Raw genomic sequence first — 247,488 nt, 5'->3', positions numbered from 1 at the left:
TTTTAACATCGATTAGTCAACTCACTGAAACGTGTACATGTAGACAACTTACTGTTTTTTTAGCAGAAAAATGCTTTTTTGTTAAGTTCTACTGACAAACACAATGAATATTTTTTAGATTGCAGGATGTGGCTTTTTAAGGAGCCCCAGTTTCTCATTCCTCAAGTTCTTTCTTTTGGCAGCCTGAGGATGACACAAGTTGGCTGCATGACGCTAGGTCATCTTATGAAGACGTACATCTCTGATCAAGTAAGTCTTAAAATCAAGTCTAACCAACTGCTGGAGAAAGTAGTGGAGGAGGTCTGTGGAGGTCTGGAGTTCTTAGAGGATTTGTTGAAGATCGTAGAGTATCTGGTCAATGGGATGAAGAACATGACTGTGGTCTCTCCTGCTAGTGGCAGGATGAGGAAGATATCCTACTGTCTCTAAATACCCCAGAGGAGGGGGATTTTGAGACTGTGGGGACAAACAAAACACTTTATCATGTTTTTGTAAAGCTACTGAACACCACTCCCTAGTGGGAGTGAGAGTTTCAAGATGAATCATTTCTAGATCTTTGGTGAGTGTCACGGTGGATCAGCAGGAAGCTGAATCACCAGTGTTATTGTTTCTCTCCCTCTCTCGCTCTCATTGTGGGTTCCTGCCCTCGGCCCACACACCTGTGGAGAGTGAACATCTGCGCCTCCCTATCCCTGCCATTACTTAAGCTTAGGAAGGAAAGCTACTCATCGCTGGATCGTTGTATGACTCGCATCAATGTAGCCCCGGCTCTAAAGATCAATTCATAGCTCTTGTTGATTCTGTGCCCGAGTGTCAACATGCTTATTCTTGTGTATAGATTCCCTAGACCTGTCCATGTGTTTCCCAAGAGGATTTTTTGTGAGGGAGTGGAGAGCGGCTGGCGGTGAGCAGTGTGTGAACGAAGAGGAGCAAGAGTGTTTTTCCCGGTCTTCCCCACCTTGGATTTCCCGGAGCCCCTGACACTATTGTATATAGCACCGTGCCCTGCACTGTTGTACAAACACCTGGTGAAGCGTCAAATAAATTCTACTGTGTTGATTGAAAGTATCAGAGTCCCACCTTTGAGTCCCCAGTGAACCGTGACACTGAGGACTTAAATATTCAAATTCAAAATTTATTTGTATAACACATTTAAAAACAACAGACCAAAGTGCTTCACAATCGGTTAAAAACAAGAGAAAACAATAGAGAAATAAATATATATACATTAGAAACAAATACAGATAAATAAGAAGACAATGAATTAACAAAAAAACATAAAATGGCCTGATGGTACTCATACTGAACTCAAATTAAAAGCCAAAGTCAAAAAGGGAGTTTTAAGACGTGATTTAAAAGACTGAATAGACTCCGAAGTACGAATCTCCTCTGGAAGATTATCCCAGAGTCTGGGTGCTGCTACTGCGAAGGCCCGATCTCCTCTATGCTTCAATCGAGACCTTGGTTGTGCTAAGAGCATCTGGCTAGATGATCTCAGTGCTCTTTTGGGGTCGTACATGTTGAGTTTATTTAAATAACTCGGCGCCATATTTTTTTAGAACTTTAAAAGTAAGTAAAAGAATCTTAAAATCAATACGATATTTTACAGGGAGCCAGTGTAAATTTACTAAAACTGGAGTGATGTGTTCATACAGTCTAACACTTGTTGAAAGACGTGCAGCAGCACTTTGGACTAAATGCAAGCGATGAAGAGATGGGTGTTGAACACCCAAATAGAGAGAATTGCAGTAGTCCAGTCTAAAGGTGATGAAGGCTTGAATTAGTGTTTCTCACACTTCCTTACAGCGTGAGAAAGATGAAAAGCAAGAGGACCGAAGGTATCAGTGAACTTGTTCAAAGGGGCACGAGTTCCAAAAACCATAACTTCAGTCTTATTTTCACGTAGTTTAAGAAAATGCTGTGTTAACCAGTCTTTAACATCATGTCAACAGTTAAGCAAAGGCTCCAGTGGGACAGAGACATCCTGTTTCAAGGCCAAGTAAATTTGGATGTCATCAGCATAACAATGAAAGGGAATGTTGTATTTCCTAAAAATAGATCCCAAAGGCAGCATGTATAAGGAGAACAGAGTTGGACCCAAATAGACCCCTGTGGCACACCACGACACATCGGGGCGGAGGAAGAGGAGTATTGCCCAATTTTAACAGAGAAAGACCTCTCTGATAAATAGGATTTAAACCATGATAAAACCGTGCCTTTTAGACCAACGTGTTCAAGTCTCGATAAAAGAATGTTGTGATCAACTGTGTCAAAGGCGGCAGTCAAATCTAAAAGGACTAAAGCAACAGAGCAACCTGAGTTGATGGTTAAAAGATGATCATTAAAAACTCGTAAAAGCGCAGTCTCAGTACTGTGACGAGATTTAAACCCAGACTGAAACACTTCACAAATGCCATGTGTGTCTAAAAAGGTCTGAGGTTGCTTGAAAACAACTTTTTCCAAAATTTTGGACATAAAAGACAGTTTAGAAATTGGCCTGAAGTTAGAAAGAACATTTGGATCCAGATTTTTCTAATGGGTTGCACAACAGCATGTTTGAAAACAGCTGATACACATTCTGATGACAATGAAGTTTTTAATAAAAATAAAATACTAGGCCTAATGACATGAAGAGTTGAGATTTTTTCAATGAAGTGATTCATAAAGTTTTCACAAAGTGCAAAGGAAGCCTCCATAGGAACAATGGCACAGGGGTTAATCACAGAATAAAAAATTTTAAAAAGACAGTTAGTAGAAATTACACCAGACAGGAAAGCAGATTTTGCAGCTTTAACAGTTTTCTGATATTTTGTTACGCAGTCATGCAGGATGCACAAAGACACCTGGAGCTTGTCTTTTTTCTCTATGCACGTCAACATTCACGTCTGAGAGCGCGGCTGGTTTCATTCAGCCAAGGTTGACATGAAGATTTGGTGCGTTTAGTCCTTAGTGGAGCAACAGAGTCAAGGATGCTGGAGCATGTTGAGTTAAAAAGGTTAGCTAGCTCCTCAACTGATAGTTCCGGACCGGGATTAGCATCATAGATGACCGAGTTAGTAAAAGAGGAGGAAAAATGAGCTGCAGTCACTGAATTTATCATGCGCATCTCACACACAGCCAACTCCACGTTACACACTGTGACATTAAACATAACTGGGAAATGATCCGATATCCCACAGACCTTGATTTCTGTTATACAGACATCCAGACCATATGACAGCACCAGATCGAGTGTATGACCATTTTCGTCAGTTGGATCACTCACCCACTGAGTGAGATTAAAAGTGTCAGTAAGGGCAAGGAAGTCTTTTACTAGTGGCCCGGTCTCACAGCATACATGGATGTTAAAATCACCAGCAATCAAAACGCGGTCATATCCTAGCATAAGACTCCCCAGTAAGTCAGCAAAATCAAGATCTTAACGCATTTCGGTGGACAAGAAATCACCATGCAGACAGCTGATAGAGCGCAGTTCAGTTCCAAAAGCTGCACCTCAAAGCTGGCATATGAATCAAGTGGCAGTTGCCGACAGCGAAAATCATTTTTAAATACTGAAGCTGGCCCTACACCTCTTCCATTGGTCCGGGGAGAGCTGAAAAATGAACAATCGGGGGGAAGGAGTTCCAAGAAAGAAGAAAACTCACCAGGTAGCTGCCGAAGGTTACTGAGATTCACGCCACCTCTGCAGGACCGCACCCATCGCCAGACAGGTGGAGGCGTTGCTGGCAGGTCCGATGGAGCAGGAGGTCCAACAGGCCGGATCCAGCAATGGCTGCTGAATCTGTAACTGGACTGGTCCCAGAGAGCTTGAAAAGATGGTTAGCACATCTCTAAGCGTACCAGGATGCCACCTCGTTTTCCCCGTCTTCTAGAGCACTTCCTGCGAGGGAGGGTAAATGGTAAGCGATGTAGGCAGTCAGGTATGTCTGCCAAAAGCGGAGGAAGATTTTCTGGCTTGCTTTCCAAATCAAGCGTTCGGGGTTTTAATGGCTGAAGGTTCAGAAGAGTTTGGTGATCATAGACGAGTAAAGCAGAGCCATCAGGGCAACATGGAAAAAGAAAGGTAACAACCAGCAGACACAACCCAAAGAGACGGCTTGCCGTGCACACTGGCGCCATCTTGGATTCTTGGATTTTGTTGTCTATCTTTGGTGCTGGATCATCTCCAAGAGGCTGTTGGCATCCCATTTGAAACTAAACAGGTGAAAACCGTGGAAGGTAAGTGAGCAGGCAAAAGGTAAGTGAGCAGGATCTATGCTGTAGTATCGCGAGATGAGACGAAATAAATGTAAAAACAATCTGTACACACACTCACAGTTCCCCTCAGCCTGTCACAATTCAAAACAAAGAGGCGTAGCCATATTAATTAGCAGAAAAATGAACTTGTATTTAAAATATGGATCTGTGTATCGCTAGTATATATATGACAGTGTTGGGGAGTAACGGAATACATGTACCGGCGTTACCTATTTAAAATACAAAATATGAGTAACTGTATTCCGTTACAGTTACCGTTTAAAAAGGTGGTATTCAGAATACAGTTACTTTGTTGAAATAAATGGATTACACTGCGGTACTTTCCTGTTTCATATTGTCGCGGGTCAGGACTGTTTGGGTTTGTTTGACAGCTACGTTCTGTTGTTCCAGGCGGCAGCGTTACGGTTGCCATGGTTACAGGGTGATGCTCTCTCTCTCTCTGTGTTTCCTGGGTGAGAGAGCGCCTGTTGTTGTTGTTGTTGTGCTAAGCTAACAGGCAGAATGCTACAAGCATAGCTCTAAAGAATGTAGCATCATGGGCAGTGTAGTCCGTGCTGCAGGGAGAATGGACTGCCATACACGTTATGGGTCTGTGAGTGAGGAGGGAGAAAAAGGAAAAGTACGATTTGTCATAGAACAAAAACGGGAGCTGGAAGCATGTAAATATAATAATAACCACTGCAGCCAAGAAGAGTGCCTGACGAGCCCAGTTGTAAGTAAGCTATTAAGACTCGACTGTACACCGTGTTCGTGTTTTCCTCCGAAACAATAAGTTCGGTTGGAGCAGCCTTTCAACGCCTCTCTCTGTCTCTCACAAGAAAAGTTGACCCACACAACAAAGTAAAGCTATTTTTCGGCTACGAGCCGACAGGGACCCCGCCGTATTAGCCAGAGGTCCCTTTACTACAGTTCGGAGTCGCGGACCTTCAGTAACAGTAATAAATCACACAGCAATAGTACATTCACGTTGTTGTAAAAAGCACGATAATATATTAAGTAATCCAAAGTATTCAGAATACGTTACTCTCATTGAGTAACGTAACGGAATACGTTACAGAATACATTTTGGGGCATGTAATCTGTAATCTGTAATGGAATACATTTTAAAAGTAACCTTCCCAACACTGTGTATATGACTAGTATAATGTTGATGACTCCTTTTTTCATTCCTACTTTTCTTCCCTCTCAGAACACTGACACCTCCCTTACAATAGGAGGACACTCACCAGAAATATAATCCAGACATTGACAGGCTCAGTACAGCAATGAATGAAAAAAATCAGCAGTCCACAATTATTCTTAAACAATACATGAGTGATTTTGGTCTTTGCGATGCTTGCCGTTTGCATGACTCCACTCTCAAGGATTACACCTTCCTTTCACCAGTACACCACTCACAATCTCGCTTAGACTACTTTTTAGTTAGCAGCTCCATTATGAGGGACATCACAGACACTCAGATCCATTCACTGCACTGGTATCGCTCTCTCTGACAGAAAAGACTCACGCCACCAGTTAGGAGCTGGAGATTTAATACATCATTACTGAAGGAACATGACTTCATTCATTATTTCAAAAAGGAATGGTATTTACATAATAACAACCTGTCAGGAATATCACCATGTGATAGGAAGCAGGAAAGGTAGTAATGTGGGGCAAAGGCATTCATCCATTCATTCATTAAACTTTATTGATCCCGAAGGTTGACCATCTTACCCTTCCGACCATACATACATTACACAAACATCACATGGAGAAGACATGGAGAGGTAGAACAATGGAAAACACAATATGAGGATAGATGAGGAGAAAAGAGAACTCCACCCAGACTGAGCTCCTAAAGGGAAAAAAACACCTCAGCACGTGAATCGTCACATCTCACAACATAAAAACACATAAATCCATCAGAGGCATTTGTAGGGTGGAGGGGTGGGGTGACTGTGTATCAGTGTCTGAGTGCATGTGTGTGTATCCTGTATCCAACTCGTGAGACAGTGTCCTCTCACCCAGTTAAGCCAAAGTCAGCAATCCCCCAGGTGACGCAGGTAACCGATGAGTCTACACTGTTTTCTAATCTGGGGGACTTGTTGTTCCAGCTTTGGCCTTGGAGCTTCCAGCTGGTGAGGGAAGGCCACATGAAGATAGTGATTGTTTGGGTTTGGCTTAGAGCAAAGAACTGCATTCCTATTCCAGAGTCACTCTAATGTCCGTCACTGGTCCCAATTCTGGATGTCCCATTGCAGAGCTGTGAGCTTCTCCATGATTTTATCCATATTGAGTTCAATAAACACAGTCTGAGTGCTCGTGACTCTACCCACCGTCAATCATGCCGACCAGCCTTGTGGGATTTTGAGCAGCTGTAACCGCTTTTCATTATTCGTCAATAAGGCAGGGCTGTGCCAGTTCCAATCAGCAGGAACCCCGTTATCATGGCTCCGAATAGGTAGATGTCTTCAACGTCCTCCATTGAGAGTGTTGCCAGGCACATGATACGCCACTCATTCCAACGAAAGACAGTCATGTATCCAGCAGCAAATGTTCCCGCAGGACGACCGAGCTCCCCCGCACCCAAGGCGAGGTTTCTACTGGGAACAATACTCATAATCCACGACAAAAAGATAATTTTAAGACTTTTATGAAGCTTTAAACTCATCACAGATTAATCCCTCCGATGCTGGCACTGCAGAATTTGTTAACAATACAACTCTACCAAAACTAAATGACAGACAGATTGTGGCTTTGGACTCACCTCTTTCAGTGTCTGAATTCCATGAAGCCCCACAGCATCTCCCAAACAATAAAGCACCAGGGCCAGATGGTGCTCCAGTAAAGTTTTACAAAGGATTTTGGCCTATGTTAGCGCCTACCTTTTTCAGAAAGATAGTCCGGTCACTCAAATTCAGAACAATCTCCAAACATGAACTCTCATTAGTCTACTTCTTAAACCAGGCAAGGATCCTGTGTTCCCATCTAGCTAATGCCCAATTTCACTTATAAATGGACCCTTAAAATACTTTGCAACCCTTGCCTGAAGATTAGGGAAAAAAATCACCTCATTCATAATTTATTCCAACCAAACAGGCTTTATTAAGGGTAGGCACTCACCGAATAATACACATAGACTGTTAAATATAATAGATTATTGCTCTATCAATAAATTAGAAACCACAGTTATCGCTTTAGATGCAGAGAAAGGATTTAACTGAGTAAACTACAAATTTTTACTAGCAGTTTTACATAAATTTGGATTTGGTTCATTCTTCAAAGACTGGATTAAAACACTGTACAACTCTCCAAATTCTTGTGCTAAGCCAAATTATCTTATTTCACAAAGCTTCAAAATACAGAGGGCTACCAAACAGGGCTGTCCACTTTCTCCTTCACTTTGTTATATTTATTGAGCAGCAGCAATATGACAAAATGTAGCTATTCAAGGGGTTCAAGCTGAAAATGCAGACCATAAGTATGAATGACTTCTCCTCAGGAACTCACAAACCTCACTTATAAAGACGATCACACTTAGAGATAGTCAAAGGAGCTTGGAAAGAAAAGCGTCTGGACTTCTTTAAGTTACTTGAAGACGTTTCACCTCTCATCCGAGAAGCTTCTTCAGTTCTAAGGTCAAATGGTGGAGAGTCCCAGATTTAAACCTAGTGGGAGTTTCCCCCCACAGAGGGACAAAGGACCCCTGATGATCCTCTAATCGCCTGAGCCAAGGTGTGAAACTGGGTGTGGGTCACAATCAGCCAGTTTCGGGTGTGTTCATTATGAAACCTAGTCCCGCCCTATCATGTGATGTCCTGAGGTCAGATGGCCCAGGATGTGAGTGGGCGTTAAGGCGTCTGGGGAGGGATCTCAAAACTGGATTATAGATGGCAGAGAGTTGGTGTCGTAAACCCCGCCTCTGTTCAAAGATGGTCGCTCACAGTGGACATAGATGCTTCTTTCACTCCTCTTTCAAACCATCTGTCCTCTCTGTCCAAAATGTGAACATTGGCATCCTCGAAAGAGTGACCTTTGACCTTTAGATGCAGATGGACTGCTGAGTCTTGTCCTGTGGAGGTGGCTGAGTCAAGTATTAGTTAATAGTGGGTTTGATCAAATAGCAGTTTAAGCTCTCTGAAAGTCTCACATTTTCAATTTCAGTTTTCAACAAACAATGCAGTTGAACAATACAGAGCTTGAAAATGATGTGCTGGACAGAGTTTACAGCCACTGGTAGTCATCAACCGCTGTGGAGCTTTTACATTGTAGTTTTGTTTGTCCATTGTCAATATTCAATTGCATAAAACCAGAATACTCTATAAATACAAAACTACAATAAACACATCATTTTAATTTACACTAAATTATGTTTCCAAATATATGAAAAATTGTAAAATTATAATGGAATTAATTAAATGGACTGCTTCTCATATCATGCTTTTCTACTCGGAGCACATTACACAACTTGCCTCGGTCACCCAAGCAATTTAAAAAGAAAAGGCTTTCTATTATTCATACTGTGATGGATGAATCCAAGAGAAACTTGGGGTTAGCATCTTGCCCAATAATGTTTGGCATGCAGGAGTAGCCAGGAATCGAACCACCAACCTTTCCAGTAGCAGATGACCTGCTCAACCTCCTGAGTTACAGGTATAGCTGTAAAAATGACAACCACTCTGATTTTCCTTCACCATAAAAGATTTAATATCTGCAGTCAAGTTGATATTAGTTGGAAGCATGTTCCATAGATAACAGGCCTTTGTGTGCTGACTGTACAATTTTACATCTGCAATGTTACACCTTGCTTTGTTACAGTTGCCATGCTCCCAGTAATGCAATTACTGCCATGTCCTTGAATGTGTCCAGAAAGACACTGGGGCCAGACCACCTTTACATCTGAAAACTTTTTCATCAAAATGCAGGAGGCAGAAAATAGGGATGCAGTCTGCAGCATGGATATGGATATTACTTATATTTTTATTGCACAAAAGGGCGAGGGCATGATGGTGAAGTGCAAACTGCATCCAGGACGGAAACAACTGCATTATGCTGCAAACACATCATTGGCTCACTGAGAGAGTAAAAGGATTTATTATTGTTTGAAGTTCCAAACGGCCAATAAAAATGTTCTTCTGTGCGACAGGAATGTGTTTAGTGGATAACCAGACCTTCTGACCTGGTGCATACGTTGGGCCAGGGAGCTGATGGTGATAGGCTTGGCCTTTGTTCCACGAGCCAGTTTTGAGGAGAGCGGGTTTACTGGGCCTCCACAAGCAACCCTTTAGGTGACCCCTCAAAAGTGGACAGGCTGGTGGAAGAGGATGTGAAGGAGTTGTGAGCATACTCGACCCAAGGGAGGTAGGCGCTTAAGTTGAATTGATTATAGGAAACCATACAGCATACATTTAATGTGAGGCCTGACATTAAATTAGTCCTGAAGATTATTGTAGTGAAATCAGAGGCACAGGTTCTGCTTAACTGTTTGAACACAAAAATATATTGTGTTAGAAAACCCTGTTTTTTTTCTAACACACCTAAGAAAGTTTCAAGGGTTTGTAAAGTTCACTTTGGCAACTCTTGAAGACAAAAATAAAATAAAATCATGAAGACAACTAAAATAGGTCCTTGTGTACTCTGTCTTAATGAGGATGTGCTGCATGAGTGTGGGTACAAGCTCAGGAAAGCCCACTTCCTCACAGTGTGAGAGAGACGCAGGAGGGAAAATAAATCCAGAAGTCGCCCAGAGCCTGACAAAAATAACCTTTCATGCATATTTATAGTCATTAAATGTGTCAGGCAAGATTTTTAAATGTAAAGATGTCTGTAAATTTGGACCTCAAAATGTTTTCCACTGGAAATAACAGAAATGAAGACACAGTGTGTAGCTAATATCACATCCACAAGTATGAGTCCTATGTTCAGTTGGTTTCATCTCCATTTTGTCTCTACAGGTTAATTATAAAATAAATAATAAATGAGGTAAAAGAATTGCAGCTTTATTATTTATTAATGAAGATTGTAAGTTGAGTAAATGATGATTTACTTTTTAAGATAAAGATCCACAGTGATACACATTGATTTGAACGGAGGTTCTGCATCTCTCCAGTACTTCACTAAACTGCTTCATGCTTTTTACTTTTAAAGCGTTCTGTATGGGATGTCACCATGACATGGTACATGGAAAGGTGCTCATATAGGTGGAATTTTTATAAACTTGTGGTTTTACTTCTATAAAGAGGTAAAACCACCTTTATTATAGCATTGGAATAGGTTTAATGAAAGAAAATGTATCTATTGTCATCTACTGCAACTATAAAACATGTGCTTCAAAATACACACAATCTGGCTGGCTTGGAAGTTTTACCAAAACAATGCCCTGTGTCCTTTAGAGCAAGATTTATTCTAGTCTGTACAATGCAGATCCAAGCAGCTATATAAAAACAGCACCTTACTCTCATTTTGTGGTCAAGACCACAAAATATATGTGGAAAGATTGAAGAAAATCGGTACTTGTATTAATATGAACATGCAGATTTGGAAAAGCAGTTGAATCACTGTTTTTTAGATAGCTAAACTCTCAGTAAATGTGTCCACCAAAACCTCATTTAGCTAGTTTTCCAAATAAACAAAATCATTTCATTTTTTCCCCAAAGTCTATTTTTTTATTTTTAGTCTAAAATGTTATTTTACAGAAGTTTCCCTTTTTCCCTGCAGAGCTGCATCTGCCACATACATCATTTTCACTGTTGCTGCTCCATTCTAGGTCTCAGATGATATTCAATAATAATTTCATCAGCTCTGCTTGCGTTTGTCTGATAAGATGCTCTGTTATGTTACAGCCAATGCATTCAGATCGTGTTGCCAACAGATCGAATAAATACTTTCTTCATCTACTTTCCAATACAAGGATATTGGAGCTGATGGTGGAGAAATTACACTTTTGTGACATACAGCCATTTTATAAGCGCTAGCCATTTTGCCCTATATATACTATATACACACATATACATATATAGACATAGTGATATATCTATGCATCTCTATGTCTCTAGATAAATAGAGATGCATAGATATATTTAGATATAAATATATCTCTATACCTGGGATTCCCACAGGCAAAGGGAACCACAAAGAGGCCACTAGGAAAACTGCAACCACCAAGTATCTGCAGAGAGTAAGACGAGTCCTGAGGAGTCAGTTGAATGGCAAGAACAAGATCTGGCCTAACACCTACGCCCTGCTGGTGAACAAGTATCCTGTTAACCAGGTAACAGTGACGCTCAAGCTAGGCGAGTGGCTCCAGCAAATCACAGGAACAACATCCAAGATCTGTCCAGAAGAGCGCAGTCCTAGGAACAGCAAAGATACCTCACAGGACCCTCAGGCTCCCAGGCCTCTGGTAGAGAACCCGATCTTTAAGGATAAAATCCCCTCTTGGCCCTGTGGGCATATTTTTGTGTATATACACATTGGCGTTTATGAAAAACACAAGGATCGAAAACCGAATAAATTCCACAAACCCGCAACAGTGACAAGAAGCTTTTGGGATATTTTGAGCCAGTGCTGAGCTAGCGCCCTGAGATAGTGAGTAGATATAGTTGGGCTCAGCTCAATGCAGGGCTCGGAAAGGACAGGAATTCAGCAATGATGTGATAGGCCATGTCAAGCCACAGATAGCACAGTTTGCAGAGGTTGCCAACTTCCTCAGAGTCAACTGCAACAGAGCTCTAAATTTCATGTGGCTTTCACATTAGCTCATAAACAGTGGATAGGAGAGCTTCATGGAATATGTTTTCAATAAAGCATGCCAATTGGGACATTTTCTCTGGACTGATGAATCACACTTCTCCATCTAGAAATCAGATGGATGAGTCTGGGTGTGCCAGTTGCTGGGAGAACTTGTGTGACTGCATTGTCCCAAGTGTAAAGTTTGGTGGAGGGGAGATTATGGTGTGGGGGTCTTATTCAGGGGTTGAGCTTGGCCCCTCTGAAATTCTTCAACATACAAAGACATTTTGGACAATTTCATTTTCCAAATTCCAAACACATAGTGAGTGAAAAAGAAACATCATGGGAATCCCCCGGCAGCCTACAGCTGTTGCAGCATAACTAAGGGAGGATCCAGGGTCACCTGGTCCAGCCCTAACTATATGCTTTAGCAAAAAGGAAAGTTTGAAGCCTAATCTTGAAAGTAGAGATAGTGTCTGTCTCCTGAATCCAAACTGGAAGCTGGTTCCACAGAAGAGGGGCCTGAAAACTGAAGGCTCTGCCTCCTATTCTACTTTTAAATACTCTAGGAACAACAAGTAGGCCTGCAGAGCGAGAGCGAAGTGCTCTAATAGGGTGATATGGTACTACAAGGTCATTAAGATAAGATGGGGCCTGATTATTTAAGACCTTGTATGTGAGGAGGGAAGGGAAGCAGGAGAAATCTGCTCTCTCTTTCTAGTCCCTGTCAGGACTCTTGCTGCAGCATTTTGGATCAGCTGAAGGCTTTTCAGGGAGTTTTTAGGACTTCCTGATAATAATGAATTACAGTCGTCCAGCCTGGAAGTAATAAATGCATGAACTAGTGTTTCAGCGTCACTCTGAGACAGGATATTTCTAACTTTAGAGATGTTGCACAAATGGAAGAAAGCAGTCTTACATATTTGTTTAATATGTGCGTTGAAGGACATGTCCTGGTCAAACATGACTCCAAGGTTCCTCACAGCGTTACTGGAGGCCAAGGCAATGCCATCCAGAGTAAGAATCTGGTTAGATACCATATTTCTAAGATTTTCAAATGATCAGACAGCAGAGGGTTTTCAGGAAACACTGTTAAATGTTCAGTTTCTATGCCATATGTTAAAAGATCTAAAGTGTGATTAAAGTGGTGGGTGGGTTCTTTTACATTTTGACAGAAGCCAATTGAGTCTAATAACAGATTAAATGCCATGTTGAGGCTGTCATTTTTAGCATCTACCTGGATGTTAAAATCACCCACAATAATTATTTTATCTGAGCTGAGCACTGGTTTTTTTTTAGTTTTCCAGCTAGGGTGGACAAGGCCAAGCGTCAGGTTTATTTTAAGTGGGTGCAAACTAATGGTGAGCCAAACTTCAAGTATGAACTTCATGAACTACAGCTTCATGTTGTAAAATAGTCTGACGAAAAGGTGAAGCCATCAGTCTCTCACAATTCCCAGCTGAGCATGTATTATAATTAAGGTGGCTTGCATGTAAGTTATTGACCTCTCCCTGTGTCTGCAGCTCTCAGAACAGTACTGATGACGCTGCAATACTGTGTTCTAAAAGTCATTAGAACGCCCATATGTGTAGGAGGTTAATCACAAAAGACACAAGACAGTCATAGAAAGTTCAGAGCTGTAAGTGTGGTATAGAATGTGGCTCTAGCGGTTCGGCTTTAATAATCAAAACTCAATAGGGCACTGCAAAAACTCAAAATCTTACCAAGTATATTTGTCTTATTTCTAGTCAAAATATCACACTTAAAATAAGACAAAATCAGCAACAGAGTAACATTTCAGTGAGATATAGGAGCTTGTTTTTAGACAGTGCATCTTGGATATCTTAACTGAAAAAGTCTTGAAAACATATTGCTTTGAGTCATATCTCACACGGAACAAGCTTTTTTCTTAAATCTTTTAAGCTGCTGTGTTATTTGTTAAAGATGAATCATCTTGAATCAGGACATCAAATCTACTTTATTGAGAACTGCAGGTTAATAACACGGCCATTGCATTATTATGACTCTTAATATCTTAAATGGTAAATGGCCTGTATTTGTACAGCGCTTTACTTGTCCCTAAGGACCCCAAAGTGCTTTTACACAACCAGTCATCCACCCATTCACACACTGGTGATGGCAGCTACATTGTAGCCACAGCCACCCTGGGGCGCACTGACAGAGGCGAGGCTGCCGGACACTGGCGCCACCGGGCCCTCTGACCACCACCAGTAGGCAACGGGTGAAGTGTCTTGCCCAAGGACACAACGACCGAGACTGTCAGAGCCGGGGCTCGAACCGGCAACCTTCTGATTACAAGATAAGATAAGATAAGATAACCTTTATTAGTCCCACACGTGGGAAATTTGTTTTGTCACAGCAGGAGTGGACAGTGCAAAAGTTATGAGGCAAAAATTAGAATACAATAAGAATAAATACAGTACACAACTGTACAGAATAGAATAAAATAAAATACTATATACAGTAGAATAAAATAAATATACAATAAGATAAAAATAGAATACAAATACTATATACAACTGAGTAAAAATACAACGATGACAGAAAGGATTATTGCACTTAGTATTATTGCACATGTGTGGATGTGTGTGCTTGATCAGTTAAAGTCTTTATTATGGAGTCTGACAGCAGTGGGGAGGAAAGACCTGCGAAATCTCTCCGTCCCACACCGTGGGTGCCGCAGTCTCCCACTGAAGGAGCTGCTCAGTGCTGTCACAGTCTGCTGCATGGGGTGGGAGATGTTGTCCATCAGGGATGACAGCTTAGCCGCCGTTCTCCTGTCACTCACCACCTCCACTGGGTCCAGAGGGCATCCTAGAACAGAGCTGGCCCTTCGGATCACCCTGTTCAGTCTCTTCCTGTCCCCAGCAGAGATGCTGCCGCCCCAGCAGACCACGCCATAAAAGATAGCAGAAGCCACCACAGAGTCATAGAAGGTCTTCAGGAGTGGGCCCTCCACTCCAAACGACCTGAGTCTCCGCAGCAGGTACAGCCTGCTCTGCCCTTTCCTGTAGAGGGCGTCTGAGTTATGAGTCCAGTCCAGTCTATTGTTCAGATGAACACCAAGGTACCTGTAGCTGTCCACAGCCTCAATGTCCATACCTTGGATGTTCAGTGGTGAACTCAAGATGAACGCATGAATGCAAGCATGCTGATCCACACAGGTATGCACACATGGGTATTCACAGACGCGGACTAAAGCTTTCTTGGCTGCTACCTCAAAGCACACTGTGCGCTGTCTATCTTGCGTGCTGCACAATATCGTTTATTATTTAGTAAATATTGATATCTATGGCTAGCTAGTTTATTGTGATGGTGCTTTGTTTTCTCTATTATTATGTTGCTCTTTGTTGTTTGCTGTCTCCTCTGTTTGTTTTTTTTTTTTCTCCATACAGAGAGCAATCCTGCAGCAGCGTTCTGCTGTACGGATCACTCTCTGGAGAGCTTTTTGGTCCTTCACACAGCTGTTCCCAAACCACGATGTCATGTTCTGTGTGAGGATGCTCTCCGCAGCACCTGTATAGAAAATCCTGAGGATCTTTGGAGAGACCCTGAACTTCCTCAGTTGTCGTAGGTGATACAGGCGCTGCCTAGCCTTTTTGGTCTGGACCTGAATGTGGGCAGCCCATGTCAGGTTTGAGGAGATGTGGACACCAAGATACTTGAAGGACTGCACCCTCTCCACTGGAGCTCCATTGATGATAATGGGCTTGTAGTCTCTGTGCTGACCCCTTCTGAAGTCCACCACGAGCTCCTTGGTCTTGCCGACGTTCAGCTGGAGGTGGTTGTCCTGGCACCATGATGCCAGATTCTTCACTTCGTCCATGTAGGCCGCCTCATCGTTGTTGGTGATGGCACCCAACACCCCACATATTGCATTCATTAGTTGGATAAACTAGCTAGATTCATGCCCATAAGGTACATAGTAGATGTATTTTTACTGACTGATGTCTTTAATTTGCGCTTTTAAAATTACAACGAAATGACAAACAAAACAGTACTTGATAATAGATTAATAAGACTAGCAAAGCACATGGAGAGTTCAGTGCAGTACTCAGTACAGTTTAGATTCCTTGACCATGTCTGATCACCCCCCAAATTGAATTACTTGTTTATTGGCCACCGGGTTGTACTGTTGTACTGGCAACAAAGCCCCTGCGCCCCACTTCCACTGGGTGCACCTTGATCTTCCAGCCTCTGTCCTCTGCCTCAGCTGCCAAGTTGGCATACCACAGCTTCTTACGCTCAAATGCCTCCTCAATTTTTTCCTCCCATGGTACCGTCAGCAAATTGGCCCTGGGTGAGGGACCAGACAAAGAGCGATTCATAAGACCCTTATGAAAAGGACACCAAGGGAACAGTTTACCCTGCCCGGGATAGGGTTACCGGGGCCCCGCCCTGGAGCCAGGCCCGGGGAGGGTGCCCGAGGGCGAGCGTCTGGTGGCCGGGCCTTAGTCCATGGGGCCCGGCTGGGCACAGCCCGAAGAGGAGACATGGGCCCATCCTCCCGCAGGCCCACCACCCGCAGGAGGCGCCATAGGGGTCGGGTGCATTGTGTGCCGGGTGGCGGCCAGGAGCGGAGGCCCTGGCGGACTGACCCCCGGCTGCCAAGACTGGCAATAGGGACATGGAATGTCACCTCTCTGGTGGGGAAGGAGCCTGAGTTAGTGCGTGAGGTTGAGAGGTACCGGCTAGATATAGTCGGGCTCACCTCTACACATGGCTTGGGCTCTGGAACCAGTCTCCTGGAGAGGGGCTGGACTCTGTCTCAGTCTGGAGTTGCCCCTGGTGGGAGGCGGCGGGCTGGGGTGGGTATCCTAATATCCCCTCGGCTTGCTGCCGGTACGTTGGGGTTTTTCCTGGTGGACGAGAGGGTTTGTTCCCTGCGCCTTAGGGTCGGGGAACGGGTCCTGACTGTCATCTGCGCTTATGCGCCGAGTGGCAGTTCAGAGTACCCAGCCTTCTTAGAGTCCCTGGGGGGGGGGGGGGGGGGGGGTGCTGGAGGGTGCTCCACCTGGAGACTCTGTTGTCCTGCTGGGAGACTTCAATGCTCACGTGGGTAACGACAGCGAGACCTGGAGGGGCGTGATTGGGAGGAACGGCCTCCCTGATCTGAACCCGAGCGGTGCTCTGTTATTGGACTTCTGTGCTAATCACAGTTTGGCCATAACGAACACCCTGTTCGAACATAAGAGTGTCCATAAGTGCACGTGGCACCAGGACGCTCTAGGCCGTAGGTCGATGATCGATTTTGTAATCGTATCAGCAGACCTGCGACCATATGTTCTGGACACTCGGGTAAAGAGAGGGGCTGAGCTGTCAACTGATCACCACCTGGTGGTGAGTTGGATCAGGTGGCGGGGGAGGACGCTGGACAGACCTGGTGCACCTAAACGCGTAGTGAGGGTGTGCTGGGAACGTCTAGCAGAGGCCCCAGTCCGCGAGATCTTCAACGCACACCTCCGGCAGAGCTTCAACAGCATTCCGAGGGAGACTGGGGACATTGAGTCCGAATGGACCATGTTCAGCGTCTCCATTGCCGAAGCTGCTGCATTGAGCTGCGGCCGCAAGGTGGTTGGTGCCTGCCATGGTGGTAATCCCCGAACCAAATGGTGGACACCAGAGGTGAAGGGAGCCACCAGGCTGAAGAAGGAGTCTTATCGGGCTTGGTTAGCCTGTGGGACTCCGGAGGCATCCGACAGGTATCGACAGGCCAAGCGGAATGCGGCTCGGGCAGTGGCTGAAGCAAAAACTCGGGTGTGGGAGGAGTTCGGAGAGGCCATGGAAAAAGACTTTCGGACTGCCTCGAAGAGATTCTGGCAAACCGTCAGACGTCTCAGGAGGGGAAAGCGGTGCTCTACCTGCACTGTGTATAGTGCTGGCGGAGCGCTGCTGACGTCGACTGAGAAAATTGTCAGGCGGTGGAAGGAATACTTCGAGGACCTCCTTAATCCCACTGACACGTCTTCCGAGGAGGAAGCAGAGTCTGGGGATGAGGGGAATGACCCGCCAATTTCCGGGGGCGAGGTCACTGAGGCAGAGCCCCTGGTGTTGATGAGGTCCGCCCCGAGTTCCTGAAGGCTCTGGACGTTGTAGGGCTGTCCTGGTTGACACGCCTCTGCAATGTTGCGTGGAGATCAGGGGCAGTACCTGTGGACTGGCAGACCGGGGTGGTGGTCCCCATCTTTAAGAAAGGGGACCGGAGGGTGTGTTCCAACTACAGGGGGATCACACTCCTCAGCCTCCCTGGGAAAGTCTATGCCAGGGTGCTGGAAAGGAGAGTTCGTCCGTTAGTCGAACCTCGGATACAGGAGGAACAATGCGGTTTTCGTCCTGGTCGCGGAACACTGGACCAGCTCTTTATCCTCTCCAGGATACTTGAGGGTGCATGGGAGTTTGCCCAACCAGTCTACATGTGTTTTGTGGACTTGGAGAAGGCATTCGACCGTGTCCCTCGGGGTGTCCTGTGGGAGGTGTTGCGGGAATATGGGGTGTCTGGCCCATTGCTACGGGCCATTCGATCCCTATACAACCGTTGCAAGAGCTTGGTTCGCATTGCCGGCAATAAGTCGGACTCGTTCCTGGTGGGTGATGATGGGCTCCGCCAGGGCTGCCCTTTGTCTCCGGTTCTGTTCATAATTTTTATGGACAGGATTTCTAGGCGCAGCCAAGTGGCGGAGGGCTTTCGCTTTGGTGGCCTCAGAATCTCATCTCTGATTTTTGCAGATGATGTGGTTCTGTTGGCTTCATCGGGTGAGGGCCTCCAGCTCGCACTGGAACGGTTCGCAGCCGAGTGTGAAGCAGCGGGAATGAGGATCAGCACCTCCAAATCTGAGGCCATGGTTCTCAGCCGGAAAAGGGTGGAGTGCCCACTCCGGGTCGGGGATGAGTTCCTGCCCCAAGTGGAGGAGTTCAAGTATCTCGGAGTCTTGTTCGCGAGTGATGGGAGAAGGGAGCCGGAGATCGACAGACTGATTGGGGCTGCAGCTGCAGTAATGCGGACACTGCACCGGTCCGTCGTGGTGAAGAGGGAGCTGAGTGTAAAAGCGAAGCTCTCAATTTACCGGTCGATCTACGTTCCTACCCTCACCTATGGCCACGAGCTGTGGGTAGTGACCGAAAGAACGAGATCGCGGATACAAGCGGCAGAAATGAGCTTCCTCCGAAGGGTGGCTGGCCTCTCCCTTAGAGATAGGGTGAGAAGTTCGGCCATCCGGGAGGGGCTCAGAGTAGAGCAGCTGCTGCTTCACATCGAAAGGAGCCAGCTGAGGTGGTTCGGGCATCTGACAAGGATGCCCCCTGGGCGCCTCCTGGGTGAGGTGTTCCAGGCATGTCCCACCGGGAGGAGGCCCCGGGGCAGACCCAGGACACGCTGGAGAGATTATATCTCTCGGCTGGCCTGGGAACGCCTTGGTATTCCCCCGGATAAGCTGGAGGAGGTGGCTGGGGAGAGGGAGGTCTGGGCCTCTTTGCTTAGGCTGCTGCCCCCGCGACCCGGCCCCGCACTGCAAATTCCTTGTAGCTTGACAAGATTTATTGTCTTAATTTTAGCCAGATTATCTTGTCCATCTTGTTTTGAACATTACAAGCTAGTTTCCAGTCTCATGTGTTAGATGATTAGACTTGTTTCAAGTATATATTACTTTTTTCCCTTATTTAGTCTGTATATCTAAAAATGAACCATTTTACATTTATTTCAAGCAAAAATAGCTTTTAGATAGAGTGTAAAACAAAAATTATCTCAAAATAAGAAACATTCACCGTTTTCCTTGAAATAAGAAAGTCACTCATTGGAAGGTATTTATTTCAGGTTTTTAAAGAAAGGACATCTTCAAGGTTATATTTTGTCATAACATAGACACTGTTTCTGAAATTGACTGGGTAATATGACGTAAAATCAAGTAGGTCTTCAACATCAGTCAGTTCAGTTGCTTGGGCAAGGTTGGGAATTGCAATTTCATAGGCAAGAAAGTCTTTGTTGAAACCCAAGGTTTCATACACCTGGGCCCTGTTTCAGGAAGCCGGTTTAGTGGAAAAACTGAGTAAGTATACCCTGAGTTAACGAAAACTCTGGGTTTTCGGTTTCACAAAGCGAGTTCAGCTGCAGCCTGAGTGAGTCACTATGACGACACACGCCGTGAAGCTAACCTGCCCCCTAGCAGGTTTACCACAACTAACCCTGACTGTCTCCGCCCCTTTGTCGGAAACCTGACAGTAGGAAGTCTCAGACATGGCGTGTCCCTTCCTTGAAGAGCCGGTAGATATCGAAGCCCAAATTCTCCGCAGAGCTCTCCGCCGGGAGAGAGTGATTCGAGCGCGTCTGGACATTTTATCATTACCTGATGATTTCCTGTGCGAACGTTACCGTTTCTCAGCACAATCTATAAGTTATTTGGATAACATCCTCAGGCCATATATTACGCATGTGACACATCGCGGACATGCTCTCAGTTCTGTACATATTATTTGTATTGCACTTCGGTTTTTTGCAAACGGGAGCTTTCTGTATAATATTGGTGACGCTGAGCACGTTTCCAAGGCTACCGTCTGTCGGGCAGTCAGGAATGTTACAGTTGCACTGAAACGTCTCCTGTACTCGTCTGTGGTGTTCCCCGGTCACAGACCCACAAGATTCATCAAAGAGGGATGCCACAAAATTGCAGGTATCAGGATGAACAAAACTTAATTTATGATGTGGTGATACTTGAACTACTACTTAAATTTTACATTTATTTTCACGGTTCCCAGGCGTGATTGGCTGTATAGATGGTACTCACATTCCAATTATTGCTCCTTCAGTAAATGAAGGAGACTATGTGAACAGGAAGTCTTTCCACAGCATTAATGTACAGGTACATAGTTCCCTGTAGCATTTCAAACTAACAAATTATTTCATCATAGTAATGGATGCTAATTTGTGTTCTCTGCACTGTGAAGATCATATATGATGCTGCCAACATTATCACAAATGTGGAAGCCAAGTGGCCAGGCTCTGTCCATGACTCACAAATATTCCGTGAATGTACACTGAGCACAAAATTTGGACATGGTGAGTTGAAAATACTTTAAAATATATAAAGACCAATTGCTTCAGGGACATTTGAACTGAAGTGTATCCTTCTGTCTTAGGAGAGTTCACTGGCTACTTGCTTGGTGATAGGGGGTATCCATGTTTACCCTATTTGCTTGCCCCTTACCCTGACCCTGAACCGGGCCCACAGCAGCGATATAATCTGGCTAATTGCAGGACAAGAGCCAGAGTTGAAATGACTATCGGAATGCTTAAGGCCCGGTTCCAGTGCCTGCAAAGACTCAGGGTCACCCCAGAAAGGGCATGTGACATTATTGTGGCATGTGTGATTCTTCACAACATTGCCACAATTAGAGGAGAACACTGTCCTTCTGAACCAAACATCAGCAGTGATCCAAACCATGAACATCCTGACCCTCCCACGGACATACAAGATGGAAGAGCAGTCAGAGACACCATATGTCACAATCATTTCCTTTGACCCATCACCTCAACATGTTGAAAGAAGAATAAACAGATTTTTTGTTCAACTGGCTTTATTGGTCGCCTGTGTTTCCTGTACACAAAGTATTAAAAGATGTAAACCTCATAAAGTGTCTCTGTTGCTTCCTCCTCTGTAACAGCTGTCAATGTTTCTTCATTATTTTCCTGTAGTAAAGAAATAGACAACATTGCTGTTCTACTGTAAACTCATATAATCTGTGGAGTATTACTCACAACTGCATGTTGGTCTGGCTCAACAGGAGGCTGCACCAGATGCAGTACACCATCACCATCAACTGATAGAATATGAGGTTTATACAGGTCACTTATAACTTACAAGGGACCAAATGGCAATTAACAAACATACCAATCACCTTACACTTCATTGTCATTATGCTCTCAAAGACAACCAAGGCTGAGGGAAGGCAAAATCAGTAGGAAAATAACTTCACTACAAAATAATCCATTATGGTAAAGAGTTTATCAAATGAATGAGCAGCACTGCGAAGGTGACTGTGAAGAAAGGATGTATGCACATCATGTATTATTTTGAATTTACCCCTTATGTAGGCACTTGTGTCTTGCGGGGTTATTGACTCAGAGGATGTCCCCGCAGAGATGCCTTCGGCCACAGGGCGCCCACTGTTTTGGCTGAGGGCCAACTGCTCAGCCTCTGTGAGTGGTGGTGGAGGAGGACCCCCACCTGTTTTTCGGGCCTCCGCTTTTTTTCTGTTGGCTATAACGGGTCACATTTGAGCATACAGAGTAAGCAAATATGTACTTGTAATGTGCTCAGATAATTTCAATAAGTGCTTACAGACAGAAAATTAATGTAACCTCTAACTGCAATTGATTTACATGGGACAAACAGACCAAGCACTATGGCTCATAATACAATTACACCTTACCTGTTTGGACTATATTTTTATATTTCATTTTTACTTGCTGCCAGGCACGTTTGGGGCCTGTTGGGTTGCACCTGCGCTCACATCACGTCACAAAATAAAATGTATAAAATAACAAATAAAATAACATATGATAAAATAACGTGTTAAATGGGTGGAAATCCCTAGATCAATGTTTAAATTAACACTCACGCATTGACTCTGTCGGCTATGTTTTGCCATGCATGCTCACTTTCTTTTGCAGCTGTCGCTGTGTTACTTTTTTCCGCGGAATTTGCATGTTATCGGCATATGCTGCCATCAGCATTTCGGCCTCAAGCGCTGTGAAATACATTGACCGCGCCTTCTTTCCCTCCGTCTCCATGGTGACTCGCTTAATCTGTGCTCCGCTTATCAGGGCTTTATGTATCCTCGTCCGCGCGCTTCACTTGGGGTTAAAGCAACTCCGCCTTGATTGAACTAATTGTTATCAGCCTTTCTGAAACGGAATATTCCGAGTTGGACAGTTCGGGGTTACTCAACCGTGAGTGTCGTTTTTCACTCTGAGTTTTCCAAACCGGCTTCCTGAAACAGGGCCCTGGTATTCAAAACAATAAAGTACACTATTAACAATAAAAATGTTTTTTACAAGTCCAAAGATAGGGTTTAAACCATTTGCTGAAATGAGTATAAGAGACCTGTCACAGATCTATTTGTTTCCATGTAAAATAAGCCACTTTACTCTAACGGCATGATGTATAGCATCTTCAATCCCCAAAAAATCTACAACCTTTGATTGCAAATGGTCCATATTAGCAACCTCTGATACAGGACCTAGTTCTTTCTCATTTACAAATATCGGATGCTCAGTTCCTGCTTCACTTTGGCAACACTCCAGCAGCTGATTGTGGTTTACAAGAGACTTGCACACATTCTTAAAGTTTAATTTGGATGACCATTGTTTAAAAAAACTGTGTTTAGACTCGAATCTCATGCGCATATGACGTATTACAGGTCCCAGGGCAATAATTTGAGAGGGAAGATGCAGCATGTAATGTTGCTTTGGTATTACATTTTTTTCTGGGAATAGTTGCCTGAATTGTTTAAGATGATCTTCTATCATTGTTTTTAGTTTGGACACAGTTTGTAAAGACACAACTGGGGCAAAAAGTATTTTAACAATTTCAATTAAATCCAAAATAAACTGGATAAAGGGATTTTTCTCTACAACACTGTACAATAAGAATGGCAAAATCTTGATCAATATAAGCATTTGTCCAGAGGATTGTTTGAGTCTGTTGTCACTTGAAGCTAAAGTAGCAATACTAATTGGTGAAGGCTTGTCACGTATGTCCACTGATGAAAAAGGAAAGTTCTGCATGGCAGAATTAAACAAGTCCAAATCCAAATTTCCAGATAAAATAAGGTATTTCAACACACACTTAATTTCCATTGGTGCCACTCCTTCAAGAATTACATGCATAATATCCTGTGGCATCTGCTCTATGAGATTAAAACCTGGGAAATCAACTAATTTGCTTTGTCTATTTATGCCAAAAGTCGTTTTGAGCGAGGATTTCAAAAATTCGGTAGTTGCCCTTTCTATTTCAATGCACTGCCTAATGTGTCCGTCCAATGTCCGTCTGGTGAAACTATGTTCATTGAAATTTTCTTGCATTTCATCAAAAGTACACTCACAATGACGACATTTGCTATACGCAAAATCAACTCCTTCCTTAAATCCTGCAAGCTCATGCTGGGCAAGAGTGTCTCCACACACAGCAACAACTGCTCCGTTTAAATAAAATTCCCCATTGACAGTGTTAATCATAACACCATCGTACAGTAACTTCAAGTCCTCATTGATTCTCCGCAGTATTATATCTACCCCACACTCATCTATGTCCCTAGACTTTGCAATTGCGAGAAGTCTGATGGAAGCCAACTTTGATCTAAACTTAGGGTCTATGTTGCCTAAGGTGTAATAAAACATTAGTAGTTTATTTACACTCGCACGTGACCCTAGGGGGTTACACATTTCTATCTCATCAGAATAGAGTATCAGTTGTAAAGCAGAGTTCTTTTTTGAAAACAGTGGGTGGGTTTTGAAAATAATTCCATCATTAATGTCATACAAAAAACTGGCGTTGGGGCAACTCTGAGGTCCAGCACTGAGCATGTCAAATAGTCTTGAATTGGATAAAAGCTGTTTCAAACTTTCAATCAAAGGAATGTAGTAGAAAGACTTGTTTTTGATTGCAAGAACTCTCGATTCTCCCTTTTTAACTCTACAGGCATAATTGGAAATGATGATCTCCTCAGGTGTGACAGGGTTGAAATGCATCTGTGTTACACGGTCCTGTAGGTTTGAAGCTGCACATATGGGAAAGGGATCCTGAAAGTTGTCCAGTGTTGAAAGAACTTCTTGTTGTAAAGGTCCATTGCTGTCAGGTTGCCTTTCAAGGATGGTCTTTATTTTTCCCCTCAAGGACGTCAGAAGAGCTGTTTGATACTGTTGGACACCAAGGACAATGTTGTTGACACTCCTCTGATGGGGGAAAAAAAAACACATCAGAGACATGAAAGCGTAAATAGAAAATATAACAGAAGCAAAATGCAACTCTATTTCTTTAGCTCAAATTAATGAGCCACTGAATGTTGTAATTTACCAGTGGAGCAGTAGAAGAAGAAATCAGCCAATAATTGGCATTGTTTTGCATGACATGCCACATGCATGACTCACGTGGCACAAACACATTGCACCGAGCAAGATGGAGGAGCATGAAAGGTTACAACAGAAAAAGTGAACAAATGATTGCCTCATTTATTTTTTTTATGTAATTCTACTTCATTTGTCTTTTATGCCTAAAAGTGAACACATTTTACACTGTTAAGCCTATTTTAAACTGTTGAGTGTGCCCAGAGTTACATACATTGCAGTGAACTGCACAACTCTTGTGCTTAACTTCTTCGTAATGTACATTTGTTCTTAATAACTTATATAGGTGAAAGTAATAGCTGAATAAAACCAGCGATGAAAAACAATCAATTAATTGCAAAGATAGTGGACAGATTATGAAAAAAAAATCATTAGTTGCAGCCTTACATTGAACCAGACTTATTAACAAGTTAACAATGACACCCCCATAATATCAGATGAAGCAGTACCTGTGATAGGTGGCATTGCTCCCGCACACCAATAGCAAATGCAGCTGCACATCTGGCAAGATCAACAGTTTCTCTTTTACCCTACAGGACAAAAAGAAAAACAATTGTGTAAGAAAAATGACTCACTCAGAATGTGTTTCAAATTCCACCAGATGCAAAACAAAACAAAGAAATATTCCAAACTGTTGTACATTTTTGCTATTAAAAGATTCATACTACAATGGATAGCTAATGAAGCTGCAAATGTTATGAACAATTTAAGAGTTATTTAATGAAACTTAACCAATCTTTATGGAATCTACTCTGAAGTTAACTGAAAGAAAAATTTGAAAGCTGCTTGGTTCATGGAGCATCTAACAACAACCAAGGCAGGTACACAACACTGGTAAATAAGTTTATTTATTATGTTTAAGTATGGTAACTAAGCCTACATTGTTGTGCAAGCCTGAATTTCAGCGGATTCATGCATTTGAAATTCAGCACTGGCCTTCATACCTATTAAAATATTCTAATCAAGTAGTTTATCTTAGAAAACACATAACTTTAAAACTATAATTGTCACTTGAACTGAGTACATTTCTGAATTGGGGTAACTGTGCTTGGTTAAGGTTAAACAACACACATACATTTAAAAATTCGCGCGCGTACACACAGAAACACATAAAGTACATTACCTGATTCTGACGAGGTGTTTGAAGCTCAGCCGCGTCTTGCTCCATCACGTTCTGACTTTCCTGTCGCTCCTCCTCCAACACCTCCGATGTTACTGGGGGGTCTAGTGGTGGTGGCTCTACTTCAGTGCCATTGCCATTGCTAACAGTTTGTCTGGGTTCGGCAGTATAGTCGGCAAAAATGGCTGTACCAAAATTTTCGCCTCCTAATACATTTGCATCGGATGAGGCTGTCAGCCATCCTGTAGGCGGGTTCCCAGTGGAGATGTATTGTGGATGTGTGCGTCTGAGATGGTGGTAAAACGAGTTGAAAACACGGTAATCCTCGGCGCATCCATCGACTCCACAAATGACACGGAAATCTGGACTGCGACTGTGTGCAGTATTAATGTGACTTAAGAGAGACTTCAATGTTAACGCCACAAAGACGAAGCAAATCACACACCTCCAACAGGCCATTGTATTAGACTAAAGTCAAGCAAAAAATATGTTGCAGTGTGGAGCTGTTGCCGCGCTAGTTTGGGAAATACCAAGTTCATGGGGGGAGGGGGATATTACAAACTGGAGCTGTAAAAACAAAAAATGGTCACAAATAAGGTAAAATGAAATAACACCTATAAGAGTTTATTTTAAATCAATGAAGAAGAAATTTACCTATCATACTGACTGTGTTTTATGAACGTACAAACCACTAAATTGTATATAGAAGCAAAAATTGAGATGTGCACCCCCTTCGTGTTCCATGTTAGTTGCTACCCAACTCCGTTTGAATTTGGAGTCACAGGAATCTTCTGCACCTGAGCATTGAAAGAAAAACTGTAAGAGAAAACTTCGTCAAGAAAGAGAGGTAAGCAATTTTAATTTTTCAAATGTAAGTAGTGTGTAGTCTAATCACTGTTTTAAAGTCAAGCGGACAGAATAATAAATTTAATTTGAGCGCGGGAAGGAGTAATGTAGCATGCTAACGGATGCTAGCGTTAGCTTAGCAGCCCTCGCATGTGGTTCAGAGAACATTATTTAGTGAAGTATCTACTGTAATGTTGTGAGAATTCCTAGCTATGCTATTTATAAGGGGCAGTATTAGCCGTTTGTATTAACTTAAGTTAATAGGCACACTGAGAATTTCTTTCAATTAGCAAGAGAGCTAATTAACCACATTCAGGGTTTTCCAATTGTCTTTGACTGATTTACTAGCTGCTTGAATTCCCTCACAAGGTGTGGGTTTAAATTAATATTTTGATATTAATTGGATTTATTAAAGTGGGCTCAAAACAGTGTTATTCAGGAATCAGGCTGGTTGGTAAAACAAGTAGCGCTGTTTATCGATTCAAAATTGAAACAGAAGATGGCAGCACTGTATGTACAAGGATGCCAGCTGCCGTTAAACCCAGAAGAAGAAGCTGTATCCCAGAATTCATAGCGCGGCCTAGCTCAGTTTCCAAAAATGGCGGAAGCTAGTTAGTTTTAAAATTTCTCTTATTACTCTTTCTAGGTCACAAAATAAACGTTTAGCATATTTTCAGGCGAGAATGTAGCCGTGTAAACTTCAAATATCTGGACAGTTTATCAAGACACCACATATTTTCAAAAGCGCTCCGACGTTTTCGGAGACGTCTGTTACCCACTAGCTCGATAGCTAGCCGGGGTTTAACGCTCACTAGAGCCGTGAGAACACCGGACTCCGGGCGAACCATTTTCAAACCCACCGCCGTCTTTCACTACTCAGGTGAAACATGATATATAAGTCACTTAAATAACTTAAAAATGTTATTGTTTGGCTTTTTTCAGTATTTTATTTGTTCCTGAGTAAATCAGTTTGGCTGAGATTAAAGTTATAGTTTTTACACAGCTGAATAAACGTCAAGCAGACAACTGATTATCAGAAGTGTGAGATGTTGGAGAATATACTCCGGTGTCCTTTTATATTTTAGATAGCAATGAGCAATCTGCAAATTTCTTTAAAATGTAATAAACTATCATCTTGCCTTTATTTTTAGTTAGCACATACCTTAAACACATAAAGCTATAAGCTAATGATCGTTATGTAAGAGCAGATACTGCTGGTGCAATAAGCTGTACATTTTACGTCCAATGGATGCATGATCTGGCAGCCCTAGTCAGCATAATCTTATTGATGAAATTCAATGACACAAATCTGGGTGAGTAAAAGTTCACCGGGCAATATTGTATAACCCTTTCAGACCTCAGCCGGGCTGTCTGGACATTTCTTTTCTATAATAGCTTTAAAAAGGGTAAAAATGTTGAACAATCAAAACGATTCTTTGACGTGAATCAATTTGATTCTCATGGGACTCAATTAAGATTCAACTTTTCAAATGTTTTTAACATAACACTAATTGTAAACATTTGTCTTGCAGGTGACTGAGCAATGGAGAAGCTGGATGATGTTACAGTATCTGTCCTTAAAGGTTATATTTGATAATATGTATGTGTGTGTGTGTGTATGTATATATATATATATATATATATATATATATATATATCAGTTATGTTTGTGCAGTTATGTGCTTGCACAGTTTAACTGGTGTTTGTCTTTTTGTTAGCTGCAAGCATTGACGAGCGCATGCTTTTAACATTGACCCGTGATGATCTGAGGGACCTTTTTTCTGGGCCTGAGCACTTTCTCAGAAGAAAACATGTGTGGTCAATAATTCATCCTGAGGTATTATGTAAAAAATATTTAGTTCAACTAATCTCCAGAAAGTATGCTTTTATTTTAGCAGTACTTGACATTTTTATTTTCTCACCCTAAACCAGGAAGACCATCCGCTACCACAGAAACCTGAAACAACTTCTTCACCCAGGGTAGTTGCAACAGGCCCTCCAACTGCTGATGCTAATGTAAGCCAGCTGAAAACCTTGCAGATCCCCAGTCCTCCGGAATGTGTTCTGTACACCGACAGTGAGTTGGAGCAATGCCGAAAGAGTTACCTGGAGTTGGCCTGCTCCGGCAGGGAACAGGCATGCGTCATGTCAAAAGAACTGAGATGCAGATTGGTGAGAAATACAATCACAAGTATGGTGTCCCTTTTGAGAGCAAGCCAAGGCCAAATGGAGCAATACCCCTCTAAGACCGAAATCACTGCAATGGCTAAAAAAGTTGTGGAATATTATCCTATGCTGCAGGATAATGATGCAAGCGTAAAACACGTAAGTTCTTGTATTTGTGTCTCATATATAAATCATTTTGTTTTGTTCAGGGGGCATGATATATATGTATTTTCACCAGGAGAAAAGGCTGCAAAATATGAAAACACCAGTAAAAAGGCAAGGACCAACACCGGAGAGGGGACGGCCCAAGAGAAGGCTCACTGACCTCTACCCAAGGGATGAAGAAGCTGATGATGAAGATGCTGATCGCAGTTCTTCCAGTGGTGCATCTACTCTGTTATCACCTGTCAGAAATTCTGACAATGCCTCCACTTCATGTGAGTACATACTAGTAATTTTGTAAAATGGTTATCAACACACAGCCAGTAGTAGCTAATGTTTTGTGGAAGTCTACTTCAGTAACAATGAAAAACCAAAATGCTCTTGTACTTCTCTCTATCTTAGCTGACAAGGATAGTCGGCAAATACAAGCAAGACATTACAAAACATTACAAGAAATGTGTAAGAAGGCAAAACCAAACCAAGAAGATGTGTCCCAGCTATTAGACCTCGAGTTTGAAGCCAGAAGATCCATCATTGACTCAGACACCATGAAAGAGGAGAACAGAGCTTGCCTCATCTTGGATGCATATCCATGCTTTAAAGAATTGCATCATGTAAGTTTTTGGAAGAGTTAATAAATAATCACTTTAATTTCAAATATATTTGGTGTGGTAGTAAAGTTATTTTGATTTTATTTGTCTACTTATTTTTTTAAACCTATTGTAGGCGTTGGGTGAGCTTCGCAGAATTTTGGATCCCCACAACAACAAGTTCATCAGTCAAGTAAAACTGAGATGGGAAGAATTCTGCTCCAGGGTAGAGTTCTACGGTGTGTCAAAGAAGGCAATGAATCCACCAATGACCATGGACAAAAGTAAGTTTTACCATTTGAATACAAAGTTCTCATCCTTTAAAATTTATGTTTATGAAGGTTTGTTTCTGCTTTGTCCAGCTGAAGCCCACCTTGCACTGATGAAGGCTCTTCCGACCCTCTTTCCCACACCTGCCCATCCACCAAAAAAGATGGGGAATGCTTCTGAAGCATTTCTACATGTCCTGAAGGTAAGTTTTATAAAATTTGCTTATAAAGATCTACAGAAAATTTGGCAAACAAAATATTTCGGTCAAACATGACTCAAAAATGCTTTTTCAGTTTCAGCCGAAAGACTTAAATCTATAATTTATTGTTTTCATTAATTTATAACGTATTTAATGTACACGAGTGTGGTCACATAAGGAGTCGCTTGATAAACCATAAGTCAAAACTACTATAAAATGTGTGTAACCAACAAAGAACAGGATAATGACATCTCCAACGTTATGACCAAATCCCAGCAAAAAAACATACAATTAACATAAGATGTTGACTGTCATGTCTTTTGTGTCTTGCAGCCTACAGAAGATCCAGATGCTGTCCTCCAGAAACGAAGCTTGTCATGTCCAGTAGTGATGTTCGATGGCTGCAAGTGTGTCATTGCTGTTGGTAATTTACCAGTTACAACATTTGACAAAGAAAAAATTGGTGAGGCTATGATATATGTGATGGCATACTTTTATGCACTCCATCTGACTTACCCCAAATGCGTGGCAACCCTGCTGTCTGTCATTCAGACAGAAGTTCTCCAGGATGCCATTCATGAGCATGACACTACATCATCTTACAGAAAAGCCCTGGCAGAATGGCATGCATTTATTGGAAAGTAGTGTGTAAATTTCAGATAAGATTAGGAGAGGGCACTTCTGTTTTGTTTTTGTTTGTTTTTTTCAATCTGGGTCTTATTTCTAAAATGGAAAATGTTCATTTACTCACCCAGACAAGTTTTGTGGTATTTGATGTCATTCGGAAGAAATTAGAATCTTTGTGGTCTTCCTATGTCACTCGTCAATTTTAATGGGGCAATGGCGAAACCTCTAAGGCTGTTGAAATGTTGAAACCACTTAAACAAACTCATAATGTTGGACCTGTACTGTTCAATTGTATCTTTATTATCTGCAGGTTATTGTTAAAGTGGACAAATAAAGATGGACACTTTTACTCTGTTTCAGTTTTGTTTTGTCCTTAATCAGCAATATAATTTTAAAGTAGTGTTTAGCTAAATTTAAAAAGAAGAAATATCTTTAAAATGATTTAATGTACTAGTTTTTAGATTATTTGCCTTGATTTGTTTGTTAGAATAAGTGTTTTATGCCTATTTTCAGATTTAATTTCTTCAACATTTTACTTAGAACAAGTGGTTAAAGCTTATTTTAGGTTTCAAGCCATGATTGGTTGCCTGGAATAAGTGTAAAAGACTTATTTTTAGCTTTATTATCTTTATTTGTGGCCTACAATCAGTGGTTAAAGCTTATTTTAAGTTTCAATTGTTCTAATTTGTTCCCTGGAATGAGTGTAAAATACTTATTTTTAGCTTTATTTAAATCTAGATATTGTTCTTATTTCAAGAAATCTTATTAAGAAAAAAACACTTACCCCATGGGCAGATAATTTCACTTGTTTTAAGCAAATCTTCACCAAAAATAAGTGTATTTTTCTAGTATTAAGGAGGTGGGTTTTTGCAGTGCGGACAAAGCGGATGAAGATGGATGGATGGATGGATGGTACCGTCAGCTCAATGACATGTGCAAGTTTTTGGAACTTAGACCAAAGGACGAGGGCTGGTCGCAAAGTAGTGGTTACAATCTCTGTGGGATAAATTAGCCTCTGATCCAAGTCCACTTGCATCTGCCAATCCCTGGCAACCTTCAGCGGGCCCAAGTCTGGGCTTGAGGGGCTAGTCTTCGGCTTGCCTCCTCCTGGGAGTGATACACCTCCTTAGTTAGGCCTGCAGGTTTATCCCTGTGGTGTTCTCCTCTGTCTTGTGGTGGACAAACGTCTTTTTTTTTAATGAAAGTCCTGCAATGTGAGATAATCCCTCACACTGGTCCACACCACATACCTGTGCATGTATTAAAACTGCACCCTCCATTTGCTGTCACGTTAGATGTCATTCCCTCAAGTTCATCCAGTGCCGGTGCTTTGTTGTTGTTGTTGTTTGTTTGTTTGTTTGTTTGTTTTTCACTTACCTGTGACTGGCTATCAAATTTATATCTATTTTTCAAAAAAATAGTAAAACCTTGATGGTATGGACTTTTTTTAAATAAAAAAATATCTGTTGTTATTAAAGACTCTAAGATTAAATTAAAGATTAAAGATTCTAACTAGTGTATTTAATTGTGTATCTATCTGAAAATTATTTAAATACATCAGAATTACTATTTGCACTTTTTTACATTATTCTTGTGACACTGTAACAATCATGCACTTATATAAAGATATCACATTTATTCCTAACAAGATGTGGTCCTTTCTTTGGGAGGAAGATACTGGTTCGAAATACTCACTGACAAAGCAAATCGATACCTAATTACAAGCCTCACATTATCATGCTTCAGCAGGGGAATAGACAGAGGCCTTCCCTTCAACTCTTAAACCAAGGGCTCAATAACACCAAGATTATTTCTTCACCCGTCATTTGCATGCTGCCCACATAATGACCCCTCACTTTGAAAATCTATTTCCATTTTTGTCTTAAAGTCAGCATTTTTCAGGGGATGGAGATTTCTCTTGCTGTGGTCCATCATTCAACCTAAGATGTATTCGATTTACACCACAAAAGCGTATTGAAGCTAGTTTTGACTTGCAGAAATGTAAGTACCATTCTCTTGTACCAGATGTTTAACAGAAGCAAGCAATCTTTGGTAAATTGATCAATTATCAATGATCAATGGTCTTTGATCATGGTTGTTGATCAATGGTCATGACAATTTGCATATTAATGATCAAGAAACTGACCTCACAACAGTCATTATGCAGATGTGATGTTTATAAGGTTGGGAACCTGCAGTCAGCTGACTCACTTGGATGAGTGACGAAAGGTCCCGATGTCCTCTGATGGTCTGCGTTATAGTCAAAGTTTCTCCACAAACAACCGAGATCTTCCAGAAGGAAAATCAAACTTTCTCACATGTTATCTCTGCTTTATTTATACTGCAACAAGACTGCTGGGGGCTTCCTATGGTGGACTGAGTGTTTCTTATTCAATCCCCTCTTTTCACTATGTGTTTATACACCACTCTACATTTATTTAATAGTTATTAATATCTGGCTCTCTTTCATAGTGCGTCTTTTGTCCTGCCCCTCTCCTCTCATCTCCAACTAATAGGCTTAGTTCTACTGGAAGTTTCTTCCTTTTTTTAAAGGTTGTTTCAGTTCCACTGTCACCAAGTCCATGTTTGTTTTTCTCTGTATTATTGTAGGTTCTGTACCTTACAATATCTTATACAAATCAAATCAAATCAAATCACTTTTATTGTCACATCACATGTGCAGGTACACTGGTACAGTACATGTGAGTGAAATTCTTGTGTGCGAGCTTCACAAGCAACAGAGTTGTGCAAAATACAATAACGTAAACAAGCAAAATACAAGAATGGCTAAATCTGAAACTAATAAATATATATACAATATATAATAGTATATGCATTTCTGGATGTGTATGCTAAATATTTTTCTATGTGTGTGTGTGTGTGTGTGTGTGTACACATATTTTACAAATTAAATAGAGTAAACAATAAATAAAATATATAAAAATATACAGAGTTGAGACATGTGCAAAACAGTGGCATTACTGTATGGGGGTAATGTGGGGGTAATGAAATAATATGTGAAATAATCTTAAAGCCTTGAAGTGCACAGCTTCCAGGAAAGTTTAAAGTAATCTAAAATATTATTTAGGTTTTGTCTTGACGCATGCTCAATCATCTTGGTAGGGAAATCCCAAAGAGTTGATTCGATGAGTGACAAAACATTTCAGGAAAACACAATGTCCAGATGAACAGATTAAATGGTAAATGGCCTGTATTTGTATAGCGCTTTTCTTGTCCCTAAGGACCCCAAAGCACTTTATACATTCACACACTGGTGATGGCAGCTACATTGTAGCCACAGCCACCCTGGGGCGCACTGACAGAGGCGAGGCTGCTGGACACTGGCGCCACCGGGCCCTCTGACCACCACCAGTAGGCAACGGGTGAAGTGTCTTGCCCAAGGACACAAAGATCAAGACTGTCAGAGCCAGGGCTTGAACTGGCAACCTTCCTATTACAAGGCGAACGCCCAACTCTTGAGCCACAATCGCCCTCAGTTTAGTTTAACTGTACCGTCCATACTTCAGCGTACACCTAGACAAAAAAAATATTACCTTGCGGCAATGGCAGGGGGGTGTAATACATTTTTTCACAGGGCTACATGAGACTCTTGTGGAGAGTGAACCCAATAAGCTGAACTCAGTTCTGCTCAATATGAATTTTCTCTCATTGTAAACTGCTAATGGTGAGTCTTTCTTGTTAGTGAATCTGCCTTGCCATGGCAGGAGATCTTGTGCTGCCTTAATAAGCCCCTAAGCTGTGCATGCGAGAGCCCTCTGCTCCTGATAGATCCAACCATGCACACCAGATCTGTATAAGAAAGAGGCTAGACAAAAATGTATACTCTAGCATAACTCCCAACTCCAAGTTGGGGGTTGTGCAACGAATGAATGCCCTACTCACATAAAATCCGCATTTATTACAGAAACTATCGACAGATTGCAAACCACACACTCAGTTCTTGAAACAACTCAAAACACAGACACACAGATTAAAAACACAGTTACTAATCCTATTGGATAAAGATTATATGATTAATGTGTTAAAAGCATGGGAATTGATGAGAAAACAGTGGTTGGGAAATATTGTTAAGAAAGAAAAGGTCAGAATTAAATGTAGCAATGATGCCAGATGCAAATAAAGGAACCATGGAAACAACAGACGAATCCACAAATGATATTCAACCTTTTGCCTCCTTGCATCCTGTTCTGGATACAAAACAGTCCTCCGAATAATCAGATGACGTAAACCCTTGGCTGTTTTTTAAGAGTGTCTGAAAAGCAACAATATAAAGTACCTAAAATTATTCCCACCGTAATTTTGGCAGAAGCAAATAGTAGTGACATGCAGATTTTGAAGTGGAGAGAATAATGCATCCAAAAGAAGGAGAAAAAGCTATAGATAAAAAAAACTAGATCCAGGGGTGATGACAGGGAGAGAAGAGAAAATAAAAGATGTTCGAGAATATATGACGTGAATTAAAAAGAATCCTAGGTGTCACTGAATGTGGGCAAGAAATTGATATAAATGAATTTTCTAAATAATTAGTGGATACTTTTAAAGGCTGTAGACTGCAGGACTGAGAGTAAAGGGCTGCATTTTAAAATAAATACGCAGCCTATGATAGAAACATCACACACAATGAAACCATGTCTGACTATGCAGCCTGCTTCAACAGTACTGGAAAGAGCACGCAAAATTAGTCATTAAGAATACGTAAGATACCTATTTGTGTTGACACTTTTAAATTGTTTAGAACTTAATACCACCTACACTGTTAAATTAGGTGGGCCTTACCCCTACTCCAAAAGATTTGTTAAAGAAAATTAGTAAACTGGAGGTTATTGGATTGTTGAGTTCGTTGAGTAATGAAATGCATGCTGGACACATGACTCCTGAAGACGATGAACATATTAGAGACATTACATGGTATTCATGTGGAACTGCTCAATTTGCCACCATATCACAATAATACTGATCCTAATAAATACGCAATTAACATTATACCGTTGCCCTCTTAACAAAGAGTAGGAGGAGTTATAGAAAGCCTATCATAATATGGAATGATTGTCATGAAAAGGGTACGTATCACTGTATTTATGATTATTTTATAGGCACATTAATTTCTGGGCTGTGGGACAACCATGTGATTGACAGATACAGGCCAGAGGAAGAAGAGACATCAGCTACAAATGATGGACACAGTTTATGTTAATGATGTGTCTGCAGGAGAGCAGTAAGAGGAAGAATGACCCGTCGAAGGAGAGCAGGGACATGTAAGAAACATGCTCCATATATGGACTGGAGGAGGCATGAATAATATACGTGTAACTGCTTTGGAGGGGAAATGTTTGAGGGGTGAGTGCGCTGCAATGGATTCATAAGATTGATTTATACTAGATGAGGACGATGAGATCAAAGCATAGGTGAGGCAGAGCTTCTGGGTGGTGATATGTGAAGGAAAGTGATGAAGTGATGCAATATAACCAAGTAAAGGTATTGGGGGGGAAAAAAATCGCACACACACACACACACACGTATACTCGCTTGAGTCCCATTTGAGGTCGCATTTTTTAACTCCCACACTTTGGGGACACCAGTTTCTGTATGGTTTAGAAGCAAGCTGGTAACTGAATATTACACTTCCAAGCCCACAGAAATAAAAAATCAGTTGAGATTTGCCTTTTAAGCAATATTTGTCTATACAGTATTTTTACCTTCCCATTGGGGACTGGGGATGTTTAATGTCCCCTTTCGGGTCTTCAGCAATACACAGATACACAAATTATTTTATGTCAGTTTTGGGGACTTCAGCAGCAGACACATACACAAGTTATTTTAAGTCACTTTTGGGGACATTACCTCCCTTTGGGGTCTTCAGCAATACAGAGATAAACTATTTTATGCCACTTTTGGGGACCTTACTTCCATTTGGGGACTTCAGCAGCACACACATACACAAGTTATTTTAAGTCACTTTTGGGGACATTACTTCCCTTTGGGGTCTTCAGCAATACACACATACACTAATTTAATTCAGTTTTGGGGATATTACTACCCTTAAAGGTAAGAAAGTAAGAACATTATAAAGTTCCAATTTAACTACCCAATCTAACAATAATCATTTTGCAATTAAGTATGTTAAATTCACAACATCCAAGGGATTTGAAAGAACTTAAAATTAAAGTCTCTATTTATCTTGAAGAAATCAAAACTTTGTCCAACTCCTTGTGTAATAGAATAATTTAAATGTTCTACTGCATTTATTACTACTGTGTTGTTTTGGGAGTTTACATGCACATCATTTATGCAGAGAAACTTACAACAACAACAAAACAACAACAAAACACCTGTACCATTGAGTGCTTGCTACTAGCAAACCTTAAAGCAAGAAATTTACTTCCAAAAATGTTCACTGTGAAGAAGTCCCTGGTCCCCTGTCTTCATCTTGATCTGTTTTCATATTCCCTTGTGTTTTTGTTGCCTCCATACCGGAAAGAAGAGACTCACTCTCATTGCTTGAGGAATCTGGATTTTGCAGATCAAATTTTTGTGATGTTTCAGGCATTTCTCATGATGCTACTGCAGCTTGGTTATTCATGACTAAATAAACATAAATTAAATAAGCAAACATTAGACAGTAACCTAGTTTTTATATTTTATTTAAATGAAAAAAGACAAATCTAATTTCAACTATAAATGGTTACCATACATAATTAGTACATAAATAGTAATGGTTAATTTCATTTGCAGAAACTATCCAAACTTTGAAGCATACAACACATTGCCCTTTTCACTGACTGCCCCAACCCCACTTGCACACAAACTATTGCTCACAAGCACTCTGATTGTATTGGACACTGTTGTTTATGTAAGATTGTATTGTCTTGTACATAAGACTTTTGCTTTGTTTTTATCTTTAAGTTGTTCATTGTACACTGAGGGCCGTGGGAGCATTGCAATTTCAAATTCCTGTCTATGATCTGTACACATGGGTTTAGACAATAAAGCTGACTTTGGCTTTGACTTGAGTCAAGCTCTGCAGATATCTCTAAGGTCCAGTCAAACACGCTACATAAGCAAATTTTTCCTGCTTGTATCCAGGATATAATTTTTTCTGTCATGATCCATATCTAATTACCATAGTCTTACACAGTGTTTACACAGCTCTTAAAGAGACTTTGGTGAGAATTAAGTTTTATGTCCCAATTTTGCATACTGCCTAAAAGGTATTAATGTTGAAATTTAAATTTAGCTCAGCCAAATTTTGGATCCATGCGCCATTCAACAGAAATTCAAGAACCATCTCAAATATGTTGCAACACCAGTATCAAAAAATTTAGAGTAATTTATGTCAAGCTGCATTTCAGAAAGCAAATATGAACCTAAAGTGCTCCATTATTCTTATGTAAGTGCTTCACATCGTGCCAAATGATTCTTTAAAAAATATTTAAAATATTTGTATCATAATTACATCAAATATGACTCTTTTGTATTTTCTAGTGTGCTCTTTATCCTTTGAAAATATAATCTACTTTCTAAGAAATAATCCACTAATTTCTATTGTTTAGTAGAAAATAGCAGTTTATTTATATAAAACCATTCATGCAATAGAATGTTGAAAAAGGTTTTCAACAACGATCAGTATATTAATAGAAATCTTACACTACAATGATATAAGGGTTATGTCACTTTTGGGTACAGTGGAAATCTTTGCAATTCCACACACTTCCACTAGGGGAAACATAGATTTATAAACAGATTGAGAAAAATTTGGGGGGCAAGGTAATAAACAAAAAATGTCACTTTTGGGGACAGGTGAGAATTTTGGATTAAAATATGTTTTAGAGCATGCTGGACGTTGTTAGAGGTAAATGTAATTGGGGACGGTGGTTTTGGTCCCCAAAGGGAGAGGTGTCCCCAATTGACTGGTGTGTGAGCTGATAGAAGTCTCCAATTTTGACTTTGACACACACACACACTTTAATAAAAGAAACAAAATGAGAAAACCTGGGTATGTAGTAACACAAGTAGTTGAAAGTCATTATGGTTTAAGAGGTAGGGAATAAAAGTAGGTAAAACTACAAAGATAACCTATAAAATTAATAATTCCTTACATGAAGTACCCAGTAGTTTACGCCAAAATTTTTAGTGATCACAATGGAGATGATGTCCACATCATCCAGGTTAAATTTGATTTTGTTCTTCATTCTACATATTTCACATATAAGGTTCAGTACATGCCAACTTGTAAATGGAAGAAATGGAAAAGAGGGCTTTGTTATCCTACCCTGGAACGCTGCCAAGTCATTGGTTCAGGTATGTGAATGACACCTGGGTGAAAATCAAACCACAATTCTCTGATCACATTAACTCGGTGGACCATCACATCAATTTCACCAGGGAGGATATGAAAAATGACAGGCTAACCTTCTTAGACTGTGAGTAATGGGGAATATTTCATGTGTTCATAAACCAACACAGAGATCTGTATTTAATTTTGAAAACTTTTAGTGACCCCTTATGTATCAGGAGTATCAGAACATGTGACATCGAAGGTAACACTGTTGCACTACGGGATAGCACTAAAAATAGAGGGTCTACAATGGGTTCTCTTGAAAGGGAATTCATGACGTGGGAAGCAAGTTCCTGACAAGGGTGCCAGTGGTCACCTCTTTTCTTGGTGAGGCTTGTGCCAGCTCCGGAAAAGACATCCAGTGGACACTGAAAGGGAAAGGAAAGACATGTAGGAGTAAGGTTGAGAAAGAAATCACTGTACATGGGGCCGAAGATCAGCCAGGAGAAGACGTAACTCCTGCACATCAACAAAATAAAGGAGCCAGTACAGGTTTAAGAAGAGGCAGACAATGACGATAATGAATTTACATATCCTGTAAATGTCAGGAGGTATGGGGAAGACACCAAAGCCCAAATGAAGAAATCCCAGGAGGCCTTCCAGAGAGCTGCAGCCATCTCTGTTAAAACCAAGATCAGGACATTCACATCTAATGTGAAGTTCATTTTGCTGTATAGGTCTGAACCCTGGAAAGTCATCAAAACAAGCTCTAACTGGCCACAGACCTCACCAACAGATCCTCTGCCATCCTCTGTAGTTCAGTAGAGCGACAAGTTCATACCTGTGGATGAGGGCGTACTGGGAGCCTATAGTTAGGATAAGAAAATGGCCAAACCCACCTTGTAGATGAACCACTCAAATGTTAATTGACTGACCCATATGGAAAAGAAATAGAAAAAACTTATAAAAGACTTGCATAAGATGTGGCCTACTTTATATAGTGAATCATATCAGGCTTACATGATTTACTCATGAAAGTGGCCACTTTCTCATTGCTTTCATATATTGTTTTAGTAAGTATCCAAAACATACAAGTTTCATTATATAATTTTTCAAGGGATCTTATATCTGTTTTCACTCTTGTTTGCTTTTCATACAAGTTTCACACAACACAGATACAAACTTTATAAGATTTATATATATATTTTCCATATGGGGAAACACATGAGAAAAGTAAAGATGAGGATGCCCCAAGCAGAGATGGAGGTGACTCTCATCGATACTTTAAAAGCTGCGAGCCAAACTTTGGAGACAGCCAAAAACAACAACCAGAGACTGTTAAAGCCCAACACTGATTAAAGAGGGTTAAGCTAGCTGATAAGAGTAAGATAAGACAAGATACCTTTATTAGTCCCACGAGTGGGAAATTTCATGCTAAGGCTGCCGACCTATTGCACGCAATGGCGGTCCCATCTTACCCTCTGATCATACATACATTACACAAACATCACATGGGGAAGACAGGTCAGACAGGTATAACAATGGAAAATGCACCACATGAGGAAAGATAAGGAGAAAAAAAATAACTCCCCCCAGACTGAGCTCCAACAGGGAGATCAGTCTGAGAACAGAAAAAACACCTCTGCACATAGCACATGAAAAAACTCTTAATACACCAAAGAAACACATGACAAGCAGCAGGGGTGGGTAAAGGGTGAGAGACAGCCAGTGTAGACAGTACATCCGGGCCTGCAGCCTGTGCGCTGGTCTCCTTGATCCACCGTCAGCATCGGAAGGGAATAAGCGTCGAAGGCGTTTGGAGGGGGAGGAGGGATGAGAGTACAGCTGGCGCCGAAGGGGTATCCGCATGAAGTGATGGTGGTTTTTACTTTAGTGCGAACAACTCATATGAATTTCAAAGCTGTTCTAACAGTCCGACACTGGTCTCTGAATCTCCTGTTGGAGAGCCGCGAGCTTCTCCATGATGTTATCAAACTTACGCTCCGTGAGTACATGTTACAACTGGGCAATGAAAATGTGAAGTAGACATCGTAAAAACACGAATATTTTATCAAAATCCCCCCCCCACCTTTCGGTGAAAGAACTCTAGTCTGCTCATTTAAACTAGGTTCATTATCTAAGGCACAACAGCAAATGCACGATCTGCCCTCTATTCTGCCTCTCTTCTCACAAAACCTGCAAGTTTCTGCCCTCAGGTCTCACACTCTTTAGCACTTTCTCAGGCTGTGACACCTGAAAGCTGTGTTCAGTCTCATTTAGTCTCTCATCTCCTCCAAAAGGGCAACAAACTGTCAAGACTACCAAAGCAGGTAGGGCTCAAACAATAATGAGTGGCAAAAACTTTATGTACCCAAATACACTTTACGAGGCGAATGCAGGGAGTAGTTTTCTCTGGTCCCCTCCCCAATCAGACCAGGAGTGACATGTTTAGCCGCATGTTCTCCTTAAATTGCTGGCTGTCTGAGTGGTGTCCCAGAAACGATGTGGGCTTCATAGATAATTGGCAAACCTTCTGGAGGAAACCTGGTCTTGTTAGGAGAGACGGCATCCATCCCACTTTGGATGGAGCAGCTCTCATTTCTAGAAATATGGACAAATTTATTAAACCCCCCAAAATATGACTATCCAGAGTTGGGACCAGGAAGCAGAGTTGCAGTCTTACACGCTTCTCTGCAGCTTCTCTCCTCCTGCTACCCCCCCAAAAACCCATCTCCATAGAGACTGTGTCAGCTTCCAAAAAGACAAAAAACAAACTAAAAACCAGCAACAAACAACTTAAACATAAACAATCACAAAGAAAGAACAATACAGTATCCACATCTGAACCAAAGAGTAAAACAGTGAAATGTGGATTATTAAATATTAGGTCTCTCTCCTCCAAGTCTCTGTTAGTACATGACTTAATAATTGATCAACAAATTGATTTACTCTGCCTTACAGAAACCTGGTTGCAGCAGGATGATTATGTTAGTTTAAATGAATCAACACCCCCGAGCCATTCTAACTACCAGAAATCTCGAAGCACAGGCCGAGGGGGCGGTGTGGCAGCAATTTTTCACACCAGCCTATTAATTAATGAAAGACCAAGACAGACTTTTAATTCATTTGAAAGCCTGATGCTTAACATTGTCCACCCCAGCTGTGAAACTCAGAAACCAGTCTTACTTGTTATCATCTATCGTCCACCTGGGCCTTACACAGAGTTTCTGTCTGATTTCTCAGACTTTATATCTAATTTAGTTCTGAGCTCAGATAAAATAATTATTGTGGGTGATTTTAACATCCATGTAGATGCTAAAAATGACAGCCTCAACATGGCATTTAATCTGTTATTAGACTCAATTGGTTTCTCTCAAAATGTAAAAGAACCCACCCACCACTTTAATCACACTCTAGATCTTGTTTTAACATATGGCATCGAACCTGAACATTTAACAGTGTTTCCTGAAAACCCTCTCCTGTCTGATCATTTCCTGATAACATTTACATTTACAATAATTGATTACACAGCGGTGAAGAGTAGACTTTATCAAAGTAGATGTCTTTCTGAAAGCACTGTAACTAAGTTTAAGAATATAATCCACCCACTGTTATCATCTCCAATGCCCTGTACCAACACAGAGCAAAGCAGCTATCTGAACGCTACCCCAACAGAGGTCGATTATCTTGTTAATAATTTCACCTCCTCACTACGTACGACTCTGGATACTGTAGCTCCTGTGAAAACTAAGGCCTCAAATCAGAAGTACCTGACTCCGTGGTATAATTCTGAAACACGTACCCTAAAGCAGATGACTCGTAATCTGGAGAGGAAATGGCGTGTCACAAATCTAGAGGATCATCATTTAGCCTGGAGAAATAGTTTGCTGCTTTATAAGAAAGCCCTCCGCAAAGCCAGAACATCTTACTATTCATCACTGATTGAAGAAAATAAGAACAACCCTAGGTTTCTCTTCAGCACTGTAGCCAGGCTGACAAAAAGTCAGAGCTCTTTTGAGCCAACCATCCCTTTAACGTTAACTAGTAATGACTTCATGAACTTCTTCACAAATAAAATTTTTATCATTAGAGAAAAAATTACCAATAATCATCCCACAGATGTAATATTATCTACAGCTACTCTTAGTACCATTGATATTAAGTTAGACTCTTTTTCTCCAATTGATCTTTCTGAGTTAACTTCAATAATTACTTCCTCCAAACCATCAACGTGTCTTTTAGACCCCATTCCTACAAAACTGCTCAAAGAAGTCCTGCCATTAATTAATTCTTCGATCTTAAATATGATCAACCTATCTCTAATAATCGGCTATGTACCACAGGCCTTCAAGCTGGCTGTAGTTAAACCTTTACTCAAAAAGCCATCTCTAGACCCAGCAGTCTTAGCTAATTATAGGCCAATCTCCAACCTTCCTTTCATATCAAAAATCCTTGAAAGAGTAGTTGTCAAACAGCTAACAGATCATCTGCAGAGGAATGGTTTATTTGAAGAGTTTCAGTCAGGTTTCAGAGCTCATCACAGCACAGAAACAGCTTTAGTGAAGGTTACAAATGATCTTCTTATGGCCTCTGACAGTGGACTCATCTCTGTGCTTGTCCTGCTAGACCTCAGTGCAGCGTTCGATACTGTTGATCATAATATCCTATTAGAGCGATTAGAACATGCTGTAGGTATTACAAGTACTGCGCTGCAGTGGTTTGTATCATATCTATCTAATAGACTCCAATTCGTGCATGTAAATGGAGAGTCCTCTTCACACACTGAGGTTAATTATGGAGTTCCACAGGGTTCAGTGCTAGGACCAATTCTGTTTACATTATACATGCTTCCCTTAGGCAGTATCATTAGAAGACATAGCATACATTTTCACTGCTATGCAGATGACACCCAGCTCTATCTGTCCATGAAGCCAGATAACACACACCAATTAGTTAAACTGCAGGAATGTCTTAAAGACATAAAGACCTGGATGGCCGCTAACTTTCTGCTTCTTAATTCAGATAAAACTGAGGTTATTGTACTCGGCCCTGAAAATCTTAGAAATATGGTATCTAATCAGATTCTTACTCTGGATGGCATTACCTTGGCCTCCAGTAACGCGGTGAGGAACCTTGGAGTCATTTTTGACCAGGACATGTCCTTCAACGCACATATTAAACAAATATGTAAGACTGCTTTCTTCCATTTGCGCAACATCTCTAAAATTAGAAATATCCTGTCTCAGAGTGACGCTGAAAAACTAGTTCATGCATTTATTACTTCCAGGCTGGACTACTGTAATTCATTATTATCAGGATGTCCAAAAAACTCACTGAAAAGCCTTCAGCTAATCCAAAATGCTGCAGCAAGAGTCCTGACAGGGACTAGAAAGAGAGAGCATATTTCTCCTGTTTTGGCTTCCCTTCATTGGCTTCCTGTTAAATCCAGAATTGAATTCAAAATCCTGCTCCTCACATACAAGGTCTTAAATAATCAGGCCCCATCTTATCTTAATGACCTTGTAGTACCATATCACCCTATTAGAGCGCTCCGCTCTCGCTCTGCAGGCCTACTTGTTGTTCCTAGAGTATTTAAAAGTAGAATGGGAGGGAGAGCCTTCAGTTTTCAGGCCCCTCTTCTGTGGAACCAGCTTCCAGTTTGGATTCGGGAGACAGACACTATCTCTACTTTTAAGATTAGGCTTAAAACTTTCCTTTTTTCTAAAGCATATAGTTAGGGCTGGACCAGGTGACCCTGAATCCTCCCTTTGTTATGCTGCAATAGATGTAGGCTGCCGGGGGATTCCCATGATGCATTGAGTTTTTCCTTTCCAGTCACCTTTCTCACTCACTATGTATTAATAGACCTCTCTGCATTGAATCATATCTGTTATTAACCTCTGTCTCTCTTCCACAGCATGTCTTTATCCTGTCTTCCTTCTCTCACCCCAACCGGTCGCAGCAGATGGCCGCCCCTCCCTGAGCCTGGTTCTGCCGGAGGTTTCTTCCTGTTAAAAGGGAGTTTTTCCTTCCCACTGTCGCCAAAGTGCTTGCTCATAGGGGGTCATATGATTGTTGGGTTTTTCTCTGTATCTATGAAGCGCCTTGAGGCGACTTTTGTTGTGATTTGGCGCTATATAAATAAAATTGAATTGAATTGAATTGAATTGAAGTCAGTGTATATATATTTTTTTTTTTCCAGTAAAAATTCAAGTACTGAAGCAACACTTTTAGTTCATTAGAAGTGAAAAGTACAGATTCTGAAATGTACTCAAATAAAGTAGAAAATAGCTCCTTTAAGAACAATTCAAAGAATGTACAATACAGGCCTGAAACACTGGAAACTCTGTTTCTCCTAATCCCTGATCCTGTGAGTATTACCCTTCAGGCAAACAGAGCTGAGATGGAGCAGTGGAGGGGACTCACCCAGCTCTAACTGCTGCTCAGTCCTCCGGATGTTGGTCCTGCTCCCTCTGAAGGTGTGCTTGCTAGGGTAGCCCTCCAGTCAAGTCAAGAATATCCACAATTTAGACTTTTTGAATGCAGAATATTTTATTAAAGCAGTTTAGTAGAAGGAAAGAAAAAGCCGCTAATAAATAATCACAGAATGAAATTAAGAATTAAACTCTAAGCTATAGGTTGTTTTGAGAGGAGAGGTTGAGAGAATAGTGGCGGCTTGACCATGACATACTTATCTGTTCCATGTAGATGTTGTCCAACAGGAAAGCAGCATCCTCTGGAAATTTAACGCCCCAGGAATACAGCAGTAAATGGTAAACTGAATGATTTTAAATAGCACTTATCTACTCTCCCTGAGCACTCAGTGCTTTATACATCATTCCCCATTTACCCATTCACACAAGTACTTTCTACTACCTTCTTCTTAGGTACTTTTTTATCTAACATTCACACACATTCTTACTCTGATGGGTACATTGGAGAGCAACTTGGGGTTAAGATCTTACCCAATGATATTTGACAGATGACATCTAATCACCTGATGTCCAGCCACACCACATGACCCTCTCTCTCTGTGACCTTATTTCTATGATTTGAATCAATATTCAAGCTTTAAAAAAATCACTTAATTACATTTTGTAAGTTGTACTTCAACATGATTTATCAACAACTATCGCATATGAATATTCAGCCACATATGAGTATACTTTCCTTCATGCTTCCAATGACTGGATTTGGTGTGTGGTAGTAACATGTAAATGAACATTTTTTTTAATTATCTGAATATATATGAGTGCTTGTGTATAAATACACAAACAATACACACATGCTTTCAATTGTTTAATTTAAGTGATCTAGTAGCTCTGTTTGGAAGTTCAGTTAATGCTAGAAATGTGTTTTGGAGTTTGTACGTGCATTGTCTCTAGGGGCCACCATATATATTTATATATAAACATATATAAATAAAACCACAGGGTTTTTTACATTAGTAATTCCTTTTGTGCATAATTTTATATTGTTGTTCATAATAAATTAATTAAAGCAACAAAACAACCTGAAGAGCCGGTTCTCTAAAACGAGCCGGAAATCCCATCACTAGTCCATGCCGACGTCCATTGCTAAGAGGCTGGTAACAGCAGAGAAAAAGACCCCTTGCAAACGGAAGCAGATGGGGAAAGGCAAAGCAGCAGCACTTCTGTTAGCAGAGCATAGAAAAGCCATAGCAACCCTGCTGTAAAGCTACTGGCTGCCCACTAAGGCCCACACTTCCTGCAATGCAAAATGAGTGTTTTACTATAAGAAAACCAAACCATAAAAGACAGATTGTGACAAATCGGAGTTACGTACCAATTAAACGGCGTCACTCGATTTATGAACAGAGTGGCTCATAGGAGGCTTCTGCAGCTATGACATATAAACAACATTGGTTCACTACCGAGTGAAACAATGTACGCACTGCACCGAATAAACACATACCAGCCACGATGGAGGCTTCAGGAAGGTAATCCACGGGTGATCTCTGTAACACAAACACCACAATCAACACAAGTACTGCCAATTCAGGCTTAGGCAACAACGATATGTACGCAGCTCCTACCTGCAACACCGGGGGAAGTCAGGTGACCGAAAGGAGACAACAGGTACGTGATTCGGGGATGCTCAGACGGCCACTATTTATACTAGCGCCTCCTAATGCGCCTGACTAAAAGTAGGATCAGCCAGAACATTTAATATTCATCTTGCCACATACAGTAACAAAGTATTTGTAGTCACTTTACTTACCATCTCTGCTGACTACCAGTGCTTTCTCCACAGAGGAACAAAGGGTAAACAACAAACCAGGACACAGTGATAGAATAGAATAGAATAGAATAGAATAGAATAGAATAGAATAAACCTTTATTATCCCAAGGATGAGAAATTGGGTGCTACACGGCTCTTATAGCAAGGGGAATATAAAACATAAAAGGAAGACACAAGTGGTCCTTTATACAAGCAACTGAAGTTCGTATATACAGGTAACAATGTACAGAAATATGTATGAAATGTACAGTGACCAAACGAGCTGATGAGTAAGATAACTATGTTAAACTGTGTTATAGAGTCCAACAGCTGCTGGTAATAATGACCTGCAGTAGCGCTCCTTCCTACACTTTGGGTGTAAAAGTCTACTGCTGAACGAGCTGCTCAGTGTCTCATGCAGGGGGTGGGAGGTGTTGTCCATGAGGGATGTTAGCTTAGACAACATCCTCTCCTCCCCAACCTGCTCGATGGACTTCAGAGGACAGTCCAGGACACAGCTGGCCCTCCTGACCAGTTTGTTGAGTTTCCCTCTGTCCCTCTCTGCCATTCCACCACTCCAGCAGACCACAGCATAGAAAATAGCAGACGCCACCACAGTGTCAAAAAACATCCTCAGGAGTGTCCTCTTCACCTCAAAGGATCTCAGCCGCCGTAGCAGGTGGAGACGACTTTTTGTCCCTTTTTGTAAAGTGCATTTGTGTTTGTGGACCAGTCCAGTTTGTTACTGAGGTGAACTCCCAGGTATTTGTACTCCTCCACCGTTTCAATGTCCAAACCCTGGATGTTCACTGGTGTAATAGGGGGTGGCTTCTTGCTGAAGTTAATCACCAGCTCCTTCATCTTGCTGGCACTGAGGCGAAGATGGTTCTGTTCGCACCAGCTGACGAAGTCATTGATGACCCCCTTGTATTCCAGTTTGTTTCCCTCCAACACCCGACCCACAATGGCGGTGTCGTCTGAGAACTTCTGGAGATGGCAAGTGTCCATGTTATAACTGAAGTCTGCAGTGTGCAGGTTGAAGAGGAAAGGGGCTTGTACTGTTCTTTGTGAGGCCCCCGTGCTACAAACTACCACCTGTAGCATCAGCGTCATCCACCCCGATGTTCAGCTGAAACTGCAGTAGGTCTAGATCTCTCCTGGCTAGTGGGCGAAGGTGGTGAAGTATGATCTTCTCCATGGTCTTCATCGGGTGTGAAGTCAGTGCAACGGGTCTGAAGTGGTTTGGCTCCTTAGGGTGCATTGTCTTTGGGACTGGCACCAAGCAGGAGGTCTTCCACTGAATGGGGACCCTCTCCAGGCTGAGACTGAGGTTAAAGATGTATGTGATAACCTCACAGAGTTGATCTGCACAGTCCCTCAATAGTCTGGAGCTGATTCCATCCGGACCCGTGGCCTTCCTGGTTTTTATCTTCCTCAGCTGACTTTGCACCTGGTCAGTTGTGATGGAGAGGCTGCAGTGTAGGGTGTGGGTGGTTAGCTCCTGATGACTGGCGTGGGGGGGGGAGGCAGTAGAGTCGTTGAAGGAATAGGAAAAGGGGGGCAGGCGAGGTGCATTTGATGTCCCCGGTGCTATAGGGGGTTGCAGAGAGGTGTGAAGGAGGTGTGAAGAGCTCTGGTGGATGGGGGAGAGAAGGGCTTCTGAATCAGACCTGTTAAAAAACTGGTTCAATCTGTTAGCCCAAACCTGGTCTCCAGACTGTGGACCCCCTCTGCTCACTGTGCTTCTTCCAGTGATGGTGTTCAGTCCCCTCCACACACCTCTGGTGTTGCTCTGCTGAAGCTGCTCCTCCAGCTTCCTCCTGTAGCTGTCCTTTCCCCTCCTTATCTCTCTCCTTAGCTCCTTCTGGACTCTCCTCATTTCCTCTCTGTTTCCAGATCTGCATGGTGCATGTTTAAATAAGGAAGGTTTATTAATCAAAATAATGTATTAATTAAATAGACGTAACAAAGTTTTTTTCACATATTCAAAGCACCACAATGGTAGCCTGATATCCTGCAGAACTGTCACAGGATATTAAGCATAAGCTGGAAACTTAGCTCTCTCGAGTGGGCAAACATAATGAAGCAGTTCATTTAATTTGTAGATTCAAGATGCTTTACATATTTTGGCCACCAGATGTCACTGAAGAGGACTCTGTTGCTTCTAGTGTTGAACCGTTTTTCATTACAAGCTTCCATGCTTCAGAAAGCTTTATCTGACATTACTAGCAGAACAAATGCAAGCAAAACAGCAAATGAGAGACTGCTATTATGGTAGGCCAGGGAAGTGGCAGATTCACAAAAAGGGACAGAGAACAGAGAGACAGAAAAATAATGAAAAAGACATGAGCTCTGAAGGAGGTCGACATGGTGATGAAGCAGTTAGAACTTATGCTTCACAGCCAGAAAGTTCTGGGTTCAAATCCCAGCTGAGACATTGCTTTGCATGTTTAATTCAGTACCTGAAGCCCACTGATGCCCCACAGTGGAAGTGAGTGCCTTGACACAGAGCTCATATCTGTCTCAAGGCATCATCTGATCTCTTTATGGACATACAGTACTGTGCAAAAGTTTTAGGCAGGTGACAAAAAGTGTTGTAAACTTTGAAAAATGGAAATGTTAATCATTTATTTTCATCAATCAACAAAATGCAGTGAATGAACAAAAGAGAAATCTAAATCACATCAATATTTGGTGTGACCACCCTTTGCCTTCTTTGAGGTACACTTGCACACAGTTTTTGAAGGAATTCAATTGATACAGCGCCAAATCACAACAACAGTTAAGGTGCTTTATATTGCACAGTAGATCCTACATTAATACATACAGAGAAAAACCCAACAATCATATGACCCCCTATGAGCAAGCACTTTGGCGACAGTGGGAAGGAAAAACTCCCTTTTAACAGGAAGAAACCTCCGGCAGAACCAGGGTCAGGGAGGGGCGGGGCCATCTGTTGTGATTGGTTGGGGTGAGAGAAGGAAGACAGGATAAAGACATGCTGTGGAAGAGAGACAGAGGTTAATAACAGATATGATTCAATGCAGAGAGGTCTGTTAATACATAGTTACAGCATTTTTTCACATCTGCCTAAAACTTGCACATTACTGTACATGTGCATCACAATTTATTGGTCACAGGCATAATATTCTCAAACGTTTTCCGTGTCTATTGTAGAATATTGAACGTCAGTATGGATATCTTTAGCATCCACAGTAATTATATGTTTTGCTATCACTTTAGACAGAGGTAGATATGCAAATAGATTTATGGAAGTGTTACATTTGTTGTAGTTCCCATCTTTAAGTGGATTTAGATCATAGACATTTGCCCTCTAAACCATGGGATATGGGCTGACCATCATTTGACCTGGTTAAACTTTTGACCTTTAGCAAATAAGCTGTAGATACTGATTAAATGTATTTACAAATAAATAAATAAAACCAAAATGTTACTCCACAAAAACAGTATTGACATCTACAGTCCCAGATTACTACCAGGAGCTTCCGGATTAAGTTTGATTCTATGTTTTGGAGTTTGAGGGTTTATTTTCTTTTGAACAATGAGTCTAAAATTCACTTCGAAGGCCCAGCAGACATCAAAGAAATAGTTTGGCTTATTTTTAAACATCTAAATTTTTAATTTCAAATGCAGAAACAAAAAGACATGAGACCTAATAAGTGAGATGCATAAACTTAACAATGTTAAGAAGATTCCAATCTCCTAAATCCTCTGCACCCAGCTGAGCACCAGTGAAAGGTCACTATGAGCATCTGCTGTGCAGCACAAGCTGTAGGAGGGGACAGACATTTTCAACACTTCCACTAAGTTAACACTGTCAATCAAGAAGATTTATAAAGTTCAGGCTGTCTTTGCTGACGATTAAGCAGGGTACAGTCACGTTTGGATGGCTCCATCTATCAACCACTAAAAGTGAAGCAGATATGCACTGGGTCATCCTTCTTCTTGTCACACCATAAAAGTATCCGGGTGTGTACATAAGTCTTCACCATGTTTGCCATCGAGGATTTGCTTGACACTTTGCAATGACCCTCCAGCAAAAGAAGCTTTTCTTGATGTTTATAAATCAATGATATTACACGCTACATTATGAACGACAAGCAGTCCTCGACACACAGAGCACGGCAAGAAAAATTGTCATGTAGGTTAATGTTTTACAACGAAATATATGCACTGTATATAGGCTATATTTTAAACTTGATTAAGTGATCCATGTGCATCAAATAAATTATAAATAAAATGAAAACAGACTAAAAGTTGAGCAGCTAGTAACTGAATCTAGTCACCATAGCTAGTGATTTGATAAGACATTTCATTTGAATATTCAACTAAATGACTTCCCTCAAAATGGTTTTGAAATATGCAGACCTATTTTGTGCATTACATTTTTACATAGGTCTGCGTGTACTGTCCATCCATCCATCCATTTTCATCCGCTTTGTCCGGGGCCGGGTCGTGGGGGCAGCAGCCTAAGCAAAGAGGCCCAGACCTCCCTCTCCCCAGCCACCTCCTCCAGCTTATCCGGGGGAATACCAAGGCGTTCCCAGGCCAGCCGAGAGATATAATCTCTCCAGCGTGTCCTGGGTCTGCCCCGGGGCCTCCTCCCGGTGGGACATGCCTGGAACACCTCACCCAGGAGGCGCCCAGGGGGTATCCTTGTCAGATGCCCGAACCACCTCAGCTGGCTCCTTTCGATGTGGAGCATCTGCTGCTCCACATCGAAAGGAGCTGCGTGTACTGCGAAAGGAGCTGCGTGTACTGTAGGGCTGCTAATTCTGCTTCACTATGGACAGTTTATTTTTAAGAGTCCTCCCTGGCTGGCAGGGTTGGCTTCTGTCTCTCTGGTTTGATTTTCTTACGCTCCTCTCTTTTGACTGTTGCTTTTGTTATTTGTGCCAGTGGGTGGGACTCATCCTGGGTGTAAATATATGACAAGGACCCATCACACACACAGGTAGCATTTTTGGACCACAGTCTTTTTATTTGGCCTCATGGAAACAACAATAATAATGACGACCTTACAGTGGAGACAACTCCAGCTCAGTCCTGCTTCCTCTGTTCCCAGCAGTCTTCTAAACATACAGGGCCTCATCAGGAGATTAGGCCCAGCTGCCCCATCAGGCTCCCTGGAACTGTCCTCAGAACCCACTGCACCACCCCTCCTCTGCAGCGGAGGAGGGGTGACCAAACCTCCGTCACAAAATACCTCAGAGTACACACTGACGGTAAACTGGACTGGGATAATAACACCACTGCGTTCTGGAAGTGCCAGAATCGTCTCTGTTTTCTGAGGCGGGTGAGGTCCTTTAACATCTGTCAGACAATGCTCAGGATTTTCTATGAGTCGTTTGTGGCCAGTGACATCCTCTATGCTGCTGTATGCTGGGGCAGCAGTTTGAGGGTCACAGATGCCAACAGACTCAATAAACTGATCCACAAAGCCAATAATGTTGTGGGGATGCAGCTGGAATCTCTTAAGGTGGTGTCAGAGGGGCAGATGTTGTCCAAGATAAGGCCGTGCTGAATAATACCTCCTTATTTAATTTAAGTTACTGTTCTTAATTCTCTTAATTTCATTCTTTCTTGAGCTCTCAGCGAAGGCGGTCGCACTTTTCTCCTCTCCTCCTCACCCTTATCTTCCCTGCTTAGCCTCTATGTCCTTGTCTTGTCTTGTGTGCATTTACTTTCCCTGGAACAGTCTCTCACTGTCGTTCTCTAAAACCTAAAAGAGAATTATGGATTTGATCAACTGGTCTCTGAATGCTATTGACACCCTTTAACGAGAAGTCTGGGCTCGGGAGAGCCCGAGTGCCCTGGAGGGACTTTCCCTGCCGGTTACACGATGGACGGGTGGCAGAACTGGAGGACCGTGTGCCTGGCGGGACTGTCGATCGAGGACACTGAAGATATCTACCTATTCGGAACCATGATAACAGGGTTCATGCTGATCGGCGTTGGCTTAGCCCTGCTTTATCAGAGAAATAAGAGAGCGGAACCGGCTGTTCAAACCCCCACAAGGCTGCCCGCTGGATTCGAAGCGACGGGACGAGGCGCGACCTCTCACAACGAACGTAATATGGTCAACACCTTGGAGACGCTTACTGCTGCTGTGAAGGCTCAAAACAACACCATTGAGCGTATGAGGGGAAACATCAGAGAGAGGCCTGCTCAAAATGAGACCCTTGAGCGACAGCTGGAAAACATCGCGGAACGGATCACTGCAGTTGTGAAGTCTCAGAATCAAAAGACTAACAACACCATGGAACAGAAGTTTGATACCATCATGGGGAGGCTCGCAGCGCTCCAACGGGAGATCGGCACTCACTCATCCCCCTCCCTTCCAAACGCCTTTGATGCTTGTTTCCTGCGGGGGAAGACGGCGGGTCTGCGCGCCGCGCTGAAATGGTAGCATGGTGCAGGACGACTGCTGTGTTCCTTCGAATCACCCCCCACCCCCCTATCCATCCCCTGTGGCTTGTCATGTGCTCTGATGTTGTGATGTGGACATTAATGTGCTCTCTGTGCAGAGGAGTTTTTTTGTTTCCTGTTCTCATGCTGTCCTCCCATAGGTTGCCCAGCGTGTGAAGAGGTCTCTTTTTTTCCTCTTGTACTTTTCCCATTGTTGTGTAATTTTTTCAGTGTTATTCTCCCAACGCTGCCGATCTCCGACTGTATTCCCATGTGATGTCTTTGTTGTGTGTGTAAGTCGGGGGGGGGGGGGGGGGGTCCTATTCCTCTGTGGGGCAACCTGCACATGGCCAATAAAGCATTCATTCAATTCAATTCAATTCAATTACTGTCTTGGAGCAACTATGACCACTTTTGTGCTTCCGGTATGATGGCGCCTGTGTTTGACTTTGCCGCTGCAGTTTGTCTCGCACTGCTCTAGTGCTCTTCTTTTCAGCCTTCCTGTTCTCCCTTTTTGTCACTGATGTGTTGGCTGCCTTAGTCTATGATCACCTACGCTGCTATCTATTCGATCCTCGATGGTGGGTCTGGATACCTCATCCTCCTGCGATGGGATATTCCATCCTCTGCTGCTGGTGTCTGGATCTTCGTCAGATGTCGTCAGATGTCGCCAATGCTACCTTTTTGGGCCCACACAAATCGTGGAGGAGGAGAGGAAAAAAAGCAGGCATCCAGGTGAAACTTAGACTTTTCTGGAAGCGAGAATAAGCTGGGAAGCGACGCTGAGCATTTCTGGTCACCTGTGCTCAGACAGTTTGTACGGAGGGTTACTTTTCTTCCTTGTCCCTGCTTGATTATGTCGGGCCTGGACCTATGAGACTGTGCTTGCTCAGGAGTGTTCATCCAGACTGGCCTTCTGTCCTCACAGTGAGTGGAATTTACAAGCGTCACGGATCAAACCCTCAGTTTTTATGTCCCCTAAATCGGGCCATTTCTGTTAATTATTCAACTTCTAGCTCGCTGAGCATGGCGCTCATTAATCTAGCTAACAGTAAATAACAGTAAATACTAAATATTGAATGTTTTTTGCAGCACGCAGGGCCGACAGCGCACAATGTGCTTTGAGGTAGCAGCCAAGAAAGATGTAGTTTGTATCTGTGAACACCCGTGTGCACACCTGGGTGGATCAGCGTGCTTGTATTCAAAAGGTTTCTCCATAATTAACCTCAGTGTGTGAAGAGGACTCTCCATTTACATGAACAAACTGGAGTCTTTTAGATAGATATGATTCATGGTCCGTGGGAGTGTCTGAGGTTTTTTCCACCTGTGGTAGTTTGTCTTCTGTTCTAGCACCTCACCCGGGCTCCATCTGCGAGCAATCAGCGGGAGGGCTTCTTAAACCGGTGCAGCCTGATACTCCTTGCCAGTTCATTATGCTTTCCATGGCAGTAACTAGGCAGCTCTTCAGAAAACCTTTCGTACCCGTTTTCCTCATGTAACCGTGTTTTCCCTGTGTTCAGAGGTTGCTGCTTCCCACGGTTTGGACTCACCTGGAGCTGCGTTTTCTCTCTCCTCCTTGCCTGCCTGCCCACACTCTGGCTGTAGTGCTGCTGTCAGTGAAACCCTCTGCACTCTCGAAATACCGTGGACCTCCCCTCCTCAGAGCTTTCAAAGCACGGACCTGCAAGTAAGGAAAACAAATTCATCTCAGTTACCTGCTCTAACCAGAATCACATTCCCTAATATTTTCTGCTGCATAATAAACACTCTTGTAAATAGACACACTACGCAGTTTGGTGTCTGCATAAGTGCTTGTGTGATTGGGTGAATGTGGCATGTTGTATAGAGTACTTTGAGTGCTCCGGGAGAGTAGAAAAGCGCTATATAAGAATCAGTCCATTTACCATCTCTGTGCCTTCTTTTTCCATTGTTTCTCACACACAGAGCCAAATTACAGTGTGGCTGATCATGAGTTGTTGACAGTGAAGCTGGCACGGGAGGAATGGAGGCAACTATTCATGGTCTGAATACCAGGTGGGTATTGTTCGTCGCCTGTTTTAATTTCACCATAACTTACCGCCCACGGTCACAAAATCTCAAGCCTAATGTCTTTTCATGTCAATACTCCCCCAATGACACTTCAGTACTGCTATCACACTTGTCAACCAGTCCTATTCAAGCCACACCTTCTACAGCATCCTAGTAATGTCTCATAAGTTGTATTGACATTTCTTCCTTAGATTGCCATTTAAAAGCACTTTTTAACCACTGAGACAAATGTCAATGATCCATATGAAACAATGTCATTCCCCTCTGTAACATGAGGAACAGAAGAGACAGTCTTGCTTTAATGGGATTTGCTGCTGTGGTTTTGGTTGTGACTCTGGAACTGGTGGGGTGAGCAGAGAGAGGGATGGGGGCTAGGGGGATTACATTGTCTTATCGATCTGACTTCGACTGTGGAAAGGGAGGAGTCACAAATCAGCAAACCTACCAACACCACCATTTAGAGATTTCTCCTCCAATTGTCACATAGTCTTACCTTGCAGGGGGAAAAAACCCATCAGCATCTTAGAGGTCATTGTGTAAACCTTTTTACATCCCTTTCGTACTCTGAAAAACACTCAACCCCTGTAACTGTTTCTCTGCCAATGGCCCAATTAAACACGTGCACTTCGTTGTCAGTACCTAGAAAGTGCCAGAGGTCTGGGCTATGATCCTTCTAATAAAACATCTTCAAATAGCTTGGCTGAGGCCCCTACAGAAAGGTTGACAAAGGTGCTGATACATGAATAGTGCCATCAATTATTTAGCAAGAGGTGAATATTTCAGATAGACTGGGAATACAGGTCAGATCCCATGTATGTTTGCAGGATAAATATTTAAAGATCAATATGTTATGAGTGTGAAAGACAGCAGGGAGGCCTTGGGGAAATAGCAGGGAAGTAGGAATGAAAGGCAAATAATGACTTGGAGGGGGTTCAGCCACTTAGTTTCACTGTAGAATTCATCCTCAACCTGAGAACAAAGTGTGTTCTTCTTTTGAACTAAATCTGTTTCGCATGGAGCAGCAAGGCAGCCAGCAGACATGTGGGGCTGTCAGTGAAACATGTAGGTGGAAAACCACTCCCTGTTAGAGTTATGAATGCATATATTAAGAGCCAAGCGTCAGGAAACTGGTAAAGGGAGAGACACGCAATCAAGTACACACACAAACACACACAGAGCAAATAAGGATCACGGCAGTAACCACGCTGGCACCATCTTGAGTGAAACACAGCTAAAATAGTCTTTTCTAAGGAAAGTCACACAACAGGGCCAAGATGTGAAGCTATTTCACAGCTCTAATGGATAAAAGAAGGTGATTAAGCTGCCTGGCTTTGTCACATTGTTATTGGCGAGGTGTTGAAAGATTTATCAACATGTGCAGTAGTTGTGCATACTGTCCCCTTTAAACTTGATGAGAAATCAGATCAGTTGGCTCAAGAATAGGCATGTTTCCTAGGCTGGAGGTAATCTAAATCGACACCGTATGTTTGGCATTGTCAAAGGAGCTTGCAAAGAAAAGCGTTTGGACTTCTTTAAGTTGCTTGAAGACGTTTCCCACCTTGGCTCAGGCGATTAGAGGATCATCAGGGGGTCCTTTTGTCCCTCTGTGGGGGGAAACTCCCACTAGGTTTATATCTGGGACTCTCCACCATTTGACCTCAGAACTGAAGAAGCTTCTCGGATGAGAGGTGAAACGTCTTCAAGCAACTTAAAGAAGTCCAGACGCTTTTCTTTGCAAGCTCCTTTGACTTCGATGACCTGGATGACTGAGAACCTTCACAGACATAGGTTTGGCATTATTCGGTTTATCTCTAGTATTTCACAGGTCCCTCAGTCCTCTTCTCCATTTAATTTCATATGGTCAGTGGTTCTCTGTTTGAGTAGTAGTTATTTGTTTTTTGATTTATTTTCATTATTTTTTAAGGTTCTGCAGGAGGGATGTTTTTAATGCACTTTTAAGCTGAATTCAAACACAATGCATTGCTAGTGAAATCATTATTTACTATTCATAACCATGCATCCCTGTAACAATAATGCAATACAAATACATGTTAAGGCATGCAAGAAAACTGAAGAAAGATATAATGTTCAATCAAAAATAGGGTGTGTATATATGTATTTTCTGGCTGCTCCCGTCTGTATGCCAAATATCATGGGTGCAAGTTGCTCTCCAATGCATCCACTGGAGTATGAATGTGTGTGACTGTTAGATAGAAAGCACTTACCTAGAAAAACCATAGAAAACGGGTGAATTAGGTGAGTTTGAGTGCTCAGGTAGAAAAGTGCTATATAAGAACCAGTCCATTCATTTGCTGTCTGTTGTGTGAACCACACTTCAAATGTCCAAACCAGTCTTCACCAGTAATTTAGATACGTCACATTTCAGTGTATCATTTTTGTATTTAAGGGGGAAATAATCAAGATGATAGCTGTCTTACTGGTCAACAGAGAGCTGTTTTCTGGAATTACTGGTTTAGCTAAGTTCCTAGTCTCTCACCAATGGCCATATGATATGACTACTGACTGAAAAAATGACATAACAAATACAAGCAGTGGAAATTAGCTTTCTTGGAGGTAGAACGGGAGTTACACCATGCGCCTTGTAAAGGTGGAATTGTGATTTAACACAGGTGTTATTCTAGAAGGGAAACCCTCCTCTAAAACGGACGGAGCAGTGGAGCAGCCAAGGGAATGCACTGAATTAAAAATCATAAAATATAATTTATTATACAAAACAGTTAAAAATGCAAAAGCAATTAAAACAACCCTGGCCAGGGAAAACTCACAATAAAAATCAATAAAACATAAACATTAAAAGTCCAGTGTTGTCTGCCACGGTATAAAAGTCACTACAAGTTAAGATCCAGCCAATCAGAGCGGGCAAGGAAAAACGGCGGCGGTGGCGGCGCAGTCCTGTCAGCGTTTCCGCTTCAGAGTGCTGGAAGAGAGGGGCAGCGACAGTCACTGTTCTTTATAGTGGCTACGGTTGATTATAGTGGGATAAGTCGCGAGACTTACCCCGGATAGGCAGAGCTCTTAACTCTGCCCGCCGCTTTCTTGTAGTACGCCAATCGGCACCAGCCCATCTTGCTGTGGCAGGTAGGGCGCTGTCCCTCTGGCCACTGATTCCCACCGTGATCTGGCCTCCAGTTATCCAGCAGCTGAACAGCTCCCTCCGCTTCTCTGCTCGCTGACGTCGTCTCCTCCCAAGTCCTGCATGGCAACCTTCACCGGCCCCCGTCCGGGCTTGCGGCCGCCACCACCTGACACAGTTCACTCCACCATTTTTGCCACCTTGTCTCCCATGCCTCTGTCTCACAAGCCTCTCTCTCCGTGGTCTGCCAGGCTCTCTTATTGGCCTCTGGGACCTCCCAGGTGTGTCAGGTTCATAATCAGGGAGGGGCGGAGTCTTTCCAGGACAAGTCACCAATGAATACAATAAAAACATGCAATAAAACCCATAAAAGTAAAACACTGTACAATATTAAAATGTTACAAAAAGTAAAACACAGCAAAACATGCACAATAAAAAACCCCAGGTAACTTGTCCCTTTCCACCCCGTGACACGCCTTGCAAATGACTGTCCAAGGGTAACTCCACATCGAGAGGAGCCAGTGTTTCAGAAACGTATAAACAAGAGGAGACCCCAGGGCAGACCAAGATGTGCCAAAGAGACTATGTCTCTTGTCTGTTTCCTAATGGAAAGGCCAAAAGACCTATAGGAGAGACATGACTGCTGCTCCTGGATAAACAGTATAAACTGGCCATCATTCCACCCAGACAGTTCTGGGAATCCCTCAGAATAACTGAGCAATCAGAACATATGCTCACAAAAACCTGGACTTGCATAAAGTAGTCGGAAATTGATGACTTAAAGTCAAGGACCTACACTTCAGAGTGTTCATGGCTGCATATTTAAAGTGACACATTTTTCTCTAAAAGATCCCAGCAGGGGAGGATGAAGACTTTCTGACTAATCGGTCACAATGCGTGAAGGTGAACCGTGTACTGTCTGATGTACTCTCCTCTTCTACTGGATCTCCCCCGGGTTGCTGTCTTTCACCCCTTCTGTTCATTCTGTACACGAATGAGTGTCGCAGTATTTTCACGAACAGACACATCCTCAAGTTTTCTGATGACACAGTAATCGTCAGTCTTTTTGTGGGGGACGAGTCAGGCCATGGGCAGGTTGGAGATGACTTTGTGGCTTGGTGTGATGAGTCCTTCCTGTCACTAAATGTGTCAAAAACTAAAGACATAAGATTTTAGAAAGTCCTCTTGTAGCTCATCACCTACTATTGTTAAAACTGCTGATATTGGGATTGTTGAGAGTTATAAATATTTAGGTGTGGTGCTTGACCATAAAATGTGCTTTGAACCTCATCCTGATGCCACTACTAAAAAAGTTCAGCAAAGATTGTTCTTTTTAAGGAAAATGAGATCCATTGATGTCTCATCCGCGATGTTGTCTTTGTTTACAGAAGTTTTATTGAATCTGTGATGTGTTTTTGTATCACTGTCTGGTTCGGTAACTTGACCATGACAAATGAGAATCGGTTGGGACTTCTGGTAAAAACTGCCAGCAAAGTTTCAGGGCGCTGGCAAGTTGGACATTTATAACAAGCATGTGCTGAGGAAGGCTTATTCTATTGATAACTGTTTTAACCATCCACTTCACAGTGAGTTTGACTTGTTGCCCTCTGGCCGGCGTTTTAGAGTACCTCTGAGGAAGACCAAAAGACTCCAGGTTTCCCTACTGCAACCCGTCTCCTTAATGGCAAATAACTGTCTTGTGGCTTTTTATTACTATTATTAGTATTATTGTTATTATTATTATTATTATTATTTTCTTTACCCTTATTGTTGCACTTGCTGCTAAACTAACTTCCCTTTCTGGGACAATAAAGTATTTGAATTGAAGTTCAAATGAATTATAGAGTGAGAAAGTTGTCATTATGCAGCTATTATGGCAGATGGGTTTGGACGGCCTGCCTGAAAGCACTTGAAAAGTCATCTATTCTGTGATGCATATAATGAATGAATGATAGTCAAGCAGATAATACTATGCACCTCCTCTCTGCTAGAGATGGTTATGAGACATGCTAGCATTATGGAGACGTTTTAGTGTATTGAACTAAAGTTACAGTAAAGCATAGCTTCAGTTATCTATTTCTAATGTTTTAGGAAAATTGTGCAGTAAATTGTGCGTTGTTTATAGAAACCAGTAGCATCATGAGACACTGACTATTTCCTTTAGGTAAAATTAGCCTCCCGGGTAATATTGCAATAATGGTGAATAACAGATGCACCTTGCTAACTAAACTGGCTAGCACTATCATTAGCTGATGACTTAAGTCAGCTTGCAGGTATAGGTTGGTGCAAACGTGCAGAGCATCGTCGGATAGAACTGAGGTGGGATCTGACTGAATGCTGAGTCATTGTTACAGATTAAAAACAAACAAACAAGCAAATGTCATCATCAATGACAACAAAAACTGAGGTGACAGCAAAATGGCACATTTGAGGTTTTAAGATAATAACTTACTGTCCAGTGAATGGACGACATTTGACTTATGTTGGAATTTTTGGGTGTGGTGTTAAACCTTAAGCTTTATGTTATCTCCACATCAGCATTTGACTGGAGCCAGCAGTGTAATAAATTACCAGGGTAGTGGACAGAGTGGCCTGGCACCTCGTTCATCATTCTCTTTGCCAAAAAGGAGCAGGAGGCAGAAATGAAGAGAGCAGTGACTATATGATATAATAATTACTCTCTGTGATTATCCAGAAAAGGATTAAAGTCCCTACATGAAATTTATGTTGCAGATGCTTGAAGAAATAATTCATTACAGATCAGTCAGGTTCATATATAATACCCATGAAATGAATTGTCAGAGAAATTTCTAATGATAAAATAATAACTAGCAACAGTGTAGACAGCTAAAGTGAAATGGAGCATTATTAGCATGGTAATGTAAGTGGACTTGACTAAAAGGGCCCTTTGATTAAAGCACTTCATTTAAGTTAGATCATGTGATACGAACACTTTGTAAGTTAATGTTGGACAGGAGTCGAAAACAATGCTTTTCTTTTAGTTTGAATAATTAAATTAAGCCCTCGATAGAGACAAACTGTAACTAACGGGCTAAGTGCTCGCTTGTTTTGACACAGTCGGTCACTTGCCACAAAATATTCCCGCCACACTGATTGACTACAAAATTAAAAAATCTCTACATTTTCTGGATAAAGCTTCTCTATCGATATGCGCAACTACAATTGTTTCCGTTACTTCCATTAAACTTAAAGGAAATGCAAACGTTGTAGCAGGCCTTTTTTAGTGGAGCAGATCTAAATGGATTGGTATGTAGTCACAAAATATTAACAAGAATCACTTTTCAGCTGTGGAATTCTTTATCATCACAACCACAGCTGAGAATCGCATCAACGGTCACTCTCACATCAGTGGTGAAGCAGATATCACACTGTGAAAGTGAAGGGCATAATTGAGAGGCATTTAAATGAATGAGTGGGTGACACAGGGAGACCCACCCGGGTTGACAGTTAACACATCTGACACGTGTGTGAAGTGGCAAGGGAGAATGAGCTCTATCTGACAGTGCTCTTTGGTGATGCTGAGGGAGGCAATCCAACAGAAAGGTCAAGGAAGATGATGAAAAGCATGAAATAAGGAAGGGCCCCTTGCCAGGCAGTGACAAGGAAGAGAAAAAAAGGATGAGACCAGACTTCCCACCACCACCACAATCACACGAACACGCATCTTCACTCCACTCCCATTCGACAAATGCCAATTACCAGATATGCTGACTTGATTCTGTTCACTTAAAGCTGTCACTCACTGCAGATGGCTAGTTAACTGGTCCATTTATCTAACACTGTCAGCCCTATAAAAAGAAGAGAACAGCCACTAAGCTTTTTTACCCCCTTTTTTCTCTAAGATTTCCCTTCTTTTTATTTTTGACACTCCCTACCCAGAATGCTCAAAGGTTTGAGCCGAAGGTATTAAGGAAATACATAAGAACCAAAGATCAGTTTGCTTTTGCCAGTCAACCACATTGCATCTAGGAAGGATTCATAATCTGGTGTATTTCCATCACTAAATGATGTGCTGTCTGTGTGGTGTGAGTGAGGACCCAAGTGCAGAACTCCAGAGACAAAACAAAGGCATGGCTAGAACTAGGAACTAGGAGACACAGAGCGCCCAGTGGGGGGTAGATATATGACAACAATGTGACAAAGATCAGTGGGAGACATAACACATATGAGCTGAGGGTGTGTCAAAAATAAAACAGGAAGTAACACACACTGACACACAGGGTAGACATATGAACTTGACAATGGGACTGGGAAATAAAAGGACAAAACATAGAGGGATGTGCACGGGAACAGGAAGGGGAAAAAACACCACGACCAGGACTACAAACGTATCGTAGACAAGACGGGGAACGCAGACAGCCACAGAGACAAAACACAGACCTCCTGTCTTAGACCGGAAAGACAGGACATGCTGAACACAGGACACACGGACGAGACAACAACAGACTGGACACAAAGATGGGAACAGACCTGAAAGCAAACAAGAAACATACTGGAAGTAGCATCATTTCAAAAACTGAACATGCTTATCTTATAATTCCAAAAGAATGAATAACAAGTCCAAAACAAGACCCTGGACCATGACACCTTTAATGTAGAGAGGTGACTGACGGAAATCTGAGGCAACATTATGGACTGCTTAAACGTTTGTTATTTTAATGTTCTGAATCGTCGATTTGAACTCAAACAGCAATCTATTCGTAACATAACCATAACTTGAGTGAAAGCAAAGTAAAAAAATAAAAATCAATCCCTAATGTAAACCTAGTCTACAGTGTTGTGAAGGGTCAACTTTAACCCAAGCCTTTTTTCTGTAACACTACCAAGTACTTTTTGGTTTACAAGTAAAAAACCGAAAAACAAAAATCCTCAAAATCCCCCAAAAACAAACTTATTCAGGGGATGAAAAGAAAGTTTCAACTGTGTCCTGTATAGAACTTTGGTCCTGGTTTATAAGTTATCATATACTTTTACAGGTTTTTGTTCCCATATTATTAAAATACAACAACAGATCAACATGATATAAATAGAATAAACATAAATAACATTAAACTAAACACACACACACAGATGGATGCAATTCAATACACTGTGAAGAGCAAAGGCTGAAGAAAGGACACACAAAACCACATGAAATTATGACTAAAATATCATCCATCTGTTTCCTTAACAATTTACATAGATGAATATTTATATAGCTCCATCTTACATCAGTTCGGACAAATCAAAGTGAAAGCAACATCTCTGCTCACTCCTCAACCAAAGGTCCTGTCCCAAAACATCTAAAACATCTTCAGTTTAAACCATCCCTTTAATTTCCCCCACCATGTGCCCATAGGTGGCTGTAGTCTGTGAAAGGTAACTTGGCTAGGAGTGATTATAATCTATATTTTTTTTATTTTCATGAAAATGTCCATGTCCTGTTAACGAGAGCTTGAGGTTGTGAGGACCACTCGTGTCTTCCTTCTATATTTTATATTCCCCTTGCAATAAGAGCTGTGTAACACCCAAATTTCTCATTCGTGGGATAATAAAGGTTTATTCTATTCTATTCTATTCTATAACAGCAATGAATACTAATCTATTCCATACTAACTGATACTGTAGTGCAATAAATCAGCTATTAATTTTATTGCATTTTTTTTACCTGCTCACAAATTGCTTGGCCCACAGCGCGCAAAGGCCACTCTCTCTACCACTGACACTGTATTAAACTCTATTCACTGAGTACCGATTGGTGTCACAGGGACATGCAGCCCCACACCATTGCACAGACAGCTTCTTATGTGACAACTGCAACTGTGACTACTTTCTCTGCCCAGGAATTAAATAGCATGCTGTATTCATTTAAGGAAATTAATATAGTACGTCACCAGCCTCTCTTTGTAGGCAGGTAATACCACCCTTCTGACCATTGCTGATCATTTCTCCAAAGTAGTGTATTTCATTGCTCTCCTCAAGCTTCCCTCTGCCTTGGAGACACCTCAGCTTCTCACTGACCATGTTTTTTTTCCAAATTCATGGCATCTCAGACCAAGTTCTGCACTGACACTGGAGCCCAGATTTGGGACGTACACCAGGATTCTATTCGTGGACTTTAACTTGACCTCCAAGACATCCTTCAGGTTATTGTACCTGCCTCTGCCTGTAAGGGATCATCAGCTTCCTGACAGACAGGCAGCAGTAGCATGGCGTTATTTTAGTGCCTCTATTCTGAGAGCACGTAAAAAGATTTTGCAAGCGCAAATGTTGCATGTTGAGGAGAAAATTATTTTGAGCGAACAAAAGTTTAATTTGAGCGAACAAAATTAATTTCTGTATGCAAGAAATATATTGTTTGCTATTATCCATATACACACACAATAACAGCCCCTCTCGCTCTGCTCTCAGTGTATCCTTCACGCTCACAACATCTCTGCTTCGTGCGTGCTCAACTCTTTCTGTACACCATTATAATGTGCCACAAAACCAACCAATCACAGACTTGGATGCAAAAAATTCTGATTTGCTGTTTTGGTCTCCAATCAGCTCACTAGCTACTGTAGCCAAACCCAGGCAAATATCCCAGAATGCATTTCATGCAAAACTCAAACGAGGCAGTTGCAGAGGAACACAGAGTGGTGGAGTTTGAAATATTACTCTTTCTGGGTCACAAAATAAACTTTTAAGATGTTTTCAGGCGAGAATGTTTCTGTGTGAACTTCAAAAGTCTGCTCGATTTATCAAGACATCACATATGGCTAAAATCTCTATGCTAACTTGATTTTGGCCTCTAGTGTCCTTCTTCATGGAGGGTACTTCTTGTTGCTGTTCAACTTGTAACCAAGCTGCAAGCCTGGCTGATCAGCCAGGAGCTAGTTTCAACATTTTTCCATTGCTTTGAAAAGTATTACAATATCTGGTGGTGCGTCCTCAGATCTGCCATCATTACTGCGAGCAGTGACTAATCCTGGTCCATCTTTTTGTTTTTCTTGCAGCCATTCATCATCACTGCCACTGGCATCATCAGCTGACTCAGATGGTATATACTCCACTGTCCTGTAGGCCTTCATATCACAAGCTGTAGGCCTACTTGGACTCCACTACATAAAGACACTAATATGTCCTCACGTTATCAATATGCAAAAACATTGTTTTGTTGATAAAAACTGTTAATTATATTCTAATAACAAATATCAATTAAATACCAATGTTACAGTAATGGTATGAACTGCAGTTAAAATAAAGTCAATGATGAATGGCGTCTAATTTTGAGGACATGACATTAATCGAAAATTTCTCAAAATATAAAAAAATATTTGGACATTTTAACAATTATATTAATCCTTAGATATAACTTGATGCTAATATATTTTTTCTACTTGCAAGGGTGTCCTGCTATGCAAGAATTTAAAAGCATACCATAGATATTCAGTATTTCTGACCTCCTGTTGGCCATCTTGGTTATTTTATTCAAATAACCTGCACTTCCCATCACTGGCCATTAGGAAGCAGCGTATGGGATGATGCGCAAGTTTCCACTGTGGTGATTAATATGGAACTATAATAGTAAAACACATACATATACTAGAGAGTAGCTTTTCAATAGCTGTGCTCTGTAGTGACCACTATGCATGAAGGGGCTGTTGGGGCAACATACAAACTAAGAACACTTTTACATGTAGAGGGTGAAGATAACAACGAGGGACAGAGATGCACTACTGACACGCCAGTGCACACAGACACTCTCTCTTCTCAAATATTGTTTGCTGTTGAGTAGATTATATTAGCCACCTGTTGCTGTCTGGCATTTTGACAGTGCCTTCTAATGAAACGGCTTCTCATATAAACCAAGCAGTCATGTCACCTGGCCCACTGACTAGAAATGAGATTTAAGGAGATTATTTCAAAAGATCAGTCACACAGTCTGTCGTTGTTTTTACCCAGTTCCCTCTTTAAAATCACTCTGAGCTTCTCCACTCCATTTGCAAATTCAGAATCAAAGGTAACTGATCCAACAACAGATGCCCCTTAGTTGGTGCACTGACTGTGACAACGGAGTGGTAGTCAGTGTTCTGGCAATAGACAACAACTATTGCCTATCCATAAATTAAATATCAATATTTACTGCATGCTGCATAGGCTCTTTGAGGTTGTTGGGAAAATTAGTGCAACAATGTTTCTGACTCCTCTTCCTGGTGATGCCAAGGGATAGCTGGATTATGACTAAAACACCAGGATGGCACAGCTCATGGTCTGACCGGAGCAGTGCAGTCCGCTTCTATGATGGCTGGATAAGAGAATTAACTGGCAGATTTACTGACTACAATTCCTGTGTTTGCTCACTGTGTCTTAGATCCAGTATGTCTGTGACAGCTGTCATTTCATGTTATAGTCTGTGTCAGGTGAAGTTACTTTAACAGGAAAGCGGTTGCCAGACTATGTAAGCCTGGGTGGTGCTTACATGCCACAAAAGTCCATTTCCAATCATCATATCATCCAATCACCAAACATCTGTGGATGTCAAGGTCTGAGATGAACCATTTATGGCATGATTCACTCCACACCTTGGTTTTTACTGAGGGGATGAATGCCGTCTACGAGGGGCGGTCCCATTTCTCATACGCTCCAGATTTCCGAGCAGCCATGGTGATCTTGTTTTTCCTTTTGTATGGATTCACACTGTTGGGCCAATAAATTACATGTGAACGTGGATGACGTAATTTCTCTCTTCTGCTCAGCAGTAAACTTGAGCAGTAAACTTCTGCTCAAGTTTACTAAAGTTTTACTAAAGTTTACTAAAGCATTACATTAGTTGTTTTTTTTAGGATTGTAACTGATAGAGTTAAAGTAAGCCTGCATGTCTGACAGCCTTAGGACCCTGATAGCTGACCTTTCAAGTCCTTTGCATCACCTTGTCTTTAATTGTCAGTGTGAACTTTGAGCAGATTCGTTATTCAACCATCACAAATCTGTGGCGCAGCACGACCTCTACAATCACCTATTATCCTGTTTGTTTTCAGAATAATCCCCACATGCATATATCCACACATCCATTCATGTATTTTCTCTCCTTGTCTGATCCTGAGTCAGGAAAGGCTGCAAAACCCCTTTGGCTAAAACAAAGTTCCCTACCTCCCAGGTCATTGATAATTATTGTGGGTTTGTCTGGGGTGGGAAGGTGGATGGTAGAGGGTTGCTGTGTGGTACAGTATATTGGACATTGATTTTATCTTTACTTGTGTGAATTTATGCTGTCTGTTGCCTAGCTTCTCATGATAACACTATAAGTTTTAAAAATCAAGAAATCACTGAGTTCCACACTAAAACTAATTTTACTGACATAATACACGATTCACTTCGCAGTATTATTGGAAAGCATAGCATACATTTTCACTGCTCTGCAGATGTTACCCAGCTTTATCTATTCACAAAGCCAAATGGCACACACCAATTAGTTAAACCGCAGGACATAAAGGCCTGAATTCCTTCTAATTTCCTTCCCTTAAATTCAGATAAAACTATTAATGTACTCAGCTCTCGAAATCTTAGAAACATGACCATATACAGTCAGGGAAAAAATTATTTGAAGCCCTGCTGATTTTGCCTGCTAATACAGAAATAATTGGTTTTGAAAAGGGATCAAATACTTTTTCCTTCATGAAAATGTGAATTCATTTACAACTTTTTTGAAATGCGTTTTTCTGGATCTTTTTTTTTGTCGTTGTTATTGTTCTGTCTCTCACTGTTCAAATAAACCTACCGTTGGAATTATGGACTGATAAGTTTTTTTTTGTTAGTGGGCAACCTGACAAAACCACCAAATAATTTTTCCCTGACTGTACTCATTCTGGCTGGCATGGATTGGCCTCCAGTAACACAGGAGGGTAGTGATAAAGTACTTCTGTTGGCCAAAGAGCAAGGGGGCAATGGCAGAGATGACAGGGCACCTGAGGAGGTTGTGAAAGTGACCAGACACCTCTAGTAACCTCGTTTGGGGTCAACAACAGCAAAGAAAACTTTCTGGGTGTTAACAACAGTGGGGGTGAGAGGACACCATCAGCAGAGATGGCAGGACAGTAACTTGGCTGGGGTGATGATGAAGGAGAGAGAGCTGATGACGGAGACTCCCAGGAGATCAGCAGTGGAGGTGGAGACCCTTACTATCAATCTGTTTGATTGCAGTGAAGAGAGAACTGAGAGTAAAAGCAAAGTCTTGATTTGCTGGTCGACCTATGTCCCTACCCTCACCTATAGTCACAAGCTCAGGGTAGCATAGCTGGACTGGCCTGATGGTGATTTTTCGTTTTTATGGGCCGATGTTGTTGTTTTTTTGTTTTTCTTCTAACGGTATAAACAATGAGAGGTGGTGGATTGGCCAGATGCTGGCCGGCGTGTAAAAATAACTCAGTTGTTTGGTGGTGGCTATGGTGGAGCTTCCACAGAGGCCAGCAGGTGGATGAGGGAAAGGGGAGGCAAGAGGAGCAGAGACCCGAGGCGGCCGCCGGTCCGAGTATCAGGTGAACTGAACTTCAGGTAAGAAGTTATGACCTGCAGTCTCTCTGGGTCAGATATGAACCAAGTTTAGGTGGAGTTTATTTTTGTTATGCTGACTTTTTACAGTCAGTTACAATACCTCGTACTGCGTGCTAGCTAGCATGACGGAGTTTCTATACAGCTGGGTGGTGCTATGTTATTGATAGTGAACTTTATTTTGTTCATAAGGTTAGTTAGTAGAGTTGCCAACTGTCCCGTAAAAAAAATGAAATCGTCCCGCATTCAGAGAAATTATTACGCGTTTCGTATTGAAGTGAAAAGGAACAGTTTGTCCCGGACTTCAGCTACAATGAAAAAGACACAAAGCTGGAGTTATTCTGTGTCTTTGCTGCACAGCTGCCTCTTCTTCTTTCATTCTCTCCCCCTCCCTCTCCTGTTTCTACTTCAATCATGAAACTGATCAATGATCAGCTGATCGTCTCTCTTGTTTGTTTATCACTTTGCGCCAGAAAGAGGAAACCAGCGGATGTCGCGCTAAACAACAGCAGCACGTTTAAGCTTGATCAGCTGTTGTTAGAATTTATTTAATATTAATTTCTAGTATCAGCTGATGTTTGCTGGAGCCACAGCTGTAAAGCTGCTGGTCATGATATGGTTTGGATATGTGGTGAGAGGGAAACATGAAGATGAAACCAGGAGATGTCCTTACTGAATCATCAGAGCTGTGATGGAGAAACAGGTTTACCTTTTAGGTGACATGGATGAGTTGAAGTTATGAACTGTTTCTGAGAGACAAATAACACCAGGATCCTTTTCTAAGCAGCTGACAGCTGGTAACTGTGCAGGGGCGGGTCTAGGAAAGTGTTGCCAGGGGGCCAGGTAGGGCATTAACAGGGAGAGGGGGGCACAAAGAAATACTTTTCTTTCTTATTCTCATTTAAAATGTCTCACTGTTATTAAATAATTATCTGAATTTTACAACCAAGGTAGTCATGTTATGTCAAATGTATAGAAATCTATTATTGTATATAGTAAAAATTTTTCAGGGTCCCAACATAATTTCTTCAGAAGTAAGTACTGTATATGATGCCAGTATTTCCCCACATTTTCTAGATACTATACCAGTACTCTCTCTCACCTGCCGGGGCGGTGCTCATTTTGGGCTCCCGCCCCTGGCCCACACACCTGCTGCCTATCGGGATGATCACAAAGCCGATTTAAGACAGCAGCACTGTGTCACTCGTCGCTGGATCGTTGAGCTATCAGCGTTAGTCGCTCAGTAGTTTGTGAATCAGAATCTGTGAGTTCGTTCCGTCTGTTCGCCTCTAACTAAAGTTTCTGTGTACAGATCTTTCCCGGACCTTTCCCTGCCTGCCTGTCATCCCGTGGACGAGTGAGTGGATTGTGTTTCCCCAGTGTGGGGAGTGAAGAGAGAGAGCCTTTGGAGGGCGTCAGATTCCCGTCTTTCCCCTCACACACCCCGGAACCCTGGACCCCCCTCCCTCCAGCACGTTGTAAATAGCATCACCTGGTGTCGTTGTGTAAATAAATTTGTAAACCCTGTAAAGAGTCCCGGTCTGCGCCTGAGTCCGTTAACTAAAACCTGACAAGTGCTGTGTGTAAAATGCCATCAAAAAGTCAATTAAGTTTTATTCTTTCTCACCTGTCTTTCTGTCTCCTTTCACCTTTTAAAGGTTGCCATGATAGAAAAAATATTTTGCCCTGCCATGCTGTTTATTAATGTGGTAAATAAATAGTTTATGAACATATCACTAAATCTGTCATTTATTATTTTTAACCTCCTAGGACCTGCGTCCACATATGTAGACAACACATTTTGGGTTATTTAGACCAAAATACTCAATTTTGCTCTACAAGGGCCTGATATCCACTGACGAGGACACTATACTGCTACTGTTCTATCGATGTTCATTGTGATTGTAGATGAGCAGTGGTTATCCAGCCGGACATGTTGGGAGCAGTTGGTCAGGAAGTCCAGTAACCATTTGCAGATGAGGGAACTGATGCCCAGGTCTGTCAGTTTCCTGATGAGCTGTGAGGGGAGGATTGTATCGAATGCTGAACTGAAGTCTATAAACAGCATTCTGGCGTAGGTGTTGTTGTTGTCCAGGTGTTACAGGACAGAGTGCAGTGCGATGGAGACTGCATCCTCTGTGCTCCTGTTCTGGCGGTATGCGAATTGGTGGGGGGGAGACAGGACCAGCTGCTCTAAGCACTTTGTGACGATGGGGGTGAGTGCTACTGGGCGGTAGTCATTGAGGTTAGATAGGTTGGAGTTTTTGGGTATCGGGACGATGGAGGTGGTAATCAATTAACCTATCCCCACAAAGTGCATGTCTTTGGACGGTGGGAGGAACCTGGAGTACCCGGAGGGAACCCACGCAAACACGGGGAGAACATGCAAACTCCACATAGAAAAACTCCGGCCTGATGGTGAAACTGAACTCGGGACCTTCTTGCTGTGTGGCAACAGTGCTAACACCTCTGACAACATGACAACGAGTCTAATGACATGCAGGGCCCTCTGGAAATGTAATAAGAAATCTGCACACAGGTCTTTAAAGCCACATTAACATTTGGAAGGTCCATAAAAGCCAATTTATATTTTAGCCTGGTATTTTCAAATGCCTGTCACAGTCCGGGTCCACAAGGCTCCTGAACCACCTGGTATTGGCCCCTGGGTAGGACTTTCATTCACCTGTCTCGCACACCTGGAGCTGGGTTTGAGGCAATCAGGCCGGGGAGACTTACACACCACCTCAACGTCGCCTCACCGCCAGTTTGTCAACCATTCAACGTTGCTAGTTGGCTCCTTTAACGTTTGCTCTTGCTATTTAAGAATTTACTGACCTTGTTTTCCTTGTACTGCAGCTACTTGGAAATCTGCTCGACTTCATTGCTCTGACTTTTGCACCGGGATCTCTGGAAAAGTCTCAGCCTCATTTGTTTGATTCAAAACAAGTGACTGTGAAACAAAAATAAGAGCTGACTCTTCATGTATTTTGTGCTTGAGGCTGCTTCTGGCTCTTTACTGTGTTGTAATACTCAAACACTCATGTTTGATCACTTATGGTGATGACAAATACATAAACCTGTGTGTTTTATACCTTCACTATCGTGGGTTACTTTCTGACAGGAAAGCTGTTGATTGGGACACAAATACTGCCAAGGTGTAGCAATTAGCACATGACCCGAGCTGTTAATTAGTCAGCTTTTGAACCCCTCTGAGCTGCACTTTCTCTGTTAATTTTCAACTGTTTTGTCAAAGCTGCTGGTGTGTCTGAGATATAGATGGTGTTGTTTAGTGGTTTTCATCAAACCATCAAATATCCTCAAAGAGATATTTCCAAACTCTCAGTTTGACCAGAACCACCCTACGTGTCTCATTCAGCCTCACCTAGCATTTACTTTAGCTATAACATAGCTCTTGTTATGGATGTGCAGCAACTTGCAGACTGGCTAATGACACCATCACCCGTAATGTAAGTGTGAGCTTGTTCTTTCTGTAAATGTTAGGCTCGTTTGTGATTATAAACGCCACAGACAAGTAAGTAAAGTACTTGAAGTGCACTTTAAGCATTGTATAAATGCGTGGTTAAATTGGCTTCTACTCTAAGGTACATTATTATTATTATCTGTAAATATAAAGCACTTTGAGGTAGCTGTGGTTGTGATTTGGTGCTACATAAATACATTTTTAAACTTTTTGTTCATGATGCTTCCTGGAATAGTTCCTGACTTACCTGACTGTTCCTGCTTTCAATTCAGTTAAATTTTATTTATACAGCGCCAGATCACAACAACAGTTGCCTCAAATGCTTTATATTGTAAGGTAGACCTTCACAATAATACATACAGAGACAAACCCAACAATCATATGACCCCCTATGAGCAAGCACTTTGGCGACAGTGGGAAGGAAAAACTCCTTTTTAACAGGAAGAAACCTCCAGCAGAACCAGGCTCAGGGAGGGGCGGGGCCATCTGCTGTGATTGGTTGGGGTGAGAGAAGGAAGACAGGATAAAGACATGCTGTGGAAGAGAGACAGAGGTTAATAACAGATATGATTCAATGCAGAGAGGTCTGTTAACACAGATTGGCCTATAATTAGCTAAGACTGCTGGGTCTAGATGCTTTTTGAGTAAAGGTTTAACGTTTAACTTTTTTTTTTAAAGTTCATGAAGTCATTACTAGTTAGCGTTAAAGGGATGGTTGGCTCAACAGAGCTCTGACTTTTTGTCAGCCTGGCTACAGAGCTGAAGAGAAACCTGGGGTTGTTCTTATTTTCTTCAATCAGTGATGAATAGTAAGATGTTCTGGCTTTGCGGAGGGCTTTCTTATAAAGCAGCAAACTATTTCTCCAGGCTAAATGATGATCTTCTAAATTTGTGACACCCCATTTCCTCTTCTCCGCTTTAGTGACACTAATTTGGGTCAAGTATAACCCTTCCTGCTTATTAGTGGTAAATAGACGTACCATTTCATGGTTTTTCAAAGAAGCTTTCTCTGATGAAATTTTGAATAGGAGGCAACATAAAAATATCCTTCAGCCGTTCACTGCTTGGTTTTTGTGACATTAAAGTCACTGCTAAACTTTGAAATTGGATTATCATGGTATTTGTGTGACTGTAGCTGGAGCCGGTGTAACAGTGGCAGAATCAAGTTGACTTATAGGATCAAAAACTTAATAAATTTCACAGCAAATAGAAAAATACCAGCAGTATCACGTCTTATGTGACAAATAATTCTCTAGTCCACCATTTAGATCTGTGAAAAAAAAGAAAGAAACATAAGAGCGCAGTGATTTTGTGAAAAAAATGATTTGGATGCACCATAGTCACCAACATCTTATACCGTTAAATAAGATTCACATGTTGTTTGTTGTGAAATGCTATGCCAAAAACAGTAATTCAACTCCTCCCTACCATAGTTAGCACTCAGGTTTATAGTGGACACACAAAAAGGACTCGGATAAAGTTAGCTGCCACTGTCTTATACCTCAGAAATCATATTCCCTGAAAACACTGCCTTAATAAGTGAAGTGATATATATATATCATATAAATGATATATATATATCATATAAACTAACAACTCACTTCAGCTCTAATCGTGTATATATATATATATATATATATATATATATATATATATATATATATATATATAGGTTGATCTACCAAGGAGATGCTCTGTCCCCACTGCTGTTCTGCATAGGCCTGAACCCCCTCAGTGAGATCATTAACAAGACTGGCTACGGATACCGACTACGGAACGGAGCAGTTGTCAGCCACCTCCTGTACATGGATGACATCAAGCTGTATGCCAAGAGTGAACGAGACATCGATTCACTGATCCACACTACCAGGCTATACAGCAATGACATTGGAATGTCGTTCGGACTGGAGAAGTGTAGTCGGATGGTAACAAAGAGAGGGAAGGTAGTCAGAACTGAGGGGATTGAACTACCAGAAGGCAACATTGCAGACATAGAGGACAGTTACAAGTACTTGGGGATCCCGCAGGCAAATGGGAACCATGAAGAGGCCGCTAGAAAAGCTGCAACCACCAAGTACCTGCAGAGGGTCAGGCAAGTCCTGAGGAGTCAGCTGAATGGTAAGAACAAGATCCGGGCCATCAACACGTACGCCCTGCCCGTGATCAGGTACCCTGCTGGGGTAATAGGCTGGCCAAAGGAGGAGATAGAAGCCACTGACATAAAGACAAGAAAGCTCCTTACCATGCATGGAGGGTTTCACCCCAAGTCCAGCACCCTGAGGCTGTACGCTAAGCGGAAGGAAGGGGGCCGGGGACTGGTGAGTGTCAGCACCACAGTCCAGGATGAGACAACAAACATCCAAGAATACATTGGGAAGATGGCCCCAACTGACCGAGTGCTCAGTGAATACCTCAGGCAGCAGAAACCCAAGAAAGAGGAGGGAGACGAGGAACCATCATGGAAGGACAGAGCCCTGCACGGTATGTACCACCGGCAGATAGAGGAGGTGGCTGATATCCAGAAATCCTACCAGTGGCTGGACAAAGCTGGACTGAAAGACAGCACAGAGGCACTAATCATGGCAGCACAAGAACAAGCTCTGAGCACAAGATCCATAGAGGCTGGGGTCTATCACACCAGGCAAGACCCCAGGTGCAGGCTGTGTAAAGATGCCCCAGAGACAATCCAGCACATAACAGCAGGGTGCAAGATGCTAGCAGGCAAGGCATACATGGAACGCCATAACCAAGTGGCCGGCATAGTGTACAGGAACATCTGTGCCGAGTATAACCTGGAAGTCCCGAGGTCAAAATGGGAGATGCCCCCAAGGGTGGTGGAGAATGACCGAGCTAAGATCCTGTGGGACTTCCAGATACAGACGGACAAAATGGTGGTGGCTAACCAACCGGACATAGTGGTGGTAGACAAACAGAAGAAGACGGCCGTAGTGATCGATGTAGCGGTTCCGAATGACAGCAATATCAGGAAGAAGGAACACGAGAAGCTGGAGAAATACCAAGGGCTCAGAGAAGAGCTCGAGAGGATGTGGAGGGTGAAGGTAACGGTGGTCCCCGTGGTAATCGGAGCACTAGGTGCGGTGACTCCCAAGCTAGGCGAGTGGCTCCAGCAGATCCCGGGAACAACATCGGAGATCTCTGTCCAGAAGAGCGCAGTCCTGGGAACAGCTAAGATACTGCGCAGGACCCTCAAGCTCCCAGGCCTCTGGTAGAGGACCCGAGCTTGAAGGATAAACCGCCCGCAGGGGCGTGCTGGGTGTTTATATATATATAAGTTGAACAGCCACAAGGGGCAGTACCCTCCATGGAGAAGGAGGCTAGAGGGCAAGATCAAAGTAGCACGGAGGGAGGTTAGCCAACTAACGGAGTTGCAGAAAGGTGCGACAAAGAAGGTGCATAAGAAATACAGCAAGCTGTCCATACCTGAGGCCTTGGAAACTGCCAAGCAAAGACTCACAGCCTTGGCCAGCCACTTGAGGAGGTACACCAGAGAGATAGAAGGCAGGAGAATAAACCAGCTGTTCTCCACAGAACCAGCAAAGGTGTACTCTCAGTGGCAAGGGAACAATAAGAGAACAGCACCACCAAGGCTGGAGACGGAGCAATACTGGAAGAGCATATGGGAGAAGGACGCAACCCATAACAGCAATGCTCAGTGGCTAGAGGATCTGAGGGCAGACCACAGCGACCTCCCTGAACAGGGTCCAGTAACCATCACAGTGGCAGATATCGAAGAAAGGGTCTCCAGTATGAAGAGTTGGACAGCACCAGGGCCTGACATGGTTCACGCCTACTGGCTGAAGAAGCTGACTGCACTCCACGAGCGTCTGGCAGCACAAATGAACCAGCTGCTAGTTAACGAGAGACACCCGGAATGGCTAACCGAAGGTCGGACGGTCCTGATCCCCAAGGACCCCAAGAAGGGACCGGTCCCCTCCAAGTACCGACCAATAACCTGCCTCAGTACTACATGGAAGCTCCTGTCAGGCATCATATCGGCTAAGATGAACAGGCACATGGGTCAATACATGAGTGGGGCACAGAAAGGGATGGGCAAGAATACCAGAGGTGCAAAACACCAGCTACTGGTAGACAGAACAGTCAGTCGAGACTGCAAGACCAGACTGACCAACCTGTGCACGGCCTGGATTGATTACAAGAAGGCCTATGACTCAATGCCCCACAGCTGGATATTGGAATGCCTAGAATTGTACAACATCAATAGGACCCTAAGAGCCTTCATCAGGAACTCAATGGGGATGTGGCGTACAACACTAGAGGCCAACTCCAAGCCCATAGCACAAGTCACCATCAAGTGCAAGATCTACCAAGGAGATTCTCTGTCCCCACTGCTGTTCTGCATAGGCCTGAACCCCCTCAGTGAGATCATTAACAAGACTGGCTACGGATACCGACTACGGAACGGAGCAGTTGTCAGCCACCTCCTGTACATGGATGACATCAAGCTGTATGCCAAGAGTGAACGAGACATCGATTCACTGATCCACACTACCAGGCTATACAGCAATGACATTGGAATGTCGTTCGGACTGGAGAAGTGTAGTCGGATGGTAACAAAGAGAGGGAAGGTAGTCAGAACTGAGGGGATTGAACTACCAGATGGCAACATTGCAGACATAGAGGACAGTTACAAGTACCTGGGGATCCCGCAGGCAAATGGGAACCATGAAGAGGCCGCTAGAAAAGCTGCAACCACCAAGTACCTGCAGAGGGTCAGGCAAGTCCTGAGGAGTCAGCTGAATGGTAAGAACAAGATCCGGGCCATCAACACGTACGCCCTGCCCGTGATCAGGTACCCTGCTGGGGTAATAGGCTGGCCAAAGGAGGAGATAGAAGCCACTGACATAAAGACAAGAAAGCTCCTTACCATGCATGGAGGGTTTCACCCCAAGTCCAGCACCCTGAGGCTGTACGCTAAGCGGAAGGAAGGGGGCCGGGGACTGGTGAGTGTCAGCACCACAGTCCAGGATGAGACAAGGAACATCCAAGAATACATTGGGAAGATGGCCCCAACTGACCGAGTGCTCAGTGAATACCTCAGGCAGCAGAAACCCAAGAAAGAGGAGGGAGACGAGGAACCATCATGGAAGGACAGGCCCCTGCACGGTATGTACCACCGGCAGATAGAGGAGGTGGCTGATATCCAGAAATCCTACCAGTGGCTGGACAAAGCTGGACTGAAAGACAGCACAGAGGCACTAATCATGGCAGCACAAGAACAAGCTCTGAGCACAAGATCCATAGAGGCTGGGGTCTATCACACCAGGCAAGACCCCAGGTGCAGGCTGTGTAAAGATGCCCCAGAGACAATCCAGCACATAACAGCAGGGTGCAAGATGCTAGCAGGCAAGGCATACATGGAACGCCATAACCAAGTGGCCGGCATAGTGTACAGGAACATCTGTGCCGAGTATAACCTGGAAGTCCCGAGGTCAAAATGGGAGATGCCCCCAAGGGTGGTGGAGAATGACCGAGCTAAGATCCTGTGGGACTTCCAGATACAGACGGACAAAATGGTGGTGGCTAACCAACCGGACATAGTGGTGGTAGACAAACAGAAGAAGACGGCCGTAGTGATCGATGTAGCGGTTCCGAATGACAGCAATATCAGGAAGAAGGAACACGAGAAGCTGGAGAAATACCAAGGGCTCAGAGAAGAGCTCGAGAGGATGTGCAGGGTGAAGGTAACGGTGGTCCCCGTGGTAATCGGAGCACTAGGTGCGGTGACTCCCAAGCTAGGCGAGTGGCTCCAGCAGATCCCGGGAACAACATCGGAGATCTCTGTCCAGAAGAGCACAGTCCTGGGAACAGCTAAGATACTGCGCAGGACCCTCAAGCTCCCAGGCCTCTGGTAGAGGACCCGAGCTTGAAGTATAAACCGCCCGCAGGGGTGTGCTGGGTGTTTTTCTTTTTATTTATATATATATATTAGAGCTGCAACGATATTCGTATCGATATTGAACCGTTCGATATAGTGCTTTCGGTTCGGTACGCATATGTATCGAACAATACAACATTTGTAATTTATTTTATCAACTTTCCTTCTGACGATGCTGTCTGTGTTGAGCGCTCAGTGAATCTGCGTTCGACTACTCCGCCTAGGCTGCACTGTCGAGCGCAGATCCACTGAGCGCTCCACACAGACAGCATAGTCAGAAGGAAGAGTGCAGGGCAAGCTAGCGAGACAGAAGTTAAGCTCTCCTTGCAACATGGCAAATTGAACCTCTCCCACCCTCATTCAGATCTGGCGTTTGGAATTATTTTGGTTTTCATGTGACGTATGACCCTGAAGGTAAGCGAGTCATGGACTAAAGTAAAACAGTATGTTGGATGTGCCACGCAATGCTCAATTACATGGGTGGGAGCTAGTGTGTTAGCGCAGTTAGCTCGTTAACGTGTTGGCCGTCTTATTAATCGTTAGCTTACTATGCAAACATGACAAGTGAAATCTCCCGCAGCTTAAACATGTGAGAGGTTGATCGCGCAGAGAATCGCTGAGCTTATGTGAGTGCGTCTGTAAAAGCAGCAGGATATATATTTGACTACAATGACCTGGATGACTGAGAACCTTCACAGACAGATATATATTTTAGTTCTGCTGAGCCAAATAAGACAGGTCAGGGTGAAGAAGTGACAGCCAAAGAAAAGCTTACCACAAAACGGAGAAGTTATGACAAATCAGACTATAAGGCAACAAGAAAGTGCAGCTTTATGGTTTCATGGACAAAAGAATTTCTGTGGCTGCACTATGATGAGCTAAATAACCAGGGGTGCACATAAGTGGTCCGCAGGTGCGCATTCGCTGTCAAAATAAAAAACACGCACAAGGGTTAGGGTTAAATTTAAAAACTGTACTTTTGAGTTAAAATATATATTTATAATTTTAATAAATGACAAATTAAAAATGCTTGAACATTTTTTTGTATCGAAAAAATATCGAACCGTGACACCAAAGTATCGAACCGAACCCAACCGTGAATTTTGTGTATCGTTGCACCCCTATATATATATATATATATATATATATATATATATATATTAGAGATGGACCGAGCCGTATCGGTATCGGTCCGATACTGACCTAAATTACTGGATCGGATATCGGAGAAAAATAAAAAATGTAATCCGATCCATTAAATATCACGAAAGCACCTCACAAAACTTGCAACACGCGGTAACTCACCTCAGAACGTTAGCACGTCGGAGCAGTATGCATCACGTGATAGAGCGGCTGTGGCATGCGGGACCTGTCGGTGGTCTGGATAGCATGTGGAGCTTCGCTAGCAACCCGGCATTTCATCTCCGACAAAGTTATCCCGAGAGAAGTAAAGCAAGTGTGTAAGTCCATCTCTGAATGTTTGTAAAGCATTCCTGCATTAAGCTTAACAAACGATATATGGAGCGACTGCCTCCTCTTGCTGCTACTTCAATCATGAAACTGCTTAACGATCAGCTGATCGGCTTTTCTGTCGCGAGTCCCTGTCTCTAGTTTGCTTTTGGCCCACTTTGCACCAGAAAGAGGAAACCAGCGGCTGAATAACAGCAGCACGTTTAAGCTTGATCAGCTGTTGTTAGAATTTATTTATTATTACTTTCTACTCGAGGATCTTTTTCTACGTAGCTGACGCTGGTAACTGTGCAGGGGCGCATCTAGCAAAGTTTAGCCAGGGGGGCCGATAGGGCATGAACAGGGAAAAGGGGGCACCAAGACATACTTTTCTTTCTTATTCTCATTTAAAATGTCAAGCTTTTAATAAAAAATTATCTGACACCCAAAGTTTTAATTTGATGCAAAATGAATAGAAGTCCATTACTGTATATAGTAACTATTAAGTCTAATATATAGTATACCCTAGTAAGGTATAGTACTTTTTCCTTTGGGAAGGTACCATCTGTGCAGTCTGCAGTTCTGTAGAAGAAAGATGTTGAATCTATTTAATATTTCTTGAAAAATAATTGATTTCTGTGCATTTTTTTTGTCACACTGCATCAAATTAAGGTTGATTACGTCGATTAAGCATCATGAGGTGGAGCGTGAGGGGTGGCTCCCTATTTTTTATTTATTTATTTTTGTTGTTGCTGGGAGTTGGAACCCTATTAGTTAGGTTGCTTAATATTTACGCTAAGTACTCTTTAAAATACCAGAATAGGGAGGATGGTGTAGGTTTAAGTTTATTAGATTGATCAGTATTGCTGAACTATGAAATATTTTTTTTGCATACAGGTATAACAGAATAGCTTTAGTGTAGTTGTTGTTTTAAACTTGAGTATGAACTTATACAAAATGCAGCAAGATATTTAAAAAACAGTTTTGTTGATTAAAACACACTATATCGGATTCATATCGGTATCGGCAGATATCCAAATTTATGATATCGGTATCGGTATCGGACATAAAAAAGTGATATCGTGCCATCTCTAATATATATATATATATATGCAGTAGAGATGGACCGATCCGATATTACGTATCGGTATCGGTCCGATACTGACCTAAATTACTGGATCGGATATCGGAGAAAAATAAAAAATGTAATCCGATCCATTAAATATCACGAAAGCACCTCACAAAACTTGCAACACGCCGTAACTCGCCTCAGAACGTTAGCACGTCGGAGCAGTATGCATCACGTGATAGAGCGGCTGTGGCATGCGGGACCTGTCGGTGGTCTGGATAGCATGTGGAGCTTCGCTAGCAACCCGGCATTTCATCTCCGACAAAGTTATCCCCGAGAGAAGTAAAGCAAGTGTGTAAGTCCATCTCTGAATGTTTGTAAAGCATTCCTGCGTTAAGCTTAACAAGCGACTGCCTCTCGCTCTCCTGCTGCTACTTCAATCATGAAACTGCTTAACGATCAGCTGATCGGCTTTTCTGTCGCGAGTCCTTGTCTGTAGTTTGCTTTTGGCCCACTTTGCACCAGAAAGAGGAAACCAGCGGCTGAACAACAGCAGCATGTTTAAGCTTGATCAGCTGTTGTTAGAATTTATTTAATATTACTTTCTACTCCAGGATCTTTTTCTACGTAGCTGACGGCTGGTAACTGTGCAGGGGCGGATCTAGCAAAGTTTAGCCAGGGGGGCCAATAGGGCATGAACAGGGAAAAGGGGGCACAAAGACATACTTTTCTTTATTATTCTCATTTAAAATGTCGAGCTTTTAATAAATAATTATCTGACACCCAAAGTTTTAATTTGATGTAAAATGTATAGAAGTCAATTACTGCATATAGTAACTGTTAAGACTAATATACCCTAGTAAGCTATAGTACTTTTTCCTTTGGGAAGGTACCATCTGTGCAGTCTGCAATTTTGTTGAAGAAAGATGTTGAATCTATTTAATATTTCTTGAAAAATAATTGATTTCTGTGCATTTTTTTTCACACTGCATCAAATTAAGGTTGATTACGTCGATTAAGCATCATGAGATGGAGCGTGAGGGGTGGTTCCCTATTTTTTATTTATTTATTTTTGTTGTTGCTGGGAGTTGGAACCCTATTAGTTAGGTTGCTTAATATTTACACTAAGTACTCTTTAAAATACCAGAATAGGGAGGATGGTGTAGGTTTAAGTTTATTAGATTGATCAGTATTGCTGAACTATGAAACATTTTTTTTGCATACAGGTATAACAGAATAGCTTTAGTGTAGTTGTTGTTTTAAACTTGAGTATGAACTTATACAAAATGCAGCAAGATATTTAAAAAACAGCTTTGTTGATTAAAAAACACTATATCGGATTCATATCGGTATCGGCCGATATCCAAATTTATGATATCGGTATCGGTATCGGACATAAAAAAGTGGTATCGTGCCATCTCTAATATGCAGGTTATATGCAGTGAAACAAATTATTTTAAAAAAACAACCAACAGAATAATTTACATTTCTGTTTCAGACAAACACCATCTGACTTCACAAATAACCCCCAAGAAGCTGTACTAGTCATGTGCTTATTGAACAGATAATTAATGTATTATTATGGGATCTCTTAAATTATTGTGGGGTCTCTGCTTTACAATATTAACAATATAAACTTGAGATGACTGCTAGCACTATATAAATAAAACTGAGTTGAACTGAACATAAAAGAGTAACAACTTTACAGGCCGGGTTGGAAAAAGGAAGAATTTATTGAAATCTTTAGCTTCAGCAACCGTTTCTTGTTGTTCCTCATAGGACTGCTGATAAATTCTGGCATATCCAAAAGGTGCACATTTGTTTTCCTGCAAGAGGTCGCTTATCTTGTTAACAGTATTGCATCTTCACTGCATTAGACTCTTGATACTAAATCAGACGTACTTGACTCTCCGGTGTAACTTTCAATAGGTTATCTGTACCTTAAAGCAGATACCTCATAAGCTGGAGAGGAAATGGTGCATCAATAATTTAGACAATCTTGATTTAGCTTTGAAAAATTTGAATTTCTTCCATGTATCCATTCTGTTCCACTTATCCTTATTAGGGTGGGCTGGTGAAAAGTGGGGTACATCGTAGGCAGATTGCCAATCTGATGCAAGGACAGACAGTTATGCCAGTTCCACAGGGTTCAGTACTAGGACCAGTTCTATTTACATTATGCATCCTCCTCCTAGGGGGTATTGAGACTACATAAGATACGTTTATTGTCATTGTAACACACAGCAAAACTGGAGGCACTGTGAACTTGGTGTATACAGACAAATGTAAGCAGTCATCCCATTTGACAGCCATTTAATTTATAAGCATCTCAGGTATGACTGTAATGAAAACAGACCTACAGGGAGTGCAGAATTATTAGGCAAGTTGTATTTTTGAGGAATAATTTTATTATTGAACAACAAGCATGTTCTCAATGAACCCAAAAAACTCATTAATATCAAAGCTGAATGTTTTTGGAAGTAGTTTTTAGTTTGTTTTTAGTTTGAGCTATTTTAGGGGGACATCTGTGTGTGCAGGTGACTATTACTGTGCATAATTATTAGGCAACTTAACAAAAAACAAATATATACACATTTCAATTATTTATTTTTACCAGTGAAACCAATATAACATCTCCACATTCACAAATATACATTTCTGACATTCAAAAACAAAACAAAAACAAATCAGCGACCAATGTAGCCACCTTTCTTTGCAAGGACACTCAAAAGCCTGCCATCCATGGATTCTGTCAGTGTTTTGATCTGTTCACCATCAACATTGCGTGCAGCAGCAACCACAGCCTCCCAGACACTGTTCAGAGAGGTGTACTGTTTTCCCTCCTTGTAAATCTCACATTTGATGATGGACCACAGGTTCTCAATGGGGTTCAGATCAGGTGAACAAGGAGGCCATGTCATTAGCTTTTCTTCTTTTATACCCTTTCTTGCCAGCCACGCTGTGGAGTACTTGGACGCGTGTGATGGAGCATTGTCCTGCATGAAAATCATGTTTTTCTTGAAGGATGCAGACTTCTTCCTGTACCACTGCTTGAAGAAGGTGTCTTCCAGAAACTGGCAGTAGGACTGGGAGTTGAGCTTGACTCCATCCTCAACCCGAAAAGGCCCCACAAGCTCATCTTTGATGATACCAGCCCAAACCAGTACTCCACCTCCACCTTGCTGGCGTCTGAGTGGGACTGGAGCTCTCTGCCCTTTACCAATCCAGCCACGGGCCCATCCATCTGGCCCATCAAGACTCACTCTCATTTCATCAGTCCATAAAACCTTAGAAAAACCAGTCTTGAGATATTTCTTGGCCCAGTCTTGACGTTTCAGCTTGTGTGTCTTGTTCAGTGGTGGTCGTCTTTCAGCCTTTCTTACCTTGGCCATGTCTCTGAGTATTGCACACCTTGTGCTTTTGGGCACTCCAGTGATGTTGCAGCTCTGAAATATGGCCAAACTGGTGGCAAGTGGCATCTTGGCAGCTGCACGCTTGACTTTTCTCAGTTCATGGGCAGTTATTTTGCGCCTTGGTTTTTCCACACGCTTCTTGCGACCCTGTTGACTATTTTGAATGAAACGCTTGATTGTTCGATGATCACGCTTCAGAAGCTTTGCAATTTTGAGACTGCTGCATCCCTCTGCAAGATATCTCACTATTTTTGACTTTTCTGAGCCTGTCAAGTCCTTCTTTTGACCCATTTTGCCAAAGGAAAGGACGTTACCTAATAATTATGCACACCTGATATAGGATGTTGATGTCATTAGACCACACCCCTTGTCGTTACAGAGATGCACATCACCTAATATGCTTAATTGGTAGTAGGCTTTCGAGCCTATACAGCTTGGAGTAAGACAACATGCATGAAGAGGATGATGTGGACAAAATACTCATTTGCCTAATAATTCTGCACTCCCTGTATAGTCTATGAAAAGCATTCTGACTGAGGGTCCTCAGAGCTCTAGGTGGCTTAGCAGTGGAAATGGCACTATCCATTGATCAGTTTGGTCTGTATGCAAATTCATGGGGATCAAAGTCAGGAGGAAGTCAGGCTCTGATATGTTGTTCAGACATAGCTTACATTTTTATTGCTATGCAATGACCAGTGATGACCAATTAGTTAAACTGCAGGAATGCCCTGAAGACATATGTCTGAGATACTTACACTGAATAGCATTAGGTTGTCCTCAACTAACACTGTGAGGAATCTTGGAGTACTTTTTGACAAGGATATGACCTGTGATGTGAATATTGATCAAATATGTAGGAGAGCTTCCTTCCATTTGTGCAACATCTCTAAAATGAGAAAAATCTCAGAGTCTCAGAGTGACGTTGAAAAAGTAGTTCAAGCATTTATTACTTCCAGGCTGGACTATTACAATTCATTATCATAAAAATTCCCTGAAAAGCCTTCAGCTGATCCAAAATGCTGCAGCAAGAGTCCTGACAGGGACTAGAAAGAGAGAGCAGATTTCTCCTGTTTTGGCTTCCTGTTAAATCCAGAATTCAAAATCCTGCTCCTCACATACAAGGTCTTAAATAATCAGGCCCCATCTTATCTTAATGACCTTGTAGTACCATATCACCCTATTAGAGCACTTCGCTCTCGCTCTGCAGGCCTACTTGTTGTTCCTAGAGTATTTAAAAGTAGAATGGGAGGCAGAGCCTTCAGTTTTCAGGCCCCTCTTCTGTGGAACCAGCTTCCAGTTTGGATTCAGGAGACAGACACTATCTCTACTTTCAAGATTAGGCTTCAAACTTTTCTTTTTAATAAATGCTAATGGCTCATGTGACCCTGAACCCTTCCTTAGTTATGCTACAATAGGCCTAGTCTGCTGGGGGCAGTTCCTTCCTCACTCACCTGTTTTCACTCTCTATACATTACTTTTTTTTAATCATTTCTGGCTCTTCTACAGAGTCTGCGTCCTTTCTTCCTCCCCTTGTGGCAAATAGCTGCTCCTCCATGAGCCAGAGGCTTCTTCCTGTTAAAAGGATGCATACAATTACAAATAAAACTGAATTATATATACACCCTAACTCTAAGTTGCATCCATTGGAGTGTGAATGTGTGTGAATGTTAGATACAAACGTCTTGATGAATGCTCAATCAACCAGGTAAGGAAATCCCAAAAAGAGGACTGAAGACGTCACCTGGATGAGTGACGAAATGGCCTATAATTAACTAAGACTGCTGGGTCTAGAGATGGGCATGTTTGCTGTGCCATGATACATAACAGTGGTGAGTATATATGCGTTTACTCTCATGTGGTAGATACAGATATATTGGCCACATGCAGGTGTTATTTTCCATCCTCTGTGTGTATTAACTGGTCTGAGGAGATGGGGAGCTGGAAATCAATCCAGTCTCTTTGGGTTGTCACTGCAGCGTATCTTTTTCCTCCTGACAGATGATCAACGTGCTCTCCTCCTTTTTTGTGGTCCCGATCAGATTCAGAAGCTTCCTGTGGCTTCAGCACCTGGATGGTGATGTGATCCAGTTTACATCATCACTCAGACAAACAGGTCAAAGAGATTTTGTCCTCTTTAGAAGGGAAAGGCTTCACTTTGTCAGTCCAGACTGGTATAGTCACAATCCAGAGAAACAAGGAGCTAACCTTTTTGAAGCCTTATAAATCACTAAATTATGTGTTGTTCCCTCTGTTTTTCAAACACATATTTATTGTGGATTCACCACAGTACTCTAAGATAACCTCTTTATCTTGCACAAAACTGTTGAGTATTTTCATGCAACACTTGAAGAACACAACATTGGTATACATGTAATTAGTTTGTTTTGAATGAAGTTTCACAATGTGAAAAACTATTTATCAAAACACATCATATACAGATCCAACAAAGTTATTACAAATAATGATATTAGAGGTCATTTTTAAATCTGCAGTTTTTCAAGTGTCACTGAGCAGTCCCTACCTTTAAATCTAACCTCTCTTCTACCATTTATCTCCACATCTAAACATCTCTACCCCTGTTTTCTCTCCGTGGGAACTATAACAGCTGGACCTTTACCCAACAATGACACACTGCATACGATCACTTTGTGTGTTTGCTGACATTTCTTCAGCTATTAAAAATCTAACATTTGAAATTACCTACCACCAGTGTTGGGTAAGTTACTTTAAAAAAGTAATTAATTACTAATTACTAATTACTAAGTCAATATTGTATTTAAAATACTTATCTAATTACTGTGTCAGAAAAGTAACTTAATTACTAAATAATAATGGATTGGATTTATATAGCGCTTTTCAAGGCACCCAAAGCGCTTTACAATACCACTATTCATTCACTCTCACATTCACACACTGGTGGAGGCAGCTACAGGTGTAGCCACAGCTGCCCTGGGGCAGACTGACAGAAGCGAGGCTGCCATATCGCGCCATCGGCCCCTCTGGCCATCACCAAATAAGTAATTTAACTAAATACTTCTTAAAATCCCTATAAACCTTGAGTGGCAAACAATAGAAATTAAACTCTTTAAATAACACATTTTTTTTTTAAAGACGGAGACTCTACAGTACGCAGCGGCAGCATCTCTTCCACAATGTAGCCTGCAATCATTTTTTAAGCTCACCTTCAGACGTTTTCTGTGCTGCTGAAGTAAAATCAGGTTTTGCTGCTTAGCAGGAGTTGCTGCGGTGTTATCCATGGATGATGAACAAGAATCACTCAGAAATGTTCGTCTATGCTCCGTGTCAGGCGCTTCAGTAGATTACTTGTGCTATTAACAGCAGCCGATAGTTTTTTCTCCCCAGGACATAGCTTACATATTACTGTAATGTTCTTGTCTGCTTGTTTCAGAAAAGTGAAGAGACGGGAATATGTCCATTTCAAAATGACGCGCAGCTGCACTACAGCGATGTTAAAGCGGCAGAGTTTACTTCTACGTTTAGAAGACAAATTATGGAAATTAAATAATGATATTCAGCGAGTTTAATTATTTTACAATGTAACGCAAGTACATTGTAAGTAACTGTAATTAAAATACCTAAAAATGAACAGTAATTAGTTACTCTACTTTTTCAGTGGAAAAGTAATTTAATTACCGTAACGCGTTACTTAGTAACGCATTACACCCAACACTGCCTGCCACTTAAAACTTTACTCCTTTTTTGCTCACCGCTCTTCTCTAACAGTAGTTAGATGCTGAAGTACATGACTTACAGACTTCTGCACACATTTCAGCCACTTTAACTCCTGAGTGTAGACACTATAAATGATGCTGTTAAACTTAATGTAAGTAGAAAGAGCAGATGTTTGTGTTAAACTGTAAGGAGTAAAGGTAAAAAGTTACAGATACCTGAAACTTCTACTTGACTAACACTCTTTTAAATTCTATTCAGGGGTCAAACTGCAGCAGGGCCTAACAGTAATGAACTCTAACTCCAGACATACATTTTTAGGTCTCATACATCTAATGAAATCTTTTTTCTTCCAGGTACTGAAAACATGCAGGATGTTCATTTAATGTAATGTGGACACTTAACCAACAACATTGCTTCCCAGAACAGTGACAGTGTTAAAATCAGCTAACATGACCATGGGGCGTGATGCTAAATAAAATGTAATGAAATGGCTGTTCAGTTGTAAGCTAGAAACCAGACCTTATCTACTAATATTACGCTGAACCTCACTAATGCTCTTGTGGCTGAAAGAGAGCAAGTCCTTGCAGTCAGATTCCAATTATGCTCTTCCAGGAGAGGAGGGGACTTTCGGTATGTTGCATCATCAGTAACATGTTTTAGAAACAGAGCTTTTAAAATATGTCTTGGTAAATATTTTTAAATGGTTTGGTCTTGAGCTAGTCAGACTGAAGCTTTCTAGAAAACTAGAAAATTGTTCAAGCAATCGGTATAAAATTGTAGTCTGAGCTTAATTTATGTTTAAAGCTGGTCAGAGAAACAAACAATCTCGACTCTCCTCTGAGAATCCTACATGTTTGTGCTGTAGCCATATTGACAGGACTACATTTGTGTCTGCCATAAAGAGACAGGGAGAGATGAGAGACCTCTGTAATCCGACAGTATTAAAACAACCTGCAGGGAAGAAGGCCATGATTAAATTTATTAGTCTGAGACAGACCCTACATTTTGTGAGTAACCCAATTTTAGCTGTGTCTGCTGGGGCCAGTGAAAACACTGCTCCCTGCGCTGCTTCCAGCCAGCCAGCCACCATAAATCATCTCTGCTGTTTCATCTGGCGACTGAGAGCAGGGAAAAATATCATCAAACCTGACCTCCATGTCCTACATTTTATGTTTTATGTTTTCCATCAGAGGGAAACTCACTCTCTGTCTTTGTTTTCCTACACAGGGTAGCACCCTGCAATGATGAAAAGCCGGGAATAATGAACACAGACCTAAACAAGAGCATCGTGTTAAATTGTCTTAGTGTTAGTGTCTTAATGTATGTCTCAATGGAACCTAAGATGCCACAGTGCTACTGCAGATAAAGGAACTTTTAATATTACAAAAAAGAATTCCTCAAATAGATTGAAAACAAAAAAGAGGGTGAAAACCAGAGCAAAAACAAACAAAAGATGAAGATCTGATCCAAATGGGCTTCAGAGTCGTGCTCTCCTCAAAAATAATATCAGCAAACTTAACTAAAGAGACCAAAATTCAAAAACAGGACTGCTGGTAGCCTACGACTCAAATTCTGATTAATATTCTGACCCCTTGAGGGAGAGAATGGATGAGAGACCCTACTCCACCTTATTTAAAAAATTTTATTAAGCGTGCTGCTGAGCCTATGAGGGAAGCAGGAAAAGAGAAATCACATAAGAATGATAGAATAAAACAATCAATGTGCATTTGCATCCATTTGCACTAACCAGAGTGATGATTTAGCAAAGACCTTGAGCTTTTCCACTATTTTTAATGCAATTATTTACCTCTGTGAAATGGGTTAAGTGGCAAATTTGGCTCTGAAAATGTTACATTCAATTTAAAAGGGATTACTACTCTGAACAAAAGCTCCACAGTCTAATCTATCCGTCTAATTCATCCAAAGTGATTTTCTGAAATTGTTCAGAACAGAAAGTTTTCATTAATATTATTTCTAATCACACTGAACTGTATTTTTCATTGTTGAATAAACAGTGTGTAACAATAAAAATGATGGTCTTGCCAAACATCAATTATTTATTTTCAGTGATCCCGAGTAAACTGTCACCAGACTGGTTCAGATCTCTGGAATCATCTATTTCTAAATTCCTTTGGAAGGATAAACCCTCGCATATAAGCTTAAAAACACTACAAAAGACCAAGGATAAAGGAGGACTAGAGCTGCCTAACTTTCAGCACTACTTCTTAGCCAACAGGCTTCAGTTTATCTCAGGATGGCTAAAACACACCCTCTTAGATGAACCTTGGCTAGATGTAGAACAAGCACTCTGCAATAATCTAGAGATCTCAGACCTACCATTTATCAGCTCAAACATCCAACGACATGAATGCTTTAAAAGCATCAACATCAGCTCTTCTCTGACAGCATGGTGGGAGTTTCTAAAAATGACTTCATTAATCCCATGCAAACGTACACCTATCTGGAACAACCCTGACATATTACAAAACACTAATATGATAAACTTCCCAGACTGGAGTGGTAAAGGAATTAAATACTTGGAACATACAGTGGGGCAAAAAAGTATTTAGTCAGCCACCGATTGTGCAAGTTCCCCCACTTAAAATGATGACAGAGGTCAGTAATTTGCACCAGAGGTACACTTCAACTGTGAGAGACAGAATGTGAAAAAAAAAATCCATGAATCCACATGGTAGGATTTGTAAAGAATTTATTCGTGTGATCGTGGCTCAAGAGTTGGCAGTTCGTCTTGTGATCAGAAGATTGCCGGTTCGAGCCCTGGCACCAACAGTCTCGGTCGCCTACTGCCTACTGGTGGTGGTCAGAGGGCCCGGTGGCGCCAGTGTCCAGCAGCCTCGCCTCTGTCAGTGCGCCCCAGGGTGGCTGTGGCTACAATGTAGCTGCCATCACCAGTGTGTGAATGTGTGTGTGGATGGGTGGATGACTGGATATGTAAAGTGCTTTGGGGTCCTTAGGGACTAGTAAAGCGCTATACAAATACAGGCCATTTACCATACTTAATATGATGTACAATTTTGATTACATTCAGTTTACAGTATTAAGTAGATGGAACAAAATTTTGGATTAACTGACCATCTATATTTCAGTTACATTGACCAAGCATGTCAGTGTTATTTACTCAATTTTTTCATGTTTGTTTAACAACTACAATTATTCATTTCAACTTAATATGTTTAAGCTTTAGTTATTTAATTGATCAAGTATATTGAACAGATTTGGCTGGTTTCCAATCTACTCAATATTTTTAAGTGTAAAAGTGTTCCCTCAAAAATTTTAATTAAATGTCACTTTTAGTTTTTAGAGTGTGTCCTCATGAACATAAACTAAAAATAATCTTCATTCTAACCAATATAGAGACTGTCTGATAGATCACATTATTCTTGATACAGCCTCTCCCACCACATTAGGTCAATCCCTCTGGGCTTCTTTGATTGGCTGCTCCCATGTTTTAAACAGCACGCAGCAACACCACATATGAGCAGGCGGAGTGAGGTATGGGGTCTTCTCAGACCTGTTCTCTGTTTGCCGTCTGGAGCAGGGGACCGGGAGGAGGAGTTGGCCGTCTGGTCGGGGTCTGGGATGCAGTTGTAGAAGTATAGTCTTAAACTTAGTTACAGCAGTTTCAGAAAGTCATCTCCTGTAATGACATGCATTCCCCACTGCCGTGTGGGGATAATTGTAAGTTTTAATGATTAAAATTGATCAGACAGAATAGAGTTTTCAGGAAACACTGTTAAATGTTCAGTTTCTATGCCATACAGGGAGTGCAGAATTATTAGGCAAATGAGTATTTTGTCCACATCATCCTCTTCATGTGTGTGAATGTGTGCGTGAATGGGTGGATGACTGGATATGTAAAGCGCTTTGGGGTCCTTAGGGACTAGTAAAGCGCTATATAAATACAGGCCATTTACCATTTTTTTTTCATGCATGTTGTCTTACTCCAAGCTGTATAGGCTCGAAAGCTTACTACCAATTAAGCATATTAGGTGATGTGCATCTCTGTAATGAGAAGGGGTGTGGTCTAATGACATCAACACCCTATATCAGGTGTGCATAATTATTAGGCAACGTCCTTTCCTTTGGCAAAATGGGTCAAAAGAAGGACTTGACAGGCTCAGAAAAGTCAAAAATAGTGAGATATCTTGCAGAGGGATGTAGCAGTCTCAAAATTGCAAAGCTTCTGAAGCGTGATCATCGAACAATCAAGCGTTTCATTCAAAATAGTCAACAGGGTCGCAAGAAGCGTGTGGAAAAACCAAGGTGCAAAATAACTGCCCATGAACTGAGAAAAGTCAAGCGTGCAGCTGCCAAGATGCCACTCGCCACCAGTTTGGCCATATTTCAGAGCTGCAACATCACTGGAGTGCCCAAAAGCACAAGGTGTGCAATACTCAGAGACATGGCCAAGGTAAGAAAGGCTGAAAGACGACCACCACTGAACAAGACACACAAGCTGAAACGTCAAGACTGGGCCAAGAAATATCTCAAGACTGGTTTTTCTAAGGTTTTATGGACTGATGAAATGAGAGTGAGTCTTGATGGGCCAGATGGATGGGCCCGTGGCTGGATTGGTAAAGGCAGAGAGCTCCAGTCCGACTCAGACGCCAGCAAGGTGGAGGTGGAGTACTGGTTTGGGCTGGTATCATCAAAGATGAGCTTGTGGGGCCTTTTCGGGTTGAGGATGGAGTCAAGCTCAACTCCCAGTCCTACTGCCAGTTTCTGGAAGACACCTTCTTCAAGCAGTGGTACAGGAAGAAGTCTGCATCCTTCAAGAAAAACATGATTTCCATGCAGGACAATGCTCCATCACACGCGTCCAAGTACTCCACAGCGTGGCTGCAAGAAAGGGTATAAAAGAAGAAAAACTAATGACATGGCCTCCTTGTTCACCTGATCTGAACCCCATTGAGAACCTGTGGTCCATCATCAAATGTGAGATTTACAAGGAGGGAAAACAGTACACCTCTCTGAACAGTGTCTGGGAGGCTGTGGTTGCTGCTGCACGCAATGTTGATGGTGAACAGATCAAAACACTGACAGAATCCATGGATGGCAGGCTTTTGAGTGTCCTTGCAAAGAAAGGTGGCTATATTGGTCGCTGATTTGTTTTTGTTTTGTTTTTGAATGTCAGAAATGTATATTTGTGAATGTGGAGATGTTATATTGGTTTCACTGGTAAAAATCAATAATTGAAATGGGTATATATTTGTTTTTTGTTAAGTTGCCTAATAATTATGCACAGTAATAGTCACCTGCACACACAGATATCCCCCTAAAATAGCTAAAACTAAAAACAAACTAAAAACTACTTCCAAAAACATTCAGCTTTGATATTAATGAGTTTTTTGGGTTCATTGAGAACATGGTTGTTGTTCAATAATAACATTATTCCTCAAAAATACAACTTGCCTAATAATTCTGCACTCCCTGTACACTCCGCTGTTCTTCAGCTTCCCTTCTGTCGGTTCCACCTGCTCGCCTGACTACCATTGGACTCAGAGCCTTTAGTTGTTCTGCCGCGAGACTTTGGATGCACTTCCACTTGTTCTCTGGTCCACACACTGTCTCACCACTTTTAAATCACGTCTCAAAACTCATCTATTTAGAATTGCATACATCTGATCTGTCTTAGTCCATTTTTACCTGCTCAGTTTTTATACTTGCCTTTATACTTTTATGACTGTCTAAATTTTATTTCACCATGTTTATTAAATATACATATATTTTTTAAATGTTTTTTATGCTATTGTTCACGTGTAATTGTAAAGTGACCTTGAGGGTCTGAAAGTCGTCTATAAATAAAATGTATTATTATTATGATTATTACCTTACTTTTCACAATAAAACAGGAAACATAATGAGACGCAGACATGACAACATGAGCTTGACAACACAGGACACCCAGACATTAAACATATGACAGATTAAGACACACAGACTTAACATGACGAACCGACGAGGAACACGCACACTATAAATATATACAGAGGGAAAAGAAGACTGGAGGTGAGACATGGACATAACTAAGCACAAACACAACACGATGGCTGGGGGAAAGACAGGTGGAATGGGTCACAAGGGGAAAACATGTAAAAGAGGAGGAGACGGGAGACAAAGACATCACTGAAACACATGAAGGTCGAGGGAGACTCAAACACAGGGGGAATCTAATAAACAATGAACTATAAGGGCAACCTAGGCAAAATAGAAATGAGTTTAAGATAACTAAATGATCTTAAACATAAACCATAAACATCAAACTATAAGAAAACACTGGGTCAAACGACCCGGGATGGTGACACCTTCATCAGGTTGCAAGTCCAAGAAGTACATACGGCTATTTTGAAATTTGCCACTGACGTTTTTTTGCCTACCACCTGTCTTCCCTCATGTCTTCCAGTTTAGATTTTTGGATTTTGGATTGACTTTCTGCTAGCCTCAATAAAGTTTTTTATTTTTATTTATTTACTTTTTCACCACCTGAAGCTCTGGTGATAACAATGAGCTGGTTAAACTTTTCACTAGCCATCCAGTCACAAAGTACTCTGGTTTCCTCCGACCGTCTAAAAACACATCAGATTAGCTTAATTGGTGATTCTAAATTGACATTAGGTGTGACTATGAATGTTAATGGTTTTATATCTCTGTGTGTTACACCTGCGGGGTGCACACGGCCTCTTGTCCTGTGACAGGTGGAATAGGCCAGACTAATCTTAATGCTGTTGGGCATGACACATTCCTCTGCCATAATGAAGCATTGTGGCAGAGGATTCACATTCATTAATGCCAGGAGTCATTTTTAGAAAATTTGAGAAGCATGCTATGGCAGAGGATTCAGCTGCATGACTCCCATGATCCTTTTTGCCATCACACTAAGTCACTCAATTACATGGACAGCAAGTGATGTAGAAAATTCTTGAAATCAGCAGCTGATGAGAAAAGAACAACCTGAATGTGAGCTGAGGACAATGTTCTCCAAAGTAAAAGTTGTTAAGGCGGATTTCTGCAGGCCATTTCTGCCTTCGTGGTTCCTTGCCACCTAACTGCACATATATTGACTTTGAAGAATTCATATTCATCTATTGAGGCTCCAGTAACCCAGGGAGGGAAATGCAATCAAGTGGCTTTACTGCTGAGTTATTTACCTGCATTTTAATTCATGTTTGAGGAACACAGCAGAGGTTCTTGCTGCACCTGGTTACTCACACACACACACACACACACACACACACACACACACACACACACCTCTACTTGCTCCTATTTGGTGCACTACCGTGTCACTGTGAGGATCGATATGCCTCGGTAATGGCTGCCTGGAGAGCGGTGCGCTTGAATGACAGTTCTGGGACCGTGGCTGAGTGATGGAGCACTATTGCCAGCTTAATTAACTTTTAGTCAAGTCTCCAACAACGTTCAGCACCTCACCACCCTCTGCCGCCTCACCTCTGCAATACTCCTCTCCACCTCCACCATCCCATAAGCATAAACAATGTGCCAATTAAAAGGCTGCCTGCACATCCACACCTCTTTGTTTGACACACAGCTCTCTAAATAAGCATTCATCTTGGTATCTATCAGACTTGTTTATTGGATCATACTTTATTGCTCAAACAGTTTTGCTAATGAAGAAAGGTTTTTCCCTTAAATGAATTTTATATGGCAGCCTTTACTTACTGTGGAGCTTTGTATGGAGACATTTACTGCATTTCAGTAACTGCACATTACTACTAAAGAATTCAATTTTCCCCCTGTCAATCCACATTTAACTCAAAACCTAATTTGCTTGCCTTGTTGTAAGGAGGATCAATAGGTGAAAGTGGTGCTGTTGGGTGAGAGGGGAATTTCAAGAAAGCGTTACTGAACGGTTTACGTCTGCATGCACATGTCAGGGAAGGGCACACACGCACCACAAACACACCTCTACAATGTGTATATTTTTTCCCTGATGGAGCACAACAGCAACCCACAAAAGTACGAGAATTCAGCTTAGCTAGCAGAGACCAAACTGTTTGCAGATGCAAAGTCAGTGTTTCAAAAGTTCCAAGCGTTAGACTACCAGTATCGATTTATTCTAACTCAGTAAGCAGCATAGAGCTACAATACAACAGGAGTCAGTCTAAAGTTTTGCAGCATTTCACATTGTATTAGTGTGTTAGAAGAAAGTCAAGTCAAGTCAAGTCAAGTTTAGTTTATTTATAGAGCACATTTAAAAACAACCAAGGCTGACCAAAGTGCTGTACAGTAAATACAGATAAAAATACAATAGAAGAAAGAAAGGTGTAATGCAACCTGAACAATAAATGACACAACTGATGGTGTAATCCTGAAACTGTGAAACATCTAAATGACAGTCGGAAGAACAACAATGCTGAGGTCAGGAGGAATTATGAGGCACAGTGATGTGCATTTGGTGTCATGATCTGGCTGTGTGGCAGGCAGGAAATAGGACCCAAACGCAAACTCACGGGAAAACAGGACTGAACTCAAAATACAGCTTTATTGCTGACAAAAGATAACAGCGATACAAAATAACATGAAACTAAACTGAGAAGTACTAAGGAACGGACTTACGAGGAAACACACGGACGGGCACACAGTCATGAGGGAGAACACGACACCGAACTGAGGGAGACGCAGACATAAATACACAGAGGGTTAACGAGGGAAGTGGGAACACACGGGGAACACAGCTGACACATACTGACGAGAGACTGTCAAAGTAAAACAGGAAGTACACGGAGGTTCAGACAGGAGGAGAGAGAGCACGGGGAGAACACAGACATAACGGGCTGGGGAAAACATGGAATAAAACACAAGGAGAGACGAGGGCTCACAGATACACAGGGGCACACAGGAGGTAACCAAATAAGGAACATCTTAACTAAACAACCTAGGAACCAAGGCATAAATAGGGAACAAAATACAAAACACACAAAAACTAAGAATACTGGGCCAACATGGCCCAGGACCATGACATTTGGTGTTCTAACAGCTAAATAAGTCACGCTCAAATAACAGTTGCCAGCACAAAAAAGTAGCAAGCGCTGAAAATGGCTGACACTTCCCTCACAACTATGCTCTGTGAACCTCAAATTTTGCCAGGATCAGCTTCCTAATTTTTCCTTATTTGGTTGATCAAGTGCTTAAACATGCTGCCTGAAAGACAAGGATCAAAAATGAAACATCAGTCAAATTATTTCATGTGTTGGGCACAGACTGCAATTTAATTCAGTTCAGTTTCATTTAAATCAAATCCCCTCAAGGCGCTTTCTATTGTAGGGTAAAGGCCCTAAAATTGTATATAGAAAACCCCAACAGTTAGACAACCACCTATCAGCAAACATAGGTGACAGTGGGAAGGAAAAACTCCCTTTTGACAGGAAGAACTGGCAGAACTAGACTCAGGTTGGAGCAAACATTTGCTATGTGACCGGTTGGGAAAAAAGGAGAGCTAAAGGAAAATGAGGAATGCTTCCATCTTCTATTTACAGCAGTAAAAACCCACTTTGTGTTTCTGTTTTGCAAGAAGAGTGTCCCGGTTACCAGTGTGCTTGTTTTAGGTTTGTGTTTATCTGGAACTAAATATACCAGGGGTTTTTTCCCTTTTGAAGCACATTTCACTGGCTGTAGGAGAGCTGAGTCATCATCCTGTGCCAGTGTTGTGTTAGATTATAATATTATTTTATGCCATGTTAAGATAAGATAAGATAAGATAGAACTTTATTAATCCCTCGGGTGGGTTCCTCTGGGAAATTCGACTTCCAAAAAAAAAAAAAAACCACAGCAACGACCGAAGTTACAGTTACAGAATTGTTATATATATATATATATATATATATATATATATATATATAGGGGATAAATAGAATAAATAGGAATAAAAAATAAAAATACAAGTGAATTGCACATTTCAAGTATTGAGTCTATTGCACTGTTGACTATTTACAAAAGTATTGCACAAGGTATTGCACAGTGAGGTGCAGAGGCACTACAGCTTAGTTGTTCCCCCCTCCTTTGTCCTCCTGTTTCCCCTCCCTCTCCCCTCCAGAGAGGAGTTAAACAGTTTGATGGCGTGTGGGACAAAGGAGTTTTTAAGTCTGTTAGTTCTTGTGGGAGAAGCAACCTGTCACTGAACAGACTCTTCTGGTTGTTTATGGCCGTGTGCAGAGGATGCCCGGCATTGTCCATAATGTCCATCAGTTTCTTTAATGTCCTTTTCTCTGCCACTGTCACCAGAGTGTCCAGCTTCATGCCGACCACAGAGCCAGCCCTCCTGATCAGTTTCTCCAGCCTGGATGAGTCCCTCTTTGCTGTGCTGCTCTCCCAGCACACCACAGCATAGAAAAGTACTCCAGCAACCACCGACTGGTAAAACATCCTCAGGAGCTTCCTGCAGATGTTAAAAGACCTCAGCCTCCTGAGGAAGTACAGTCGGCTTTGGGCTTTTTTATACAGGTGCTCTGTGTTGCATGACCAGTCCAGTTTATTGTCCACCCACAGCCCGAGGTACTTGTACTTGTTGACCACCTCCATCTCCTCCCCCTCTATCTGAACCGGCAGTGGACCTTCTTTGGACCTCCCGAAGTCCACAACCAGTGTACAGGGTGAAGAGAAGAGGGGACAGCACAGTTCCCTGTGGTGCTCCTGTGCTGCTGACCACAGTGTCAGACGTGATGTCCTTCAGCCTGACGTACTGTGGTCTGTCGGTGAGGTAGTCGGAGATCCAAGCCACCAGGCAGGGGTCCACCTGCATCCTGTTCAGTTTCTCCTGAAGCATACAGGGCCGGATGGTATTAAAGGCACTGGAAAAGTCAAGAAACAGTTATACCCCTAACTAAAGCTTGTGAATTATTATGTAGTTTTAGTTTGCATTATTCTCCTGAATTAGAAGAAGCTGATAACTATTGCATTAGTTAAACTGATTTGCATTATATTAGACTGCTGATTTATTGTGGATGAATGACATTGTTTTATGATGCATTATACTGCTGAGTTATAAGAAATACTGTTTGCAGAAAGTCATCGCCTTATTTGTCTGATTAGAAGAGAACAGAGCATACTGGAGTTTTCTGCCCCAACTCAGCAGGAGCAGATAAACAGGGAGCCAAGGTCGTAGCTTAGGCGCTGTGTGAGAGAAAGCATGTGAATGTTTAGGCTTTTATGATAAGGTGGAGGCACCAGAGGCTATAAGAGTTTGAGCAATGCTCCACCATTTTGAGATCTGATGCTGTCTGCGTACGGTGTCCATCTCCCACGTGTGTGATCATTAAAATCATCGTTTGACTTGACCCGGCCGGACCAGTGTTGTTATTGTGGTTTTTTCTCTTGTCTCCATCCCCAATATTTTGAACCTTAACATTTGCCAGTCCCACTAGATTACACAGAGACAGACTGTGCAAACAACGTGGTCACGTGTGATCAGCTTCAGGCCCGTGCTGAATAGTGGCTCCATAATAACTTATTTTCTGCAGTCTTTATCTGACTGGCTGACTGACAATGACTGAGTGATGCAGTAATAGCAACTATTGTGCTTTAACTTCACTGTAACTAAAATGCTACCTCTTTCAATTACTGCAAAATAATTAAAAAAATATTTTTTTGTTAATCAAGAGTAAAAATGATCTAATGACATAATACAGAAAAAATACATAAAATTACAAATAAATACTTTTAACACTTTCACTGAAGGACTTTTAGCTTGGTTTCTTAGTACTTTTACTAAAGCAAATAGTTATTATTCTACTAAATAGTTTTTCTACTGCTGGTTAGTGTGGTGTCATCTGAGATTATACTGGTATACATTGTAAATTGAAAATGGTTTTATTGGAAGAGTGCCACGCCCTTTGTAAGCGTGTAGGCCAGGATGGAGTGGGCTGCTCTCACCCATTGACAGATACTAATTTCCTAGTCTGGCATCAACAGGGTCCACTCTTTGCTTTATGGACCATCCTGTTATCCTTCTACCTCAGTTTGACATCTTGCATTGATTTCACTCCTCACTCACTCCAGTGGTGTCCTCATGATTGTCCACAGGGTAATCTGAGGTGAATTTAACTGATGAGTGTCACCTGGTGGAAACAGGGCACTGACAGTAGCACAGTCACAGTCAGTTCCACACACCAAACTTGTACGTATGGATGGAAATGTTGGTTTCCAATTTTGCACAACCCCTTATTTCCCCTTGAAGAACATACATTTCATTTGATACTTAAAGCCTCAATAATTATGTCAATGAAACAAAACAAAAAAAGCAAGCTTCAAATATACTGGAACTCTATTCGTGTGTGTGTTTGTGTCTTCTTTGTTTTTTCATTGTGAAATTTGTGTTATTATTATTTTGACCCTATAAGTTGTAGAAGGTTTTTTTTACATGTGTTAGCTCATTTTTTTCTCTACTTAATCAAGTATTTTTTTCAGACTTTTGTTGTATGACTGTTGTATGACTTACATTTTAACTACTGATTTTATCTGTTTTGATTTTATCTGTTTTGATTTTATATACTGTTTTGTTTGTTTGTTTCTTTGCTTGTTTTAATCAATTTTAAATCATGCTTTTTATTTGTTTTTGTTTCTAATGTCTCTGTAAAGCACTTTGAATCACCTTGTTGTTGAATTGTGCTATACATGTGCTACACAATAAACTTGCCTTGCCTATGACAGTGGAATCACAACAAAATACTTGTTTTTAATCACTGTTTTTACTGTGATAAAAAAATGACTAGTTAAGCTGACAGAGTAATTTCTGAACGTTTTAATAAATCAAAGTGTTTTTTACTAAATAAAACACAGATGAAGAACGTGAGCGTGAAATTGTAACAAGATGAACATTTTAAAGAATTACACTTAAAACAACATGAAAGACTTACCTTTGCAACATCCTTGTTTCAGATAAAGTTTGAGTTCTTGCTGTGAAGCTGTTTTTTTATTATCAGGGTGGCTGTGGCACAATAAACCCAGATAAACTTCTAATCCAGCAACTCTTGTGTGTGAGTTTATTTCTATAAAATATAAATTGCTGTAGAAATATGTGTGCAAAGGTGAATGTGACTTTGTAGGAGTGAAAACGCTTTGACGTGTGCTCTTTTGTCCAGTGGCAATACTCTCCAATTAAACACACACCAGACAAATAATCCGATCAGACCTTGAACCATGTTTCTTTTCTATCTCTCGCCCATTTTTTTATTTAGAAAATACTGTGATATTTTATTAAAAATGTTGCAGAAAAACTTTATACAAGTGTCCAGAAATATGCGTAGTATTACCGAAGGCAAAACTGCAAATAAATACAAGACTAACTACTAAATAAGGACTTTTCAACTCTATATTAAAACCCTCGTTATCTCGACTGGTTTATAGACCAAATGAATATATATTTAATAGAATTTACAAATGTAGCTTAAAATCATCTGCCTCTTTTTTCATAATAGGATGCAAAATGGAAAGAGAGTTATGACTACTCGTGTTGTAATTTCATAATAATTAGCATCATTAATATTTACACTCATTCACTTTTTTGTAACCCAAAATATCACAATCCTGGCACAATACTTTACATATTGCTAGCATATGACAATTTAAAATATCTAACATATATTTCTTTACAAACATATCCAACTAATATTAATACAAAAAAATCACTGCCTTTTTATTTCTAAATAATACATTGCTGGTCACATCGTAAGCACAGGCAGTGCTGAGACAGATAACTGCTGGAAGCATAACAGGGTGACAGCAGGTGATGGGAGTGAGTCAGTCCATACTGTCAGACAGTAGATGTCTGAAATGCAAAGTAAAGCTCGTTCTACATGCAGTATCTAAAACGTGGACACGAAGCAATGCACGAGACAGTACTGTATGTGGTGACCTGCGAACCCGCAGTGTGCAACTCTCCGAGTGTGGGATTGTGATCGCAATTTGGTCATTGTGCGAAAATGAATGAAACACAAGTCGTAACAGGAAGAAAGAATGACCGATGTTCAGGTATATTTACACAAACCTCAACATAAAGCACAAGCAAAATGAAAATGAAAACAATAGTTTCAGGAGCAATTTTAATATTGTTTTTCTTCTTTAAAACTTTTTGTATTTCCACTCATGTCTATATACCTTTTTTCGTGTTCTTTTTATACAAAGTTTTCATAAATACATTTCATGTGCCCAAGTCAGGTGCATGGAGGAAAAGATGGTGTTCCATTGTTGCTTTTCACCAACTGTCGTCTTTGTCTGTCAACATAGAAACTGCTGTTTTTGTCTCATGAGATTATATAACAGTCATCCACTGGTTGCCCTTTGTCTTGGTAACACTCCTCGAAAACCTTCGTGACAATTTGCTCCAAACAGTTATTACTGTAATAACATTCATTTTGAATAGTTTTGTGAGTTTATGATCACTTTATATTGTATATGCTTTTCAAGAAGGCTTGGTAGCAAAATAACATCTGCTGAATAACTTATATTCTCCTCGTGTGGGTAGTTGTTAATCCAGAGGGAACCTGGCACAGTCCCGTCCCAGCTGAGCTATACCCGCGTGGTGGAGTGGCCGTGGGGCAAGTTGGTACTGTTCTGGCTGCCACCAAAAGTGTTGAAATTGTGCAGAGGCTGCATGCCAGCCAGGGAATTGGGGATCATGGTGATGGTGCTGGGAGTCATCAGTGGTATATCATCAGGTGACCTGCGGAGAGTCAGTGTGTAGTCTGGTGGGCAGGTGAGCCGCAGCGTGTCGTGGGCCTGAAGTGAGTCACACTCATGGTGGTGCTCGTGTTCCAGCTGTTGCTGCTTCATCTGTAGAGACATCAGTTCCTCACTCTGCAGATGGGCTACGTCATTGGCAGTAGATGGAGTATTGGTTGGAGCAGAGTTGCGCTGCGGGGTGGGGACGCGCTGGTTGGACTCATGGCGACGTTTGTCTTTCTTGTAGTAGAGTGCAGCAAAGGCGAGGATGTTCAGAAATAGCAGCGATGCTCCCACGGCGATCGTGACGCTGAGCTCAGTGGAGTAGTCCCGTTTGGTCTCAATCACCACAGTTGACTCATCAGTCAGGTCCCCGCTCTTGCGCTGGTTGGTTGTTTGCTTGGTGTTGGCAGAAGGAACTCCCGGGTGGCGTGTGGTGGAGGGCCAGTTGTTTTTACCCGGGAATCGTTTGGTATAAGGATACGGTGTAGTGTCCTGTGGAGGTATCTTAGTAGTAGTGGATACATATTGAAAAAATTCATTAATGTTGTGAAGGTGTGGAACCAGTTCGAGCCAGAACGCAACCTTGGTAGCTCGGTAGTGGTCTCGGACTCGAGGTTTGAGGCCAATGTGAAGGTAGAGCTGGTCCTTGGGGTTGTACTTTGTCCACGCTACCTCCTCGAAGCGGTTAGGCTTTGTGTGGATGAATTTGGTATCCTGTGGAACTGGCTGGTTTGGATCCCTGAAAGAGAAAAGCAGATAAAACCCTTTTCAATCAACATGCCAAGGATTTCTGGACAGCTAATTATTACTACATTACTGTATTTCTAATTCATTTTGACAAAGGAAATATACAGCTGTGAAAAAAGCTAAATATCTCATTCATTACCATTTAAAACACAGCGAACACAAAGTAACAAAGCAGGTTTTTCTGACTTTGAATTAGCTCTTCCTCAAATAGTTTTAAAGTGATGTGATAATACAATTCAACAATGTAAGAGTCCATTAGATTCAGTTAGCACGAATTTGTGACACTTCCAGATGAGTCATCAGCCCCAAACCCCAAAGTCTTTCATCTGTTTTCATCTGTTTGCTCCTTCTTTCCAAAGCTAATGTGTTTGGAGGTGACTCTGAATTTGAATGCACAAGCTGACAAAGTCTTCTGTGTCCTTAAACACCAATGACACGTTTCCAGGTTACATTTTCTTAATATTCAGTGTTACTCAGTGCACTTTTTGGTAGCTTGAGAAAGAGCTACCTCTCCAGTGACTTTGTGAGAATGATTTCATTAACTTTGAAGAATTGTGGGGGAGTGAAAGCTATACAACAACCTTGGAGCTGACACGCGGATTGTGGGTTGTTGTCTATCTCAGTACTCAAGAGGAAAAGTTCACACATTGCATTTTAAGATGCAACAAGAAGCACTGTTTGTGACGTATTTTGTGATTACAGACAGATGTGTTGTGTACAGTCAGTTTCTGGCTGTCTGAATGAATGTGTTAGAAAATATCCGGTCTCTTGACGTTCTGTTCTGCTTGGTGATTTGCAGTCCAGCTCTTTTCAGTGCCTCGAATCCTTAGAATCCGTTTCTTTTAAAAGTATTATTATTATTATTATTACTGTGAATCTTTCGACGCTTAAGTGAAGCCTGAACTGAAACATAGCCAGAGTATAGTACTGCATATTGCTCTTTATGCACTGCTGCCCTCTCAAACTGACAAAAATGCAAAATTCACTTAATAGTTATGAAAGACATTTTTAATGCTATTAAGGCCAAGTTTAGCCTAAGAGCATATGTATAATTCCTACTGTCAGCAATTAAAGATTGTATTTTAAGGGGAAATGTTCATGATTAGCTCGTTGTGTGTGTGTGTGTGTGTGTGTGCGTGTGTGTGAGAGATGGTGGATTCAAATCCAGGGCCTTTTTGCTGTGAGGCAACAGTACTTATTGTAATTATTATTATTACTACAGAACTGCTGCCCCTGACACTCCATCCGTCCAGTTATTCCACATATCCAGAGCTGAGTCACAGGAGAAGCAGACCCCCCTCTTCCTAGCAGCCTCCTCCAGCTTTTCTGGTGGGACAGCCGAGAGATATAATCTCTTGTGTCTGCCCCAGGGCCTCCTTCCGATGGGACATGACCGGAACACCTCACCCAGGAGGCATCCGTGTCAGATGCTCAAACCACCTAAACTGACTCCTTTCAATGTGACTCTACTCTGAGCCCCTCCCAGATGGCCGAGAGGCCAGCCAACCTTTGGAGAAAGCTCATTTACGCCGCCTGTATCTGCGATCTCGTTCTTACAGTCACTACCCAAAGCTCGTAACCAGAAACGCAGATCAACTGTTAAATCGAGAGCTTCACTTTTACTCTCAGCTCTCTCTTCACCACAAAGCACTGGTATGTCTGATGACTTAAATCTACTGCCGAGTCTGTTTATTATTCTTAAAGTGTCTTATCTAGGCTCGAAACATGACCGTGTCCAATGAAATAAAGTCTTAAGGGAGAAAAAGCTGACCCAAGAGTTCTACAATCACAGTTTCCGATATGTTATTCCATATATTATCAAAAAATTCACAAAAATACCCACACACCTACACACACACACTTGTATGTGTGCCTTCATATATATCAGAATATATAAGGAGCTTAGTAAAACTGGCTAGATATTGGAGAACTGGAGAATCAAACTAAATTATAATGTTATATTGTTATTAAATTGCTGGTCTTTAAGGTTAAGACGATGTATTCATTTTGTAATCCTTTAAATGTTTATTAAACCCTGTTTTTTGTAAGCTATAGCTCAGAGCAGGTCATCTGCTAATTGGAAGGTTGGTGCTTTGATTCCTCCAGTCTGGATACCAAATATGCTTGGGCAGGATACTAACCCCATGTTGCTCTCCAATGCATCCATCAGAGTATGAATGTGTGTGAATGTTAGATAGAAAGCCCTTACATATAAAGAGCACAGTGTTTGTATGAGTGGGTGAATGAGGTAAGCTGTGTAAAGCGCTTTGATTGCTCTGATAGAAAAGAGCTGTATAAGAACCATTTACCATTTTACTCGATGTGATTGTGTTCTTTCCATAGTATTTACACAGTAGTAAAAAAATAAATATACCAGTGTAATGTATTGCTATATACCAAATAAATAAACAGCTAAACAAATACATTAGTGTAGACATTTATGGGATGGAAATTGTATTTACTAATATTTCACATGTCTGGTATACAGAAGTCAAAGCCACAGCTTGTGCTGTACTACCCTGAGCAAGCATGTCTGGCCTTGGAGGCTTTGCAGGTTGGGTAAAACTCTTACTCAAATAGCCTTATTTTGCTACAGAGATTAGCAGATGCCGTATGTAATCAAGGCACTGCACTGCACTGGTTTGAATCTATCTAACCGACTCCAATTTGTTCATGTAAATGAGGAGTTCTCTCCACACAGGTCTAATTGTGGTGTTACAGGGTTTTGTAATACGTGCTTTGCTTAGGCAGCATTATTAGAAGGCATAGCAAATTCAGATAAAACTCTGGATGGCATTACTTTGGACTTCAACGGACATTTTGAACAAATATGTCGGACTGCTTTCTTGCATTTGTGTAATAGCCCTAAAATCAGAAGCATCTTCTCTCAGGTGCTGCATAGAAAACAACATTATGCATTTCTTCTGGGCTGGACTACTGGATTTATTATCAGGAGTGCTAAAATGCTGCAGCATTTTGGATCAACTAGAAAGAGAGAGCAGATTTTGCCCATATTGGCTTGAATGTTCTTGAATAATCCGGGCCCATCTTATCTTAAAGCCCTTAAAGTACCATATCACCCCATTAGAGCACTGGATGGAAGTGTTCATCCATTCTCTTCCACTTATCCCTTTCAGGGTTGCGGTGGGGGTGGAGCCTATCCCAGCTGTCCTTAGGGTAAGAGGCAGGTTACACCCTGAACAGGTCATCAGTCAGTCGCAGGGCTAACACAGAGACAAACAACCATTCACACTCAGATTAACGCCTATGGGAATTTAAAGTTACCAATTAACCTAACCCCACTGTCTGCATGTCTTTGGACTGTGGGAGGAAGCCGGAGTACCCGGAGAGAACCCACAGAAACACAGGGCGAATGTGCAAACGCCACACAAAAAGGACCAGACCAGGTGGTGGAATCAAACTCAGGACCGTCTGGCTGTGAGGCAACAGTGCTAACCACCATGCTGCCGGCAGGCCCTAACTATATGCTTTAGCAAAAAGGAAAGTTTGAAGCCAAATCTTGAAAGTAGAGATAGTGTCTGTCTCCTGAATCCAAACTGGAAGCTGGTTCCACAGAAGAGGGGCCTGAAAACTGAAGGCTCTGCCTCCCATTCTACTTTTAAATCCTCCCCAAGTCTAATTCTGACAGAGGTTTCTTCCTGTTGTTAGGGAGTTTTTCTTTTCAGCTGTCACCAAATGCTTACTCTGTATTATTGTAGAGTCTTTAGTTTAAAATAGAAAAATGACTTGATGTGTCCAGTTTAGAAATAATTTAGAAATAAAACACACACAAAATGAGACCCCAGCTGACAAAAAGGCTCAAAACCAGAACTTTCTTGCTATGTAGCCAGCACAACGCCACCATTGCTTTCTGCACGTCTTTAAGAACTTTCACAAAAATGAAGACTGCAGTTGTATGTATCTGCTAAGCAGTCTGCTTCGTACTTACATCCATATCTGTCCAGACCTATTCAAACATTTGTTCACCACCTTCTGTTATTGAATAACAGAGCTGAATTACAAGCAGATTTTCTACCTTGTGTGGAAGACATGAATTTGTATTGAAGTTTGATCTCTTACCTTTGAGCGAGTGAGTGCCAAATTTGAAAAACCTCCTATAAAATGTTAAGGAGAGATATCATTTGGGCATGCCCATGGATGGCTGTCTGATTATGTAAACCCACGTTTCATTTCAAGTAAGGAAAAAAAGTCTGGAATTCAGATGGAGACATACAGAAAACAAACAGAACCAACAAAAACCAGCATCAGTGGCATTCATACCTAAACACTTCACAGTATTAATGCTTTCTATATTCTAAAGGTAATGTAGGCCATAGAAAATATTTCTATACAGTTTCCAGTTTTCAAAGACATGAGTGTAATATGTTCACAGCACCACCTGTGCCATTTCATAAATTTGTCCTCTCATTAAAAAGGTTGATCACAGCAACGCTGCGAGGCTTGCCCTCCAACTGGTGCTTACATATGGACTCATACATTAGGCGTTAGCAGGTGGCGGCGTTTCACTTAAGGCCTGTCATCTCAGCACTAACATATGCTGGAACAATATGCCATCCCCTACCACTGCTATCAGCTTTAAGAAATGTCAATGTTTGAGGTCCTCCGTGCTTATTGAACAGCAAAATATATACTCCTCTTCCAGGTTTCCATCAAGCATCCCATCTGTTGGAAACAGCGACTCTTGCTGTAAGTTGGAATCCTACATCTGTGTTCCTGTCCATAAAGCAGGTGTTTTAAGGCATATAATTCACAGCTGCAATGCAATGTCACTACAGAAGTGCAACAGATACTTTCAGTGTTACTTTGTCCCAGCTGAAAATATCTATGAATAAAGTAGTATATTAAAAAATATTAAAAAAAATGTCTAGAATGTTTCAATCCTGTTTTAATCTGAGTTACAGTGATGGGGAATGAGGTAGAGGCCAAATACTTTGCTTTGGGAGAGGTAAATCAGCAAATGATGATATTATGAAGTGAACACAGTCTAAAACATTACTTAAGATTGCAGTTGCAATGCAGCTTTTATGATATCACTTCATGAAAAATGGGAAATATATGGCACTCATAAAACTCATAAAAGACAAAGAGAGGAAGTGAGGAAGCATTTAACGCAGTGAAGGCTGACATACTGCTGATTCTTCCACTTTCTAAATCAGTTGTGGAGACTTCAATATTAACATCGCTCTAGGACTGAACAGAGAGAGACTCAACTTTTGTTCGTCTGCCTGAAAAACATTCACTGTTTCCAAGGGAATGTGCTCGGTCCAGTCAGCAGCAACACACATGTAATGGGCCTGTAATCACTTTTCTCCTTTCCCTACATGTATGTCTGTGAAGATTCTCAGTCATCCAGGTCATCGTGCCACCACCATCTTTGAACAGAGGGCGGGGCTTACGACACCAACTATCCATCTATGATGCGGTTCTGAGATCCTTCCCAGACGCATTAATGCCCACATACATCTTGGGCCATTTGACCGCAGTAAGTCATATGATAGGGTGAGATTAGGTTTCACAGTGAGCTCACCCAAAACTTGCTGATTGTGACCTACACCCGTTTTCACACCTTGGCTTGTGTGATTAGGTAGAGGATCAATGGGGGTCCATGACCCTCTTGGGGACACTCCCATAGGGCTTAAAATCTGGGACTCTCCACCAATTGCTCTTAGAACTGATGAAGCTTCTCAGATGAAATGTTTTCAAGAAAGCCAGACGCTTTTCTTTCCAAGCCCCTTAGACTCTCCCTACACATACCTGTATCAGTGCACTGGCAAATCAAAAGTTCAAAACTTCTAAAACTTATGCCTGCTATGTGACAAATGGCAGAACTGTACAGCTGATATTCTGAAACTCAGCTGTCACTGCATCATCCAACACATCACATCAGTATGTTTCAGTCATATTGAAACGCTTCATCTTTAAGTGGCAGCCATGAAAGGCAGATAAACTGTTTTTGATGATGTGCCACTTCTTTAAAGAATTATGCTGATGTGTTTTGAACATTCAGCGTGCAGTTAAACCCACATGTACACTTATTATTCAGCTGTTATCTCAAACAACGTGCTTTGTAGTGTCAGTTTTAAAATGGTGATCTTTAGAAAAAACTATTAGCAATAAGAAAAAAGGATCAACGGTAAGTTCACATTACATAGGTCATCGCGGTTAGCTCTATCTTAATCTTAAATGTTGTTTGGGATTATACTTAATTACTTTCATCTCAGGAGAGCAGTTTATTTTTCCTCCTTTTTACTCAAGACTCAAGTTATTTGTAAGATACCATGGTCAGCAGTGGGCTGTGTCTATCTGAATATGAAAGCCTGGGATAGCACAGTGATGCAGTGATTAGCACTCTTACTTCAAGTAGGTCTCCCATCTACCATCTCCACACTGGGGTGCTTTGGAGTGTGCATGCTTTCACTTACTATGTGTTTATACACCTCTGCATTTAAACATTATTATTCATCTTTGGCTCTCTTCCACATTGTGTCTTTGTCCACATTTGTGTCTTTTGTCTTGGCTCCCACACCTCGCCCTTAGCCATTCGCAGCAGATGGCCCTGCCCCTCCCTGAACCTGGTTCTGCTGCAGGTTTCTTCCTGTTACAAGGTAAGAGGTGGCTGTAGCTCAGGAGGTAGAGCAGGTCATCTACTGATCCGAAGGTTGGTGGTTCAATCTTTGGCTCCTCCAGTCTGCATGTCAAGTATCCTTTGGCAAGATACTAATCCCTCTGGAATGGATGCATCTCCAATGCATCCATTCCAGAGTGTGAATGTACTTAGAAAGCACTATGTATAGAGAAAGTGCTTGTGAGAATGGGTGTGAATGTGGCATGTTGTCTAGCTTTGAGTACTCCGAGAGAGTAGAAAAGCACTATATACGAACCAGTCCAACTCCACCTGGGTGTCTATTGTCTTGTGTAGTCTGGAAGAGGATTGGATGATGGGGTTGGTGCAGTTTTCTCTGCGGTGGAGTCGGGTGGGCTGTCCCGGACTCTGTGGGGCTGGGTGGTGCTGCTGCTGCGGGCCCCGGTCCGGATGGGCCTGGGCCCCCTTGCCCTGGTGGGTTCCGGAGTGTGGGGGTGCCTACTGGGGTCAGCGGGGGAGCTGGCCCCAGGGAGGGGCCGCTTGCCCCTCCCTCTCTTCCCTCCCCATCCTCAGCTGCCTCCCTATTCCCACTCCTCCACACCCACCCACACACGCAGGGCTTGGGGTGCAGGTATGTCACCAGGGTGCAGGGGAGGCACTCCCCCTCTGTCCCCTTCTGGCCGCCTGTGCCTCAATTTTATTCTGCAACCTAGACATCCACATTACTCTTACTCTCACATAACACATACATATAGGGGCTTGGGGGTGGGCACGTCATACAGCGTCCAGAGGATGTTCTGTGTATTCAAACCCACCTCTGGCGCTGGTGCCCTACCCTCAACTTTAAATGCATTTAGACACTGAGGGTTTTTCTGGAGGAGCCGTGCTGCTCTCTGAGAGGAAGCTAGTACCACGTTCTCCTGAGTTTTAAATGCACTTTAGAACAGCACACAGCAACACTACATATGAGCGGGCGTAGGGAGGTTTGGGGTCTTCACTCACCCCGGTTGTGTTAGCCGTCAGGGCTGGGGGGCTGGGAGGAGGTGCTGGCCGTCGGATTGGGGTCTGGGATGCGGAGCCTCCCTGCTACTGCAGATAAGGAGGCGGTCTGCTTTCCTCCACCCCAGAGAAAAGGGTTACATGTCCTGGGTCTGGGTACGGTTTTCCCTTCTGGGGGCGGGGGTACCTGGACCTGGGATATAGAGTATGTTTGGGGAGTGCGACTGTCTGTGCAGTGTCTATTTGTGTCTGTCTACACGTCGGGTGAGTGCTGAGTATTTGGTTGTGCATATGGGGTGGGAATGCATGTTTGTGTCCGCGTGCGCCTGTTCGTCTGTGTCTATATGTCAGCTTGGGTCTTAGACTCCACCTCTCTGAGGTATGGAGACCTGTCTCCCCTCACCACACTCCCTGCCGGTGGCTGATGCCCTCAGACGTTGGTGTGTCGGTGGTTCTTGGTGTCTGGGGCTGGGCGCTCATGTATGTACCGGCTCACTCCTGGTGGCCGATTGGCGGGGCGTGGCACCTGTGGCCCAGCTGGGCCCCTTCTGGAGGGTGGGTGCCCCCAGGCCTCTGGGCCCGGTCCTCTCTAGTACAGCTGGTTGCCGGCAGAGCCCGCGGACACGTCACTGCAGCCCCCTCTGGCCTCTGCTCCGTGGCTGCTTGGTGACCTCTCGTTTGGGGCTCTCCTCAGCTCTTCCCAGGAGGGTGACACGGTTTCCCCCCCTGGTGGTCCTCCTTGGGTCCTCGTATTCTGGGGCCTCTGGATGTCTGGGGCCTGGATCTCCTCCATACCTGCTTCATACCCTGGTGGACGGGGCTGTGGCTCCCCACACTCCCTAGCAGATCGTTACATGGAGAAACCTTTGGAATGCAAGCATGCTGATCCACACAGGTGTGCACACAGGTGTGCACACAGGTGTATACACGGGTGTTCACAGACGCGGACTACAGCTTTCTTGGCTGCTGCCTCAAAGCACATTGTGCACTGTCGATCTTGCGTGCTGCACAATAACATGTAATATTTAGTATCTACTGATATCTACTGTTAGCTAGTTTATTGTGATGGTGCTGTTTTTTTATTATGTTGCTCTTTTGTTTGTTTTCTCTTCTGGTTTTTTTTCTCCATACAGGTGATCCAGGTGTTTTGTTTGTTTTTCTTTCTTTCTTCCCCCCTTCTCACCGTCTCTTCTCCCCTCTGTTTTTCTTTCTCTCCGTCTCTTTCTTTCATTCTTTCTCCCTGTCCTATCCCCCAGTCATGTTTGTCCCTTGGTATCTTTCTTGGCCTTCAGACAACAATTCTGATGGCTAAAGATCCAAACGGGACAGGCAAAAAAAACAAACTCTATAACTGTAGGGTCTTTATCCTATTATATCAAGCACATTGTTGTGATTTGGTGCTACATAAATAAAATTGAACTGGAGTGAATTCAATGTTCTTCCAGTGTCTGCGTGAGTGCTCTTCAGGTACTTTGCTTCATCTCACAATCCAAAGTCATGCAGTTAATGGGATTATGTTAACTGGTTTTTCTAAATTGCCAATGGCTGTGCATGTGAGTGTGGATGTTGTGTGTCACTCTGTGTTAGCCCTACAACAGAGTGGCGACTTGTGATAGGCTGAAAGCCGACAGCTCGCTGATCCTGATGTGTCGGCGGGTCCGCGCTTTGTGTTTACGCCTGTTTTTGCACCGATTCTAAAGCTGTTAGTTTGATCTCTCTCCAAAGAATATTGACCGAACCAGCAGCAAAAGAAGATCCAACCCTTCACATAAACATCGTCATGAATTCACTCTGACTTTCACTGTTTTGCTTCGACCACGATGCACAGCTCCCTCTCTCTCTCTCTGTACTTCAAGAACAGTTTCCCTTTCTTCATTATTCGCTTGCTTGTTACGCACAAGTCTTCCGTTGTTTACAGGCTGTCGGCCGCTGGTTTTTTTTCCTGTTTACATACTTCTGAAAAGAAAACCTAATTTCTGCCGTTCAATACTGAACAAATTTAAACTTTTTAAAATTATACAAAATGCAAAACGCTGTGTCTCTAATAAAACCGCTGTAACGTCAGAGGTAACGTTCATAAGGTAATTAATGGTTTTCTTTCGTTTTTGATGTACTGCAGAATATTTTTATAAAATCCAGGCCAGGAAAATCACCTTCATGTTTTTCTGTGTTTTATCTTCAGCTACTTTGACACAAAGGCCTCTGCTTTGATAAAGCCTTGCGTGTGTCAGCTTCCTTTTTATAGATACAAAAATATGTAAATTTACTGATCTGAATTATAATATTTCTGACTGTCAAAATTTCCCAGATTCAAATCGAATCGAATTTAATAGAATCGTGGATCGAATCGATTCTAGAAATCAGTGACGATACCCAGCCCTAGTTAACATGCACATATGGTATCATGCTCAACTTGTCCAATTCTCTGTAGTGATATGAGGAAAAGTAAAAAAAAAAGAAACGTCACTCTGCCATGATTCATGACAGTGCTTTATTCTGTGCCCATTAAAAAAGCAGCAAGAGAAAAGAGTCTTCCAAAATGTCTGCAAGTCTGCCAGAATGAACACTGCAGATTATGAAGCTGATCATGACTTTATTTATTCGCCTTAAAGTGAATTTTCAGTATGAGTGGGCTGCAAACACGCTGATACCTAATCTCAAGGTGTGTGTGAAGCAAAAGCGTGATCCAAATATAAACAGCAAGAAAATCCTTTCATCAAACCCAGCACTGCTGCAGCAGCTGGGCGGATTTGACTTGTTTTATTAACCTCCATTTGATCTTTTTGACTCACATGTTAATCATTCAAACTCTAGGTTAGCAAGAGTTTATGTTCTGTCTATCCTTAGAATATTAAGTATTTATACACAGTATGTATTATAGGTTACCTGACGTGTATGCATGCCACCATACTGTCCTTTATTGTGTCACAAACATACAATAAATGCATCTCATTAGGGGTTGGAGGTCATTTTGCTGCACTAGATTGGATCCACCTATATTTCTTTCAATTAAATCATGACAGTCTTATTTTAAGTGATCACCTTTACCCTATGATCAAACATTTCTGTCCTTATAGGAGGAGTCATCCATTGCCCATTAGGGCTCACGGAGGTGTTTGCAAGTAATAAAATGATTTGAATCACACGTCTTCACAGTCACAGGATCTGATGGTGATTCATGGCTACAGTGAAAATTTTAACTGAAAATAAAAATAAAAAAAACTACAGAAGTAATTAAATGACTATTTGAATCCACTACAGTCATGAAAACACGTGGAGCTGGTTTCTTGAGAAACAAAAAACACTTTACGATGCTTTTTGCCACTTCACTCACAGTACAATTAAACCAGTTATGAGAATAAGAGGGTAGCGAAATGGGAATATGAATTTGGTTTCTTCCATATAGTGCTTTAAAGAAAGTACATTTCAAATAAATCTGATCCCAAAAGAATGGCAGATTAGCTTGGGTAAAAGACCGAAAGTTGAGGCACACAACGATGTGTGCTGCTGGTAAAGTTTCTGGGCTGCCTTTACTCGTAACAGCCATCCCTCAAGATTCTTTCCATTTATTGGAGATTATGTTTCGGAATTTCAGGAGTGGGACCACGCCTCCAAACACGCTTCCGGCTGTCATCTACAGAGGTTCCCCCAGTTCTGCAAGCTGATCATTCTCGTTTACGTGCCCCACCCTCCCTCCCTCCTTGGTCTCCATTTTTTAACTTCTTCACTTCTATTTAGTGCACGGGGATCTGCCAGGGAGCCGTCGCCAGTCCCCTTCGAGGCCTTCCCAAAACAGCAGCTCAATTCATGTCAAAACATCACCTTTACCTGCTAAAACGCTGTCAAACCTAAAATGAGGACGTGGGCCCAGCGAGTGAAAAGCAATGCAATATCAGGGACTATAACATCTAATCCTTTTACTGAATCTGATGTTTTTGGCTTCTTTAATTATTTGTCTGTTTGTCTTGTGTTATTTTACACGTATTCAGAAGAGTTTGATACTACTGATTCTATAGAGGCATTAAATAGAAAGAGCAGTGAAGGAAAAGAAGCACTTACCCTGTTTTAGCAAAGTTCGTCCAGTAGGTCATGACAACAGCACTTAACATCACGTCATTCTTGGAGAAATTGCAGTTGAAGAGATCCGTTGGGCCGATCATGGGGATTCCAAATACGTATGGGACTTCATCTCCATGAGCTGAGTCAGCCCAGCTGGGCTTCATGTCACTCTGACAGTGGTGATAGAAAGCATAGAAATATGTGGGCGAACCATACTGAGCATGGAGGTCAGCTGTGGCCACAGCTGGTGCCACCCACTGATGGTCAGTAAACAGAGCCACCAGGGTTTTGCGGCGAGTTTCTGGGTTCTCCTTGTCAGCCCAGTCAGTGTACATGAATTTGATGGTTTCACGGAGAGTGTCTTTGCCCTCAGGGTAGCCATACAGATGGTCAACAAAGTCAGAAACAGCAAAGTCAAAATCATTGGCAGACACGCCATCCTCACTGTCCACAATGCCATCAACAAATTTGAACCCCTCACCCTGATTGACCCCCAGCATAATGTCATAGTTCAGGAACTCCCCTTGCTCCATGAGAATCTGGGGGTCATCGGGGATCACATCACCATCGATCACTGGCCCGAAGGCAATGTGGTACTTAGCGGGTGTGATGTACTGCTCAATTAGTTCCTTGTAGTTCTTCTTCTGCAGACACTCCACCAGGTCGATGGTGTCCAGCATGTTGCAGCCCACCTTCTCAGCCAGGGCTCTTGTATATTTGGCAGGCTGGTAGTTGACTGCCCAGCTGGACAGAGCAGTGCCGCTCTGGATGATGGCTTTCTGGAACAGATCTGAGATTGGAATTCGTGTTAGTAATATACACACTTCACTGTATTCATGCTTTATGGTTTAAATTGGTATTGCAAAATCGGCAGTACTTTTCTCTTTCAAAACAGATTTTGATGGCACTCCAATCTATTTAACTGTTTGTCTGGTTACAGTGATTACTGAGTACATGCCCTTTTACCATTTAATTGAATTCAGAATCGCTGAAAAATTCTGTGAAAGTTATTTTCAGATTCGTTGTCACACATTGTTAAAAACTGGTGCAGCAGTTTATTGAACATGGAAATACAACATATGAAACAAAAACTGAGTTTTCAAGTTCAAACAAGCTAGAAAGTCAGTATTTGGTATGACCACCTTTAACAAAGCCTCAACTCTCTTAGGCAACCTTTCACCTTGATAAAGCAAATGTTTTGCCATTTGTTTGTTAACACTATACCAAGCAAGACAAGCACAGTTATGATCTGGGAGAACTAATTCTCAAGCAATTTGATGTACATTATTCTATTGTAAGACTATAGTAATTAACCCTCTACGGCTCCTCTTCTTTCTTGGGTTTTGCTGCTTGAGGTATTCACTAAGCAAATGACGAGTTTTGGTCATCTTCCTGATGTACTCATGGGTCTTTGTTGTTTTATCCTGACACTCACTAGTCCTTGGCCACCTTCCGCTCAGCTTACGGTCTCAGGGTGCAGGACTTATGATCCCAGCAGGGTGTAAGCATTGATTGCCCAGATCTTGTTATTCCCATTCAGCTCACTCCTCAGGACTTGTTTACTCTCTGAAGGAATTAAGTGTTTACGGCTTTCCTAGTGGGCTCTTCATCATTCCCATTTGCCTGTGGGATTCCAAGGTACTTGTAGCTGTTTTCAATATCTCCAATGTTGCCTTCTGGTAGTGCAATCCCCTCAGTTCTGACTACCTTCCCTCTTTGTCCGAATGACGTTCCAATGTCTTTGCTGGAGTTCCGAGTCGTGTGGATCAGTGAACTGATGTCTTGTTCACTCCTGGCATACAGCTTGTAGCATGCCAGTAGTATGTAATATCTGTAGCCAGTCTTATTAACGATCTGGCTGAGAGTGTTCAGGCCTATGCAGAACAGCCGTGGACAGGTTAATACTTGGGAAATCCCACACTTAATGGCGTTTGCTATATACCCATAAAATTCCTGACATATGCGATTTGGATCTTGTTGCATTTGTACTGTTTTAGGCATTTCTGGATCCATGTCTGATGCAGTGTTGCAGCTTTTCTTATAGTCAATACAGGCGGTGCACAGGTCGGTTAGTCTGGTCTTACAGACTCGAGAGACTGCTCTATCTACACGGAGTTGGTGTTTTGCCCCTCTGGTGTTTCTGCCAGTTCCTTTCTGGGGCCTGCTGATGTATTGAGCCTGTTCATCTTAGCCGCTATGATGCCTTTCAGGAGCATCCATGTTAAGCTGAGGCAGGGTAATGGCTGGTAGTTGGATGGGACCAGTCTGGGGATCCTTGAGGATCAGGACTGTCCGGCCTTCAGTTAGCCATTATGGAGGCATCTCCTCCATTAGTAGCTGATTCATTTGTGCTGCCAGATCTGCTCATGTATTAGTTTCTTTTCGGTTAGCCAGTCCTCCAACACTTCAACACTTACAGAAAACATTTCTATCCATCTACCCTACATGTAAAAAATAAAAATAACAACATGTACTAAGTGGGTACAAAGTGTGATAAAATGTGTTGCCAAAGAGGTCATGACTACACATTAGTACATGATGATGTGATGTGGGTAAGACTTCTCAAATAACACTGGGCATGCAGACCAGTATAACAGAATTTTAAGAAGCCATGTCGCCATTATTTCCAGCACACATTTCATAGCAAATAATAGAATAATTCATAATATTTAATTTACGTCTTTCTGTCTCTAACGAATGAATGAATGATAAACTGGCATATAGAAGATATTTGCTGTTACTATACTTCAGGCTGGTTCCACATTCTGGAACATTGTTAGCATGACTTCTCGAGCTGCCAGTCAGTAATTGGGCCACAGTGCGGTAGGAACACTGAAGCCATGGGTTCTATTTATATTCATGCAAACACAGTGGTGACTCAGCCGGGCTCAGTTAAAAGTATGTTATTCGGACAGAGCAGATGTTTCCCATAAAGCCTGGTTAGTCGTGTACAAGCTTTCACCACTGTCACTGTTAGTTAGATGTTCACTCTAAAACTAAACACACTGAAAGAGTGAGAGTGTTATCAGCTTCTGGTGTGCTGCTAATGCAAATGTTGAAGCTACATAAATCTTTATGGCAGCTTTACAACAGAGATCCAACTGAGGCAACAAGTGACAATACCTTCCTTTGTGAAGTCTGATGAAATGAAGGTTGCCTACAAGGGTGTATGGGCACCATGACTGCTGCAGCAATTGAACACAAGGGATTTTATATGTGTCTATCAAGCCATTCATGTTTCTTCAAGTACAAGATAAGGAAAATGAAACGCCAAAATAGCCATGACATAAGGAAATAAAAATCTTCCCTCGCATATTTGGTAAAGCGACCAAGAGACTTTTACCAGCAAGATAAAAATATACATTTTGTGCAGAGTTTTGTTTTTCACAAAGTTTTCATATCACAAAGAGAGGACAGCTGAAGGGGAACTGCGAGAACATTTTCCAAATCTTCCAAATCCTGTTTTTTGCTTGTTTGTTTGTTTTTACTAGAAGAATTATCTTTTGTGTTTTTTAATTAAAATTTTCCATATTATTGTCTGTAAACAAAGATGTAAATACAGTCTTTTTCTCATTCATACCTCATGCTCCAGTGTAAATGACTACAGACTGCATTTCAGTATCAAATATGATAAACAACCCAAGGAACGTGCATGTTTGTCATACGTATGACATCTAAGAGACAAAGAGCAAACACTCCATTTTCATACAGGAATATTTTTTGTTTGAAAAAGCTACAAAGTACACACGGTGAACAGGCGGGGCGATGGATATACAAACTGAAGCGCTTCCTCCAGCTGAGCAGAGCTTAGGTTTATATTGAGGTTATGTTCTCTTTTCTGTGGTTTTGTTTCTTTGTTTACAAAAATTGCCCATCGACCTCTAGTTGCTGTGCACAATTAAGTCAATTAAGTGTTTGATTTGCTAGAACTGAATATGAACGAATCCAGTCTATGTTTGAGAAAAATCTGATTACCTAGGTATACATATATCCACTCAAGGACAAATAAATACCTCAAAATAGTGTTGCCATTGTTAACTATTGCACATGCCCCCTGCCACAGATGTATGTAAATGCAAAGCAAGAGGAAACAGATGCAGGAGCTACTTGTTTGCATCCTTAATATCAAGGGTAAGTGAAGGATAGGTCTAAATAACTGCATGAATCTATTTAATACTGTAGGAGTTAATTTTAATTTTAACTAAACAAGAGAAAACAGATGTCTTTTTGCTACATTGTTTCCTCTACTATGAAATGTGTTATCATTTCAGGTCTGCTTTAAAAAAAAACTTCCACGCTTCACGATTCACTGTGGGTTTGTTTTTGATGTGAAATCCACACTATATCAAAATAACAGCAGGAATTATAAACTGATGACAAGACCCCTGCTTTTGACCATATATTACTGTGGTTGTGCCTTGATCCGTGAAAAAGAACATGTACCTTCTGAGTAATGTGAGAGGGTTAGCAGGCTGACACACGATGCTCCTGCACCAGAGCCAAAAATGGTCACTCGCTTTGGGTCTCCTTTGAAGGCCTGGATGTTTTCTTTGATCCACCTGAGAGCCTGAATTTGATCCAGCAGTCCATAGTTGCCCTTGGCTGCCTGGTCTCCTGTGCTTAGAAACCCTGTATTGGTGAAAACACACAAGAGAAAAGAGATCTATTCTTTACTTCCAAAAGGCACTGACTTAATGGGAGTATTCAAATTACAAGTAATTTTTTAATCTCTGAAATGCCTAGTACACTTTTTTTAATCTGGAGGCAAGTTAAACTGGTGAAATAGTGTTATATTTCTCATCTGAATCAATGTGACCTTGAGTATATTATGAAAACAGAAGATTGTGCTTCTCTGTATAATTATTTCAAAGCTGCACTTAGCTTCTTTTTAAAATCTTCTGAAACCATCTAGAGGTACTAGTGTGTACAATGCTGTAGAATATACTTGAAGAAGTACCTACTATCTATTAAACTTAAAATACTACCTATCATCCTCGTTTCTACAAGCACAAAGCAAAAGAACCAACCAAAAGCCCACAAATTTCCTTTAAATGTGCCTCTAAACTGTTATGCACAGAGTGTATGTGCACGAAACTGTCTGGTAAATGCTACCTCCTGCTGGTGACTTTTTTAAAAATAGGAATCTTATATATTAAAGTTTCAAAGGGAGCTTGTGCTAAATTCCAGCTCTGTGTTATTATTTTCAGTCTGTGTTTCCTGTTTTATTTTGAAGGTCCAGGTCTGATGTTATGTATCTGGTTTTGCTTCCCCTGTTTCGTTAGGCCTGATCTGCACACAGCCGTCACATAACAGTGAGGTGATTTGAGCTATGCGACAAAGACACAATAACAAATCTCCAGCTGGAAACAGTGATTAGAAGATGGGGGCACTGGTGATAAGTGGATGGACATGGTCAACAACGATACTGAGGTAGGTTGTTGTGTTTTGACAACCCTGCTGGTTCTAAAGTGTGTCAAGAAAATATCCCTGTTGCACCGGCCTAGGGGGAGCCGGAGTGCAACACAAGGAAAACAAGAAAAAGAAAGCAAAGAAGTAAAACACACAGCCACTATTTGTTTTATTAATTCAACAGGTAGCGAGCATCACGGTGGGCATGGACAAAACAACAAACAAAACACACTAGAAATGAAACAGAACTAACTTCCCTACAGTGAGAAAACCCTAAAAGAAAATACAAGCCTCTTACCTGTCTCCCTAACCGAAACACGAGAAAAAGGTTCTAAAAAGAAGCGGCTTCCCACCCCTACAGCTACCATGTCCAGATAGAGGTCTTTCTAAACTATTTCCACTGCAGCCTAGCTCTTCTCATCTCAGGAAACTCAGTCACACAGAACACAGGGCCGAACGCACGGCTCGCTACAAACAGGAAGTAGGAGAGGCTGCCGGCCCAGTCAGGACCCAATTTGTAGCCGGCCTCATTCCATCTTCCACCAATGGTCGGCCTCCACCTGGAAACTTACATAACGCAAACATCACAGAGTGCAGAGGTTTTTTTTCTTCGTTCAATGTATCATTAAGTCCTTGCAAAAATGACACAAAGACAAAAAAATCACTGGAGAGCGTCTTTGAAAATGGAGAGAAAGCCAAAGATGTGACACCAGAAGAATCGGAGAGCGCCAACAAAAAGAAAGCTGCATTTAAAAGAAAATTTCAAGGATCATTATATTTGCATTACATCACCCAAACACACACACAGACAGTTTGTCCAACGTGAAACTGGTCCATGATAAAAAATCACCTTTTTTCCCACTGCCATGTCATTGTACCTCGTAAACAGGTATAAATCAATCAAATGGCCAGTGATACAGCACAATAGATGTCATGGAATGACTTTATGTGATGACCAAATTGATTTGAAGAACCACAAACATGCCTTGGCATGGAAATGTGCCATTTCTTACTCCAAATTTCAATTTTATTCAATTCATTATCATTCTAGCATTAAAGTATTATCTGAATAATATCTGAATTCATCTCTATTAATATGCAGAATGATAAAAAAATAATTGTTATCGTTTACAAGCCACTCACTGTCAAGTACTGAAAGTGCTTTGAATTTGATTTTGCCCATGCCTACACAAACGGTTGGCCAGCAGACATCCATTTCAGTCAAGTGCCAGACCGAGCAGCTTGGCAGAAGCTTCCACATCCAAAACTTGTTGACAAATTAGCAAATGTGCCTAAACCCATTAAGAGGGTTTCTAAATGCTGACACTGGGGGAACTGGTGGAGCGTTCTTGCCAGGCCTGGGAGCTCGGCAGCCAAGCCAGGCAGCAACAGCCGGGCAGCAACAGCCAGTCCCTGTGAGTTAACCAAGAGTGAGGCAGGGTAAATGACAAATGGGATGAGGGCGGCTGGGTAAGAAAGGGGAAAGAAAGACAAGAGGTAGCCTTTGGCTTTTTCATAGAGAGCCGATCCTGTTTGTCATGGTGAAGTGGAAAGGATGAGAGAGATGGGATGGAGGGCAGGGTAAGGGGAGATTACAAGGCCTCTGGCAGCCTCGTACACCCTGTAGGATGACCACGGGTCCTGGCACTGCTCCCCTTCCTTTTTCCCTTCTCCCTTCAGTCTTTCATTCCTGTTCTTTTCCCCGTTTCTCTCTCCCCTCACATATCTCACCACAAAGAAGCCAAAGAGAGAGGCACGCCTATCAGGCAGTCTTCAGGATGTGTGAAGATTAGTCAGTGCTTCATTTCAAAGCACTATGTCCTCAAAATAGACTGCATGCATAACTAAGCCTACAGCCTAGAGATGCAGCATTGACAACATTTTAGAAGCACAGGCTTAAAGAAAAAAATAAATCTACATGTCAATTTGAAACATCGTTTAGACAAAACTTTTTGGGGTAAATTAGCATGTTACGTGTAGCACTGCATAACATAGAGTTAAACAAGCTGGTGTTTCATTTTAATGATGACGCTAATTTCAAATAGACAAAAGGGACTCAAAGTTTGTTTGTTTTTTAAAGAAAAATATCAAAAGCTGAAAAATGTGGTTCATTAACACATTTTCCTTGTATCTGAGTCTCACCCAGTCCTCATTAGTAGTCCTACAATTCATCAGTCTCACCTGTTAAAGGTAGTTCCCCTACTGATTGTGGCACTTGTCATTTCTGGAATGATTTTAGTAGCCTGGACAGCAGGCGCCAAGGAAAGATTCATTTAGTGCCACTAGGTAATGGACGGGTTTTTGTACAGTGCTCTTCTGAGCACCCATAGTGCTTGACACAACCCTAACTTTATTCTATGCTCTACGTAAGTGCTTCCATCCCACAGACATTCAGACAACGTGGGGTTAGTATCTTGGCCAAAGATATTTGGCATACAGACTGGAGCAGACAAGGATCGACTGGTAGGCTCTACCACCTGAACTACAGCCACCAGGGGAAACCTGTAAGAGCTATTTGCACAAATAAAGAATAATCCTCAGACTTTTACCTTTACTGCTCCATAAAAGGTTAAAAGTGAATGTCCACAATTTAGAATTTTATTCAAGCAATTTAGCAGGAGCAAAGCAAATGAAGTAGTAGGAATCCTAAACCAAAAAGGACCTCAACAGCTACAGGCCGGTGGCTCTGACATCCCACCTGATGAAGACCCTGGAGCGGTTGGTCCTGGCTCAGCTTCGGCGCCTAACAAGCTCATCACTGGACCCACTTCAGTTTGCCTACCAGCCTGGCATTGGAGCGGATGATGCCGTCATTCACCTCCTACATTGTTCCCTCGCTCACCTGGAGACCGCTGGAAGCACTGTGAGAATCATGTTCTTTGATTTCTCCAGTGCCTTCAACACCATTCTTCCCTCGGTTCTAAAGGACAAGCTGGTGAACTCTGGAGTGGACCATCACCTCACTACCTGGATCCTGGACTACCTCACCGACCGACCACAGTATGTGAGGACTCAGGGCTGTGTGTCGGACAGGGTCGTCTGCAGTACGGGGGCCCCACAGGGAACGGTTCTGGCTCCGTTCCTCTTCACCATCTACACTGCAGACTTCTCCCACAATTCCACCCAGTGCTTCCTGCAGAAGTTCTCTGATGACTCTGCAATAGTCGGCCTCATCACTGATGGGGACGACAAGGAGTACAGAGGTCTGACCCAAGACTTTGTGGACTGGTGCCAGCTGAACTACCTCCAGATCAACGCCAGTAAAACCAAGGAACTGGTGGTAGACTTCCGCAGGCACAAGCATTCTCCACTGCAACCACTGAACATCCAAGGTATGGACATTGAGGCTGTGGACAGCTACAGGTACCTTGGTGTTCATCTGAACAATAGACTGGACTGGACTCATAACTCAGACGCCCTCTACAGGAAAGGGCAGAGCAGGCTGTACCTGCTGCGGAGACTCAGGTCGTTTGGAGTGGAGGGCCCACTCCTGAAGACCTTCTATGACTCTGTGGTGGCTTCTGCTATCTTTTATGGCGTGGTCTGCTGGGGCGGCAGCATCTCTGCTGGGGACAGGAAGAGACTGAACAGGGTGATCCGAAGGGCCAGCTCTGTTCTAGGATGCCCTCTGGACCCAGTGGAGGTGGTGAGTGACAGGAGAACGGCGGCTAAGCTGTCATCCCTGATGGACAACATCTCCCACCCCATGCAGCAGACTGTGACAGCACTGAGCAGCTCCTTCAGTGGGAGACTGCGGCACCCACGGTGTGGGACGGAGAGATTTCGCAGGTCTTTCCTCCCCACTGCTGTCAGACTCCATAATAAAGACTTTAACTGATCAAGCACACACATCCATACATATGCAATAATACTAAGTGCAATAATCCTTTCTGTCATCGTTGTATTTTTACTCAGTTGTATATAGTATTTGTATTTGTATTCTATTTTTATCTTATTGTATATTTATTTTATTTTATTCTACTGTATATAGTATTTTATTTTATTCTATTCTGTACAGTTGTGTACTGTATTTATTCTTATTGTATTCTAATTTTTGCCTCATAACTTTTGCACTGTCCACTTCCTGCTGTGACAAAACAAATTTCCCACGTGTGGGACTAATAAAGGTTATCTTATCTTATCTTATCTTATCAAATCACTTAAACTGTACCTAACTAACCTGCTCTGAGCCAATCTGATTTTGTTCTTATTTTGGTGGAGAGAGGTTTATCCCCTTGTTCTGAGTTGATGATAATCAGCCAACAGGAAAGGAGAATCCCCTGGGCATTCAGTGGAAGTATGACGTGAATCAAAATCCTCTTCTGAGCTGCTCGTCTCGCAGAAGACAAAAGGGAAGAACCCTGAGTCTCTGTCACACTTTTTATGACCAGTGCCTGCAGTGCTTGGAAAAAGAATTAACATAAATTCCTGATTTTGAAATGTGTTTTATTTTGATGCCAAAGGGAAATAGGATCAGAACAACATGACATGAACATTTTTGGTATTTTGTTAGTAAAATAAGTCCATAATTTATTCTGGTGATGAGTCATTTTGGAAACCAAGTTGCTAATTGACATTATCAATATTGGTGTAGGGAAACCAAGGTCTTGGAGCAAGTTACACTAATGCACGCTAATGCAAACTTACTTCATCCACATAGAAAATCTGAGGTGAGATAAAAAATGGATTTTTACTAGAAAATAGCATCAGATGACATACAGAGTGAGTGACACATATGAAAGTGAAACTGGCACTGCAGCTCTGTGGACAGACGGTGACCCGGCAGAATGCCAAGTGCTGAAGCTTTGGGCACAAACTGTTCACAGGCCACAGAGCGTATGAGTCACTGTGTTTAATTTAATAACATTCACTTACACTCATACTGGAAATGACAAGTATTTCTTTATCTCATTGAAACTTAAATGTATAAGTTACATTTAAGTTAAAAAACAAACTAGAATTACCAACAGGATGTGAATAAACAGCCACAATCTCAGACATACGTCAGACATAATATATGTTGCAACAAACATGTCAATATGTAAAGCCATTAGCAACATTGCAAATCTTACCTCATTTAAACTTCACCAGTTGATGTATCATGACATATAGCACAGCTGTCTAACACCAGGACCAAAGAAAATAATAGCTTGTTTCTATTAAAACTCTCTGACGACTCTTTCCAACCCATATTTCCTGATGAAGCCTTTTATGAAATGCAATGGAGAGTTTTTGGTTACACGTGACCATAGAGGGCATTTTAAACTGTATTTGAAAAGAGAGTGCCTTCCAAAGATCACCTCAAACAAGGATAATGTGAATCTAAGAACCGCTCTTTCTTAAAACCTGTTGAGGACCATACCTGAGGTTGGTATATAGATGCATACGTAAAAAAATGAATTAATAATCTATATAAAACAAGCAAATGATCTGCACTGGTGTCACCTTTTGTCTTTGGTAGTACAAAGAACAACAATAAATGTGAGCGTCGTGCTGTGACCATTATCGCAGCAGACAGCGGCTGCATGAACAGCTGGTTAACATGCAGCCACTATCATATTTCCAACAACACCCGGCTAAGAAGCACCTGAAATCCTGTTTAATTTCACCTCCTGACATTTTTCATCATCACAGTTTTCATGACAGTTGAGACAAGAAGCTACAAGGTGACTGAGTACTGCATCCATGCCCCCCCCCCCCCCCCCCCCCCCCCCCCCCACACACACACACAGTGAATATTACTATCCTGGATATTGTTATGAATAGGCTCAGGTCTGACTCACTATGGGTGCTTTCAGCGTTTATTGACATGGTGTTCTTGTTGTCCATGTGATGTACAGTGGGGCAAAAAAGTATTTAGTCAGCCACCGATTGTGCAAGTTCCCCCACTTAAAATGATGACAGAGGTCAGTAATTTGCACCAGAGGTACACTTCAACTGTGAGAGACAGAATGTGAAAAAAAATCCATGAATCCACATGGTAGGATTTGTAAAGAATTTATTGGTAAATCAGGGTGGAAAATAAGTATTTGGTCAATAACAAAAATACAACTCAATACTTTGTAACATAACCTTTGTTGGCAATAACAGAGGTCAAACGTTTACTATAGGTCTTTACCAGGTTTGCACACACAGTAGCTGCTATTTTGGCCCATTCCTCCATGCAGATCTTCTCGAGAGCAGTGATGTTTTGGGGCTGTCGCCGAGCAACACGGACTTTCAACTCCCGCCACAGATTTTCTATGGGGTTGAGGTCTGGAGACTGGCTAGGCCACTCCAGGACTTTCAAATGCTTCTTACGGAGCCACTCCTTTGTTGCCCGGGCGGTGTGTTTTGGATCATTGTCATGTTGGAAGACCCAGCCTCGTTTCATCTTCAAAGTTCTCACTGATGGAAGGAGGTTTTGGCTCAAAATCTCACGATACATGGCCCCATTCATTCTGTCCTTAACACGGATCAGTCGTCCTGTCCCCTTGGCAGAAAAACAGCCCCATAGCATGATGTTTCCACCCCCATGCTTCACAGTAGGTATGGTGTTCTTGGGATGCAACTCAGTATTCTTCTTCCTCCAAACACGACGAGTTGAGTTTATACCAAAAAGTTCTACTTTGGTTTCATCTGACCACATGACATTCTCCCAATCCTCTGCTGTATCATCCATGTGCTCTCTGGCAAACTTCAGACGGGCCTGGACATGCACTGGCTTCAGCAGCGGAACACGTCTGGCACTGCGGGATTTGATTCCCTGCCGTTGTAGTGTGTTACTGATGGTGACCTTTGTTACTTTGGTCCCAGCTCTCTGCAGGTCATTCACCAGGTCCCCCCGTGTGGTTCTGGGATCTTTGCTCACCGTTCTCATGATCATTTTGACCCCACGGGATGAGATCTTGCGTGGAGCCCCAGATCGAGGGAGATTATCAGTGGTCTTGTATGTCTTCCATTTTCTGATGATTGCTCCCACAGTTGATTTTTTCACACCAAGCTGCTTGCCTATTGTAGATTCACTCTTCCCAGTCTGGTGCAGGTCTAAAATACTTTTCCTGGTGTCCTTCGAAAGCTCTTTGGTCTTGGCCATGGCGGAGTTTGGAGTCTGACTGTTTAAGGCTGTGGACAGGTGTCTTTTATACAGATGATGAGTTCAAACAGGTGCCATTCATACAGGTAACGAGTGGGGGACAGAAAAGCTTCTTACAGAAGACGTTACAGGTCTGTGAGAGCCAGAGATTTTCCTTGTTTGAGGTGACCAAATACTTATTTTCCACCCTGATTTACGAATAAATTCTTTATAAATCCTACCATGTGGATTCATGGATTTTTTTTTTCACATTCTGTCTCTCACAGTTGAAGTGTACCTCTGGTGCAAATTACTGACCTCTGTCATCATTTTAAGTGGGGGAACTTACACAATCGGTGGCTGACTAAATACTTTTTTGCCCCACTGTATATGGATTAGTGCTACTCGTGGCATTGATGGTGAATGCTCTATGTTAGATCGTTGATTCTGTAGAGGCCCAGGCTGTTTCTTTTCAATCTGCCATTATTCTGTTTTATCAGCTGTCACTTACTGACCTTAAACCACACCACTAAGATTTACTTAAATTGCATTTTGCTCCATCTCTCTTCAGTTTCTCAATCTGGGATAAATATAATATAAATCTCACCAAGCTTGTCAACATTTTCAAGCTTCATTCAAACCGAATGCAAACACGCTGCAAATCTTTCTAAATTACAACAAAATGAATGTTCATCCTCCCATCTGTTTCCATTTCACTTTGCCCTTTGTTGCATTATGTTGTCATCAGTAAGCCAACTTTCATATGTTATTAAAAACATCATATATTAAGATTTCCTTTTTCTTTTCAAGTTTTTTGCTCAGGGTGGCTATAAAAAAGGCGACCGTAACCTGCAGCTGGAGATTCATTTGTAGTGACATTCTGAAATTAGATGCAAGAGACGCATACCTGAGATTCATGAGAAACAAGCTAACTGGACACTTCCTGCTCTCCACTGCTTCAACAAAGGCTCAAGAAAACAAAACAACAAAACATCACTTGGTCTTTGATAGAACCTTGGAGCTATTTATTGTATGGACACATTATTTTGGTGCTAATGCGGTACATTTTCTTGGGCATCAAATTCAACGATACGTTCTTTCGGTCCACGTTTACAGTCAGTGGCAAATGAATGGTAAACTGAGCATCCAAACAGGTGGCTGCTACAGCAAATACTCACAACATGAAGGTAATAGCAGTACACTGTGCATGCTGTCCAGAAAGTAATCTCTCCATGAAACATTAATTATCAGAGAGAATGGAAGGCGGTGATTTAAGATAAGCTTAGCAAGGTCAGCAGCTCTCAGCCATAGCCATGTCCAAACCTTCCTCGTGTCGCATGCAAATTTGCTGAACAGGCTAAATCAACTGAGCACAATCACTGGGGCAAGGGAAGGTGAAGACAAGGCATTTAAAGCGTGTCAATTTCTGGTAATGAGAAAGAAGAAGCTTTAAAGCCCACACGGGACATCCCTGGCATTAAACACTAGCTCCTCTGACTGACAGCACAGCAGTGGAACCAACAGACCACAGCTGTCAGGTACGTCAGCCACTGTGGGTGCATTTGAGGGTCACATCATGTGGCACATTTTTGGATGGCAGCAGAGCAATGAGTCACACTCACAATGGCATTATGATAATGACTGAAAAAGATATTCCTCTACTAACTTCTCTTTTTTTCACGTAAGCTGCAGATTAGCTTTGGTTGGCTAGGCTTCATCCTGTCTCTGCAGACTACACATATTTGACAGTATTTTGGAGGTTAGCACCAATGTCATCATTAATGGAGGTACAAATACATGTAATGTATGTCAATTCACATACTAACACAGTAGGTTTTCCTTCGGGTCCATTAAAGAGTCTCACAGCGACACAGTGTTGCCTTGAATGATGTCATCCATCATGTCCAGCAACACATGCTCCACGGTTTCGTTATGCTGTGACTTTATTATGCAGCCAGTTACCAGTTTAATGATACTATGTTAAGATTATCCATTACAGCGCCCTGCTGGTGGCAATGGGGGCCAAAACAAAGGTAAAGACCAGAAAATGCCCTGTGATCTATCAATGACATAATCGGTAGAAATTAAGTGCTGATATAATCTCACTGCGTAAGGTGACGTTGGAGTGATGTCTTTTAGAAGGACCTTCTTGTAAAGGCTATTTATAGTCCAAATGTGGTCATTGTGGACATCTTTCAATCTCAAACTTTGTTTTTATAATGTTTCTACATGTATAGGCTCTGCAGTCCCATGTTTTCAGCGGAGGGCAGGTTTTCTGGACGGACACAGTCATGTGTGAACGAAGGCAGAGGGAAGAGCATATCCAAGATGGCGCGAGCTCCTGAGCTAAAACAAAAGTGAACAGCTGCGCGGTGCAGAAATGTCCTCAGCTTCTCACAAGCAGTTTGCAAAATGTGAGCATGAACTTGTACAAACTTCTACTTTAGTCGCAACTCCTCTCCTGTGTGCTACCGAACACAAACACAATTACTTCCTGTTACAAAGCTCTTCATGATAAAACCCAATACCAACCTCACTAAAATAAAACGCAAGTGCTCTTTTAAACTTGATAAACACATTGTACTCCTTTTAAAAGGAATTCAAACTTCTTTCTAAATACTTGAACCATTATTATTTTACATTTTAACATCGATCAATTTAATAAATGACAGTTTTAACCTGGTTACAAACAAATAGGTTGATTAAGTACAATAAATAAACCAATGAAAGAAAAGCAGGAAAACCTACATGCACTGAATGAATCAGCAGGCAAAGACACAATAAATCGTGTTTGTTTATAGATAATCAGTATTCCTATGTATCATTGCTGATAACAACAATGTTAAGATTTGTAAATAAAAATAATTACTTTTATTAATCCTGTAAATTCCCTGCATCTGTCATAGACGTCCAAAGAAATGAACCAGTCCAAATGTTGAACGTCATGTTGATGTCCAGGCTGGGTCATGGTTGGACGTCCAAACTGTGGATCAAGTTTGGACGTCAAACAGAATTAATCACGGACCCACGGACCAAATAAAGGCGTGATCCGCACGTCTAGCCAACGTCCAGTGCTTAGTGGGGGTTTTGTTCAGTCTTTTATTAAGTTATTTTAGCAATTCTTAGTAAAATTCTTTGTGTAGCACATCCTCCTGAGACCCAGCCTATTCATTACTCTCCTCTGTAGTGGGCACATAAATAAAAAAAATTCAACTGAAAGATATTTTCCTCAGTCCTCACGAGCTTTTGGTCCTGACCGTTCAATAGAAATTCGTGGAAACTTTTCTCTTTTGCCATCTACAGACTCAGTGTGGTGCAGCCACCCAAACTTTGGGCCCAGTGAGGTGGATTATTTTGGTAATTGTGTTGTAACCATGTTGGGTATAACCTTGGATACTGAAAGTAACAAATCAAAAAGAAAAAAATCAATTCACCGTAACTCAAAAAAACAAGAGTGAGCAGAGTGATTCCATCTGGCCCAGAAAATCGTAGAATCTGGTATAAAAAGCTCTTTGGAAAGCTAGGACAGACAAAACAAATATTTATTAAGGCTGCTTCGCTTGTGTTCTTTCCTATTTAATCCAATTCATCAATGTGACAATTAGAGCCCATTCCTACAACACTGTTTCATAAAGTACCATTAATCAGTGCTACGATTTTAAATATCAGTTTATCTCTAAAACGCTGTGTTCCACAGGCTTTTAAGGGGCCTGTAATTAAACCACCTCTTATGAAGCCCTTACTTGATCTAGCTAAATTTACACTAAGATTCAGACCACAGCTCAGAAAGGCTGCAGCATGCCTGTGCTCATGAATTTGATCAGTGGAGGAAATGGAGATGGATGAATGGCACAAACCAATTACTTAAAATACAGGCATGTCTTTCTGGGCCCTCTAAATCTTAGAAACATTTAGTTATCTTGGGATTACCTTGGTCTCCAATAACTACGAGCAACCTAGGACTCATGTTTGACCATGATGCATTCTTCACATAAAACAAATAAAACATAAAACAAAACTACTGACTTCTTTCTTCTGTGCTATATTGATAAAATTAGAAGCATCATGTCTGAGAGTAATGCTGAAAAACCAGTTGTTACTTCTATGTTGAACTATTGTAATTCCTTATTACCAGGCTGTTGCAAAATCTCCTTGAAAAAGCTTTCATTGATCCGGTTGCACTTTACTGTTAGACTATAGGCCTACTTGTGTTTCTTTGTATTTTTAAGAATAGAATGGCAAGAAAATCCATTTGTTATCAGGCCGCTCTCCTGTGGACCCAACATCTAGTTTGGATTCAGGAGACAGACATCCTGTTCTATTTTTAAGATTAGGTTTAAAACTTTCCTTTTTATTAAATTGTATAGTTAGGACTGAATCACGTCACCCTAAATCATCCCTTTGTTACTTGTTGTAAGTTCAGGCTGCCGGGATACGTTAAATGATGCACTGAGCATTTCTTCTGTATTCCACTCTTTTCACTTGAGTTTGACTTTTGTGTTCTCTCTCCTATAGTGTGTGTGTGTGTGTGTGTGTGTGTGTGTGTGTGTGCATGTGTGTGTGTGTGTGCGTGTGTGTGTGTGTGCATGTGTGTGTGCGTGTGCGTGTGTGTGTGTGTGCGTGTGTGCATGTGTGTGTGCGTGTGCGTGTGTGTGTGTGTGCATGTGTGTGTGCGTGTGCGTGTGTGTGTGTGCGTGTGTGTGCGTGTGCGTGCGTGTGTGTGTGTGTGTGTGTGCATGTGTGTGTGTGCGTGTGTGTGTGTGTGTCCCTTCCTTCCTCCTTCCTTCCTGTTCCTGTTGCTTATAGGGCATTTCTGATTGAATTCTTCTCTAATATCGTAGGCTCTTATTTTAAGGTTCAGCCTGTAACTTGCCTCTTGCGTTTCAGTAACTGGTATGGGCGCCAACTAAGACTGAAAGTGTCCATAACCTGCACTGCAAGAATGGTGATAATTAAAAATAATTACTGATCATTCAAAGTGAAAGAAATGGAAAAGAGCATGAGGGAGACAGTGAGTGAGAGAGAGGCGTCATACTGAACATGTTAGTCAAGATGTGTAAACATACAATCACTGAGGGTACAGAATTTTCACGTACTACAATGTAACATAATAGTACAAAAAAGTAATTATTCTATTATTAAATAATAGAAATGTAAAGCATCCTTCCTGGAATATGTGCTCCTTTCTTGTTCGCGAGATGTTGGTAAAGTCAGAGTCAGAGCCAGCTGTAGCGTCCGCTAATCTGTGCTCTGCACACACACAAAAGATTATGTGCCTATAAATAGATGAAGTTTTAATGAACAGGCATTCATCCATACACTTTTGTGGTGTTTGGAAAAGAAGACTTGAACCTGAACACAACTTCTAAATTCTGGGAATTCTTCTCAATAGTTCGTATACTGCCAGACGAACCCAGATGTTCCCTCTTTGAATTATTTGAGGACATTTCAAAGTGGGTAAACAATGTGCATCTGTTCTCTGAGGCTTTTTTCTCACTTTGAGTGAGAAAGTCTTTGATGAGATGCAACTTTTATCACAATAGCAAAGTCAGAGTCTTCTCCTCTGTTTACTTTGACATGAAAGAGTCTGTTTCACAGTATCAAAGGGAACAACACAGACCTCATTTGTGGATTTGGTACAGCTTTGGGCACAAATAAACCCTTCTACACATTTATTCGCTGCCTGCTTAAATGCTAATGACAGGTTTTTAAAATGTGATCAGATCAACACTCGTGATTAGATCAGATCTACACCAGTGGAACACGGAGTGCTGGAGCATCCCCCAGAACTCCTACTCCCCACAGCCTTGCTCCTATTATGTGTTATGTAATGATATCAGCTTTTTGTCTGTTAGCCTGTTGTTTGTGACTCTTGTCATTCAAGCAATCATGTTCATGCCGGTGTATGATCGACAAACACTCGCCACTGTAGACACGCTGGTTAGCTCATGAAGCTGAGATCTGCATTTTTCTACTGTTTTCCAGACAAAGCAGGAATTACCACCTTGCTTCTTTGTGTCCTGGTGCTTCCTGGATCCCACTGACACTTGCCTGGAACCTGTGGTTAGCCTGGATGAGGTGTTCCAACCCCACCGCCTCTGTTGCCCCAGGCCTGCCTGCACAGGGTTAATCTCAGGTCCTAACCTAGAGGTCCTGCTGAAGTCCTGCTGCTCTAGATCCTGCCAGGTTCGGTCTGGTAAATACCAAATCACCGGCAAACAAAACTTTTAACCTTAGGAATGTGTCAGTCACACAGAGAAAAGTTTAGGGGAGCTGAAAATATCCCCTAGTGCAGCAGTCCGCAACCGTTTTTGCTCCATGGACCGGTTTAATGTCCGACAATATTTTCACAGACCGGTCTTTAAGCTGTTTTGTTTAAATACAACAAAATTAAAGACACGACCGAGACAGAAACGGTGGTATTTTGTAAATATAATAATAAACATGAATTCACTGTGTAACTATTAGCAGCGTCCTGCTGAAATGCACCGACAGCATTGAGCGTAACATCCTCCTCTCTGCCCCTTAATGCTCTCTGGTCGCTATGGTAATGCGTAAACATTCCTTTCAAAATAAGACGCACGACTACAACACGGGAAAGACCCAGGAAACCAAGTTAACGATGAAAACCCTGAAAACCATACATTTCACAATTTCACAGCGATTTTAAGCTCAACAGTTAAATCGGTGCAGTAGTGAAGTCTTGTTTCTTTTGTTTGAGGTGAAAGATGAAACCTGTCCTCTTTAGCATTTGGAGACAGTAAAACATGCCTTCATTACGCCTTGGCTAGTTTAGTGTAATGCACTTTATGCTGGAATTAGCCAGTCTTCCCTCTCACAGTTGATTTAAAATGAAGCGCCTCTTCTCTTAACTGGAAGCTGCACATTACACGTTCTAACTTCCCTCCACTGGCTGCCTGTCAACTTTGGTGTTTCCTTCCCTCTGTCACCAAGTGCTGGCTGAGTGGGAGCCGTCTGATTGTTGGGGTTACTGTAGGGTGTTTACCTTACAACATAAAGCATGTTGAAGTAACTGTTGTGATTTGGTGCGATTGAGGTTTTGCACGTGATGTCATGCGCACATCTCTCAAGAGCTGTCCGCCATATTGGACATAATAATGGGTAACAATCACATCCAATAAATCATACGTCGTTAACACAGAAATTTCCATCGTAGCGCCCAACAGTGGAGCAGAATATAGACATCGTGAGGGGAAGAAAGCAGTCATCAAGATAGAAAGAGAATCTTTCTTTTTATCACTGTCCCGCCGATTTGGATAGAGGAAGACGAAAACAAACTTTTACCTGATATAGTAGAATCAGTTACGCATCTTTTGAATTTTAAAAATGAACAATATCTGTTTCAAATGCCGGCTAAACAACAACAAAGCATGATAAGCTACTGTCATGCCAGCTAACATTAGACTTAGCATCCTGAAACTCCTAATATGTTTTTCCTTCATAAAAACAGTTTAATTACACTCTCAGATCACATGAGAGTTTTCTTGCTGCGTGCTTGTCTGCCCACATTAGCTTCACCTCAAAAAGACTTTCAGTAACAGCAGTGAACCGGAGCTAACAGCATCTAACAGAGACAAAACCTACTGATGGGAAATTATCTTCATCAGCTCACCTCAGTATCAATGTCTACCTCAAATGAGATGCATTAACTTGTTGACAATGTCAGAGATAATAAGCAGAGACATGGAAATTTAAAAATGTAATAAAAATCAGGTAAATATGTGAGCAGTGACCAGCGACTCTGATTCCAGGCAAAATCAAGTGACTTTAGTTTGTGACCCCTCTCGACAGAAAATACTCATAACCATTCAAACTTTTGTAAGCTTCAGATCTCATCCAGTATCGTCTGAGGGGTCAATATAAATCATGTGAAGTCAGCGATAGTGACAGGATTTCACTTCACAACATCAGTAAGCTGAAACTTCCATCTTCATCCCCCCCTGCCTAAAATCTTTACATAAAGAGCAAAATGCTCACCATGAAAGTGCTGTACTTCCTCTGAGAGAGTATATACCAGGGGTGTCCAACTCCAGGCCTCAAGGGCCGGCGTCCTGCAGGTTTTAGATCTCACCCTGCTTCAAAACACCTGAATCAAAAGATTAGTTCATTACCAGGCCTCTGGAGAACTTCAGGACATATTGAGGAGGTCATTTAAATCAGCTGTGTTGGATCAAGGACACATGTAAAGCCTGCAGGACACCGGCCCTCGAGGCCTGGAGTTCTCCACCCCTGGTATATACTCTTGCTTGTTTACCCTTTAACTACCACACCAAGTAAAATGCAATGGAAAAAGCCTAATGTGCTCGACCATTTGGTTAAGCAGGTTCTTAAAGGGTTAACTCGTCTACTGAATGTTTAGGAGGTTTTTACTCACTTAACGTGCCAGGATTGTCCAACATGTGTTCTTATCTAAATCTGGGTAAGATGCTAAATAAGTGTTTGTCCCAACTGAAACTTTACAAGGAAAGAAAAAGCTGATTTTTCCGTGTACTGCAGCAGTATTTAAATATCAGCTTTAAATATATTTCAGCTCCATGAAGCACAGCAGTGATTCTTTTTGTTTTTAATGTGATCAAAATTCTAAGCACCCTGAGACGTGGTTTAATGGGATCGTAATGCATATTCAGGAACATGCACCATTTGGTGCATTTTTATGTGATTGCAATTTGAACACTAGGGACATTAGGTAAAATCCCTTTGAAGTGATATCTATGTCCAAGATTCTGTGACATTTGACTATCTTCAAAAGCTCGAAATGGGTTTGATTTAGGTAGACCAATGCAACACTCCAGAACAAAAACACTTGAACAGAATCAAACATTTAAACAGTCTGTCCTCTAAAAAAGATTTCAGCAAACTTTAGTGCAGAGAGGAACTCGTCGCCATTTAAGGAAAGAAAAAGGGAGTCTGTGTGTGAGAGAGACAGATATTCTGCTACAGCGAGCCCTTCTCAGCTGTGGAAAAGCGTGATTGGTTTCCATTCATCCAGGGTGCTACCCCAGTCATCCACTGGCGTATGTTCATTAAGTTCTGTAGAGCTAATTAGAATCTATTTGACATCCATGGGGAGACATCTGCACAGCTTGCAGACTGCACAAACATTTCACAGGCACAAGTAGTCGTGCGCACTGTAAGCATTTTACATGGGGGAAGATGCTATCATAGCATGCAAGGTATTATAAAGCACGTGAATAAACGTTTCATTAGCAGTGCGTATAATGAAACCAGTTTTGACTATTGTGCCTCCTTAAAAAATATAGGTGGGCCTGACAGCTGACGTCATTGTTCTTTTATATTATTGGCTCTTTGCTCTCTGAAACAGATCTCGTCCCACCCCTTATTTGAACAATAAAGCAGATTTAATTACATTCAGTTACTGGCTGTGCAAAAAAGGGAAAAAGTGTCCCTGTACCCCCATCAGAGTTCATGTTGACAATAAAAATCATTTGAGAAGTTAGAGTTGAAACAGAACAAAACTTGTAATATTGCAGAATGCACTGGAGGCACTTTGAGCACATTTAGCAAAATAAAGTTCTAATTAATCAAATTACTGCAAACCAACTGACAAGTGATGAATGTGGAACGCTCAGGGCTCCCGTGGGTTAGTGGCCTGAGGGCCAGCAGCCCATTGTACCTGGTTGCTGGTGAAGCACTAATAATAGAAACTCTCCCAAAGAATCCTTTTTTAAATTATTTATTTATTTCTTCAAATTGATTCAGATGTTTAACAACATCATCAGTGAGCAGGGAGAACATGTTTGACGAGTTCTGCTGCAGGAAAAAAGAAAAAAATGCAGATGTTTCCCTGATCAGGATCAATCCTGAGTATTATTTCTCATAACAGCAGAAACATATTTTTTAGGACTTCATTCACAATGAAAAGCTCAGAGGCCATATGTACAAACATTTATCCCAGTAAAAAACTAAGATGAGAAAATCAAAGCCAAAATTACCAGATCGCTAATCCACCATCATCTTGATTTTCTTCTTTGTGTTAGGTTGCTCCCTTCAGGTTGCCGCATTAGATCACCTGCCATCGCTACCACCCTACACCTGGCTTTCACCCACCTGAGCCTGCTGTGCCTGAACACCTCCCTCTGCAACTGGATCCTGGACTTTCTGACGGAGAGAACTCAGACAGTCCGGATCGGCAACAGCATCTCCAACACCACCACACTGAGCACTGGAGCCCCTCAGGGCTGTGTGCTCAGCCCACTGCTGTTCACCACATCATCAAGTTCGCTGACGACACGACTGTGGTTTGTCTCATCAGCCCAAGTAATGAGTCAGCATACAAAAAGGAGGTGCCATTGGGCGGTTGCCCGGGGCAGCATCGTGGTGGGGGACGGCATCACGGGCATCAGCAAAAAAAAAAAAAATCTCACGCTCATGCTGCCCCGACATCAGCAGTGCAAGTAAACAAACAATAAATATAAGAAGAGTAAGAAAATAAATATACACTTTAGGACTCGGGGTAAAGGATCAATAACAATTTAAAATTTATAATTTACAGTTTGATGATTTAAAGTCTCACACAACCTGTCGAAAGGGGCGGGGCCGGCTGCTTCCAAATAGAGCACATTTCATTCATAATGTTGTAAATCCAAGTCCATCATGTATTCATGATTTGAATCCTGGCTTGTGTGAAATCCCAGAAATACACCTTAGACAAAGTGAATCTGTGAACTAAGGTGTAGGTGTGTTAGGTCATGTTGTGGTGATCCTCGAGTTGGGGGATTTGTGTTCATACTGGAGTGCAAAATTAAAACCAACAGAAGATGGACAAGAAAAGTTCAAAGCCATCAGGTGCTCAGTTTAGAAAAAATAGAAAAGAAGAGAAACGAGCAAAAGATGCAGGTAAGCAGATGTGTGATTGGATAATGGCAGGTCATCCTGAAACAATCAGTCAGAATACTTTATTAATCCCTAAGGAAATAATGTGGGTTACAGTTACTCCAAGAAGAAATGGATTGGATGCTGGCGTGACCACAGTGCTCACGTCTGCTGTTGCTCACAGTGGTCCAAGGGACGCTCAGGAAGTTTGTGTGTTCAGACACATGAAACATTAGAGGGAACATTGATTATAAGGCGCATTAAGTGAAACAAAACAGTCAGGTAAGTCAAACTTTACTCAACTCATTGTTCTTTCTTCCTCCACTTCCGTAGCTCTCGCAGCTGCTCTATTCCCATGCAGCAGTATATGAATGACTAACCTCGTATTGTGGATGGATTATCTCAGTTGTTCTCCTGGCTGAAGTTTGGTCCGTTTACAGAATCCTGCCATGCGATTGCATTTGTCCCTAACCATATACCAGCTAGCTAAACTTCAGTAACCCTACAAACGTGACTGCTGTTTAGTTTCCTGTCTTCATTTATGTTGGAAGTGACAGCAGAGCTGTACGTTTGAATTCTTTCAGAAATCTCTCAGTCAGAACATGCTATATCATGTTTATGTGGAAGCTAGCGAGCTAACTTCCTGTTAACTTCTAACTCTGTTAAATGTAATAAATTCTGTTTTCATGGATGTTAAACTCAATTATTACACCTAGTAGAGCAGAACGCTGATCATTTTATTGAAGATAAAAGAGTTTAGACAGTTTGTAACTCTCAGTGATGCTTCAGTGTTCGTTTGACTTTGGGACCTGAAGAGGACGGAGTTTAGGACACAGATCACTCCGCGAGGCTCCTGACTACGGCAGCCGTAATGCTCCGACAATCCATCAAGTGGTGCGGCTTCATAGCTTACCAAAGTCGTACTAAAACATTTTTGACAGATTTCTGAGTGCCGTGTAGCACAGCGGTCTCCAACCTTTTTTGCGCCACGGACCGGTTTATGCCCGACAATATTTTCATGGACCGGCCTTTAAGGCGTCGCGGATAAATACAACAAAATAAAAGTAGTACTGGTTCAGAAAAAAGAAGATTTATTTATAACCAGTGTTGGGTAAGTTACTTTAAAATAGTAACTTAGTTACATTACTAGTTACTTCTCTCAAAAGTAACTCAGTTACTTCAAGTTACTCGTTACTTTCAAAGTAACTAGTTACTAGGGAAAGTAACTTTGGTTTTACTCAGAATTCTCTTGTTAATGTGTTGCTTCCATAACTTTGCCAGTCTTCTAGCTTGCTTACTTGCCACAGTGCACTGTGCCACCGACCAATAGAAAGGAAAAGATAATGTGCACATTTCCACGAGAGAAATCCCACGCCTGGACCGTCATTGACTGCTGCCATGATTCTAGCCTACGTCACAGCGTCATGTGCACCTTTTACATCCAACACAAAAACTGCAGTCGTGGTGCTTTGATTGTACTCAGAACTCGGAAATTCTGCCTTCTGAATAGGAAGATGTAGGTAACACCAGACTGCAGATGAGCTGCATACAGGGCTGGACTGGGACAGAAAATCGTCCCGGGCATTTTGACTAGAGAGCGGCCCACCATTATAGGAAAACTCATAAAGCCTTTGAATGAAAACAAACACTGTTGTGACAGTGATGTACACTGTTCTGATGGTATATATGCATCAATCTATCAATCGTTTGTTGTAAGATTCAGATAATTATTTTTTTAAAAGTGAGACATTTTAAATGAGAATAAGAAAGAAAAGTATTTCTTTGTGCCCCCCTCTCCCTGTTAATGCCTACCTGGCCCCCTGGCAACACTTTGCTAGACCCGCCCCTGCACAGTTACCAGCTGTCAGCTACTTAGAAAAGGATCCTGGTGTTATTTGTCTCTCAGAAACAGTTCATAACTTCAACTCATCCATGTCACCTAAAAGGTAAACCTGTTTCTCCATCACCTGTTCAGCTCTGATGATCCAGTAAGGACATCTCCTGGTTTCATCTTCATGTTTCCCTCTCACCACATATCCAAACCCACATCATGACCAGCAGCTTTACAGCTGTGGCTCCAGCAAACATCAGCTGATACTAGAAATTAATATTAAATAAATTCTAACAACAGCTGATCAAGCTTAAACGTGCTGCTGTTGTTTAGTGCGACATCCGCTGGTTTCCTCTTTCTGGCGCAAAGTGAGCGATAAACAAACAAGAGAGCCGATCAGCTGATCATTGATCAGTTTCATGATTGAAGTAGAAACAGGAGAGGCAGGGGAGAGAATGAAAGAAGAAGAGGCAGCTGTGCAGCGTAAACACAGAATAACTCCAGCTTTGTGTCTTTTTCATTGTAGCTGAATTACGGGACAAACTGTTCCTTTTCACCTCAATAAGAAACGCGTAATATTTTCTCTGAATACCAGACGGGACGGTTGGCAACTCTAATAACTTATGAACAAAATAAAGTTCAACATCAGTAACATCATAGCACCACCCAGCTGTATAGAAACTCCGTCATGCTAGCTGGCACGCAGTATGGAAAAAGTCAGAATAACGAAAATAAACTCCACCTAAACTTGGTTCATATCTGACCCAGAGAGACTGCAGGTCATAACTTCTTACCTGAAGTTCAGTTCACACTCGGACCGGCGGCCGCCTCGGGTCTCTCTTCCTCCTGCCTCCCTTTTCCTTCATCCACCTGCTGGCCTCCACCACTTGCTAATGTTACTGAATCTGTGGAAGCTCCACGATAGCCACCACACGAAGTAACGAGTAACGAGCCTATCTGAATCCCAGTAACGAGTAACGCGTTCCTGATTTTGGCATAATAACTAGTTACCGTGCTCGTTACCACAATAATAACGTAGTTACTGTAACGCGTTACTTAATAATGCGTTAGTCCCAACACTGTTTATAACACACGTGAAAAGACCCAGGAAAACCGAGTTAACAATAAAAACAATAACAAAATAACGCGGGAAACCGATAAAAACCCTGAAAACCAGACATTTCAGACCTGAGCCTCAACTCTCGCGGCCCGGTACCAAACGACTCACGGACCGGTACCGGTCCGAGGCCCGGGGATTGGGGACCGCTGGTGTAGCACATAAAATCGGTTTGAGGTCAGTAAGCACAACCAAAATTCATACATAAGGCGCACTGTCGATATTTGAGAAAATTAAAGGATTTTAAGTGCGCTTTATAGTGCAGAAAATACGTTATATGTATTGATAATTAATATGAATTACTGTCATATACTACTGGATACATGTGTCAGTTGTAATCTTTATAACTTTTAAAAATCAAACCAAGTCAGTTAACTCTTAACCAACCATAATAATACACTATATATTACCATATGTAACATGGGTATAACTAAAATTGACAGTTGAACTGACTGTCACACAGTGCACCTTAGTGGCCACTGTTCAAACCCTAGGAATGGTGTTCAGTTCAGTATCACTTTAAAAAAGCACATACTCGGCTGAATCACCTTGAAAAACTATAATGCAAACATGTTTTATCACATTAGAGCACAAAATGTGATGATGAGATCCTGAGGCATCCTGTGTCATTGCTTCATAAACGGCAGCAGAGCACCCAGACTCTGACCATGTGTCACTGCACGTCAGAGCTACCTCCTTACTTCCCCTTCCTCTTCTTAGCTTCCATCTGTGCCTGCAAGCCCCAGGCAGGACTGCTGTAGCTCAGACACCCACATCTTCAAAGACTCATCTTTAAGTGGCCATCCACATGATTTTACACACTCACACTCTGTGAGTGTGACAGGAGTGATGCAAAATCTATGAGAAAGTGCCCGCTCCTCTACCGGGCAAGCAGATAGACACTCCCATGCTTGCCTGGTAGAGGGAAAAAACAAAAAACAACCACAGGCTGAAAGGATGCATCCCAATCCAAAATATTTTTCTCTACCTTTGAGTTTCATGACATTTACCCTCTCGTCATCATACAGCTCGGTTAAGTGGGGGTGTCAGCCCCCTCTTAGTTTCCTACAATGGTCCTGAAACCCAGCCAACCATGGCATATCTGCAGTTGGCAGAGAAATGAATGAGGCCACACAGAGAGAAATATGCTTTCAAAATGAAACACGTTTCTGAGCAAGATGGCCTCTGGGAAGCTGACTTGATAACAGGGTGAAGGAGTCACTTAGTCATACCGGCTGACAAAGCCAACCTTCAGGATGTTCATGTGAGGACATTACTGCACAAATGCATGTGGGTATGCTATGTGTAAGATGCTTCCCTGACCATATATCATATTAAATAGTCACAATAATGGGAATTTCATTCAAAATCAAAACTGTAGGTGTTGCATTGGAGGAGGAATACAAGTGCATTTACTCAAGTACTGCATGGAAGGAGTTTCTCCTTTTAGTTTCCAAACACAATCATGTACAGTATATGACATACGCACTCAGCATGGATGATAGTCATCTTTTTTCCTCCCGTGTTTATTTTAACATTTATTTCTTCACACTTGCTTCCTTCCTCTCTAACCTTCCTTCTTTACATTCCTTTTTTCTGCCCTTGCCCATTTTATTCCTTCCAGTCCCGCCTCCAGTCTTTCTTTGGCCCCTCCCTCTTCTGTTTGTTCTCCCTTTTTCCCTTAATTTTTTTATCCTGTTCCACTGTTTAATCTGTGCTTACATCTTTTCTTTCTGTTGTTTTATTTACAACTTCTTGCTTATAATATTACTTTTAGTAGTTTTAGTAGTGTTGATTGTTTAACTTTAATAAAGCATCACAATATTCCTTGCATGCAGCACTCTACATAGAAGAATGGAAGTGTACTGGTGTCATCAGAACACTTTACACTTGTCATGTGGGGAAATGGGAGACAGCAAAGAAGAAAATCAGTGGAAACTTGAGGTTGTGGATCTGGCAGTGAGGCTTAATGAGCTTTTCACTCCCACCTCAGCTGTGCTCGTCCCTCCTTGGAGGCTACTGCCAGCTACGGCGTACATATTTCGGGGTTGTATGATGTGTGACAGAGTTGTCACGGGTATCGAGGCTGCGTGCAGCAAATCCAATGACTGTGGCGAGGAGTGCGGGGAGGACAGGCCAGGCAGCGGGAAGTAATGGTGGGATGGAGGGGGAGAGGAGACGGGAGGAGGAGAGCTCAAATAGAGTGACAGCTTGTCCAGGTGGGGGACAGCTTGGTGACAGTGATGGAGGGGGAGAAGCTCCATCGCACACTGTCATCATGTTCCTATGGTCACTGCTATCCTTTGCAGCATTGCAGACTTTCTTTACTACTGAAAACCCAGCAGCGTTTTCAGATTTGTGCAGTGAAAGCAGATAATTCAGTGTGGACACACTGCAGCAGAGCAGACTGTGCACACTCTGCTACAGCACTGAACCCTGGACACAGCTCTGGCTAGATCTGGGTCACAAGGCATTAAATCCCCCTGTTCATCAGCTGCCCTTACACACACACACACACACACAAACGCACACATACATGCACGCACACACACACACAACTGGGCCCAAATATGCAGCCTACTACCGTCACTTCACTGCATCCCATCTGTCCCCTAAAAGCCTGGCTATCAAATCCACCAGGGTCTGATAGGTCAACTTCCATGGAGCTGCCAGATGCACGTGAACCAGCCAGCTGACAACGCTCACATCCTACTAACAACAACACAGAGAACAGAGGCTGTTGCTCTAGGACTGCAATGTACAAACCAGCATCTGGAAACATACCTATTTAAAGCTCACTCAAATATATAAAATATGACATATTTTTCTTAATAATTATGAATTATGAAAAAAAGATTTAATATTGTAGCCCCACCATTCTCAGTCAGATTACTGCAAGCTGCAGTGACCATATAAAGGAGTATAAACTGGTCAGAAATCCAGAGAAGGAAGATATCCAGCAATTCAAATTAAAGGCTGTCTGGTGAAAAAGGAAGACCAACAGAGCTGAGGAGATAACCACATTGCAGAATTCTTTGAGGAGACCTCAGCACAGCTGGTGTTTTTCCAGCTACTATCCACTGTCAGACTTCACCATGAAATTCTTGAGCTGATCCGATGTTCGTTTTTACTTCTGAAAATCAATCCAGGGAGATGAGAAAGCTGACTTCCACCACAAAACAGGGGAAAGGGTGCAAGCAGACATTCTCTTAGTCTAGATTCACTTGATGCTTAAGTTCAGCTGCAATGCTCTGTTAACAACACCTGAACTGCTGTAAATAACCCAAATCAAATTTCAGCAATGCTATGTTCAAGCTCTTACAGCTCCTTTATGTTGAGGATGAGGCAAGAAATCCAATTTAATAAATAATCAATATCTGTGATTACATGTCTGTTGGTTTTATGATGTACCATTCCATCACCTCAACCATTGTGTCGAGTCAACAGACGTAGGTGGAGAAACACATCAGGAATCACCACTGAGCAACATGCAGGCATATCAAAGCAGCTCTTTGTAGGAGGTGCTGCTTTCAAGAACCACATGGCATTCTCAACATGCTCTGCCACCCCAATGCCTGAACAAAATAAAGAGACAAACATCCATCCCCAGTTTGGGTCACAGGGCAGACCTCACTCTTCCTGACCACCACCTCCAGCTCGGCCAGGGGAAAGCAAGGCATTCCCAAGCCAGCCAAGAGACACGTGTCTTGGGTATGCCCTAGGGCCCTGTCCTAGTAGGACACACTTGAAACAACTCACTTAGGAGGTATCCTGGAGGCCTCCTACTCAGATGCCCACACCACATCTAAGTAGCGTCCCTACTGCACCATGTGATCAAGCTCCTCATCCCACCTTTAAGGGAGTGCAAACTCCCATATGAATTCCCAGAAGAGCAGATTATCTTCTCTGGACGATCTTTCTTTTCTTTTTTTTTAACCACACTTGCTCTTCATGTTCTAGAATAGAGATAAAGGACAACAATGTACAGCTCACAGCGCTAATGTGCTACATTTTTGCACATCTTTGTTACATCATTCTTTGATACCTTTCTCTTAAACAACCATCTTCACCAGTTTTCAGCATCCAGTCTGTATCTGGAGGGATCATTTGGAGAATCACTTGTCAGGTTGCAATGGGTTTGATCAATGCATTCCAGTAAGATCTCATGCATGAATAGCAACCTATTTTGTTGGGGTTGTGCACATGTGCACATCCTTTGTGATACAAAATGATGTGCAAAAAGCAAAAAAGTGGATTTTTTTCACAGTTGTTATCACTTCATGTGTTATGAGTAGTTTTCATACCTGCTTAGGTATCCCTGTGTACTAGAAATTATATTAGACAACTACCTGTTTTCTCAGTTACACCTGAGTGAGACATTATCCCTGTCTTGATTACACTTAGAGACAACGTGAGGACTACATGTATGAATTGCATGAGCTGGCATAGGCTAGACACACAAAACCAACAACTTCATTACTTATTTTAATTTCTCAAAAGAGCCACAGTTTATGTTTTTAGAAGAGCATTCACAATCTGAAGCAGATTCTCCATCTTTTGCGTCCTGAACAGATAAAATCAGATTCAGGTGTTCTGCTGGGGAGTGCAGACAAAAGCCCAGAGTGCAGGAAGCATCAGACAGCAGAGACACAAACACTGTTCATGGTTTCACTGGATTATGTTCACTTGTGTTCTTCTCAGATCAACTGTGGTGCTCCCAATACTCCCACATACCTTAAACACAGCTGGCACGCAGAAAAGGCAGCCGGATAAAGTCCAAACACTTTTAAATTTTTCATCTAAATGCTAAAGGATGAGAACTGGTACAGACCTGTGTTAAAAATATAGTGCGCATGTGCCAACCAGCGTGCAGCCTGTTACAGTCACTCCTGCTTTTTTCTGATTCTGATTTTGAAAATACATAGTGAGACATAAAGTCAGATCTTGCTCACTTCTGTACAAGTTGTGAATGAGGTTTTGATAATGTACGAGATATTAAACTTACTGATGCATGCTCACCACATGTGAAACATCCTGGAAATCATAAATGACCCATAGCAGCAAATGCTGCTCTGTAGGTAAGAGCTGTGCATTAGCGTGAATACATATCTGCTGGCTAACATGAAGTCCATTCTACAAAGACCGGCTGGTGTCACAAGTACCCAGAACCTATTGAGAACTCAAGTGGAGATGTTATTTGAAAATACATCTGTTAATCTCCACATAACATTGTTTAGGTAACCTGAATAATTTCATGTCTTGCTGACAGTTTTCTCTGGTAAGAAGACAAAATTGCCATGTTTTTAGACTGAACACAAATTAGCCCATATGCTGATCCATAAAGGTCACCATGCATGTAAGAATGGAAGAATATGACTAATAGTGACGTTAAACCATGTAATATGTGTAGAGGAGCTCGCATTCATCAAGATTCATTTGAACTGCAATAGGTTCATTAAGGAAATAAGCACCAACCGCTGCCTCCATGCTTGTGTGGTCAGCACATCAAAGCAGCGTTGGCCCCGCGTGGTGGTCGGTCATCTCACTCTTCTCTATCTTTGCCCTCGAGTTGTTGAGCGACAACACTCTTTAATCAGCTTTGCATCTGGGGAATGCTCTCCCTCGCAGATATCATGCAAATGAGGCTACTACTACTCTTTGGTGGGGCCTGATGCATGCTGGTGGTTGGCTGCTATGTAATCAGCCCTGAAATTCGTCTTCTGACAGTCTCTCAGGAACAAACACAATTTACCTCTTACGTTCTGTGTGGGCTTCCAGATGGATGGAAGTGAAAAGTGATCTTTGGTTTTGCTATCAGTGACTAAGACTGTAATGAAAAAGCTGTGGTGAATGTACCGAGAAAAAACCCATTCAATGACCGGTGTGCACATCTGCAGATCCTTCAAGGGCCAAAAGAAACTTTGATTTTGTTCATCTCTGTTAAATCTTAGATTACACTGAGTGCTTGAGTTATTCAGGCGAATGTCCAGACACCTGTAGCAACGACCCACTCTACCTCCTGAACCACAGCCCTTCAACAATCAGCCAGTAATCACATTTTCATATATCACTTTCATTTCCATACCTCACACCCTGATCCAGGATACGTCAGCCTGCAGGTAAGAAGAAATTCAGTCTGATGGCTGAGCTGTCTCTGATGCCCTAAGTGTCTGCAGGAGCTGAATAAAGGTACACTGAGTCTTTGTGCAGACAACCTGCCTTTCAGCCACAATGGGCTGAGTGTGATATGAAAGCTCATATCGATGGTTGTATAGTCACATCTCTGAGTAATCTGGAACGAAGCTGACATACCAGACGTTTCTTTTCAGTGCTGTTTACTATTCCATGCTATGGCTTTTATGATAAGCATCAATCAGATTCCAGGGTCTGGGCTCTGTAACATCTTAAACACGCTTTAAGAATATGACAGCTGTGATGCAAGAGCAATGGCTGAGTGGTGACACAATGAAAGCTAACTACTAAGGACAAAGGTTGAACAAAGGTGGGAAAAGAAGACTTTACTAATATTCTAGAGCTGGGCGATAGAACGATAACGATATGTATCGCGATATAACTTTTACTCGATAGAGAAATTAAGCTATCGCGATAGACCTCGCCGCTCTTGTCCTCTTAAAATAAAAAAAAAATAAAAAAAATAAAAGTTTAGCCAATCAAAACTAAGTAGCGCAGAGCCGAACCAATCACAGCCGCAGCGTCACGTCGCGTGACTTGTTACGTACAGCACAAGTGCCAAGCCGCACGTGTGTTTGTTTGGGAAGCAGCCAGCGGGTAATGGAGCCAGCGCGTAATGGAGGAAATGAGTGTGCCGACTAGAAAAATCAACCGAGCGTGACCGAAGAGAAAACAGATGATGGTTTCAATGCCGGAGAGATTGTCGAACGGAAGAGCCATAGGAGTTCCGTTGTGTGAAGGTATTTCGGCTATTTCAAGTCTGACAAAAAACAGAGTAGCGTGCACTGTAAATTGTGCCGAAAGCAAGTCTGGAAATACAATAAACTGGTGCATGCATCACACTGTGCGCCACGTTATTGTTTCGGTGAAAAGAATTTCTACAATACTGTTAATTCTACTCTCTGCAGTGTTTAAATGCTTACATATACACACAGTTACTGTCCGTCCACACATACGACTCGGTTCTGCTTCTATGCCCCAGCTTTGTTTACTTTTTCCCACCGAGGCTTCTAGACTTCTGATTGGCCAACATTTCGGTACGGTTAGGAATCTAGCGCCACCTGCTGCTTTGGCATGTTCATAGCAGCGTTTTCCTTCATTTCTGCCTTTATGTGTGGACGGGATTATTTTTTAAAACGAAAACGGAAAATCTCCGTTTTCAAAAATACCCGTGCACGTGTGGACGTAGCCTCAGTCTCTGACTGGAAGCGCTAATTCGTCATTCGGCTTTTGTCAGACTAAAGTAACTGTTAAAACTGTTTGAAAAGCTAAGCTATACAACAAGGAGAGATTGAGAATTTCCTTTTAGTTCTCAGTTTATTTGATATTGACAAAAGTTAGTCAGTTTTGTCTGTTCTTCTGTAAAACAAACTAAGATTTATTTTTACAATTAATATTTTGTTTCTAAGTGGAATTGACAATTTAGTCTGTTTTGTTTGTTCTATTTTGAAACTTAAACGCTTTAGCGGCTGCCTTTTGTGTAGTTTGCAATATTTGCCTTTATTTATCTGAAAAAGTCTCATGTTCCTTAAGTACATCTACCCTGTTGAACTTATTATAGGAAATAAATATTTAAATCAAAACAAGCTGCTGATTATTTCACATTTTACTTGTGAGCAACGGCACATTTAAATCTTACAAATATAGTTATTTGGCTTATATCGTGATAGATATCGTTATCGCCTGAAATGAAAAAAACATATCGTGATATGAAAAAATCTCATATCGCCCAGCTCTATAATATTCTTATGAAATGAGTGATGTTGAGCATTTAGTCTGCATCACTCGCTGGGCCCACGTCCTCATTTTAGGTTTGACAGCGTTTTTTACTAGATAAAGGCAAATGGCTTCAAGATGAACTGAGCCGCCGTTTGGGGAAGGCTTCGGAGGGGGCTGGGCCTTTCTTTTTTCTTTGCTATGAGCCCAGAGTGATGTACAATGCTGCATATTGCAAATACAGTACAGATGGAGTCCATTATGTCAACAAATGAGTGCCAGTGTGAGGAAAGTGTGAGGTAGTCACAGGACATGACAGGGGGAAGTTAGCCGATGCCCACTGAGTGATACCAGCTCTTTAAGCTCTAAAATCTTTGCTGTTATTCTCCTTCACTTTGATTTACATGTGTTGGGGATATTTTTGCTTTGTTTTCTCAGAGTGTTCATGTGGATGAGGTAATTTTGTGGTCCCTTTTATTATCCTCCAAACCTGTGGTGCTGCTTTTCATTCAGAGAAAAACAAGCATGTCATCTTGTCTATACGCAATTACTAAAAAATCATTTGTAGCTTGCAATTATCTTAACTATTCTTTGGTTGTCATAGCATTTACTCAGCGAACGATAGCGTACTCATCTAGCACAGATCTCTGAGAAAACAGGACAGGTCCCCACCCTATGCAGCCTTTGTTGTTGCTGCTGCAGCCAGCTTCTGTCGTCAGAGGAAAACAGTATTAGATCACAGAGGTTTCAGGAGCAATAGACAATTCAAATGAAAAGAAAAAGAAGAGAACAACTGTGCTTCCCTTTGGCCATTGTATCTCCTGTTATTGGCTGCAGCACAGCTATGTTTATGTGTAGGCTGATGCTGCGAGAGGCATCCATCTCCATTCTGCCTTCTGTATATGGAGAGTAGCAACGAAAGCTAATAAAATTTCAAATGTAAGGCAGGGCAAGTTTATTTCTATAGCACAATTCAACAACAAGGTGATGCATAGTGCTTTACAGAGACATTAAAAAACAAAAACAAATAAAAAGCATGATTTAAAATTGATTAAAAAAAAGTAGATACAATCAGTAATGCTAAAGAAAGTAATGCTTTCTTACCAAAAATTACTCAAACAATTCAAAAACTCAAATGACAACAACTTTCCAACAAGTAGTAAAAACCAACAGAGCGCAGGCCCAAAAAGACAAAAGCTGATAATCCATTAGTACTCGCCACGGCTCGCCACAACTCGGTTTGCCATTACAATTGAGTAGTCTAGGCTCTCTGAGGTATGGAGACCTATCTCCCCTCACCACACTCCCTGCCGGTGGCTGATGCCCTCAGACGTTGGTGTGTCGGTGGTTCTTGGTGTCTGGGGCTGGGCGCTCATGTATGTACCGACTCACTCCTGGTGGCCGATTGGCGGGGCCTGGCGCCTGTAGCTGGGCTGGGCTCTTCTGGGGGGTGCAGTACCCTCAGGCCTCTGGGCCTGAGGCCCGGTCCTCTCTGGCACAGCTGGCTGCCGGCAGAGCCCGCGGGCACGTCACTGCAACCCCCTCTGGCCTCTGCTCCGTGGCTGCTGGGTGACCTCTCGTTTGGGGCTCTCCTCAGCTCTTCCCAGGAGGGTGGCACGGTTGTCCCCCCAGTGGTCCTCCTTGGGTCCTCGTACTCTGGGGCCTCTGGATGTCTGGGGTCTGGATCTCAAACTGAACTAAATTATGTGCATGCAGGTTTTAAGGATTTCAATATGTGTATTATAATATACTGAGTCTTTAATACTCTGAATGGAAGAATGTTGACAGTAGATTTACTAACCCTGCGCAAATTTGCGTAAATCCCCTGGTGTGTGTGTGTGTGTGTGTGTGTGTGTGTGTGTGTGTGTGTGTGTGTGTGTGTGTGTGTGTGTGTGTGTGTTGGCATAAACAGGTGGAGATTGCTGATTTAATAAAGTTTCACCTCCCTGTTCTGAGTGGTGAGTTTTGTCTCATGTTATGTCGAGGTTAACCCAAGCCCAGGGACGAAACATGAATTTGGGTGTGTCCATTCTTTCTTGTGTTCATTGTCCTTGTTGTTGCGTTGTGTAAGTTGCTCTTTGTTTTTTTTGTTTTTTTTCTTGTGTTGGGGTGGCACTATGTGAGAGGACTTTAACTGTAACTGAAGAAAAGTCGAACAGGTGTAAGAAAGATGACCTCATACCTTTTGCAAAGTTCTTTGCTTAAGATTTAGGTTTTGCTGGTGTTCCTGGCTGACTGCAAAGTCCCTCTGTGCAAGTTGGTGCTTCGATGGAGGAACTGCAAGTAATGCATCTCATAAAGGAGCTAGAGTTGCTCATTTAGGAACTGCTCATAAAGTTAGAGGTCATGCATTAAAGGAGAGAGCTCAGGAAATGGAGGAGCTGCATCTGCCAGTCCTTCCACTCTTTAGTCAGCCCCTCAGTCATCATCCCCTAAGCCAGAAGACAGCTTTGATGTGAGTAGTCACAAATTAGTCCCACCTTTCAGAGACTCTGAAGAAGATTCACATTTCACAGCATTTGAGCGCACTGCAGGTACATTACAATGCCCAAAGAGTGTGTAGTCTCTTTTTTTGCATGACACTGGTTTCATGGCGGTGTCCTACTGTTTCCAGCTCAGCCTTACAGTGGCAGAGATGGGTTAGCGTGTGGAGTTCTGCATGGTGTATGCGTCATTGCATTTCATTCAGTAGTTGTCCCAGATTGTGTCAGACAAATTTAAAATCGCTGTGCAACCTCAGTTGCAGTTGCGGGTATTGACATTATTCTCTGAAATGGTTTGGCAGGCAGTGAAGTCTTTCCATTCCCTGAGGTCATCGAAACACCACTGACAGATACGAGTGTCATGAAACTCTGTTCCTCAATTAAACTTATGGTCGTGTCTCAAGTCTAATGTTGTGAAAGTCTGTCTCTCATTCCATCCATGTCAAATTACAGACAAACCAGATCATGTGAGTCCTGACACGCCATTAAAACTGATCGCAGGTATTGGAGAGCTATTCGAGCACGTGATTGTTGACTGTGTCGGCTCTTTTCCAAACACAAAATCAGGAAACCATCACATTCATGTCATTGTGCTTTAAAACCTGCACCACTGTGAAAGTGCTTATCAGGTTTATTCAACCGTTGGGTCTCCAAAAGACGTCTAAACAATCAGGCCACAAACTTCATGTACAAAATGTTTACCCAAGATGTGACAGAACTTTACGTCCAGCACTTGTTACACAGAGAGCCAGAGTGCATGAGAAATGTTCTACCAAACCCAAAACATTGCTTTGCATGAGTGCCATGAGCAGAGATGGGCAGTAACGCGTTACTGTAATCTGATTACTTTTTTTCAAGTAACGAGTAAAGTAAGGGATTACTATTGCAAAAACGGTCATTAGATTACCGTTCCTTTCCCGTAAGCACGCTGCGTTACTGCGTTACTAAAGCCGTGATTTTTTTTGCGAGTGTCTCATGACAGTGACGTAAGCGAGTGCGACGTTCGTGACAACAGCTGTGTGCAGATCAACAATGGATCATATATCATTTGCGGGAGAGAGTATGAGCGTGCAGCGTTTAAAGCGTGGAAGTACTGACCTTACTTTGAGTTTGGTGTCCGCTGTGCGTGAGAAGAAAACTTCTTTTTACAGCAAAAAAACCCCTAAACTTCCAACAAGCACCGAGTAGCTACGACGTAATGGGAAACTCACAGAGACACTGCCGTATCCTTCCACTGACCGCGGCACACCTGCACCAGGGTAAACCTCCGCCTACCGCAGTCCTGCTTTACAGGTGAAAATAGAGCAACAGGACCGCTAGTCTTTGACTTTATTTATTTTCTGCTGTTTTACTTGCAGCTATTTGAAAGACTGAGTGTAAACACAAAAAATATTTTATTTTATTTTATGTGCTGGAATGTGCAGAAAATAAGTTTAAATAGGTTTAAACAAATTTCTTCCAGTCAGAATGTTGCAGATAATTAAATCTCTGCTTGATGCATAAAGTTAAAAGATTAAAACTAATAAAACAAGTTTTAAAAAGAGACTTTTCCATTTGATTACATTTCGTATGATGGATTATGCAGAAAAAGTAGAATTGGGCTGAAAGATCTATCGCTTTATCACCTCTTCAGGTTGTAAATCGTGTTTTTAAAAAGTAACTAAGTAATTAATTACTTTTGAAAATAAGTAATCAGTAAAGTAACGGGATTACTTTTTGGGGAAGTAATCAGTAATTAGTTACTGATTACTTTTTTCAAGTAACTTGACCAACACTGGCCATGAGAGGTCATCGCTTCTGCTGTTTGCTACCAGAGATGTGTCAGGAATCTTTGGGGTTCAGTCTTCCTGATTTAGTTTTTGGTCACATGGTGCACATTTTGTTATGTCTGCTGAAAGTCCAATCCAGAAAGAAGCATTTTGGACTACTTTACTTTGTTTGTGACTATAAATTCTTGTGACGCTGACTCAACAGAGAAAACAAACTTTGGCAAAAAGTGATTGGTGACTTCCTGAGTCCTTGAACCTCCAGTTGACACCCAGAAAACAGACCAGATGAGTATGAGAAGTCTGAACAAAAGTTGTTGGGGAACATATTCTGATATCTTCTAATATGTTTGTTGTTTTGGAGCATTTTGTAAATAGTTTGTGAATGTTGAAATGAGTCAAAGTTAGACAATTGTCTATAGTTTTACTCTCAGTTAGGGAAAACTAGGCAGCATTAGAAATGAGTTTGGTTTTGAACTGCTCATTTCTACAGCAAATATACTGCCGTCTCATATTTTCAGTGGTTCCGTGTTGCTGGTCTTTTCTTGGGGGGTGGTTGGAGTGGGGAGTGGCACCTCATGTTATGTGGAGGTTACCCTTTGTCTGGGGATCTAACACTAGGCTAGGCTAACATATCTGCATTCCTCTGTGCTTTAAACATGATAGTAACTGTTTCATGACATTATCATACATTAAAAAAATCAGAGTATTTCTCGGAAATTGTATCGAACCCAATATCCTGAATCAGTGACACATGGGGGGAAAGGAAAGGGCAGATGTAATGAGAACTAGCAGATACTGCTGAGTAGTTGGGACCAAGGCACTGGCACAGTCTGTCAAAGGCACACAGAGCAGCATTTGCAGAGCAACATCTGTAAGTGACAGATGACTCTACTCACCGTCTTCATGTGTACAAGATCAAAAGCATGTTTTTCAGGGTTTTTCTGCCCTTTTTTTTCTGGTAGCAGAATGTGAACTGCAGCTCCAGCCGTCGGCCTTTCTGTGTCATGTCAGAAGACATTACCTCATACCCTGACTCACAAGCAAAGTGGATAGCTGCTGCTTACCACTGTCGTGAGGCGACAGCAGTGACAGCATATTCTTCTCTCTCCTCACGTGCTGTCATCGCTGCACAACCAGGGGGAAGAGTTCTGGAGTGGTAATGACCTCCTCCCAGCAATAGCTGTCCTTGCAGAAACTGAGGAGTTATAGAGAAGCAGGAAGAAGAGGCTGCTTGGGAGGCTGAGCACTTTGCCTCTGACTACAAGAGAGGCTGGTAAAGGATTGGAACAGAAGAATTTAGAATGAAATACTAGAATAAAGAGGAATCACACAGAATACGCAAGACAGCTATGTGACTAAAAAAGAGTTTTAAATAAAAGTAACAAACTATCAGCTTCCTGTCTCCCTCTCTGTTATTCTTAACTTCTCTGCAATAAGCTACAAAAATCTAACTTGAGTTCTCTTTGAGTTCTCTCCCTCAAAGCAGTTGCCCACTGAAGGAAAAAGATTAACGAGAGCAGTGAGACTGAAACTCAAACAGATGTACGGAAACTGGTCTTAAAAAAACACACACACAAAATTGTGCAACACTATTACGTAAGGATTCTTCCTCTTGGATAGTATGATAAAATTAAAACAATGTAGAGGAAATCCTTGTTGATGCGTGGTCAAGAACTAAATTCTGGAAGATTTAAGAACAAAAAGCTCGGAGCAGAGCATGGTTACATATGATAAGATCTGAAGGGGTTCTGAATCCTAATTAGGAAGGATGGGGTCTATGTCTGGATTCATTTGGGGTATTTTCTTACCTTTCTTTGTTCTCTATGAACAAAGAAAAGCAAACGATAAAGGCCTGGCAGTACTTATATTTTTGTTCGGGTAGGAACATCTTTACACATATTAGTGACTGTTAACTGTTCTGTGTTTGTTTCTAATTAACTGTTATCTCTTGTCTTGGGTAAGGAAAGCTGTGAGATGTGACATGAAAGGTGTGTTTGAGAGTGAGGCTCTTTTCTTTGTTGCAGCTCTGCTTCTTTGCCACAGATTCAGCAATCAGTCCCTGTGGTACAAAGTAACTGGAAAGCTTTTGTTAGCTAATTAGTGATATTACTGAGATCACAACTAGTTGAGTCACTGCAGTAGCTTGTAGCATTCCTTTCAAACTATAATGACTTGACTTGAAATTCTTCAGTGAAAGTCAACAGCAGCAGTCAAACTCAATAATAGCTACATGCTCACATTTTGAATGTCAATACTAAAAAGGCTATTTGAAAGGAAAGTGTATTTAATTCTTTGCCAATGCAATGTGTCTTTATTTTAATAATTTCCAACAAGTATGTAATTTGGAGGGAATTAAATTGAGTGTTTGCGTGTGATAAATGTGTATTACCTTCCTTTAGCTGTGTTCAGCTTTTATAAAGTGTTAGCTTTTGTACACAAACCATCTGCATGCCCCCCTTCCCTGTATCCATGAGCTCTGTGGTCTTCCTCATTGGCTCCTGCCTTTGTTAAATATATCCCTCCCCTGCACAAACCATCTCAGCCTTGCCTCTCCAACTTTGTCTCCAAAGCGTTCCACCTGAGGTGTCCCTCTGTTGTACCCATATGTAGTCCGGTCTATTCTGGTCATCCCCAACAAAATCCTTAAAATATTGAACTCTGCCACCTCCAGCTCTGCCTCCTGTCTTTTTGTCAGTGCCACGGTTTCCAAACCATACATGAAAGCATGTCTTTCTGCCATCGTGTAAACCTTCCCTTTCTCTCTTGCTGCTATCCTTCTGCAATAAATCACCCCTGATACTCACCTCCACCCTTCCTGTACTCTCCCTTTCACCTCTTTTGTGCACCGTCTGTTGTTTTGGGTGACTGACCCCAGTAACTACGCCTACTCTTTGCAGCTTCAGTGTTACAACCAAAAAATGAAAATGACGAGCTGAAAACGAATGCTAAACGCTTCACAGTGCCAAACTCCATAGTTCACACTAATTAGTGCAGCACACAAAAACATTTGTCACAATACTGTTGCTGCAGCGCACTGGGAAATTTGTTAGAAAAGACCAATCACTAAGGGTAATTGGACTCAGCTGTGCAGTTACAAGTCAATATGGTAGAAAGCATAATGCAACAGAAGATGTAGAAATAATAATTTCACACTCAGTGCAACGAGATCCAGAGATATACGACACAAACTGAAACTTTATTTTATGTCCAATCAATTAAGGGTCTTTTCCTCCTGGTCATATAGTGAGAGATGCGCCACAACACTGACATGTGAGGTAATGCGCATGCACATTTGGATCCTGACATGTATGATCCACACAAGCATCGTTCTTGCTCCCCCCGCATTGGGCAGCCGATATTGGCCTGACCCAATATTGACATGTGCTACTTTTTGACACATTATAGCAGGTTAATTTTAGCAACAGGGTGGATTGAGTTGTACACTTGTCCTGTGGAAACAACAAGACCAGAGCAGAGCAATGTGAGATGTGGAAAAAGGTGTAAATGATACACTGACGGCCGTCCAGCAGGGAATTTGATGTTAAAGTGGTGCGAGCTGATGAGTGTTTGATGACTTCTTACTCCAATCAGCCTGCCGGCACAGACACGATCGAGCTGCTCGGCCTGCAGAGATTGTTGTCCCTTCACACTAGGCATCTGCTTCAGCCCAGTGTCACACATTTACTCACTCACTGAGTCAGGCACCATTGCATGTTAGCACCTTCTCAACAGCTGCTGCAAATATCTGTGTGAATCCTTTGAACTGCAACACTCAGGCAATAGTGAGGTGTTTACAGGTGTTTCACAGACGATTCTCATTCTACCTGTTTTGTTCTTCCTTTGGTGCAGATCCACACTGGAGGATGAGTGTGAGAGCAGCGTTATCACAGAAACAACTTCTCACTGAAATGTATCTAAAATTGCAATTCTTAAATAAAAAGTCATTTTATTTATATAGTTCCAGTTCACAGGTGCTTTATAGAATACGCTACAGACCATCCTGTGTTAAATAACTAATAACAAATAACATTGTATTTATATATCACCTTTAAGTTAACAATTCATAAAGGTGAAACAGACAACATAAAACAGGCAAAAATGAACCAAAAGCGGTTTTAAAAAGGTGAGTTTTGAATTGTTTTTTAAAAACACAGTTCTGAGTCCACAGTCTCAGGCCACAGTGGCAAAAGCTCTGTCACCCTTAGTTCTCATGTTAGTCTGTTTCATAGCAAGTCCTGATCAGATGACCAGTCAAAACCAGGATCTTAAAATGGACTCTGAGTTCAATAAGAAGCCAGCGTAGCTCAGATAGCAGCGGTGTCACATGTGAATACTGGATTTAGTCAAAAGCCCAGCTGCAGTGTTTTGCACAACCTGCAGAAGCTCCAGGGAACCTTAGACACATAAGCAGTGAGTTACAATAGTAGAAGCGCGAAGAAATAAATGTACATATAGCAATCAGAGCAAAATAAAATAGTGCCTAACTCAGCCACATTTCTTAAATGATAAAAACAAGACCGAACCAGAGAATTCACATGCCCATCCAAATGCGAGAGTCGAGTCAAAGGTGACACCTAAATTCCTGATAGAGGATTTAACATAGACCGAGAGAGGACCAAGGACTTTCACTATCTGGGATTAAAATCTGTCCGGAGCACATACGAGGACTTCAGTTTTCCCCTCGTTGAGTTGGAGGAAATTTGCAGCCAACATCTGATAGAATCTAAGCAGTCATTCAGAAGCTGAAGCTTCAATAAATCCTGGGGCTTAAAAGAAACATACAACTGAATGTCACCAGCATAACAGTGATAAGAAATGTTCTTGAAGGAGCCCATTATATGCTGGAGGGCGAGAAGATATACTAAAAACAATAAAGGCTCCAAAACCAAACCCCGAGGGACAGCACAAGTTAGGGAGGTAGAGGATGACCTAAAATCAGAGACCACCACAGAAAAACGTCGGTGATGTAGATATGAGAGCCACTCCAAGGCAGCTCCAGGTAGACCAACCCAATGTTTAAGCCTTTCAAGCAGGATGTGGTGGTCAACTGTGTCAAACACCGACGCGAGGTCCAACATAAGCAGAACAGATCATTTTCCTGCATCATTACTCATCAAAATGTCACTTGAGACCCAAAGAAGGGCTGACCCAAAGCCGGACTGAAACTTAGTGCAATGCTGTGGTTTTCAAGAGCTGCTATAAGCTGCTTAGCCACAACATTTTCTAGAAGCTTAGCAATTAATGGTAATTTGGAGATTGGTCTGTAGCTGCTCAAAAGAGAAGGGTCTAGCTGAGGTTTTTGTAAAAGTGGGAGAATAGCAGCATTTTTAAAATAAACCAGAACTATACCAGACGCCAGTGAAGAGTGGATTAGAGTGAGCACAGATGGACCAATAGCCTGGAAGACATTTTTGAATAATTATGCAGGTACAATGTCAAATGAACAGGAGGATGCTTTCGCTGAATTCCCTAGTTAGAGAGAGATAGTTGACGATGGTTGGGCACAAAGGGTCTTTAACAGTCTCTCATAATTGACTGGGAGAGGAAGGGAAAGAAAAGTTGGAAAAGAGTGCACAGAGAGAATACAAAACAACAAAATAAAAAAACTGCGAGAGAGAGCAAACACAAGTTAATGGCATAGAATAGAAGTAACCCCTAACCCTAACCCTAAGAAGCACTGGAGGGTCAAAAACAGTGCATTAGAGGTCCAGTGGGCTGAGCCTAAGGTCTAGAATATGATTCAGGGTCACCCTAATCATTCCTGAGTGTAAGCTTTTTTCTTTTTATACTCAAAAAGTGAAATTTTAAGCCCACTGTTAAAAGCAAATGGGACATTCTGAATCCCAACTGGGAGCTGGCTCCACAGAAGACAGGCCTGATAGCTGAAGCGCTCCCATTCTACTTTTGGAAACTCAGGAATCACAAGTAAGGCTGTGCTCTCAGTGGGCTCTTTTTGCTTGATGCAGTATACAGGGGTCTTTGGAAGATATATAGGATCAAAACTTGATAAAACCTGCAGTTAGGGGTGATCCAGTGACCCTGAACGATTCCTCACTTGTGTCTGTGGGTTTTTTGGCTCAGACTGTAGGATTTCATTTGCACTGTGGACTCCACCCACAGCACTTTCTTACTCACCCACATTCATACAAGTACCTAACACTTTAAGTAAACGTTCACACACTCACATGCTGATGTAGGTATTGGGGGCAGTTTGGGGTTCAGCAAGGACAAATGCAAAATGCAGTAGTCGGGGATCAAACCACCAACTTTCCAAATAGACAATCCGCTGTACCTCTGAGCCACAGAAACGCCCCAAAGCTTGCAGTATTTGGTATTTCCAGATGGCTTCCCATCCAAGTACTAACGAGGCCCCATACCGCTTAGCTTCTGAGATCAGGCGTACTCATGGTGGCGAGGCCATAAGCCTTCCTATACTTTCTTTTTTGAACTTGACACATAAAGTGCCTTGAGATGATTATTGTTGTGATTTAGCACTATATTAAAAAACCTTTTTGAATTGAAAACTAGATGGGGTTTGTTTCAAGTGAAGGATTTTAAACTGAAATGAACAGTCAGTCAGTTTGGGAGAAACTCTGTAGTTCTTGGTAGTAAGCTTGTTGAGGCATTTTAAATCAGATGGTTTTCATGGAACTGAATCTTTGACTTTTGCATCACTTTGCTTTCTCCTAAATGTAACAGAATAATTTAGCTGTATTGGGAAACACTTTTTAATAGAGCAGGATGATGATAGAAATCTTAAAAATCAATCCAGTCAAACCCTAAAACGTTCCATTCTCTGTAGGAAAAGAAACAAAGTAACAAACACAGAACTGTCACCAGTTTGTTCATAATGCCACTCTACGATGCTTAAGTAACCAGATTGATGCTCATGAGTGATTTTTTTCCCTTTTTTTTCTTTGTTACATAAAGATTTTAGTATTTGAATGTCTGGGTGCATGGTTAATCCAGAAAGGTGATTCTGCTGAAAGCTGAACAGAATCATCTTTCTGGCTACGCTGCCATTCTGACTGTCTTTTTGTTATTTGTCCTAATGTTCTCCTTCATCCGTTGTCTTTATCTGTTTTTTCATCTGTATTCTCTCCCTCTTTTTCTCATTCTCTGTCTCTCTCCTCTTCTCTTTTTTCCTCTCTGCAGTGCACACTTTTCCAGAACACCTTTTCCCCCCGGCTCCCAGGAAACTAAATATAGAGACTGGTGCAGACAGCTCGGCCTTATAACAAATGGTAAGCAGAGCAAAGCACGGCGCAGAGCAAAGCACGGCACAGTGCAGCAGAGCAGCGGCAGCGTTCATAAGGATATACTGTGGCTTCACTTCACTAAACAACACACCTCATGCAAACAGCAAACAAACCACATGGAGCGCACTTTCAATTCAAACCCGGAAACAACAACCATGAAGGAAATTTGATATTTAACACCGAGATAAGTGTTTTATATTTGTGTGTATCTGTATAACAAGGTGGTTGTTGAAAACAGCTTCATCAGAAGTGAACAACAACTGGTGTCAAGACAAGTTTCACTCATCCATATGTACAGATGAGTGACACATTTAAGAACAATATGCAAATAATTGAAATCCCATGTTATAGCCTTTGTAACAATAAGATCTCAGCTCCGTTGAACACCTATGGAAGTTTTTCTAACGACGTGTTAGACAGGGTTCTTGTTGGGCTCTGCCTGAAAATTTCAAGCACAGGAATAAACACGACAACATGAGACACTGAAAAGAGCAAAGGTCCTACCAGACCAGTCTGACTGGGGTTCATATGTGGCTCCCTGATCTGCAAACATTCGATAGTCTATTTCTGCGGCCTGTAGCTTTTCTACATGCAAGCCATGATCACCATGTGACTTCAAGTTATACACCTACAGCTGAAGCACAGATGGTTGTGAGGAACTAAAGGCCAGGGAGGTTGCAGCAACAGGTTTACATCGATAATTCATCTGTTACATGTCAGATATTTATGTACACATTTTGTGTACAAATTATGCAAAACTATCTTAACAGCTTGGTAGGTGTATAGCTAACTACTCTAGCTACTTTCCTCCTTGGTTTCAGACTGGCTGCTGTTTTTACTATTTAGTGCTGCATTCTGTACTTCACTGATCTGATGAGCAGATGCTAGCCTGTAGGAGATCATCATATATTGTCCAATGCACTTGTAGCTGCTCTTATCCTAACAATTTCCAGGGACTTCCAGGCTTCTACTACCAGCAGGATTTTGGCTTGTCCAGGTAACTTCAGGGGTAACCCTGGGTTTTCAGTACTATGAAAGCATTTCACTTCTTACTGGGGTAAATCGCCATGGTAACATGGTAACAAGTTCAACATACTCACACTCAATCCGGTTGTTAAGTCTGACATCACTAGCCGTGTCTGGGCCTAAACTCCGCTGCAGCGTTCTGCTCTACCAGGTGTAACAACTGAGTTTAACATCCAGGCATCCATGAAAATGGAATTTATGACATTTAACAGAGTTAGAAGTTAGCAGGAAGTTAGCTCGCTAGCTTCTATCTAAATACAATATAGCATGTCCTGACTGCGGGGTTTTGGAAACAAATTCAAACGTACAGCTCTGTTATCACTTCCAGCATAAATGAAGACAGAAAACTAAACAGCAGTGACGTTTGTAGGGTTACTGAAGTTGGGCTAGCTGGTATATAATGATGTGCTACGTGACCGCTAGCGACACAGCTATGTTAGCATAATATAAACAAGCTAACTTTTTTCCCACTGGATAAAAGTTAACGTGAGTGTTCTCGGTGGTCAGGAACAAATGTAATTGCATGGCAGGATGCTGTAAAAGGACCAAACTTCAACCAGGAGAACAACTGAGATAATCCATCCACAATACGAGGTTAGTCATTCATATACTGCTGCATGGGCTGGGCTGTAGCTACATCCTAAGGGTTTAAAAACTGAGCTTAAATAAATGATTAGCGGTAATAAAAGCCGAGGGAGGTCAACAGTGATCACTGACTGTTTTAGGAGCTTTTTGAGATCAAATAGAAGAAAATACATAACATTAAACATGTTAACAACACAAAAGCCATATTAAACGCAGACTACTTTAGGCCCGGAAGTAGGATTCATCACGTCATCACTTAACGACCGGATATTCTTTCTGTTATATGGATTTACTTAACATAACATTAGCGATTAGGTGAAGCAGCCACATAAAGCTGCTTATCAAGGTGTGAAATGAACAACTTGAGCTGTTTCATGTCAGGGGTGGTGTTCGTAGCATCTATGCTGGAAATTGTGTGAAACATTTTCACAGGAACGTTGTTAGGTTTAAATTGTTAAATGTTGTCATAGCGTTACTTAAATTTGTAAAGTCTTAACTCAAGCAGCATTATCAAAGACATCCCTTTGTCTCTGAGCACCTCTCCAGCTTGTTGAATGATGGGGGAGGATGTAGTGTTTTATTATGGGACATCCTATGTGAGGGTTCTGTTTTCTTGGTTAGTAAACTTCCTGCCTTTATGACCCTTTTGGTGAGCATGAGGTCACACAAACGTACCCCCAAACACAAACACTCAGATGCATACAGACACACACATTCTCGCACTTGCATACACACACACATACACACACGTGCTTACACGTGCACACACATGGTGTCTTTTAGAACCATAGGCGGGTTTTACAATGGGTGGTGCTTGTGTGTATTGTAACTGTTTTCAATAAAAGGCGGCAAGGAAGGCTGTTTATTTGAAGCTGGCTAGGAGACGGGTGAGGAGCGTTTAGCTCCAAGAGCCTGCTTCCGACCAGCCTCCCTTTCTCGCAAGAAAAATCGATCGATTGCTGATTGTCTTGCTTCCTTGTCGTTAACGGGAATACGTTTCTAAACCAGCGGGGCCTGTGGAAGCGCAGACCCAACAAATGTATGTATGTAATTTGTTGATTTAGAGCATGGTGTGCTACTCAATGCTAATCTGCTGCTACTCGAACACAGAATGCTAGGGTTGCCAACCGTCCCTTAAAAAACGGAATCGTCCCGTATTTAGAAACAAAAGTACACGTCCCGTATTGAGCTAATAAGGGACGCACTTTGTCCCGTAATACAGTGAGAATCAAAAGTAGTCTATAAATGTTAATGGAATTAACACTTTGTTTGAAAACATAATTCCCAGCCCCTCTCCTGCTTTGTGACCAATGAGCTGACAGCACACTTATGACAATTTGAGTATGACAAGTCGGATTACCGCTCATCTCATTGGTCGAGGAAAGGTCGCTTACAGAGAAAATATTGGAAGACAACAGATGACCACAACAACAAGCATGGCCAGCGGGGAAACAAACGCCGACACTGCGGTGCAAGTCTCGGATGACAGTACACCTAAAGCTGGGCAGACACTGTGCGATTTTCAAACTGCACGATTGACTCGCAGGGGTTAGAAGTTGGTAGGTCACGATGCAGGGTCTCACACTATACCGCCCGATGCTCTGATGCGACCTGAGTGCTCACACTGTGCCTCCATAAAATGAAGGTTATAACAGACAATCTGTCGCTCGCTCTCTCTGTCTTTCACTCACACAGACACACCACCACCATCAACTTTGCTAAATTGCTAATGAAAAACATTGATCAGTTGTGATTAAGCAGCAGTGTAGATCCAACTATTTTCACGGTTGTTGTGGTCGTGATAATTTTGTGAGGCCACATCGAAAAGGCTCGGATGAGCTTTCCAAAGTTCTACAAGTTGTGCCTCCATTGCTTGTGTCCAGATCACACGCTGCACCGCTGCTCCGTCTTTTTCACCGACGTTTACGTGTTTGAGCGTGAGCAGTGTGAGCGGCTCACGAGCAATTCTCGTTACCCCACGTATACTACACCACGCACGATGAAGGCCAAAATTGGGCCGATCACCAAATCGGTCGCATGACTCAAAAATCGGCTCAAAATGGGCCAAAAACCGCACAGTGTGCGCCCAGCATTAGAGCAGCAATGTTTGTTCCCCTCAGAGAAAGAAAAAAAAGGCTGCAAAAGCACAGGGAGGAATGGGAAAGGGAAAACACCTGGCTGGGAAAGTGCACGATAACACCTATAAAGCGCACTGCACTGTGTGCCGGCGCACTTTTTCCATAGGCATGCTTCTAGTGGTGGGCACATGAAGAACATGAGGGGCGTGAAAGCTCGGGGAACCCTTAACCAATTTCTTGTCCACCAGGTCACGGCAGAAGCAGATATGGTATGTAAACACTGTTTGTTGTTTAAACCCTCTGGTTAAGGTTAATATGGGCATGTGCGGTGAATATCAGCGCTATGTGGCCAGAAGTGTGATAATATAACTTATTTTGTGTAATAAACAACTGCAAGGATAGATGATTACAACAAATACATGACTAATACATAAAAGTAATACATAGATGAATAATGATGATGAGTTATGATGGGAATCATGGGAACAAGCGGGTTTACAAACAGGAGCAGCTGATTAGCATTAGAAAAGCTGAAATAATACCTCAACTGAAGCCAATTGTACTAAATGCACTAAATGTGCACAGTTACAAGAATGTTTTTTGTTCTATTGCTTTCTATTAATTTATATAATTTTAAGTTAAGCAGGACAGAGTTCTTTTTAAAGAAAGATTTACTTATATTCTCAAAAGTTAAGCATGACAGGCTTCTGTTTAAGAAAGAGACCTGTTTTATGTGTTAATGTTTTCATTTTGAGCTAAAAATAAATGGCTAAATGATCATTTGTTTCACATGTGTTCATATCACAAAGAATATGCATCTGCTTAAATCAAATTCAAGTCAAATGGTTAAAAAATAATTTCACACACAAAAAAAAGAGCTACCACACTGGGAAGGGTGAAGACAACTGGGTTGCCCAGCCCTGGCCACGAGGTGTCCCTTATTTATTTTTCAGGGAGTTGGCAACCCTACAGAACGCATACCAGGAATACCTGGAATAGTCAGTCAAACAAATGTCAATTTATCTGCCAAGAAATAAAAAGATTTCCACACCGTCTTCATTAGGCAGTACCCTTAATCATTTAATCCAGTTCAACGTTTGAGAGCTGTAATGTGCAGCCGTCACTTGAGAAATAAATAACAGCATTGACAGCACACACTAGATTATACTTTGTTTTCAAAACTTAATTTGATGTGTTTCATCAGGTTTAACAGATCCTTTAGGTTTATTTTCATAGTCACTAAATTAGTGCAACAAGTCATTAAGGGGAGAGTCTGGCTGGTAAACAAATCTGACTTGTGGGACTACTCAGTTAAATGCTATACATGAGGAAGCTGGGTAGGCACTGCAGGCAGGTAGAGCTAGCTGTGTCTGCCCACCACCACTTTAAAAGGGCGACAGTCTTTAGAAGCAGAGACTCTGACCCTTTAGACAAACAGTTGGTCGAGATTTCCTGTATGTGACGATGTACCAGTCAATTCATCAAACTTGATGTAAAGGAAAATCAAAGTTGTATGATGCTTCTCCAAAGCAGTTTGAACACAGACACAATATCTTCCTCTTATCTTACCTAACTGAACAATTACAATCATGCTGAGTGGAAACAGGTTATTTGTATCTAAATCTAAGACATGGATGCCAAAATATGAGGGATTTATAAATATTATGCATGCTGTAAAGACACTATACAGGAAATATGGACTACTTATTCAAACTGGTAACTGTAAGTTAGTACAACTGTTAGAAGGCTTCAGTGCTTTTATCCATCTCGGTTTTAGAATTACAGCGCTCCCTCGTTTATCGCAGGACTTACGTTCTAAAAATAACCCACGATAGCTGAAATCCCCGAAGTAGCCAGCTTTATTTTTTACAATTCTTATAGATGTTTTAAGGCTGTAAAACCCCCTCACTACACACTTTACACACTTTTCTCAGACAGGCATGAACATTTTCACACTTTTCTCTCTTGTTTAAACTCTCGAAGTTCAAACCTTCGTAGAAAAATAAGTCCAGTATCATAGAACGAAACCAAAGGCGCCCGCAGGTGATGACGTTTCGTCGACATTGTTGTGTCTGTTTGGCCAATCAGGACTCAGAACAGAATGCGCTGCACAAAAAAATAAAATAAAAAAATATCAAAAAAATTGCACAAAAAAATCTGCCAAACAGCGAGGCCGCGAAAGGTGAACTGCGTTATAGCGAGGGACCACTGTACATCCCTGCAGAATGGTTGCACGCTGCCATCAGGAAAAAATGAAGCAAGTAATAAAGTTTATCAGAGAAACCAATGATTTTAGACTCATTCACAAAGTCAACATACATCTTAATATACATGCATCGTTGTTTTCTAAAGGAAAAATCATAGTGCCGTTATGCCTACCTCATCATTAGCAAGATTATCAAGTCAGCAAGCTGTTTTGATCTTGACACAGTTGGTCCACCAAACACAAGCCTTAGCACCCAAATCTTTGTCCATTTGCATCATGACTTAAATAATTACTATAATGACAAAAAGTGCAGCTTTGACTCGAAATCTGACCCTGGAAAAGCGTATCTGTCATTTTCTTCTGACAACCTGGGATAGCTAGGTTAAAGGGTTTTTTCATGCCAAATTAAAGAATGTTGTTACAATTTGATAAAATACTTTCAGAGAAACACGTCTCTTCATAGTTCATCTCAAAAAGAAAAGGGTTATTGTCCTAATAAGAAATGTGGGCTGCACTGATATAAAGGTATTTTAAACAGAGATGAATACAGACAAAAATGCAAACCACGTCCTAACCTGGCAACATGGAGGATTGGAGAACAGGAAAAAGAAACCGCAGCTTGAAAACTCCACGATGATGAGTGGGAATAATGTATCAAGTATATCTGTGTACGTATGAATTTCAGCTGCAAATCAATTTTTAAGGAAAAGTTTCAAAGATAAATATGTGATCAAAGAAGAACATTTCTAATGTCCCGCTCCCTGAATGTAACAGCGAGCCAGTTAATGAAAGAGGGGAAGCCAAACAGTCAAATCAATCAATAAATCAATGAACCACTTATGCCACAATCAGCACTTCTCCAAACCAGTTAAAACACCACAATTAAAGCGGCGGACTCACCGAGAACTCCGAGCCGGTAATTGATTGTGATGACGATGACATTTCCATAGCTGGCCAGGATGCTGCCATCAATCATGTTGCCAGTTCCCTCCATGTAGGATCCTCCGTGGATGTAAACCATGACTGGCTTTAACCCGTTCTCATCGTGGATATCTGTAGATAAGAAAATACAACAAAAATGTCTTTTTTAATTGAACCCAATGATTTTTTTAAAATCAGGAACTCGTTTTCATGCAGAATGTGATTACATTTTATTTTGTTTACAACTTTTAAACAAATACACTAAAAGTGTTTTCAGTGCTATATTGGCACCTGAACCTACAAAAATCAGGAAGCGCACAATAATGTTTTACTGAGGTTACTAAAACAACTAAACAGACTAGATAAACAAATAATCGGAGCTAATATTCAGTGTTTCACTTTTGTTTTATGATCTGTTCTAAAGACAGTATGATAACATATAACATATACTATTTTAATGTGTTTTAGGAGAACAGGAAGCACAAATCAAATGTATGCAAAGATGACAACGTTTCTCTAACTTCCCAGACCATAAAGGGCTCCAGGCCGACTGTGTGGCACTTCAGTGAAGTGCACATTTGTTTGTCATTAGTGGAAAGAGATTACATCAAAGCATCAGATGCTTTAAAGACCTTAAGGCAACCACTATGTTTTAATTGCGGGGCCCCATATTGACAGTGTCATGATCCACTGTTGGGTTCTTATATTTCACTTAATGTGAAACTTTCAAACTGAAAGTGGTTTACATCGTTTGAATCACAAGGCTCTGCTTTTTGAAATAACAATTTAAAAAACTCAAACTTCCCTGTTTCAGGGGCTGAAAGATTATGAGGGTAATGACTATAGTGTTACCATACTATACGATACACAGATTATTGTGTGTATGGTTAGCAGAATGCTGTAAAGTGTAAAAGGTCATTCCTCAAAATAAGATCCGTGGCTCCTCCAGTTCATGTGTCAAAGTATCCTTGGACAAAGTTCTGAACTTGTGCATTTACCCAGTAGGCACAGATAAATGCATGGTATGAATTTGGTGTAATAGACTGACTGACTCTTGTAGTAGCAAGCACTACTGCTCACGTTGTGTAGCATGGCACCTTTCTGTTCACTAAACTGGATATTCAATGTTATTTTTTACATTTCAGTAGAAAATATGACAACAAATTGTGCATTTGACTGGAAATTCATCTGGTAGCTTTTATATCACAAAGCAAATACATCAATATAGTGTGACTGCTCTATGACAACAACACAGTTATGTCGATAACTTTTACAGTTACTACATAATTCACTTTGGTTTCATTGAACACTGTCTGAGAGTCATTTCTCTGTGGTAAGAATTGCTGGTTACTAGTGGTGTGCGGATCGATACTGAAATATCGATTCTTCCGATACCAGCAATTTATGTTCTAGAATCGATTCTCATATTATAATATCGATATTTTAGTACTCTGGGGTAAATTTGTAGTTTTTCCATTAAAATGAACGCAGTGGAAAGAAACTATATCATTCGGATCGTGTGTCGCAGCCCCTGGCGTGCACACTCACAACAATGGCTGAGGGCAAACAGAGTCATGTGTGGACGCGTTTTACCTCCACAAACAGTCAAGTCGCGGTTTGTGATATATGTGGCAAGACAGTGGGGTGTTGTGGCAACAGCACTGACCTCGTCAAACACCTCAGAGTAAATCACATCACAGAATATGACGAGCTTATGTTGAGGCGAACTGAAGAGGAGGACAGGGACAGGTGCTGCTAGGGCGAGACAGACGTCTCTCGCAGAGTCCTTTAGTGGTGCAGGCAGACAACATGCTCAAATAGTGCACAACGTCAGGTTTTGGTTTTTTTTATATGATTATTCTGCATTATTAAGCAATAAAAACAAGTTGTCTGATGTCCTCTAATCATTATGAAGCAATATGGTTATGTTATTATTACAATTACATAATACAATTATATATTGTATTATGAAATGCAATGAAACATTAAGTTTTTGTACAGAGTATCGGTATCGGATCAGTATCGCCGATACCACCCTGAATTTTACTTGATATCGGATCGGAAAGGAAATCAGTGGTATCGCACATCACTACTGGTTACTGTTGGCAGGAAGCAAACATGTACGTTGTGTTAAAGTTTTCACGTGGCTCTGTGCAGTTCTGTTCCATACTGTGATTCAGCAGGTCCTGCCACAGTATTGAGTTGAGGTCTGGACTTTAACAACTGCTGTTTATTTTGTACCTAATTCCATTTGTCAAAATAACCACATCTGTGGATAAATGCCACTGGAAGTGTTGAACTGATGACAGATTGGCTGAGGTGGGTTTTAATGCACAGCATCCTATATGATTATTGTGCATTAACATCTGTGCATCCACTGTAATGAACATATGACCACTGTAAATTGTTTAACTATTGATAAGAAGAGTTTTAGTGCAGTGTTGTCATTTTAAAGTGATAAACTAGCTCTATAACATGTCTGTGAAGGTTCTCAGTCATCCAGGTCATCGTAGTCAAAGCAGCTTGCAAAGAAAAGCGTCTGGACTTCTTTAAGTTGCTTGAAGACGTTTCACCTCTCATCCGAGAAGTTTCTTCAGTTCTAAGGTCAAATGGTGGAGAGTCCCAGATATAAACCTAGTGGGAGTTTCCCCCCACAGAGGGACAAAAGGACCCCCTGATTAGTGATGGGATTTCCGGCTCTTTTTAGAGATCCGGCTCTTTCGGTTCGGCTCACTAAAAAGAGCCGGCTCTTTTGGCTCCGAACCGGCTCTTCGGGGTGTTTTGTTGCTTTAATTAATTTATTATTAACAATAATATAAAATTATGCACAAAAGGAATTACTAACGTAAAAAAAAGTGGTTTTATTTATATATGTTTATATATAAATATATGCGGTGGCCCCTAGAGACAAAACACGTACAAACTCCAAAACACATTTCTAGCATGAACTGAACCTCCAAAGCAGAGCTACTAGATCACTTAAATTACACAATTGAAAGCATGTGTGTATTGTTTGTGTATTTATACACAGGCACTCATATATATTCAAATAATTTTAAAAAAAAAAAAGTTCATTTACCTGTTACTACCACACACCAAATCCGGTCGTTGGTACTTGCTGGCTTGTGTAGCCACTAGGTAACAAAAGCTCAACACTGCGCCTAGCATCCTGGAGCACTTCTGTTGTGTTTTGTACGTGTTTTCAGTTTTTACGTGTTTTGGAGTTTGTACGTGTTTTGGAGTTTGTACGTGTTTTGGAGTTTGTACATGCTTCAGAGTTCGTACTTGATTTGAAGTTTGTACGTGCTTTGTCTCTAGGGGCCACCGTAAATATACTTTTATTTATTCACTCCACATAAAATGCAATAAATAAATCATATAATACAAAAATCAACTATTCACATTTCAACTTTTAACTATTTAAATTTTCAGCTTTTTCCTTTTACAAATTTAAAGTGAAAACAACACAAAACACTGCAAACCACAACACAATTAAATATAAATGAAAATATGAAAACTAAAAGAACATGCACATTCTCTGTCATATGGACCTGCATGAATAAACTTTCTGAATCCTTTATCATCTGCAACCGAAAATAGCTGTGGATGATTACTATACCTTTCTAATGTGACGTTGTTGTCCCTGCTCTCTTTCTCTCTCTCTCCCTCTGGCTCTGATCCTGTGCTACTGAGTGTAACTACTGCCCCTCCCCCCTCTGCCCAGCGTAAAGCACAAGGCTGGCGTGCAGAGTGAAGCGGGAAAAAAGTGCGAGAGAGAGGGTGAGAGAAGAAAAAAAAAAATACAACCCACGTGACGGCTCGCGATAAGGAGCCGGCTCGCGTCGTTCACGTCAAAGAGTCGGCTCTAAGAGCCATTTCGTTCGCGAACGACCCATCACTACCCCTGATGATCCTCTAATCGCCTGACAGCTCCTTGGAGGACAGGACCAACTTCACCCCCGATCAGACCTGCACACTGTTAGACCTCTGCCTCACCACCACATACTTCAAATACAACGAAGGCTTTTACAGACAAAAACATGGCTGTGCCATGGGCTCCCCCGTGTCACCTATTGTAGCCAACCTTTACATGGAGGAAGTGGAAAGGAAGGCTCTTGACTCTTTCAAAGGAAGAGTACCCAGCCACTGGTACAGATATGTAGACGACACCTGGGTCAAAATCAAGACACAAGAAGTGGAATCCTTCACTGCGCACATTAACGCTGTGGATAAAAACATCAAGTTCACCAGGGAAGACACAAAGGACGACTGTTTGCCTTTCCTGGACTGCGCCGTGCACATTGAAGAGAACGGCAACCTCAACATCGAAGTTTACCGGAAGCCCACACACACGGACCAGTACCTCCTCTTTGACTCCCATCACCCTCTGGAACACAAACTTGGAGTAATCAGGACCCTACACCACCGGGCAGAACATGTTCCCTCTAAGCCTGAAGGAAAAAAGAAGGAACACACACATGTAAAGGAAGCACTCAAAACGTGCGGCTATCCTAAATGGGCGTTCTTAAAGTCAGCAAAGAGGCACAGAAAAGAAGACCAGACACCAGCGAGGGAGGATAAGAAGGACAGACGCAACAACATTGTCATCCCCTATGTAGCCGGTGTATCAGAGACACTCAGGAGAGTTTTCTCCAAGCACGACATCCCAGTGTATTTCAGACCCAGCAACACGCTCAGACAGAAACTGGTTCACCCGAAAGACAAAACGCCAAAACACAGACTTAACAATGTGGTGTATGCTGTACAGTGCAGCGAGGAATGCCCAGACCTCTACATTGGAGAGACCAAACAGCCACTTCACAAGCGCATGGCACAACACAGAAGAGCCACCTCCACAGGACAAGACTCAGCAGTCCATCTGCATCTAAAGGTCAAAGGTCACTCTTTGAGGATGCCAACGTTCACATTTTGGACAGAGAGGACAGATGGTTTGAAAGAGGAGTGTAAGAAGCTTCTATGTCCACTGTGAGCGACCATCTTTGAACAGAGGCGGGGTTTACGACACCAACTCTCTGCCATCTATAATCCAGTTTTGAGATCCCTTCCCAGACGCCTTAACGCCCACTCACATCCTGGGCCATCTGACCTCAGGAATTCGCATGATAAGGTGGGGCCAGGTTTCACAATGAACTCACCCGAAACTCTGGCTGATTGGGACCCACGCCCAGTTTCCCACCTTGGCTCAGGCGATTAGAGGATCATCAGGGGGTCCTTTTGTCCCTCTGTGGGGGGTCACTCCCACTAGGTTTATATCTGGGACTCTCCACCATTTGACCTTAGAACTGAAGAAACTTCTCGGATGAGAGGTGAAACGTCTTCAAGCAACTTAAAGAAGTCCAGACGCTTTTCTTTGCAAGCTCCTTAGACTACGATGACCTGGATGACTGAGAACCTTCACAGACAACAATAAATCCTTTTACTCTCTCAGTGAGCCAAAGATGTGTTTGCAGCATAATGCAGTTGTTTCCGTCCTGGATGCAGTTTGCACTTCACCATCATGCCCTCGCCCTTTTGTGCAATAAAAATATAAGTAATATCCATATCCATGCTGCAGACTGCATCCCTATTTTCTGCCTCCTGCATTTTGATAAAATAGTTTTCAGATGTAAAAGTGGTCTGGCCCCAGTGTCTTTCTGGACACATTCAAGGACATGGCTAAAGGATCATCAGGGGGTCCTTTGTCCCTCTGTGGGGGGTCACACCCACTAGGTTTATATCTGGGACTCTCCACCATTTGACCTTAGAACTGAAGAAGCTTCTCGGATGAGAGGTGAAACGTCTTCAAGCAACTTAAAGAAGTCCAGATGCTTTTCTTTGCAAGCTCTTAGACTATCTCTATAACAGCATTGTACACTGGCTAGGCTAGCTAGCCTCTGTGTAACTCCCTTGTAGATTTGTTGTTGTGCTCATTCTGCTGTTTCATGACCCAATTTTAGCCGAGCTGTAGCTGTGGGGCAGATTTCCTTTTCTCTAGAATACTTTGTGATGGAAAATCGTGCGTTGTAGCCAAACATCCCCCCTCCTCACCTGTCCTCCGAACATTATTCCAGAAGCAGTTCATTACTGCAAACCTGTTTTTGCAATTACTCTGACCTTTGACCTCTGGCTTGGGCTGAATTTCCTGGGCTAACACACACCCGAATGCTCCTGACCAGCAAACCTTTGTGTTTATAGATGTGTTAGCTTCATTCCTGCAGACGCAGCAACAGTGTCCTTAGTTTTCCACATGCACAGAGTCCTGTGAAAACCTTTTGCAGTTGTGTAATATTCAGTTTAGATCATACAATCAATATGCAAGTTCTAAAAACTATTATAGTGTGTACAGCGGGGACATTAGTTTGACCTTTCTCTTCTTTAGTAGGACCCTTCCATTTAAGTACCAGCCCATTTTAAAGTGGACATTTGAGGAGTGTTGTGCTGGAGATATGGTTTGACATTCTCGAGCACACCTGCTGGCTTTTACCCAGTAATCTCTATATCTGTCTGCTCTCCCACCTCCTCCTTTTGTTCTTTATATAATGCACAGGCAGCATGGCAATCAGGCCAGATGAATACCGTGTTTATGAAGCTGCCCAGCTGTGATTAAGCAGCATGATTAGTACATGTGTAGGTGGTCATTATAAATTAAGAGCGGGTCCTTTGCATAAAAGAAGATGGAATGAGATGCAACCAGTCAGAAAAAGCAAGGTCTGCAATAAATCGCTCAGCAGCAGCTCAGCATATTTTAACAAGAAAATATCTGAGAGTACTCTGGGAGCACTCTGCTGCCACTGACACAGGAAAGCGTTAGTGGACACATCACTTCTATTAACCCAAGGGCAAAAACTCTAGAATGGAGTTATCAGTGCTGTCCTCACATTGCCCAGCATCTGCTGCACTATAACAGTTCTCAGTGTCCAACAGCCGAACGAACACATTATCAATGGCCCTGCTGACTAGACTGCTGCAAACTCTCCCAGATGTCATTTCGATGAAAGCAGCTACTGAGGAAAATACTGAACTGGGAGTAGAGGTGACCAACTAAACATCTGAAAGTAATGATTCTGCATATACTGACAGATAGAAGCCTTTATATACTTCCAAACATCTTAGTAAAAGCTTCTGTTTGAGAGAGCATATATATGTTTTTATATTATTTTAACTTATAGAAAGTTAGCCTGCTTCTTTTTTATTCTTGATGATAATTAAATGATGATTAGTTAACACAATATTGTGTTATGTGTTACATGCTGAAGAACCTAAACAACACAACCACCCCTGGACAATTTACTGATAGTTTTATGTCCTGTCAAATCACCTTAGGTTCACTGAGGCTTTCCAGTGCAAGGCCTGTGATCACCTGTGATCATTTGAGCCAGGATGAATAAGGTTATTCTAGCACGAGACATTTTTTATGGAGATTGTCTGCTCATGACTTTTTGGCTCTTTCAAATTGGCTCAGGTTTTACTTACAACGTATAGACTAAAAAGGGTTAACATTTATAGAACTATTAACCACTCTGTGTCATCTGAATGAGTGAAATGTTTTAAATCCTAATGTTTCACATTTCAGTATTCTTAATTTTCTTTCCATTGTCATCACAACCATCTAAACAGACCAGTTAGTGTGGATGAGTCTATCCGATTTGGCTAAAAACAAAGATGTCAGCGGCAGCTAAAACTGGTCACTTACTGGTCTGTTCTTCAATTCCTGTAAGCTGTGTGGAAAGCACACGGCTGTATGTATGAGGCATGCCAGTAAGCTTGCTACAAATGTAGGCAGGCGGGCAGGTGGGCATGGAGCAGGAGGAGTGTATCACTCCACTCCTCTGCATAGAAAACAATGAAGTGAAGCAGTGGAGAGCAGCCCACGGAGAGAGGTTATTAATCTCTGCTGTGAATTTGTACCTTAGATTTGCTAATGTCTCTGCATCAAAACTCTCAGAAGGAACTGGCGCTGACACCCAAAACCAACCTTGGACTTACTATGCATAAAAGCAGGCCTGTTAATTACAGGGCCATGATGGCTGCGTGGTGTTAGTGTGTTCCTGTTTATCACTCAGCTCCACACTAGTAGAGGCCCAGTGGAACAGTGTGGGTGGTGGAAACAACCTTGAAGAGGCAGCTGCGGAAAAAACAACTGCCACTGTCATAGGCTCTAACTGATAGGCATCTGATGGTCGCTTCAGGCCTCTGTGGGCTCAGGCAAAACTATTTGTTGGCTCTCCATCAAACTAACAGACAAACCGGTACTACCCATCTCTTCTGGTGTATTGCACCAGTGGAGTCAGAAGTCTGAGAGAAGGAGGAGGTGAGTGAATGCACTCAGGGCACTTTTATCCAACAGAGAGAAGCCCATAGATTTAGAGCTGTGTTTTATGACTGGAGAAGGAGAGGTGGTCTTGGGGCACCATGTCCCAATCCTGTCAGCTTGGAATGCACTTAGAATTAAAGAAATCAAAGTGCTTCAAGTACTCCTCTCTCTGCCCTGTTCTTACTATCTCTGGCTCTCTGTACTCTCTTGGGCATGTGGAGCTGCCGGGGTGACTGTGCAGCAACTTTGTCCCACACATTCATCACTGCCATCCAGGCTGGGGAGAGAATATATTCTTCTACTGGCTGCGCGTGTTGCACACATTACTCATTTTATATGGGTGTGGAGGCTGAAGAGAGTGAAGCGAGTGGGGTAATGTTTGGGGTAGTGTAGTGGGGTGGAGGGGTCCTTCAGCTTTTTCTGCTGTTGGCAGTGGAAGATGGTTAATGGAAACTCTGTAAAGTGCATCTCCATCGCACCACTATCACTGCAATCACAGTGATATAACCTCCTCTCTCAGGAGTGATAGGACACAACGACCGAGACTGTCAGAGCCAGGGCTCGAACCATCAACCTTCCGATTACAAGACGAACTCCCAAATCTGAGCCACGATCGCCCCTAGTTGAAAAAATATTTTTTAAAATTATTTTAAAAAATGATTTAATAAGAAGGCAACAGGCAGAGTGTTACCTAAAGATGGCGGCGCACACTGTTGCAGCGGCTTACGGCTCTCCGTCTCAGTACTCCTTTCTACACCCGCCAGGGCCTTGCTGAGGCTAAAAAACCAACCACACAAGCCACCTCTGCCAAGCCTCTATCTCTCCAATGCCAGATCCCTCATCCCCGGACGGTGTTCACATAATTGCAGGTGACTTTAATAAGGCCGACATAAAGACCCCAGCGCTCCCAAAGTTATCAGCATGTCAAATGTTGCATGTCAAAAACTCTTGGAAGAGTCCTTTGGTTTCTTACTTTAGGACATTGGTAGCTAAACCTGGATGTAGTAAATGTCTGGATACTCGACTGGATGGCAGTTTGAAGCCTTGGCCAATGAACTGGTTTCTGTGAAGCCACTATACTCTAGACTCATCACAATGCTTTCCTAATCATGCAACACAATAAAAAAGTGTGAAACTGTCTTTATACTTCATTTGCAGTTGTTAGAAAAGTTCAGCTAATGCTCGAAAGCAAACTTCAAGAGTGATTGTGGCAGATGAAGTCTAAAAGGTTCTCTGCAGTGCTGCCTGTTGCATCAGCCACTGAGGTATAGGTGGAACCACAGGGGAGCTACAGGAGTAATAAATTGCCACTGCAGATATTCAAACAGTCAGTGTGCATCGATCCTGAGTGCTTCCCTTAAAAAACAGGCAAGCCAAAGAAGTGCCTGAAGATGCTTTTTCGAGACCTTTCAGCATAAATCAATCTATTCTCCTGGTGCATCAGGCTATATTAAAATCTGATGTTTCAGCTTAGCTGGTATATTACTCTTTAACAGTGAATTTGAGCTAGCAGTGTCTCAGTAGGAAAACTACTGAGTGCATAGTCACAGGCAGTGTGTTTCGCCCTTGCAGTTAAAAAGGTGGATATCCAATATGGCTCTTTTGTCTCTTTTCTCAACACCTGCTGTCAGCAAATAGTGTGTTTTCAGATCTGTTTTAACATCAAAATATCATCTCCCAGTGGACTGGTCCATCTAATGTCATGTAAAATGTGCTAACCCTCTTTGGGGTAAATGCAATAAACTAATGTAATAAAAACCCCTGAGGAAATGCAAGGTTTTTGCAAGATCCTAATATAAAACAGTAAATAAATAAATCACAGTTACCTACAAAACATTCGGAGTATTTAAAATGTATCACTTCATAATATTTTTTCAGCATTTTATTCAACCAAAATTCATAGAAAGCAAGTTGACAACACAATAAAAAGCTTTACTCCTGAAATTGGTTCATCTGTCACAGATACCCGCTTGTGCTTTCATGATAGCTAATACATACATTTTAGTTCAGTTATTTCAGTTAATTTACTAATAGATTACCAATCCAGAATTTGGGATGGGATACTGAGCTGGGGAGGAGAAGGGGAATGTGATGGGAGGCATGGAAAACAGGGAGGGAAGGGAACCTTTGATTCTGCTGAGTCGAGCAGAGAATTACTGCTGTGGCAAAATAATCTAAGCAAGTAAAGACTAGAGTAAAAAGCAGGGCTGGACGAGGCGATGAGACCAAACTGGGACAGAGTAAAGTGGGTCGTTGAGAACAGAGAAACTGGTGGCAGATCTGGTGGAAGAGGAGGTAGCATTGAAAGATGAGATACATTTTTACTGTTCCTTATTTTATTCTCGCTTTCTGGTCAAAAACAGATTAGAAATTATATGACTGAAGATATTTAGGTTTCATTTAGTCATAGCCAATTTTCTGTGGACTTACTAACTCTATGGCTAACTAAGAGAGAAGGTGGGCAAAGACACTAAAGTGAAATGTCTTTAGTTCAATGTACCCTTTAACTGAAACATGCACTTTGGCTTTTTAATCTCCATATGATCTATAATTGTGTACACAGCACAGAGAACTCGATGCTGTGCTGTTTGGTTATTATCATGCATAGCAAGGTGTTAATAGAAGACAGGAACAAAGAAACACACACACGTGGCAAACGTTTTTCCAGAGCTACAAATTTCTCTTTCTAAACAACACAAGTTAGCGCTCATGCTGCACCAAGGAATGAAGGACAGAATGTACAAAAGGATGTTTAGATGTTTAATTATAGGGACCTCCTTCCTACTTAAAGCTACCCCTTTGCCTGAGAAACCTCTGATTTAAAAGGTTAATCCGAAAGATCAAGCCTGGATTTGAGTTTGCTCAAGGATACTGAAAGGAGAGCAAAAACTAGGAGACTCTTGAAAAACAGCTACGACCTGCAAGAACTCGGTCACATGATAAGTGAAACTGGCACATTTTAGTTATGACTTTTAGCAGCATTTGAAAATCACTGTTTTATGTTTTCTACTCTTCTGATTTTGAGGCTTCATGAACAAATATACACAGCCTATACAGGGAGTGCAGAATTATTAGGCAAGTTGTATTTTTGAGGAATAATGTTATTATTGAACAACAAGCATGTTCTCAATGAACCCAAAAAACTCATTAATATCAAAGCTGAATGTTTTTGGAAGTAGTTTTTAGTTTGTTTGTAGTTTTAGCTATTTTAGGGGGATATCTGTGTGTGCAGGTGACTATTACTGTGCAGAATTATTAGGCAACTTAACAAAAAACAAATATATACCCATTTCAATTATTTATTTTTACCAGTGAAACCAATATAACATCTCCACATTCACAAATATACATTTCTGACATTCAAAAACAAAACAAAAACAAATCAGCGACCAATATAGCCACCTTTCTTTGCAAGGACACTCAAAAGCCTGCCATCCATGGATTCTGTCAGTGTTTTGATCTGTTCACCATCAACATTGCGTGCAGCAGCAACCACAGCCTCCCAGACACTGTTCAGAGAGGTGTACTGTTTTCCCTCCTTGTAAATCTCACACTTGATGATGGACCACAGGTTCTCAATGGGGTTCAGATCAGGTGAACAAGGAGGCCATGTCATTAGTTTTTCTTCTTTTATACCCTTTCTTGCAGCCACGCTGTGGAGTACTTGGACGCGTGTGATGGAGCATTGTCCTGCATGAACATCATGTTTTTCTTGAAGGATGCAGACTTCTTCCTGTACCACTGCTTGAAGAAGGTGTCTTCCAGAAACTGGCAGTAGGACTGGGAGTTGAGCTTGACTCCATCCTCAACCCGAAAAGGCCCCACAAGCTCATCTTTGATGATACCAGCCCAAACCAGTACTCCACCTCCACCTTGCTGGCGTCTGAGTCGGACTGGAGCTCTCTGCCCTTTACCAATCCAGCCACGGGCCCATCCATCTGGCCCATCAAGACTCACTCTCATTTCATCAGTCCATAAAACCTTAGAAAAACCAGTCTTGAGATATTTCTTGGCCCAGTCTTGACGTTTCAGCTTGTGTGTCTTGTTCAGTGGTGGTCGTCTTTCAGCCTTTCTTACCTTGGCCATGTCTCTGAGTATTGCACACCTTGTGCTTTTGGGCACTCCAGTGATGTTGCAGCTCTGAAATATGGCCAAACTGGTGGCAAGTGGCATCTTGGCAGCTGCACGCTTGACTTTTCTCAGTTCATGGGCAGTTATTTTGCGCCTTGGTTTTTCCACACGCTTCTTGCGACCCTGTTGACTATTTTGAATGAAACGCTTGATTGTTCGATGATCACGCTTCAGAAGCTTTGCAATTTTGAGACTGCTGCATCCCTCTGCAAGATATCTCACTATTTTTGACTTTTCTGAGCCTGTCAAGTCCTTCTTTTGACCCATTTTGCCAAAGGAAAGGACGTTGCCTAATAATTATGCACACCTGATATAGGGTGTTGATGTCATTAGACCACACCCCTTCTCATTACAGAGATGCACATCACCTAATATGCTTAATTGGTAGTAAGCTTTCGAGCCTATACAGCTTGGAGTAAGACAACATGCATGAAGAGGATGATGTGGACAAAATACTCATTTGCCTAATAATTCTGCACTCCCTGTAAAAAGAAAGCATGTGTACCATATTAGTTTTGCTGCCAAAATTAATTAATTAATTGTAAAGTGTTTATTTGTGTTAGCTATTATGCAAAACACGTTCCCTGCATTGCAAACTGATCAAGATATGATATGACAATGAAAACATTGTCATATCATAAAAAGGTAAAAAACAATGACTCTGATGATATTATTTCTGCACAATACTTAGGTTAAGACTTTTGATCCATGGCCCAAACAACATTTACAAATGGTGTAACTAAGCCATAAGCATTTAAGAAGCCCAAATTAAGCCCAAGTGTATATCTTTGTTCTTGTTTAAAAAGTCTTAACAACACCAACTTAGTCAAACTAATAGAACAGCCCAATTTTTCAAGTTAGTTATTGCAGTTCAAGTCATTCAAGTCCAATGAACAGCTTAAATGGTACAAAGGTAAGTGCTGAACTGCCAGAGGCTAAAAAAGGTAAGGTTGACCAAAACTGAAGAATAATGTGCATTTCAGAATTATACAAAAAGGCCTTTTTCAGGGACAACATGGGTTAACAGTTTAAAGCTGTTCTGCAGCAATGGAGGTTGATCAAGCCTTGAAAGCTGCTGCTACTAATTCCTACAGCTGTTCCAACCTTTCTGGATTACTTCCCCCTCTGTCTGCATAAAAGCAGTGCTGGGACACACTGATGTACCCTCGTGAGCATCAGCTGAACAATATTGTCCTGCAGAAAGTAATGTGTTGCTACAAACATGGTGAGAAAGAGGCAATTAACAGTGGAAGAGACACAGACCATCATAACACTTATAAATGTCGGTCTGTCCTACAGAGAAACTGCAAAGAAAGTCAAGGTGTCAGTGAGTCCAGTTTCCTTCAGCATCAAAGGCTCAGAAACTGTGACAGCAGGAGGTCTGCAGACCCAAAGACACGACTGACTCAGAGGACGAGTTTCTGAGAGTTAACAGCTGTGTGATCAGCAGCTCACAGGACAGCAGCTTCAAGCAGCTTCATAGTGGTCGTAGTGAGAAAGTCTCAGTTTCAGCTGTGAAGAGAAAACTTCAAGCTGCAGGTTTGACAGGACGAGTTGCAGCAAGAAAGCCCGAATAAGACAAAGAGGCTCGTCTGGGCCATGAAACACCGACACTGGACTACTGAAGACTGCAAGAAGGTTTTATGGGCTGATGGATCAAAATCTGAAACCTACGGTTCATCACGCAGGATCTTTGTACACCGTCAAGTGGGTGAAAGGACAGTTCCACAGTGTGTGGCATCAACTGTCAAACATGGAGGAGGAAGTGTGATGGTCTGGGGCTGTTTGCTGGATCCAGGGTCGGTGACTTGTACAGAGTGAGAGGCTCCCTGAACCAAAACAGCTACCACAGCATTCATGCAGCACTGTGCAGGACCCTCTGGTATGAGGCTAGTTAGTCAGGGGTTCATCCTACATCAGGATAAAGACCCCAAACAGTCCAAGCTGTGCCAGAACTACCTCAGGAAAAAGAACAAGATGGTGAGCTTGAAAACATGGAGTCCAGCACAGTCTCCAGACTGAAACCCCATCGAGCTGGTTTGAACTGGACAGAAATGTGAAAGCAAAGCAGCTACAAGGTCCACATTTATGGGAACTTCTGCAACAGATATGGGAGAATATTTGATTTCTATTGTAGAAAGAAGCCACGGCTGTGTTCAGCTGTTATATCTGTCAGAGGTGGCTCCTGATGAGTCAAAGTTTTGGTTCATTTTGGTCCATAAATTGATTCCATGATTTTTTTTAACTCCAATTGCTTTTTTGCACAATGCTTTCATTTCAGAGTGCAGTGAGACATTAAACGGAATAATTTTCAATGAAAAGGGATTAAAAAAATGTGGTTTTTCTAAAAATTTTGACCATTAGTGTATATTACCATGTAATTTTCCATTTCTAAAAATAAACTCTGTAGATGCTAGAATGTTTATTTGTGTGGATTCTGCATGAACTGCTCTAGTCAAGGTTATAAATATTTTTCTGGCTATTCTGTTTCTATTCACATTATGCATGCGTTCCTTGGGCAGTACTATTGGAAGACATAACATAAATTTCCCCTGCTACACAGATGATGCCCAGCTTTTCTGTTTTGTTTTTATATGGGGTGGCTGTAGCTCAGGTTGCAGAGCAGGTCAGCCACTAATCAGAAGGTCGGTGGTTCGATGGTAAATGGTAAATGGCCTGTATTTATATAGCGCTTTTCTAGTCCCTAAGGACCCCAAAGCGCTTTACACAACCTGTCATCCACCCATTCACACACACATTCACACACTGGTGATGGCAGCTACATTGTAGCCACAGCCACCCTGGGGCGCACTGACAGGCTGCCGGACACTGGCGCCACCGGGCCCTCTGACCACCACCAGTAGGCAACGGGTGAAGTGTCTTGCCCAAGGACACAACGACCGAGACTGTCCAAGCCGGGGCTCGAACCGGCAACCTTCTGATTACAAGGCGAACTCCCAACTCTTGAGCCACGATCGCCCCATCAGCCACGATCCCAGGCTGCATCCTGGCTGCATGCCAAATATCCTTGGGCAAGATACTAACCCCATGTTTGCCTACTGGTGGTGGTCAGAGGGCCCGGTGGCGCCTGTGTCCGGCAGCCTCGCCTCTGTCAGTGCGCCCCAGGGCAGCTGTGGCTACAATGTAGCTTGCTATCGCCAGTGTGGGAATGTGTGTGTGAATGGGTGAATGACTGAATGTCGTGTGAAGCGCTTTGGGGTCCTATGGACTAGAAAAGCGCTATACAAATGCAGGCCATTTACCATTTACCATATATTTATTTTTTTGCTTTGAGAAATGGATTTGATGCAATTTGATGCCAGAGTGAGGTCACTGAAGCAGTTAAACAACTCCTTGGTGGCAGAGCCCCTGGGTGGAGGAGGTTCGCCCTGAGAATAATACTGTAATCTTGCTTGAGATGCCTCTACGATGTTGCGTGTTGATCAGACCAGGGTGTTAAATCCCATCTTTATGAAGGTGTGCTCCAACTATAGGGGGATCATCTCAGCGTCCCTGGAAATGCCTACACCAGGGTGCTGGAAAGGACAGTCCTTTGTCTTTTCATAATTTTTATGGACGGAATTTCAAGACGTAGCGAAGAGCCAGTAGGCTTCTGCTTGGGTGCTCTCAGAATCTCCTCTCCTTCACTGCAGAGTGTGAACCGTCAGGAATGAGAATCAGCATCTCCGAGTCTGAGGCCATGGTCCTCAGCTGGAAAAGAGTGGAGTTGCTGCCCCAATTGGAGGAGTTTAAGTATCTCAGACTCTTGTTCATGAGTGAGAGGAGAACGGAGTGGGAGATTGACAGACGGATTGGTGCTGTGGCTTTAATGATGCAGACGTTGCACTGGTCCATCACAGTGAAGAGAGAGCTGAGCGTAAAAGCGATGCCCTTGATTCATCAGTCGATCTGCCCTCATTTTGGTCACAAAGGTAAAAAAGGTAAAAGTGCCGGAAATGAGCTTTCTCCCAAGAGGGGCTTAGAATAGAAGTCCACATGGAAAGGAGGTGGTTCAGGCATTTGACAAGGATGCCTCCTGGGCGCCTCCTGGGTGAGGTGTTTAGGGCATGTCCAACCAGGAGGAGGCCCAAAGGCAGCCTCAGGACATGCTGGAGAGATTATATCTCTCTGCAGGCCTGGGAACGCCTCAGTGTTCCCCCGGACAAGCTAGAGGAGCTGGCAGGTGAGAGGGAGGTCTGGCCTTCTGTGTTTAGGCTGCTGCCCCTGCGACCCGGCCCCGGATAAGCAGAAGAACATGACTGGATGGTTGAATGAGTCTTCATATAGTTTCCAAATGCACATTGAGTTTTAATGACTTGCAAGTCATGCATTTTGTTTTTAACATCTCAGTTCTTTTGTAAGCTGTGTTGCATATCTCTGAGATACCAGTAACTTTGGCAAAATGGCAGTAAAGCTAAAAAAAAAAGAAAATCAAAACCTGATTTGGGAGTCGACACGAATAGATGGGCTAATTGGGTTGACTAAAAGTTGGAAAACAGCGTGGAAACTGATCTAACTAATCTAAGCTTATGGTATCACTCATATGCCACCATGTACTTTTCAAGGGCTATTTTAAAGATGATGGCAGCCAAGTGCAAGATCACACACTTAACATGTCACATCCTGACTGCTGTTATATCGCTGTCACCTCGAGCGGACTAAGAGGAGTTTGCAAGACAGACACCACTTCTGTCTTTCTGCTACGTCTTGAACAGAGATGGGCAGTAACGCGATACTGTAATCCGATTACTTTTTTTGAGTAACGAGTAAAGTAAGGGATTACTATTGAAAAAAAAGGTAATTAGATTACTGTTACTTTCCTGTAAGCACGCTGCGTTACTGCGTTACTAAAACCATGATTTTTTTTGTGTCTCATGACTGTGACGTAAGCAAGTGCGACATTCGTGGCAACAGCTGTGTGCAGATCAAAAATGGATAATACAACGAGTGCTGCAGAGAGTATGAGCGTGCAGCGTTTAAAGCGTGGAAGTACTGACCTTACTTTGAGTTTGATTCCTTAAAAACATTAGCGTACAGCGAAAAAAACCCTAAACGTCCGAGCAAGCATAGAGATGAATGTGAAATCCACAGAGAAGCTGCCGTATCCTTCCACTGACCGCTGCGCACACCTGCACCAGGGCAAACCTCCGCCTGCCCCACTCCTGCTTTACAGGTGAAAATAGAGCAACAGGACCGCTGAGTGTTTGACTTTGTTTATTTTCTGCTGTGTTTTACTTGCATCTATTGAGTGAGTGTAAACACAAAAAACTATTTTATTTTATGTGCTGGAAATAGGTTTAAATGTTAAACACATTTCTTCCAGTCAGAGAATGTTGCAGATAATTTAATGTTTGCTTGATGCGTAAAGTTAAAAGATTAAAACTAATAAAACAAGTTTTAAAAAGAGACTTTTCCATTTGATTACATTTTATATGATGGATTATGCAGAAAAAATAGAATTGGGCTGAAAGGTCTGTTGCAATATTACCTATTTAGGGGATAAATCATGTTTTAAAAAGTAACTAAGTAACTAATTACTTTTGAAAATTAGTAATCAGTAAAGTAATGGGATTACTTTTTTCAGGAAGTAATCAGTAATTAGTTACTGATTACTTTTTTCAAGTAACTTGACCAACACTGGTCATTTCCTTCGTCTTCTTCATGTGAATGAATGTGTGTCCTAACCTTTCCTGCCTTTCATGACACTTTCAACTCTAGAAGGCTTAGTGCTGAAAAGAGAGCCAAAAGATCACAGCTGTGGAATTAGTGAAAATGCAGCCTTGAACAACTGGGATCAGTAAAGCAACAAGAGGGTCCTTTTTTAACAGGTGGGAGCATGAAAGGCCTCACACACGCTGCATATTCATAAATCTTGGATGTGAACACGAGTCACTCAATACTTGAAGGAAATTTGGCCATTTCCCCTTGCTGTTTGGTGGAATATAGAAAGAAAAGTAAATAAAATAATACATTTAAAGATGTATTACTTCCTTTTATACCTCCTCATCATTTTAGATGAGAAGGTATAAAACATAGATTATTGTGATAAGATTATGGTAGATATTCATCAAGCTAAATGGAGCAAGGTGCAGCTGAAAACAGGCAAAAAGGGTAAACAGATTAGCAACATTAATACAGCATTATTAACCCTTCATGGTTCAGACAATTCACTTTGCATTAGCATACTTTTTTCTTGATGCACTTGTTTGACTTGTGGTCACTAATTTTAGAAAAGCTCTATAAAAATATGACATTTTTATTACATACAATGAAAAGACAAGAAACAGTGTGTAGTGTGTTTGAATGTTTGTTGGATTTGGCTGTATGTAGGCACTAGAGTCCATCCCCCTGAGCTTGTAGGGCACTGCAGTTAATTGTAGGTGCTGGATCAGTCCAATCATCTAACTGTGCGAGCACAGAAGAAAGGAGGCTGAATAATAATGTAATTGATTAGGACTTTTATAATGATAAAACATATAAAAATGACTGAAAATATTAATTGATTGATTTTATTTCCCAAAAGGAGACAATTTGATCCTTAGGGAAGTAAAAAGCTGGACTGCACTGGCTTGGAAAAGTCAGTCTTTTTGCCTTTGCTGCAACACTTTCCTCCAGTGCAGCACAAGGACCTGAAAAATGTCTTCTGGTTTTACAGTTTGGAGTAAATCATGACCACTGAAAGATTAACCTGCTGGTAATGCCAATAGAAGGGTATATGAAGGAAATGTTAACACTGTTTTGGGTCTCACAATTGAGCCTAATGTTAAGCAGTAAAACAGAACCAATGTGCGAGATGTTGGAAATGTAAAAACGGGAGTGAGTCAGCCTCAGCATTGTCTTACTGTGTGAGAAAGCCCCCTGAGGAAACACCTTCACTCTGATTAATGCACTACAGCTGCATACCACCTCCCCAGTCTACTGCAGAGGCTGATAAAGGAACATACACACTCCAAACTGCCTCCCTTTCTTGTATCCACATCTCCATATCCACATCCTCTCTTTATGCAAACAAATGAAAAGAACGGCTGGGCATTTCTGTTGCAGACAGCCAGTGCCTCGTTTGCTCGCCCAGTGAATTCAGTAAGAAATCTAAAAGGCTATGAAAATACAGTCATCTGAACGTGCTCAGCACCGGCTGTGGTGGATTTGGATGACAAAGAATAGGTGTCTTAATCTCTCAACTCACTTGAGGTGCAGAAAAACTATAAATCCAGTCTGATCCTCAGCTGGCAGGATATTTTGACATTACACTGGATTTCTGAAAAGGCCGACTCAAGGGATATAAATATGATGGACAGTGAAGGGAGCTCTAACTGGGATACACATGTCACTCCCTGCTGAGCTCAGTCTGTAGAGGTAATTTATTATAACTCTTTTAGCCACTGTGCCTCACACTTTTGGTTCTATATGTGCAATAATAAGACCTAATGAGATGCTGACATAGGATGCAATGTAATATTTGGCCCATTTATCAAGCCACAGATGTTGCACAAGCTTCACATTTTGTGTAATGTCAAAGTAAAAAGTCCATTGTAGGTGGCCTGCTGTATAGTGATGGGATTTCCGGCTCTTTTTAGAGATCCGGCTCTTTCGGTTCGGCTCACTAAAAAGAGCCGGCTCTTTCGGCTCCGAACCGGCTCTTCAGGTTGTTTTGTTGCTTTAATTAATTTATTATTAACAATAATATAAAATTATGCACAAAAGGAATTACTAACATAAAAACAAGTGGTTTTATTTATATATGTTTATATATAAATATATGCGGTGGCCCCTAGAGACAAAACACGTACAAACTCCAAAACACATTTCTAGCATGAACTGAACTTCCAAACAGAGCTACTAGATCACTTAAATTACACAATTGAAAGCATGTGTGTATTGTTTGTGTATTTATACACAGGCACTCATATATATATTCAAATAATTTAAAAAAAAGTTCATTTACCTGTTATTACCACACACCAAATCCGGTCGTTGGTACTTGCTGGCTTGTGTAGCCACAAGATAACAAAGGCTCAACACCAGCATCCTGGAGCACTTCTGTTGTCTTTTGTACGTGTTTTGAGTTTTTATGTGCTTCTGAGTTTTTACGTGCTTCGGAGTTTGTACGTGTTTTTACGTGTTTTGGAGTTTTTACGTGTTTTGGAGTTTGTACGTGTTTTTACGTGTTTTGGAGTTTGTACATGCTTCAGAGTTCGTACGTGATTTGAAGTTTGTATGTGCTTTGTCTCTAGGGGCCACCGTAAATATACTTTTATTTATTCACTCCACATAAAATGTAATAAATAAATCATATAATACAAAAATCAACTATTCACATTTCAAGTTTTAACTATTTAAATTTTCAGCTTTTTCCTTTCACAAATTTAAAGTGAAAAGAACACAAAACACTGCAAACCACAACACAATTAAATATAAATTATAATATGAAAACTAAAAGAACATGCATATTCTCTGTCATATGGACCTGCATGAATAAACTTTCTCAATCCTTTATCATCTGCAACCGAAAATAGTTGTGGATGATTACTATACCTTTCTAATGTTGTTGTCCCTGCCTCTCTTTCTCTCTCTCTGGCTCTGTTCCTGTGCTACTGAGTGTAACTACCGCCCCTCCCCCCTCTGCCCAGCATAAAGCACAAGGCTCGCGTGCAGAGTGAAGCGGAAAAAAAGTGCGAGAGAGGCTGAGAGAAAGAAAAAAAAAAAGAAAACCCACGTGACGGCTCGCGATAAGGAGCCGGCTCGCGTCGTTCATGTCAAAGAGCCGGCTCTAAGAGCCATTTCGTTCGCGAACGACCCATCACTACTGCTGTAGTCTAAAGCCTCTATGTTGTGCTTTCCTACAGAGTCACCTCCAAACACAGCGGCTCCCACAGCTTTCAAAATTGCATTAAAATAACTCAGAGACCCCGTTGGATAAATGTCATTGCAGTGTTGAATAGGGCTGAACAGCATCTGTTATGGAGGATTTCAACAAAAACAGTAAAAAATGAGGGTCGGTACGTTTCTTTGCCTGTACCAAGAATTGCATGTGGCTGAATCTTTTATAGGTCAACTCCTACCAAACACAAATCACAATGCACAGTAACTATAACAACACTTGCACAGGTATGGCGATATGGCAGCCTCGCTTCTGTCAGTCTGCCCCAGGGCAGCTGTGGCTACAACTGTAGCTGCCTCCACCAGTGTGTGAATGTGAGAGTGAATGAATAGTGGAGTTATTATTATTATTCCAATTATTATTATTATTACTATTATTACTCTTCTGGCCTGGTTATTGCTTCAAACATGGAAGGAAAGATGAGACATCACCACGGCTTCTATTTGTTGTCTTTGCTGCAGCATTTTTGATTCACCACAAACTGAAAAGACCTCAGAGAGCTTTGGAGAAAAGTCCCAGCAGTCTTCTCATGACACTTTATATTTAGAGGTTTCATTTCATTGTAATAAAAATATAGGTACAATTCTGTCTGTCACCTGCAGGACTGTTATCTGTTTTCAGTAACACTATTCTGAATCACTGAGTCGAGGCCTTTGTCATGTATGTATCCTGATGAAGAGCATTTAAAAAAAGGAAAGTGAAAGAACCAACGTGAACAGAGTGACTCGATTTAGCCCAACTGAACTAAGGCCTTTTGTAACTTTGGAACCCACCTGAGATTCTCCTTATTGGCACCAAATCCAACCTTTTGAAGGCGAACCATTTCTCACTCACCATCGATAACTCCACAGTTTTCCCTTCTCCTCAGGTTAAGAGCCTTGGTGTCATCCTAGACAGTTCACTTTCCTATAAATCTCACATCAATAATCTCACCCGTTCTACCTACTTCCATCTATGCAATATTAACAGATTGCTTCCTTCTCTTTCCACCCAGTCTACGTCCATTCTTGTCCACAGTCTTGTTACCTCCCGTATTGACTACTGCAACTCTCTTCTGCATGGTCTCCCCCAAAAATCCCTCCATCAGCTTCAACTGGTTCAGAACTCTGCTGCTCGCATTATCACCAGAACCCCTCCTACCAGCACATCACCTGTTCTTCAGGAACTTCACTGGCTCACAGTGAAAATCCAGATAATATTCAAACTTCTTCTACTCACCTTCCAGGCCCTTCATAACCTCGCTCCTCCTTACCTTTCTGACCTGTTAACCACCACCTGTTCTGCCCGCTCACTTCGTTCTTCTTCTTCTATCCAGCTTGCTGTACCTTCCTTCCGCCTCACCACCATGGGAAGCAGAGCTTTCAGCTGCTCTGCTCCCAGGCTGTGGAATTCTCTGCCCCCTGAAATAAGAAACACTGGTTCTCTCCCCCAGTTTAAATCCCAACTCAAAACCCATCTGTTCAAATCTGCATACTCACTGTGAATCCACTGTTTGTCAATTTTATCTTGTGCTTTTGTTTTATTGTTCTTATCTTGCCATTGTTTTACTAGGTGTCTTCTTATTGTAAAGTGTCCTTGGGTGACTTGAAAGGCGCTCATAAATAAAATTTATTATTATTATTATTTAAAGCATTTGTACAGCATATTGAAGAGGAAATCTTCTATTTAAAAAAAAACACTCCCACTGTGGAAGACAAACAAAGCTCTGTTACTGACATTACAGATCTGCACCAAATGTGTCTCTGGGATAAGAGATATCAATAATATTGCTTTATTTGCAAAACACAGTCATCTGCTGGTTTATCCCACATCATGAAGACCCTGGAAAGGCTCATCCTGGACCAGCTGCGACCCATAGTAAGACCACATCTGGATCCCCTTCAGTTCGCTTATCAGCCTCGTCTCGGAACAGAGGACGCCATCATCTACCTGCTCAATCGTGTCTACACCCATCTGGACCAGCCGGCGAGCACTGTGAGGGTCATGTTTTTTGACTTTTCCAGTGCTTTCAACACCATCAGGCCGACCCTCCTGGGTGATAAGTTAGCAGCGATGCAGGTGGATGCTTCTCTGGTGTCCTGGATTGTTGATTACCTGACAGGAAGACCACAATATGTACGTCTCCCACAGTGTGTGTCTGACAAGGTGATTAGCAACACAGGGGCACCACAGGGGACTGTCCTCTCCCCCTTCCTCTTCACCCTCTACACCACAGACTTCAGCCACTGCACAGAGACCTGCCATCTTCAGAAGTTTTCTGATGACTCTGCGGTGGTTGGATGCATCAGCAGGGATGATGAGACAGAGTACCGGGCTGTGATCGACTCCTTTGTCACGTGGTGTGAGCAGAATCATCTGCAGCTCAACGTGGCAAAGACCAAGGAACTGATCGTGGACTTCAGGAAGACCAGGAAACACTTGACCCCTGTTTCAATCCAGGGGGTCAGTGTTGACATTGTGGAGGACTATAAATACCTTGGAGTACACATTGACAATAAACTGGACTGGGCTAAAAACACCACAGCACTTTACAGGAAGGGCCAGAGTCGTCTCTATTTTTTGAGGCGACTGAGGTCCTTCAACATCTGCCAGAAAATGCTGAGGATTTTCTATGAGTCTGTGGTGGCCAGTGCGATCCTCTATGCTGTTGCATGCTGGGGGAGCAGGCTGAGGGTCGCAGATGCCAACAGACTTAATAAACTGATCCGTAAGGCCAGCAATGTTGTGGGGATGGAGCTGGACTCCCTCAAGGTGGTGTCGGAGAGGCGGATGCTGTCCAAGATAAAGACAATGTTGGATAACACCTCCCACCCACTCCATGACATGTTGGTCAGTCACAGGAGCTCGTTCAGTGAGAGACTGAGATTACCCATGATGCACCACTGAACGACACAGGAAATCATTCCTGCCTGTGGCTCCCTGTACAACGCATCCACTTAACACACTGTTTGCTGCTACAACTACACATGTTTCTTTTCCAACTATTTATTTATAAGTGACTTATGTATGTATGTATGTATATATATGTATATATTGTACTATTCTTAGTTAGCGTATTGTCTGTCTTGTCTTAATGTTGGTTTAAAATGGAGCACTGTAACAAAAAATAATTTCCCCCAGGGATCAATAAAGTATTCTGATTCTGATTCTGATTCTGATTATCTGTAAGGGGAAGGGAAGTGACTAAAAGGAGATGGGACAAAAGAAACACATGGGAGACAGCCAGAGGTTAAAATGAATTACTAATTATTAAATGTATTGGCCGTGTATAAACACAAAGAGAGTGACAATTTTATAAAAACTTGGATAAATATAAACTGGTTCTGAAAAAAGTTTTGATATGTAAAATAAAACAATAATCCTGCAGTTTGAACTTTCATAAACCCATATCCTACTGACAGAAGACAATATGTTTCTTAGTTTAAATATATCAAATGTTTAAAGTCAGAAAACTTTAAGAGAAATAATACATCATTCTGAATCTGATGGCTGGATGCAACAAAATGCTGGGACAGTCAGTCCTACTAAAACAAAACAGCTGGAAACAGTTGTGGGTGTACATGAGTATAAAAAGAGGATCTTAGAGAAGAGCTTCTCAGAAATAAAAATGGGCCGAACTTCACCGGTCATCAAAAATAAATCTACAAATCCAATGATTTAACATAGAATTAGAGTCTCATTTGCATAAATGTAACTCATGTTCTTCAAGTGTCGAAATGCATAGAAATCAATACAAAAGAAATTTTGTTCCTCTAACACAGTTATATAACTATACCTTACATTTATTAAAAAAAAGGTAAATACACAGTTCAAAGTGTGGCAGACGAAGCTTCCATGACAGCCTTCTATCTAAATGATTACTCTCGGTGCACTGTGTACTCTGCAGTCCGTATGCTCTCTAAAAAAATGTCCTCTGGGAAAAGCTTTACTGCCAATGAGGTTTTGGCACAACTCTGACAGTGAAAGAGACCTGGAGGAGACTGTGTCAGAGGATCATGTTGAGGAGGACACTGATTTTGAGGAATTCTCATCTGATGAGAACGAGAGTGTTGACCCTCCTGTTGTCTCTCAGCCACCAGCAGAAACAGTCCCCTCCAATGATGTGGTCCCTTTCCCAACTCCAAAAACAGGATAAACTGAGTGAGGCTAATATTATGAGAATGGTTCCAGACCCCACCAATCAGCCATGTTGAGGACATCAAGTCATCACTTTAGCTCTCCTTGACACCATCGATGTACTTTGAATGACAAACTTAGAGATGCTTTATGGGGACAGCTGGAAATACTTGGATGTAACTGAAGCTTACATTGGCTGGCTCATTTTGGAAGGAGTTTACAAGTCAAAAGGTGAAGCAACATAAGCCTTTGGAGACTAGAAGGGCAATATTTCCAGCCACCATGTCTCTCAAGACCTTCCAAGTTTTGTCCCAGGTTATACGCTTTGATGACGAGGAAACAAGGCAGGTCCGACAAGAACGTGACAAACTTGTGGCACAAGTGGGTACAGTGTTTACCCCTGCGGTACAATTCAGACCCCCATGACTGTGGACAAATCCTTGGTTTCGTGGCTGCTGTCCATTTCGTATGCCGAGCAAACCTGCCAAATATGGCATCAGAACGTGGGCAGCATGTGATGCACAGTCCAGCTTTGCCTGGAATATGCAATTTACATAGGCAAGTTTGACCTGATGGGGGCGCTAGAGAAAAGGGCATGCCGTCACCAAAAACCAATAGGGTTCATCCACTTGTGGTCATTAATGCTGTCAGTTATTATGAAAAGATTTGAATGCAAACTTTTCAAGATACATTTATTCTAAATTAAACGTTTGGCCTGATGGTGGCGCTAGAGTTTCATTATCAATGGGGCTATTTATGTAGTCCAAAAATAAACAAAGTGCCTGACACAAACACTTGGTCAACAGTTGTATGTTTACCATTGTCTGGAGGCAAATATCCCTCAGGGTGAAATGGGTTGGTAATATTTGAGGAGAATAGGACGGTTAACAACACGTGCAACTCTGCAGCCGTTCATGTAGGTACATTCAAACTCTGTAAGTCTCTGTGGTTTGTGGTTCCTCTTTGGATCCACAATCAGCACACATAGAGCTGAGCTAATTTTTATAGAGTACAAAACCAACGTCTGAGTGAAAACACAAGTCCATCTCACTATAGAAGCACTCTAGAATAAGATCAACCGCACTCTGCAGGAGCTCAAACCACTCCTACCTTCCCCTATTTTTACAGAAGAGCCACCTTGATTGGACAAGACTCAGTTGTAAAGCTGCATCTAAAGCAGGGGTGTCCAACTCTAGGCCGGTGTCCTGCAGGTTTTAGATCTCACCCTGGGTCAACACACCTGAATCACATGATTAGTTCATTACCAGGCCTCTGGAGAACTACAAGACATGTTGAGGAGGTAATTTAGCCATTTAAATCAGCTGTGCTGGATCAAGGACACATCTAAAACCTGCAGGACACCGGCCCTCGAGGACTGGAGTTGGGCACTAAAAGGTCACTCTGAAAATGTCCACATTTTAAACAGAGAAGACAGATAGTTTGAAAGAGGAGTGAAAAAGGTCATCGATGTCACTCAACACTCAAGTCAGGACACCAATATTCATTCACAACGACAATAAAAAGAATACAGCTAAGAGTTACTGGACAGGTGGGCATCACAGACATACATGTTTATAAGAACACGGAAACTGTCTCAGCTGTCCAAGCTGAGTATAACAGAGGAAAAAGTCTACTTTAGTTTCTACATGAATTTTGCATAATTTCTATGTAAATATTTTAAATCATACATATGTATGTATAAGTCATTATATAGTCATTATCTACATGGAGTTTACCTGCTGTAAGAAGACTACACTGCATTTAACTTCAACAAAACAGTGGGATTTATGTGACTTATTATAACATTCTTTCCGGCACTCAGGGGACGGTAGCAAGGATAGCGAGTCTTTACTCCAAAAAGTCCAGTACAAATATTTTATCTGCTAACAGTCTGACTATGCAGCAAAAGCCAGTTAGTTATAGTACGGTAACTTTACCAAACATTAAATGATGCTGCACAGAGAATTCAATTTAAACACAGGCTTATCACGCATTTAAAACTTGCCTTTTTGTCCTTCGGGAGGGAAAATGAGCCTAAAATGGTGACAGTGCAATCGCTGTAATGCTCTGTATCCTACACAGACCATCACCAGTCTGAGAACTGGGAACTCTAAAGTGGACATGAGACACTACACTATGGAGCCCGACTCTTAAAAACTGACATAGACTTGTGAAGGTGGGATTAAGAAATAAGTCCTTAAAGTTATCAGAGCATGTTTAGGGCCATCTTGTGCCAGCACACAACATAACGTCATTGGTTAGTTGGTTGCGGCTAACTGACTTACATTGGTTTAAGTTAGGTAACTGGTGACAGAACTGATAACTCAGATGAAAATAATGAGAACAAAACTAAAAATCAGTCTGTGTGTGTGTGTGGGGGGGGGGGGGTGTCCACTTTTGTAGCGTCTCTGGCTGCAACATTGAGTTTTATGTTAACAAACCAAGGATGTGCTATCCAGCTTCACTCTCTATCTCTCAAGCCATAAGTGGTTTCTCACTGTTGCCCAGCTGCCCTGAAACAGGTAAATCCACCTGTAAGCTGTAATGTGTTTGTAAATGAGGACTATGTGCAGGAGATCCTGTTTGAATCACCAGACTGACAATCTGGAGTCCGACACTCTGAGTTCCCCTCGTCCGCCCGGCTGTGATGAACTGCACAAACCAGATGTGATCAGGACTATTTTATGCAGTAAAACAGTCTCATTTGCCAAGAACACTCAAACAGTTTATCACATAGTATCAGACTATTATATACATATGGTATGTATATATTAGTCTATACTAATCCATATCTTTATATGTCTGTGTGTGTGTGTGTGTGTGTGTGTGTGTGTGTCTGTCTGTGTGTGTGTGTGTGTGTGTGTGTGTGTGTGTGTGTGTGTGTTTTGCATGGAAGTGCTTAATAGTCCTTAATAATTTGAGATTAGCTCCCAACTGTGCACCAAAGTAGGATTGTGAGATTATCCCTCTCTTCAGCACTTTTTAATCTACAGCGTACTCAAGGGCTCAGACTAAATTTAGCATGGAACTGTCAAAGATATGAGCCAGACACACAACTTGATGTGTTTCACTGTCCTTTCAGAGTCTACAACAGATCTACAGCCCCTGATCTTCATTGACTCCGAGTTACACACTGTGCTTTTAGAATCCCGTCCACAGACGATGCTGCAGAGCCTGAATTGTTGAAGTGCTCGGCTGGTACCATTAGCACACCTACTCCAAATCACAAGTACTTCTTCAAACAAGAGCGTGTGGAAAATCAGCTAACGTAGAAGTCTTCCACTCAAACCTCATGCTTTTTAAAAAATATTTAATCAAACAGTGCTCTTGGTTAACACAGCAACGTGGACTCTAAGCCATTTGACAAGAATTTTTGCATTTCCTCTTTCTTTGGAAAAGAAAAAAGAAAGAAGAAAGGAAACGTGTGGTTATTTCAACCACTGTGTGCTGACTGTCAGGAGACCTCACTGGCTGAGCCCTAGAAATCAAATTTGCAAAGAAATCAAGTACCGTAATTGTCGGGCTATAAGCTGCTACTTTTTGCACAAGCTTTGAACCCTGCGGCTTTTAGTCAGGTGCGGCTTTTCTATGGATTGTCCATGATTTTTGTCATATCGTAAGAGGATTTGTTTTGTTTGTTCCGCTGTTGTACGGCACTACGTTGCCTGGCGGAAGGATCGGGGTTCAAGAGTGGTATGTTGGTCACATGTCCGTCCGCCAGGCAACGTAGTGCCGTACGAAGTAGCGCGAAAAACAAACTTCAAAGTAGCGCTACGCGTTCAGCGGGAGTCGTGGATGACGAGCGGCGATAAACTTGCGAAAAGCAAGTTATGCTCAACTCCACCGGTGGATTCTGACAGCGTGGAAAAGTTTGAAAACATCCACGATCACCAACGGATTTCGAAGGGCTGGACTGCTGCATGATGGAGAGGAGGACACCGCCACGGCCCTTCTGAGGGTGTTCGACTCTGACACTGACAACGAGGATTTCTTTGGTTTTGAAAGTGACAACGAAGAAAAGAAGCGGAGAGTGGATGACGAAGCCATCCTGAGCCTGTTCGTGTCCGACACTGGAGGAGAGGACTTTGGTGGGTTTAGTGGCAGGAAGATGGTGAATGACTGACTTTTCTTCTTGTTAAAGCCGTGTCGCTGCACCTGAGCCTAAAAGGTAGGCCAATCTATTTTTCTGGTGTGCTGTAGGCTACTGTTATGTACTACATGTGCAAATATGTACCCATAACTTGTTTTTCAAAATATTAATAAAAGGGGTGTGTCTCCAAACAGCCATCTCTTTCCTGACAATTCCCTTTGTGCATATTCTCTCACATATGATGAGTCAACATTGAAACACCTGCGGCTTTTGGTCAGGTGCGGCTAATGTATGTACAAAACAGGATTTTCCCCTGATTTTAGCTTGTGCGGCTAATATTCAGGTGCGCTTTGTAGTCCGGGAAATACGGTAAGTAATAAATGAATAGGTAAAAGGTAATCGGCAATTAGAATCTGGAAAAGAAAATCAGACAACCTGACCAGGACCACCAAAAGACAGGTGTTGATTAGCTAATCACAGGCATACAAATGTGCAAGCATCACTTAAAGTATGTAAGCAACAGTCGTGGGTAACTGGTCAGAAGAATCTGTTGACAGCTTGTGCAGGTGATCCTCACCAAGCTGCTGACCACACCTCTGTTACAGAGTTCACACATACATGTGAGAGATTCATTATATTTTGGTCATAAACTCAGACAACAACTATCCTCCTCTATCTTTACATGACTTTCACCCAATAATGAAACTGCAGAAGTATCATATCTCAATAAAGACCATTCTAAAGTTTTTATCGACCTTAAGCAAACTGTCAGTGTTTGACAGGTTTGAGGTTTCTACCTGTGCTTTCTCTCTCTGCTCTCTCAGGTGGAGAGGGGGGCTGTGTTCTGCCCACAGGTGGAACTGCCCTTCCCAGGCTCGCACTCTTGCACCTGCATCCTCTCATAATGACTGTGCATTTATGAATCCACCATGGTGCTAATTTGGCTCGCTCATTAGTGCTTATTGCTGAGTTATTTGTCCCATAACCTTGTGCTTCTGTTTTTTCTCCCAGTTCTCCATCGGTAGCTCGATTCCTGTTCCATGGACGGTTTAAGTAAGTTCCAGTAAGGAGTCACCTGAATGTCACACGTGACTCTGTGGATTTATGGATCAATTCAGTATAAGGTTGATTCAAAAAAATTAATGCTCTGTAATACTGAACAGGATGTATTTATCATCACATCTTTTCTTGAAATGAAATATGAATGATAACATATGAAACTGGGTTAGCCAAAAAAGATCAATAAATGGATTCGATGGTTAAAAATCAGTGTTATTAGCTAAAATTAACAGGTAGCGACTTTTTATCTCTCACGTCATTAAATCATGTCATAATCACCATTGTGCTACTCACTCTGCTTTAAAGAGGTTTTAAAATGTGCTTTTATTAGCAACTGACTTGCAGAATTATAATTCCTGTATATACCATGTTTTTGTTATATCAGCACAAAAAACAATTAAATGTTTTGTAGATGTAGTTAACTAGAAAATAACAATTGTGATTCTTTTTAAAAATATTGTTATGTAAATTATTTAACATTACTACCCTGTGGATTCATGGAACTTTGAAGGAAATGTGGCGCTTTAACAATGTATATTTGAAAAGAGGATTGGGTCATTGCCCCGGCGCAGCACCTGTAGGTGATGCAGACCTGTCTACATCTAATCCAAGCTCATGTCTTCTATTAGTGGATGAATAATTCACTTAGTAAATGTCTTTCAGGGAACGGTGAAAGCAGTCTGTCAAGGAAAGAGCTGTGCTTTAGTCATAACACAATACAAAACTGCAGAATCATTACAAAATGGAAGTGGCAGATTGATGTGAGACTGAGCAGGTGTTGGGAGATGAATGTAAGTCTGCCAGAGGAATACTAAAGCTCAAATAAAGTGAAATATAAGCTGTAAAAACACAGACACATGACAACGAGCAGAAAAACGGGGTTTTCCTACCGTCCTCTGTGGGGACATAGATGTTCAGATAAAGGCAGTCCTCGCTCTGCTCCTGCACGTAGGTAACCACTGTATCCAAGTTAGCCGTGAACCACACGGGGAGCATATCATTGAGTAAAAAGCGGTCCTCTAAGAACTGAGGACAAACTGAAGGAAACTGAGTAGCATTCCTGATACCGGGCCACGACATGGGGGGCTCTGGTGGTTGGAACCTCCTCTCCCCCGTTGGGGCCATTGCATATGGAATCCCCAAATACTGCTCCACTGGTCCCAGTATCTCATTGGGCAATGTAAGTTTCACTCCCCGCAACTTCCCATAATTGGTGGTGACTACAGGGTGCTGCTGGGCTTGAACGATAGCTGACGAGATCAACACCAGCCCCATCCACGACAGAACGCTGACCTTAGCCATGCAGTAACACATCCATGAAAGGCCTCCAGATGCTGTCATGCTCCTTTTGTGCTGAGCCCGAGCCTGGCAGGTTGTGGTTTTGGTCCACGCTTGGGTCCTGGGCACCCCACCAAGAAGCTGCCTGCTTCTCCTCAGGATGCAAGTTGAGCACATGAGCCCCGGCCAGTCAAAGCAGCTTTCTCAGAGCTCCCCATCCCAAGACTCTGTGGAGGTTGATGGCTGCTGGGTAACTGTCACTCCCAGAAGAAAGCACTCTGAAGAACACTTTGGTTATCTCAAGTCCAGCTTGACGAGATAGATAGTCCTAAAAGAACAACAAAAAGCATGTTGAGTGTTTCCACTACGACATATTTACAGTGTTATTGCAGTTTACCAGATGAGTCTGAGCAGATTAATCATCTTTAATTCAGCAAATTACTAGGGAAAAATTACTTGGATATATGATGTGTATGCACACGTATGTTCTTGAGAGGGTGAACTTAACCTTGGTTATCTCCTAAATGGTTTTGTTGGTTAGGACGAAGGACAAAATTTTGACTTTAATTTAAAAAGTGTTCAGACTTTTATTTGAAATGATTTTCTGTGCTCTCAGAATATATTGTTTGGTTTAGGTTTTCTTTAAACTTACCTTGACCTCACCCCCAACTGTAATGTTTCTATGTGTCGTTTTGCATCATAGATTGAAACATTAATGGTTTCAAAATGTTGCTTTTTAACAAGCAGAACCACGATTCGTCTTATATTAAACAACCAGTTTGGCTGCATGTACCTAACCACATTTTGAGTGAAAGTAGCAGCAAATAGTGTAAATAAATATACTATAAAGTGTATACGAGTCTAAACAACTCTTCCTGTTTTCCATATTCCATCCTACATCCTGTTTTGCTGTTTTGTGTTGGTGGCCAGGAATGAAGTCAAAGTTTGATCTGACCTCTGCGACACTCGTAACTCTCTGCTGATTGTGTTTACATTAATTTGAATAAAACATGTGTTAACTATACTTTATTATTATTGTTATCATCATCATCATCATCATCACATTGGTTTTTGTTTTGTTAAAGTGACCGAAGGCATCGGTGTCCTGCAGTTATTCTGAAAACGTCTTCATTTTCACTGCTTGCTGCCCAATAGCTAAAAATGAGAATACTTTGTTGGCTCCAGAACAAAAGAAAAGAGCGAGCAGAGGACTGTGGAGGATTGAGACTGGTGGAAATGAGTCAATAACAGCACATTTTCTTTGGTGAGGGAGTTCTGGAAAGTTCCTGGAATTATAAATCTATCCTGTAGGCTCTGAAGCATCTCACTGATATTAATTCAAGGTCCTGTTATAGCACCTTCTTCATTTTAAACTATATAGTTTTCATATTTTATTGGTTAAGGAAAATCAGCTCCAATCCAAATGTGTTGATTAATTATCCTCCCATTAAGTGCCACTGAAAGCAGCCAAATCAGTGATTCAATCTCATGCTGACCAGCACTGAGTCCTTTCTCAAAATGAAAAAAACAAAACTGCATGAATAGATGATCTTAGTAAGAGAGTCAAAGTGCCGATCTGTCCGATTCCAACAGCTTTACAACAATGATTAGTAAAACAGAACAGAGGGGAAGAAAATGTTGACTACATAGTTGAGACAAAGGCAAATGGCTGTACAGACACCCTAACACTAACTGAGTGGATTTCCGAAACATTAACATCACAAAGTCAATCAGCCCTACAATGAGTGTGGATGTAGTGAAAAGAGAGTATGTCCCTGATCAGCGACACTGCAGTGCAGCAAGTGTAATTAGTTAAAGTCATCACAAAAAATGATAAAGAATTTTATAGTTTTCATGTTTCAGGAACACTGTATATGCCTGTAACACTGTGTAACATGTGACTATAGTTGCCTGCAATGCACTGGGTGTCTGCTGCTGTGCTCCATATGTATCGAGGATCATTAGTTTCCATGATCAGATTCACATTTAGTTTGTGAAAAGAGACACAAGTATACACATTTGTGTTGGCAGCAAGTAGAAATAGTTTCCCTTACAAATAACTTCCATTCACTGAACTAACACAACCAGTGCCTCAACATTTTAATGCTTTGAGCTCATATTTCTTTAATGCTACCTTTTAAATCTTGAAATGGCCTGACTCAGCGGTCCCCAACCTTTTTTGCTCCAGACCGGTTTAATATCAGACAACATTTTCACGGACCGGCCTTTAAGGAGTCGCGGATAAATACAACAAAATAAAAGGATGCAGCCAAGACAAAAACTGCTATTTTGTAAATATAATACTAAACATCAATTCACTGTGTAATTGTGTAACTTGCACCAACAACATCGAAAGTAACATCCTCCTCTCTGCCCCTTAATGCTCTCTATGGTAACACGTAACTATTTCTTTCAAAATAAGACACACAACCACAACATTTGAAAAAAAAAACAAGGGAAACCGAGTTAACGACAAAAACCCTGAAAACCATCAATTTCACACCCGAGCCTCGACTCTCGCGGCCGCTGGCCTAACAAATAAAACACCTGAATACACGTTTACACCAGACACATGATAGCTGTGGAGGACCAGAAGAGCCATGTGCATCAAATTCATTTTTTAATCACTGTATTTATTTAAACATTAATATATTATTTAATCATTTCATTTAAATAAAAATTATATTTATATTTCAAAATGAATTTCATTAATAAATACTACAACTTTAACATCCATTATCTGAGCTGGCTTCCACTCTGGAGGTTCTTCAAAAGGTGAGCAAATATGTCTTTCTTATTTCTCAGACCTGAGAATCTGAGGAATCTATAACAATTGTAATTGAGACTCTGGAATCCAGGTCTGGCTCTGAGTCTTGGCTGGGTTTGGACCCGGATTCAGACTGTTTTTATAAAATAACAGTCTGAATCTGGGTCCAAGCCTGGCCAAGATTCAGGGCCAGACCAAGACTTGGCTGACATCTGACTACCTATAACCTTTTTTTTAAAAATGCAAAAGTGTGATGATTGTTGAAATAGGTTCTGGACCGAACCATTATAGGATAAGGTGACTGGATGTCACCTTATCCATGTAAAAGTGGGTCATTCCCACAGGTGCACATAAAATGCAAACAAGATAAAAATATACATAACAATCACAGGAACTCTACGAAATCAATTCCATGAAATAAACAACAACAATTTGCATCACAATTTTTAGAGACATTTTTTCAGAGACAAAAATAGATTGAATCAGAAACTTTTTTAAAAGGTTCCTTCATGTAATGATCTGCTAGAGGGTGTGGGGGGGCCACAGCCTCGTCCTCCAGGGCATGAAGCAGGTATGGAGGAGATCAAAACTCCAGACATCCAGAGGCCCCCAGAACACAAGAGACCAAGGAAGACCAACAGAGGGGCAACAGAGTGTGGGGCCTTCGTGGAGCAGAAGCCAGGGGGGGTTGCAGCGACGTGCCCGTGAGCTCTGCCGGCAGCCAGCTGTGCCTGAGTGACCGAGCCCCAGACCGAGAGGCCCAGAGTACCCCACCCCCGAAGTGGCCCTAGCGAGCCCCAGGCTCCAGGCCCCGATAAGCAGCCACCAAGCAGTGAGCCAGTGTGTACCCGGACGCCCATCCCGGACACAAAGAACCACCAACGCACCGATGTCTGAGGGAGTCCGCCACTGGCAGGGGAAGTAGTGGTGGTGGTAGTGGTGGTGTTGGGCGGGGGGGGGGGGGGGGGGGGGGAGATAGGCCTCCAAACCTTGGAGGGCCTGAGATGTCCCCAGAGAGGTGGCGTCTGATACCCAACCTGACATATAGACACAGACATACAGGCACACACAGATACAAACATCCATTCCCACCCTCATGCTCTCATATGCACTCACTCCACACTCAACCAATGTGGAGACAGACATAAAGAGACGTTGTACACACGATCACACTCCCCAAGCGTACTCTACAAACCGGGTCTAGGTACCCTTGCCCCTGGAGGGGGGAACGGCACCCAGACCCAGGTGGTGTTACCCTTTTCCCTGCGGTGGGGAGAGGCAGACCGCCCCGACTCCGCAGCAGCAGGGAGGCCCCACACTCCAGACCCCAGTCGGACGGCCAACTCCTCCTCCTAGCCCCCCCGCTCCAAGCAGAGAACGGGGGTGAAAGAAGACTCCAAACCTCCCTCCGCCCGCTCATTGTAGTGTTGATGCATGTGTGTTCTAAGGTGCATTTAAAACCCAGGAGGGCTTGGAGCTACCTGCCAGAGAGCAGCAGGTAAGCGCATAGCCCCTCCTGCTAGCCCTCAATGTCTACGTGTATTTAAAATTGAGAGGTGGGCAACGACGCCAGGGGTGGGGTGTACACCCTGATGGTCTTTTGGAGTCCGTGTAGCGTGCCCACCCCCAAGATCCTATATGTATGTGTAATGAGAGTGTGAGTAATGTGAATGTCTAAGTTGTGGGATAAAATTGAGGCAGAGGCAGCCAGAAGGGGACAGAGGGGGGGTAGCCTCCTCTGCACCCTGGTGACATACCCCTACTCCAAGGCCCTGCATGTGTGGGTGGTTGTGGTGAAGCGGGAAGGGGGAGGCAGCTGGAGATGGGGAGGGAAGGAAGGGAGGGGCAAGTGACCCCTCCCTGGGGCCAGCTCCCCCGCTGACCCCAGTAGGCACCCCCATACTCAACCCACCAGGGAAAGGGGGCCCAGGCCCATCCGGACCGGGGCCCAGTACAGCAGCGCTGCCCGGCCCCACAGAGCCCGGGACAGTCCACCCAACCCGACCACAGAGAAAACTGTCCCCACCCCACCATCCACTCATCTTCCAGACTACATGAGACAATAGACGCCCAGGCTGAGATCTTCCTCCACCTCTCCTGTATCTCCCCCTCCTGCAGAGAGTTCCTGAAGAGAGGAAAGTTCCTGCAAGATGTGACAATCTCCCCCACCAGTTGAAGAGCCCCCCAGGTGGCTCAATGCACTGGCGGCACCCTGCTCCAGGGCTGGGCCCCATGCACCCACCCGCCCACAACCCCGGCAACACACCAACCAGGACCCAAGCCCCCAAGACCCAGCCAGGGCCCCAGCCCAGAGACGGCGCGCCCCCAGAACCTCACGCCCATCCCGGACCCACCCAGGGGCAGCCAGGCTACCAGGTCAGTAACCCACGTCCGTCAGCACAGACCCTCCCCTAGCCCCGCTGCACGCAGCCACGAGGAAACAGTCACCTGAGAGCCAACAGAGCCCTTAAAGGGCCATGACCGCTACCCCGGGTTGAGTCCTCCAAGGAAGATGCTCCTGGGGACCCCCCCCCCCGACGCCCTGAGCCTGTCCCTACCCCCACACCAATCACAACAGTGAAGGCGGGACCAAACTATGACCCCCCACCCCCACTAGGTGATGGAGCTGATAAAAGGGGCCCAGAGCAATTGATCTGATGTGGTGGCAGAGGCTGTATCAAGACTAATGTAATCTAATAGATAATTTCTATATTGGTTAGAATTAAGATTATTTTTATTTTTCCAGTTCATGAGGACTGTTTTCTTGGCTATGCATAGGGCAGTGAAAACCATATGGGCTATATTCTTTTCTGAAGTGACATTATCTAAGCTGCCCAACAAACACACTAAGGGGGAAGTTGGAATGTTACATTTCAGACACTTCGATAAGTCTTCACATATCTCGCGCCAAAACTTCTGAACTGGTGGACAGAACCAAAGAGCGTGGATATAATTGTCCGGTGAATTGGTTTGGCAGTGTGAGCAGTTGTTGGTAGACGTAAAGCCCATCTTGAACATCCGATGACCTGTATAGTGCACTCTATGTAATATTTTGTATTGAATTAATTGAAGACTGGGATTTCTAATTAGATTAAAGGTTTTTAAGCAAATCTGAGACCAGAAGTTTAGGTCTAAGTTAACTGATAAATCCGCTTCCCATTTTGCAATAGGAAGTGATATTGATTCATCTGTTTTAGAAAGCATTCTGTATATTTTGGATAGTAATTTGGGGGTTTTAAGAGTAAGGAAATGTGTCGCACTTGGTGGTGTTTGTAGTTCAACTTGACCCGGTTTAAATTTCTTTCTTACTATGGATTTAATTTGTTGATATTCTAAAAGTCTTTTCTTGTTGATCCCATATTGTGTAACTAGTCCGTCAAATGAAATAAATTCTGTTTCTTCTAGTATATGCTCTAAATATTTGATTCCTTTACCACTCCAGTTTACATATCTTCTGTGTAAAGCTATCTACTGCTGCTGTATTTTTTACAGGAAGTCCCTGGTAACCCCAGCTGCCAGCGTTTTCCTGTAAAAACAGCACTTTTTGTTTTTTTTACAGTGATATGTCTAAAAAAAAACACACAAATATACATTTGTATACAGTGTTGGGAAGGTTACTTTTAAAATGTATTCCGTTACAGAATACATGCCCCAAAATGTATTCTGTAACGTATTCCGTTATGTTACTCAATGACAGTAACGTATTCTGAATACTTTGGATTACTTAATATATTATCATGCTTTTTACAACAACGTGAATGTACTATTGCTGTGTGATTTATTAGTGTTACTGAAGGTCCGCGACTCCGAACTGTAGTAAAGGGACCTCTGACTAATACGGCGGGGTCCCTGTCGGCTCGTAGCCGAAAAATAGCTTTACTTTCTTGTGTGGGTCAATTTTTCTTGCGAGAGACAGAGAGAGGCGTTGAAAGGCTGCTCCAACGGAACTTATTGTTTCGGAGGAAAACACGAACACGGTGTACAGTCGAGTCTTAATAGCTTACTTACAGCTGGGCTCGTCAGGCTCTCTTCTTGGCTGCAGTGGTTATTATTATATTTACATGCTTCCAGCTCCCGTTTTTGCTCGACGACAACTCGTACCTTTCCACTCCCCTTTTTCTCCCTCCTCGCGCTCACAGACACATAACGTGTATGGCAGTCCATTCTCCCTGCAGCACGGACTACACTGCCCATGATGCTACATTCTTTAGAGCTATGCTTGTAGCATTCTGCCTGTTAGCTTAGCACAACAACAACAACGAAAAGGCGCTCTCTCACCCAGGAAACACACAGTCGCAGAGAGAGAGAGAGAGCGTAGCCCTGTAACCATGGCAACCGTAACGCTGCCGCCTGGAACAACAGAACGTAGCTGTCAAACAAAACCCAAACAGTCCTCACCCGCGACAACATGAAACAGGAAAGTACCGCAGTGTAATCCATTTATTTCAACAAAGTAACTGTATTCTGAATACCACCTTTTTAAACTGTAACGGAATACAGTTACTCATATTTTGTATTCTAAATACGTAACGGCGGTACATGTATTCCAACACTGTTTGTATATGTATTTTTAACAGTTAGTGCTTTTTTCCCTTTTAAAGCATATATTGTAATACTGCGCTCAATAAACTAATCACCTCTGAGTCCATTTGTGCTTTCTTTCTTGCCAGCCACTTGGCAGCACTTCTGTTCACACAGCTGAGCCATATTTACTCTGATGGATGTTACAGATGAAACTCTGAGTACAGCTTCCAGGTGGGCATCTGGAAGCCCTGACCTGAACTTGCTTTAACAAGCAAGACCTGGAATATCAGCAGCATGCAGCTCGTCAGCTGTCAGGTAACTTACTTCAACTGCAGCGTCAATATCCAAATTCCTCAATCCATATAAGTCATCTCACACTTCTATTGAACTCAACAAAAAAGTACTGGAACATCCATCTTTCTTGAAATTTTCTTCATTTGGCACCGAGTTTTCTTTTAGGTTTTTGAGAGCAACTTTACAAAGCATTCACAAAATTATGTTTAAGTAATGATTTTTAATAATAATTAGTGCTGTCAGCATGGATCTAGTTAAAATGACGTTAACACCATAACTGCATTAAAGTAAATCCTGTTAACGAGTTACCACGGATCAGCCCGTGTGGGCTGCACGGTGTCAACGCGTTAGCACCGTTAGCTCTTTAACGATCCGTGGTAACTCGTTAACGGAGATTTACCGCATTAATGAATTTATCCTCAGCAGCAGAGGTGGCTCTTGGTCCTCATGTCAGACAGTTTCATCGTGGTCTTGATGGTTTCTGCGACTGCACTCGGGGACACATTCAAAGTTTTAGCAATTTTCCGGACTGACTGAGCTTCAGTTCTTAAAGTAATGATGGGCTGTTGTTTCTCTCTACTCCGATTGGTTCTTGTCATAATATGAATTCTAACAGTTGTCAAATAGGGCTGTCAGCTGTGCACCAACCTGACTGCTGCACAACACAACTGATGGTGCCAACGTCATTAAGAAGGCAAGAAACTCCACCAATGAACCCTGACAGGCTCACCTGTGAGGTGAAACCATGTCAGGTGATGACATCATGAAGCTCACTGAGAGAAGGCCGAGGGTTTGCAGCTGTCGACACAGCAGAGGGCGGCTACTGTCAGGAATCTAAATATAAAACATATTTAAAGTTATTCCTCAATTTTTTTCTTTGCTACATAACTCCATATATCTTTCTTTGTGAATTTGATGTGTTCAGTTTGTATCTACAACGTAGAAAATAGTAAAAATAATGAAAAAAACATTAAATGAGAAGGTGTGTCCAAACTTTGACTGGTAGTGTACCTGGTAATGCTGAGCATTCACTTGTTTCAGGTGCTTATAAGAGTCAGGACTGGTGTCAGGCAGGACGGCCTCTTGGCTCTATGGCTCCTACACCTGTACTTTCTTCCTCCCTCAGAGGATTTACCAGACCACCATGGTCTTCCACTACATTGCTCTACAAGTTCCCAAGGGCAATAAAACCTCCACCACAAAAGAGCCATAGTGTTATGTCTTCATCAGCGCATGCAGAAAACTACTGATGGATGAATTAATACAATTTTGGCTTTTCAAGCCACTACGGGTTACTTAACACAGGGAACCCATAAATAAAAACATTATACATGTTTGCATATAAATAATAAGGAAAAAGCAAGTTTCGACTCATTTAAAAGTCTTATTAATGAAAATGATGTGAAATAAGCTATATGCCTTTGAAAATGGGCAAGGGCTTTTATTCACTGTAACATTATATAACTGCATATATTCAACATATATTTAACAGAAGATGTATTGATTTTAGTGAGCAGTTGTTTGGTGTTTGACTACAACCGCAGGCTGTACATCACTGGCTCCTATTATGTTCACGCTGCCTCGCATGGCAGCACAGGAGTCACCAAACAGTAAAAGCATGAATGCAGCAAATGAAATGAAATTGTTACTCATTCTTAACTGAGGGTATATGCTTGTTTTTCTTTTTTTCCCTTGTGTGTGTGCGCGTGTGTGTGTGATAAATTGACAGAGTTTATATTACTTGCAGTAATGGGGCATTTTATGATGTGTGTTTGGGGGATAGGGTGTGTTTGTGTTTTTCAAAAAAGTCCTTCAGATGGCTCGAGCTGAATACAGAGTATGCATCCATAGGTCTCCTTGACAGAAGCACACAGGAGATTGTGAACATTGTTCTGACTCGTAATGATTATATGAGATACGTCTTATGAATATCAATGAAGCCGCAGTCTGTCATTTGCATTTCAATCATCATAAAATGATCCAGTCAGGCACTCTCTACTCCTGTGGCTATCACAGGAAGTTGAACAGACATAAAACAATAGAACTGCAACATACAGTTGCAAGAAAAAGTAAATCTTTTAGAGTTGTCAGGATTTCTGCATTGATTATTAATAAAACTGTTCTGAGATTCATCTAAGTCATAACAACAAAGCACACAATCTGACAAAGCTAATAACACACTTGTTTTTTTCAGAATCTCCACTTTACCGAAACAACCACTGTCTTTCTTGAACATAGTGAGTAATCAGTAATGGATTACAGGCTGGAAAAAGTAAACGTGTCATTTCTCCAGAAGCTACTTGGATCAGCTGACTTTAGAGCAGCGCCACCAAAGAAATCTGTGCTGCCAACATCAAACTGCACACCAACAACAAAATATCACCACAAATTTAAAGGAAAGTGGAGGGAGCATCGGGGTTTGAGGCTGCTTTGGTTGGTAATAAGTGAAGGAACAATGAATGAAAATGCTACCCACAGCTAGCTGCCTCATCTTAGACAGAAGATAACTAGTAGATGTTGCATGAAAGAACAAGACAATAAACGAGCATATCACATGCAGAAAAAAGAGAAAAATACATTTTTAAAGAAAATTCTAAGCTTTTTAATGAAGGCATCCAATAAATCTGAATAATCTGAAATATTTGAAGGATAAATGATCTTAAATCCCTCTTCACTGTAAAAGTGTCTTAAGCAGCAACAGGGAAAGTGTGAAAGAGGCCAACGCTCCTAAAACACATGCTATGAAACTTGGGAAATTCCAGCAATCACTCTGATGTGCTAAGGCCAGATGGATGGATGGATGGATAGATGGATAGATGGATAGATAGATAGATAGATAGATAGATAGATAGATAGATAGATAGCATGTCTGTTTTGCATTTTCCATCTCGCCTACTAACATTGGTTTTAAACCAGAGAAAGAAACTCAGATATGCTGTGATGTGAAGAATGTCTCTATTTTCTCCTTCTTATGTTACACAAACATGATGAGTGACTCAAGTTGTTAGCTTCTTAAATATGTGTTTTCCTGAAGTATCCTTTACCAGGACGATGACGTTTACACCTGTGCTCTTCATCTCAAAAGTCATTTCGATATAGTTCAGAGATTTCATAGCATTTCATATAAATGACATAAAATGTTTGTGCTGATCAATAACTATTGACTGTGAGCTCTTTGCATCAATATGACTGCTTAGCACTAGAAGCACCCGGAGGCTAACTCTGATCCCTTGGCGAGTCAAATAACTTCATCATCTCGTTTTTCATAACTTGTCTGAAGATTGGTTTAATCATCACAGGGTGATTTTTGAAGTGTGTGGGATCTCGATGCGCGGCCACCGTATCCTAGAGAAAGCAGACTAATCATTTTAATTTTGTAAAGAAACATTTCTCAGGGAAAAAGAACCCAATCTGATTTTTTATCAGCTTGTAATCGACAACATTAACTTTTAATTTCTTCTTCCTGATAAAGGCAGGCCCTTGCAACGGGGTGCAATGGTATAAATAGCAAGGAGGCTGCACTTTGCAAGAAGTCTTGTAATGGTAGCATAACAATGCTGGGACTTTCTTCACAGCCAAGCCACTTAAGGGCCTGATGTCTGATTTTTTACATTAACTGTGGGTAACTCCCTCTAATTCTGCCAATTTATGGACACATTGATAGAAAATGTGCATAAAGGGGTCAAGATGTTTACAAGAAAGTATTCATACTTACTAGCAACCATGTTGCTAGCAGGTTGCCATAGACCTAAACGTTTCCATACAGTACTCTACTAAAAACACACACCCCATGTGCCAAGTAATTCCTGTTCCAGTTTAGCAGCAATGTGAGAAAGTACCCCAATTATGTAACCAATCTAAAGTAAACATAACCTGCAAATGTCAGGGAGAAGACCACCTGCTTTGAGCAGCATGTGAAAATGCACTGACACTTTGTGTTTGCCAGGCTCATCCCATCAGGTGTCATTTACGGATTTTAGCCAAAGTGGTCCATGCTTTTATTACTTCACGGCTGGACTACTGTAATTCCCTCTATGCTGGCCTAGATCGTTCCTGTCTACATCGCCTTCAACTGGTGCAGAACGCTGCCGCTCGCCTGTTGACCGGTTCAAAAAAAAGAGACCACATCACTCCGGTTCTTTGCTCTCTCCACTGGCTCCCAGTTGCTTTTAGGATTGATTTTAAAATCTTACTGCTGGCTTTTAAGGTTTTAAATGGCACTGCACCTTCTTACCTGTCAGAACTCCTTAGTACTTATCGCCCCAGGAGATCTTTGAGGTCAGCCGATCTGATGCTTTTAGATGTTCCCAGGTATAAATTAAAGACAAAGGGAGAGAGGGCGTTTGCTGTGGCTGCACCCAGACTGTGGAACAGTTTACCTCCTCACGTCAGATTCTCCAAAAGCCTAGAAACTTTTAAAACTGCTCTTAAAACTCACCTCTTTTCATTGGCTTTTAGAAAGGTTTAATTTATTTGTTTATTTATTTTTTATTTGATCAGCGAGGTGTTTTACGAAATTGTGTTCTATTGTATTTTTATCTGTATTTACTGTACAGCACTTTGGTCAGCCTTGGTTGTTTTTAAATGTGCTCTATAAATAAACTTGACTTGACTTGACTTGACAAAACATGAACTACCCACAGAAGCCATTGTGGGGTAAACTCACACTCCACACCCTCACATGTGTGGTAACATGGTGGCAGAACAACCACTGGCTAAGCATGAGTCGGGTCCATCTCTGTTTGCTTATTCTACCATCACAGAGGAGCCGGCCCTTTGCATTGGCCCCTGTGGACACCAGTGACACAATGAACTAAAAGTTAAGGTAGGCCCAAGCGCGTAGCTCATGCCATCAACATGCAACAGTAAAAACATTCTCTAAGAGAGATGATGCTTTCAAGCACCCTTCTTTGAACATGAGAGAGAGTTACCCCCCCCCCCCACACACACACACACACACACACACACACACACACACACACATCAGAATGAATCAAAGCTTTGCTAAACTCAAGTCTTGGTGTTTGAAGAATGTATTTCTTTAGAGAATCATATGATTATCAATAATAATCAATAATACTCCTGCAGCGGCTTTCAAATGCAAAACATATGTTTCACCTGATGTTCACACATCACATCTATTTTCTGGGTGTGTCTATGTTTTTATGGTCCCTTTTGCACCAAGTTCACCACTCCATTGTGCGTTCATGAATGACAACACATACAAGGTCATCCGTTTTTAAACCAGCAGCCTGTGTGGAACTGCAATCTGCTGCTGTTACGGAGCCAGTGTGAATGCCACAGATCCATTGAAACCACAGCATTAGCAGCGATGAAGCTGTAAATATCCACGCAAGAGACAAACCCCACTCAACCTTCCACTCTAACCGCCTTTTTTCCTGTTTTTTTCCTCCCTTTTTCTCAAAATCCACGTACAGATATCCACACCACCATCTTGTGGATGCTTCGATAGAGACGCACGCAGAGAAGTCCTGCTGGAAGATGCCCGTCTTTGTTGCATCCCATACACACAAGAGTTGTGGAAAAACGCGAGTGTGTGGCGTGTTGAAACGTTTTGCCACCTAGAGGGAAAAACGTTTTTAAGCTGGTGGAATACATCCGCCTATCGTGTCGGCGCTGTCGCAATAAAGGTAACCGAGCTGTTCAACGGGCGCAGAGTTTGGTTTAAGACACGATTCCAAGTCTGCGTGTCTACACAGAAATACACAAATAAACAAAAAGTGCAGTTCGGGATTTGAGATGTATGTTTATCATCTTCTGCATCAACCGACATCTTTACTGCAGCAAATCGTTTCTCTAATCAACACGTTCACGTGAACTGGAGTCTAATGAAAGTGCGCAAGAACAAGCCTGTCGTGCTGCGGGGTTTTCAGGTGAAAACATCGCCATGCCAGACTCCTAACAGTTTTTCCAACTGTAAAAAGGAAAAGCCTGATTCTATTAAGGTTACCAGTGTCTGGAAGAATCCCCTTTGGACTGTGCTATGTTGCGAGACAGCAGAGGAGGGGGTCAGCCCATGGAAACGCACAGACCTTCTCCCCTTCTCTATAAATCTACACTGTTATTTCTCGCTCGGGAAAGCTGTGAGGCTCGCCATGACATCCCGCCGGCAGCGCACTTACCTCAGCCTGTATCACCACCGTCTGACTTCAGGCGAAATACACACCACATAAGAAAAACGCAATAAAGTCCACGTCCAACCCGCTGCTCTGCAAATCCAAAGTAAGACGCTCAGTCTTTGCGCTCTGAACACAGTTAACTGTACGTCCAGCATGTGTCTTTGAGACAGACTGAGTGTGTGTGTGTGTGTGTGGTATGGGAGAATAGAGATGCGGCTTTATCAGCACAGAAGATGTTTCAATGAGTCACTGCAGAGGCACTGGAAACGGTGCTGAATCTAATTGCTCTCGCAGACCGAGTGTATTGCGCGGACAAGATTAGTGATAGAGAAACCAGGTCTCTCTCTCTCTCTCTCGCTTGCCATTGGACTACACCGACTGAAATATACTAAGCCTGCAGCCAATGGATTGCCGCATTCTCTCCATCACCCTTAACCAGCCGCTGAGTTGTGGCAGCTCTGGCATGGAGCATGGCACCAGCTACTCTTCAAACCCGGTTCTGGGTGCTAACATCACTGCACATTAGCTCACAATCACAAGGCAGGCTTTGCACTCATGCAAATGAAAAACTTTGTCTTCCTATTCTTGTCATAGTTTAGGATAATCTGACAGGTTAGCACTGTCAGATTATCCTAAACTTCACTGTCCACTTTTAAATCACGTCTTAAATCCGGCTTTTGGCTTTTAACCTCAGTGAGACTCAGTTTCTCTTGTAATGAAATTAGTTATTTAATTAATTATTTTACTTTTGCTTTTATTTATATCTTATGTAATTTTATTATATAGTTCCAATGTACAGCACTTTGTGTCAGCTGCGGTTGTTCATATATATATATATATATATATATATATATATATATGTATATATACATATATATATATATATGTATATATATATATATATATATATATATATAGATATATATATATATATATATACATATATATATATATATATATGTATATATATATATATATATATATATATATATATATATATATATATATATATATATATATGTGTGTGTGTGTGTGTGTGTGTGTATATATATACATATATACATGTAAGCGCCAGACGTCTGCTTTATATTTTTATTTACGATTGAGTTCATGTTTGTTTTATAATTCATAGATTCATTACATAGGTCATCTTTTCAGGATTAATAAATGTGAAAATATATGTGTTTACATAAAGTAATTTTAAGTCACTGTTTTGGGATTGGAACCTAAAAGGGGGTACCTCTCACTTTAAGTATGTAAGTGCAATAGTAGCATAAAACCCTGTGTGAGAGGGAAGGGGAGGAGCATGGACAGAGAGGTTAGGAGTCTCACGGTTTTCTGACCGTGTGCACAGCTAGTTCTGGATAACTGCTATTTTTTGGAACTTTCATGCCTTTTAGGAAGGAGTTCATTGTTACATCTTCAGTTTGTAATAAATAAACAGTCTTCAAATCAAAATGCAACTGGAAGCATTTCTTTTGGAAACCAGGAACACGCGTCAGCCATAGACTCTTCTTTTTTGAACTTGGTTTATTGGAAATTACCCTACATTTAGTCAGAAAACCCCTCTTGCTCCTTTTTTGGGAAAAGGAATACTGAAAAGGATCATGTTTAGCAACGCCGTGCACTGTGGATTGAAGGTAATAGCCTACTTGGAGGAAGAATCACGGTAAGCAGTGAAAACAAGCTTTGCTACTGTGGAAATTTGTCATAATGCATGAGAGTGATGAAGAACTAGTGTGTGGAAAAAGAGAATCAAAAATGACAGAAAAGGCTGTCGAGGAAAAGCTGCAGAGGTTGACCCAGTCTAGAAAGGCTAAGCTAGGCCACCTAACTAGCCAAGCTAATCAGCTCGAACGGCTAATGGAAGATGATGCTAACGTGAATGCTGTTAAGCAAAAATTGCGTTTAGACTACCAAGATTCATTTGGAGAACTGTGTAAGATAAATGATAGTTTGAGAGTATTAATGCATGAGGAAGAATTTGAAAAGGACCAAAGTGCTTGGTATGAACCTAATGCTAGTCGTATTCGTGGATTTATGCAACATGTGGAAACGTGGGTTAAAGCAGCTGAGGAGCGCACAGAACAAGCTAAACAGTGTGATGCAGACATCCAGCCTTCCGACAGTGTTTCTGTGATGTCCGCTGCATTAAGCAGTAAAAGCAGGAAGCGCAGGTCAGCCGTTGGGAGCCAAGTGTCCACTGCTTCCTCAGTACGCCTCAAAGCTGAAATGGAGAGGGCCACATTGCTCGCACAAGCAACTGCTCTCAAACAAAAACAAGAGCTTGAACGACAGGAAACTGAGTTGAAAGCAAAAAGAGAGCAGCTAGATCTGCAAACTGCTATTGCCGCCTCTGATGCTAAATTAAAGGTATTAGAGAGTTTTGAAAATGAGCGCTTGTCACATGTGAGTCCTGCATACCCAACGACTATTGATTCTGGATTCATACCATTACCTGTAAGTCAAACTCCAGTCACCAACACAGAAAATGGATATGGGGAATTCATGCCTTTACAAAATCACCCTATTGGTACGCAGCAGTCTAGAGTGGATTTTGCAGCAGATGAGCAAGCAGTTGAAACGCTCTGTACTGTTATGACACGTCAGAATAATATAACTGAGCTGATGGTGAAACAACAAAAAATGATGACATTGCCACCTTTAGACATCCCTACCTTTAGTGGTGATCCTCTAGATTACAATACATTTGTAAGCGCCTTTGAGCACGGAGTAGAGTCTCGCACTGAAAGTCCTAAGGACCGCCTCTACTTCTTAGAGCAGTTCACTAATGGACAGCCGAAAGAGCTAATAAAGAGCTGCCTTCATATGAAGCCAGATGTAGGCTATCACAAGGCTAAACAGCTCCTTAAAGAGCATTTTGGAAATGACTACAAAGTTGCTGTAGCCTACATGAACAAGGTCTCAAACTGGGCACCTATCAAGCCAGAAGATGCAGAAGCTTTAAATGCGTTTTCACTCTTTCTGACAGCTTGCTGTAACACCATGGCTGAAGTGAGTTACATGGAGGAACTTGATAACGTCGCAAGCTTGAAAGCCATTGTAGCAAAACTTCCATACAAGTTACGTGAAAGGTGGAGATCTGTTGTGTGTGGTATGCAAGAGCGAGGCGACAGAAGAGTCAAGTTCAAGGATTTGGTGGAGTTTATTAATAAACAAACCAAAATTGCACTTCACCCTGTTTTTGGTGACATAAAGGATAGCACCACTGCTAAACCATTCACCATTAAACAAAACAGTAACAAGGATCAGAAAAGGGTTGTAATGAAGAAGTCATTCACCACCAGTGCCATACCATTGGACATGCAGGAGAAAGACACAAAGCCAATGGAAAACACAAATTATGTGAAACCCACTCCACAGGCATGTCTGTTCTGTAACGGTGGGCACATCATAGACCTGTGTGGTAAGTTTAAGGGCAAGCCACACAATGAAAAGTTGGAATTTTTGAAAGGCAAAGGACTGTGTTTTAGCTGTTTGAAGCAAGGTCACATGAGCAAACTTTGTAAGAGAAAGGTGAGCTGTGAGGTATGTTCTCTTGCTCATCATACATTGTTGCATATTAAGAAAAGGGACACAGATGCTGACACAGAGAAGAAAACTAAGAACAGTGAAAGTCAAACGATCTTAAGTGCTGTGGAGCAGGGAAATTATTTTACTGCTATTGTTAAATAATTGTCATCATTACCATTGCATTAATAATATAATCTGGAGTTTATATTGCATTCAGGGGTTAAACAGTGTCTCTTTCAGAAAGACTGAGTTGCAGGCTGACAGGAAGTTGTATGCAGAAGTGAAAGCAGATAGTTATTTTGAGCAGCAGGCTAAGACGAGGCTTTAACAATGTAACAGATAGCTTTAAGAAGGCCTTAAGCAGTTATGACTATTTTATACACAATGCATATCTGTGCTTATTAAAGAGTTGGAGCTCGGTCAATTAATTGGGGGTCGGAAGCTTTGTTCGGCGCGATGTTCGGACAATCTATTGTGCAAGTGACTTGGAGCCATAGAAGGAATTGCAATACATGCTTACAAAACACTTATATATCAGATCATTTTATATTAAGGTTTTAGTAGAGGTTCTTGGTTAAAACATTTATTTAGTAGAAGACATACACATAGTCTCAGTGAGCTTCTGGTCTAGTGAAAGGTCAGAAGTGCAACAGGTGAATTGAGAAAGAGCATTTGAGGACGAGACACAGACAGTAGGTGAAGAGGTGACACAAAGAGCATGTGAGGTCAACACATACACACACATTAGTTAGATTTATTTAGAGGAGAGATTAGTCATGTCTCGACAAGAAAGAGGAACAATTCACTATTAAGATAAGAACGGAAAGTACCAGCCATGTAAATAGAAGATGATCTTCTGGGTTAAAAGTCCTTGTGGTGTTGATCTGATCTATGTATAAAATGTATCTGTGACGCATGAAGGGGCGTCAGTAAATCAAACCCTGATGCTATAAAATATCTGTTCATGCTTTGATTGAGTCGAGGACTACTGGCTGTCTGCGTACAGAGTGTCTTCCCACACGTGTGTTCATTAAAATCATTGTTTGACCAAGATCTTCTGGACCATGGGTGGTTTGTACTCTCCTTCCTCAATTTTGAACCTTAACAGTGCCTTTGTCTGTGCAGAGTCTGAGGATTGTGGGCCAACTGGGGCCGGGGAAGATAACTGCACACTTGCAATAGTTCCTGTACAGGTCAAAGCCAAAAAGGGAAGTGTAGTAGTGCAGACTTACGCCTTCTTGGACCCAGGAAGCTCTGCCACATTCTGTACAGAGACATTAATGGACAAATTGAAGATCACTGGAAGGAAAACTGACATACTACTGAAAACTATGAATGAAGAGAAACCTGTCTGTACTCATGTAGTGTCAGGCTTGGAGGTCAGTAGTTTATCTGGTGACGACTTTATTGATCTGCCAGATGTCTTCACACAAAGGACAATACCTGTAGGAAAAGAAAACATACCCCTACAGAAGGATCTCGAAAAGTGGCCTTACCTTAAAGAAGTAAAACTGCCTCGAATTGAGACTGACATTGGATTGCTCATCGGAGCAAATGTACCTAAAGCAATGGAGCCATGGGAGGTTGTAAGCAGTGTAGGTAATGGACCGTATGCTGTAAGAACCAAGCTAGGTTGGACTGTGAATGGACCTTTGAGAGAAACTGGCTGTCATGCAGACAAGAGAAACCCAGCCAAGGCTAATGCAAACCGCATATCAGTGAGCCGTTTAGAGAACCTGTGGCTTCAACAGTTCATGGTGGATTTTCCAGAGGGAGGAAAACATGATGAAGTGGAAATGTCAAGAGAGGACCATCAGTTTATGGACATGGCCATGGAATCTGCAAAACTGATGGATGGCCACTATACAATATGTCTACCTCTGAAGAACAGATTGGTCAACATGCCAAATAATCGCTCAGTCGCTGAACAACGAGCACGTAACTTGAGGCTTAAATTTCTCAGGAATGACTGCTTCCGACAAGAGTACACAGACTTCATGGAAGACCTTCTTAAAAAGGGCTATGCAGTACAACTGTCAAATGATGAACTGGCGCACAAAGAAGGAAAAGTGTGGTATATACCCCATCACGCCGTGTACCACCCTGTGAAGCAGAAATTAAGAGTTGTGTTCGACTGTGCAGCATCCTATCAGGGCACATCCCTGAATGATCAACTTCTTCAGGGTCCAGATTTGACCAGCAGTCTCATTGGTGTTGTCATACGATTTAGACAGGAACCTGTTGCAATTATGGCAGACGTTGAAGCAATGTTTCACCAGGTGAAGGTGCCTGACGGTGACTCTGACTTACTTAGGTTCCTCTGGTGGACAGGTGGCGACTGCAATCAATCTTTGACTGAGCACAAGATGACTGTGCATTTGTTTGGGGCCACATCCTCACCCAGTTGTGCCAATTTCGCTTTGAGGAAGTGTGCTGAAGACCAGAGTAGGCAGTTCAGAGCTGAAGTTGTTCAAACAGTATTGCAGAACTTTTACGTTGATGACTGTCTCAAGTCTGTCGCTACGGAGGAGGCGGCTATATCAATGTGTCAAGATCTAATGAAAATCTGTGCCAACGGAGGCTTCCGTCTCAACAAATGGGTGAGCAACCGAAGGAAGGTGCTTGACTCCATCCCAAAGTCTGAACTGGCAGCAGAAATGAAAAGCCTGGACCTGGATCATGGCAAACTTCCACTTGAGAGGGCCCTTGGTCTCAATTGGTGTGTTGAGTCAGACACATTCAGATTTAAGATCAACATCAAAGATCGCCCATTCACAAGAAGAGGACTTCTTTCTGTCATTGGATCAGTGTATGACCCATTAGGCATTTTGGCGCCAGCAGTCTTGCCAGCAAAGATTACCCTGCAGGAATTGTGCAGATTGAAGATCGGGTGGGATGACGACTTACCTGAGCACATAAAGAGGCGGTGGACTGACTGGTTAACCAGCTTTCCTGCTTTGGAACACTTCTCAGTTGCAAGATGTTTCAAGCCCAAAGATTTTGGAAATGATGTATTTGCACAACTACATCACTTTGCAGACGCAAGTGAGGATGCATATGGCTCAGTCAGCTACCTACTCATGCGTAACACGAGCAATGAGACACAATGTGCATTTATGATGGGCAAGTCCAGAGTGGCGCCTCTCAGGCCTCCTACCATACCCCGCCTGGAATTGACTGCTGCTACAGTAGCCATTAGGATGGATAGTGTCCTGAGAAGAGAGCTACAACTGAACCTTGCAGAATGGGTTTTTGGACAGACAGTACGGTGGTGCTCCAGTATCTCCAGAATGAGACCACGCGTTTTCGTACGTTTGTGGCAAACAGAGTTGCAGCTATTCTGAAAGGCTCTGATGTGGAACAGTGGAAACACATCAGCACAGACAAGAATCCTGCTGACTGCGCCTCAAGAGGGCAAAGAGTAGATGAATTTATGAAGAACAGAACGTGGGTGTCTGGGCCAGATTTTCTTCGCAGTCCAGTGGAGTTTTGGCCTAACACTCCACTGAATTGTTCGGAAATCACTTCTGGTGATTCTGAGATCAAGAGAGCCACAGTTAACAAGATAGAGGTGGAAGAAAATGTTGCTCCATTCAAGAGACTGATAAATTACTTCTCATCATGGACAAAGTTGAAAAGAGTGGTGGCGTGGTTCCTGAAACTTAAAGCCTTACTTTGGAGTCTCTGTCAAAAACGTAAAGAGCTATGCGTAACCAGTGTGGAGAATAGCCTTGACAATGATCGACAGCTGAGGCAAAGTCAGATTGACAGTTTCAGGACAAGCTTTAAGCCTACACAAATTTCAGTGGAAGACCTGAATCAAGCAGAGCTCGATATAATCAGATTTTGCCAAAAGGAGAAATTCTCGGAAGAGGTTTCAGCTCTTCACAAGGAACAAAGTGTGAAGCGCAATAGCCACTTATACAAACTGAACCCTGTACTACAGGAAGATCTGTTGAGAGTTGGTGGAAGATTGAGCTGGGCAGCTATGCCGGAAATCGCTAAGCAGCCTATTATCCTGTCTAGAGACTTTCACATTTTTGACTTAGTCCTCCAACATATACATGAAGAAACTGGGCATGGAGGGCGCAATCACATGCTCTCTGAATTGCGACAGAAGTTTTGGATCCCAAGTGCCAACACAGCCATTAGAAAGATCATCGCAAAGTGTGACATGTCGTCGCTTGCATGGGAGAATTGGGAAACAACTGATGGCTGATCTTCCACGAGAGCGAGTGCTGCCAGATGATCCACCCTTCACCAGGGTTGGTGTAGACTACTTCGGCCCATTCGAAGTAAGACGTGGAAGAACCATCTTAAAAAGATATGGTGTTATATTCACTTGTTTAGCAGTTCGTGCAGTACACATAGAGCTGGCCTCATCATTAGACACAGATTCATGCATAAATGCAATCCGGCGCTTCATAGCACGGAGAGGACAAGTGAAGGAGATTCGCTCAGATAATGGGACGAATTTTGTTGCTGCCAATCGTGAGCTGAAGGAAGCAGTCACTGACTGGAACACTTCACCGTTTCAGCATCTATTTCAACAGCATGGAATTAAGTGGACATTTAACCCTCCCACTGCTTCACATCATGGCGGAGCATGGGAGAGGTTGATAAGATCAATACGAAAAGTGCTGAATTCTACTGTGAGAGAACAAGTTCTGGAAGAAGAATGCCTTCATACAGTCTTATGTGAGGCAGAGTCGATCATCAACAGCCGACCAATCACCAGGGCATCAAGCGACCCAAATGATTTGGAGGCTCTGACACCTAATCATCTTTTGTTGTTGAAAACAAAACCTTCATTGCCTCCAGGATTGTTTGACCAGAATGACCTCTACTCACGACGTAGATGGAAACAGGTGCAATATATGTCCAATCTATTTTGGAAGAGATGGACTAAAGAATACCTACCTCAACTTCAGGAACGTCAGCGGTGGGCCACAGCATCAAGAAACTTTGCAGAAGGAGATGTCGTTCTTCTTGTGGACGACTGTGCACCACGAAACTCATGGATTATGGGAAAGATCATCAAAACTGTTCCAGACAAGAAGGGTCTCGTTCGCCGAGTACGGATAAAGACAAAGACTAATGTTTTGGACAGACCCATCACCAAGATTTGTCTGCTTGTGGAATCTGAATGGGCTAGTGGTAAAGACTAAGCCCCTACGATGAGCCATGTGCTAGCAACCTCTGGCTCTTTCCTTCTTTCTCTCTTTCCTTCTTTTCTTTCTTATTCTTTTTCATCTGTTCTTTTGGAAATTGACAGAAACCAGCCTTAATATACTTTGCAAAGCTGATTGGCAAAGTATTGGACAATTCATTTGTCTATAAATAATATTTTGTCATGTGTTTAAACATTGGATATGTCTAAACGTGGTTCATATTAAGTTTGTAAAGTTAAAAAATGTGGTAATTGTTCTAAGGCAATACATTATTAGAACAATTAGGGGCTGGTAATGTAAGCGCCAGACGTCTGCTTTATATTTTTATTTACGATTGAGTTCATGTTTGTTTTATAATTCATAGATTCATTACATAGGTCATCTTTTCAGGATTAATAAATGTGAAAATATATGTGTTTACATAAAGTAATTTTAAGTCACTGTTTTGGGATTGGAACCTAAAAGGGGGTACCTCTCACTTTAAGTATGTAAGTGCAATAGTAGCATAAAACCCTGTGTGAGAGGGAAGGGGAGGAGCATGGACAGAGAGGTTAGGAGTCTCACGGTTTTCTGACCGTGTGCACAGCTAGTTCTGGATAACTGCTATTTTTTGGAACTTTCATGCCTTTTAGGAAGGAGTTCATTGTTACATCTTCAGTTTGTAATAAATAAACAGTCTTCAAATCAAAATGCAACTGGAAGCATTTCTTTTGGAAACCAGGAACACGCGTCAGCCATAGACTCTTCTTTTTTGAACTTGGTTTATTGGAAATTACCCTACAATACACACACACACATATATATATATATATATATATATATATATATATATATATATATATATATATATATATATATATATATATATATATCAGCCGAGACTGCAAGACCAGACTGACCAACCTGTGCACTGCCTGGATTGATTACAAGAAGGCCTATGACTCAATGCCCCACAGCTGGATACTGGAATGCCTAGAATTGTACAAGATCAATGGGACCCTAAGAGCCTTCATCAGGAACTCAATGGGGATGTGGCGTACAACACTAGAGGCCAACTCCAAGCCCATAGCACAAGTCACCATCAAGTGCGGGATCTACCAAGGAGATGCTCTGTCCCCACTGCTGTTCTGCATAGGCCTGAACCCCCTCAGTGAGATCATTAACAAGACTGGCTACGGATACCGACTACGGAACGGAGCAGTTGTCAGCCGCCTCCTGTACATGGATGACATCAAGCTGTATGCCAAGAGTGAACGAGACATCGATTCACTGATCCACACTACCAGGCTATACAGCAATGACATTGGAATGTCGTTCGGACTGGAGAAGTGTAGTCGGATGGTAACAAAGAGAGGGAAGGTAGTCAGAACTGAGGGGATTGAACTACCAGAAGGCAACATTGCAGACATAGAGGACAGTTACAAGTACCTGGGGATCCCTGCAGGCGAATGGGAACCATGAAGAGGCCGCTAGAAAAGCTGCAACCACCAAGTACCTGCAGAGGGTCAGGCAAGTCCTGAGGAGTCAGCTGAACGGTAAGAACAAGATCCGGGCCATCAACACGTACGTCCTGCCCGTGATCAGGTACCCTGCTGGGGTAATAGGCTGGCCAAAAGAGGGGGTGGAAGGCACTGACATCGAGACAAGAAAGCTCCTTACCATGCATGGAGGGTTTCACCCCAAGTCCAGCACCCTGAGGCTGTACGCTAAGCGGAAGGAAGGGGGCCGGGGACTGGTGAGTGTCAGCACCACAGTCCAGGATGAGACAACGAACATCCAAGAATACATTGGGAAGATGGCCCCAACTGACCGAGTGCTCAGTGAATACCTCAGGCAGCAGAAACCCAAGAAAGAGGAGGGAGACGAGGAACCATCATGGAAGGACAGGCCCCTGCACAGTATGTACCACCGGCAGATAGAGGAGGTGGCTGATATCCAGAAATCCTACCAGTGGCTGGACAAAGCTGGACTGAAAGACAGCACAGAGGCACTAATCATGGCAGCACAAGAACAAGCTCTGAGTACAAGATCCATAGAGGCTGGGGTCTATCACACCAGGCAAGACCCCAGGTGCAGGCTGTGTAAAGATGCCCCAGAGACAATCCAGCACATAACAGCAGGGTGCAAGATGCTAGCAGGCAAGGCATACATGGAACGCCATAACCAAGTGGCCGGCATAGTGTACAGGAACATCTGTGCCGAGTATAACCTGGAAGTCCCGAGGTCAAAATGGGAGATGCCCCCAAGGGTGGTGGAGAATGACCGAGCTAAGATCCTGTGGGACTTCCAGATACAGACGGACAAAATGGTGGTGGCTAACCAACCGGACATAGTGGTGGTAGACAAAGTGTGGATGCAGCCAGAGAGTCATCTGCACTGAAGTTTCAGGTCATGTGTGCTACAAACTACACTCTCACCAACAGTCTAAGGAGCTTGGAAAGAAAAGTGTCAGGACTTCTTTAAATTTCCTTGAAGACGTTTCATCCGAGAAGCTTCTTCAGTGCTAAGAGCGATTGGTGGAGGTAGAGGATCAATACGGGGTCCATGACCTTCTTGGGGACTCTCCCATAGGGCTGAAAATCTGGGACTCTCCTCCAGAAGAAGCTTCTCTCCTGTAGTGAGCTCAAGTACATTTGTTTTCTTTGATTAGCTTTCTTTGGCTTATTATTCTCTGTTTCTCTGAGGCTTTTGGCATTTTGCTGATTCAGTCATCTGCTTCAAACAGTATTTAAATATTCCTGGTTTTTTAAAGTTAAAAATGTTTTTCTTTAATAAGACTTTCTGTTGATATTCTTTTGTTATTTAGGTTTTTATTTACCTTCAATTTGTTTCAGCATAATTCAATATATATTTTGTGTTTTTCTTTTATTGTTGTGCAGCACTTTGTGACCTTTATGTCTGTGAAAAATGTTATTTAGATGAACCTTATTATTTTACTTACTTTCTTACCAACCCTTAGTAAACAGCAGGTACATTTTTCCTGATACTGTTTCATTGGGAGCTCAGCACTTGATTCTAATACGCTCTATCATTCAAAATTCATTTGCATCTATACCGTTATCTTTCCTAGCTACTTGGAATAACTTCTTTGATGTAATTTTTTGGAGTCAGTGTCAAAGAATGTTTAAAAAATAAACATACTTTAGTCAAATGCAAATTTTATTTGACCTCAACAAAGAGAGGACAAGCAGATGGATGATATCATTTTCTTTAAAACTCTACATTTAAATACAGATACTTATTAAAATCCTAGAAATAGATGCTAAAACATTTAGTTTCATTAGGATTCCTTTTTATTTCAAGGTTAAGTTAGTTTAGAGTCATGATGAACATCAGTGTTTCTCATCATCATGTTAGTGAAAAACAGGAAAAAACAGTGCAGTCATAGCCTGCAGACCAGGCAGGCTGAGAAGTGCACAGAAGGCAGACTTCCTTTGATATCATCATCATTTATTCCCTCTCCCCACATCATAACCCTCAGCGGTCGGGGGTATCCTCCATGCCTCTGAAGTATATCAGCTTCAGTCAGCAGCTTGGCCCAGATTGACCGGATGACTTTCATGAGACTGATGAAGGGATGTCACTGCTGCCTGAGTGAAGCCAAATCAAATGTTCAGTAGGATTACAATGCCACCTGCAACCTGTGGCAGTGGACCTCTGAATCTGACACGCACCGTCTTTCTTCCTCTGCTCTGGCTGTATGTCAAGACACGAGCACTGAAACTCAGAGGTGTAAAATGTGTTATTCTGCTGCAGCTGCATTCCACATGATTGTTGCAAAAATAGAAACAAATGTCTGAATAATTAAATAAGAGTTTGCACCATGTAAAATACCTCCTTTCCTCCAATTCAGTGCGATTAGAAAAACGTGTCACTTTCAGCTCAGGATGAAACAAATCGTGTGATCATGACATCATCTGAAGCGTTTCACTTTCATCGTTGTCACCTTAAATTATACCAACCAATTATTGTGTGTGTGTGTGTGTGTAAAACCAGACTGACCTAGTCGTTCTCATTTGATATACTTTGTGTAATTTCTGCAAACCCTTTCCTGTGTCTGAATTAAACAGTTGTGCAAAGAGCCGTGGGCCTTTCTTACATGGTGAAAAACTCCTTGCTCATCATAGCAGACACTTGATTGCAGCAGCAGTGTTTGTCAAAAGAGAGAGCACCGATCCACAGTGTTTTTGTCCTGTCTCCATCCTCTCACCCCCAACCAGTCACATAAAGCCCGTGTGTTAGCCTCCCTGTTAGGTTGAAAATGTTAAATGTTGTCATTGTGTTGCTTAAATTTGTAAGTCTTGGTTCAAACTGTATGATCAAAGACATCCCTGTGTTTCTGACCCCCTCCCCAGCCTGTTGAATGGTGGGGGAGGCTGTAGTGTTTTATTATACGCACATCCTATGTGAAGGTTCTGTTTTCTTGTTTAGTAACGTCCTGCATTTATGACCCTTTGGTGAGCAGGAGGTCACACAAATGCACCCCCAAACACAAACACACACACATACATTCTCGCACATGCATACACACACATACAAGGGCCCGACACACCACAGGGGGTGTTAGAGTGGGTGGTGCGCGTGTAAACTGTAACTGTATTCAATAAAAAGGCTGCAAGGAAGGCTGTTTATTTGAAGTTGGCTAGGAAACGGGTGAGGAGCGTTCAGCTCCAAGAGCCTGGTTCCAACCAGCCTCCCTTGCTAGCAAGTAAAACCCGGTTCTGTCATTGTCTTGCTTTCTGTCACCAAGTGCTTGCTCAGAGAGGGTCGTTTGATTTTTGGGGTTTTCTCTGTCTCATTGTAGGGTCTACCTTACAATATAAAGCACACCGAGGAGACTGTTGGAGTGGTTTGCCTTTATATAACTGAGAAAAAAGGCAAATGTGTTATTTTCTAAGTCAGAAGTAAAATTTAAAAAAAAAAGAAAACAACCAACCACATTTAAAAATGAGATAACCTGAGTTAAGGAAAAAAGCAAATTCAACATTTTCATTGATTAAGGACAAAATGTAGCCAAACTATCTGGCCCTCTGTCAGAAAGTAATTGCCTCCTAAAGCCAATAACTGCTCGTGCCACCATGTGCAGCAAGAACTGGGATTGACTAAAGAAGCCACAGGAGAAATAAGATCGCTGTAGCAAAGCAGTCTCACCCTATTCAGGCCCGAGCCCCACATATAAGTTATTAGTGTTATTATTAATTAACACCACTTATTTCCAAAGTGCAAATCAGTTTTGCAGTTACTGTGTGCAGATAGAGCAGATACTGTGTGTGATAGGTTTAGAGTTGCTGTCCAGGTGAAGATGTTATGATTAACCCAGTATGACACTAAAGATTTAACTTTAGTCTCCCCCCCCCCCCCCGGCTGTTGCATGGCAACAACTGGAATTTTACGTATCCTAATGCCTGTTCTCAGTCTTGCACTTGTTTTCACACCATCGTATTGTTTCTGCTGCTGGCATGCTACACACTTGTAGCCTAAAGTAGTCCTCATAAGGGCTTGCTGTCTATTCAACAGTGATGCTCTAGTTGCTCCCCATACATGTTCTGAATCCCGAAAACACTGTTGACATTTTAGCACTCGTCCCTTAATTAGTGAGTGACTGTCAGCATTTCATTAAAACAGACTCAGAGAACTCGCCACTGTTTGACCACACGTACATATCTTTGCGTCTTTTGTTGTAGTTCAGCACCTATTTATACAATCTGCTTAATCCAATCACTTTGTAACACTGTGTTATGGTTCCTTATTCCCCTAGTGGTTTGTACCGTCACTACATGTTACAGGCCAGAGTATGCAGTTTGTCTCAGCAGCTCTTATCTGCGTATCACTGTTGCTCACTCTCTCTTTCATGCACACACATGCTTTCTGGTCATTTCTAGAGTTACATAGGATCCATTTTTTTATTCTTTCTCCATGAAATCTGCTTTAAAAGACTGCTGAAATGCTATTCTAAGTAGAACTGAACTGGTAAAGAAAAGGTTTCCTTCTGCTTCCCAACCATCATTTCTTGGTCCAGTATGGCTCTGCGTCCCAGCTTTCAGACTGAAACACTTCTTGTTCAGTTCAGTTATAGACCGTCCCAAAACCACGCCCTAACCTGTGTGTGTATTTTCTTAATTTCACCTTATATGCAGGATCAATTCAAAGTTGAACAGCTAATGAAAAAAGATACATTGTGTCATTTGTGTACAACAAAATGACACAACAGCAGTAAGTTATTACGTGTACTGTAAAGGCAAAATGTGGTATATGTACACTGGGTACAGTTTACGTCCAGTAGTGGATTATGTGTGTATGGATGAGTGGATGTGAGGCCATGTGCTCTCTTATAGAATGAACTGCCTACCAGGCCTGTAGACTAAACAGCAGCATCACAAGACGAGGGCAAGAAGTGTGGCAGTTAATACTTCACAAAGTACAAGCTTGCCTCTGATGATTTAGACAAACAGTGGCACTAGCCACATGCCGAGAGACAGAGATGGTAGGATGTGGGAGAGGAAGGATCCTGAGACAGCAAGGACTCTTTCCTTTGTGCTTAAACAGACAATTCCTGTCGCCTCAGGGTAGCAAACAGATACATAAAGGCAGTAAAGAGGCTAGTGAGGCATGACAATGGGATTCTTCAGGAGCAGCCAGCCTCTGGTGGCTCCACAACGCATGGAGACAAGGATGAGGCCCCTTCAGTGAATACTTGGCAACAAGTGCTGTGTATCTGCCTTCACTGGATTTTGACATGCTGTAGTCTCCTTGTTAATGGCACAGAGGCAAAGATGGCCAATTTAACCGTAACAAAATAACTACAAATATTTAACACTCTATAAGTACACTGATGATTAATACGTCACTACTCTGCTTAAAAGAGCTCCTGGGCCTCAAGATGTTGGAAACACAATCACTTTTAACCCAAAGACTCGGCTGTCTAACTCAAAAGACATCACCTTAAAAACTCTGTGATCAGACTCCCAAGTTTAAACTCCAGCTTTAGCTGCTCTGTAGTTTTCTGTCAGTTTATCTAAATGAACATTTCCGCCGTACCAGTAAATATCTGTGTCAGCAGAATTCGACTTTGTGGCACAGACTTACTAAGGTCACACTTTTTAAATTGCCTTATTTTTTCCATCATTCTGGAGCCTTCGTACTGATTACGTAAAAAGATGCTGACATGAGTTTTCTTAGGCTACAACTCACTTTTTTATAATCATCTTTAAATATGAATACTATATTATATATTTCTATTTTAACAGAAAAATGGGCTGTTTGTAACGTATCACCATGTTCAACCGGTGTCCGGTCAAAACAGATTAAACGATATAAAAGGTCCATGCTTATCTTCTAAAAGTAATTTTCCAATAGTTGTTTTTTAACACACACTTTCTTATTCTGTTCGTTTAGTAACACATGCTGTGAACATGTGTGTAATGTTGCCATCCACTTTTTTTTGTACAGGTCCATGAAAATGATCATACAGCACCATCACTTAGTCGTCACAGATGGCTTAGTTCTCCTCTAAAACTACTGCAAGCTTTGTCACGGTAATATTGCTGATGATGGTTATATTTTCTCCACCATCCAACACAAATCATTAGCATTTGTTTAATGTTGAAAACCAGCCCAACGAGACTTCACAGCGGTTGCCACGGTCTATTACATAAACATGTAGAAGTAGAAATGAATGCTACAAAGCTACAGGCCTGACTGCTCATCATTTCTCCGTTGAAGAGTCCTTCTGCTGCTGGGGTTGGTATACACTCAGCTGGGTATGAGTGTGTAACATCTATAGGTTCTTGACTAGCTATAGCATGTCATCTGTGCAGATGGAATGAGCCAGCATTGTGTTAGCAGTATCATGCAGCTGTTTCTGTGCTGTTGATCAGACAGTGCACTGAGCAACAGGACGGCAGACAGATGGGGCGTCATGCATCACAATGTAAAGGTGAGGTCTGAGGTGGCGCACATATCTGGATGGTGCAGCTGGTGTTTACTGTGTCTTTTAATCAAAGTATGTCAGCCGTTAGGCTGTGATAGTTCCACTCCCAATTCTGAATGGTCTCTTCTGTCTGATCACATAAACCTTGTTATCATTCACTTCTTTTCTGTGCCATTGCATTAGATTTTACATGGCTTTCAAAAACACAGGAGAAGAAGGACCTGAGTCGTCTCTATTCTTTGAAGGTCATTTAATATCTGCTGGATGATGCCCAGGACCTTTTATGAGTTTGTTGTGGCCAGTAGCATCACCTGTGCTGTGGATCTGCAGGGCCAGCAATGCTGTGACTGTGGAGCTTGATGGAGGTGTCAGAAAGGAGAAAAGTCTTGTTCTGCTGCAGTACAACATATTAACATATTAAGTATTCTGATTGTGATTATCGTGGCTATTCCAAGCCTGCCCAGAAATATTTAACTTGCTTTAATCCGAGCCTTGGGGCATTGACTCAGTAACCAAACAAGCACACAAAAAGACGTGTTGTTAACATTACAACCAAATGTAAATAACTCCATCTAGTTCACTAGCTAAACAAATCAAAATCTAGTGATTCCTGTCATCGTCACGGTGTTCTCCATTCGGACTTTCTTACTCTGTGGGCACTGCAAACGTTTGAGTCATCACATCATATAGTCTACAGGGGATTGTTTTCAGTGTCTCCATGTTTTATCCAACTCACTCCAGAGAAACATGGAGCTCTGTGGGGGGCCCACCATGGCAGGATTCAACGAATAACTGATCTATATTATTCTGGTTGGCATTCAAATCAACATCCAGCTATTAGTTTTACATTTTAAATCATAGCGAAATGACTGAAAAGCAAATACAATGTGGAGCCTATATAGCTGTCAGTCTCTCCTTATCAGGGGGGCAATATTTGGATAAACATCTGTACTAATATCCTGAATACTTGTACCAGAAAACCTGAAACAAACCCAGAATGTAAAACTGGGCTAAAGGGAATCAACTTGAGTCCATGACCTTGACTTGGTAAAAGCAGTCCCTGCTCTGCAGCACGCTGTTCACTGGCTGTGGTCACTGGCTGTGGTCACTGGCTGTGGTCACTGAGTGCCCATTAGCTGCTGGCAGGCACTGCAGATGTTGCAGCTCACACTGCCTGGTTTTAGAAATGTTGTTTAATCATATAAAAGCTGTGGGCATTAGTTTGTGTAATCACGCATGTCTCCTGGCCGTGTGAGTCAGCAGCGTGAGGAAACAAACTATGTCAAATGTTCATTATAGCTGCATTAGAGCTCTATCTGTTGGACAGTAAGTGGCAGGGTGGGAGGGCACAGTCACACAGCTGCCATGCTGGATAAAGATGGATTATTTGTTTGGCAGCAAAATAATCCTGTGCGACTGTTGATTGGCTACAACCTCCCTTTGTTCTGATTTGCGGTTGTAGAGGTGTGATCTCCTCCCAGAAATGATGTTTCGATACAGTTTATTTAAAGTATGCTGCTGTCTGTGCTCACTAAATGCAGGCTCTCTATTAATATAATGACAATATGTTATATATGTTGTAATAAATCATTTATACCCTGGAGGTTCCTGCACCAGGAACGGACTGTGTCTTCTTAAAACAAAACTTAAATCTGAAATCTGTTTTGAGGTAGTTGGTAGTGAGTGTCACAACCAAAGGAGGCGCTGCCGTCGTGTGCTGTGCTTTGCTTTTAAAGGCATCGTCCTGTAGATCATCATCCCACGCCTCATGTTTTTGTGAATAGAGGAAATGGGTAAATCTGTACACCATAACAGCCGCAAACTATCAGCACATGTTGTTTTGGTTCAAAGCTAAGGAGCAGTTTGTAAAATGGTCAATGTCAAATGTTTTATCCTCAACTTCTCCACCTGACAGAAATTCCTCTAAACAGTGCCACTGTAACCTGACTTCACTCGTTGTTCGTAATAGAAAACAGAAACAATGTAAAGGTTTTGAATATGAGAGAAAACCCAGACATATGACATCAGTCGTCAAAGCAAGTGATTCTGGCAATCAAAGTCCAAAAAACAGCTAAAGGTTCTCATACAGTGTTTAAGGAGAACTTGACTAGTGATATAAGAAAATTAAAAACTACTGCATTGTACAAAGACAATCTGGCAACTGGGGAGTGTTACAAAGAGGGCATAGATGCTTGGGAGACTGACAGGTTAAGTGGAGACCGATGGTGGTGAACTACCAAAGGAGCCTGACGATAGTGTGAAGAAACCAAAGAGTGCACCACAAAGACAAATGTATAGGTTACACTGAGCTTAAAGTCAGTTTCCTGTGTCAGGTAGCTCTGTTGTTACTGGATAAAGCACCATAATGATTAATGGAGAACACATTACCTGGTCAGGACAGATATGTTTTTATCTGCAAGCTAAGCTATGCCTCACTAACATCATGAATGAAGTGCACTTGTAAAGTTTGTGGATACCTATTGGTCAGTTCAGCGTGTATGGATTAAGTTGGAGATGCGAAAAATAGAAGTAAAAATATTTTTCTTCCAGGCTACTGCCAAGTCTCTTTAACAGCCCTGCACCTGCAGCTCCTGACACAGAAAACGCACAGTGAATACCTGCAATCAATACAATCAATCACTTTGATCTGCCACCAAGCTGAAGGGATTTCCACGTCCTGCGTGTTAACCAGTGGAACTAAACACACCGAGGACCCTTTAATGTTTAAACGTATGCAGTTTAAAGTTTCAGAGTTCTAAGGTGCAGCTGTCACAGTAGAAATGAACAGCAGCACTGAGAGTGCACTCAACATTAAAAGAATTAACTCATGTTAAAATGTTTATGCTACCACTCTGGTGCTTTGTGCAACATTAACAGCTTGTTTGCAACCATCTTGCATTGCATTTTACCATATAGATTTTATCATTGTTCCACCTTCATCTAATTATGTTTCTAAGTGGAGCAGGCAGCACTTATAGGGATTATTATGTGCTGAAGAAGAGTCAAATGATATATGAAACGTCTCCTTTTATGTGCTTGTTCACAGAGCCTGAAGCAGAACGCACAGCTTAACACAGAAAACTGACAACCTGTTATCTCCTACGCAAAGAAAGCCCGGCTATGTTGAACTTCCTCCATATTACACCTCTAAGGGATAAAACAAGAAATCAATGCATCTTTAATAAAGCCACAATCTAAAACCACAACACATTCTCTCACTACATGACACAGGTGCTGACTGTGAAAACAAGCCGCCAACTGTTGTAGGCTCAACTGAAAAATAAATGATACAGATACTGGACGAAAGAGCAAAGAGCTCTAGATTTTGTTTTTGCATTTCTTTGAATAATATCTCATTTCCTTGTGAACTGTGAAGCTCACGGTGAAGTCAGATTCTTTGGGTGTGAGTTCAGGGTCAGGGAAGTGAAGGAAGTTAAATCCAAGCAGAGCGATGATGCCTCTGGGTGGAACTTCAGTTCAGGAATAGTTCAGCTTTTTCAGAGGTTTGCACTCCGAGGGCCTTCTAATTAGCATGAGTGATGGAAACTCCTCCTGATTTTACAGTTGGCCTTGAATTCATTTTCACAGCGTCTCCATGCAAATACTGTTTTCCACCCCCATTAAAGTGTTTGGAGAGCATTTCAGGCATGTCGGGAGGGGGGCTGCAGGAGGATTGAGTGACTTCACAGCACTGTGGGGCCACCATGTACACACACATGCACAGAGACACACTTCCCCTATAATTTCATACAAATTGCATACATAACTCTCTCTGGAAATGTGACTAAATAACACATTAATACTGTGACTTTATTAAGAAAAAAAGTCACAATTCACAACAACACACAACAAAAACAGGTTTCACAGTTCACTGATTATATCCTTTATTCAGTGGATCCAGTCCAGGTAAGTCTGTCAGAGGAATGTTATGACCGTTGCTCCAGAGATGGATGAGCAGTCTGTTCAGGTATCTCTGTAGTGCTTCCCATTGGTAGTTTTTCATCCTCAGTAAGTGTATGCCCCAACCTGATGGGTCCTATATGTATAACATTAGTTATTTATTATTTTATTTAAAAGTTGCTCATTTTCTTACACTTCCGTTGTATTCCCAGCTTGTGTTCTGCTTCCCATTCTTCTGTGCCAGTCCTGTTTTCATTTAGTTATCATTCTCCTCATACCTGCAGCTGTTCTCGTTACAGTTGCCAGATGGTCTAGTTTCATTATTCAAACTTTTTTATGCTTTTGTCTCTTTTACTTTGGATCTTTCCTTGTGCATATGATATATAGAACTGTTTATCGGACTATGACCTTTGTCTGCTACCCCACTGTCCTCCTCCCTCACTATGTATTGCTTCTTTTGGATTAAGTGTTTGGATTTTGAACTTTGTTCTCCGTGAGTCCTGCATTTGGAACGTCTTGGCCACTTTAGTTGCACTGAAACATGGTATAGGTGACAGAAAGCTCGGGTGGTAGAGCCAGTCACATACTAGTTGGAAGGTTCGATCCCCATCTGTTCCAGTCTGCACACCAAGTTGGTCTCCAATGCATCAATGGGAGTGTGAATGTTAGATAGAAAGTGCATAAAAAAGTGCCTGTTTGAATGAGTATACAAGAACCAGACCATTTACCATTCAGCACAATAATTAGCTGCATGTTTAGTTTAGTCTGTCTTTGTAGCAAGTAAGGAAGAAACCTGTTATTTTTTTGGCCGTGTACATGGTTTGTTTTTCTTAATGTTCCATTGTCGTTTCGATAAATATATGTCTACATGAAAATACTGAAAATGTTCCTGGGAATGTGGAACTGGGGCTAAAAAAGGAGTAGGCCCAGGTCCAGTGCTGGGTGCATGCTAAGATCCAGTAGCATCAGGAAGGAGTACCCATTTGGTAGTAGCCCAAGGAGGGGCACAGGCAGATCTGCAGACTGTCCTCTGCACTAGTGCGGGATTCTGTCAGGTAGTGTTGGGAGCCCACCTGCAGCCAGGATGAGGAGCTCTACTAAAAGAAAAGGCTCTGTAATGGGGTGGACAGCAGGAGTTCCTGCAGCATGCTTGTAATGCCCTGTCCTGTGAGAATACAGTGGGGCAAAAAAGTATTTAGTTAGCCACCGATTGTGCAAGTTCCCCCACCTAAAATGATGACAGAGGTCAGTAATTTGCACCAGAGGTACGCTTCAACTGTGAGAGACAGAATGTGAAAAAAAAAATCCATGAATCCACATGGTAGGATTTGTAAAGAATTTATTGGTAAATCAGGGTGGAAAATAAGTATTTGGTCACCTCAAACAAGGAAAATCTCTGGCTCTCACAGACCTGTAACGTCTTCTGTAAGAAGCTTTTCTGTCCCCCACTCGTTACCTGTATGAATGGCACCTGTTTGAACTCATCATCTGTATAAAAGACACCTGTCCACAGCCTCAAACAGTCAGACTCCAAACTCCGCCATGGCCAAGACCAAAGAGCTTTCGAAGGACACCAGGAAAAGTATTGTAGACCTGCACCAGACTGGGAAGAGTGAATCTACAATAGGCAAGCAGCTTGGTGTGAAAAAATCAACTGTGGGAGCAATCATCAGAAAATGGAAGACATACAAGACCACTGATAATCTCCCTCGATCTGGGGCTCCACGCAAGATCTCATCCCGTGGGGTCAAAATGATCATGAGAACGGTGAGCAAAGATCCCAGAACCACACGGGGGGACCTGGTGAATGACCTGCAGAGAGCTGGGACCAAAGTAACAAAGGTCACCATCAGTAACACACTACAACGGCAGGGAATCAAATCCCGCAGTGCCAGACGTGTTCCGCTGCTGAAGCCAGTGCATGTCCAGGCCCGTCTGAAGTTTGCCAGAGAGCACATGGATGATACAGCAGAGGATTGGGAGAATGTCATGTGGTCAGATGAAACCAAAGTAGAACTTTTTGGTATAAACTCAACTCGTCGTGTTTGGAGGAAGAAGAATACTGAGTTGCATCCCAAGAACACCATACCTACTGTGAAGCATGGGGGTGGAAACATCATGCTATGGGGCTGTTTTTCTGCCAAGGGGACAGGACGACTGATCCGTGTTAAGGACAGAATGAATGGGGCCATGTATCGTGAGATTTTGAGCCAAAACCTCCTTCCATCAGTGAGAACTTTGAAGATGAAACGAGGCTGGGTCTTCCAACATGACAATGATCCAAAACACACCGCCCGGGCAACAAAGGAGTGGCTCCGTAAGAAGCATTTGAAAGTCCTGGAGTGGCCTAGCCAGTCTCCAGACCTCAACCCCATAGAAAATCTGTGGCGGGAGTTGAAAGTCCGTGTTGCTCGGCGACAGCCCCAAAACATCACTGCTCTCGAGAAGATCTGCATGGAGGAATGGGCCAAAATACCAGCTACTGTGTGTGCAAACCTGGTAAAGACCTATAGTAAACGTTTGACCTCTGTTATTGCCAACAAAGGTTATGTTACAAAGTATTGAGTTGTATTTTTGTTATTGACCAAATACTTATTTTCCACCCTGATTTACCAATAAATTCTTTACAAATCCTACCATGTGGATTCATGGATTTTTTTTCACATTCTGTCTCTCACAGTTGAAGTGTACCTCTGGTGCAAATTACTGACCTCTGTCATCATTTTAGGTGGGGGAACTTGCACAATCGGTGGCTGACTAAATACTTTTTTGCCCCACTGTATGCAGACTTAAGGTGCTGTTGGAAATGTGTACAGAAATGGATAAATTCTTACAAATGTCTTGGATAACCTTAGAGGCCGTATAGCACCATATCACCCTATTAGAGCACTTCACACTCAGATTGCGGGCTTAGGATATTTAAAAGCAGAATGGGAGGCACAGCTTTTCCTCTTCTGTGGAACCAGCTTCCAGTTTGGATTCAGGAGACAGACACTATCTCTACTTTTAAGATTAAGCTTCAAACTGTCCTTTTTACTAAAGCTGCCCTTACCTGGGCCTGGTTCTGATGGAGGTATCTTCCAGTTAAAAGGTCACTTGTTGCCAAGCGCTTGCTCATATTGTATTATTGTAAATATTATAATATAAAGTGCCTCAAGACAACTGTAATTGTTATTTGATGCTATGTAAATAAAACTTGATTGAATTTAAAACACACACAAAAAACAACAAAACAACAAAAAAAGCCCCCACAATATCACCCTCTCAAGATAACAGCAAAACAACAGATGTCACCCTAGCTTTGGCATTGCAAGACAAAGTCATGTTTTTCCTCATTCACGTCAGGCCTCTCTCTCTGGTAAGACCACAGGTGGAGGCGTCTGCTTCTACATTAATAGTGGCTGGTGCACAGATGTAACAGTGATTGCTCAGCACTGCTCTTCCTCTCTGTAATACCTTTTTATTCACTGCAAACCATTTTATTCTCCACGGGAGTTTGCTTCATTCATCTTGGCCACAGTTTACATCCCGCCAGATGCAGATGTGCAGGCCGCTCAGTGCGCCCTCGTGGAGCAGATACTGCATGTAACCGACCCAGAGTTTGGGCCGGTAAAACAGATTAAATGTTCCTGCAAAACAGGGAAATGATGAGACAGAGACGACTGGTGAAGTTTCTCTTTGCCTCGCTTCTGCCATATTTATTTATACAATCACATGTATTTTTAATTTGCAGCACCACCATTCTTCATATGCAACAGAAATAAGAATACAACCGTCTGGACATAGAAAACAAAAATACTTCATGTGTAGTGACCTTTAAATAGGGGCGACCGTGGCTCAGGGGGTTGGGACGCGTATTTGTAACCGGAAGGTTGCTGGTTCAATCCCCAGCCTCTCTGTCCTGGTCGTTGTGTCCTTGGGCAAGACACTTTACCTACCGCCTACTGGTGTTGGCCAGAGGGGCCGATGGCGCGATATGGCAGCCTCGCTTCTGTCAGTCTGCCCCAGGGCAGCTGTGGCTACAACTGTAGCTGCCTCCACCAGTGTGTGAATGTGAGAGTGAATGAATAGTGGCATTGTAAAGAGCTTTGGGTGCCTTGAAAAGTGCTATATAAATCCAATCCATTATTATTATTAAATCATCCACTCAGCTATTCTCTCTGAATGACAATTCAAAATAATATGAAGTGCATGTTCGAATACATTTTTACCTCTATTTAACTTTTAACCCAAATACCTATGCATTCTGATTGTTTTAACCAACATACCAGTGCTTGGTCTTAAACCAATTTAGCTTAGTAGCTCACGAATACATGAAAGAGTCATGTGTATGCTGGCAGGCTTAGCTTTAGCTTTAACATTCTCAAAATCACTTTTCAGAACCAGTAAACAGTCGTTCTTCACTGCCAACAGCAGATTAACATTCATATTCACAATATCAGGACACAACAAGGAGCTTATTCAGCTAAAACGACCTGACATAAGTGGAGAAAGGAAACCAAAATGGCGCCCGCGGCTGGCTAGGCTTTGGCATTTTTCCAGTCCTTCTACTTCATACAACGTAACAAATAACAGGGTTTACCCACTGATTTATACCCCCACATTTAGCTGTGTTTCTTATCAATATTTTACAACCGTTTTAATGTAGTTTTACCGGTTACAAACCTGCAAAACAGGGAAATGATGAGACAGAGACGACTGGTGAAGTTTCTCTTTGCCTCGCTTCTGCCATATTGGAGAGGAGGACCTATGACCTCGCTATTCTGTCTCACTGAGCAATGCGCCACCCGGAGGCTGGGGGGGGGGGGTGCAACTACCTCATTACACATAGCTCACTTCGGTGACAAATCTCTCATTTTTTTAACAAGTACTACTTCTGATGGGATCACACATTAGTGTGTCACATGCACATGGAGCAGACATTCCCGGACTCTCTCATTATTGCTCTTGTGGACTTTAACAAAGCCAATCTGAGCCAAGAGCTTCCCAAACTTTCTGACCACATCATGATCCACCTGATCCCCGCGTACAGACAGAGGCTGAAGCTCTCCAAACCTGTCATGAGAACTAAAAAACTGTGGAGCAACGAGGCTGTGGAGGAGCTTCGCACGTGTTTGGAGTCTACAGACTGGGACACGATGAAGGCTGCTTCTAACAGCTTGGATGAGTTTACGGACACTGTAACCTCCTATATCCACTTCTGGGAGGGCAGCATTGTGCCATCACACACCAGGGTGAGTTATAACAATGACAAACCCTGGTTTACTCCTAAACTCAAAAAGCTGGGACTCCTACAGATATCTATCTATCTATCTATCTATCTATCTATCTATATATATATATATATATATATATATATATATATATATATATATATATATATATATATATATATATATATATATATATATATATATGATCTCGCACTCCACGAGCGTCTGGCAGCACAAATGAACCAGCTGCTAGTTAACGAGAGACACCCGGAATGGCTAACCGAAGGTCGGACTGTCCTGATCCCCAAGGACCCCAAGAAGGGACCGGTCCCCTCCAACTACCGACCAATAACCTGCCTCAGTACTACATGGAAGCTCCTGTCAGGCATCATATCGGCTAAGATGAACAGGCACATGGGTCAATACATGAGCGGGACACAGAAAGGAATTGGCAAGAATACCAGAGGCGCAAAACACCAGCTACTGGTAGACAGAACAATCAGCCGAGACTGCAAGACCAGACTGACCAACCTGTGCACTGCCTGGATTGATTACAAGAAGGCCTATGACTCAATGCCCCACAGCTGGATACTGGAATGCCTAGAATTGTACAAGATCAATGGGACCCTAAGAGCCTTCATCAGGAACTCAATGGAGATGTGGCGTACAACACTAGAGGCCAACTCCAAGCCCATAGCACAAGTCACCATCAAGTGCGGGATCTACCAAGGAGATGCTCTGTCCCCACTGCTGTTCTGCATAGGCCTGAACCCCCTCAGTGAGATCATTAACAAGACTGGCTACGGATACCGACTACGGAACGGAGCAGTTGTCAGCCACCTCCTGTACATGGATGACATCAAGCTGTATGCCAAGAGTGAACGAGACATCGATTCACTGATCCACACTACCAGGCTATACAGCAATGACATTGGAATGTCGTTCGGACTGGAGAAGTGTAGTCGGATGGTAACAAAGAGAGGGAAGGTAGTCAGAACTGAGGGGATTGAACTACCAGAAGGCAACATTGCAGACATAGAGGACAGTTACAAGTACTTGGGGATCCCGCAGGCGAATGGGAACCATGAAGAGGCCGCTAGAAAAGCTGCAACCACCAAGTACCTGCAGAGGGTCAGGCAAGTCCTGAGGAGTCAGCTGAATGGTAAGAACAAGATCCGGGCCATCAACACGTACGCCCTGCCCGTGATCAGGTACCCTGCTGGGGTAATAGGCTGGCCAAAGGAGGAGATAGAAGCCACTGACATCAAGACAAGAAAGCTCCTTACCATGCATGGAGGGTTTCACCCCAAGTACAGCACCCTGAGGCTGTACGCTAAGCGGAAGGAAGGGGGCCGGGGACTGGTGAGTGTCAGCACCACAGTCCAGGATGAGACAACGAACATCCAAGAATACATTGGGAAGATGGCCCCAACTGACCGAGTGCTCAGTGAATACCTCAGGCAGCAGAAACCCAAGAAAGAGGAGGGAGACGAGGAACCATCATGGAAGGACAGGCCCCTGCACGGTATGTACCACCGGCAGATAGAGGAGGTGGCTGATATCCAGAAATCCTACCAGTGGCTGGACAAAGCTGGACTGAAAGACAGCACAGAGGCACTAATCATGGCAGCACAAGAACAAGCTCTGAGCACAAGATCCATAGAGGCTGGGGTCTATCACACCAGGCAAGACCCCAGGTGCAGGCTGTGTAAAGATGCCCCAGAGACAATCCAGCACATAACAGCAGGGTGCAAGATGCTAGCAGGCAAGGCATACATGGAACGCCATAACCAAGTGGCCGGCATAGTGTACAGGAACATCTGTGCCGAGTATAACCTGGAAGTCCCGAGGTCAAAATGGGAGATGCCCCCAAGGGTGGTGGAGAATGACCGAGCTAAGATCCTGTGGGACTTCCAGATACAGACGGACAAAATGGTGGTGGCTAACCAACCGGACATAGTGGTGGTAGACAAACCGAAGAAGACGGCCGTAGTGATCGATGTAGCGGTTCAAATGACAGCAATATCAGGAAGAAGGAACACGAGAAGCTGGAGAAATACCAAGGGCTCAGAGAAGAGCTCGAGAGGATGTGGAGGGTGAAGGTGACGGTGGTCCCCGTGGTAATCGGAGCACTAGGTGCGGTGACTCCCAAGCTAGGCGAGTGGCTCCAGCAGATCCCGGGAACAACATCGGAGATCTCTGTCCAGAAGAGCGCAGTCCTGGGAACAGCTAAGATACTGCGCAGGACCCTCAAGCTCCCAGGCCTCTGGTAGAGGACCCGAGCTTGAAGGATAAACCGCCCACAGGGGCGTGCTGGGTGTGTGTGTGTGTGTGTGTGTGTGTGTGTGTGTGTGTGTGTATGTATGTATGTATGTATGTATATATATATATATATATATATATATATACATATATATATATATATATGTATATATATACATACACACACACACATATATATATATATATATATATATGTGTGTGTGTGTGTGTTGCACAGGTATTCTAGCTTTTGGTATGCTACTAGACACACACTGATCATTTTTTGCTGGTTTTAAATGGCAGCCTCATTTTACCCATCATGACAGTCTTACTCAGCCTGTGAAAATAGTTGCGTAATGCATTTTGTTGCTCTGGAGTGAAGAAAAAAACTTGATGTTGCCATAGTGATGTCATCAGCAAAATCTCAGCTGTGTGCTTGGAGCCTCAGAATGTATTACAAAAAGCTGTTATTACATACTGGAGGTGTGGAGATTAACAGCTCTCTGCAAAGCTATCATCCTGCAATAAAAAATTACATAAAAAACACTCACATGCAAGTTGCACAACAGTTCATATAGACTCCAGTGCATCAGAGGCTAGAGACTAAAGCTTCAAGGAGTAACTTTTAAATATTACACTTGAAAGTAATCGGTTTAAAAAGAATTTGACCTAGAGTCTAAATAAAATTGAATTTCATGTTTGAGTTTAGGGCAGCACGGTGGCACAGTGGTTAGCACTGGTGCCTCACAGCAAGAAGGTCCTGTGTAGAGTTTGCATGTTCTCCCCGTGTTTGCGTGGGTTCCCTCCGGGCACTCCGCCTTCCTCCCACAGTCCAAAGACATGCGGTTTGTGGGGGCAGGTTAATTGATTAGTCTAAACCTTCTTGTTTAATGATTTTTCTTTATTTTACAAAGGGTTGGAACAGTCATTGATGATATTTTCCTGTGTTTGCAGGTTAGTACGTGGTAAAAACCACTCGTGTCTGCGCCTATGCCATGTTTCAAAGGGGCTGAGATTCTGATTCTAGCATTTAGAAGTTACAGTCTGCCACAGTGGAGTCAGACTTTGCAGGTCAAAAGTGGCTGCACTGTGGCTCTGTTGTATTGTGCTTTAAGCTTTATTTACACAGTGAATATTTGCATTCACACGCTTTACAGTTGAATGCAAAGATATGAAGATGTTTTTGTGCCACAGGTCGCAGAAAGTTTCAAGAAAACAAAGTTTACCTGAATGTTATTGACTTAATAATGTTAAAAATAATTACCGTAATTGTCGGGCTATAAGTCGCTACTTTTTGCAAAAGGTTTGAACCCTGCGGCTTTTAGTCAGGTGCGGCTTTTCTATAGATTGTCCATGATTTTTGTGATATCGTAAGACGATTTGTTTTGTTTGTTCCGCTGTTGTACGGCACTATGTAGTGCCGTACAAGTAGCTCGAAAAACAAACTTCAAAGTAGCGCTACGCGTTCAACGGGAGGCGTGGATGATGAGCGGCGATAAACTTGCGAAAAGCAAGTTATGCTCAACTCCACCGGTGGAATCTGACAGCGTGGAAAAGTGTGAAAACATCCATGATCACCAACGGATTTCGAAGGGCTGGACTGCTGCATGATGGAGAGGAGGACACCGCCACGGCCCTTCTGAGGGTGTTCGACTCTGACAACGAGGATTTCTTTGGTTTTGAAAGTGACAACGAAGGAAAGAAGCTGAGAGTGGATGACGAAGCCATCCTGAGCCTGTTCGTATCCGACACTGGAGGAGAGGACTTTGGTGGTTTTAGTGGCAGGAAGATGGTGGTGAATGACTGACTTTTCTTCTTGTTAAAGCCGTGTCGCTGCACCTGAGCCTAAAAGGTAGTCCAATCTATTTTTCTGGTGTGCTGTAGGTTATTGTTATGTACTACATTTGTTACTCATTTATGAAGCACAGCACATGTTTCCTACTTGTAATTACCGCTACTTTTACATATACCTAAAAAGTTATGCAAATATGTACCCATAACTTGTTTTTCAAAATATTAATAAAAGGGGTGTGTCTCCAAACAGCCATCTCTTTCCTGACAATTCCCTTTGTGCATATTCTCTTACATATGATAAGTCAACATTGAAACTAGGGCTGGGCAAAACGATTATTTTCCTAATCGATGAATCTAGCGATTAATTTTTCGATGCATCGATTAATCTAACGATTCGTTTTTCAATCCGATTCGATTTCGATTCGATTAACGATTTTTTTCCCCATTATTTGACTTGTATAGCAATTTCACATTTACTAATTTATGTATATAAATGAAAAACACAAATTTATTCATTTGAAGACTTTTTAATAAAAAAAAATTGCAAAATAAAGTTGTAGAGGTCGCACAATCAATACAATAGAGCATTTAACAAGAAATGAAATGTGCAAACATATATAAAATTAAGGAAAAGTTAACAAAACATTTCAAATAAATAGCAACAATGGTGTCTTTAAACAAACAAAATGTAACATTCACTTTGCTTTCTGCCAAAAAGTGCTCTTCATTCACAAAACAAAATCCACAATAACATTGTACTACAATCTTCTGTTTTTAACAAAAAATTTAATGTTTTGCAAAACAAATATAACAAAGGAAATCATAGCAAAAAATTAATAATATACAAACAGCAGCAATGGCGTCTTTGAACAAATAATGAAATGACAAGCTACCCCTAAGTAGGACTCTGTGACCAGACTTGTCCAAGCATCAGTGGTAAGGGAGATTTTGGATGTGGCTTTTTTTAGTTCATTGCTTAGTTTCTCCACTGAAGTTTCATACTTTCTCTCCATCATGCTTGTAAAATGACGCCTAGACGGCAGAGTGTAACCTGGTTGGAAAGTGGTCAGCATTTCTTTGAATCCCTCACCCACAGCAAGTGGTCTCTTGTCTTTTAAAATCATAGATAAGACGCTCTCAGTAAGTACAGCCACCTCCTGGGGGGTGCATGGTGTACTTCTTCTCTGACAGTAGTCCTCCAGACTTTTCTGTTTATTCCTGAAATCATAAATCACACACAGCACACAGATGAATTCGAATAATTACAAAATAATCATATGGAAAGCATAATATGAAAATAATCTGATAAGGATCTGGTTGAGATAGATAGATACACACATACTGTCATGCCATGTTCTTTCATAGCATAACAGTAAGAGGTTAATAATAATCCCCAATGTTGAACATATGATATGCAGTAATCATGATGGCTGGAAAAGATAACGTTTAAACAGCCATAGCTGATGGCACCTTTACTGGTGCACTGCTTTCTAGTCATTAGATGGCATAACTTTGACCTATAAGATCAAGCTGGAGAAGCATTATGTATAAAAACAGCGTTCAAATAGGATGAAACACATTAACTTTGACAAATCAAGAGTTCATTGTCATTTTGCTTTTGCAAGCACTTTAACAATGTTGTAACAGTGTCCACGACGGCTACGTTTAGCAGGTGGTGCATTATCCTTGTTAACATTTCTCCTGCGGCCAATTCGCTGTCTCACATTTTTGTCTTTCGCCGATTCTGATAATCAGCCTGCGTGCATTCAGACTCATTTTGCCAGCATGGGCCACAAACCAAAAAAACAATAACAACAGCAACTGCTATATGTTACTGCTAAGGAGCTTAAATGAGTTTTGCATTTACGGAGGTTGGGTGTTTATCTCTGTGTCTATGAGTGAGTGTACGTCTACGCGGGGGGGTCTGGATGAATTAACGGGTAAAAACTAGCGTTAGTAAAAAAGTTGAAAACTTACGGTGGTTTGTCCTTTGCAGAAGCTGCTCCTGGATGCAGTTGTTTGAGGTGCTGGTGCATAGCCGTCGTGCTTTTATGATAGGCCATTTCCACCTCACAAAGCCGGCAAACGACTGAATCACTTCCTTTTCTGTTAAAATATCCCCATACTGTAGAACTGCGTGTTCGGGTGGAGTGATTTAAGTTGACTGCAACTGCCTCATTCATGATTCCGCTACTCGCTGCCGCCATGTCTTTTTTTGAAAGTGACGACGCATTGACGCAGATTTTTTTATGTCGACGTATTTTTTGCGTCGACGTAATCGATTACGTTGACGCGTTGTCCCAGCCCTAATTGAAACACCTGCAGCTTTTAGTCAGGTGCGGCTAATGTATGTACAAAACAGGATTTTCCCCTGATTTTAGCTTGTGCGGCTAATATTCAGGTGCGCTTTGTAGTCCGGGAAATACGGTAAGTAATTTAAAAATGTGCAGCATTACTATACAAATATGTTTGTATGACAATGTATGTATGTGTATGTATGTTCAAAGCAGCTAAAAGAGTAACCTACTTTTAGTATAGCTGAGTATTGTTAGACGTTAGTGTCCTATACTACTGTGTGCCTTTCTCTTGTTTTGTATAATAATCCTCCTCCCTGTTTGTTATTTATTCATGTGGCCTTAATATTTACATTTAATCCTGCACAGGTTGTATGGTGCACCCACAATTTCATTGTACATGTACAATGACGGGCTATTCTACTCTAAGTTGGACTACATAGCTATAGTAGACTTTATTCATTTATGTGAGACTGACTGTGTGTGTTCATTTGGACTGAAATGGCAGGGTGGCTGTGACTACAATGGCAGCTACATTGTAGCCACAGCCACCCTGGGGCGCACTGACAGAGGCGAGGCTGCCGGACACTGGCGCCACCGGGCCCTCTGACCACCACCAGTAGGCAACGGGTGAAGTGTCTTGCCCAAGGACACAACGACCGAGACTGTCCGAGCAGGGGCTCGAACCGGCAACCTTCCCATTAGAAGACGAACTCCCAACTCTTGAGCCACGATCGCCCTTTATATACAGCATAATATATAGTATGTGTCTATTTGCATGCACAACATAGTTTGATAATTCAGAGGTTATATAAGATGGTCCTCCTTGGCATTCACAGCGCAGTAAAGAACTGGGATTTTCATGCATGCAAACAAAAAGAATTACAGCTGGCCTGAAATTTCAGGAGACAAACGCTGTTGTTTCTGGTCCTTTCTTCTGTTTGCACATTGCAATGTGTAGCTAATTATTCTGTGGAAGACAAAGAAACACACAATTTATTTTAGTTGCATTCACAAAGAAATAAAGATTATTATGACAAAATGAATTTGTAACAAACATATTAGGCTACTCATAACAGTGTAGGTGGACATAAATTAAAGCCCTCCCGGGTGCCTCCCTGTGAGGTGTTGAGGTGGGGAAGACCCACCACCTGCTGATGAGATTTCTCATCATGTCTTGGAATATCTATCATCTATCTATCATCTATTCACAGCGGAGGTTTCAAGAGCAAAAATCCAAAGACTAATTATTGCAGTTACTGTCACGTTAGTATATTTACTGTCAGTCTCCACAGTGTTTATATGCTCATGACTTTCATTTTACACCTATTTGTATTTTTTGGGATATCAAGCAAAATGTATCACCAATGATTTCAGCAAGTTCTGGTTCCTGCTGCACTGCTAGTACTCACTTTTCCAGAGGACAAGTCTGAGC

At 42.0% G+C, this 247,488-nt stretch overlaps 3 protein-coding genes across 3 annotated transcripts; 1 reads left to right on the top strand and 2 right to left on the bottom strand.

Annotated features, from left to right (window-relative positions):
• Nucleotides 1-23,267: 23,267 nt before the first annotated feature.
• LOC146682254 (uncharacterized) lies at nucleotides 23,268-26,687 on the bottom strand. Its single transcript, XM_085448820.1, has 4 exons — nucleotides 26,232-26,687; nucleotides 25,558-25,638; nucleotides 23,395-24,937; nucleotides 23,268-23,290 (listed from the first exon to the last, which is right to left on the bottom strand). Exons 1-4 carry the CDS (start codon nucleotides 26,685-26,687, stop codon nucleotides 23,268-23,270), a joined length of 2,103 nt encoding a protein of 700 aa, XP_085304946.1.
• Nucleotides 26,688-26,994: 307 nt separating this feature from the next.
• LOC146682253 (uncharacterized) lies at nucleotides 26,995-31,442 on the top strand. Its single transcript, XM_085448976.1, has 9 exons — nucleotides 26,995-27,075; nucleotides 28,607-28,657; nucleotides 28,793-28,911; nucleotides 29,007-29,399; nucleotides 29,479-29,677; nucleotides 29,805-30,016; nucleotides 30,129-30,276; nucleotides 30,355-30,464; nucleotides 30,795-31,442. Exons 2-9 carry the CDS (start codon nucleotides 28,618-28,620, stop codon nucleotides 31,104-31,106), a joined length of 1,533 nt encoding a protein of 510 aa, XP_085305102.1. The 5' UTR covers nucleotides 26,995-27,075; nucleotides 28,607-28,617; the 3' UTR covers nucleotides 31,107-31,442.
• A 70,467-nt stretch (nucleotides 31,443-101,909) lies between these two features.
• On the bottom strand, nucleotides 101,910-213,986 carry nlgn4xa (neuroligin 4 X-linked a). Its single transcript, XM_085447586.1, has 6 exons — nucleotides 213,959-213,986; nucleotides 199,843-200,558; nucleotides 168,341-168,493; nucleotides 120,305-120,490; nucleotides 115,862-116,651; nucleotides 101,910-104,191 (listed from the first exon to the last, which is right to left on the bottom strand). Exons 2-6 carry the CDS (start codon nucleotides 200,405-200,407, stop codon nucleotides 103,297-103,299), a joined length of 2,589 nt encoding a protein of 862 aa, XP_085303712.1. The 5' UTR covers nucleotides 200,408-200,558; nucleotides 213,959-213,986; the 3' UTR covers nucleotides 101,910-103,296.
• Nucleotides 213,987-247,488: the final 33,502 nt, after the last annotated feature.

This window comes from Copadichromis virginalis, linkage group LG23, assembly GCF_057382275.1.
Source record: "Copadichromis virginalis isolate Kocher_CV1m ecotype Utaka linkage group LG23, C_Virginalis_male_GT1.1, whole genome shotgun sequence".
In the NCBI taxonomy this organism is placed as follows: Eukaryota; Metazoa; Chordata; class Actinopteri; order Cichliformes; family Cichlidae; genus Copadichromis; species Copadichromis virginalis.
Note: the sequence above shows the minus strand (reverse complement) of the source record. Positions and strands in the feature narration are given on the sequence as shown.

Coding starts and splice junctions, on each gene's coding strand:
- LOC146682254 (XM_085448820.1), bottom strand. CDS start 26,687: ATGGCCTGTTGGAGGTGTGTGATTTGCTTCGTCTTTGTGGCGTTAACA. Junction 25,639..26,231: donor AAACACCTCGTCAGAATCAG/GTAATGTACTTT, acceptor TTTGTCCTGTAG/GGTAAAAGAGAAACTGTTGA. Junction 23,291..23,394: donor TGCCCTGGGACCTGTAATAC/GTCATATGCGCA, acceptor AACCACAATCAG/CTGCTGGAGTGTTGCCAAAG.
- LOC146682253 (XM_085448976.1), top strand. CDS start 28,618: ATGGAGAAGCTGGATGATGTTACAGTATCTGTCCTTAAAG. Junction 28,658..28,792: donor TACAGTATCTGTCCTTAAAG/GTTATATTTGAT, acceptor TCTTTTTGTTAG/CTGCAAGCATTGACGAGCGC. Junction 29,678..29,804: donor TGACAATGCCTCCACTTCAT/GTGAGTACATAC, acceptor TCTCTATCTTAG/CTGACAAGGATAGTCGGCAA.
- nlgn4xa (XM_085447586.1), bottom strand. CDS start 200,407: ATGTGCTCAACTTGCATCCTGAGGAGAAGCAGGCAGCTTCTTGGTGGG. Junction 168,494..199,842: donor CTATGTCCCCACAGAGGACG/GTAGGAAAACCC, acceptor TCTTATCTACAG/ATATCCACGATGAGAACGGG. Junction 116,652..120,304: donor CCTCTCACATTACTCAGAAG/GTACATGTTCTT, acceptor TTCCAATCTCAG/ATCTGTTCCAGAAAGCCATC.